This window comes from Coloeus monedula, assembly GCF_965178545.1.
Source record: "Coloeus monedula genome assembly, chromosome: 2".
Taxonomy (NCBI): domain Eukaryota; kingdom Metazoa; phylum Chordata; class Aves; order Passeriformes; family Corvidae; genus Coloeus; species Coloeus monedula.
In genome coordinates, this window is record NC_138782.1 from 108,713,719 (window position 1) to 109,002,076 (window position 288,358).

Consider the following 288,358-nt stretch of genomic DNA (forward strand, 5'->3'; position numbering starts at 1 on the left):
TGCTAGACTTCTGCCCATGGACTTGATGAGATTATCTATCTTGAAATTTTGAAAGATAAAGATTGTCATCTTGATGTTTTATTGGAAATGATCCTCACAGTGTCGATTAGGAAACCCATGATTTCTTCATCTTCTGTCATCTTTTTACTTTTAAATTCCTCAATCTTTTTTCAAGGTTTAGAAGAAATTGTGATACAGTGTTAAGCTATGAGTAGCTTTATGGTCTGAAGTATCCAAAGGTCATCTTTTTTTATAAGCCTTCTTAGTGGATGCTCCAGGGCATGACATCCTTGAGCTGTCAGAAATAACCCATCTTATTTTTTATTTCAGAAGAAATATATTTTACAAGTTTCAGGCTAGTCTTAAAATTTTTCCTTTATGTTCCAAGCCCTTTTAAATTTTAATCTATGCAAACAGACCTCAGGATGATATTTTGTTAATTTTTTTGCAAAGGAATATATAAAGAATATAATTCTAATTAATACATGCTTGATTTTCCCTTTATGTGGACAAAATCAGGCTAGCAAGAAAGAAAATAAATGAAAACAACCCGTGCAACAATTAGATATCAGAAACAAGAAGTGAACTAAGACTTCCCAGCAGCAAAGTCTGGAAAATAGACTTGTGTACTATAACAAACAGGTATAAAAGGTAAATTAATGAATTTTTAAAAATGGAGATATTATTTCCATTAAACTTGTGTTCAAATTTCTCTTTTCAGAAGCCAGAAGAACTCGACAGAATGTCTACAGTGGGATGTAGGTACATGTTAAGATATGTTTTGAGTTTCTACATGTGATTGAAGTGTGTACATTTTTAAAAATTGTGTTGCTAAGGCAATTAAGTCAACACAGTTGATTGAAGCTAGTGGAGGACTCACTGCACTGTAGACAACAGCAGGCTCAACTCAGAAGTTTACTGCCTTATGAAACATGTAAGCACATTGTGTTCCCATCTACTGTTCTGGAAAAATACTGGCTTCTTGTGGGTTCTCTGTCACATCTCTCAGCTTTGTGCAAAATTTTCAGATAGAGAAGAGTATGAAAAATGGCACTGGACATCTAAATTTAGGAAACTGATTCAGCCTCTAGCAGACCAGGTCAGCTAAGTGCTTTCTAGATCAGACTGATTGGTAGATCTCCACTGCCTCTACTGTCTACCTTTCTTTAAACTTCTTCCTTCAGAGCTCGTGTCCACTTGGAGAGCTACATTCATCTGCCCACATACAGGCATCCACATGATTTGAGATAGACAGAAGCATCCACAAGCTGCTAACAGCTGTAATATGGGACTTGTTGAACAGTTGAGTTATTATTGACAGGACACCAGGGACAACACTCCAAATCAGCACTATACAAGGCCAGCTGAACTGAGCTAATCTGTAAGTTAGGAAAGTTTTATGTCCCAGTAGATTTGATCATCTGTCATGTATTGAAAGAGAGGCTGGAGACTTCCCTTCGAAGAAATGTGTATTTTAATGTCCAATTGAATTACATGCATGTATTCCTTGAGTCTCATTCCCAGCACCTTATTCTCTATTTTCTCTTTCTATTTTGTTTTTAATTTTTTTTTAGGGTTTTGTTTTTTTTTTTTTTTAGAGAAAGGGTTGTAAGAGCTTTGTCCCCCTGGGACAAGGCTTATTCTAAGTAAACACTACATGAGATAAGGCTGATTCTTAAGGTTAACTTGCAACTCCCAGAAGAGGGAGATTGTTGATTGAGGTTAGGCATGTCTCAGGGCAGACTGTTGTAGCGTTTCCAAGCAACCCATAAAGCAGCCTGCTGTTTTGAGCAGGTCCATTTGGCTCAAAATGTTGTAGGAATTAATAAGATTTAAGAACAACCCAGGAGACAGAGGGCTGGATTGATTTTTGAATGCTACCTTGGCTGTCACTTTCCAAGGAAGCTGGTTTAGTACCAGACCTCATCCCCAACCTATGACAAAACTCTTTTTATACACTTAAGTCTGCAAAGTCATTCAAAAATAGCTGTTCCATAAGGATAAACAGGTTTCCAGTTTTCTGACATTTAACACATACAGTAAAAATTCAGACACTGTTTTGTATGAGAGAAAGATACATTTCATGGGTTTTTTTGTGTTGCCTACAGGAGAATAAGTAGGTGCACAAATGTTAAAAAGGTGTAGCAGAAAACAAAGAAGATGTGGGTAAAAGAACCAATTTAATTTTTAATCTATTCATGAGATCAAAAGCACTCTGCAGAGGGCATCTCAAATGGTTACTTAAAACACATAAACAATAATAATATATCTAATCCAGAAAATTTGTTAACTCTAAGGACACTGTAGGTGTACACAAGTTCTCCCTCTCTCTCTTTGTCAAAAGCTAATGGCTAATAGAAACTAATACCTTTTTCACTCTCACTGCTAAAACCTGACATCACAGCTTCTTAGGATGCTAATTAAAGGATCACAGGTTTTGTGTCTAGAGCTTCTTTATATCAGCAATTCATACTGGGTCATCCTCTATCTCTTTGGGCTTCCTTTAGAACTAGTGAGTAGGGATTACCTGGTTAATGCACCTGTGATGGCTGCTGTTCCCCTACTTGATATACAAATAATAATTTATTATAATTGTTAAACAACCAGTCCTGCCCTGTCCATGTTTATTGGAAGCAAAATTATTTAATCAATTTTCGATGGGTTTGAATCAGAAACCTTAGTAATATATGTTCCCATAGCTGGAAACAGAAGGGCACATCAAATCCATGAGCCTTTTTTTTAATCCATTTATGTTAGTTATAAGTGGGAACAAATAAGTAAATACCACATACCACTTGAGAAGTCCTAACCTCTTGACCATTTTTTGCCTCACAAAAGGGAAATTCAGAGAACTCATTAAGAGATTTGCTACTTGCTGTGTCTCATAGTGTGTTATAATGTTGATCAAAATGAACGCTCTACCAACACATTAATCAAGTCCTGTGAGGAATAAAAGCTTTGAAAAACTAAACTGAATTTGTTTTCTCGTTTATGTTGTGAGAGATTCCTGACAAAAATCAAGTTGTGCATAGACGTGAAGCAGCTAGTTCCTACAAATCTTATCAATTATATCAAAGAAGTAAATGCAACTATTACTCAAAATTCTGTATGACAGAAGATCTGAGATTGAACTCTCCCTGATTAGTATGTTTTCTCAGCTGCTAAGATTTAAAAAAATAATTTCAAATTATATTTTTTTAGAATTTGAGAAATATCTATCCCTTTTGCTTTCAAATTTTCTCTTTTAGAAGTATCTGATCCTTGATCACTTGATCAGTCTCTTTATTAAAGCAGGATGAGGAACAGAGCTGAAAAACTCTTCCCCACCCACTTGGAGCATTTGAAGCCTTGGTCACACCTTTTTGTTTCTCTTCTCTATTCTTCAGGCTTCCTAGTTGACCTAAAACTGCTAGTCCTGAGCATCCAGAGCAACTAACAGGATTATTATTTTTTAGCTTCCATTTGCATGTACGTCCTGGTAATCACTTCTGACGGGAATCTCTCTCTGTGTCTGTCCTTGCTGCATTTCTCCTTGGGACTCAGGTAGGGCTTAGAGCCCAGAGCAGAGATTTCTCAAGGCAGACTTCCATGAACATGGGAATTCTCCAGTATTTTTCATTAAATGACAAGTCACTAAAACTCTCAGGCTTCCTTGGAGATTTATAAATTAAAAAAAAAGAAAGAAAAAAAAAAAGAGCTCAAGATGGTTCAGTGGCAGGTGGTAAAAAAAAATCAGATGTCATTGCATGTAATGTAATGTAGATAAATACTGTGATGCCAGGTAAACACCTATTGCCATTTTTGGCAGAGTGTTGAACACAGTACATATTGAAACATCTCAGTTTTAATTGTAATCTTGCCCATGAGAACTGTTTGATGGTTTAGTAAATTGCCAAGAACACATGGATCAAGGTTCATCTTGAAGGTCATTGACTGATATGAATAAATTTGTCTCATGAAAAGAAAAATGAGGAATTCAGGTTAAAAGGGGATCCAAAACAGGTCAGCAGAACAAATTTTAGAAAATCCTCTTTTTCTCCACTAAGTTCAGAATGGGGTTTGAGATAATTAATTCAGACCTAAACAACAGACTTTTAGCCGCAACAGTTTGACAAAATGATTCCCTTTCATATAGTGGAACAGTTTGTAGAAGATAGGACTCAGCTTTTCCTTTTCCAGCCCCACTGGGAGTTCCTAATCAGCTCATTACAGCTCGCTCAGTACCTCTTCCATCTCCAGCCAAGAACTGCCTAATATTCCATTTATAAAACAGCGACCATGTATAATTTTTGAAGTAATGACAACTAGACCACCAATTAAAAATAAAATATTTGGGAAAACTAATTATGTAACTTCATGATATGTAAATCTATAGCATATTTATCATGAAACCCAGGGAAAACAAAATTTTTAACTTAAAAAGTGAAGATTGTTACTACTGATTAATAAATACTTTGAATGGTAGCATAGAAGGTACAATATTTTTTCCAGGCTTTTGGCAGTACATATTTTTCAATTTTGCACCTTCCTCTAGAATAGATTTTTATGCTCTGCCATTCCAAAAGGCCATGGAATTCATTAATACTTGACAAACCTGCTCCTTCACTGCCCTAGAGCTAACCAGCAATTTCTGCCAACTCATTTCTGGTCAGTTTAAAAGAAACATAGGGTATTTTCTGGGAGATAGCTCAAACACCTGAATTTCTAAGTTTGTTTCCCTGTTGGTGTGATTGATGATATTGATCCTAAAGGAGAGAGAAAGGAACACAGTCAATCTCTCAGATGTCTTTGAAGGGAGTGTGGAAACTAGCATTTGGGAATGCATGTGCTGTCTGGCCCTTTTTGGACTATTTCCTTTCAGTCTGAAGGGAGACTTCTTGGATTTGTTACAATGCAAAGGTAAACTTTCTCTTAAAAAGTAAAATCACTTACTCTTCAGATTCTCATTGTCAATATTTTAAAAGACATTAACTTCAGACAAGTTTTTTTTTCCCTCTTTTTAATTATTTCTTTTTCCTGTGACATCAGTTTACCTTTTCCACATATTATTTAATCCAGAAAACTAAAGTGAGAAATAGAGAAATACTTGAAATATGTCAGAGAAGATGCAAATCTTCTCCTGTAGATCAGCATATGCTTGTACAGTGTCAAGTATCACAAAAAGGAGATTTTTTGCTCATAGAAATACTTGTTTTAAAGTGCTAAGGTAACCACTATATGTAGTTCAATAGGCTCAGGCATGTTCAAGGCCATGATCAAACACATCACAAAAATCACACTAGAACCAGATTTACCCAGGAAGAAATGCAAATTACTGCCACTCCATTCGACGGGATGTGATAAAGGTCAAGATTCAACATCTGACATTCTAAATAATTTTGAAGATAGTCCTACCATAGAGGTTTTGTGCTAGATTCAGATGGTAATTCATAATTCTCTGGGGGGTAAAAAAATGTAGTTAATAGATATTTTTTTTTTTTTTTTTTTTTTTAAAGTATGGATAGCTTGAAAATACTTGAAATAGGAAATTCAACAGGTGTTGAGTTTTGGACCATTTCTCTAATTCCAGAGTAGTAAAAATGTCTTAAAGACCTTTATACCAAAACCAGTATATTTACTATGGTGCTGTCATGTTTACATGTGTACTGTCAAATTTACTTTATCAGTTAGAATGCCAACTTATCCTTCAATCACATTATATTGAATATTTGTTCACAAAACCTGCCTTAAACCCAAAATCTGCTCATATTAAGTGAGGAAAGAGAGTAGTTCTGATTTATGGACAGCTAATTTTACACTTGTTGGATGCAATATATTTTGTTTGCAACCCAAAGCTACTTTCATATGGAAGTTAAGCCCTATCACTTCATGATATGTGCCTTTATTCCAAGATATGTTTGTTTATTCATGGAGTATTTACCACGAAATGTAGGGAAAAAACCTCAGAAATACTTTGGTAATCTCGAGAAACTTCAAGCATAACCAAAGTCATAGAACAATGATTTGAGCAAGAAACACTTTAACACAAAATATTATTTTGATTGAAAGCTTTCAAGTGATGAAGAATCTGCCATATCCCATGACATTTATTCCCATTGAGTGACCAATGAGTTGTTACAGTAAATAGTTGTTCTGTTTGCTACTCACTGAATGCTCTCCCTAAAAATAAACATAACACATACAATGTTACAAAAAATAAGGTACAATTTATACATTAACATTCTAAGCATGTGATATGCCTTTTTCATTAAAGAAGACAATATTTAGCCTTGGAAAAGTCGGTCTGGTCAAATCAGTCTGTCAGATCTAATGGTATTTTTTAAAATTGTGATAGTTGATATTTAAACTTTCTGTGCTTAGTAATTAAGAAGAGTTTCCTCATTTTATGGATGATACAATGACAAAAACCTTCTCTTTTCCAAGCAGAAAAAAGAAATATTCAGTCTACACTGTCCTTAGAACAGACATTTTTACCATCATGATTGAATCTTTATTTTACTGAACTTTATTTATTTTCTATATATTTCGAATACATCTTTTTAATGCACATAGCATCCTGAAATATTTGGCTAATTGGTATCTAGTCCAGAAAAACATGCAAATGTATATAGATTTTGCTTTTTCAAGGCATCATTCTCAAATGTAAAAGCCACACAGTGCATTCGGTATTTGTTTAGTGAATCCATCTCACAAAATATTAGCCCAGAAATTCCTTCGTGGTAACAGTAATTTAAAATCGTTGCATATTTTCAAAGCCTGCCTCCAGATAATGCACCTCAGGAATACATCTGTTCGTGAAAGGGCTTCTGTCTGGAGTCTGCCAAATGTATATTCCAGTCATGGAGCAGGAACATGCCCATGAGAAGCAGACAGGATGTAGCAAGCTTCATTTTGCCAGAAAGAAACTAGTTATAAGAAAGTAAAATCAAACAAAGGATTATTAATACTATATTGTCTCATTTTGAAATTTAGGCAAGTACAACGAAATAACTTAAATGTAAGGAGTTTAACTAAAATGCAAACAAAAAATCAGGCATTGCAAAACACTGTCCTGGTAGAGGAAATAAAACATACTTTCAATTTTGAATTTTTAATCTCATTAAAACCTTGCTGTTAAAAACAAACAGAAATCTCTTTCTATTGCTTTGAGAACTGAAGCGTCAAATGCAGCGTATGTAAAAAACTACCAGAGTATCTGAGAACTCATGGAAAAGGACCTTTGACTCACATGCAGCAATAACTCATGAGTGAGTTCAGTCAGTGATGCATAAATTTCCTACATTTGAACATCCCCATCCGTAGTCCACGTCCACTGGTGTCTGTTGTAACCACTGGACTCGGTCTAGGAGGCTGCCGCGGCCCAAAAGCTCAGCGAGCGTTTCCAAGGTCTGGGTGTGGGGTGGTTTTGTCAGGGGCCCAGGGGCGGTCCCTGGGCGGGGTTGGGGTACAGGAACAAACAGGGAGAAACCAACGGAGTGGCCAAGGCCGGGGAGGGAACAGGGGGATCATACAGAATCAGGGGGTCAACAGGCCACCACAAATGTCCAATTTGTGACAAGAGAAGTTGAACCTGCAAGTTAGAGGTTTTCATGAAGTCTTGACAAAAGGAAGCAAGCAAAAATCCACAAAGTGTTGTGACTAAATCGGGTTATATTGTTGTATTTTGATTTTTATCACTGTGTTTCAACATTGTCTTCTTGAGGTCAGAGAACTCAGTACTTCTCGAGGAACTCCAGTTTGCACACAAAATATCTCTGCAATACTGTGACAACTGGACAAGTTTCTTCAAGAAAGATGAATAAAAAATACACTATTACTTAACATTTGTGCGTTATACCACAGTGCCCCAGCTGCACTTTCTTTTGATGGACTAAATGTGTTGAAATAGGGCCCCACTGAAGTTTTAATGCTGAATAACCATAAATCCTACCTCAGTATTCTGGAGGAGACCAGAGACTTCTAAATGAAGTCCAGATTTGTTTGCATTAAATATGAAGTACTGACAGGTAGAATCAGTTCAGGATTTGTAGATGAAAAATGGAGATTACTGTTTTCCCTACAGAAAATCTCACAGTATCTCCGTAGCAGAATGCACTTGTTATCCTACAATGTTGACCAAGTAAAAATAGATGTTACTACACAAAGCAAGCAAAACCAAGAAAATTTTGATCCTTCTCAGGGAGAAAAAGGGTCACAGATTACTTATTAGACTGTAATATTTTTAAAATTATACTTAGAATGCCCTAAGAGGGAGAACAGGAGTCTAAGATCCTACCAGCTTGCTGGATGAACTTGTCAAAAAAATTATCCATCTCTACTTACTCAGGTGTAACGACATCTATGTCAAAAAGAGGCTTTATTTAATTCTCAATGAATGTGAAAAAGACACTGAGATCTTTAGAAAATGTTAAAAAATTAAAAATACGCAGTTGATAATCTCCAAAATGTAAGCAAGTCATGCCTGAAGCTGACTATGCTCACAATAACTCACAGTGGTTTTCGTCTTTTCAAAAGAAATATAAAGAGTGAATTAATTATGTTTTTCATCCTCTGATCTTACAACTCTCTCTCAAAGGTAATATACTGCTGGAATTCCATGCCTGAAAGTTGAGATTCAAGAGAGACCATTTTTAATTCAAGGTTCCTGTGATCTGTATGGAAAACTTCAGAACATCTCAAACGCAAGATAAATTAACTGCTCCTTTCCATGTCAAAAGCCCCTGTTTAACTAGAGTTAAATCTATCTCTGTGGCCTGAAATATTTCTCATGAATGAAGCTTCTCCCAGACTGAAGATTTGATCTGTCCTAGGCTTTATGGGAAGGGTGGTTGTGCAAGAAGTGCTCCCTCAGCTGTGGGGCACAAGGGGAGGAAGCTGGTGCTTGTGTGTGACTATGGAGATGTTGGGGTAAGGCCATGTAGGACTCCCTCATGGGTGAGTCTTGTTTCTACAACTGCTGAATCCAGGATTTATTTCTAACTGAGCCCAGAGGAATAGACAGAAACATTATTAACTGTCCCTATCCATATTCAGAGAGATTCTGTGCCCCGTTCACAAGAGCTAGAATAATACCAGTTGCCATAATCCAATCAGAAACAGAGGAAGCATAAAAGAAAACAAATTCAGTATGTCTATTAAAAGTGGTATCATCACCATAATGCTGAGGAAAGGAAGATAAGATCCAGCAATAGAAATGTCTGGTGTAGTTTTTATTAGCTTTTTTATATATTTATTTTTATTGACTGTGTGAGGATAAAATTTCTGTTAGATATACAATATACAGAATTCAATCTTTCACAAATCCTCATGCAGAGAGTTCTGCCTACAAAAACATTACACTAATGAAAGGAAGTCCTTGGAGAGAAGCTGTTTAAATAATTAAAATATCTGTCATGGTTAAGAAATTTGTTCTGCTGTAACTTGCCATTTATTTTTCATCTATTCAAATCAATCAGACATTTGAAAGAAATTACTTTGAAAAACTTAAAGGAGAAGAATTTATAAAAATTCTCATTAGTAAGGTGATATTAAATTTGTGAATGGTTCTCTCATAATTATAATAACGAAAAAAGAGAAATACTTCCAGATGATGAAATGAGTGTGGTAGATCGTCAAAATGGATGAAAGGGTACCTGATCCTGGTAAAGATATTTGACAGCATAAACACAGTCTCATAGAGCCTTTCATGCTAAGTCTGTATTTTTCCTATTGTAACTACAGCTACAGGAAAAAATGCATTCTTTTTATTAGACTACATTTGATTGGCAGCAATATTTGAGGAGATCAAGATAGAATACATTTCTCTTGTAGCAGTTTAATAATGCAGAGCCTGACACAGGCTAGTTCCAATATATCAGCTGGTGCTCAGAACTGGATTGAGCCATACTAACAGTATTGGCGTGTTCATCCACTGAATAACTGAGAATGAGAGAGCTGCTCAGAGCTTCTTTAGTTACTTCCACTTCTTTACATTGTACCCCACAAGCCGATCTGAAATGTGAAAGAAAATAAGTAGTTACATTACTGCAGCACTGCATTAAATTTCTCTTATTTAAAGTGGAGGTAGCAATACAGAGGGTCTTGATGGAGGGAAAAAAACTTACTGGAACTCATTTTGTTTCTGTGAGCAATGTAAAGATTTACAACCTTATTCCCATTCCTACCTAGGGTGAAAAAAAGTCCTGTAATTGAAAATCTGAAAAAAAAAAGAAGGTGGATTAAGAATATGCTCAGCATTATTATAGGTAAATTGCAGCATAATTATGTCATTAGAAAATTTTCTTTCTGCTGTTCCCAAAGAAAATGACTCTGTATGGTAATCTAAAATATTTAGAAATTGAAAAGGAGACACCAAGAATCACCAAGATGACTGATTATTTTCAGTTGGTTACTTGTACCTTGAGGTCCTGAATGATTGTTTGCATCTCTCAGCACAGAAAACCCACACTATAGCCTTTTATGGTGCCTGTGTGTAGCTCTGTATCATACTCACTATGGCTGTACTGAATTTTCATTAAAATCTTTACAGAACTTGCACTGGAAATTCCTATCATGGAGCATATGGAGGACATGACTAATGAATACAGAAATACATGCAACTTGTGTAGTTTTATTTACTTTTTCATGCAATTATGTTTCCACCATTTGATGTACTTCACATTCTTTTTTTGTTGCTGCAGCAGCTCTTTTGACAGTTAAGGACTTCTCACTTTCATATGAAAGGGCCTTTCCTATATTTCTCATGGAACTAATATGAACTAATATGTACATCTCCAGGTGACAGAAGATGACACATACCAAGCTCACAAATTGGGAGGTTGCTTGGATTTTCATTCCATTAGGGAAATATAGATTGTAAAATTATTTGGCTGCAGAGCTGCTACATAGTTTCATCACAGCTTTACAAAGCTGGGAATTCATCTTGCCTAGTAATTACTGCCTGGGAGCTGGAGTCAGGAATTATCTTTTTGTTTGTTTGTTCCCATCTGTATCACTGACTCTGTTACATTAAGATAAGTAGTTTAATCTGTGTACTGTTTCTCAGTGTAAAATATTACCTTGTTTCACAGCATCCTTGCACAATGTAAGCACTGCCTGTAACATACTCTGTGTTCCTTATCTAACTGATAGAGGAGAAGTACTAATATGATGTGCTAAGAAATTAATTTGTATATTCACCTTGTTACAAAATGAGGGCAGTTCTTCTGTAACTAGTTTCTCCATTCCTTCAAGACCTGATATTTTTTTCTCTAGTGAAGTAATTCATTCTTCTTTCAGCTATGCTTTATAGTGTTAATATGTCCTATAATTTGAATGTTTATAATCTGTGACCAGTTTTAATTTAATATTTGAAACTCATTCAGAATTTTCTGGTACTTTGTGTTTGCCTTTAGCTCTCAGTGTTGCATTCTCAAGATTGCAGATCATGACACATTTTCTTCTAAAAAATATTCCACTAAGTTGATCAGACAGTTGGAGCACCTCTGCTCTGGAGACTGAGGTGACTGCTCTGCTGAGGGTTGGAGTTGCATGTAACCATTTTTTACCACCAGAAATGGGAAACAGGATGGCTATATTCACTGATAAAAAAATTTAAAAGTTAAAATGACATAATATTTTAATAAGACACCAGAGAAATATTGCATCCCATATGGAGTTAAGAAAAATGGATAAACCCATTGTAATGTATAGCATTTTCTCATATCACTCGTTCATCAAGTTCCTTATAAAGCTAATTACTACCTAATTGATTGTAGACTGAGTAGCAGGAAATCACTGCTCTCCTATGTAATATAGCAGATAATCCATTAAGCAGCACAGTAGGATATGAGGCCAGCAGGAGCCTCTCTGAGAAATGATCTTTTGTCTTCAAAAGACAGGCAAGAGGCTGGATGTTCAGAGGTATGTCCTAGTCCAATCACAAATTCCTGTTGCACTAATCTTCACCAAAACACATTTGTGATACTGCAGAGCTGTAAAAGAGTTCTGTGTCATTAGAGATGGACAATTTGTTCTCCTTTCCCTCATGGTGCCAGTCATGATAACCACAGACCAAGAGCCAAGCTGCAGCACAGATACAGAATTGAGGCATTTTAGTTTTTGAGTTGACAGATTAAGCTCTCAGTCACGTTCCCTGGTCATGCTGCAGCCTTTTCATTACAGGTAGTGTTCAGGAGGTGTCCTCTTCCTGGTTATTCATTTCCCAGGAATTGTAGGAAATTAACTAATCTGAGATTGGTGGGGGGTTTTTACTTTTTTTTTTTTGACACTGACTAAGATTTATCTAGGGCACAAAAATATACCCAGTCAGCATGGTCATATAAACTTACCTTCTCTAGGAAATAAATCTCAAAATAGAAATAAACATGAAGGCTAAATTGTTACAGTAAATTATAACATAACCTTGATTATCTGTCATTCATGCTCCTGGTAGTCCTGACGGAGGACAACTGTACAGAAATATTCCTACTACAGATTCGATCTGAAGGAAGGCAGAAAACTTTTCTTGATTCATGGTCTTGATTCATCATCAAGATATTTTCATGTGTCCATGCTCTTGCCATCTCTTGTACAGTGACTGTATTGGATAAATATTTAGGCATGAAACTTGCTCCTTCTTTTGCTTTAACTGTTGGAATTCGTAATAACCACTGCTTCCACGGGTGTGAGAATCAGAGGCAAGAACTGTAACCTGGATAGTAATAAATCATCTCTGTGGGCCACAGTTTTCACCCCTTCCCACCTCTGAGCCCTGTGAGACAAAAAAAGAAGAAATTGAAAGGGAAAGTAAAGATTTTACTAAGCCGGGTATTTTCTTCTTTCATAAAAATGTTGACAATCTGATGGATTTTTTTATTTCAAAAGAGAGCATGTTTGGATTAATATAGTTAGCTGAATTATGTAAATTGTATAAAAATTGCTTAAAAATACCAAAATTTGGGTGATGTTGAAAGTTTTAAATAATTTTTCCTCTCATACATATGCTTTCTTAGTATATTATTAAATGATAAGCTCACCTAATTAGAACCTTCAGTCAAAACTCTGGCTATATATATATTATTTTTTTAAATCTATTTCTGGAAGTAAACCATATTGACTTTTTTAGACAGTTGGACCTAAGAGTCTTCAAAAGGAGTGTTGCTGACCAGTACAATAAGGCAAGATGCCATTCTTCAAAAAAAGAAAGTTGTTACTAATTTTGTAAAAGCTGCACTATGAATGAAACTTGTCTGTGAACTCTGTTCTACCAGGGTGGTGAACTGTAAAAAAATTAATGTATTTTAGGCTAATTTGGAATATTACAAATATTATGCATATGATGAAAAAAATTACCTCTTTTCATTTACTTTACTCTGGTAAAAGACTGAAAAAATCTGCTCAGTCTGGTCACTGCACTTTTAAACAAAATTCAGGTAAATCAGGGAGGGTTTAGACAGCAAGAATAACAGATATAGAAGACACAACTCATGAGAAAATATTGAAGGATCTGGCTGTTGTAGACTATAAAAGAACAACCTGAGATATCTTGCAATACATGAAATTTCTCTAGATAGATGCTGATAGACATTTCTCTCCTCATTCACCAAAGGCAGGACATGAGGAAGTGAGATTTGGTATTAAGACAATGGGGGTGCTGTCACTGGACAGGTTAAGGTTGGTGAAACACTCGAACAGGGAATAAGTCAGATGTCTTTTCTGGGTGGATTTGGTCCTGAATGAATGAGAATTATATTTTGAGCCTTTTTAACCATACTTTGCTCTGATTCTGTGAAGCTAGTTCTTACCATTAGTGACAAGCTCCTGCTAAATTCTCTCAGTTTCCTTTTCCAGATTTGCTTTTCCAAAGTCTCTCACTTAAAACTGCATCATGTTGATTAAAGAATAATTGTCCTCATTAGATAATCAGCGTGGTGAGCCATTTGGAACTCAATCCCATTATTGCAAGTGAATTTTCAACTATTCACCAAGCAAGTAGGAATACAGAAACAACAGGAGCAAACCAGAGCAATGACAGAGATATTAGCCTGTCTCCTTCAGGCACCAGTACAATCTTCTTCAAAGGGAAGTGCAAGAAATCTTGTAGGGAGCTGGCATGAAGACATGCTTTCAGCCATCCTCTTCTGATTATCTCTTAATCCTTTGCAGTTGAAATGTGGACATTCTCAACATCTATGCAAATCCTTCAGTTTTCTTATAAACCTGCCTAAGTCTTAGTATTATTAGCATTCACAGCAATGAGTTCTAAAAGTTGACTTTTCACTATTATAGGGTATATTCTTCTTACAGCTTTAAGTATTCTTCTCAGTGCTATTTAATCTTGTCTTGGTTTGAAAGACAGGTGCCTGCAAAGGAAGGCAGGAGCCTTCCTTGGAATGGCAGATGCAACCCCCCTTCCCTCCAAGTTATTATAATTTTTAAATCAAGGGGATTTCAGGCAAAGATGTGGGAAGTAGGAATAACAGTTCTTTACTAATATATATATAAAAACAAGGCAGGGAAAAAAAACCCAAACCAAACCAAAAAAAAACCCAACCAAAACTGATTTAAACTGACAGTCAGATACGACCTGACCCCGTTAGGGTAGCAGTCCAATAAGGTGGTGGCTGCAGTCCTCCTGAAGTGAATGGATGTGGTTCTGTTGAAGCAGTGATCCTATGTAGAAAGATCTGGTCTTCCTCAGAAGGTCCAATGGTAGGTATGTAGCTCTTATCCTCTGGAAAATCCAGTGGGAAAAGGCTGCTTGTGGTCTTCAAAAATCGCAGTTTATATCAGGATGGGATGCTTGGTTTCTCCCTTTGGGGGGGAGCATCTCACAATGGAATGATGAGTCATGAGATAAGGCACTGATGGGCCATTAACAGGACATAGTCTTGAGAGAGAAGGCAGGGAGCACTGCCCTGCCTGCTTTTAACAGCTCATGAAGATGGTGATGGAATACGTGCTTGTGGGCACATCTTACATCGTAACCTAGGACAAATCTCTATTTAGGTTTTCATTTGTTTGACTCCTATTTTTTTTTTGTTTAATTTTTTAATTTCGAAAATAAGCAAATATAAAATCAGATAATTCAAACTCTCTACAGGTCCTTCTATTCCTCATTTTTACTACAGATTGTATGAAAAGAGCACCCCCTCACATTTTCATTCTTCTTTATACAAATTATATGTTTCTGTGGTGGGTCTAACAGCTAAACACCCACCCAGCCACTCACTCATTCCATCTATTTGGCAGAACAGGGGGAGACATTAGGAAAAAACTGGATGGAGAAAGCTCATGGGTTAAGATAAAGACAGGGGGATTAATTAGCAATTACTGTCACTGGCAAATCAGACTCGGGGAAAATTAACTTCATTTACTGACAATTAAAATAGATTTATTCCCTCACTCCAGACTGCTCTATCCTCACCTGAGCCAGCAGAGAGAGGATGAAGAAGAGATTATGGTCAGTTCATAGTGACTTCTCTGTCACTTCCCTTGCTCTGCATGGGTTCTCTGCAGGCCACAGTCCTGCAGGAAATCACCTCCGGTACAGGTTCCCCGTGGGCTGCAGGGAATATCTGCACAGCTCCTGGAGTGCTTTCTCCTCCTCCTTCTCTGATCTCAGTGATATCTGTTATTTCTCACTCTCTCATTCTGTCCTCTTTTCTCTGTTGTTGGTTTTAGAGGCTTTTTTGTTTCGTTTTTAAAACCCCTTTTCCTATACATCACACAAACCTCACAGACAGCCTCAGCTTTCACCTGCAGTAAATTACTTGCAGCTGGACAGCTGGGTATGTGAACATTTAAGAAACTGATCTGTGAGAGGCCACACCTGCAGCTGCTCCTCCTGTTTCTTCCTAACTTCCAGAAAAAAAAAAACCAAACAACTTTTTAAACCATTTTTGAGCAGTGTAAACACAGGCATTGTTGACAGATCTAAACAAGTTTAATTTTTCCTTAAAATACTCTCAGGTAACAGCTACTAGATTTTACTATTACCTTATATTTTCTGAAAATCATAATATTTTTACTCCATATATTAAGTTCCTTTTGAATGTCTTCAATTATCTACAAAAATTCTCTTTGAGAATTTGAAAAAGGCAGTAGTTATGTCATTCTTGAAAAGTCACAAGATGGCATTCTGTGGCTGATGCAACTCCAGTATTTATTTTTAAACTCAAGGTTCAAAATATGTGCCTTCAAATATAATAGAAAAGAATGTTCTTTTTCCCCATCAAATCTAAACTCTTTTGTTTCTTTTACTACATCTACCTTAGTTCTTTTGACTAGAAATATTATCAAACATGATGTTTGTGAGGTAGAATTTCATTTCCTTTTTCACGTTTCACAAAGCCTGAAAACAGTATTCAGAGTTTCATCTTTGGGAAGAAGGCTGCATTCGTTTCACTGTTTCGGTCAATTAACATAATTTACAAAAGAGAATAACTTTCCTATAATAATAAACTCCAGAGCACCTTCAATTCCCATTTCATTTCCCAAATTTGCTGACTGCAGCTGCCCCCCCCCCCATCAATTCCCCCTGCCCCAAGCTATATTTTGGCTTCAATGGCTTTCACAGGCAAAATGCATTTTGAATTTCCAAACGAAAAGCAATTAGTTCTGTTTTGCAATACATATAAATTAAGCAACTTAAATCCCTTTGTCACACTGATGCATGATCAGTCAGCAGAAACCATTCTTGAGGCAGCACAAGAACTCATCTTAAGAACCATCTGTAAAAGGAAGAAATCAAGTGATACATTAGCACCGAAGATTTTGCCGTAAAAAAAACAATCAGCAGAAATGTGAAATTGCATCGAAAAATGCATTTTGTGATATCAGGTTAGGAGCTGCTCAAAAGATGAAAGGGAAGACATAAGGTTTTCTTTGCATAGCATAACATCCCTGCTGCTTACGTTTGCAGAAGGTGAAATTTTGTTTCATATCTTTTCTGGCAGGCACAGCTGCACAGAAGACAAGTCTATAAGAGAGAAATACAGACGTGAATTTGATAAAACAGAAAACCCCAGCAAATATTTGGCTGTATCAAAGGAGACATATAATCAGACCTCCTCCCAAAAAAAGGTCAGCTACAAGATGAAGACATATGAATTGTTTACCTTCTGAGAAAAATTTAATAAAACAATCTAATTTCTTATAAAGTGGCACTGTTGTTACAGCATGACAGTGAGAAAATACCTGAAGCAAATCTACTGCAGTCAAGCTTTTACCTCTTCCCATCACTTTTCAGAGCCTCTGAAGCAGCTAAGATTCACACAGAAAACCAGGAATCACATCACCTTCACATCTTCCATATGTGTAGGAGATTTTAGTCTTTACTCTTCTTTTCAAAGTATTGTTTGCATGAACTGTACTTACATAAAAGTTGGGGGTGGGGGTGTACTGGGAAGGTCCAACTAGGATGGCATCACTGTTATGAATCAGTTTTATCCTAAACATGACTGTGATAAAAACCACAAAAGCAAATTACATTTTTTTAAAAGAGCTTGCTTGCTTGTTCATCTGTCACACAGGAAGAAATTATAGGGTCCCTATGCAATCCTTCCTAACAACCAGGGCAGCAGTAGTGGAAGACCATTTCTTCCTGAAATATAGCCACATCAGAAAAAAGTCTGGAAAATTCTGAACATTTATCATCCTTTGATCTTTACAGCAGAACAAGTGAAGCTGTCATATTCATATTTCACAAACATTTGTTGCCAAGTCACAATGATGAAAGTTATCCCACTCGGGAATGCCTCACATATTGTGTGCTGAACTCAACCCAACAAGCTAGAGCCAAGCCTAACTATTTCTGGTTTTTTAGAAGTGAAATCTACTTCTGTAAGTGTTGTCAGATGGGTAAGAAATGAAGACTTGTTAATAATTTCTCATTTTTATTAAACGCCTACATGTTTCTTACTATTAAACAGCTTTTCTATGAACTTTTCTTGTGTTAAGCCAAAGGGACTCTGCTAATGAAAAGTTGTCCAGAGCCAGCAACAGAAAATTTAGGATAAGACCCTCTTTGAAAGAGAGGTGATTGGGTAGGAGTAATCCCTGATGGTTTTAAACTTCTACCTTTACAAGGATAATAAACACAACCAACAATTTCACTGTGGATAAATTTTGGTGACATTTCTTCTCTACTATTTTGTCAGACATTAGATGTCATAACTTGCAAAAATATCACAAGAGTCAATACATGGAATTGCACTAAAATTCCAAAATTTTAGTTAAAATGTAGCCTTAAATCATATTAAGAATCTATTTAATTTTTTATTTAGATTAATTTAATTCATTTTCATTAATTTCTTTAATAATTTTAATTAATTTTAAAGATTAATTTAATGTTATATTAAGAATTTAGATGGAACTCTACCAGAGAAAAGTCCTCCATTGGAAAACATAAACCATAAAAGATTGTATGTGATGTCCCAAGTTCACAAACTAACAAGGGTTCTGGAGAACACCTGCTCTGCTGTGCTTTGCTGATGCATAGGTACAGCTCATGTACTGTTGAACAACATCTGAGGTGGCAAGTAGCATCAGTTAAATAATTCAGATGCAACCTGGGCAAATTGAAATGCCCATGGAGATTACCTAGATTCACTGTCAGAAACAGATCTGATTTTGTGTTCTAGGTCTAAAGAGAAAAGCTTAGGAATATATGGGAAACTGTGTGACGTTTCAAGACGTTGATTATTGATGAATGATAAAACTATCACAGATTTTATGAGGAAAACTTGACTGACTGTGGAAGAATAGTTTTATTCCTCACCCTTATGTATTTTCCACAACTATGCCATAAACTTTATTTTACAAAATGCTTACAAGTTTTTGAAAAATTGCTCAGCCTTGGAAAAATATATTAAGCCAAAATTATGAATAAGAATATGTGGGTAAACACATCCAGATGAGGGTAATGTGATAAGCACAGGAGTAGAGCTGTTCTTTGTACAAAGCACTTTGTCTTCACTGAATCCCATTTTTTACCATTTTTATTATGCATTGAGGTTTACAAGACTAATCTGATGGGCATTGTCTCTTTTGACTTCATATCAGCTCACACAATTGTTATCAGTATTGGCATTGAAAAATGGGAAGAAATCTTTTATTAATGATTTTTAAAAGACCAGGCTTGAAAGAATTTGCCTTTTTAATTATGAACCATGATAATTTTGTGCTCAGGATTTTTATCTATTTCAGTATCCAATCTTCATGAGCTTGCAGATGGAAACAAATTAACAGGAACAATCCTCAACTGTTTGTTTTCTCACATTTTCCAATATCTTCTGAGGAAATTTTCATACATAAAAATGGAAAAAGCAAGGTCTTCATTGAAACTAATCTGGCTCTGACTGAGTCAGAGTAGTTTTAAATGTTGGGTTAGTATTAAAAATTCCTCATTTTCCTTGATCTAAACCCCCCCCCCCCCCCCGCTCTGTGAGGGAGTACTGCATTTAAAAGCACTGCCATGTAATTAATTATCTTGACCTTAATTATATGAACTGTTATTCCCCATGAACCAATTGGTCTCCAACACTACCACTATTTTGATATTCATTTTTCTTAAAAATAGCTACTAAATATTCTATTGATATCTCTCCCCATGTACTTTTGAAAACCTCTGACGATTAATAAACTACTTCAGATAGTTTCTTCTTGCACTGTAATAACTTCTCACAGAATTTTAGGAGAAATAAAGTCACTCCTCATAGCTGCACAAGGTAATGCATTTGATGTTGCTCACAGCACTTATGCCTATGTTTTGCTTCCACTTCCCTTTATTGTGACCACTCCCTTCTCTTTTTAGCTTTCTTAGAAATTGTTACACAAAGTGTTCTGGCAGTATTTGAAAATGTGTCTATATATATAGACAGAGAGTGAGTGAAAGAGATCACAGAAAAATATCTTAGTAAGCATTTCAGCCTTCTCCTTGGCATCTGTTATTTGCATTCTTTTCTTGGAAGGATAATATGTTCATCTAGCAGAATATGATTGATTAACTGAGCAGAAGGGATATTTTGTGTGTGTCAGTACTTGGAAATACCATAGTCTGTATCTATTCTCCTGCTAGTTTCTTTTCTCACATGGCTTAATGCAAAATGCCAATCTTTGCAAGGCCCAGCCATATTCTCTCTAGTTTCATCATCATTCTGGAATATTACCTTTATTTCATAGGTTATTTATTTCATTTCAAGTAGGATTGTTTTTATAACCCAAGGAAAAAAGATGTACATACAATTTTGTAAAATATCTCTGCATGGAAGGTCTTAAAATATTTTCTTATCAAGTTAGTATTCACTGGAAAAGTGAGATGAAGATGAAGTTGATTTATTCATCAAGAGAACATTGATCAGTCTCTGCCTAAAGATGTGCTTTCTCCATGTTTTCTGAAATTTATTCTGAGTATTCTATTCTGGATCTATGAGAAATTTGCTACTAGTTGTCACTCAGTTTGACTGTCCTTGTATAATTTCTTCAGAGTAACAGACTTGAAAACAAAGTATAAGTATATATGGATTATGAGTGTGTTAATTCCCCTGTAAAAAAATTTCACCATCATTCCCATGTGGATATGTACTTAATCCCAATTTACCTCATTCCTTTGTTGAATACACCAGTATTACTATTTATTTCTCTTTTCCAATTTCAACTTAAATAACTCCTTAATATAGTCATGTCTAAACTAAAAATTAATAAAATTATGTATTAGTTATTGTATCCAAACATGGCCTTTTCAATTAAAAAAAAAGAATGGATAAATCAGATTTATTGTTAGTACATCAACTTTAAAATATTTCTGGTTCTACAAAGTAGAATAAAATCTTAAAAATAAAAAATTTCTAACTCCTGTATTTCTTAGCCATGTCTCTGGGAAAGCTTTTATGATAGGCTTATTTCCCTAGGGTAGTGAAAGGAACTCAGAATAAAATCTTAGGCTGTCAGCTGCCACTTCTTCAGTGTTACAAGCATCGATTGTCAGAATCACAAACTATTCATTTAATTCACACTCTAGATTTAACTTATTTCACGTGCACAGCTTGAAAATATGATTCTGTACCATAATTGTTTGGTAAATTGCAGGAGAATTCACCTCACCTAATTTAAGCCAAGATAATTGTCCAATTAACCATTGGTGTTCCCACTAAAGTCAGTGGAGAAAAAAGGGTATACCAGAGGTTGATTCATCCCATCTGTCTTTCTCACATATCCTAAGAGTGGGATGAAATCCTTTCCAATGTGCTTATCACTCTTCCCTGGTCTGCTACAGCACTTGCTTACACAGTATGCCTTGTAGATCACTGAAACCAAGAGAAATTATTTTAACTTTCACTCCACATGCCAGAAAAACAATATTTATATTGTTGAATATTTATGTGCTTATGTTTTGAAACCTCAGTCCTCCCTCTCTCTGCAGTTAAGATTTATTTGAACAGGCATGGATGAAAACTAAAGCCAATGAATATGTCACATGAAACTCTTTGCTTGGATTTTGTGACATCTAGAATTTTTGTGTTCTGTCTCCACCAATTTTTGATTTATCTTCCTGAACACTCATAGAAACCAAGCAGCAATGACATGTTCTTTATGGATAGGAATTGCTATTAAGCCAAGGAGCATATTCCCAAAGTTCTTACTGCAAACCACTGGTAGTACAGAATGGGTCTGGTCCTGCATAATTTGAATCCCTTTTGCAGTTAATTTTTTCAGTTGTTTAAAAAAATCCAACCCTTACTATTGAGTTATTTCCATACATAGAACAAAATATTTTCAGGCTGACTACAGTATATTAGACCCCAAAATAGAGGAGTGGAAAATTCCTGAATTTACTTTCCTTTCCATTTCTTTCTGAACCCAAGTAGGGTCTTTCACATGACACCTGACTTAAAGGAGGATTCACCTTCCTGTTAGATTCAGTAGGAGGTGGTGGTGGTGAGATATATCCAATCACAGAGAAGAGATGAGCCCTTATCATCACGGCCAGCTGTAACTAAGCAACGGCTCACATTCCTCCTGTCAATAGTTTTTCAAGTTGATGTGCTATTGAGACCTGAAGGAAACAAAAGTATATGCACACATCTACTCTCAGAGAAAAGTCTAATAATTTCAACTGGAAAAATCTAATCTAATATCCTGTTAGGATTTTAAAAGATAATTGAGGACTTTTTTTTTAATGGAGAACCAGTTAGATTGCTGCAAACTTTGAATAACAAGATCAACACAAAAAGCTTGAGACACAAGGGAAATAAATAAAAAATATTGTCTTCTAAAAAATAAGTACAAAGCACTGTCACCAAGTTTTAACCCACAGACAGAATATGCCACTGTCTGTTGCATGAAGGTGTCCCGCAGGCAAATCTGCACTCAGGCACAGGTACTGATGTTACAGCCACAGATGTCTCTTTATAACTGGTTAAGAACCTCTCTTGTGTTAACAATTCATATATAAAACTGAAAAAAATAGAATTGCCCAGAGTACAATTCATAAACCCCTAAGTTTTACTCTGCTAATCAGCTGCAATTAGTACATTTTTCTCAGCTCATTCTATGCTATTTGGTCTCTCTATCAGTGACTGGGATTAGATTGGAAAAGCACTTATTGGTAAAGAATTGGAGATGACACAGAGGTCAAGGCTGTAATAAATAATGAAGATGATGGATTACTGAAGAAGCAGGACTTTGGGATCAACAATTAAATGTAATGCTTTATTTAGTATAGACAAATAGGTTGTTTAAATTAAATTTGTCATCTGTAAAACCATTCAATTTAAAGGATGGAAAGAAAATCTTAGAAAACAATTTAAAAGCCCAAGGAACCTGGATTTGCTCAGTTAGTTAGGACAACATTTTTGACTGAAAGAGAGCGTGAGCTCTCTGTAAAGCATAAGGCATTTTCCTTTATGTGGGTACCACTGGAAAAAAATCAGATTTTACTCATTTCATGGGCAGCAAAAATTAGAAATTATTTTGGAAGAGACCAATGGGGATGAGGTGCCAGTGTCTTCAACTGAGACACTCAGACCTCCCTGAGTTTGCATAGGCAAGTAGTAATATGCAAGTTGTAGCAATGAATCTGCAGAATAATACAGCTAGTGCTGGGCACCAAACATCCACATTACAAATGGATGACATTTTTATCTAATGTTACTTCCATTCTGGTCCTGTTTTTTGCATGCTTATAAATGACAGGGTCAAATCAAAGAATTCCTGAAGCATGTATCATCCAGATTTGGATCCATCTAGAGCCCAGTTTGTGAAATTAAAGGCTGTGTCATGAGCAGAAGCCAGAACTATTAAGTGGGGATGACAGGTGATTTCCTTCAAAACAGCACTTTGTGTAAATTAAAACACATTTGGTTTGTTTAGAGCAACAAACCCATGAAATATCTTGATGCCTTCGTACATAGCTGCTTGTGGACAAATCATTTGAAAGCAGGGTTTTCTAATGTATGATTCACCAAGGTAATATGTCCAGTGGCTGGAAATTAAATATGCCTTATATGGAAACAACTAGATAGGTGCGAGATAGAAAGCTGTCCATGTCTGTATAAATGTGAGTATAAATTACATACACACTAGTTGTAACAGCTTCTACAGTGGATTCTCTACCACTTAAAAAGTTTTACCTGGGGTCTTCTTTAAAAATATTAATTTGGGTTGAGGTCTCATCTCCACAAACACAGGGGTGTTCAGAAAAACAATGACAAATAGGGTAACCATCATAACCAGGGCTGTCACAGGAGGGTGACCAATGGACCCAGTGAACAAGACCAGTGCTGCCATCTGCGTTGTAAAGAGTGTTTCTCTATGTCACATGTGATGTACACGTGTGTATGTGTGCTTTTGGGAATGCTCACCTTCACTGCTGCTTGGAGCATGGAGTCTCATGTTTACAGGCTGCCAGATTCAGCAGTCCCTAACAATATAAGGCAGTTAAAATAAAAAAACCAAAAAAAAGGAATAATTTAAAAAATGCACTATTGAGTTTAACACACATTTTAAGGATATATGAAGAGGGTGCTTGTATTAATATCTTCACTCCCGTTCAGGCCTGATGCCACAGACTTCAGTAAAAAAACACTAAGTACCAGCTGCTCGGAAATGAAGGTGGAAATTAAGATATATAGCTTAGAGTTTCCAAAGGGAGCTCAGTTTGATGTGAGCTGGTGATGTTTATGCAATCAGATACTGTAAAAATCCTATTAGTCCCTCAGACACCCTCCCTCATCCCTCCCCTCTCTCTTGCCCTCCCTCTCTTGGCCAGAACCAAATAATGAATGCATAAAGCATTAGAGTTTGCTTTGAGAAGGATTACTTACCACAAACTCTTAGCTTGCACTTCTCCATTTTTCCTATTTTGTTCAGAACAAACACTTATTATTTACAGGTAATTTACACTAGTTTGTATAATAAAACTAGTTCTGGCTACATTTCATTCTCAAGAAGGACCCAAAACATTTTTTTGTTCCTTTCTAAACTCCCCATGAACATAATGTGGCACTTCATTAAAAATCAGTGAAAGATGTGTTAACATTTTCAAAAATCCAATGAAGTATAGAAGAATCTTGTGCATTTGTCAAAGACAAGAAATAGATTTCAACTCAGAGTCTGCAACGTTCAAAATTCACACACCATGACATTTTTTAAAAGTAAAAACCCAAAAAAATCTACCAAAACTAAACAAACAAATGAACAAAACCCCCCTACACCAAAACCTGATAAAACCAGACTTTCACTTAAATCTTTTTTATGGAGCTTTATGTCCTAAAAATATAATGGGGGGGGGGGGGGGGGGAAGGGGGAGGGATGTTTTATGTAGGTTCAAGTATCATTTCTATTGCACATACTTTGGTGAAGTCATTCCAACATCCTGTCACACCAATTAGTCATATCCCATAATGCTCAATGCATTTTCAGTCACAATGTAGATATCAAATAAAGAATCTAACTTGCTATTTTCATTCTTCCTTTGCAGTTTTATAGTTTATTTTCCAAATCCAAAAGTCTGAGACACAACCTAACTTGTTTCTACATACATCATCATGGCAGAAAAAAATAGGGCATAACAGACAGAATATAATCCAAGCAAACTAAAACTGAGAAATACAATTAGAGAAAAGGAAATTAAAATTTTATCCAGCATATATCACCCAATCTCAAAACTTCACCAGGTACATCAGAATGACAAACTTAAGAGTGATGAGCTTTGTACCCTGGCCCAATTAAACGTGACAAATGAGAGATTGGTAAAATCTGACTAGTTATATTCATACCAGTTTGAAGGAATATTGGGAAACTCCCAGAAATCTATCCCTTTTTTCCAGTTTTCTTCTGATTTCTGTAGTCATTTATGTGGCTTTTTTTTTATCTGAATAGAAAGCTGCTGTACGTTGGAATTTTACTGAATGTAATGTACAGTGATTACTTGTCAGGGTTACTGTTGGATGGTGGCACATCTCAGTTATTACTGCCATGAGGTTTGTTTTCACATTCTTTTGAGTACTTGGAATTTTCCTCAAGAGAAAAAAAATGGGCCATTATCACAGATTCTGTTATTGCATCTGGCACTGTAACTACTGAAGCATTGCCATCAAGTTTCATCCAAAACCAGTAGAAAAATGAATTTTATCCAGTGGCTTTAGACAACTTTTTCTGTCCTATAGGTCAGGAGAGAGAGCCTGAGGTGGCAATCCAATGCTGAAGCACTGTACATCACCTCTTGTCCTGTCCTGGCCACCTGCTTTCTGGATGCAACAGAGGAATGGTTGTGAAATCAGTCCAGAGGAGATGTCTTAAGAACAGCAGCATCTTTTTTATGCCATTTTTCAGCTTGGTGGCCTTTCCCTACTGCTCCCTGCAAGAACACAAGAAGAATGTATGAGGGTGGCTCTGGGAAGGAAACCTGTCATTTCTGCACACCAGATTTTCTGTGCAGCAGTTGAATGTTGAACAGGCACCGCAAATCTCCTTCTTGAGGACACTGGATGGACAAGGCTTGCTCTGGAGTTCTGTCTTATACATACATTAATACTGAAGCATCTGTGAAAGTCATAGGAATACATCATGCTTCTTGAAAGCTGTCTTACTGCATATGCACAGTGAATCCACCATTTGGTAGGAAAAATATGGAATATGCATCTCTTTCATGAGACAAACACAAGACATATGAAAGCAGACACTGGTGGTTGAAATAAATAGTGTACAAAATAATAGCTATATTGTCAAAGCAACCAGAAAATTCTCATTTTGATGGACCTTTTTTTGTGACGGGTTTATTTAAATCAATATATTCCAGAACACTGGAACCCATTCCATACTATGGCCAAAGTTGAAGTAGTCTGAGAGGAAAAGTTCTGGGAAAGTTCTGAATATGATTCTATGACAATAAGGTTTCCTCCTCAAAAGATACCCTGGATTATTATAGGTGATGTTCACAATTGTTGTGCCTGGAATTTGTTTTATTGGTTTGTTCACCATATGTTGAATGTGGTTCTGCATTTGTTTTGGCTGAAAGGCTGCCAAGGTAGGAAGGAGTCCCCTTGTTCTGGCTGTTTCACTGAGCCATGCAGACCCTGCAGAGGGAGGTGTAGATTGTATTTTCCAGGAGAAAAGCCTGGGGGATGAGACAGACAGGGTGGTCCTGCAGTGCAGAAAGACAATTAGAGCAAACAGGGAATCTGGAGCAGGAGAAGACACTGGGAAATGCATGAGATGAAAAGATAAAACTTAGTCAGTGCAAAGAAGAGTATGGAACTTTAATCCAGAAATAAACAGACAAACTTTGAGGGGACTTACAGGGAGCAAGACTCAAGAGAGGAAGACACCTTAGGGGATGCGGCTGTCAGGGAATCATGAAATGCTCTTTAAGACCAGATGTATTCTCTCACCCAGAAAATATGGGGATTTTTCTATTTGAAAATTTATTTTTTTAATAAAACTTAGTTTTGCTCTTAGAAAATAATTTTAGTGATTTTTGCTCTTTTAAGAAAGAGATGCAAGCAGATTTCTTTCAATTCTCTTAGGTGTTATCATGACCACAGAAAAGAAAATTCAACACAATGGAAAAGCTCAGGCTGTGATTTAGCACAGTTCCACGAGCACAAGAGGTATTCACTTGACTTTTTATAAGCCCACTTATGTGTCCCAAGAGGCATAGCATTACAGACATTATCCTGTGTGCTTGTGCCAGTAGAAAGTACAGCTGAGCAGAAGTTAACTTTCCTGAGCAGAAATGAAACCCAGAAAAAGACCTGGGCTAGTGTTTAGTTATGCTTTGGATAAAGCAATTTTGAATCCTTAAAAAGAACCCATTTATTATTTTTAAAAAAACCCCAAAGATACTGAAATTTTGTAAGCCAAATGACATGTAGAAAATCAATGGATATAAGACTAGAACAAAGCCCTGAAATCCCTTATTGGACACTGAGAACTCAAATGGACTCAAACTAGACCTTTTTTTTGAAAAGTGAGAGGTATTAACACAGTGGCAGAAGCTTCTCAGATAAGCAACTTAATTATATCAGGATTATCATAAGCCAGTCTTAATAAAACTAAAAATGAACTCATATCAGCATAAACGTGACAAAAATGTCACTAAAGGTCTTCCCAATGACAATTTAATTAATATGCCAGGAAGTAAAGTTAGACTAAAAAAAATTTGTGATCAATTTTACAAAGAAATAATTGCAGCTGTTCACATTTAATCCTTGGAGTTTCTAAAACACATAGAACAGACTGGGTGGTGATAGGATCTGCAGCTGGTGGTAGACTTTTATTTACCAAGTAATGCATCCTTCATGAGTAGGCAAGCAGGTTTGATTGCAGGACAGTGAAGAAAACTTGTTCAAATGGGCTTGAATAATTTCTTCAGAGTGCTGAGGAAGCTGTGTGAGAAAATTATGGGATCTCTCAAAGCAGTGCAGCTACTGTGCTAACAGGTCCATCTTCCCTGGGACCTGGCAAAAGGGGCTGTTTCCTACTCATTCATAGGGGATGTATTTTCCAGGCTATAGAGTTCTCCCCGCTCCCTCTTCCAGAAAAGAGATGAACCTGGCCACTACATCACCAAACTGAAACAGTTTTTTTATATAAAAAACCCAGAATTTTTATATGGATGGAAAGCCACAAGACTAAAAACACAGTGTACTGTATCTCTAAGACCAAGCAAGTGTCTTCAGCCAGAGATCATCAAAAAAATGAAAGGAAAAAGCACAAATCTCAGTGAAGTCAATGGAATTACTTGTCCTTAAGTACTGTGGGCCTCCTTAAAAATCTCCCTGTGAATGTTCATGACCTAAATTTCTGAAGTTATGTATGCAAGCTGAAGAAGGGAAGGTTTAGGAATTTTTTGGGAAACCAGGTAATATTTTACAGCTTCAAGAACCTAACTGGAAATGTTATCACTTAATTTAAATGGACAGAGAAAGTCCCCATCTTCTTTGGTCAAACTCCGCCAGACCAAGGGAAGCTTACCTGGGAGTGAATGTGTGATTTGCATATTGATCTCAAAAGAGTACTTGGGATTTATCTGAGTGTTGCTTCTGACAGGTTAAGTAAAGAAGCATAAAATAAGTGGGGCAAACATCTTTAAAGGTAGGATTTGGATAACACCATTGCCTGACAGTTAAAACCTTACTAGAGGATGGTATATTTTATCTGCACTAAGTTCGCCTTGGAAAGGAAAAAGAAGGGTGATAAAGTACTATTCCAGAACAGCTCTACTGAATTTATAAAACCAGTAGCTATGTAACCTCTCACTGTATTTGTTCATTTAACAGATAAGGATAATGTTCCCAGAGAAGTGTTGTTGAGAAACATAACCAAACTCCTCACAGACGTGTTAGCCGCCTCTTGAAAAATAATTTTATTGTGGGGTGTCCCACAGACTGCTGACAACGTCAAAATCCCCTTGAATCTGGTACTGGGAGAAATCTATATTCCCCAGGAAGACTCATGATTAAGAAACCTAAATGCAGGGAGGTGGGAGACATATGTCTGTTTCAAGACCTTTACTTCCCCTTGTATTTTTTGTTTATTCATTATTGGCAGAGAGATGTAAGATAGTGGGGGAAGCTTAAAAAAGTAGAAAAGAACCAGTGGATGGAAAAGAGAAATATCCAAGTGAAAAACCTGAGACATTATCACAGACTTACAAGCTCATAGAATTATTTGGATTGGGAGGGATTTTAAAGGTCATCTAGTCCATCCCCCTGCATTATGCCAACATTTTCTCCATCTAGAATCAACTGGTAGAGCAGGGCACACCTAACCAGTGATTTATCCATTGCTTTAGATATCTACAGAGTAAAATGCCCAAAGTACATCACTTTAAGGCAGGCAAAGAATTGCATCCACATGAACTGTGGAGGGATATAGTACAGGAAGGTTGGGCAAATTTTTTGGAATATCTAATTTTGCTTGTTCTTTCTGGAAGTTAAGACTGGGAGTGCCTAATTTCATGATTATTAAGGACTCATCTCTTGCTATACCTTCTTTTCAGTAGTAAACCTTTAAGTTTTTTTTACTTCTATGAACAGGGTCTCAGGACAGAGAGTTTCACAGGCTAAAAATATGTTAGGGGAAATTCATATTTCTTCTCACAGTTTTATGCCATATTGCCTATTTATGGATAATTCTCACATCCTTTACTCTCAGTTTGACCACTTCTGAGTCAGTCCTTTTCTTTTTTGTTATAACTCTACCCTCATTAATTAATTTGCAAAATCACTCAGTAAGGAGCTGGGCAATGGTGAGATGGGTTTTTATTTCAGTATGGTAATTTATTTGCATGTGAGTGACTTTAACTTAGCCATGGGAACTCCATGCAGCTGACTCTCCTTTCCCCCCTTTACAGCTGCAGTTCAGTATTTCTTATGTTATTGTGTACATCACCTCATTGCAGAACTGAAACATTGTCATTTTAGATGTGTTCAACATGCCAGTGGCACATCTTCTCATGTTGTCTGATTTCACAGATAAAGTTTAATCAATTTTCTATGGTTTGTAATGACCACATTAATCAGGCAGGCCTGCAGTCCATCTGCAGAAATCCAATTAAGAACAAAATGGTAGAGTCTGCCATAGACCACAGAAATTCCATCCTGTTTCCACTAAGTATTTAGTTTGGAAAAATATTGCTGAAGAGTTTTGTAGCTCCAGTTAGTTGGCTATAGCATACTGTGTTTCTTTTCACATGGGAAGAATTAGTTTTTCTCATTGATGTAAACCACATAATCATTCTCTTGATGGCTGGCTGGTCTCAATTTTTAGAATGATCTAACATGAAACTTCTAGTTACAATAAATTCTTGGTCTGGAATAATGCTACCAAATACATGGGAAAATGTAGGAGATTAATTATTTTTTAGCCTAAGCTGTATTAATATTGGCTTGAAAAAGCTAACTCAGTTCTGAAAAGTCTTGACAGTTTTCCCTGCCTTTCATAGTGCCCTGGAGATTAAAGGGCTGATCCACTTAATTTAAAAATATTTTAAGGTTAGTGTAATTGAAATCACCTCTTAATGAAAAAAACCCAGTTGTGGCTACAAAGATCACATTAGTAAATATTAGTAAATAAAACCAACTTTTCTTCAGGAAAACCATCAAAGTAGTGCCAAAATTACCATTGTTGCTACCAATTTCATTAATATTTCTGAGATATTAAATTAAAGATTTTGCAAATCAGTGGCACTCACTACAGATGGATGAAGCCAAGATGATATGATATCCCTTTAGGAAAACAATCTTAAGGAACTCATGCTCACTTTTTTGTTACAAAAATAAAACATAAAATGTGTTACAATGTTTAAGCTTTGACCATCTCCTCCTCTTTTTTTTCACAGCATTATTTAATGCCTTTATGTCTGTATGCATCCCAAAGTCATTTGAAGGGTCATATAGGAGACGTAGCATCATGTACGAGAAAGGCTTGCTCTGTCACAGTGAATTATTTTATGGTTAACTGATGTTGATTTCTAAGGTTGGTTGCATTTTAAAAGAGCAATATTCTCTCATAGGAAAACAGAATAAATAAATTATAAAATAATTGCTAAAGCAACCATATATCACATCCTCTTCTACTTCTCTTTCAGTTTTTTCCCATCCAAAAGATTCATCTCCTGAAGCACAATCTTCTGACCTTTTGGAAATTAAATAAAAATGAGGAATTTCCCTCCTCCCCTTGGAGGATGGAAAATGTGCCTATAATATGGAGTAAGATAGATTAAAATCCTCCTTAATAAATTATCAAAATCTCCAGAATGCTTCTGGCAAAATCTCCTAAATGTCTTTTCCATCACTTGGGATTCTGTGCAATTAAGGAATACTGAAAAAAAAAAATTAAAACTTAAAATAGACTTCTTAATGGATTACAGGCCAAATCCATCATTAATAAATACATCAATTTTTTTGTCTTCACCACAGATTGGTCTTTCTGACATAAGTTGATGACAAAAAAATTTTGGTAATGCCATAAAAATAAATCGAACTGGATTTTAAAAATTGGTTTTGCTGGTTTCAGTGTTTTGTGTCCTGCCAGAGCCACGAGCAGTGTTGCAGCTTCCTTTCAGGCTGGTTCCCCAGAGCGCATCCGCCCTCCACCACTAAACCATTCACAACCCTCATGGAACATGTTCATGGTTCATGTCCTTGCTTTACATGCTAAGACTGGATAAAAACAAGCTAATTAATGGGCTTGATTATCCTTGTATGGATCCCATTTATGAGGACCATTTCAAAACCTATTTTTCAAAGATGTTAGTAGAGACAATTTTGTCACTGTAACTTTTGGCCAATACTTGTGTGGCTTGCTTGTGGTGACAGAGATTAATTAATAAAAGAGGGGTCTTCAAGCTCCTTGAAGAAAATTTAATGGGAGAAAAAATAAAAAAAAGAAGGGAGTATTAGTGGAAAATACACTTCACATGCTAAAATATGTGTCCACTCTTTGACTAGCAGGAAGATGACCAGATTTTGAAGTAAGCCAGCTCGTGCCACACTCTATAATTAAAGTTCCTGCAAAAATTAGGAATTGAGACAGGAATTTGCTGCTGTATGCAAGAATGAAACCCCTCTTCTTTTCTTCTGTTGAATGATACCTAAATCCCACAGCCAAGATTTTTTTCACCAGCATTAAATGATGCGGCTTTGTGCTTTGAAATCAAGAGGATTTGGAGACAGCATTGATTGTGTGGATTCACTGCCGCTTGCCTTCTTTTTACTCCTAAAGAGCTCACTGTGCAGAGAGAGGATTACTTACAGACATATATATGACATAGCCCTTCATCTACACAGAGGGCTTCCTAAAAAGGATCAAGTGAAAACAAACCAAAATTGTACAGCTGCCTAGGGAATTAACTAATGTGTCATGCGTGAAACCTGGTCTCCTCAAAATGAAGCAATACAAGAAGCAGAGAGCCTGAAGTATCAGACAAAAGTCACCTTGTGCCTCATGGAAGGCAGCTTGAACATATGCCAATATTCCGAGCGGGACGCATACAGTTCATTCACAGCCACCCTAAAAATATCATGCAGCATATTGCTGAGGAAGTAGTAGAAGACGAGCAGGCAGAAGCAACATAAGTATCTCTGCACTGGGAACTGTGTTAAGAAGCTGGGAACTGAGAGGTGGTGATGAAAGTGGTGGTGTCACCTTCACCTGCTCTTGAGTAGATGAGCTTGGTGGTGGTCTTTGTCCTGCACTGCTGCCACCTCCCCTTTCCACAGAGGTGAGTGTTACTACTGCAAATACCAGTGACCAAGTGATACCATCAGGGGGACACATAGAGAGGGTCAGATGGATGACATTTGTTCTGTGTGTCCTTAGAAGATAAGGACCATAGCAACACTAACCTTGGGAGCATGATGACATTAACCTTAGCTTACAAAAATGTCATGTAAATCTCTTAAGCACAGTATTGAGAAGGAAGAATTTATTTTCTTTTTTTGCCAGCAGCTTTGCAACAGGTGGCGTTAACTGTTTTGTAGAAGTGTGTTTCATAAACAGGAAAACATGGGGTCCAGGAAAAGAATCTTAGAGGATTTTATTCTTTTTGCACTCAGATAAGATTTATGGTTTCACAGGTAACAATGCTGAACTATGGTTTGCATTCTCCTGCTCCTTAATGTTATCTTAAATAAATTTATATGCGGCATTACATGGGGAAGCATTCAAATACTTTTGAATATTACCACTCTGCCTCCTTTGTTCGAATCTAGATCCAGAGTCTCACAAAAAGAATAATTTTCTAAAACAAATGGTCTTACATCCAGCCTACAAAGAACTAATGGAGCTAGTTGAGACTCTATCTGCATCCCTTCTGAAGCATGTATTTTGCTGAAATAATTTGACACTTTTCTAGGTTGCAGGACTTCTGAAGGTGCTCCTGGTTCCCTATCTACAGCTTTCCCTGAAGAAATCTTCAGATTTCATACTAAGGTGGGAGTCTCCAAATGCAAACCATGTATTTGTTACATCCGCTTTTCAGGAATATGACGAGATTCTGATGCCCAGGAGTGCAACTGAATGTGCAGCCATTTCCACATGGTGAAAAGAAATGTGTCACACAAAAAGGGACAGCATCCACAGATCAGATTAACTGCAAGCACCTTCAAGGTGGCCTGACGTATTTGATTTAGATGTATTTCTGTTATTTTCTTTCATGGGCAAAGTGGAAAACAGTACTGAACACCCCCAGTTGTCTTTGCCTTTCCTCTTGCTCTCTTCCAAGATATGATGTTCTTCATGGCCCGTTTGAAGTGCAAAACATAGGGCAACCCTTCTGCTTTGACCTGCTGGGAGGAGTTGCTCTGGCTTCCTTTGATCCTCAGTTGGCCACGAGGCTTGTGCACCAGGGAATCTGTCACCAGCTCCTTAAAATTATTCTATGTCCCATAATTATTGAGCATCTTTAAAATGCCTCTATTTGACTTTTTCATTGCTTTTTGTTACTAACAGCTACTGTAGATGCTTTCATATCTGTTGTGGGTTGCTTCCCTTGGCTCTCTGTTTCATCCCCACATTCCTTTCTATATGGATAAATCAGCTACCAAGAGACAGATATGTTATGCAGAATATTTTTATTAGAAAAATTCATTTGACTTCTTGAATTGCATTGCTTTATTTCTTGAACTGTGTTGCTTTTGCTGCTCTGATAAGGAAAAACATCCGCAGTGTGGTGAGAATGTGGGAAAAGCTTCATCATCTGTGATTTCTCACTCCTTTGCTGCATTTAAATTATGTAAGTCTGCTTCCACCTCAGTCTACCACACCCCGCTTAGCAGCCTGCATGACTCTGCAGTTAATTCTTGCAGCTACTGTAATTCCCCCTTAAAATTTTTTGGCAGCTCACCCTGCTGAAAAGGGTATATCTGGAAATTGCCTTTTCTGCAGTTTCACAGTATCTGTGATTGTCTGATTTAAGCCTGAGGATCACATTCGAATTGAATTTCCATACCTGACTATTAGCTCCTGTCTGCACTAGCATTTTTTGTGGTTCTTCATGAAGCAGCAAATTTTGGATACAAAGTTCTGAAAAGAGATCACTGAGGAACAGCTAAACTCAAATCAACACAAGCTCTGAGTGAAAACTGGACATGAACATTCACACCAAGCCTCATAAGGTAAACATTTCTCATACAGTTCAGTATCTTCTTCAGGAAGAGACTTGAATCTTGGGGTCAAATTTTCTAGATAATTTTTCAGGCAAATAATGTCAGGATAAGCCTTCTCAAACCAGAGTTTGTAAGACATTGAGTGTACAGAAGTACATACTAGTTTCCTCATTCAGAAGGCAAAGAAACTGTCCAAAATCACCCCAGTGAAATAAAACAGAGAGTTTCCCAAAGTTCAAAATAAGAAAGGTCTGAATTTTAGAATATGTGAATTGCACATCCTCCTGTTTTGGGGATTGCCACAAAGTATTAACAAATATTTTAACATTCCCAGATAGATACTCAACACACTTAATTTTCAGGAAAAAGTTTGAATGTTGAAGATTTTTGCAGTATGGGAACACAATAAGGCAGTTGTTCTTGTGCTACTCCAAATGGGTTTGTCCTTCCCTAAAAGAGTGCTGGGTTTGTTATTCCAAGTTTTCCACAGCATGTTACATTTACTGTCCCGGTAGTTGAGACAACTTCATAACAGCAGATTGGCATTTTTTGTTGTCTTGGTTTTTTTATTTGCAAAGAATTTCCAGTCCTGCTGAAATGCATCAAAAGACTTGTACTGTTTTAGGATCATAAGGATTAATTATTATTGTCTTCTCTGAAAATACCCAGCCCATGATTCAAGACTAAAGTTAGTTGTGACAACTTCTGTTCGATCTGGAATCATGATGAGGTATAAGAAAAAGAGTTCCTAAAAGAATAACAAGCTTCTTTATTTTTTAACCCCAATCTTGCCTGTGATTCCATGTTCCAGCAGAAGGAAAGGAACAATTTCTGGCAACTTCTTACACCAGCTGTGAAGAAGAAAGAATTTACAATTAAGAATCATATACTTTTATCTTGAAGGCTGCTGGGTACATCCTGCAATGCACTAAGTACCTTCAGTTCCCATAGAAACTAACCGGGATCAAAGGACACCCAGCACCTCGCTGGCGCAGACTGTTGGCTGCCGACCAGGCTGGATGTTAATGTGCAGGTGTGCTACACCACAAACTGCTTTCAGGATACCTGTAAGTTTTCCATTACATAGACAAGACTGAGGACTTTTCAAGGACACAGTGCTTTAAAACTTTTTGAAACCTATAGGGCTGAAATAGCCTCTCACACATGTTCAGCTCACAGTAAAATGATAAGGGAGCAGTGCTGTTGGTGTGGATACCTTTGCTGCACCCACTAAAAGGAGCTCTTCCTTTTTGAAGAGATTTTTTTTTGCAGCAGTGTTTTACATACTGGCCACGAAGAACACTGCACCAATCTGCAGAGCTATCAGAATCACAGGGAATATTTTAGCACTATGAAGCTAGCAACAATAGTAGTGGGATGCAGACTTCCTTCAATCCTCTCTAGCATGATTTCCCATATCATGCTGTTATAGGATAAAAAAATATGAAGTTTAATATCAAACTGAAAAACACCCCCAACCTCTAATCCCCACTTAGTAAGTATATCACAAATTATTCTAGCAATTTTGCCATACAAGGCCAAAGTACAGAGGTGCCAACAGAGAGCGGCTAACAGAGTCCAGCTATCCCTCACGTATTTATGCACACAGATGCACCTATTCTTGCTCTACCACTTGTTCTTTTTTGGCTGTGGTGTAAGTTATCCAATCCATATTCATGCCCTCTTGTGAGTTTTTTGAATGTGATTTTTGAGGATGTTAAACACCAGTAACTCCCAGCCTTTCCAGTAGAACTGTAGGCACTTTATAGCCCTATAGGTGAGTTCTGATCATATCTAGACAGCTACAGTATAGAGGCTCACAGCTGCATAAGTCACCCTATAAATGAGGAGAAATAAGCTTCAGAATGGGAAATTCATTCTACTGTGAAACTCATATTAAAATTAGTGAGGAAAATTGTACAATAGAATAAAACCAAACAATAATAGAAGCAAACCAACCCCCCCCCAAGAAAACAACAACAAAACAATCCAAAAGGAAAAAAAAAAAAAAAAAAAAGCCAAAACCCCACCAAAACACCTCCTCATCCTCATTTCTTCTCATTGAATACAAAAAGTATCCAAGTGGTCAACTAAGCTGTAGGTGAGTACCTACTGGTTTTCTGAGATTACAAGAACCCCATTTCGCAGATGTCTGAGACAGGGTATCCAAAGCCAGTTGAGACTTCACAGCATACACACACCTGTCTGTCATTGACATGGCACATTTTGGTGACCTATGGGTGTGCTCCTCAGCAGGAGCTGCTGCCTCGTGAAAAAGCCACGGGATTCCCTGAGGGAGGCAGCTTCTCCACCCATCGGGTGCCGCAGAGCCGCTGGCTCAGCAGCTGCTGCTCGCGTGCAGGAAGGTGTTTGTTCTCTTACAGGCACTCTGCCCTGCAGCAAAAGAAAGCAGCAGCTCTGTCTTAGGGAATATGTGCTCTGTTTCTTCCTGTAACAGGACCCAAACCTCACTCAGTTCTGCAAATGGGAGGAAGATGTTCTTTTGCATGGGGCAGCTTGTCGCTTTGTGAGGCAGGGGTTTCCAATTCTCACATACTTCCCCTGCTTTGAGTCCTGCTTGTCTGCCCTGGCAGACCTTACACTGCTAGCAAGAGCACTCTGATTTTACTTATAATACAGCCATAGAATAATTTAGGTTGAAAAGGATCCCCAGGGGTCACCTGTTCCAGCCCACTGCTTGAAGCAGAGCTAACCAGAACACTTTTCTCAGGCCTGTATTTCACTGGGTGCTGAACGTTTTCCAGGGTGGTTCCCTCCACACACTCTCTGGAGTCCAGAATTTGACCCCTTTCATGGTAAAAGTATTTTTCCTTCTGTCTAACCAGAAAATAATGTGTCTTCTGTCCTCCCAGCAGGTAGTTGCAGAGAGCAGTAAGGGCTCTCCTGAGCTTTCTCTTCAGGGAGAACTGACCCAGCTCTTTCAGTCTCTCCCTGTACATTGTGTGATCTGTCCCTCTCCCTGGTCAGCATGGTGGCCTCCGCTGGACTCGATGCAAAATATCAATATCTTCTTTGTACTGGAGAGCCTAAATCTAAATTCAGCACTCCAGATCTGCCTCAGCACTGCCAAATAGAGAGGAGAAAGCTGACCTTCTTGGACCTGCTGGCTGCAAGATTTTTTATTTTGGTGTGTAATTGAAAGCCAACTCACTCTTTTCTTTACCACAAAAGTGTCCCTTATAGCTTCAAGACAATGATAAAACAGAGATAGCTCTCACTTCAGTGCTCAAGTTGTTTTCAGCTTCAGTACCAGGGATTTCATACCTTGGCTGTAATCACAGAATCACAGAATATGCTGAGTTGGAAGAAACCCACAAGGATCATTGAATCCAACTCCCAGCCCTGCACAGCACCATCCCCAAGAGTCACACTACATGCTCAACAAACAGATGTTTCTAATTCTTGCCTGTACCTATGCTGTCACACATCCAGCTCTTACAGAGCTGCGATATCTTCATTCTTTTTGTCTTATCCCCTTCCTTCTTCAGGATCCTTAAATTGTTAGTTCTGTGAATCATGCAGCGCCCCAACTCCAAGAAAATAAATAAATACAGTGGAATAGCTGTATTTTAATAGCAAAGTTTTATGAGATTTTTCTCTTTTTTTTTCATGTTGGGTTTCATGTACAAAATTCAACTTTAATTAAAAAATGTTTCTGTATTTTCCTTTGTTCTAAACTTGAGGACAGGTTTGAACTTCTTACTGAAATAAATTTAAGCAAACTGCCTTTGTAATCAGTGAAGCCCTAGCCCTCTGACAGCTTTTCTTAAAACATCTTTTTCATTCTTTTGACTCACATCTCAGCCATCAAGTAAGGACATACTTTATAAGTATGCATTTCATTTAAAGAAAAAAACCTAGAAATCTATGAGAGTCTAGGAACACAGCCATGGTGACATTTGTGATTTGGTCCCAGGAACAAAGTATGGTCTCCTGTATCACCTAATGTAGGAGGACAGAACAGCAGTGAGTCCCCAAAGAGAAGGAGGTGCATTATAATCCAAGTGGGAACAAGAAGAATAACTTTGCCAGGACTTTTCCGTGCCTCAAAATAGCCAGCCAAATAATCACACAAAAAACAAATTAGGTTTACATAAACTGTGAAACTGTGATGAAATGGTTTTATTTATAGGGCAGCCTACTCTGAATGTGTTTCCACTAATTCTACAATTAGCCTTTTTATTTGTCCTCAACTCCCTAATAAGAAAAATCCCCAAACTCTTCTGTTTCACCTGCTGGTACTGTTTGTCTTTTCCCCTAAATGAGTAAGTTTCCAAGAGAGCTCCCCTCCCCTTTCTTTTCCATTTCAGATGATTTCAATGATGAGTCAAAGGGTCTTTTCTGAGTTCATCATTCCCAACTGAGAGCATAATTTGCCTGACAGAACTTATGATTTTAAAGTAATTATTATAATTATTGGGTCACATTTCATAATCAGCTATTTAAATGATCTTCAGTTTTGTTACCACCTTTGAATTTTTACTGGTTATTATCAGAGAATCATAGAATAGTTGGGTTGGGAGGGATGTTTAAAGGTCACCACCCCACCCTGCAATGAGCAGGGACATCTCCAACTAGATCAGATTACTCAGAGCTCAACATGGCCTGGAATGATCTCAGAAATGTAGCACCTACAACCTCTCTGGACTACCTGTCTCAGTCTTTCACCACTCTCACTGCACAAAATTTCTTCTGTCTCACCTGAATCTAACCTCTTTCAGTTTAAAACCATTACTCATTTTCCTATAGTCAAAAATTGGATTTGTGTACATTGATTCATAGTTCAAAAAGAAACTTATGAGAAAGTAGCTGGTAGGAGACAAAGAAAAAAATTATTTATCAAAAGCAAAATGCAGCAATTCTTATCTAGTAACAATAGATTACTAGAACAAGGTCTGTTCAGCCTTGTAGTGGTTTGGTCTAAAATACTCATTACTGTTTATCTTCTGTGAGATAAGAATTAGGAGAAATGCAAAGCAGGCACCAAACTTGAAAGAATATAAAGAAGTTTATTAACAGACCTAAAAGAGGAGAGAAAAAAAACCAAATACCACCTTCAGAACTCTCCTCCTCCCCCCACCTTCCTCCCTTCTCCCACTGGCAATGTAAAAAGACAACCCTTGAGATGTTCAGTCTGTTTAGCACTTCCATAATAACCTTGTTCAGTCCATTTAGAAAGAGAAGTCTCTTCTTGCTCATGCTATGACATTATCACAACGAGACAGCCGCCCACTTCCAAATATTGTTCAGTCCATTTAGGAAGAGGAGTCTCTCTGCCTGCGTGTGAGTCCCTTCCCCCGACTTGCAGCTTTTCCCGCAACTGCTTTCGAGGGTCCACTCTTGAAGTTTTTGGGGTACAATTTTAAGGTTGAGCCATTCAGAAACAAGAACAGAGGCCCTTCTCCTTCCCTGGGAGCAAAGGGTCTTCATCATCTTCATCTTTAGGACTATCTCTGAGAGCATCTCTAGGGACTGAGGTTTTCTCCTTTCCCATTTGGAGCCAAAGTCCTCATCTGGTCCATCTCTCCCTGTCCAAACTTCTCATTAAATTACAGCTGCGTCAGCATCTGCCTATCTCAGTGCAGGTGCTTTTGCTTACGAGCTGAACACTCCAGCCCCCATATCTTCATGAATTACAACGGGATACTCTGATATATCATAGCTTCACAACAGAATTTCAGCTTTAAGCATCTCCTCTCTCTCTTCCCTCAGGTTTTCAGCTCTTCACAGCAGTAAAAGGGTTAATCTCACCTCGGCCTTGCAGCTTTGCAGCTGGAATGTTGAATTTTTCTCATCGAAGTGGAGAGGGGGGAGAGCCGAGCCGCTCCGGCTGCCCACGGCAAGGCAGTGGGGGGGGTTCCACGGCTGGAACAGGTCCATGGCTCCAGGATGGCCGTGGCCCGGCCCAGACTGGCCCAAGCAGGGCCTGGCCGGGCCCGCTGGCCCCCACACGGGGCCTGCAGCCACCTGTGCCAGCGCCGGAAACGAGAGAGAGCTTGGAGGGGAGTTTGTCTATCCTTAAATGTGGATCACAGAGGTGGTCACAACTTTAAGTGGCTTAGAGAATTGTCCATATTCAAACTGGCCAGCTGATAGGTTCTATCAGTTCCCAGAGGAAACTGTAAGCACCCCTCAGCAAGGACATCCCTTCCGGGACTATGCTTGCTAACCTATGACAAGCCTGTTCTGAAGATTGTCACATATATGAAATATATAAAGAAATTTACATGAGATACATTTCCTTAAAGAAAAAAAAATATAATTCCTAGTGTTAACAGGAGAGTGCAATTGTAAAATTTAACTGGAGGTCACTCACATAGGAATTGATAGACCAGTTCAATACCCACGCAGGAGACAAAATTCAGTACAAGAATGAGGTGAAACAAAGGCCACATCAAGCACTTACAGAATAACCTGTCCAAAGGCAATTTTCCTTTTAATCAGTACCATTGATTAAATCTCCAAAACAAATGTTTTTACTCCTTTGTAAGATGTGCCTTTCTATTTTAATTGTGCATGTGGTCATTGCCAGTCTAAATGCAATAGCCATTCTGTTAAGCTGTTACCTCAGTGGTACTCATCAACAGAATATTTATATAATTACTTACTGTGGTTTCTTTTCTCTTTTTTTTCTTTTTTTTTTTTTTTTTTGTGAAAGGACAAAAAAGATACACTGAGTAAATTTTGTTTATTTCATGCTTTGTTTAGTGCAGTATTATCATGTCAGCTCTCACTAATTTTAAAGAGAGGATTAAAAATACTTGCTGAAAAAAACGCATCTCTGAACTTTTCCTTTTTATTTTTATCTGGAAATGAATTCTTCTTATCTGGATGTGAACTCTTTCACCATTTTCTTGATAAACAGCTATATTTACTTTCAGGTCTTCTGTCCTGTGAAGAAATTCACAGCTACTGGAGAGTAGTCATGGAATATCAATTTTCAAATGTGATTACTTAAAAGATAAAATTTGACAGTTTCATAGGGACCAATCTGACCTCCACAGCTACTTTGCAGAGAAATTGGCCTGCATTTGAAGCCAGATTTAAAAACAAAACTACTAGTGGGCTTGAAAGCCAAGAATTTAGCCTCTGGAATGGGCAGCTGCCAAGTTTAACTCTTTACTGCATCTGCTGTTAGAGACAGAACAGGAAGAGAAAAGGGCACTAAAGCATAGCCTGCCAAACTGATGAGAGATGCAACAACACAAATAGAGAAAAATATATCTGAGCTCTGGGTAAAACCCAAGAATTACCAGTCCTTTACTCTGCACAGCAGCCTGTACAAATGAGTGCAAATGTTAATGGAATATGTGATGAAGCATTTAATGAAGATGTCAATCCTTTTTAAAAGTGAAATCTCTACCCCTTGCATATTTACACATCCTTCTTTTTTTTTTTAATTTCCATTTCTTTTCATAGTGTCAGTATTGTTTTATCTCTCCAAAACATACAGCTTAGTTAAAATAAGACAGATAGATGCAAACACTAAATGACAACACAAAAACATTACAGAACCATAATTTCTCTTCTTTTTTTTGGCTTACCTTCTTTTGTATTTTCCATTTAGTTTGTGCACAATGGAATCTTTTTAGTACCTTAAAGATTTTATGGTTTACATAAAAGATCAAATGAAATACTCCTCATGAGAGGAGTGAAAATTCTCCACTGAAGATTCTCATTTCATTGGAGGCATCAACTCAATATCTGCATCCATCACGTGCTGTTCTGAGAGTCTTCTGAACCAACTAGTATTTATCATCAGAGCATCCTTAGTGCACATCTACCCAAGCCACATCAATTTCGCTGTGCACTTTATGGTGACTGCTTCATGAACATGGTCTGACTATACTAAGACACTTCAGTCCAACAGGCTAAAGGATTTGAGGAGATAGGGAGGCAGAAGCCAGCCTAAAGGAGCAAAGCTTACTGTCCATCTTTTCTGATAGCCAGGGTTAACAGCCAATAAAGCAAAAAAGCCTCAGTTCAGAAGAAGTGCTGAATCTGTGAAAGGAATGACAACAAGTGAAAAATTTATTTCTGAATTTCCCAAGCAGAAGAGCAGTAGCACACCCATGAGTGACAAAGAATAAAAATGCAGAAGTTCTACAGGTAGGTAGAAGCACCTTTTGTCTTAGAAGACTCCGAGTATTCCCATCACCTAACTTTAGATGCTGGAACCCTTAAATAAATAATTAAGATAGAATGGAATGACTCATCCTGGATCTCATGGTCACCAATGTAAATGAGCCAATGGGGAACATCAGGGTTAGGGGCAGCCTGGGCTGCAGGGATCATGTATTGGTGGAGTTTGCAGTCCTGAGGGAAATGACTCAGGTAAGGAGCAAAGTTAGGCCCCTGGATGTTAGGAAAGCAAACTTTCAGCTCTTGAAAGGCCCCCTTGCAAACTGTCATTGGGGACAAGAGTGGAACAGAGTTGGCAGACCTTTAAGGAAGCCTTCCATAAACCAGAGCTAGCAATTCCCAGGAGCAAGAAATTGGGCAAGGAACGCAAGAGACCATCATGGCTGAGTAGGGGACTGCTGGTCAAATGAAAAGGAAGGAAGCAAATGTACAGGAAGTGGAAACAAGGACAGATGACCTAGAAAGAGTACAGAGGTGAATTTCTGTTTTGTAGGAATTGGGTGAGGAAGACTGTCCGGCTCTGTGGGGTCACACATGTGCACGCACAAACACACGGCTAGCTTCAGTATAAAGTCAGTGGCAAAGAGGCAGGAAGTGTCTTTGCGCGGGTTCCAACAGGAGCATTTATTGCTTCTGCACTGTCAAAGGTTCAGAGGCAAAAGACCGAGAACAATGGAGAACTCAGGGTTTTATAAGGGGCAGGGCAAAGGCAGGACTAGAGAATGGGGACCAGTGGGGAAGCTCTGGGGGAGTGGTGAGGGGCAAGGGCCAAAAGCCAACCACAAACATAGAACTGGGGTAGATTACCATAACAGTACAATGCATCCTGTGAGAAGCCTTTCTGGTCACCCTAAACTGAAGAGGTTCTTTTGGTACTAGGGACTTGTCTTACTGAGCATTTTCTGTTCCTTGTAATGTAGGTTCACCAGCCACCACAGAAGACCAAGGCAAAGCTGGAACTGAACCTGGGAATGGACACAAAGACTAACAAAAAGGGATTATTCAGGTATGTTAATCAGAAAAGGAATGTCAAAGAAGGTGTACTCCTCCTTCACAATAAATAATGCTGGAAAATTGACAATGACAGATGAGGAGAAGGGTGAGGTACCCAACAACTCTTTTGCCTTGGTTTTCAGTGGTAACCTCTCTTCCCACATCTTTGGAATGGATGGAGAGCAGGATGGGGACTGGGGAGCAAAGTCCCTCCCACTGTAAGTAGAGATCAGCTTCATGGCCACCTGAGGAACCTGAATGTACTTAAGTCTACAGGACCAAATGAGATTCATCCCAGAATACTGAAAGAATTGGCTGATGTAGTTGCCAAGACACTCTTCGCTATATTTGAAAAGTCATGGCAGTCAGGTGAAGTCCAGTAAGTGGAAAATGGGAAACCATGTATCTATCTTTAAAAAAGGTAGAAAGGAAGACCCTGGGATATTCCAACCAGAGGTTGTCCTCACCTCTGTGCCTGGGAAGATCATGGAACAGATCCATCGAGAAGGTGTGCTAAGGCACATGGAGGACAGGGAAGTGATTCAAGAGAGCCTGCATGGCTTCACCAAGGGCAAGTCCAGCCCGAGCAACCCAGCTGTCATCTACAATGGACTGAGTACCTGAATGGACAAGGGAAGGGCTACAGAGGTTATTTCTGTTTCAGAGTCCTGATGTACAACAGTGCCAAGCAGCGTCCCCCAGGGGCCTGTACTGGGACCAGTGCTACTTAATATCTTCCTTAATGACATCTACAAAGGCATCTAGTGCAAGCTCAGCAAATTTGCAGATGACACCAAGCTGAGTGGTGGGGTGCCAGGATGCCATCCACAGGGACCTGACAAGTTCAAGAATTGGGCCCATGAGAATCTCATAAAGTTTAACAAGATCAAATGCAAGGTGCTGCACCAGGGTCAGGGCAACTCCTGGTATCAATCCAGGCTGGGGGATGAACAGATCCAGAGCAGCCTTGCCCAGAAGGACTTGGGGGTGCTGGTGGGTGAGAGCCTGGACATGACCCAGCCATGTGCCCTTGCAGCCCAGAAAGCCAAATGTGTCCTGGGCGGCATCCAAAGCAGCAAGGGCAGCAGGGGAGGGAGGGGATTCTGTCCCTCTGCTCTGCTCTGGTGAGACCCCACCTGCAGTGCTGCATCCAGATCTGGGGTCCCCAGCACAGGAAGGACACAGACCTGCTGGAGTGAGTCCAGATGAGGGCCACACATATGATTAGAGGGATGGAGCACCTTCACTATGAGGAAAGGCTGAGAAAATTGGGATTGCTCAGCCTGGAGAAGAGAAGGCTCTAGGGTGACCTTATTACAGCCTTCTAAGGAGCCCACAAGAAAGATGGTAAAAGACTCTTTACAAGGATGTGTTGTGACGGGACAAGAGGGGATGTTTTGATGTGAAAGAGAGTAGGTTTAGATTAGATATTAGGAAGAAATATGAGAGTGGTCAGACATTGGAAGAGGTTGTCCAGAGAAATTGTGGATGCCCCATCCCCGGTAGTGTTCAAGGCCAGGTTAGATGGGGCTTTACGTATCCTGTTCTAGTGAAAGGTGTTCCTGTCCATGGCAGGGGAATTGGAAGTGGATGATCTTTAAAGTCCCTTCCAACACAAGCCATTCTATGATTCTGTGTCCTGTGAAGACATCTGTCTGTCTCCATAGTCTATATAAGCAACCCAGACAAATAACTTACTCTTGGCCTCTAAGTAAATTGATGAAGATAGGCGAGACTGATTTACCTTTCAAAAGAATTAAGCTCATTTTCAGTTCAAATCATTTTCAAAGCAGTTTCTATTTGGAGAGAATCTGACCCACCCCTCTGAACATTAGATCTTTTTAAACATAATTGACTGTCATCTATTTATTTGTAACTGCCATCTTATGAATTTAAAAAACACACATTCTTCCTAGACTAATTAGTTTGAATAGCCTACTTAATTTCACTACAGCATCATGTTCCCTAGCAACCTATTCTAAGCCTGCCAGGCATGCTGCTTTACCAAACAGTATGTGGAGGAAATTTAGTCAGCATCAGTGATGCTTCTCCAAGTTTTATCCCAAGCAATGTTCTGTCTTTCAAATCATTCTGCAAAATGGTTTCACAACTCCTTAACTGTCTCCATCAAAAGGTGTATTACCACATAGCATGCAATTAGAGAGCATGCACTCAGGTAGGAATCACCTATAGCTGAGCCATATTCTAGAAAGACCAGTTCCAGTGTATCTAATAATAATGAATGTGTCCTTATATGCCTTTTGGAGAAATTTAAATATTTTGGTGGCATGCTCATTTGGCCTAACAGCATGAAAAAGTATTTCATGACAATTCAGTATGGTACTTTTTCAGGAAACCTTGGGTGTGCCCATATTTCTCATTTGGTGCCCTGAAAGTGTAGAGCTGAGGTGTGATTTTGCCTGGTGCTCAGTCTTGTGGTGTGGCTTTTCTCTCTTGGTGAAACCACAGATGATATCATGCATGGAAATACTGTCAAAGGCTTCCCATTTTCACTGGCCCTGCAACCCCTTGTAAACGGATCCCTTTCTCTGAGGACTGGAAAGAATTTCATTGCTGGCAAAGACACATCCACAATGCAGATAGCAAGATGTATCACAACAAACTGAAGCCCTCTCCTCACATCCCTGTGCCCCACCAGCTGGTGTAGGCACACATGCTGGTTTTGGTAATCAAGTGAAACGGAGGAGAGCATCATCTATACTCAAAATCAAAAACTGGAAACTAAAAACTATAGTTTCCCCCATGCTTGTTCAAAAGTTTTGGAAGCTTTTATAAATGTCGTCCTCCTTGCTTTTCCTTGTGATTCAAAAAAAACCCAAAAAACGATCCATAATTAAAATGAGAAATGAATGTGAGGAACAGCTTCAACTAAACTGACATTTCATTTTAACATTTACTGGAGGCATTCTACTTTTGTTCAGAAAACATGAAGAAAAAATTCATTGTATTAAATATTTCTTTCGGAATACCCTTCTGCAATGGATATTTTCTGCATGAAAGATAATTTGTCATGTCATGAAAACTGTTATTCTGCCCTCTCTTTCCTTTGCCTGGCATTAACAGGGAATAAAAGCACACTTCCTTTCTAGGCTGACTCATTGAGACAGGGAGAGCCTTGAGGTGTTGCACCATTGAGGATTCATCACCAAACACACAGCACAGGCTGTACCCTGCTCCAGAGGCTGCCCTTTTGGAGACTACAGACCGGCATGGACTTCAGTGGGAAATGCACCGCTGAGACATGGTTAGCAGTTGATCCCAGTGTGTTGTATAAAATCCTCATGGAAACCTTTATGTGCTAACAAATAGGCAAACAAATTCAGCCTATAATTAGTTTGAGGAAAGGCTACAGTGTTCTAATTATATTCATGTTCTAGTTTCTTCTCGAAATATAAATTTATCAACAAATTTTCATTGTCTGTGATTTCCCTACACCAAGGAGGCTGTAAATTAAATAAGTAATTGTGGAATGCTCTCAGCTTTTTACTGGCTAGCGCTCGTAGTTCAATGCCTTAGAAAGCCTCAGGCAGCCTAGAGAGGTAGCACGGGCAATCCAGCATTTCAGTAGCTCTAAAAGCAGCAAATAGTAGCTGCAAAGCTGATATCACCAGTAGAAGCAAAGAGGGAGAAATATAGCCTTCGGTTTGCCTAATTCCTGCAACTAGAAGCTTTCAAACAGAGACAGAAACACACAGATGGTCGCAGAAGGATTGCAAAGCCAAAGAGGGCGGAGCCCCTCTCGGGTCCTTCTTTTATTCAGAGAAGGGGGAAGGGGAAGACTGGGGGCAGACCCGGGGTGAGCGGCCAATCAGACACTGCTAAAGAGTTTGAGTTACATTTGGGTTTGCCCGCGCTTGGAACAAAGGAGCTCAGAGCACATGGCAGAGGCAAGTCCTGGCCTGTCTTGGGGAGGGAGAAGGGAAGCTCGGAGCAGGCAGCAGCAATTAATTTTATGATGTAATTGTTGTCTCAGGATTCATCAGTGACACTTCTTCTAGTCATTTGATTTAGTCTGGAGGATAGTCTTTGGAGTACAAGTCAAACAAAAACATTTCTGCCATGAGATTAATAAAGCAAAGATGAGCTGGCTTCAGGATTTAGCAGTTTATTTTCAATTATATGTTGAATATTTTTCATTTTATTGTCATTTCCCTAGCAAATTAAAGGTAGTGGATGCAGAGCTAAACTGGAGCAGTTGCATTTAAATTTTTCTTCAGTTGTTGCAAAGTGTAATTAGCGCCGAGAGTTTTAAGTCAGACTTATCCTTCTGTTCTGATGGATGAGAAACTTTCTACAAATGTGATTATTTTTACCGAATAACACTTTGAAATAAATTAAAGTAAAACATTACACTTCATAATGACTTTTTTTACTTCTTAAAAAAAGAAATGTTGCAATAGATAGATGAAGATGGCAATATTTTCAATTTCGTGTTAAATATTTTCATATACAAACAACTATAAACAATCTCAAGTGCTATGAATGTTTTTTGCCTCTGAAAATCTGTGTTTAACTCAAAATTAGTTTTCTGTGTAAGAGGTAATATTTAATCAGCCTTTGTTAACTTGCCATGCAATAGCAGTGGCTTTCCTGTGATCCTTCCCATGCTACTGTGACACTTTTTGGCCTTTTAGTTGCTGACCCAGATTTGGGCGTAGCTTGATGGACCAAACCTTGAAGCAGTTTACATGGACATTGCTCTGTCTTACAGTCTTAGTATAGCAAAGTAATTATTCTTATGATGATTAATAATCTTTCTAGATTTTCCTGTGTAGGAGGGATGTGTGATACAAAATAAGCCAAAACCGTACAGCAGGGGGAGTTTCTGAATGGGATTTGTAGACCCCAAATCTCATTAGCTTTCAGACATCTGCAATAGCAACCAAACATTCAGCAGTGCCTAATGAAATCACTCTGGACCTGGGATTTCAAAGGATCGTGCCATTTTTCAGATACCTAATAGACTCTAATGCTAATTTGGGAAATAAAAGATTTCTGCAAATGTTAAGGGATTTAAGCATCCAAATTTCATCACAATTTGAAGTGATCTAAAAAGCAACATATTTATCTAAAATTGTCAAGCTAATTATAAGTTTGCATATTTTTAAAGATTGTCATATGTCTTTGTTCACATAATAAATGGAGGTCAGGTTTTTATATGGTTTTAATGCTTCAATATTGAACAAATCTTTCTGCAGAAGTCTGTCCTTTGAGACTTGAAGGCAGCACTAGGTTGGTTATGTGGCCTCTAGCCCAAGTGCACATTCTAATGGATGGGAGGACACTTGACCTTATATTATCTCTTAGGTCATTAACCTCAGATTTTACCTCCAGTGGTGCTTATATGAGACTTTCCTTCCTAAATCACATCAGCACATCAACTTCTGGATAGGCTGTTCTCAGGTTTTGCAGTGAGAAATCACCTCATACCCCAGGAGTCTGAATCCTTTCAGAGAACTGCTGCAAATTTGGCACATGTACCTTCTTTCTGACAGGATAAATAATTCAATAGAATATTCTCTGCATTATGCATTCAGGAGAGTTCAAGTCATATCTATTATTCATTTGGTGCTATTTAACCAGCTCTATCATTGACTAACTTGCATTCTGTCACTTACCTTAACATTCATTTCAGCACTCGATTTATTCCTTAATGGTTATCTCATAATTACGTTAACTAAAGCTGTTATATAAAGCAATGATTGCGATATTTTGTATTTCTGCTGTTCCTTCCACCATCAGTCCATTTTAAAATGTTCTTCTACAATTTTCTAGGCCATGCAAGTGTCCTTAAAAGTCCAAAAATGACAAGAGAGTCATCAACACTTTCAACAGAGGAAAATGCCTGGAAAATTATCATTTCAAATAAGCAAAAGTTATTTACAAAATTAGATTTTAAAATTACAGCAAAAATGATATTGAAAAAGGCAGCAACTAAATTTCATTATTTGAATTCTTCTTCCACATTTTGAGATGTAATTTTTCATGCTATAATAGCCTAAGTGGAAAGAGAGAAAAATAATTAAACTGCATTGAATACCTTGAAAATAAAAGATGAAGTTTAGTGGGGGTTATTTCATGAAACTTCATGAAGATAAGACAATCTTTTCTACAAGTAACTGTTTACCAGATCATCACCAAAAATTTTTCAAAGGAAGGAATCCAGAATATTTAATCCTATTAACATTTGAGAAATCGTTCCGTGGAATAACATAAAACAGTCATCTTCAAAGGTCAAATTTTAGCTGTGTTCTTCCCCTGATATTTTCAATAATACAACTTTTGCGAAGAGTAGACATGTGATACCTGTGGGCTGATACAAGTTTTTGCATGGCAACTATTACGTTAGTCTTAATCAGATGTCAGATGAGTCCCCAGATCTTAGCCAAGCGCCACTGAATTTTTGCTACCCTGTCTTAGACCATGGCCCTGTCTTGTTGGCAGCACGACACCCCAGTGACATTCAGCAATTTTCAGTATGGAAAAATTTCCTCCCCCTAATCACCAGACTCAGGGCTTTGGCAATTAACTGTTCTGACTCAATGAACAGACAAAATCCTGAGAGACAATTCTTGCTATCTGATGACAGACTTCTCTGGAGGATGAGTTACTCACTGAAGATGTCTCTCTTCCACAAACTACAGAGAAAACTTAGGTTGACAGCTTAAAGACACCTTATTTTAATTACCCATTCTTGCAGAGGACTGCATAAGACAAATTCAGCTCTTCTGAGGTTTTATCCTAGTGATATCATGGCTGAAGGAAATCTCTCATCATAGTTTAGACAGATTTCCTTTTTAAAAATTCTTATTTTAGTGTTATTCAAGAGAGTTGTTTAAATCATAAATAGAATATTCAGTCATGGTGGAAAATATTAATGACCACTAAATTTCAGCTTAGAAAATTTGTAATGTTAATCAATTTATACAAGCACTGAACTTTTGGTCACATGCAAATCTCCCTGGGATAGTGTGATCATTTAGTTTTCAATGCCAGTATGGAAGTTTTCAGTGCCTTATTAGCCCATCAGTGTAAGTCAGTGTTTGTGAATGCTAACTTTTAGTTGACCTGCATCATACAAATACATCTAAAGGGATAAAATACACCATTAAATGATTCTGCTAAAATCATAAGATTCAAACATATTAAAACAACTCATTTGCTATTCAATTCAAGTATAATTTTTATATATCCTCTTTTATGTTATGCATGTATTTTTTCCCCAATTGGTTTATAACTTATTCAAAAATATGTTCAGCTTTTTTTTATTATTATTATTAAGTAACTATATAAAGCAGCTAAGCGGAAAAATCACACCTACGCTCAACTGACATAATTTTCCCCAACTCATCATATTACTGTGAAAACGTTCACTTTTATTTACGTGGAGTGAATTTTGCAACAGTTCTTGTTGCAGGACAGCTTTGTCTTCTGAGCAAATGGCAAAGGGTTCAGAAAGAGGTCAGTGGTCAGTAGTGAAGTTCAAAGTTACGTTATTTAGGAAATTAAAAATTTGGAGGAACCTGTGGGATGAGAATCAGACTTTCCTCACAGTCAATATTACAGCTATAGCATGAACTAAAATATTAATTCTTATAGTCAAAAATGTGAAGCTTATTAAAAAAAAGTTATTTTGAGAATATAGAAGAAAGGAATGTTTCCTGTAATCACATCTGATGCTTCTGTGACATTTAGCAGGTAAGTACCACTTGTGAAACAGCACTTGTTCTTCAAAGTGTGCAGAGATTAATTTTTGATGTTTTATTAAGAGCAAGAAGAAGTGTTGAAATTTGTATAGTCCCTTGTTTTGAGACGGAGGGTGTGGAAGATAGTGTGCAGAAATGTAGAAATAGGATGCAGTTCAGTTACTTAAATATTGATATCTAATATCACTTGGGGGATCATGACTGGACTGACCCGGGGAAATGTTTCCCGATACTGTGGTCACATGTGAGTGCCTTGTAAACCCCGGGATATCTCAACTTTCACACGTGGACAGCTAAGCCTCTACACAGTAACTTCCACTTATTTTGACACCCACTTTCATAGCTGGTCCCACCTCTTGCTGTTGTTCTTAGAGGGATTCTTATTGGTCAGTTGGATTCATGTTAGGTGAGAAAAGCCATATCCAAAGTGGTATAGAACAAGAGATCTTTCAGTGCAGTCTTGAGGCATATATCATCATTAAAAAACAGAAGACATTATAGGGATAGAATACCTTAATTATTTTTTATAAATTAAAACTATTAATGCTTATGCATGTGAATAATTATGTGTTATAAAAATTTTGGTAATACAATTTAAGCTTAAAAACAAGGACAGAATTTCAAGAACAACCTTTCTACAGCATTGGTCTTTGAATTAAAATAATAAAATCACCAAAAGGCAAACACCACATTGAAGATTCCCTCTTTATTTCCATTAGGTGCAAATTTTTGTGGTCTTCCTTCTATCCTTATTTAATCCCTGCAAATATTCGTGGAATTTAGATTAGTTGTCATGAAAATGAACAGGAATTTCGTATTTCCACAGTCAAAATCTGTCTTTATACACAGAATTGGCCCAGGGGTTTTTGGAAAATGAAGGTCCACTGTATAGATGAATCTGAGATCTAAAGGATGTAAAGTGGACGCACATTCCATCCTCTTCAACCTTGAGTTAGGTATGAAAAGCAGATCTCTGATCATGCCTCTCAGTTCATCAGCTACTCAGTATATCAGCCAGAGAAGCAGAAGGAAGCAAAGAACAACATCTTAGATTTCAATTTGGGATTCAAGCTTGTCTAAAATTTCCAGCATTTTAGATTTGGAAGATGAAGTTGTTTCTCTCCATGGAAAAATAACATGTTCTGAAAAAAAAAAAGTGAAAAAAAGACAGAGAGAGAGTGAAGGAAAAAGGAAAAGGGACTGATTAGCAAAACTCCAACAAGGGCCTTAGCAACAAAAATCCAGCATCAAAGCTCTAGATATGTTTGATGCCAGTGGCTCATCTTCCACACTAATTTATTGATTTTGAATGCTGTGCATTTTATACAATGATTTGTTCTGTGGGGAAGCTATCAAAGCTTAGACACAGAGATCAAAGGAAGTCTTTAATGTAAAGGAGCATGAGCAATGTGCTATTTCTCTGAATGTTTATGTCTGGTTCTCCAGTTTACAATGACATTACTGTAAAGGACTCTTTAAGGGCACAAAGAGATGTTTTCTTTAGGTTACTTCCTATATCAAGTTCTTGTTGTGCCGTTATTAAGAGCTCATCTTCAAAGGAAAAACAAAGAGGTCATTTTTATAGGTAACTGACATCGTGCTTCTTTAAAGCGTTGATATCTTGAAAACATGATCATTTCCTCCAGTATTGCATGTCTTGAGCCACTTCAGTTTTGAACAAAATTTTTAAGCACATTATTGTCATAAATTAATAGGTCTATTCTTGCAGTTTTTTATTTAACAGGAATTATTTTCTGACCTTAATAAGTTAGAAATGGAAATTACTGTAAAATCAGGGAATTTTATTCTGAACTACATCCCTTTGCCACCATAGAAAGCTTGCAGTAATTAATAAATTGTTGTAAAATGTTCTATATTCAAAAATGTCAAAAATGCTGATTTAAGGGCATACTTTGATACTGTAAGATGCTAAATACACATTAAACCTTACAGAGATTGTAGTTATGGTTACTGAGGACTGCAAAGCATCTAACTCAGTCTAACGTTATTATCTGGCTGTTTTCTAGACTGCTGGATCTGCAGGAAGGAAAACTACTGTTACTTTCAGTTCAAAATGTGTCTTGTAAGTCCACACCAGGGCCTTCTTTTCCCTCCCGGAGCTTTCTGCTGTCTCTAATGATATAATTAAGTAAGTAAGTTAAGCAGCTAAAAGTTCTCTTCTGAAATAGATCATGAAAAATAAATAAAAAGATATGTTTCTCCTCTGAATATTTTGGATCTTTTGCCTCCACTTTGAGCTCAGCTTGGTTTAGTTTTGTGATGTGTGTAATGGCATGCAGCACTGCTGAGAGCTCTCTCCAGACCCGCACTGCAGAATGCTCGTGGTGTGTGAGAGCTGAGAGCTAAGCACAGGCAGGCTCCTCCTGCAAAAGCTTTATGATGAAAAAATACATCACGTCTTTTGGGCTTCTCCCATTATTTTTGATGAGGGTGAATGAGCTGGTGTCTGTCAATAAGGAATCCAAAATCCCTGCTGTATCTCTGTGTTTTCCCTGTTCATGTCCGGACCCTATTCCTGCCTGTCAGGTTTAGTGTAAAGTTTATTTTAATCAGGCAAATACAATCCAGTATTACAACATTTTAGACTAAAGGTGCCCTCTTTACAATATTGATGAATAATCTTCTCCGTAATTTTTATTAGAATTAATTTTTTTTTTCACTATGTATAAACATATTTTCAAAGAAGGTAAAACCAAGGAAGGGAGGACATTTAGGTCTCACTCCCAGATCTGCTACTGCAGTGACCTTTCCATACTTTATTTCTTCATTTTTTTCCCTAAAAATAAGCATCCTGTGTAAAGACCCATGATAAATATAAACAGTAGTCACTGTCTACATTAGACATCCCCACCTCCATGCTAGACTTTTTGACTAAAATGAATGACTAAAATGAAACTAAATACCTTCTCCCCACAATCCCTCCTTTCCAGACTCAACTTCCCTCCTAATTCTTCTGCCTCTTTCCCTCTAAGCAGCTCAGAGAGCTGGGGAATATGGGTTGTGATCAGCCTAACACTTCATGTCTGCTGCTCCTTCCTCCTCACGCTTTTCCTCCATTCCATCAGCAGGTGCCCTCCATGATTCCCAGTCCTTTGCAAACTTCTCCAGTAAGGGTGCTTCCCATGGGCTTCAGTTCTTCAAGAATTACTCCAGCTTGGAACATTCCCATAGAGTACAATCCATCAGGAACAGGCTGCTCCAGTGTGGGTTCCCAGAGGGCCACAGGTTCTGCCAGAAAACCTGTTCCTATGTAGGATCCTATCCACAGGCCAGAGCTCCGCCAGGAGCTGCAGCTTCCATCAGGGCATATTCACATTCTCCAGGGTGGGGTCCTCCACAGTTGCAGTATGGATACTCCAGTGCTCCAGTGTAGCCCCCATGGAAGGATCCAGCTGGAACTGACTCTGTCTGACGTAGGGGCAACCCCTGGTGTCTCCTCAGAGAGGCTGCTTGTGCAGCCCCTGCCTCTGCTCCCAAACCCCTGCCCTGTAAGCCCAATACAGAGGTTTACTGGGAACAGGCAAATTCTGAAGCAGTAAAAGAGGAAACCCTCAGACTCTCAGACAAGTACTTTAATACAAGCCTAGACGATCTTTTTGTGTGTTCTGAGTGACTCCAAAGTGGATGGACTAGGAGGGATCAATTATGCTGTGCTTTAAAAGCTACTCAGTTTTGCCATACATTTATGCTGCAGCTAAATGAAGCTATAGGTAAACACAATTAAACTATTATGAGTTTGAAACTTGTTGCAGGCATCAATAAACACCTCTTAAGGCATAGCTGTCTCTTTACAAATAAGTAAAATGTTTATGCCTTGATTATCAAGAGAGAGCACATGACTTTTTCAGATATAGACCTCTAGTTAGAAAGATTAATTACCATGTTTGAATCAGGTTGATTGCCACTACTGTAGGGGATGATCATGAACATGGATATGTGAAGGCCCATTTGGGACTTGGACTATCTGTATAAATGTTTCTGAAGTGTACCTGGCCTTTGGCAGCTGATCCTTTAGCAGCTGTAAATTCCCTTTAAAATTGTGACAGAAGATATTTTCTTTGGTTAGGGTTTGATTGGCAGCTGTATAGAAATGAATCAAATTGTATCAAAGATTGTTTTCTGTAGGAAACTGCTGCTGATATTACAGCTCCTGTCAGTTTTGAACTGGCAAAGCTAACATAAATCCTCTCTTGCACAGAGGCAGAACTTTCAGGAAGAGATCTTCCAAAGTGTAAGCAAAACACTCATCCAGTATGAGCAGCAATCTCCCAACAAGCCATTTATGTTTTTCCTTGGTTCACAGTATCCCAAAGTGCTATTATTATGGGTGTTTCTCTTTATCCCCTGAGAATGCCAAGATCTAAAGCACTATTTTAATTTATTTTCACACTCCCTCAGCAAGTACAAGATTTGTGTGGAATCAATGTCCCTTGCTGTAAAATGGTTCCGTTTCTCCCAGTGGAGCAGGAAGATGTATGGGGGCTCATTGAGTGTGTTTTCTTTTGCAGATTTGCAAAGCCATGGAGATTGCTTTCACTGGTTGTTTTCAGTTTGTCTTTGCTGAAGCTCTCAAACATACCAGAGCAAAGGCAATTATAGCGGTGAAGCTCTGGTGAGTTGTATCTGTCTTTTGTTTAACCAAACAAGTGAATTTCTACAGTTTGCAGAGGACAACTGTATTGGAAAACAATGCCTTTGGCTACTTCATTTCCTGTCACGCCTGCCAGCTCCCGACACTTTGCCTTGTCCAGATTGTTCAATGGTTATTCAAAGAATGAGACTTAATTCGCTTTCCCAGATATGATATGTCATTTCTGTGAGGCATCTTGTACCTCTGACATTTCAATTAGGGGGATGAAACATCAACATCTGACCTTTACTCTGGAAAAATGGAAAACTCTCAGACTCTCATGTTCTGCTTTTTCTGCTTAGCCTTTCCACAGAAAACAAACAAACAAACAAACAGAAAACAAACAACAAACTTCTATAATATTCACATACATTTCTAGAATCAAGAGTAACACCATAAATGGAATTTTACAGCCCAGGCTTTGCAGTCCTTGTTTTTCAAGGTGACCTAGGCTGTCTGGAACAGTTTATGGGGCCTGACACAAAACCTACAGGAGGCACCTGTTTTATAAAGGTAGTGGGAGGACAGGAAGTTATACTAGAGCAACTCAGGTAATGATAAACTAGAAACCCTCACTACTGACCAGTTACAGGCCTATGATATATTTTTACAGTCTTATCAGATTTAGTTTGCTCTCTCCAGCTGTCAAAACATTTAGTCTCCACTGGGCTATTCCACATATATTGTCCTCACAGAGGAAGAGTCCTTAACTGACTTCTCTAAAGGCGTTCAGAATAAATAATACACAGAGCTAACATTTGCTGAAGGTGGAGCAAGAACAGAACTCCCCACTTGCTGGTCTGAGCCCCAGGAGGACTTGATTCATAAAGAGAACAAGGGATGGGAACTTTCCAGTGCCAGCACCTGAGGGAAATTCCTGCATTGGATACAGCCCATTGCAATGGGTGAAGGACAATTTTGGAAGCACCTATAAGAGAAAACATCCACACACAATTAGATATTGGTTTGTTACTGTAACTTTGAAAACATTACTTTTCACTGGTAATGTTACAAAAAACTTCCAGTACCAAATAATAACAGCATCCTGAGGATGCACATGTAAAATTTCTATCTGAAATGTGAATGAAATAGAAATTTTTCTATCTCTATAAAATAGGGTATCAGAATTTCAGGTAAGTTTGGTGCATGAGGTTGATTTTTGTAATTAACTAATAGCTCACAGAGATGAAAGCCCAGCTAATTCCGTGAAAGAACCCAGGCATATCATTCTGCCTATCCTATACAATAAGAAAGATCATCCATTCTCAAATTTTTCTTTAAAATATTACAAGTTTTTTTCTTGTTGATAGCATCATTTGGACGTAATACTCTGTCTTGGGGTGACTTTATGATGTGTATCCCATATTGCTGTTCTATGCCCAGAAATTAATTTTGTGCCTTTCTATGCCTTTAAACTGAGCCTGAGAAGAGAAGAAAACCTGACCAAAACTTTCAAAGCAGTTTGCAGTTTGTTTTCATGTTTCAAGGACACACAGATACATACAAAGACTCCTCTTGCTTCTAACAGCAGTGGCAGGAGTGGGAGGAAGCACCCGGCTTTTTTTCCAGCCAGCTTTCAGCCAGTTTTCTCAGCTCCTTTTCCTCCAGAGAGCTGAACTTTGTTTTCCTGGGACTCCGATTTTTCCCTTCTTCTCTGCTGGACGGTTTCAACATCAGAATACATCGGGAGGACTTTCCACCGAGGCCTTGGCCCTGGAGGTGGTCCCAGCCCATCCCAGCTCCAGGAGGAGGGGAGAGGCTACCTACAGAAGGACTGAAACTTTCGTAGGTTTTTCTCTCCACAGGAAGAGGGTTTTTTATTTAGCATTATTATCCTTTTCCTGTGTGTTTGTTTAATAAATAGTTTTTATCTCTTTCACTTTCCTTTGAGGAAAATTCATTTTTTCCCAAACTTGGTGGGGGAGGGCTGGTAGTAACCTGCCTTCTCTCAGAGGATATATTTCCAAATTTGTCCAAACTGGCACATACTCTTTAGAGTTTGAGAAACTGGATAAATTTCCTTCAAGCATCAGCATCTCTCCCTGTTACATTCTTCATTTAATTTACCTCAGTTATTATGCCATGTTTCTAGTGGGTTACCTTGGATGATCTTCTTTGCATATATGCACACTGCAGTCCCAAAACAGATGAAGATGTATAGTGGTCTAGAACTATAGTGGTAAAGAACATACTATAGTGGTAAAGAACACAAAATATAGCAGGCAGGGATCATTTATGAAATCCAATTTAACAGAGCGCTGGTTAATGTTTGGATGCTGCCTGACTCTGTGCTGCTTATTGCAGCTGCTGTTTTTCACAAAGTACTTGCTTAGGATCTGCAATGCAGTAAGAGTCATTTTCACTTGACTGCAATTTTCTTGACATTTGTTTTAAATCCCAACACATTTCTCTCTGTATATATGAAGAAAATGTTTCTGACAGTCTCTCTCAAGTACAGTTTAGAGGTGTTAATTGTCAATAAATAATGTATCTAGGGATATTAAAAACGTTAGTAAATGGATCTAAATGGATCAGATAATCGGTTTAGACAGAAAGAATCCACTGAAGACACAGAGCAGTTTTGAGATTCATATTATTCATATCATGCCCTTGAATGAACCATTGTAATGAGTTTTCTGATGCCACAGCATGCAAAGTAGTTCTTTCCCCCAAATGATGTGAAGTTGTTATATCACAGTGTGGAAACCCCACCAGTCTGTTGTACTGTCTAAATGTAAATGATTTACAAACATAAATAATGAAAGTCTCTCTGTTTTGTTAACTTCTGGAATATGCTGACTAGGATTAAAATAACATTATGGTAAAAGATGATAGATTGTTTCTTTCCTGAGAATGTAATCCTTTCCCTTGCTTTAGAAAAAAACAAAACACAAGCCCATCCAATTGTTCCAACTAGCTTGTACTCTAAGAGCTAGATATTAAAAACAAGATACCAGAATGAAGTAATTCAGTGAAGCAATTATTTCTGTTTACATACATCAAATGAAGCCTCCAGAGTGCTTTAAGCTTGCAATCCAGTTGAGGATTCAATGACATTAGCAGAGGAATGTGCTGGAGTATGAGACACAATTTTGCACCTAGGGGAGGCGTTAGAAAAGCAGTTAATTCAGGGTACCTCTCAACACAACTATTTTTCACTTGTCACAGATGCTCAACTGCCCACTAAATAGTGTGATTCTTTTGGATATAGGACACTTCAATAAAATTAGTGTCATATTCTATCACCATGATGTGTGGCAAGCACAGAGGTTAGGGGAGAGGGTCAGACCACCTTCTGCAATCAACAAACCTGGAGGATGCAGTGAACCAAAAATAGGTATCCAGGCTAGTAGGGTGATTGTAAGTGAATTATCCAAGTGACCACTTATGTTTCCTGCACAATCCTTGGAGAGACTTTGGTTTCAGACTGAAATTATCAAACTTTGAGAATAGAAGCCTGATGATGAGATATATAGCAATGTGTCACATCACTTCCTCCCCTTAAAGAGAGAAAAAAAAATGGCCACATAACAGTTTGCCTCCTTCCACTGAGGCTTTAGTGTCAGGTCGTCTTCAAAAAGCACATGCATGCACAGATAGGGAGCAGCAGCACAGCTTGTGAAAGAGCTCAAGGCCAACTGCACTCATCTGCTATGGATCAAATATATGTGCAATCAAAAGAAATTCAAATCCCTATTCACCTATTCTTCAAAGCCTGTTATACAAAGGTGGAAGGGACAGGAAAGCTATTCTTCATCCTTCTCTCTAAGCCTAAGGGACTCAGCAACCACAAATGCAAGAGAAAAGCAAATAAGAAACAGTGGACACATTCTAGTAGCTAGGGCAATGAGACAGAAAGGAGAGGATATGAACAATTTTAAGAAAGGCTTTTATGGACTTTGTTTGGCCTATGCACTCCCCAATAGAAGTTATTGCAATAAAATTCCTTAATTTATTCCCACAAACCCTGACACCACTTCTAAATAGGACGCCATACCCTTCAGTAGGAATTTGTTGGTGTAGCTTCTTTTGCATATATCAGACTGAAGGATTACAATTGTTTCCTGCAAATGTGACATTATTGTGCAAAAGGGTGAACAAACAGAAGGGGGAATAATACATGGAGAAGCAGAGAGGATTCCTTTAGAAACAAGAGATCTTGAGGGATTATTTGTGGAGTTAATTTATTTTCCATAATAAAGGATGATGATTAAGCAGGATTGACAGATAACAAGACTTAGAGCGTTAGAGATTTAGTTCACTTGAAATCAAGTGGAAATTAAATTTGAAACTGAATTTAAAATTACGCTATGAGGTGAAAATTGAAAGAATATTCAGTACCTTATCACCCAACTCCTATTGTTTCATCCATGCCAATCTGCTATAGGTTTGAGAAATAAAACTTATAAGCAACTGTATTACATAACTCTACATCTCACTAATTGACTCTAATTTTTTCTAAAATTTACTTATTTAATATGTAAATATGACAAACTCAAGCGAATACATAAAATTGTATTGCACTGTTCAAAGCAGGCAAAAAAGGTGTTTATTTTACATAAAAAAGAAATTATTTATTTCTTGAGTGTACTTCTAAAGTATTCAGAAGAAAAAATGCTTTAATGTAGGATATTTGTAGATATGCATGATCCTGATGGCACGGTAAAACTAAAAACTCTAAATTCAGTGATTCTAATTCACCATAAAGACAAAATAATGTGGGAAATACTACAGTTGCTCCAAAGTACTATTGGGCCAATGACAGAAGCAATTGAATAGCAAATTGTATATAAACTATTAAAAGGTAGACAAACAAAATATTGTAACAGGCAAAATACTAACAGAAATAATGTACAGGTACGAAATATGAAACATTTTTTTCTCTTTCTTTCGTGGCTCCAACAATATTTGCAACATGAGCCGATAGCCCAATTTTAATTAAAAAAATTAAATACAGTAGTCAATTTTTTGAAGTCAAATAAATCTACTAATGTGCAGAATCCTGCACAAGTACAGCATGTGGAGAGCTTTGGGAAGTCAAACATCATTCTAGTTCTTCACTAACCTTCATCTCAAACAACAAAGAGGTGACAGTTTTATCCTCTAAGCTGAGTATTCTGAAAAACACATAAAAGTGAAACAGCAAGAAGAGAAATAAAATGGGAAGAGAATTGATTTTTCGGCTAAAAAAAAAAAATCTTTATTCCTTTAAATCTCGGAAGTAATACTTAATGAAATTATGGAAAATTTCAAGATTCAATATACACTCAAGACAGTCATAGTAGGGAAAGGATTGTGCAGGAAATTATATAGTAGTAGCCAAAATGATAGAAATAACAGAACATCTAGAAAAGTATCTTGTTCCTGGCACTGGACAAGTAGCAGATGCTGAGAAGGATTACAACCACGAAAGCACCACATGAGACTTCCTTGTACATTCTCTCATCATGCAGCAGACTGTGCCTCAAGAGCTGCCCAATCCTCAGCTATTGTATTTTTATTTAATGCCCTCTCATGTCTTTTCCCTCTACAATTCAAAAACTGGGTTTGGACATATATTAAGCTTTAAACCTCTGCACATCAAAGTGAAGTCTTGCAATGTAAGCGTGTCAGTGAGAAGCTTCTCTTTCTGCTTGTTTTGGGTATCAAATTCTTTGTCAACTATCTCATTCTAGCTGAAGTGTCCTAGTCCACTTAGTGTTGGGTCAGGGTAAGACCCATCCTAACTTTTGATGCTCCATGCCATCATTCCAGTTGCATTGTGCTTGCTCTCAGAAATAGGGATCATACCTGCCTCCAAATGTAGGTGCACCATGGAGTTACACACCACTTCTGGGACACTTTCTGACATGCTGTCTAATCCTTTCCTATTAATTCATGATTTCACTTGGTTTTAGACTACTGCTGAGTATTGAGATGATTTTTCTATGTAATGAAGATGTTTTCTGACTCAAAAATCTCATCTCTGGGCAATAATCATTAACTCAGAACTCATTCCTGTAAATAAAAAAACCCCAAAAAAGTGCTTTTATTTTTCCTGTGTGACTTATTACATTTGAGTTTTGTCAGCAATCTGTTGCCCACTGAATCAATATGGCAAACATTTGCAGTTCTCCACCATTAACCATCAGTTTTGTTATCCCAATTAATTGAGTCTCATAAGCAAATTTTTTCATCTCATTGCTAATATTCATAAATGTGTTGAGCAGCACAGATCAGAGGTCAGACCTCCATGGAGTCTGTGAGCTACTTCCCTGCACAGTAAACACGTTGGAAGTCTGTTAAAACTCGAGATTTTTCAGATTATCACAATGTTTTGAACACGCTGGTAAAAGATAATCTGAAGTTAACCATCTAATCTTGGAATCATCTCTGGGGGAACAATTTAACTCATTGAAAGAGAAGTGCCTCAGTTGTCTCCAGTCATCTCTACAGATCCAAAGGAGGTGTCTGGGACTCTTTACTGACTTCAGAGAATCTGAATGTTTATCCTGGATCAAAAGTAACAATGCAATAAAAGCAATGCGTTGCTTCTATCAGCCACACATAGACAGTGATTTTAGTTTCCAAAAGACAAGTGAGAATATTGCTATTGCAAAGTAGGAGATAGGAAGAAACTTCTACCCAAATTAAAAAAAAAAAAAACAAAAAACAAAAAGTATCTCTTTCTACCTCTTTCTACTAGGTATGGAGAACTGAGAAGGTTGTTTGGGGTTTTTTTTACTAATTACTCACAACTGAATGCATACTATGTGCATAAAAATTAAAATATTGCAGATATGCATAATGCAATATAGATTTCCAATGGCTTTCTTGCTAACAAATATATTATTATAGAGGTGTTTAGGAATCAAATGACGAAACAAAACAGCCAATGCATAAAATATCCCAATGCAAAGTAGAAAGTATAATATTTATTATGTAATTCTACTGTTTCTCGATATATTAGCCTACACCTTTTCACACCAAGGATGGAAGTATGGATTAAGTTTATATTAGGTGCAGGTGTATCTGTATTTCAGATCTCTATCCCTAGTTATTTAGATAATGTCTATCTGGATGAGGCAAAACCTTGTTTTGACACTTCAAGCTGTGTATGGATCTTTATCAGATCACCAGAGCAAAATACAAAATGAAGCCCAGGGAGCAGGAATCTCCTCTTCCCAAGTGTCCAAATCCCCCATCTGTATCCTGCTTTCCTGCTGGTCCTGCTGCTCATCCACCAGGGAGCAGTTTTGAATGCTTCAGACCCATTGGTATTTTGTTTCTCTTACCTGTCTCTGCCTTTAAGTTAACTTGATAACTCTAGCTCACACAACCCTCATTATGATGAAAGATTTTTGTATTTTTGTTAAGCATTAATGTTGGAAGAGAAGAAATGTGGGAAAAATGTTTGTAAGCAGAAAGCTCCATAAAATATGGAAGAGTTTCTGCAGGAGTGAAATCTGGAAATCAGTGTAGCTGTCCTCCTACGTGTCCTTTTTTTTTATTTTTTGTACTTTCCATCACTTGCAGCATCTAACTGAGTATAACATCTTTTTTTTTTTTTTTCCAGATGTCAGCCCTCTTCAAAGTAGCATTAGAACAGATCATCACTTAAAAATGTGTGAAGCCACAGCCTTATCTTTTGAAAAGACTGTGTCTCAGAGACTGGAAAAGATCTTTAGAAGGGGCATCTTACCTTCAAGCCATGACATCAAGGTCTTAAAGGCAAAGGAATTTTGTATTTTAGAAATTTTAAGTTACATCAAAAAATTGAATGACCAATTAAGCTAGAAGATGTAGGGAGTATGGAAACTTTAGGCCAAGGAGCAATTAAAATGACTGCAGTGATAGTTCAAATGCTGTTAAAGAAAGGATTAAACAAGGGATGGAATAAGTTTCACTTCAGCCTAAGCTTCTTGTGGCATAACAATTTTTAAAGGTGCAAGAACCAAGTATGACTGTCCTTCATTCAGAACCAAGATTCAAACAAGCAATATAAGGGGCAAATTACTTATTGGATATCAGGTCTCAAGAGGCTCACTTCAACCAGAAAACAAAGCTGAGTGTCAGGTTCCTGGGTTTGGGGTTTTTATGTGTCAATCCAAACTCAGGACACCTTTGAGTTAAAATTGTTTTAAGACTTGAGTCAGTAGCAATTTTAAAACATGTTAGTGGAAGTTGTGAGCAGTGAGCATCTATGAAAGAACTGAAGGAAGAGAAAATTAAATTAAGAGAAAATTTAAATGAAAAAAAGTACTGCAGACAGCATTTGGAAACGTTGACTTTAGCTTGGCACCCAGTTTGTGCTTTACATGAGTTTATGTTAAACTTAAACCCCCCCAAAGCCTCAAAGAGAAGACATAGGAGAGTAAAACACAAATGAGAATAAAGAAAAAAAAAAGCAAAAGAGGAATAAGATTCCAGATAAGAGAGAAATTTTATTAACAATGAGTTGCTCCAAATGTTTTTGTCTCTCTCTGAGAGCTGTCATTTCAGGACAGATTATGAACATGGAAAAGAAATTGCAATGTCAACTTCTGTTTCTTTCACTTAGATTCGCACAAAATAAAGGGTTTCCAACACAGATTTCTTCATACCACCCTGAAATTTCTTCAACCTGAGGACGAATTGCTTTTTTGAAGATGCTAGTTTATTTTCACTCTGAGGTATAGAAAAGTCAGTGTGGAGTAGTGGTTCTCAAATTCACTAAGGAAAGCAGAATTGTAACTCCAAACTAATACGTCAGCTTAAGGTACAGTTATTTGAAACCAAGATGTACCTCTATTCTAATATATCACCAGGAAACAAAAATATCTAAGATTTGCTCATGACCTGCAGGTTTTTTATGCAGATGGAAACAATGCTGAAGAACTGTATGTTCTCAAAACATCATTTATTATATGCAACAGACTCTAATTTTTGCAGGTCTTTTCCTGCATTTCCCCTTAAAAATTCAACACAGAAAATTCCTTACAGTGTTCAGTTAAATTCTTGCTCATCTCAGAATCTTCTTGCTTTACCTCAAAAAATTCTCGCCAGATTTTAGAAAGTAATTCCCATCTGATGATTTATTCTCTGTTCTACTGCCACTACACAAGAAAAATGAGAGTGGTATTTTCATACATGGAGATTTTCAACCTTGTTGACTGATTGTCCTAACTCTTTTTGAAGGTATTTGGACATCAGCACCTGACATGAAACTGGATTCTCTCAAAGTTTTACTTGTCTGGATTCCAACCTTTGCTCTAATACCTTTACTTTGTGCACCTATCTTCCAGGCACATTTTAGAGTCCCAAAATTTTTAGAAGCCAACACTCATAAAGAAAGTTCTTAAGTTTGTTTGAAATTACTGGCTATATGTCAGAATTTATTCAAAAAAAAGCTTGTTTTGTTTAACTGAATTTAGGGACTTATTTTGGATGGGAAGATCACACTGAAGGAGAACTTCTCACTGGCTGTACTGGTCTGTACTGTTCTCATGCCTTAGGATTTAGCTTTTATATTTTTCAGATCCTGTACTGCTTTAGTGTGTAACTCTAAAATTCCTTATAGCCTGTTCTCCCACTCTGGTTAGACATAACAAATCCTCTCTAGGCCTGGACTCAAGGACACCTTGTTCTCCCAGGCCCCAAAATATGTAGACTAAATCTCTAGAAAGGGGGAACAATCTTGGGGTAATGACATCATTACCTGAAATTGTAATTGGAGAATTAACCCTGATATGGAAATGGACCAAACTTATAAAAGTGTGAAAAACCCATCACCCGTTGTCCATTTCGGGTGCAGCCCTAGCCCATAGTGTACCTTATTGAAAGCCCTTCAATAAATACCCACTTTCATTCTCTTAATTTTGTCTAGCCTGTTTACTGTTAGCCCCAACAAGGCATCAGCTCTAGCTCAACAAAACTTGGCGGTGAGTTGTAGTCATTTTATAAAGTGTGCTGACTCCTATCCCTGTATTTTTATTAAAACCAATCTCTTGCTGTTGAATTTCAGTGAAAATTAAAATAAAAAAGATGAAAACAAACTGATTAAGCTGAGAGCACTTTAGTGCATTCTGCATAATTGTTAAACATTTGTAGAGTTAAGCCTATCTGTTAGGAATGCATTAGCATTTAATAAATAAAGATGCAGCACTCTTTTTCATTTTGAAGAACCTTGAGCCATAAAAGTACATTGTGAAGCAGAGATGTAATTACAGTACATCCAGCAGCAAAGTCACTACACATTTCATTTCTTGTTCATAATTGTCTATCTGAAATACAGTGAAGTTCTGACATGCCAAGTACTTTCCATTTCAATCACTTGACTTTTTGGTGAGATAATATTTAAGACAGAGTATGCACATCTTCTTGTTGCCATGGTTACAAGAATACTGAATTTGAGCAAAACAACAGCGTTTGAAAACCTGAAATCAAAATGAAGTTAGATATACGTTCAGTTAGACCACATAACGTGAGCTCAGAATATACATCAATAGACAATGTATAATAAAACACAGCAAGATACATGTAGCTATTGGTTAATTATTTTCTTACAAGATATACTGGTAAGAAAATTACAAGACCACTAAGTTAGCAAAAGCTTTCATTGAAATAAAATGCAAAAAGTGGTAAAGATCATTCACCTGACTTGGGTTTTGCAAACAGGATTAATATTCTGCCAATTTAGGCTTTTCTCTTTTTTGTGATATCATAAAATAAGCTTTGAACTTATATATTTAGTATATGTTTCCTAAAAAACTACTTGCAAACAAATGTTTTCCTTTTGCATTCATAGTAGATATTGCTAGAATGCATATTGAATCATCCAAATGTACTGTTTTCCTTGAAAAGGGGTTGCATGGAAGTTTCTCTTGTGATCTTCTGTAGCTACAGCCACAGCAGAAACACCTGTCTGTGGAAGAAAGAAATTTCTTTTTTTTGAGCTGCTGCCATATTTCCATTTTTCAGGAACTGAATTTGCATGCTCAGTTTGCCAGATGGAGAAGAATATGCCTGCATGAATTCAGCTGCCAGGAAGACATCCCCCAGGCCCTTCCCACTGCTATTTGAAAATAGAAGGATAACAACTTTCCATTTCCTTCAACACAACCAGTTTTTCCTCTGCTAATTAATTGTGCTTCTAACCTGTGTTTTTGTTTGAGAGGACAGGTGGCTTTGTGGTGGATTCTCCATGTGAAGACTGCAAGGGCATCATGCTGTCTCGGGTTGCCCATGACTGACAAACTGCAATTCTGACAGGCTTTTATTGCCCATGCTACCTCCAGCAGTCATCTCACCTAAACGTCTATGGAGTTTAAGCTCTTACAACCATATTTCTCTAGTCTTTTTATACTCTAAATAAACAGTCAGGGTGCAGAAAGCATGATTTACGTCAAGAAAAAGACTAAGACATTTAGTGGCCTATGTTTTTAAATCACCATTTCAATCAACTGACATTGAATGCCTGTAGTCCAAGGTGTCCAGAAGACTCAAATCCACTACACATGAAGGCAGAATTCACGTGCCTAATGAAGAAATAATAAACAATGTCCTTCTAAGGAAGGAGACTGCTGCCATTTGACACATCCTGAAGAGGCCAGGACATCTCCAGGGAGCTTAGAAAATTGCCCAAGTGGAGGCCCAGCCAAAGCTGATGTGTCAGGCACTTCCACTTTTTTAACAATAATAAAAATAAGAACAATCTCATAATTTAGATCTGGAAACAGTTTTATATTTCAAATGAATCTACAACCTATTGCTTGAGCCCTAGCCTATAGTTGCCTTAATGGAGGAAGGATAGAACTCATAATCTCTGCAATATTCCACATTACATAATTAAATGATTCTTATTTAATATTTAGTAACTCAAAGTATGTCTATTTTTCCTTTGAACAGACTAGAGCAGTTCACTGGACAGGAAGGACAGTGTAAAATGTAACACACAAGTAGGAGTCAAAAGTTGCAGTGGCATGCTGAAAATGGCTGATACATCCCTTTGCTTTTAAGAAAACAATGTTTTGGCATTTTATGTGGGTGACTGACAAGCTCAACAGTTCTGCCTCTGTGAACAGTAGAGGCTTACGTGTTTGGTGCACAACAGATCACAGACGTTTGTGTCACCCTTATAATTTTGCTTATATCAGTTCACCTGAAAGACTGACACTCCATGTATTCAGTCTGTTAGTCTCAATTAACATAAATGAAGAAAAAATTCCATGGACTGATGGAGTTTAGGAAAAAAACCCCAAAAAATGAAAAACCAAAATAATGTGAAGGTGTCATGAGTATTTTACATACTTGTAAAAATATAGTTAAATTTTAGTACTTCAAAAAATATTTTAAAATACTTTTTTAGCCAAAACTAAAGTGCAGTAGGAGCATTTGGCATACATAACCACTGCTAAACATTATGGTTGTTTTACTTCCACATTAATATAATTATTTATTCGCTCTTCAGGAACTCCTGTTTTTAAAGTAACTCCATTTGTAGCTGTGACAAATGAAATAATTTCTTCCTAAATTTCATGAACTGAATAATGGTATTATTAGGACTACACACACTAGATGGCAAGGCTTACTTAAGACAACTGATGCGAAGCAGCAGACAAATGTAAGAATTACTGTTATCTGAAATTTCACACTGCTGAATAGATGAAAATATTTTGCTTGATCATGATTTTACATAAGGAAAGTCATTGCAATACCAGTGATTTCCATATTCAAATAGATGTATTGTCTTCTTATGATTGTGAATTCAGCAATCATTCCTTTTGGGAATGTCAATAAGGAATTTCCGAAGCAGACCATATATGACAAAAACTGTAATTTAGTTTGTTTTGCACTGTTCAGAATAAATCCAATAACTCTCATACTGCAGCGCCTATGCAATGGAAACATCTGAATGTGCCCTTGGTAAAAATAATAATAATGATATACACTATAAAGTAATTAACAACCTCAACAATGGATGAAGGTTCACCGAGCTTGAAAGCTACCAGTACAAAATGAAATGCTGAGTCCTGCTTTTATCAATTCATGCATGTTCAGCAAAGGAAGGTTCACAGGGTTGAGGAGAAGGCTGTAGGTTTCTCATTAGTGCTGGTTCTTGCAGAACAATTTCTGCTATATGACAGAAAAAAAAGGCTGGATCATTGCAGGTTCATGGTGCCAATAGAAACAAAAATTCTGTAAGAAAAAAATAAATCATCAGTGAAACCATATTCTGGTAAGTATTCACCCTACAGAAGTTTAGGCAGGAAAATTAGCCACATTCTCTCCTTAACCTTGTCATACTCCCAGGATACCCATGTGTGGCAGTCCCATCTTGCAGTGCCGTTGTGAGAAGGAGCTCTCCTGTATTTCTTGTGCCATAACTGCCAACCTCTGCATTTGGTACCTCTGGTTAAGCAGCCCTCAGCAATTTAGGTAGCTGCACAGCCTGAGGAAACTGAATAATTTATTAGGCTGTTGGTCAGCTGAATCACCTCCTAAATCCACTGATAGTACAGTTATGGTTTCCTTTGGCAAAGAGAGTAGACATCTATAACCTAATAAAGACAGCTACATACAGGTATCAAAATTCAGGTATCTTAACCTTCAGTTGAATTTTGCCTCTAAATTTAGGTGAGATAAATACAGTCATCAGAAAAAAAAACCCCTGTCCCTTCTTTTTAAAGGTTGAAGTCAGTCTTTCTGATGCCAAGCCCTATGGTGGGGCTGTGCTGGGAAATTTAGGGGCAGAAAAGTATGTTTATAAAAAAAAGGATTGATCATGAACATAATTTTTACACTATTTAAAAGTTATGTCCTTAGTTTCAGATTTGGGTATGACCCAGTTAGACAGTGAAACTACATGTTTCTCAGCAGGTACTGACTTATTTTAAATTTACATTTAACAAGGTACAGCAAGCAAAGCATTTACAAGCCCAGTGGGAAGCATAGTCTTGTTAGTTTGGCTTTTAAAGAGTATTTTTTTCTTTCTTTTCTTTTTTGTACTAAAGAACCATTGACCTGTGGGAGAGTCTCACGAATTTCCAAGAAATATTACCCAGCTGATGTCAATTGGAAGTTACAAGAATAAAACTCCCTCGTGTTTATGCCTTTTTTACTATGAAGTCTCTTCTTGGAAAGGAAGCTAATCCTCATATTAACAAGGCACTCAAAATGTGGGCAGCCTGGTAAAGACAGTTTTAAACTAGGAACAGTACAGGAGAGACATGATGACCCAAAGTCAAGTGAGGAAGTGAAGACCAGATTGGCAAGAAAAGAACATGAGGTGATGCAGAGAGGGGAGACTTTGATGCCATAAAGCATGGTTGAAGGAAACCAGCCCTGGGAAGCAGATGGAATAAATTATCCTGAAAACAATTTCAAAATGTATGAGGGTGTCTCGGTTTTGAAAGACAGGTGTCTGCTAAGGAAGGCAGAAGCCCCCCTTGAAGTGGCAGATATAACCCTTTTTCCCTCCAAGTTATTATATTTTGAAATCAAGGGCCTTTAGGCAGAGATGTGGGAAATAGGAATAACAGTTCTTTACTATATATATATATATATATATATATGTATATGTGTATAACCAGTCAAACAAAACAACAACAACTATGGCAGTAACAGCACACACAAACCCAGTGCCAGCCTTCTCGGCTGTCGGGCCCTTTCCCCTCGGGTGCAGTTCCGCTCGCAGCCGGCAGGGGCGCTGGCGGCTCCCGGTGAGCAGGGCAGGTGCGATGGTTCCCCCGCGGCTGCAGGGGGCGCTCCGGAGCGAGCTCGGGAAACACGCGGGCAATGGCGGCCTGGGATCCCGGGAAGGGAAGGAACAAAGGCTTCACAAACCGCTGGGCAGCCGATCCCGGACTCTCAGGAGCAGCAGGCTGGGAACGGCAGGCTAGAGCGGCAGGCTAGAGCGGCAGGGACGAACGCAAATCCCGGGTGGCAGGCGAGATGTATCCAGATGGGAGAACCCCACGGATGCCCAGGCAGGCAAGGGCGAGCAGGGCTACAGCGTAGCAAAAGCTCGAAGCAGCAGCAGCGGGGCAGGGCAGCCACAGCTCGGCCTCCAGCAGGGCAGGGAAAGCGGCTTTTGGGGTCCCGGCGTTGTTTCCAGCAGGAAGAGAAGAACGGCCAAAAAGAAAGAAGCAGCAGCTCCTTTCTCTGCAGCTTCTCTCTCCGGACGCTCAGAGCGAACTGCCCCCACACCCAGGTGTAGACAAGAAAGTAGCCAGGCCCGCCCCACTCCCTTTTTGTCTTTCTTAAGTACAGCTATTTGTCCCCTAGCAACATGCATATGGGAGAAAATTCCTTTAACAGAAAAAAAACCAAAAAAACCCTAAGACTAAACTAAAACCCCAACATTATCCACCCCGAATTTTTTCCCATACTAACATGTTACATGAAACTTAACTTTTTTTCTTAACCATATAAATCTATGCATTACCCAAATTATACACAAATATACATGCTGATAGTGATACAAGTACAGAGCCATGGGTAGTTCACCCTAAAACAAGGTCCCCTTGAGGTAAGCATCGGGTCTCTCCATCCTTTTGCATCACCCACCAGGTGCAACCTGGTCCCTGAGCAAAAACGACCCCACGGATGGGTTTGTCTTTGCTCAAGGCAGACTTTACCCAAACAGTTTTTCCAAGCATACCTCTCATGTGCACCACTGGAACCTTATCCCCGTCTGTTGTTTGTAGGGGTTCGGATTGGGCAGGGCCTGCTCGGCTGGTGGAGCCTCGGGTGTTAACTAACCAGGTGGCTCTTGCTAAATGCATCTCCCAGTTTTTGAAAGTCCCCCCACCCAGTGCCTTCAAGGTGGTTTTAAGCAATCCATTACACCGCTCAACCTTCCCAGCTGCTGGTGCATGGTAAGGGATGTGGTACACCCACTCTATGCCATGTTCTCTAGCCCAGGTGTTTATAAGGCTGTTCTTGAAATGAGTCCCATTGTCAGACTCGATTCTCTCAGGGGTGCCATGCCTCCAAAGGACTTGCTTTTCCAGGCCCAGGATGGTGTTCCGGGCAGTAGCGTGAGGCACAGGGTAGGTCTCCAGCCATCCAGTGGTGGCTTCTACCATTGTGAGCACATAGCGCTTGCCTTGGCGGGTCTGAGGCAGTGTGATGTAATCAATCTGCCAGGCCTCCCCATACTTGTATTTGGACCATCGCCCACCGTACCACAGAGGCTTCACCCGCTTGGCCTGCTTGATCACAGCGCATGTCTCACAATCATGGATAACCTGGGAGATACTGTCCATGGTTAGATCCACCCCTCGGTCTCGTGCCCACTTATAGGTGGCATCTCTGCCCTGATGACCTGAGGCATCATGGGCCCATCGAGCTAGGAACAGTTCTCCTTTATGTTGCCAATCCAAGTCTATCTGGGACACCTCTATTTTCGCAGCCTGATCTACCTGTTTGTTGTTACGATGTTCTTCATTAGCCCGGCTCTTGGGGATGTGAGCATCTACATGACGGACCTTTACGGATAGCTTCTCTACCCGAGTGGCAATGTCTTTCCACTCTTCAGCAGCCCAGATTGGTTTTCCTCTGCGCTGCCAGTTTGCCTTATTCCACCTTTCCAGCCAACCCCACAGAGCATTGGCTACCATCCATGAATCAGTGTAGAGGTAGAGCTTTGGCCACTTCTCTCTTTCAGCTATGTCCAGAGCTAATTGAACAGCTTTGAGCTCAGCAAATTGGCTCGATCCACCTTCTCTTTCAGTAGCCTGTGCAACTTGTCGTGTGGGGCTCCATACAGCGGCTTTCCATTTCCGGCTAGCGCCTACAATTCGGCAGGAACCATCAGTGAAGAGGGCGTATTGTCTTTCACTCTCTGGTAGCTCGTTATATGGTGGGGCTTCTTCAGCACGTGTCACCTGCTCCTCTTCTTCTTCAGAAGATAACCCAAAAGTCTCACCTTCCGGCCAGTTCGTAATTATTTCCAAGATCCCAGGGCGACTTGGGTTTCCAATTCGGGCGCGCTGCGTGATGAGGGCAATCCATTTGCTCCAAGTAGCGTCGGTGGCGTGATGCGTGGAGGGAACCTTTCCTTTGAACATCCACCCCAGCACCGGTAGTCGGGGTGCCAGGAGGAGTTGTGCCTCTGTGCCAATTACTTCTGAGGCAGCCTGGACTCCTTCATAAGCTGCCAGGATTTCCTTCTCTGTGGGAGTGTAGTTGGCTTCAGACCCTCTGTAGCTTCGGCTCCAGAATCCCAGTGGTCGGCCCCGAGTCTCACCAGGCACCTTCTGCCAGAGGCTCCAGGACAGACCATTGTTCCCGGCTGCAGAGTAGAGCACGTTCTTCACCTCTGGTCCTGTCCTGACTGGGCCAAGGGCTACGGCGTGAGCAATTTCCTGTTTGATCTGGGCGAAGGCTTGCTGCTGTTCAGGGCCCCAGTGGAAATCGTTCTTCTTGCGGGTAACCAGGTAGAGAGGACTCACGATCTGGCTGTACTCGGGAATGTGCATCCTCCAGAAACCTATAGCGCCTAGGAAAGCTTGTGTTTCCTTCTTGTTGGTCGGTGGAGACATTGCTGTGATCTTATTGATGACCTCAGTAGGAATCTGACGCCGTCCATCTTGCCACTTTACTCCCAGGAACTGGATCTCTCGGGCAGGTCCCTTGACCTTGCTCTTCTTGATGGCAAAACCAGCTTGCAGGAGAATTTGAATTATTCTCTCTCCTTTCTCAAACACTTCGGTCGCGGTGTTCCCCCACACAATGATGTCATCAATGTACTGCAGATGTTCTGGAGCCCCACCCTTTTCTAGTGCAGTCTGGATCAGTCCATGACAGATGGTGGGACTGTGCTTCCACCCCTGGGGCAGTCGGTTCCAGGTGTACTGCACGCCCCTCCATGTGAAGGCAAACTGAGGCCTGCACTCTGCTGCCAGAGGAATAGAGAAGAATGCATTGGCAATGTCAATAGTGGCGTACCACTTTGCTGCTTTGGACTCCAGCTCGTACTGGAGCTCCAACATGTCCGGCACGGCAGCGCTCAGCGGTGGAGTCACTTCATTCAGGGCACGATAGTCCACAGTCAGTCTCCATTCCCCATCAGACTTGCGCACAGGCCAGATGGGGCTGTTGAAGGGTGAGTGGGTCTTGCTGACCACCCCTTGGCTCTCCAGCTCGCGGATCATCTTGTGGATGGGGATCACAGCATCTCGATTTGTCCGATACTGCCGGCGGTGCACTGTCGAGGTGGCAATTGGCACTCGTTGCTCTTCCACTTTCAGGAGCCCAACTGCAGAAGGATTCTCAGATAGTCCAGACAGGGTGTTCAATTGCCTAATGCCCTCTGCCTCCACAGCAGCAATACCAAATGCCCACCTGAGTCCTTTTGGGTCTTTGTAATAGCCATTCCGGAGGAAGTCTATGCCCAGAATACACGGGGCCTCTGGGCCGGTCACAATCGGATGCTTTTGCCACTCCTTCCCAGTCAGGCTCACCTCAGCTTCCAAAAGGGTCAACTGCTGTGATCCCCCGGTCACCCCAGCGATGGATACAGGTTCTGCCCCCACATGTCCCGATGGCATTAAAGTACACTGTGCCCCAGTATCAACCAATGCATCATATTTTTGTGGCTCTGATGTGCCAGGCCATCGGATCCACACCGTCCAGAAAACTCGGTTCTCCCGTGCCTCTTCCTGGCTAGAGGCAGGGCCCCTCTAGCCCTGGTTATCATTCTTTCCCTGGGTGTACATGCTCGAGGTACCTTCAAGGGGATCCGACATATCATCCTCCCTTCTGAAATACCTGGCAGCTCGATCGCGGGAGGCTGAGGCTACCTTCACCTTAGCGGAACCCCCTCGGTTAGTGCCTCCCTCCTTGAGTTCACGCACCCGCGCTGCCAGGACAGAGGTGGGTTTCCCATCCCACCTCCTCATGTCTTCCCCATGCTCACACAGGAAAAACCACAGCTCAGCTCGTGGGGTGTACCCTCTCTCTCTAGCAGGGGGACGACGGGCTCTGACTTGGGGGCCTGTGACTCGCACTGGTGCCACACTGGCCCTCCTCATCTCCTCCCTCATCTCCTCCCTCATCTCCTCCCTCATTTCCTTCCTCATCTCCTTCATCTCCTCTTTGAGGTCCTGGACCACAGCAGAGACATGAGCTTTCAGCGGGCCATTGATCATGCTGTCATAATGCCTGAGCTTGCTGGCAACAGAGCCCACGGTTTCTCGGGTATTGTCAGCATCAATCGTTGCAATGAAGGTGGTGTATTGCGATGGCCCTAGCCTTGCCAGGTTCCACATCATCTGTCCTGTGCACCTGACCTTATCGGGGTCATTATCATGCTGTCCATCCCTCCCAAAGAGTACCTCTAATATTGCCACCTCTCTTAGCTGTTGAATCCCTTGCTCGAGTGTCTTCCACTGCATTCTATGATGGTACTCCTGCATTCTTTCTTTGTGAATGAACCTTTCTCTCACACTCATTAAGAGCCTCTCCCAGAGAGAAAGGGGCCCTGGCTCCCTCACAAATACCTGGTCCACACCTGGGTCCTGGGTCAATGATCCCAGATACCTTGCCTCACCACTATCCAGTTGCACACTTGTGCCCATAAGGTCCCAAACCCGAAGCAGCCAGGTGGTATAAGGCTCACGCCCCCTTCGCGCAATGTCGTTTCGCATAGTGCGGAGACTGTCGTACGACAGGGACTCAGTGATGATTTCTGGCTCTGGCTCTCCTGCTGGTTGTGAGGGCCCTGGTTGCCCATCATCATTAACTGGTCGTACTGATTTGGTCTTACACTTCCTCCTTTGCACAGGGGCGACTGCTGCTGGCTGTGGTTGTCCTTGTGGTTCAGCTGAAGCCTGGACGGTTGTAACATCCGTGGGTTCTACTGCTGCACCATCGGACTCACCCTCTTTGGGGCAGGGAGAGGGCTTTTCACTAGCTGAGGAGGTGTATTCCCTTAGCAATTGGCATATCTCCTGGCGCACCTGGCCCATCTCCTGGCACATCTCCTTGCGCACCTGGCCCATCTCCTGGCACATCTCCTTGCGCACCTGGCCCATCTCCTGGCACATCTCCTGGCGCACCTGGCCCATCTCCTGGCATATCCCCTGGCGCACCTGACCCATCTCTTGGCACATCTCTTGCATCCCTTTTGCCAGTACCCCCACCCAGTTTGGATAGTCCATTTCTGAGGTGGACTGTTGGGCGGTATCAGTCTGTGGGGCGGGGTCTCTAGTGTCTGGGGCTACGTCAGTCTCTGGGGTAGGATCTCTAGTGTCTGGGGCTGTGCCAGGTTCTGGGGCAGGATAGGGCTCTGGGGTAGGATCTCTTGTGTCTGGGGCCATGTCAGGTTCTGGGGCAGGATCAGGCTCTGGGGTAGGAACTCTACTCTCTGGGGCCATGTCAGGTTCTGGGGCAGGATCTCTAGTCTCTGGGGCTGGTGTCCGGGTAGATATCCAAGCCAATCTCAACTTATCCTTGAGTGCTAAATAGAGTAGGCCTATCAGCAGCAGATGGTTAATATTCAGAGGGAATTTAAACCCTTCGAAAATTGATGGGGTGGGCCCGAAGAACTGGTTGAGGGGTTGGGGGAAAACTTCCCCTGGTGTCATTTCCTCACAGAAGGTACCATTGTTAACATAACCCCAAAAACATGTGCTCAGTGTGTGATAGCCGTTTATCCATGTGCCCACATTCCGGAGGAAGCTAAAAACCCATGAATTCCTCACCTTCTCAACCCATAACGCAAGCTGGATAACAGCAATGGTAGCCTTAGTCAGAGGACCCATATTCAAGTAAGGAGCTGCAAAGGGGAAGAATATAGCTACGGCCACATGCCACCCGAACCAGGGTAAACTAGACCACATAGTGCAGCCTAACAAGGTTCCTATATCTGGCACACAAAATAAAGTTCCAAGAACTGTTATTCCTTTTTTTTTTTCACCTCTCTCTTAATGCCCTCAGGCCCCACGTTGGGCGCCAAGATCTGTCTCGGTTTTGAAAGACAGGTGTCTGCTAAGGAAGGCAGAAGCCCCCCTTGAAGTGGCAGATATAACCCTTTTTCCCTCCAAGTTATTATATTTTGAAATCAAGGGCCTTTAGGCAGAGATGTGGGAAATAGGAATAACAGTTCTTTACTATATATATATATATATATATATATGTATATGTGTATAACCAGTCAAACAAAACAACAACAACTATGGCAGTAACAGCACACACAAACCCAGTGCCAGCCTTCTCGGCTGTCGGGCCCTTTCCCCTCGGGTGCAGTTCCGCTCGCAGCCGGCAGGGGCGCTGGCGGCTCCCGGTGAGCAGGGCAGGTGCGATGGTTCCCCCGCGGCTGCAGGGGGCGCTCCGGAGCGAGCTCGGGAAACACGCGGGCAATGGCGGCCTGGGATCCCGGGAAGGGAAGGAACAAAGGCTTCACAAACCGCTGGGCAGCCGATCCCGGACTCTCAGGAGCAGCAGGCTGGGAACGGCAGGCTAGAGCGGCAGGCTAGAGCGGCAGGGACGAACGCAAATCCCGGGTGGCAGGCGAGATGTATCCAGATGGGAGAACCCCACGGATGCCCAGGCAGGCAAGGGCGAGCAGGGCTACAGCGTAGCAAAAGCTCGAAGCAGCAGCAGCGGGGCAGGGCAGCCACAGCTCGGCCTCCAGCAGGGCAGGGAAAGCGGCTTTTGGGGTCCCGGCGTTGTTTCCAGCAGGAAGAGAAGAACGGCCAAAAAGAAAGAAGCAGCAGCTCCTTTCTCTGCAGCTTCTCTCTCCGGACGCTCAGAGCGAACTGCCCCCACACCCAGGTGTAGACAAGAAAGTAGCCAGGCCCGCCCCACTCCCTTTTTGTCTTTCTTAAGTACAGCTATTTGTCCCCTAGCAACATGCATATGGGAGAAAATTCCTTTAACAGAAAAAAAACCAAAAAAACCCTAAGACTAAACTAAAACCCCAACAGAGGGACAGACAAGAAGGTGATTGGGAGTAGTCAGAATGGATTTACAAAGGAGAAATCATTTTTCACCAACCCGGTAACCTCCTGAAACAAGATGAATTACTTGGTGGGTTAATGGAGAGCAGTAGATATTGTTTATCTCAAATTTAGCAAGGCTTTTAAGACTTTCTCTCACAGAAACACAGGGAGTACAGATTAGATGAATGGACATCTGCAACAATGTGCACCCTCAGCAATTTTATAGATGACACAAAACTGGGAAGTGTCACTGATATAGCATATGCCATGGTATGTCATGTGTATACCACGTGGATGTGCCTCAACAGGATGATGAAAAGATTTAACAAGAATCTCATGAAATTCAATAAAGGGCAATGCAAAGTCCTGTATCTGGGCAGGAATAGTCCCATGTACTTGTACAAGCTGGAGAGCCACCGGGGACCTAGACACAGAATGACCTCATGGTCAAGAATGTGAACAAGAGCCTGCTGTGCACCCCCTGGGAAAAAAAAAAATTAAAAGGAATCAATCCTGGGCTTCATTAAGTAGAGTGTCATCAGCAGATTAGGGTATGAGATCCTTCCCCTCTGCCCATCACAGGTGAGACACACCTGAGGTCAAGTACAAGAGAGACACACTGAGGTGAGTCCAGCTAGGAGCCATAACAGCAAGTAACAAATTGAAATATCCATCACATGACAGGCTGAAGAGTCACAGTTCCAGCTGTAGAAGTGACAGCTCAGACAGAATCCTATCAATCTATATGCATCATAGAGGGGAGGAAATGAGAAGGACAGAGCCTAGACTTTTCTCAGTGATGCCCAGTGGCAGGACAACAGCCAATGGGCACAAACTAAAACACAAGAAATTCCATTTACACATAAAAGATTTACCAGGGGGGTTGTCAAACACTTAAACAGGTTCTCTGGGAGCTTGTGAAGCCGCCATTCTGGTTGCTACTCAAAACACAACTGAACACACGCCTGAGTAGAAATGAAGATTGATTTGATCATGAGGACTTTCATTAAAAGAAGTATTCTTAAAGGTACAGCTAAAGCTGAAGAGTTTTAAGAAGAGCAAAAATTCTAGAGAGACCAGAAATGAGTAAAAGTTGAATTGCTGATATTGATCACCAGTGGGACAGAACTGGGAGGAAGAGTCCATAACATATATGGTCAGAAATTACTGAAGGTTTCCCTAAAATTATGTTAGCTTACATGAGAAGACTTGCAAGTAGATCCCATGTGATAACATTTGAAAGCAAACAAGGTTAAAATTTTAAAAGCAGAGCGATTCCATTGTAGGAATGTTTTGTTGGGGGATGAAAATGCCAAGGTGTCCGAACTTACAAAGAGATCGTTAAAAAAAAATTCCAGGCTCTTTATTTATTTATTACCTAATCTTTTCCATAACTTTTCTAAACTTTGAACTAACTTTGAATGTGTGCCTGAAATAGCTGTTCAAAATGTCAGCATTGTAAGTTTAATTCAAATTTAATTCAATTAAATTTTGGGTTTATTTTGGCACTAATCCTAAAGCCATCAAAATGCCTAAAAAGGATATTTATGCCAATATAAATAGAGGAAGAGTCAGCAAAGTCTTTTCTGTGTTAACAGTTATATTTTCACTGAAGTGATATTCTAAAACAATAATTCAGGATTATAAATCTCTGAAGATATCTAATTATTGTCCAAGCCATCTGTTGCTTATTTCTTAACAGGGGATTTTGTTTATTTATTTCACTTATCTGAATCTCTAATCATGACAGGAATGGTCTTCCATCTCCTGCTCTTGGATAGCCAGCTTTGTGGGTATTACACTCCGGCATGCAGTATGAGGTGTCTTTACATGCTGTGGGAGTGGGCCCCCACACACCAGAATTCACCCTCAAGGCATGACTCAGCTGGCTCTATTGTACTAATCAGATCACTACTGACTGCCACAGAACCACAGAATGGGTAATAAGGCTGGAAGGGACCACTGGAAGTCATCTAGTCCAGCCTCCCTGCTAAACAACGTCCTCCTGGGCACCCTCACTACACAGTTCATTGATCACCTTTATCAAGAAATTGTGTTGCTGTATTTCAAATATCTTCTGCATTGTTTGTGCTCAGACTTTTTTTCTTTTCCAGCAGGTGTTGGTGTAAAACCACCACCAACTATCAAGGTCTGGGCTTATGAGGTTTTCTTCAGCTACCTCAAAAAGCTTCAGCTACCTCGTCTTCCTGATAATCCATCCTACTCTAGTTTTTAAACTCTGGAGTTGTCATTAGAAATGACAGTTTATTCTGTTTGCAATGGATATGTATGTTAGAATGGCACGATAAATCACCTGGAGGTGCTTTTATTTCAGTAGTGACTCTCAGTAGGGTCTACATATATAGTTTATCTTAGAGGTTTCTAACTTCTAGTCAGGTAAATTTTAGCTTTGGTGAAGTTAGATGTGATGAATTTAACCATGAGCACAGCAGGAAATAAATTACGGTACATTATGCTGAAAACGCACAGCTATTAATCACTTACAAGCTTTATTCTTTGTATAGATCTTCCATTATAGAATCATAGAATCTTCCAAGATCAAGTCCAAGCTTCGACCAAAATCACAGAAAATATATATTATGGTACAGAAAAGGCTTATATCTAGGCTAAAGATTGGATTGATATGGTTTACTTTCTTTATGTTGAAAAAAAGTGAAAACAAAAAGACACTTGAAGTGGGATTTATCTACGCCCGGTTAGGTATCAAAAAATAAGTTTTAACTCCAAGATTCTGTCTGATTTAGCCACATTTTGATTCATTTGTAGTCACAGGAGAGAACAGGTACCTTCAGAATGTTGTTCATGTCACCATGACATATGTCAGCTGAGATGAACCACTCTCAGGAGCTCCCAGCTCTTTCCATTGATGACAGGAGGAGCTAAGGGCTTAAAGTAGATGTATAATTTTCAGCTATTTTATATTAAGTAAGATGAATCTCAACCTTCCAGCATTGTTTCTGCATGTTACCACAGATCCCTTTATCAGATGTCAGCTCTGCCATCCCTAAGGCAAGTGTAAAGAGTTTTAATTTAAAGACCAGTTGGGGTCTTTTGTATTCTAATGAGCATACTAATAGTCTTGGTAGGGGTGAAGAAAATCCTTTTCTTATGAAACAGCCAAGCTCCACAGCTTGTTTCTTTAGTGGGAGATTCACTAACTTCAAAACATCCTTTAATTGACAGAACCAGACACCATTGCTATGTTGTAACAGAAATCAACACCTGACACTGAATCAAGTGAATCAGTTGGAAATGGCATATTACCTGGGGCTTTAGAGAAGTTTCAAAACTGTTAAGTGATCTTAAAACACTCTATTCAAAACTGAACTGCCTAATGGCAAACTGTAGTGATGCCATGATGATTTTTTGCCTTTTCTTTTATACTCCTGTTATACCTTTTTTACAACTTCTGTGCTTTTTGCTTATTCTTAGACTTGTTTGTCAAGCTAGGAGACTAAACATTTTAGAAACTTCAGAGTTAGGGGTCAAAATGCCCACAGACCCCAAGGTCCTCTCCGGAACACATTTTGTAAACTTAAGATAGAACCATCCAGGGGAAGGTTCCGTGCGGAGGGGGGGCTCATTCAAGCCTCTCATTGGGGAATCTTTGATAGATATGCCAATTAGTAAGAACTATAATGTTAGATCTATTGTGGGTGTGCATTGTGGTGTGCATGGAGGTGCATTTGACCTGGACATGGTGCACCAAGGATCCTTAAAATAAATACCAAGGTAAAATCCCTTTTTCCCTTCTAACCTGCTACAGTCCTGCAGAATCACTTACAAGTGATGCCCCTTTCTGTAGCTTTTGCCTACCAACAGATACTGTAGAATCTATGGCATCTATAACACAATTGAGGTAGTGCTTTATTATAAAGAAATAACATCAACATTTTTGCAATGCTTTTCACCAACGATTGTACCTTAATTTCAAGGAAGGATTAATTTACATGTTGTTTTGGACACTGGCCATCTGCACGAGGTTGTCTTCCTTGGAGATGAGGCTTCTAAGCATTTCAAAGCACATGTACATTTTCCTCAGAAAAATGGTTTAATAAAACTAGATCTTGGTTTAATAAACTAGAAAGCTAAATCATATGGGAAAACATTGGTTTTCTAAATAATATCATTAAAAATATTATTGTGGATTTCAAACATTGGTTTTCTAAATAATATCATTAAAAATATTATTGTGGATTTCAAATATTCCAAGAAATTGTTTTGTCACAGGTTTAGTAATCGTTCTCATAGACAAGCTTTCACAACTCTTCTAAACCACTTGAAATATTCAGTTCAAAACATGTAATTATAATTTTAAAAATCCAACAGTTTTCCACAGCATTTTTATTGGAAAATACATCATTACAATACTATATCCCTTAAAATTTTACTTTCTCTGGCAACTTGCTAAGGAGGTGAAATAACTGTAGCAGCAAAATGATTTCTTTCTTGATAAGGCAAAACAATAAAAAAAAAAAAAATTAAGTACAAGGAACTTTTCACTTCACTTTGATTTTTGGTACCATTATGCCCATTTCTCATATATTTATTTCTATTCTGCACTTTCCCACAAAGCAGATTGATTCACTTAGAGGAGCACAGCTGAAATGGTACACAGAAAGTGTGTTAAGAAAAAATATCTCTAGTAAGGAGTTATTTTGCTTGGCTTTCTATGAATTGTCCTAAAGTACTTCTGTTTTTTCAACTCTGCAGGGATAATTGAATTGCAGTGCCTTGAGGATGAAGTCTGGACTCTTCTTCCAGTATGAGGAGCAGAAATAGTAATTACTGCTTTTGAGAAATTATTTACACCTGTGGCAGAGGTTATTGTGAAACCCACACTTCCCTCCTGGCATAGCAACCCAGGTTTCCTGGGACTTTCACACAGCAAGGACGTCACCAAGACCAAGATGTTCTTTCTACCCCTTGTCACAGCAACTTGATTTTTTTCAGTATAGAGGACAGGGTCAGACAAAGTTGTCAGGGAGATCCTCCTGCTGAGTCATGAGATTCAGAAAGGACCCTGTTTTCCAAACTCCTTTCAAAGGAGGGGTTTAGGTGTGGCTGGATCCAGACTTAGTCCCAGGCTTGGTTAACAGTTCATCTCTGAAGGATTATGTGTGCACAACCAATCCTTTATACCACATTGCTAAGGTTTCAACGTCTAGTGTGCTATTGGGCACTTACTGAGAATGTGCCACAGCAAGGAATTGCTCATCCTCAAGGAGTAACTGGAGAGGCCTCCCTGCCCAAGAGGAGATCCCGACATGCAAAACGCTGCCATGCAGGGGAGCTCAAGAAGCCCTGTGCTGGCCACTGTTTATCGAGTGAGATTATTGACTTATTTTGGGTTTGCACATGCTCAACGAGCCCTTAGCTGCTGACCAAGACTTATGACTCTTAACTCTCATGTTGTTATCTGTAAGCCAGATGCAGCCATCGTGACCACCACTGGTGGCTCTTGCTCAAGCAGAAAAGGGGGAAAGGGATCACACAGGCACAGTTCCTTCCAACTGAAATAATACACACTTCTAGAAAACCTTGTTCCAGGGGATACAAGGACAACTAAACTCAGCTAAACACAGCTGAGCACAGCAGTTTATAAAACCCTGTTAAGACTGCCAAAGGAAATGAGGGAAGTATCCATAGAATGTGTGTATTGACCGTCATGCTAGAGCAATATCCCTTTGGAAAATTAAGAGAAAAAAAGAAAAACTTTATGAAATAACTAATGTTCATTTTACTTCGTGGATTGCCTCATTTGTAACATATACCCAAATGTACACAAAGGGCTGGCAGATTTGTCAAGCTACTTTTAAGAATCGTAAAGTCATTTAGGTTGGAAAGTCATTTAGGTTTGGACCCTAAATATCACTGATCCCAACCATCAATCCAGCACTGCCATGCTAGTCCAGCACTAACCCATGGCCCTATGCACCACGTCTACACATCTTTTAAATACCTCCATGGGTGGTGACTTAACCACCTCCCTGGGCATCCTGTCTCAATGCTTGAAAATCTTCTCAGCGAAGAATTTTTTCCTAATATCCAATCTAAACTTCCCCTGGCACAGCTTGAGACTGTTTCCTCTCATAATATCAGTTGTTACTTGGAAAGAAAGACTCACTTCTTTCTACAACCATGCTTCAGGTAGCTGTAGGGAGTGATAAGGTCTCTCCTGAGTCTCCTTTCCTCCAGACCACACAATCCCACTTCCCTCAGCTGTTCCTCATAAGATATGTTCTCTAGGCTCTTCACTGCTTCATCAGCCTTCTTGGTGACATGCTTCAGCACTTTGTTGTCCAAAGAAATCCATGTGTTTTCCAAATGGGAGCTGGAGGCAGGGTAAATTACACTAGGTAACACAAAATCAGCCCAAGACATGCTTAGTTAACTAGATCACATCCTTACTCAATGTACTTGATTCAGTTATCTACGTATTAATGTCAACTCTTATTTGCTATTCACAGAGTTTCACAGGACTGAAAAGATCCTTTCACAGGTGGCAGATACAACATAGGTCACAGCTCTAATACCTACTTGGAGAGATCATAGAATCACAGAATATTTTGGGTGGGAAGGGACTTTAAAGATTACCTTGTTCCAATCACCCTGCCATGGACTGGGACACCTTCCACTAGACCAGGCTTCTTGGAGCCCCATCCAACCTGGCCTTGAACACTGCCAGGGATGGGACACCTGCAACTTCATGTTGGCATTGACGCACTGACTCCTTTAAGTAGTATTAAATTTGTCAATAACAACAGCCATTTCAAAGAGATTGGTAATTCAAAATATGGTTCATCACTTTAAAAGGCAGACATCTAGACCAGCTGAGACAAAGATCTTCCCTGGAGACTGGCAAGACTACCTCTAGTGTGGACATCTGCACTGTGAATAACACAAGTTACCTGTCTAGTATTTAACCCTCCCTTGTCATTACTGACTAATTTCCCTGCATCCAGCTGGGGATTTGGTCTCCTCTCAGTCTCTAGAAATATCTCTTGAAATTACTTTTCACCCTCAAAAGTGACGGAGTGACTTCACATCACTGAACAGCACAGTGACTCCAAAACAATATCACCATTCAGACAAGGGGGCTTGTCCAGACAAGATAATAGAAAATATTCATATAAATTTTATCACATTGCCGTATTTTTTAAAATTCAATTGACAATCAAGAAAAATAGGGTAAAATACAAATCATTTTTCTTTTAAAAAAGACAGAGTTTGTTTGCTTGTTTGTTTGCTTATTTTTTATTTTTCCTTTTTTTTTAAGATGACAAAAGGACGACAGTGCAGCCAAAAAGGCAATGTTTTCATCTGTCCTACTTTTTTCCAACCAATTTGGTTGTTCTAGTGCTAAGTCAGCCTTTCATTTGAATGCAGAAATGCCTCACATATCACGTTGGAAAGTTCTCATAAATTCGGAGGGGTTTTTTTGGAAGGAATTAGGTTAACGCTTAAAAACTTGTTAATGAGTCTTGGCTTATTCTTTTTTTCTGACAGCATGATATCATTAATGCCAGAATTTGGTCTGCCAGTTCTAGCACATATGGAAATAGGATGTTGCACTTTTTGAGATAGTAAGGGCTGTAGGTAAATCTTCCATCACTTATAGTTTGTGACTCAAATGTCTGCATAATTTCAAGAAAATATGTAGTCAACAAAAAACTGATTTAAATTGCATGAACTTGAATTCATCCATTGGGATCCAAATATAAATTTGGGTCAAATTATATTTTTTGAGAAAGGCCTACCAGAGAGGAAAGAATTGGGTATTGAACAACATTGGGAAGAAAATTCCAATTAATTTTGCTTCTCAGTACAGGGGAAGAAAAAAAAAAAGCATAAAAATAATAAGTAAATGGTTCAGCAAAATACAATATATGATTACTCTTTGAGTTTAATTGAATCAACTGGAATTTGTTACTGATGACTGGTGTGGGTACATCCCTGTTTTCCTGTTGATGTTGCTGTCATCAAGACTTCATTCACTGGCCTGTGAGAGTTCATTAGTAAGAATAAAGCTCAAACCATTTCTTAGAAATATTTAAGAAAAACATAAATACATAATTTTAGCTGATCAGCAATTTAGATAAAGATTTTTTTTCTAATTTATACATACTGGACACGCACAGAAAAAATGTATCTGAAATGTAATAGCTTTGTAAAATTCAGTTCACCCTTTACTGAGTCCTTCATAGAGCTCTACAGGAGTTCATGTGACATTTTCATAAGGGATGAATCATTCAAATTTACTCTATGTGGTATAGATTCAGTCTTTAACTATTAAAAAACCTGAAAATGCACAGGACATCACACATTTTTTCTGTGCCAAGATACATTTCCATTTCAGATGGTCTCATTTCTGAAGTGTGTTCCTGGTAGGACAGTGAAGGTGTACTGGAAAACTTGCACATTTCTAAATATGGAGGCTTCTTACTTGATAAAGCTCACACAGTTTTTCAGGTTATATGATATTTGACTTAGGACTACTTTTTTTTTTTTTATTTTATCTTGGTTACTTTTTAAATAAGTGCTGTTTTTTATGAGACTTTCACAATTAAGTTTGTCTTCTGTGCTTTCAAACTTTACCAGAACACACTTACTGGCTGACATAGTCCCATGCCAGTGAAACTGGGTTTTATTGAGTTCAGCAAAAATATAAGAAACATTTTTGAGTTTGCATCTATTTTTGTTTCCCCAACATACACCAGGTCCATCAGGTGATCTACTCAACACTCTCTTTGTGCAAACCTTATCTCTCTTGTGGTCTTTGTCTATCACAGTTACAATGCAACTATTACAAAACAAGCAATACTTTGTCTGGAAGTATCAGAATATTATAATAGTCCTCCTCAGGCAGTGACTGTCGTGGCCTCAATGGCAATAATCTAAGCGGCTGCAGCCTTTTCTTCAGAAGCTCATTGTGGTCCTGTAGAACACTCTAGGCACTTCTTGAACATTTGTTTTAGAGGAAAAAAGAGGAAGAGCAGCTTTTGTAAGGATCTCCATCCTCAGCAATATTCAAAACTCAACTTCACAATTCCCTGGGCAACCCAACCTAACTTTAAAGCTTGATCTAACTGCAAATTTGGCACTGCTCTCATCAGAAGCTTAGACCAGATATCTTTAAAGATCCCTTCCAAACTAAGTTTTTATTTGATAACAAATATCAGCTTGATACTTTCTGTTTTATTCCTTAATTTTAAAATGGAAAAATATACAAAAGGAAGCAGATATTATTGTCTAAATTTATTCTTCACAATAACACAATCAAACCCCACTTTTCCAATGTTATCTAACTAGTCACTGTGAATGAAGAATGTCTGAAGAGTCAGAGATATGTAAGAAAGACCGAATATGACTTAAGTCAGGGAGAAGTAAAATAAAACCAAGACTTCTAAGGTTTCCTAGTCTCCAGTATACATTTTAAAATAATTCCAACTCATTTTGTCTCATCAACTGCTTCTTTCTCACAGCTTAGCTTCCTCACCTCATCCCTGAGTACCAGACTAATTAAATTTAAATTACATTGTGGGAATGGTCCATGGTCCATGCTATCCCCATCAGCTTGAGCCTTGTTTAGCATCAGTTAAAATCTCATTAAGAACCATGCTGACAAACTTACAGCTCAGATAAATCTACTAATGCTCAAACCTGTGCACATGCCCTGTTTAATTTACTAACATATTATAGTTTAGTAGTCCTGGTTATGATATTTAAAACATAACTAGACAAAAGCAAAACTAGGACGAATATATCTGAAAATACAATAACAAATAATCTTTGCTTATTGATGTCTCTGAGTTCATCTTCTCTGCTGTTGTTACTAAATCTCAAGAACTGAGCCAAGAGGGATGGTTGGACATGATCCCCTCCTGCCTTCCACTGCTTCCAGGCTGAGGAGTTAATGCCTGCAATTCTAATCAGCTAATTAGAACACAAATGAGTAGTCTGAAGGGGTTAGTCTTGCATTCAAAGAAATTAAGCTACCCTCATTAATAGCTTATTTTACATACACATATAAACTGACCTGAAAAACTAAAATATTTTATATAAGGAGCAAGGGTAGTATTTTATTCTAGATGAAAAATATATTGAGCTGTAAAATCAGTGGTTTCCTTTTCTTTCTTCCTGTTCAAGACCTAGTCATCCTGAACATCAATAATACTTATTTTTCTATTATAAATGTTGCATAATCTTTTTTTGCTGTCAAGTCTACAAGAAGAAAGATTTCCAAAATTACTTTATTCTTGAACTTTAAAAAGCTGTAAAAAGGTACTTAGAGTATCTTCTTTTAAAGTAGTAAAAATTACTTAATTTTTAAATTTAAATATATATTAAAAAAAATCCTCCTTTATGTGCTTAAAGAAAAAAAATAGACAATTCCCAAAAATTGACAATGTAGTATTGATATTCCTGGACCTACTTTACCTATTCACTTTAGAGGTTGCAGATGAATTTGTGTATCCAATTAAGATTCAGAAACACCTTTTCCAAGGTCATCTAAACAAGCACATTAAGTCCTCTATGTAAAATCTGTTTGAAAGGCAGCACAGGGTACACTGTCTGTAATGACACTAATATTTCAGTGTCACTGTAGTCATGCATTCCCATGTTTTCACAAGGTTTTCTGCCTTGTTGTACTTCAGAACTCAGAACCTGTTGACAAGTGAAAACTTCAGTACTTTTAAGTACAGTTTTGATGTCAAAAATGTCTATATAAACCTGGCACCTGTGAACTTGGAAAAATCTTCTCAGAATGCATGGAGACAGACATTTGCTACATCCACGAATCACAGGGAAAAATCCTCTTTGTTCAAATACAGTTGGTAAAATACCGCTACATTAAAAAACATCCTAGTATTTTAGCTGGTGAGGAATTCTTAAGAAAGTCCTTTGTCAGTTAATGCAAATTTTTCCAGGAGTGAGAAAATCTAGAATAAGCACTGAAACATTTCATTTGTATTCTGTAGCAGCAAGGGGTCCTGGTGGCAGTTACACTTAATGAACCAAGGCTTGCATTCTACATTATGGATCCTTTGGTGCAATGAGCAAAGGTAGTATCAGGAGCTCATTTTCTTCATTCAAATAAAGACGTAGAGAGGTGCATAACCAAGATGAAATATGTGCTTAGCCAAGCACACACTATGTTACTGTAGTACTTTTGTTTACTTCATGAGAAACAGAACAACACAAAGCACCAAAACCATCTGCTGATTTTGCTAGTGAAGCTAAATCACCCAAACAGGTGATAATCACAGCTTGACTTTTCTACAGGATGCAGAGCACTCTGAGTACCTACAGCAAATCCAGTTAAATGTTTCCTCTACATCCTACTGTTACCATGCATTATTTGTTTGTTTTTCTTATTTGCCCTTTTCACTTAACATAGACTAAACACTGATGTAAGACAGTAAGATTTACATTCAGACAAAATAGCGCTTTCTGAAAAAAAATTTTAGCCCAGAAGAATGAAATACATAATGTGAGGACAGATTTCTCAAAGCAAGCAGGACGCTATTAACGTGCTGCCCCAATAAATCCTCATACTTCACACCCTCATAGGTGTTGTTGCTTTCTTAAAACTTAAAAAAAAAAAAAAAAAAAAGAATTTGACTTGATCCTTGACTTCTGATCTTCATTGTTGTGGTTGTTCGTTTTCCAGAATCTGGCTGAAAAAGCTTGGTTGTAACTCAGAAACTTCCAGGATGTATTATTAGATTAGAATTTTATATCATGCTTTTCTGTGATGTTTTGTTAATCTCTTTTTATCACTGCATAGTCCTTTCTAAAAAACAAAAACGAAACCAAAGAAATAAAACCCACCCACAAATACCAAAACTGAGATATGAATACTGTCAGATACTGTCAATGTTGAAAGCATTTTTTTTGACCCAAGCATAACCCAAATTATGGTTTTGCATAACTGGGAGATTCAATATTCAGTATTCAATTCATTGTGGCTCACCTCTGCCACAGAAAATCTCTAGCCTCTAATTTATGAAATTTATACCATTTTGTTGAACAAAACCTTGCTTTTACAAAATTTCTAACCCTCCTGACCACCCAAGGAGTCTTTGTCCATAACAGGAATCTATATGACATAACAGGTATAAACTTCAAAATCAGAAAAAATAGTAAACTTTAAAAAAAATGTAGTGACCTAATCAACAACATTGTACACATGCATATATTCTCCTTATTGTATCTCCAGAAAGTACAGAGATGGAAAACTAGCAGAAATTAACAACTTTGCCTAGTGAGCTTTACTATAAACCCCCTTACTGGATTTATATTTCATGAGCATCACTTGTTCTTCTAATTAGTTAACTTTTCTCAAGTTTTTATCAAGTCTGTACTGTGCCTTTCATATCAACATTCCTTACTCGCTGAATTTTCAAGGAAACTTTCCCATGACATTCTTTATGTTCAGGTGGAATTTCTAATTCACCATAAAAACAATATACATATTCCCTAAATGCTTCTTCCCTCTTGTATTTCCAAAAACTTGACAGAAATAAGATTTCAAGTACATTTACCCCACCATTTTCATGCTAATAATATTGGTTCGTTTCTTTATCTTCCCCTATTCGCACTTTGTCATCACCTCTCTTGTTTTATATACATAGATTGAGTCTGCAGTGCAATATGACAACAGAATTTGCTCTTTGCCACCTCAGGTTTGCACATATTCATAAACTTGTTTGTTTCTCAGCAACAAATCCCAGCTTTTCTATTACCAAAATAAAGCCTCTTTCCTGAGTAACAGAAGTACACAACCATCATACTTCTCCCAGCATCTGTGCTGTTTTACTTGTTCTTATAGCCAGAATTCCCTAACAACAGTCTCCAAAAGTTGTCTTGTCTTTGACATTGACTGATTTTCTGCAATGGAATTCCACTTTACATCATCACAGTCATCAGAAGTCCTCCTTGCTCAAACACCGAACATGTTTTGGTGAACATGGTCCATTATCCCCATATTTAGGCTAACAGGAAAGACTCAACAAAAATAAAGCTAAAAATAAGATCCCTGTAGCAGCACGAATTACAATATATTCCTATAACTTCTTGGCTTGCATGGAGCATCAAGTTCTAAAATCCAGTCAAGAAGTAACATGAGTTTGAATCATATGAAGAAACCAATTCAAGACAACTGAATCTTTTCTTCTCACTTTTACTGGAATACACTGTCACATGAAAAGAGGAGTTTTCTTCAACCTGTAGTGTTTGATTTTTCTGTCAGTGACCCAGGAAAGCCAAAACCCTTGTGTCCCACCAGTCTGTCAGTGTTCCATTATGGGGACCCTTCACTGAACAGTCCTGCTGAATGGGACTGACTTGTTCAGGAACACACCCCAAGAGCATAAGGGAGACCCTTCAGCAGGTCCCCTCAACTTTATGACCCCTCAGTGGTCTGTCATTTCATTTGAGTATGTTCCCTTCTGCTGGCAACTGTGAAGGACTCACACAAACAGTTTATGGATAACGCTCTTTATTAATATAAAATTATGACAGGTTCAGGTTCAAGGACTGTTGTTGATAGTATCTGACTGCAAAAACATATTCAAAGCAACACACAGACAAGCTATAATCCCCAATAAAAGCACTCAGCACACACAGAATGTCTTACCCAGTAGGTGTCCCTACAGGGGAGAAGACAGGTTCAGCCCCTTGACTGATTCCGTTAGTAACAATGCAGTCTTCCCTAAATTCTCCTAATTCCCTACTTACTTTCATATTATTTCTTTGTGTTTAGGTGGAGCCTATGTGACTCTAGTCATCTATACCTTTTCTACTGATTGGTGCAAAAATGTCTTGTGTTTCTTTTAAAGATACAGTCAATGAAATCTAGCGCACAGCCCAGCAAGGGGTGGCTGTACCTCAGAGGGTACCTTTGGGGTGAAAATGTGCGTTAATATTTCAATTAGGTTATAATGAATGAAGTTCATCTGAGGAGAGCGATTTCACCACAGTTACTGGCTCAGCAGCAGGACATCTCCTCCTCCCTCCCCTGGCTCACAGGTGCTATGCAGTTTTTCAGCTGCAAAGTACCATTGAATTCCCCTCACTATGAGGATTTCAGCAGAGCCTGGTCGTGGTGTCTCCACTCTGTTCCACCCTCAGTTCCATCCCCCTTAGCAGCTGCTATGGCTGCAGATTGTGGGTGTGGGGAATCATCCTGGAATAGGTTTCCAGTGTGCTGAACACATTCCATCCAGGGAGCAGCAACTGTATTTTACCACAAAATTTCTGTACAGTTACAAATTCTACTATGACGTAAATATAACTTCTCAGGTTTTTTACCCCCAGCCATCCTTCCACATTCACAATTTAGAGATTGTAAAACACAAATCCTGAGGTTAGAAATTTCTTACAAAATCTGATAGAATTCAAGTACTGTGTGTTGTTACTTCCGATTGTCTTCTCTTTGAGATAGATAGAAATTATCTTTTCAAACTGTACTTTAATACAAGCTAGTGGAAGGGTAGTGTAGTTTGCAAAATAGACTACTAGGCAATGTGAGTGTGTAAACCTAAATAAATAAAGATGTGGGTTTTAGTGGGTCCAACATCCAGAAGGCATTGTCTTAATAAATGAATTAATGAAAAATAATTTTTATGGTAATTTAAATGGTATGGAAAACACTGATTAGCTGAAATGTAATAAGTTAAATGCCATAAAAAAATCTGTGAAGGGACTCCATGTTCCTGAATTTCAATTCATAATCAGTTCAGCAGTAGCACCTAAAAATCTTCTGTAGTACAAATGTCAGTACATTTGTAGCCATAAATGTACCATGGTTAATCATATTTGGCCTCCAAGATTAAACCTGTATGTCTCATAAGACTACTTTAAATACATGGCAAGATAGGAGTGAGACTGCTCTGTTACTGCTTTTTGATACACAGAAATTCAGCTCAGTTCCCTGCTGAGATGGACATCTTTAGAATTCATAACTGTTTGAATTCCAAATGTTTTTATTAATCTGCCTCTAAAATGTTGAAAACTGTTGATGTGAAATAGCTCATCTAAAATATGATTTTGCCAAATCTTTCTCTGTAATATCGGCCACACGGAGAAAGGAAGAGTCATTTCTACTGTACTGGGGGAAATCTCCATTTTTAAATTTGATTCTTCAAGAAATGTCATCAAAACACTTACCCTTGGAATTTGCCAAGTCAGAAATTAATGGAGATTGATTTAATCAGACAGAGTCTTCCTTTTACCATATACAGTGTTTTTGTGAATATATTGTGAACTTCTTCAGTATCTACAAGATTAAGAATAATGTAAAAAAGTAAAACCAGAAGGAATCTCACACTCAAAACCTGTAAATAAATATAATCATTAGCAAAAATTATCAGTTTGTAGTTCTGGCCAGTCTAGTAATACACAAATTTGAGTATGATAGCTCAGGAGAATCTCCAGCTTATGAATAAATATTTTACGGTGCCGGGCATTTAACAACCCCCTTTCCATTTGTATTCTATCACAATTAGTTCTGAACACCAACTACTAAAAAAAACCAAAACAGATTAAAATTAAAATAAACTGCAAAGGGCAGAAAAGATATGATACTTTCATATTCTGGAGCCCTTGGCAATAATGATCAATGACTTGACCTTACTTCTGAACCAGAATCTGACCCTGCATGAGAACTCTATCTGATACCGACCCCAGACCTTAAAATTAATCTCCACAGCATAAACTTCATTGTCTATTTTAAATGAAATTATGCAGTTCCAAATAATCCAACCCAGGGCAACATTTTTGTGTTTCTAAAAGTCATAGGTGAACAATGGAATCAGAATAAAAATACATTAAAGAATTCCAGTTCCACTTCTTATAATGGATAGGGAGTGGATAAATACCATGAGGATAGTAACAACTCTACTCTGTGTCCAGTCTGTGGCTGTCAGCATAAGAAATACATGAACTTGTTGGAACAAGTCTGGTGGATGTTGATGATGATCAGATCTACTGGTACAGACTGGCTGAAAGGGTTGGGGTTGTTCAGTCTGGAGAAGAGAAGGCTCCAGGGAGACCTTAGAGCACCTTCCAGTACCTAAAGGGTTACAAGAGAGCTGGAGAAGGTCTTTTTATAAGGACATAGAGGGATAGAACAAGGAGCAATGGCTATAAACTGAGTGGGTCAATTTACATTAGATATGAGGAAGAAATTATTTACAGTCAGAATGGTGAGACAAAGGAACAGGTTTCCAGAGAAATTGTGGATGCCCCATCCCTGGAAGTGTTCAAGGCCAGGTTGGATGGGGCTCTGAGCAACCTGGTGTAATGGAAGGTGTCCTTGCCTGTGGCAGGGAGTTGAAACAGATGACCTTTAAGGTCTCTTTCACTCCAAACCATTCTATGATTCCATGATTCTATGAGATTGAGCCCAAAGACAGAAAAACAGAATGAAAAAATGCTGGTGGGAGAAAATATCATTATTATAACAATACTGTGGGTTACTTGCAGAGTATGGCTAGGAAAAAGATTCATATCCACGTATCTGCCTTATTATTAGGAGTTTTCACACTCATCAAGGACTTCATGCTCCAAAATATTATTTTGCCCTAAATCTGTCACTCGTGTGAAGAACTTGCAATGCATTTTAGCACATCTTCAAATAGCTTTCAATAACGTTTTCACTTTCTGTCAGAAACCATGAAAAGCATAGTTATTTTGGAGGTTACCGTGGGCATTATGCAGGCAGTCTTTTGGGTTAAGTACTGTGCCATGGCAGTCCATTTTCCAGCTAGAGCTGCTATTGGACAAAATAAGATAGAGACAATTCTCTGGTGCTGAGGCTTGCTGGCACCACTTACACAGTACAGTCAGCCTTACAGACACTAAGCTTTGTATCCTGGAAAGGTGCCTGAGCCTGGACTAAGTCCTCTCAGATCAGTGTCATCCATGTTCTCTTTATTTCTCACAGGGTTTCTAAACCCTTATTTCTAAAGGGTTTTTTAGGAGTGCTTGGAGTTAGGAAAGTGGTTCCTTAGGAAGCTGATTTTAATGGTCTTTTGCATGAAGCTATTAGGATGTGCAGAAATTCACATTGTGTGAAAACCAAGGGTTACTGCCCAGAAGAAGACCAACCACTTTCTGAATGGTTTCTGAAGATCACATGGTACTAAAAGTAAAATAAGTCGTGCTGGTACACTCAAGAAAAGAATACAGTAATTAACTTTGAAAATATGAAGAAGCAGTTAAAGTTGACTTTGTACTTTATTTCATGACTCTAAATAATAAAAAGAGTGAAAAAGTCTTCCTTAAGTATTCAGTTGCTTTCCATTTATTTTTGTTAATTCAGGACATGGTTTATAAATGGTATTAGAGACATTTGAACACTGGTTGTGTACAAGTGAATATGACAGTTGTGAGAAAAATTGTTTCTTCTGTTTTCTTTTTTTGGTTTTTTTCTAAAGATTAGAAAGAGAGAAGATAGAAAAGACCACAAAAGGTCTTGTATTTAAATGCTTATAATATAAATTTTGCAGTTTGGTAGGACTTACTGAGTCCTTGATTGTTATGACTGTTAGCAATGAAACAAGTAACTGAGTCTTTAAAAATAGATGAAATAACAATCACTAGAGGAAAGAGCATGTAATGAAGGAACAAGGATCAGAGTGGCTCATTTAGGCTGATAATGGCTTTTTCTTTCAGCTAGAATTCTCCAGTCATATGTAAGCCCAGACCTCTTGATGGAAATATTGTAACTGAGATTTGCAAAGAGAACTTAAAAATAGTTAAAGACACAGAATATACAGTTAAGAAGCAAATAAAAAACTCAACAACCACAACAGCAAACTTACCACTTCTTTAGCAGAAAAATTAGTAAGTGATGCTCAAAAGGAAAAAGCAACTGTCTGACACTATGGATGTTATGAAATATCTGTAGATTTACAGTTAAGATTTTTAAGGTGAAAAATAAATACTGCCAGTTTGAAAACAACAACAAATATCACATCTCAGTTTGATTCCTGGCACTGGAAAATGCTGCAAGAACCCAGTGGATACAACACTTTGCAGGAGCCAGCATAACATACACAGCAGGGATGGAGAGGATGGTAAGAGCATCTCCGGATTAGATGAGTTCCTTATGAAATCATTGTACAATTTTTAAGGAGAAGGTGAAATGAGCATCAACCTGAAGTAAACAGGATATTTAATTGTTTTTCAGTCAGGCAAAATTAGGTAAACAAGTATGATATCTGAATTAGAAGTAAAAAAATGAAAGAAAAGCAATAGAAAATCAAGATGAAACACGGAACTGTAGCTTACATTGGATAGCTTGGGGACTTTCCCTCTGGGCCGAAATACCTTTTGTTTTGTGGCTCGTAACATATAAAAGGTAATTCAGAAAATCAGCCTGCTCATATTTGTTCCTAATTGGGATTGATAAAAAAAAGTCTTGATATTGTTTTCAATTTATAATTTCTTTGTTTCTCAGTTACTTCCAAATGTTAGAAAAAGAAAAAAGAAAGGAATTTATTGCAGCATAGCAATGCACTCACTTTGACTGATCACCCACCTTGCCAGAAACACTTTCTCATCAGTTTTCCACTGGTTATATTTAACCCATACACCTTTCGGAGTGTAGCATTCTCAGTGATATTTTTCACCCTCTTTTACAAGATTGTGCATTGTTTGCCAGAAGCTCCTGTTCCACAAATGCTATTTCATGTTATTCCACAGGGACACTGAAAAACTAGCCAACAGATACTAAAAATTACTTGCATTCAAACTGGAGACAAATAAAGTCTTCTCTTCTACTACTGTAGCTACTAGTATACAATTTTTCTCTTATTGTCACTGACGTAAATTGTTTGTAGCTCTATTGAATTCAGTTTAATACCTCTGGAATTACATCAATGCAACAGAAAACCTGTTATGCTCCACTTAATACATCCTGCACTTTGATTTCTGTGAAATACAATATTTTTAACTCTCTCAGAAACCTTAGGGGATCCATTCATTTACGTACTTGCTGCCTGTGAAAAACTAAAAATCCTGAGCATCACAACTAAAGGTAACCAGTGAGTGTAGGGCTGCATCCTGCAGTCAGCTCAAGACCAAAGATCCCAGGGTCTTAAAACATATTGCAGGATTCTTTCAGCTTGAGGAAAAGAAGATCTGCCTTTGGAAGGCCATAACTTTCTTCTAAGCCATAATCACTTCTGTACACCTGCTCCACCACAATTATGAATTAGTAATCCTCATTTTATTGAAAGATGAGCTGCCTTGGCATGCCAGTAGCTTCATACTAGCTAACCTCACTTGTTTCCTGACCCCTTGCTTGAGTAGTCAATCCCTCAGTTAACACATGGTTACACAACTTCTTGTGAGCATGTCAGGAGCCCTGCTGGAGAGGCAGTTTAGTTTTAGACACATGATGCTGCACAAACAGCTCTGCTCCTTGTTTCTGACTGTGTGCAGTACAGTACTGAGCAACACACACTTGAGACACACCCTGGGCTGATTGTGTATCAGCCTTGTGCTGGTGCTCAGTCAATCCCTTTGTTGTCAAAAGGAAGAGAAATCAAGCAGCATTCAGGAAAGCAACAGTACGCATTCTGCATTGATTTTTAAATGCCCGGTGTTTTGTTTCCATGAGAGGATAACCACAGCTTCTACAGCCCACTAATCAATAGTATCAGAGAAGGTGCCAACTTAAATACAAATCTGTATGTTTAAGCTCTGAGAAGCTTTGGGAGACAGTGTCACCTTTGGCAGAGATACAATGAGCTGGAACTCAAAGGCTAGTTATTTTCCATTTGCCCCTGACTTGATGAATTACAATGTCATTTAGCAGCATACAGATTTATTAATTGTTGCTTGACTCACCCATCCAATGCTATTAATTTGTATTGATAAGTGAAAGTTCATGTACCTCTCAGCCCTAGAACAGAGAACCTTGAAATGATAATTATACCTCAGGCTACACTTTCATTGAGAGCTGGAGATGAGGTGTCCATCTTTGCTTACTGTATTGTATAAATCCAATGTAACTACAAGGGTGCCTTAGCAACAGCAGGTTCTCTTCTGTTCTCTACAGACAGAAACATCCTGAGAAGTGAGACAGGTAGCAAAGCAGGAGAGCTTAGAGCAGACTCTCTGAGTGATGTCCCATGACCCCTGCAAGCTGATGCTAGCTCTGAAGTGTGTTCTTCTCAGCTCCCTTTCAAGAGGACAAATATATGCTGATGCTGACCTCACAATTAGCTGGTATCCTTTGTTTGCATTATCATAAGTCTACAAATCCAGGTGCAGAATTTTCTCTGAAACAATTCCTTTCTTCCTTCCTTCCTTCCTTCCTTCCTTCCTTCCTTCCTTCCTTCCTTGCTTCCTTCCTCACGTCCTTCCTTCCAGTACCTCCCTCTCCCACCCCATCCCTCCATTCCTGGTTACCTTTAATTGGAGCTCTTCTGAGGTATTGTTTCCATCTGCACTGACAGGCAGTCTCCTGCAGCCAGAACCCTTTCAGCCATTTTTTTTCTCTTTCAGCTTTTAATTTCATGTTACTATCACTACATCACCCAGCAAAAAACCTGTTTTTTCCAAGATTCACATTGCCTAAGAAGGTCCTTACCAGATACACATTGGCATGAGCTGCTTTGCACTTACAAATTTGGTTTCCTAATACTGTGAAAAAGTTCTGGAGTTAGATGACAAAGGATAAACATACAATGTACTACAGGTGGCGGGTTCATGGATTGTGCAGGAACAAGAATCTGTGGAATGATCAAGCATCAGATACCATGAGAAATTTTCATCCTACCATCACCTGTGGTTTGGCAGGTACAACTCAGAACAAAGCATGTTTGCTTCTCAGAATCTATCACATTTTCCCATCTTACCACTCTCAAAGAAAATATAATTACAGAGAAAAGTGAGAGTAGAATGTGACAAAACAGAGATCAGACGGAGTTTTGTCACTGGTTAAGTCTCAAGGAGCTAGTGTGATTCTGCAAAAGCATTTGTTTCTTTTGCGTGGTGATTCTTACCTCTGTGTTGTTTTATTCTGGTCATTTAAATGTACCAAAACTATGTACAAAATGGTTTTATTATGCAGAGAAAAATTTTAGATGGATTTACTATACCTTTTGTCATTTCACTTTTCAGTTCCACATTCTGGAAAATTTTAAGGAAAAGGTTTATGGGCACTTTTAGAATGAAATATACTGGAGAATTTAAACTTTCAAAATAATATTTGCCATTGTAACCTAATATTTACTACTATTATATGAAGAAACCAAAAGCTATCTCTGATCTGAAAAAGCTAAAACTCATGGGTTAGAATCCTCCAAAAGCAAAACATATCCCATGGGATATTCTCAGATCTAAAGTAATTATTTCTTTTGGATCATGAGGAAAAACAGAAACACCAGAATTTCTTAGTGAAAAATTATATTCCAGAAAAGTTTATATATATTAAAAAATATTATTTCATTTCAAATAGTTTCTTGAAATTTTAATTTGGTCTAAGGCCAAAGACTTTTGCCCCATTTCATGTATCAAAAATCTGCTGTTTACATCCTGTTAATATAGAACGTGGCGTGATTAAATATTCTATTTAGAATACTGAAGATACAGCTAAAAATTTCCTGGGTTTTTTATTATTATTTTTATTGAACATGGTAATTGCTAGCATGTTTTCACTCCTACATAAAAATACAGAAAAACCGACAATTTAAACAGTATTAGACATAAGTAGTAGAATGCTTTTAACTGTAAGGAAACACAAGAGCTCCTTCGAGTTGCCATTGGAGGATGATGTATTCGAGACTTCGTTTGTTGTAGCCTACCCAAGATTTTGGTCCCCACCAAAGTTTGCTGCAGAGTCCAATGGGATCACACTAATTGTGTTAGGTGTTAGTGTTTGTTACACGATGTTAAGGACTGTTTACAATGGTTTTATGGGTATATTTCTGGGCTTCAGACTCAGTCTTCCAATTTCAACATGGTTTTTTGTCTCTTTTTTTCCTCTATAGTAATGGTATTTCTTTATCTAGTTGGAATAAACTAGTAAAGTTGATGAATTAGTGCCTTTTCTTAGCTCTCCTGAAAGATAATTTTATTTCTCATCTGAACATATCTTAAATCAAATTAATAGTAATTGACTGACAAAGATCACAGGGACTGACTGCATCTCAGAGAAAATCTACATTACTAATGTTTAAAAGAGAAAATCACAGCACCTGAAAGTTTTCTATACATAGAGGTTTCCTTGTGTTCCCTGCTCTCTGTGCTGGTCCCAGCGCATCTCTGGAAGAGTTGTCCAGATGCCCTGCCAATAGCATTTACCAGCTGCAGTCACTCAGATCATAGTATATTTTTCTTCTTCCTTCTCCTCAAATCTCAACCCAGCCCAAGCTCTCTCTAATCATGCCCTTCAGGCTACTCAGGGAGGAAAGTATTCTTTGCTAAAAATTCACATATTTGAGAGCACTGAGCAGAAAACCTGAGAGTGACCTGACAACTTGGGCAGATGTGAACACACTGTTCCCAGAAATCCAGAGTAAATTGGGAAGATGGTGATGTCTCATCTTAAACTTGGCACCTAGTCTATGGCACACCTGACTCTTCTGGCACTTTTTCTTTAATGACTTTAATGTCAAAGTGCTTTATGCTCTGGCCAGCATTCAGGGTGTCCTTCATGTACATTCTCAGACAGAAGTCAATAATGAGCTACATACACTTAACAATGGATGTTAAAACCTTACATGTCTTTGAGATTCACATAACTATAAATTTCTATGGAAAGCATAAACTAAAATATACTGAGCAGCCATCACCATAAGGAAGGATATTTTTGACATTCAACAAAATAAAGTGAACATGAAAAAGAGAACATGATTGGTCTTGCAGAAAGACATTTAAATACTTTTAAAAAGAAGCATGTTTTATTTTAATTTAGGAGTGCTGGACTGCCTTCAGATTAGAGAGGGAGCAGAATGAATTTCATACTGAAAAAATTGAGCTTCTCTAGAGCCTTTGAAATGTTTCAAAGGAGAGATTAGCTAAAAGAACAAATGTCTGATAGCAAAAAGGAATAAAAGAAAATGGCAATGCCAAACTGTTACAGTGGGGAAACTGCAACAAGCATATCAAACAACGAGGCCTGTGGAAAAGAAATATATAAGGACTGATTCTTGATAGATGTTTCAGAGAGATATTTATTTCTGCAGCCGCATGGCCGGGGCTCTGCCGAGGAACTGCTCAATCCCGGGACCCGAGGGTCCTTGCCCGTGCAGGGGAACACAAAACAACCAATGGGGAATGAGGCTGAGCAGGGGCAGGGAAAGCCTGTGCCTCCCCTCAGGGCCCCTCTCCCAGGACTGCATGGCAGGTGGAAGGGACCCTGACATTTCACCCGTTTATTTTTAACAAAAAGAGATTTAAAACTTAACATTGAAAACAAATGGATAAACACGAGATAACAAGGACAGTTTCAAAACAAAACAGTCTTTAAATGTCCAGATTCTCTGGAACATCTTAAGGCTGACAGAAGGGAGACATGCCTCTCTGAGCATGCTTTGTGGGGAAACTGAGGCAGGAGAGGGTTTCTTCCATTTGTATCTGTTGGAACTCTAAACAACAATAGTTAATTTCTTCCCTCCCCCTCTTCATCCCCCACTCTGCATTGGAAAGGGATTTCTGGGGAAAAAATTGGCAAAGGCATGGTTTTTGTGAGGGAAACCATGGGTGAAAAAATGGATTGGGAATACACTGGGAGTAATAGGATATAGGGTAAAAAGGAAAGGTGGGATTAGGAAAGGGAGACTCTAAGGGGGGCTTATAATGGAGATATTGTCTAACATGACTACAATTTTTAGCATATATACTGCCGTTTACAGAAACACCATCAGGCCCAGTGACCTGCGATGCTTGTAACCCTTTTCTACCTTGCACAATTTTGAACTCCACCACCTCTCTATCTCCCAAGCTTGGGATGCATTTTTTAGGGTTATTCTTTTTAATAGCAGTTCCATGAACGAATATGTCTTCTTGGTTGTCACATCTTGTTATAAAACCATAATTTTGTTTAACATTATACCATTTTACTATTCCTAAAACTTTAGCTACTGTGATTTTTTCCTTTTTCCGAGTGGTTGCTGTTTTCTGTCTTGCTGCGTTTTTGCTTTCTCTTTCATTTTTGGTCACTCCCGTGTTGGAGCTGTCAGGGCTGCTGGGGCCATCGGGGCTGCTGGTGCCTGCGCGCTCTTCCTGGGGTCGCATTTGGGGCTGCGCGGGCCAGGCCGGGCCCCTCAGCTCCCTGCGTGCTGCCGCCGCCTCTGCTCTCAGCTGTGCTGCTGCCTGGGGCCGCGCCCACGTCTCGCCCGGGCCCCCGAGCGGTGACTCCCCCCGTGCCCTGCTCCAGTGCGCATTTCGGCCAGGTGCGGCTCTGCTCCGCCGCCACTGCCGCCACCGCTGCCAGCCGCCGCCGTCAGGCGTTCCCAGGGCTCGCTCCACCACGCGCTGCGTGGGGCTGGGCGGGCACCACCAGGTCATGCCACTCCCGCCGCGCCTCGCTCCACTGCCGACACTGCAGCTCGCGCCACTCCACCTGCGCATGGGAACTGCCTCGCTGCTGCTCGCAGAGTGCTCGGTCCATGTGGTCTGGTTCGCACGGACTCTGAGCCAGGCTTCCCTTTGCCAAGACACAGCTGACATTGCTCAACAGTCTTGGTAATTAAATAATATTCACGAAAATATTCTTCCATCAGCATATATTTTGACTCAGAAATTAACTGTGTCCAAACGGTCTTCCAAAAGTCTTTGGTAAGAATTAAATTCCAAGAAACATATAAAAAGTTCTTAAATAACCATGAAAGGAAGTGTTTCAGTTCCTTTTGAGCTTGAATTAAGCTAAAATTTACAAATCGTTGTTCAAGAATCTTTTCAAGTTTAAGATAAATGTCCATATGAGGCTCTGAGAGCCAAGAGTCTTTCCACGGTTCCTCCATAATTTAGAGATGAAACAGCAAAACAGAACAAGAAGAGAAATCCAGAGTTTATTCACAAATCAGTCACTGTCCTTAAGGATCGGGGATCGTTCTGCTCGCAATTCTCCACCATTTTTTACAGTGGGGAAACTGCAACACACAGATCAAACAATGAGGCCAGTGGAAAAGAAATATATATGGACTGATTCTTGATAGATGTTTCAGAGATGTTTATTTTCCCAGCCACATGGCTGAGGATCTGCCGAGGAACTGCGGCAATCACAGGACCAGAGGGTTGAGGTTCCCGCACAGGGGAACACAAAACAACCAGTGGGGAACAAGGCTGACCAGGGGCTGGGGAAACCCCGTGTCTCCCCCCCAGGGCCCCTCTCCGAGGACCACATGGCAGGGGGAGGGCCCCAACACCAAACCTGAACACATATGGAAGTGTACTCCTAGGTCTGCTGATAAGCAGAGTGTAATGGAGCCCTGTCTTACAGGTATGTTCTGTGACAAAGCCTTCAGACATAAGCGCAAAGCACAGATCCCATCTACCACGAAATCAGGAGACACCTCTGCAGGACAAGGAAGTAGGGAGACAGGGGGGTCTTTCTGCAGGCACTTGAGCATAATGAGGTTAGATGTTGGGTTTGTTTCATTTGCCACACTTTTTGACCTTCTTTTCTTAAGAAGTTTTAAATTGTGTATATTTCAAGTTCTCCAGACAACAAGGTATTTCCCATAAAACAGTGTAGTGGCTTTATAAATTGAGGCTCTGGGACACCTTCACAGGCTGTCATCTACTGGAAAAACTAAAGAATGCCCAAAGGATACAAAAGATGCAGTCTGAGCTCCATAAATCTGTTGAAAAATGGAAAAACTTGTCAGTAGATGGAGAAATAACTCCTGGGGACTACTGGTAACACCAGAGGCGATATTTGTGGTGTGACATCCTGAATTTCCAGGTTGGCAATGTCCCTAACCCAGAAATTAGAGGAAAGAACTATTAAATAATGCTGCCCTTTTATTTTTCTGGGATCTATATATTCAGCTCAGAGATCCTGGGCATAGCAGGAGGTAAAGATAGACAAGAAAAAAGCTCCACATTTGTGACTCATGAATGAATGACGTGTTGGCCTACTACAAACAGTTTGAGTGCTAATTAATGAAAGAACAATAAAAATAACCCCATTTCCATGCAAATTATTCAGACTGGCTACCATTCATTTTATGTTTTGTGTAGTAATTCCTATGACAGATGAAATTATGAGAGTATCCTTCAGGGAAATGAACTGGTCAGTTTTTTATTTTGAATGGCACAAGCAAAGTTGCTATTTTAAAGTAAAATCTGAAACTATGTAAAGAGGAAAGGAGATAAGAAAGAAAATATTTGAAATTTATGTAAACTCCCAATATTGCAGGTAAATTTGAAAAAGTAAATGTAAAATACATATATAAAATATCTCTAAAATATAAAATATTAAATTAAAAACCAAATGAAAATAAATATATATTAATATAATACAATTACTGTAACAACAAATCTAAAAATAATAATGGAATATGAAACAAAATATAGACTATACCTATTTTTATATATATATATATATAATGCATATATAAATATAACTGATTAGGCAAGTGTGCTTGGGAATTGAATTTATTGACAGAAAAAAAATATATACTGTTGCTTTTATTAATATGATCCTAAAAATAGGTGTAAGGCAGGAGAGCTAAGCATGCCTGAGTATGTTCACTCAGAGCTATGAGCCCCATGGCTGCATAACCTTCCAGAAAGACAGACCAAGTCCCAGCCTTCTCTACCACTCACTAGAAAGTTTTCCTCCAAGTTTAAGCTATTTTCAAGGCTCCTTCCACAGCCAGTGCAAACAGTGGCACATTCTGCATTCATCTCACCCACTCTAGATGGCTACCATAGGAAGCAAAGAACCATGAAGTGCTGTGTTAATGGTTGAATTTGATGATCTTAAAGGTCTTTTCCAAACTAAATGATTCTATGATCCTATGCCCTTGAGGCATGGGTTTTAAGTGATTAAAAAGATTGTTCCGAGGTCTAATTTAGTTATAGACAGCTGCATTTTATAGAGTGGGAGTTGGGTAAGATGCATATTAACTGATCACACATGATTGTCTCTCATGTGTGTATGAGAACCCAAAAATCCCAGTCAAGTTCTCCTCACGTGCTGTGTCCAGTGCTGGGCCCTTCACTTCAAGAAAGACATTGAGGGGTTGGAGTGTGTCCAGAGAAGGGCAACAGAACTGGGGAAGGGTGTGGAGCACAAGTCTGATGAAGAGCAGCTGAGGGAGCTGGAGGTGTTTAGCCTGGAGTGAAGGACGTTCAGCAGGGACCTTGTCATTCTCCTGACACAACCGCCTGAAAAGAGGTTGTGACCAGCTGAGGGTCAGTCTCTTCTCCCAAGTAACAGGTGACGGGATGAGAGGAAACGGCCTCAGGTTGGACCAGGAGAAGTTTAGGTTGGATATAAGGAAAATTTTTTCACTGACAGAGTGGTTAAACATTGGAACAGGCTACCCAGGAAAGTGGCGGAGTAGCCATTCCTGTAAGTGTTAAAAAAAATAAGTAGATGTGTCACTAAATAATAAGGTTTAGTGGGCATCTTTCGTTCAAAGATTAGACTTGATGATTTTGGTTGTTTTTCCAACCTTAACAATTCTATGATTCTATGACAATCCTATGCTTGCACAAATAGAAGAATAAAATCTGAAGATTATTATTTTCAATATTGAATACAGAGCAAAGAGATGGCAGATATAACTAAAAACCTCAGAAAAAGGCAAAAATAAGGTTAATTCATACGCATATTATAAGCAATTTTTAGCATATTCAACCTTGAAAAAAAATACAAAGAAGTTTTGTAGAAGCCTTTTAATCATCACTGTGCACAGCCAGCCACAATGTGAGCACTGTGTGCATTGCAAAACTCACTTGCTGGCACTGTGCCTTATCCAGGGTATTGAGTGAAGGCAACTCCTGGCTAATGTACAGTCTAGATAATCTCCTTCCAGATAACAGGCTACAAGACCATTAGCATTTGGTTTGAAAAATAGCAACGTCAGGAAGCCAACCACCTTTATGTCATATTAATTCAGTTAGCATATTAGTTTTGATATATTCAGACTAGGTTGATTTTGAAGGCTTCTGCACCACAGACTCTACTTCAGCTACACAACAAATAAGCTTCAAATCCCCCCAAAAAACATAAGGATTTGAACTAGTGGTTGGTAAGTTGAGTCAGTTCTCATCCATGTGCCTGTGAGAATGTTTGGTTCTGATTAAATTAACCCTGAATTAAATCCTGCATATTATATTTAGTGTAGATGTCTCCTGCTGCCTCATTCTTCTGATCTGTTCCTACTATACCAAAGCAACTCCTGCTGTAGGCACAGCCAGAGATGATTTGGGGATCACTCAAAACATTGCCTAAGCCATTATTTCTTTTAGAGCAGGACCAGCTATATCTAGGTGATTTCTGGCAGAATACATTCGATGTATTCCTAGTAAGTCTACAGTTTTCCATGGGCTTTTCTTATTTCTGCTTTCCGTTATTGTCCCTATTTTTGTAACCCGTAAATCAAGTCACTGCCAAGTTCAAATCCAGTATTTTCATCATGCACATCGAAACCAAATTTTTCACCTTCTCTTTATTGGTAGTTCTACATACTTGAAAATTGATGGCATGTCTCACTCCCCAATAGATTTTGCCTTGTTACCTGCACAATATCAGTCTGTGTAATCTTCCTTAATATAAACAAATTAAAAAGAAAGACACCAAGAGATGCAAGAGTTGAACCCATTTCTCTAAGGTCCAGTGCTTTAATAACAAAACTTTCCTTCCTTCCTGACATGGAGACTGCCTCGCAAGGTCATCATGTTCAGATAAAAAGTAACTTGAATTTTTTATGTGAAAAATTTCTGAACCTTCACAGGAAGCACTTACAATCAAAATATTCATTTGCAAAGTAATTTTTTAGGGTTGGTTGCGTCGGGCTTTTTTATGGTCCAAAGCTAACCTGGAGAAAGATCCAGAGACTAAGTCATATGAGATCAGTTGAGGGAACTGAGGGAGCTGAGGTTGGGGTTGTTCAGCTTGGAGAAAGGAGGCTCAGGGCTGCCCTGATTGCTCTCTACAACTACCTGAAAGGAGGTTATGGCCAGGTGGGGTCAGTCTTTTCTCCCAAGAAACAAACAAAAAAAACCCCAAAAAAGTCAAACAAACAAGCAAACAAAAGCCCAAACCAACCAACCAACCAACCAACCAGCCAACCAACCAAAACTCCCAAACAAACAGCCCCAACACATAATATTTGAACTGAAAAACAAAAATGAAAAAAAATAGCTTGTTAGTTGGTTGACAAGGGGTTTAGTTTTCAACTAGATAGCATTTAAGTTTTGCAAAAGTCTCAATATTTCAGATATTTTTATTAAAACAGAAAGCTCTGGATTCTAATCTGGTTCTTCCAAATTACAGTTTGCCCAGCTGTTCATATGTCCTGCTGTTTGTCAGTTCTCAGAGTTTGACCAGGCATGAAAATAGTCAGACAGGATAGAGCTCCCAAATTCTGTAATATAAAAGAGGAATTACAATTGAGATAATGAAAGTGTAATACCTAGAGTTTGAATTTCAATTGTCAAAACCATTTACTAATTATATTATGATTCGATAGCTAAGTGAAGCATTTCTTGAATTAAAAATGGGCATGAACATAGGGTATTCTAAATATAGAAAGTCCATTGCAATTTGCACAAGCACAGCAGGGATAAATGTGATGCCCAAAGACAACCAATCAGAGTATTTGAAGAATTAAAATAAGCTGGAAGCATGTGTGCTCCTGTAAACTAAGTATGTAACAGCCAAAGGTTTCTAAATTCTGCATTTTTTTGTCTTCCGTTTTAATATACTAAGGTTTAAATATACTAAGGAAAATGCATATGCATTAAGCTATAGGCTGACTGGGGTTTTCTTCAGTCCAGGAGAACAAAAAAGTCCTTTTGGATGGAGGACATTCTCATAATTTGGCTGGTGGTTCACATTTTCTGACCCAATCTCAGTGCTCAGCAGTCAAGTCCAGATGAAGAGACACATTTGTGAGCCCCATTAAATATTCTTTTTGAGCAAGCATCCCAAAGTGCAGCTGCATGTGAGTTGCTCTCCTGTTTTGTAATCCAAATCTCTCAGGGAACATCAGCAGGTACTGCTCAGGCACACATCGCTGATCATGCCAGAATACAATTCCAGCACCAGCCTGCACTCCCTACCTGTGGAGCTGCTTTGTGTCATTGTCTGGGAGGATCTGTTCCTGGATCATGGCTGAAGATCCACAGTATGTATCATTTCCATTGGCCCCTGGCCAGGAGAAGATCACAGAATCATAGAATCACTAAGGTTGGAAAACACCTCTGGGATCATTGAGTCCAGCCATTCTAGATAAGATACTGACCTGTAACTCATCGGGTCAGAAATGCAGGGTAGTCTGATCTATGAGAAGTGTCCTGTGCCTTATTTAGGTTTATGGGTCAGGATAAATCAGTTCTTTTGGGGTTGTTAGGTTGTGTGACTTTGTGCTGACCCAGAAGTCGATCAGGAAGCAGACAGTGACTCAGACATTGTCTCATCAGCATCCTCCTGGGTCTGAGGAACACTGCACAGGAGCACCTCCATTCCTAACAGGACCATTTCTTACAAAGCAGGGAAGATGTAGAGCCAAGATCTACAGAAATCACGTTTCCCCAATGCACAATGCAGGTAGTACATGCAATCCATGGAGGGGTTATATTTCTGCATTTGCCTGTGCAAATTAAGACCCAAGTTGTTTTCATTCCCTTTCTTCTATTAGAATAGTTGGTAATTACTCTGATGGTTGCCTCTTCTGATGTCATCATTTGTGCCTCACACTTCTGTGGGGCTAAAAGATTTAAGAAACACAAATATGTGTTAAAATTATGGGATTTATTCCTTCTACTCAGGACATCCATAAATTCATCCCTTTCCATCCCCTTCTGGAATCTCTAAACCCAAATGAGTTAAGGCATTTAAAATCAGTTTAATTACCTCTAAAAATGAGAGGAAAAGGGTGAGGCTAGAGCTCATGTTGAAATTTTTTTTTTCAGTGCATTTAGGCTGAGTTTCTATTCTATTTTTACTCAGCCCTTTTTTTTTCTGCTTCAGCTTCTTATAATTATAAGGCTTTTTGCTAGGCATATATAAGTGCTCTTGGTACACATGGGAACAGCTCTGTGTGAGAATAACTGACATTCAAGGGTTTTAACATTTTCTTTTTTGCTGCCAATTCAAAAGCATATCACCATCCAGTTTAGCACAATTAAACACCAACACTGAGGTCTGACTGCAGTGGATTAACAAAACTGCTTTGAACCGGAGCTCAACCGCAGCTTTATTCCATTTGTCCCATGTACCCACAGTCAAGTCTCATTTTTCAGCATTTTTACTTACTTGAGCACTGAAATGAACTTTAGAAGCTACACTAACAGAACACTGTCTAGCCAGGCCTGTTCCATTTTGTTCTTTCTTATTGAATTGAGCCTCAAAATTGACAGTTGCATAAGAAAATGTGACTAGACTGTCACAGAGCAGGAGCCTGTTTGGTATGCATCTCACATCTTCCCCGGGCTTTCTATCACTTAGTGCTGACAGTATGAATGAATACAGAGATTTTCTGACTGACACTGCAAAGTTGCCATTGTCAAGAGAGGCAGACACCCTAATGATGTGCAGTATTGCTGAACCTAAAAGAGAGAAGGGAGGAAGAAAGAGAGGCATTGTTTCTATGGCTACACAATACTACTTCTTCCACACCTCTTCTTCTTAAAGCCTTGCCATCTGTATCCATTCTGCAGATAGCAGCTCATTACATCTCATTAAAATATTTAATGATTCCCAGGTTGTTAATTAGTGATGGTTCAAATAGGATAGTGCCTTGCTGTAAATATTACTCATCTATTAATCTTGAAAAATATTATATAAAGCAAATGATACCTCTATGTGTCTAATTTAACTCCATGTATATCAAGACAACTGGGAGTCTACTGCAATAGTGTCTTGGTAGTGAGTTGTCTGCTCCATCCTTGCACCGTGTGTTGGTATTTGCAGCAGGGCACTTAACCACAGAGGTTTTTGGGTTGTATTTTTAATTATCCAGTAGTAATATTACTGACACCTGAAATACAGAAACAACAAGATTAAAGTAATTATCTGTTTAAGTCTCAGCTCTTGGAACAGCTCATAATCTTCATTTCCAAGTATTACATGACCCCAAATATCAATAGGTGCCACTCTCCATACTCATTCAATTGGGAAATGTAGGCAATTTCCAGAGATGTAGATATCTGTTCTTCAGGAGACCCTCCCCTTTCCTGTAAATCTTGTGTGTGCTGAAATAATCTTCTAGAGCTGACTATGCACTCTTGGATGGTAAGATTAAGTTGGTACATAAATTTGGTCTGACTTAGGTATCTACCCTCCAAAACTGTTCAGTGATCTCTTTCTCACCACTCACAGTCACCACTGGATTTCCTGCAGTCATATGAGCAGTAGTGGGAAGACAAGAGCAGCTGCACACCTGCAGAATCAATACTACAAAATAGAGGATTAAAGCAGATGGAAAGCTACAAACATGGGGGGCAGAGGTATCCAAATAAAGCATCTTCACATTTTGAAGGTGCAAGTGACTCATTTAGAGACCAAATTCTGTGAAGTTCTTTACTGAGAAGTCCTTTTACATGATTCAAAGGATTTGGGTATGTTTAGCAGTATCTTCTTCTACATTATACTGTATTCGTTTAGTCACAGTCTGCCAGAGGCAACAACATTCATTCCTCTGACCTCAGTAGGTTCAGAGAGGATATAAGTAATGGTTTTTAATAAGAGTATAGGTGGAGTAAAATAATTTGCAGTGTATATAGACTCTCCTTCTTATTAAGCTGCTTTATACTAAATTACTTTATTGTTTCCAGAAATTCAAAGGCATAAGACATTTTGTACATAAAACATGCAAACCAGCTTTAGGCTGAAAATATCAAGATATAAAATAACTGAAAATACTTGAAAAATATCTCCTAGAAATTATGCATACATTTACAGCACAATTTCCTTTAATGCCACTGGGAAATTCTCCTGTGATAAGAGCCAGAGATCTGCAGTTTTGCTACAAGATATGATTAATGAAGGTATTTGTGGCACAGAAATACAAGTGTCCCAAGAGTTGCAGACAGAAGACTTGCTATTTATTTACCTGCTGATCAAAATGAGCTTTTTCAGGCCTGTTTCTACAACTCTTACTTGGTATTGTGTAGGTCTTCAGCTCAAGTGAATCATCTCTGCATACAGTGAATCATCCTCTGTGAGAGCTGAAGAAGAGATTCTTAGTTGTTCACTCCCTTTGTTGAGAAAGACATGAATAATTGCCAATAGATGTCCAAAAAGACCATCATGTGCCCTGAGTCCCCCCGAGGGTTTCTTTGACACTGTACATTGTATTGGGCTTGCTTGGCCTGGTTTTGGTAGCAGGGGGGCTACAAGGGCAGTTTCTGTGAGAAGCTGCCAGAAACTTCCTCCCTGTCTGGCAAAGGCAGTGCCAGGCAGCTCCAAAGACAGACATGCCCCTGGCCAAGGCCAGGCCAGTTAGAAATCCTGGTAATGCCTCTGTGGTAACACACTGAAGAAAAAGAAGAAAAAGGTTATTGTGCTGTTGTAACTGTGGCCAGAGAAGAGTGGGGTGAGGACATGTGAGAGGAACAACTCTGCAGAAAAAAAGGTCAGTGCAGAAGGACAGACAGGGTGGGTGCTGAAGCAGAGATTCCCCTGCAGGTTGTGGTGAAGACCATGGTGAAGCAGCTGTGCCCCTGCAGGCCGTGGAGGTCCATGAGGATGCAGAGATTCACTTGCAGCCTGTGGAGGAGACCCAGGCTGGGGCAGATGGATGCCTCAGAGGAGCCTGTGACCCCATGGGAGACCTGTGGAGAGAGGGCCCTGCTCCCATGCTAGAGCAGCCTGTTCTTGAAGGAATCCACCTCATGGAAGAGTGACCCATGCTGCAGCAGTCTGGGGAGGACTGTTGCCCAAGGGATGGACTGACACTGGGGAAGTCCATGCAGAACTGTTTCCCATGGGAGGGAACCCACGGTGCAGCAGGGTAACGACTCCTCTCTCTGAGCATCAGGAGAAATAGTGGGTGATGAACTGACCATAGCTGTCAGTTCTCCTTGTGTTTCCTTGTCCCAATGGGGTAGGACATAGAGCTGGGAAGGAGGGAGGGGTGGGGGAAAGTGGACTTTTTAAGGTCTTATTTAACTTCTCATTACCCTGCTCTGATTTTGTTAGTAATAAATTCAATTCATATCTCTAATTAGAGCCTGTTTCGCCCGTGACGGTATTTGGTGAGTGATCTCTCCCTGTCCTTATCTCAACCCATGAACACTTCATTTTATTTTCTCTCCCCAGTCCAGCTGTGGAGGGGAGTGATGGAGAAGCTTTGGTGGATGCCTGGCATTCAGACAGGGTAACCCCACTACAACATATTCAACAAAAACTGTCTCTGAATTTCCAAGTTCAAGGACGGTGACACCCCAGGATAATCCTTGCCTCCTTTTGATTAACTGGACATATAATAAGCACAGTATGCATTTGTCAGCAGGTGTAGAATTTATACACGTAATTTGCAAATTGACATTGAGGTTTGTGAAGACATAGAGTATGGTACTTTGAGTTTTATTGCACAGGTTTATGGGCAGTAATACCCTAAGATTAACAGCAAAATGGTATCTGACTGGAATCAGCTCCTTAGGCAGGATAAGGGTCTGGAGGGGGGCTTAGCTTCTCAACTAAGACACTACTTGCATAGTGGTGTTTAGTCCCTCTGGTCTAAGAAATATTATATTATTTAAAAAAAAAAACCCAAACAACTCCACTCAGTTCCCAGTCCCTGCTTAACACACTAAAACATACTTCAGTCTTCCTAAACAGCATGAAAAACTTTCATTTTAACCTTAAGTGGATGTCCTCATTAGACAAATGACAAAATACAATGGAATACATTAAAGCCTTTCATATTTTCATTAGAATTGTCAAAAGTTCCTCAGAGAATAAGGAACCTAACAGCCAGACTCACTTAATTTAGCTTTAACCACCTAAAAAATTAGGTGTCTGGTTTAAGATACATTTCATCTGGCTGCTTTGGAAGGTGGAACTTGTACATAGCAGTTCATCCTACCGCTCTTGAAAAATCCTGGTTCATGCTTTTAAAGTCTCCTCATCCTTTCGTAGACAACAGGTCACGGAATTATAGAATGGCCTGTGTTGGGGGGGACCTTAAAGATCATCTAGTTCCAACTTCCCTGCTGTGGACAGGGAGAGCTTTCACTAGACCTTTTACAAGACATGCTCCGAGATCCATGAGTTCGCAGTTGTCTATGAAACATATGTAACAACCTTAGTCTAGGCATGCAATTTTAAAACAGAAAAAGTTAACAGAGATTAACTCACACATTCAGTTCCATTTAAGGAAGCTCTTAATCCTATTCCATAATATGAACCACTACAGAGATGATCTGCAAGTCCCCAGAACTCAAACAGGCCCTAAGGTCTTTCTTGAAGACAGGTACAAGATGTGATACCCAGGACCATGTGTATTTCTAGTATTATTTGCAGATTATTCAGGTGTGTGGCATAGTCAGATGATTTGTTCTTCTTCAATATTCCATTTTAGTCCAGAGCATGTTTTCTTTCTGGGAAAGTAGTCAATTCCAGAAAGAAAAATATCTAACAATCTAAGGTTTAAGGCAACTAGCAGAATTTAATGAAACTACACCTATAAAGGAAGTACATTCAACATATTCAACACATGCTTAAAGCTGCTGAAAATTATAGTAAGATACCTGTAGCGGGTTGGGTTTGTAACCGGGCAGAAACACCAATTTAGTGTAGTGGTTTGGCCCAAGATACTCATTACTGTTTATCTTCTGTGAGATAAGAATTAGGAGAAATGCAAAGCAGGCACCAAACTTGAAAGAATATAAAGAAGTTTATTAACAGACCTAAAAGAGGGGAAAAAAAAGATTATACCATACCTTCAGAACTCTCCTCCTCCCCGCACCTTCCTCCCTTCTCCCACTGACAATGTAAAAAGACAACCCTTGAGATGTTCAGTCTGTTTACCACTGCCATAATAACCTTGTTCAGTCCATTTAGAAAGAGAAGTCTCTTCTTGCTCATGCTATGACATTATCACAATGAGACAGCCGCCCACTTCCAAATATTGTTCAGTCCATTTAGGAAGAGGAGTCTCTCTGCTCGCATGTGAGTCCCTTCCCCCGACTTGCAGCTTTTCCCACAACTGCTTTCGAGGGTCCACTCTTGAAGTTTTTTGGGGTACAATTTTAAGGTTGAGCCGTTCAGAAACAAGAATAGAGGCCCTTCTACTTCCCTGGGAGCAAAGGGTCCTCCTCATCTTCATCATTAGGACTATCTCAGGGAGCATCTCTAGGAACTGAGGTTTTCTCCTTTCCCATTTGGAGCCAAAGTCCTCATTGCTTCCATCTCTCCCTGTCCAAACTTCTCATGAAATTACAGCTGCATCAGCATCTGCCTATCTCAGTGCAGGTGCTTTTGCTTACGAGTTGAACACTCCACCCCCCATGCCTTCATGAAATTACAACGGGATACTCTGATATATCATAGCTTCACAACAGAATTTCAACTTTAAGCATCTCCTCTCTCTCTTCCCTCAGGTTTTCAGCTCTTCACAGCAATAAAAGGGTTAATCTCACCTTGGCCTTGCAGCTGGAATGTGGCTTATCGCAGTGGAGAGGGGGGAGAGCCGAGCTGCTCTGGCTGCCCACAGCAGGGCTGACAGGGGGGTCTACGGATGGAACAGGGCCCATCGGCTCCAGGATGGCTGGAGCCCAGCCCAGCCTGGCCCAAGCAGGGTCTGGCCGGGCCCACTGGCCCCCGCATGGGCCCCACAGCCACCTGTCCCAGGGCTGAAAATGAGAGAGAGCTGTGAGGGGGGGTTTGTCTATTCTTAAGTGTGCATCGCAGAGGCGGTCACAACTTTAAGTGGCTTAAAGAATTGTCCATATTCAAACTGGCCAGCTGATAGGTTCTATCAGGTCACAGAGGAAGCTGTAAGAAGAACATCACTTCTGAGACTCAGCTTGTTAACCTATGACAATACCTGAATAGAAAACTATGTACAGCCTGTGTTTGGGATACAAGTGTCAGAGCAAAAATCTGGTCTACATTTCCAGCCTGAAGAGTCTACATGTCTCCATAGTGAAGACATGACCAAAAAACAATCTCTACTATTTATTGTCTTGTATATACTTCTCATATATATTTGAAAAAATAAATCAAACAAAACAAACAAACAAACCAGACCAAACCAAAAACAACAACAAAAAAACACAACACAAAAAAAAGCACTCACCAAACCAGAAAAGCTTTCTCTTGAAGGGTTGAACTGTACATATCTTGCTGATAGGGTTTCTTTAAATTAGTCAGAGACTATTATTGAGTCTATTGCTGTATGGATTTCTGCATTGCAGAACTGAAAACCAGCTGCCTGCTGATGCCTTAAAATAGGCCCATGAGCCTCATCACAATTTTTCCCAAGTAATATGCAAAATATATAACAAATAAAATAATGATTTTTTGAATCAAAATCAGTGCATATTAGAAAGACAGAACTGAAAGCAGTATCTCTTAAAAAGAAAGCTTTGTTTATGCCCTGCAGCATCTTCACAGATGAAAGTTAGTTGGCATATCTAATATAAACCTAGCTTCAACAGTCTGCCCTGTTAGCTTTGGAGAAGTTGTCTCATTAATGCAAAATTAATTCTGCGGTTCTCTTTACCGTTTGTACATTCTGTGCTGAAAATCTCTTTTCTCCTTTATTCTGCTGTCATAATAACCAGTTTGTGAACCATCACAACCCAAATAATCCAATGGTATCTGAACACTCTACAGTTTATACTTAGAGTATTAGTGCTGGAGGATGTAACAACCTTTTCTCTTTGGCTGAAGTTTCTTCCTGAGCAGCTGCCAAGCTAAAACCAGAACAGCAAATGTTTAATACACCCTTTGTTTTAGAGGGTTGCCTTTTAATTTTCTTGCTTTCCATATCTCAGGCTTTTTTTGCAAATGAAGTTTAACTGTGATACTCTTACATGCCATAGGGTTTGCTTAGTTTTAATTTACTACACTTAATTACATCCAAATATATTAGAAATTGGGAAAGTATGTATTCAGTTTGGGATTTCAAATAATCAAGCTGGAAATGCTGAATACTCTGATCTGGATTCTGTACATAATATATTCATAATGAAAATAAACAAGCTCAAAGAGGATTAATGTTGAACCACAGTACCCTTCCTACCTGTGTTTTTCAGGCTGTGTGTTGCTGAGATTCCTTCAGGATCACCACTCAGAACATGATCATTAGAATGGCCTGATTCAGACTAAAGGTCTATCCTGACTCCAAAATTTCTGAGGCATACTCATGCTGAGTATAAATACGAAGCAAGCACACAGGGTACATTTCCCTGACATTTTCCCACTCTCTGCTTTTATAGCACAGGGACTTTAACGGAGTGGAGGTGGTTTCTATGTATTTAATATACACAATGAATTTCCTGGAACTCCAGGAAACTACTCCATCTCCTCTAGAACACATAAAAACTGGGGGAATCCATCCTTAATTGTATTTGGAAAATCTGGATTACATTTTATCTTATCTCAGGTCCTTTGGGCAGAAACATTGAAAACTACTGGGAAAAATAAGCAAAGAGTTTCACTCTCCTCTTCCAACTCTGTCCTGGAGATTTGGATGTACTGCACCATGTCAGCTATGAGGTCAGACCAGATTGTTCCAGGTTTCATCCCTATTGCAAAGGTACAGATGCCAAAACCTCTTTTGACAACCTGCCGCTCTACTTGAAATTTCTCCAGGGTAAAAAGTTTTTGGTTTTGACTTTATTTTAAAAGCATGATCTCTTCCTGGTTCAAATTATGCCCACTCAATCTTCATTTGATGTCTAATCCTGAAAGTGTATTATAATCTTTAGATTCACAGCATAACCTTTTTTTCTTCTTCTCTATTCAATGTTATTTAAGGGTTTGCTTGCTATAGACCGGAAAATTTTAAAAGACCAATCATAATTCTGTATTTCTGAATATTTAATTTCCGGACAATACTTAATAGCTTTCTTAATTTTTTATCGAGAAATTATTTTACAAAACAGTAAATTGATTTTTGACTTTGGGTTTCAATTCCAGTTATAGGCCACTTATAAAGTTACAGGCACGGAAAACCAAAAATACTTTTTTCATCCTAACAAGACCCTACCAGCAGAATAAAATAACCGTCTCCTCAGGAAATATTTTGCTTTAACTTTTCATTCTTACTGTACAACGTGGCATTGAATAAATGAAGTTAAGAAAAAAAGAGCATTTTTTTTGTGACAGGTAAGAGGGATAGTCCTCGTGATAGCTGCTGACGATCCCAAGGTTGATAGAGCCAGCTCCAGACACACGTGGAGTTAACAGTCACCTGGTTATGGTGTACACCAAAAAAATTAGGGCTGCACTATGACTAAGATGAGGTTAACTGCTGCTGTTCAGAGCAGGGATAAGAATTGGTGGCATCCCACAGAACTATTCCATCTGTAACTGTCTCAATTTGCCCTCCAAAAGAAAGAACTAAGCCTCTTCAGGACCTTTCTTCTTCCCTCAGCCCCATTCCTCCCCCAGTTATGTATCACTCTTCCTCTTTAGCCTGTGTGGGAGGAAGGCCCAGCTCATTGCTGGATCCTCATCTCTGGAGCAACATGATTCAGTTTTGCAGTATTCAGTTTTGCTTGCAGTGCTGTCAGCAGTGAGCCCACTCCATATGTAGGTCATGGCTATTCCCTTGCTATATTTATGGTGCTGACCTCAAGGTAACCTGAAGAGGTTGTCTGGGTACGTAGAGGACTGATGTTTCTTTAAGTAAGAAGAGCAGATATAGAATACCTAATTAAAATGAAATATGTCAACTTGGAGTCCTAGACAATTCTGAAGCAGAAACTAAGATGACATTGCTTACTTCTGTAAGAACAGCAGTCAAACTAAATTTCAGTCTGAGTTTAAAGACACAAACTCTCACATTTTGGAAGTGCCTATTTCAGGACTATTGTTCATCTTCTTTGACTATTTTCTATTTGGTTTTATTTCTTGTCTATATCCTGCTTTATTATGACAGTTGCTCTAAATAATAAGGTTGTCCACTGAGTAGCCTATTGAGGAAAGGGGTATAATAAAAACCATCAAACTTAATATCCTTATTCATGAGCCTTGCAAACAAAACCAGAACAAACAAAAATTATCATAATTACTACAATTTTGTTCCATGTAATGTAGGATTTATATGAGGGACATTATCAAGCATAAATTTCCCCAGTCCTATGAATTACAATCCACATGGCTTCTAGTACCAGGATATCATACAAGATGTAAAATCAGCTATGGGTTTGAACTGTAATGATTTGCAGATTCCCTGATAAAATCCCCTTGGACAAACTATACTTTTCAAGAGTATAAATAACCCGCAGGATAAGTCTCTCTGCATTAGGAAATCTTCTGAGTCTACATAACCTACCTGTCTGCCTACAATTACAATTTTTTATTAGAAGCTAGAACTGTCTGAATAAGAAAAAAACCACATATTGAAAATAATGAAAGTCAAATTTACAGAAATATACATACACATACATATGTAAATCATGGCCAGCTAAGTTGATAATAATAAAAAAAAATAAGAACTCATTAAATAATGGAGAGGGCTGTGCTTTTCTTACCTAATTTTAATTATCTAAGGATTTACTGTATTGCTTCAGATAATTATTTTAGATTCTCTGTATTTAGAAGAAAAGGAGAGAGAATGCTGTCCTTATCTTCAAGCAAGCAGAATGAATCACTCTCTGGAGGCACCTCTTCCTATCCAGACTAGAGAAGGACAAGATATAATAAACATAGACTAGGCTGGTGGGACAGGATTTGATTCAAGTCATTTGAATTTATATATCAACATAAATTAATGTGCCAGAAAAAATTCAGCTTGTCCAAAAGCATAAAAGCTGTCTAGGCTCTCATTATGGTGGATGAAGATATAATCAACAGAGACATGATGTTCTAGAGCAAATTCAGATGCCCCAGTGAAGGTGTCAACTGCAGTGTGAGAGAATATTTTTCTGGTTTCCAATAACTTCATTAACTAGATGTTTATAAATGATAAAGGCTGCTTAGGCACATGGTTTACCAATGGACACATAGAAGGTGCAGATTCAGACTGAAACTCTTTCTAAATGGCTAAAAGTAGGTGAGATGGATCACATAAAGTGAATCCAATAGCTTTGGGAAAAACTTATTTAGTTTAAATGAAATTTAAAGGCAACTAATAGCAAATTTACATACCTGATAGGAACACCAGCCATATGCACTGCATGATCAGTATAGACACTGCTTTCTTTGGTGGTTATAAAAATAGCTGAAATGTGAGTGCCAGCAGGCAGTATATATAGTTGGGTGTCTGTGCAATGCTGTGAATGGCCAAAGCCAAACTTTTGAACTATCTAACAAAGAGACAGAACTTCTGATTAATTATGAGACTGATCAGACATTTCCTTATGCAAAGTATTTTCTATTTAAACTTAGGGACTTGGTGTCTGAAAGGAAGAGGCAATCCTGAAAAGGTAGTGAAGAGGTTTTTGAAGACAAGAGGTGATATTAGAAAGTCATGAAGGAAGGGAAAGATGCCAGCTGGAGGAAGAGTCATGGAATCAAATGCTGGGGATGCCCAGGGATTTTAGCCAATAACGCCTCAAACAGGTAAATCTGAGCAGCTGTACAGCAGGAACCAATACAATTTTCTGCCTGACCTTGCCAGACCAACAGTGATCAACCTGCAAAGTCCAGCACTATGAGCACAGTGCTGTGGGAGGGAACAAGAGAACATATGAAATAATGAAATCATAGCATATCTCAACTTGGAAAGGACCCATATGAATCACCAACTCTCTCCTTCTTTCAGGACTACCTGGAATGTATAAAAAGCCTTAATCTTATTGATTTTAAAATGACTGCCAGCATTCAGGCCCACTTCAAGTTGTGGCTTACTTTGTCTTACCTGTAACACTTTGGAAAACAGCTACTAGGAAAATGATTTTTTATGTTTACTGGACAATTCAGAATGAGTTTCCACTGTACCTTTGTGATTCAAATGTATAGTGCAATCATACAAAACCAATGGAAAACTGAACCAGGACCAGGAGGTAATCTTTCTTCTTCTTCTAGCATTATAAAAAAAAAAGAGAAAATTATTGCATGATAGAAGAAATTGCCTCCTATTTTGACACTTAAAGAGCTCAGTTTGCCACTGATGAATGCCTTTGTAATGCTAAAATATTCAAGTGCTGAAGAATATACCACCTAATGCTAGAGGCTGAGTTTTTTTAAAAAAACACGTTGTTTTATGGGAAGGAATGCATATATATACATGTGCCTGGATATATATTTGTATATATACTTGCATATATATATATACACAGTAGGAACTTCCTGGTGGAAACAAAGATTTGAAGATATGACAGCTCTTCACCCCTTGATGTCTTCAGGGCAAGATTATTTACCTCTTGGGCCAGTATAATTTTTTTCAAATTCAGGTTGTCAAAATACAGAGGCAGAAATAAAGTAAAACCTAAGAGCTTCCAATATTTGAGCTTCTCAATACTGAGACTTCTTCTTACCATTTGTGAACCTGCACAGGAGAGATAGAGCTCATACTCAGGGGAAGCATCTTACAATGGTTCTTAGTTGGACTTTAGACAGTGAAAACTTCCAGTAACAGATAGGTGACAGCATGAAAATTAGCAGCAACACCATGCCTGGGCTGGGTTGAGCATTCTTCACTGGGACAGCACAGGGAGCAGGCACCCATTTGGTTCCCAGGGACAGCTGGGGAACCCTAAGGAACCTCCAGGTCCTCCCTTGAGGAAGATTTCTCCCCTGCATGCGCTTGGATGCAGCAGGGAATATCCTAGACACACAGAATACTGGAGCAACCACGTCTCCTGTGGGAGGAAGGTGCAAGTAGGGACTGCCCAGAGAGATATTTGTGCCTGAAACCTATACAGCTGGTGAGAGGATGTGTGTGTGATTTAAATGTTGGGTTATGAGTTACAGCAGGTATTTCAAAATCTGCAGCTCTTTGTCTGTGTCTCATGTTGTGGTTTGTCTGGTTTACCATCAGTGGATCCTGAATGCATGGTTCACTAGTTGCCAGTTAATTATGTTATTATTAAATCAACACATTTCCAATTCTGATGTGAAGTCCAAGAGGGAAATATTTTTTACACATGACACCTGTGTATGTGTGAGTCATGCAGCTCTGTGGGTCCCATGGATACAACACACAAATATGTGTCCAGGCAACACATACTGTCTGATGTCTATCTTTTGCTGCATACATGCAGAAAAATCTACTAAGACCAACCATGTATTTCACATAATTATAAAAATAAGGTTGTATATGGAAAAGTGTATGTAGATCATAAAAATAATTTAAAAAAAAAATCTGATAGAAGGAATTTTAAATGGATGTCTAACCACATATAAAGGCACCTTGAAGGACACTCAAGTGGTATTGTGGTACCACAATATTCAGTGGTATTCAACTGTACTGAAGGACAACTTTCTATAAGTGTGCTTACTAATGTAGAATTAGTGCACTTCTTTTTTTGCTCAGTACTAAAATACTTTATTTGATTATACTCCCACACTCCTTTTAAAATAAGCCCATGAGTTATAAAGCTTCTAAATAGCTAGATTAGGTATTTTAAAAGGTCATCGTGACATCTGAAAATAGTTTCTTAACATTTTTTAATGTTACAGAGGCTTAAAATTGGAATAGAAAAATAACATAATTAAGACTATCAGCAGAGGTAGCTGCTAAATTAGCATAACCTTACAGACTTTTGTATAGATTTTTAGTATCATTAAACTAATCATAAAATTAATATCAAAAAGTCAAAAGTCAATTTTAGTCATCTCAAGTTTAAGTTTAAAAACCTCTTATTGCAGGTTAATGACAATTTAATGTGAAAAAAAACCCTCAATCTACTGGTTTATTGGGCCTCGGTTAAGGACAGAAAGGAAAAAACATGACAAAAACCCTGACTGTACAGTATTCTTTCATGGAGCTTCTTTTATCACTCTAAATCCTGAAACTCTTTAAACAAACCAGCAGTATGTTTTCTGAGACATTGAAGAAGAAAGAATAAGCAATTCCAAGCAATCTACAATGGCAAGAGACCATCTCTCATTAGCCTTCAGTCCATCAGTATATTGAAACATATGGCCAACTTCAAAACCAAAAAATGTGTCATTCGTGTCATTCCCTTGGTCTACTGTACAACACTGTTTAGTTTAAACCTCTGGCTCTTAAAAAGCAAAGCTGACCTCTTACAAATGAAAGCTGATTCATAAGTGCTGCCTTGGTTAAATATGTAATCACTTTTTGGTGCTGCAGAAGTGGTGTGCTAGGGATACTTGGAGTTCTCTGGAGATTGTAAGGTTTATCTGACTTTGTAGGTGGTATTCAGGTGAGGGTTTGGCTCCTAGTGCACCAAGCTAGATCCAGCTTTGTGTTTCAGCTGTGCTGTTTTAAAGCTCATGTCTTGCCCTTAGCCCAGACAGTGACTGTAGCACTGATGAGCTCAGGATCTGAAGGAGATAATTAATGCTTTGGAGATTTTTTTTCCAGACTTCAGTAACTACTGAAGTGTCTAAATAGAAAACATGTGTTCCTGTATCCCTAAACAGAAAACAGCAAGAAAAGGAATTCTCATGTTTAGAAAGAGAGGCGGGATGCAGCCCTTCAGTAGTATACACTGTACAAAATATGCTCTAAAAAAATCAAGGGTTTTTTGGATATTTTCTATTTTACTCCTATATATTTTTATATGTAACATATTTAATTGTGAAACTGATAGAGGATGCTGCTGTTTTAGAGACAGAGAGTAAATAAAATATTTTTCTCCCCTAGGCCAAGAAGATGGAGGAATTTTTAAATTACTCTGGGAGCAAAGAAAATTACTCTGTGACAAATTGGACTAAATTTTTATATCATGAGTAGTACTACAAACTGAGTAGTAATACAAATTAAGTAGTACTACAAATTATTGTACATGATTATTATATGAATGGATCCAGTCCTAAGTTATTTTTAACCCTCCTGCATATATTAATTATTTATATCTGAAATTGCTAAAAGAGGATAGAGAAGTGAAAGAAACAGGCTCCTGGAATTTTCCTATTTATCATCTTTTAGTCAGTGATGGCAAAGTTATATCCTTCAGCTTAGTAGGTATTTAAATCTGAAAGTGAAAAATTAATTCAGCCATAGCCAAAAATTAAAGGCTACTTTAAATTTGAAACACATGCATTTCCACAGCTTTATGAATGCAGTGTATCCATTATTTCACATATTTCTTTTCACTAGAAAATTGTGCCAATAGAGACTACTAGTAGTGGAGAAATGCATTATAAAAACCCAAATTCCTCCTTTCTAGATATTAAATGTGAATCTTCCTTCAAAATGAAACCATTAAAACACATTTTCAGTGCATTTAACAGCGCATTTTCAAACTTTCTTTCTGCTTACCGTAATCAGTATAAGACAACCATGATTTCTTATGCCTGAAAGACTGGACACTGGAAAAATATATTTCATACTGCATTGTCATTGCTTGTACTGGGGCATATTAAGCTGCAAGGTGTTACATTAAACTGTAAAGATGATAGCTCCACCTGTGCAACAGACACTTTCAAAAAAGCTTAATTACCTTTCTTATACTCTCTATATGAATTCATCAACAAACAAAAATCAAATTATTGAATACATCATTCTTGTGAAATATTCATTTATATGAATAGACTTAGAGAAAAATTCCCACATCCCTGTGTGAACTAGATCTCTTGGTACATGTTGGTGAAATCAGAGCGCTTCAATCCAAGAGCTTTCGAGTGCTGTGATAAGTTCAGATTCATGCAGTTGAATTTTGCCCAGTAACAGGAAAAGCTCAAAGTCAAGAGCTCCTTCACCACTGAAATCAGACTCCAGAGGGGTTCAGACATTCCAAATACGTAGCCTGGTCTAGAGTCTAGAGGATGCAATCACCTTACCAACAAGTGTACCAAAATATAATAAGAAGCTTGTACAAAGTTTCAAAGCTGAGGAATTTTGATGTCGTAAACTTGTTGATGGGTCTTTATCTCTAAGAGTTTTTTGCACAAAACTAGACAGTTTTGTGGCTCGGGGTTTTTTTGTTTGTTTGTTTTAAGATTAAAAACATCCAGAGATGTTTACTTTTAAGGTATCATGCATATGTTATTGTGACTCTTTTCTTTAGCTGACTTTAAAAATAAGTTTATTTCATTTATTTGGAATTCTTTTCTCATGGAAATGTTTTTATTGATTACAAGGACTAAGACAACCACATAGGGGTATGTAAACATTATTATGTGACTCATTCAAGTTCATTTTCTGCATTCTTTACTTTCTCTTCTTGTTTTACACTCTGGGCATATTTGTTATGTTAGACATATTCTGTTACACAGCAAACAGCTATTGATTCCATCTGTGTGTTTGAAATCATGGATAGTCCAAATGTTAGTTAAAATCTGTTTGTTATCAACAGACTGGTTTAGTGAAGACACAAGAGTAGCTTTTCTTTGTTAAAGATCCTAAATGATGTCTTGGAATGCATGAAACATGTTCAAGGATATTTATAAATCCAAATAGAATAATAATGTTAAAAGCAACCACATCTTTATTACACTTTTGTGATATCACCTTAATCCATGTGGGTGAAGACCCTGTAGACAAACAACACCACAAAGGGAGGAAGACAGATATAACGGACAAAAATAATTATGCAGAGGACCAAGAGCTAATACATCATTTTGGTGAATATTTTTACTATATACACATATATAATTATATATGTGGATATATATATAAAAGTATATATATATATTATATAGTTATACATATATACATATATATATATATATACTTTATATGGACTCATATACAGTCCAACACAACAATAAGGCTTTTTATTTACCTACAGAGACCTTGATTATACCTGTTATGGCTTTTTAAAAGTTATGGGAACTGGACTGATTTGTAACTGGGAGACCAGAACTCACTGAAAGGTTACCTTGCCTTCTGACTTCCAGAAGGTTATTGTAGACTTTGCTAATATCGGCTCTTAAATGATATCAGAAAACTGTCTTGGGGAGAGTGTGACTCTGTGTTTGTTTGGGCTGGGGCAGAGTGAATTACTGAAATTTCTTAATATTGAATTGCTGAGAGGCTGTTTAAATCAACCCAAAGGAGTATTTTGTCAAAAGCAAAGGTTTTTTACAAATTTCACCCTTTCAAGGGATAATCAAACTTCAGTTATTACACCAATAAAAAGCAGAGATACACTTACACCATTACAGAAGGAATGTATTTTGGAAAGGGTGATGTGGAAAGGCACAGGTTAGAAAGGAACAAGTCAGTGGTGCTCAAATAGGACTCATGAGGCACTGCAAAGGGCAGAGCAGGGAAACCTGGGGAGCAGCACAGCAAGAGGTGAAGCTGCATCTGTGCTCTCAGATGCCCTGAAGGAGCTTGTGACTCTGTGGGAAGCCTGTGCTGGACCAGGATTCTGGCAGGACCCACACTGGAGCAGTCTGTTCCTGAAGGACTGCACCATGTCTAAATGACTCATGCTATGGCAGGGGACTCCTTGAAATGCTGTAATGTGTGGAAGAGACCCCATGTGAGAGCCAAGGAACAGTGAGGAGGGAGGAGAAGAGATTAAGTGTTATGAACCCCCATTCCCTGTCCCCTTCACTGCTTGGAAGCAAGAGGTAAAAGAGCCAGAGGTGAAGTTGAGCCAGGGAGGGGTAGGGATAGGCTGCTTAAAAATACCTTCTTGTTTCTCACTGTACTACACTGTTTAAATTAACAATAAGTTAAATTCATTTCTCTAAGGTAAGCCTGTATTGCCCATGACTGGTAAGGCATCTCCCTTTCCTTACCTTGATCCACAAGCTTTTCATTGTATTTTCTTCCAGTGTTCTCTTGAGGAGGGTGAGGGATAAAGTAATTTGGTGGGCAGCTGATGGCCAGATAAGTCAAACCATAATACTGTTTTATGTACTTGCTAATTTGGAATACCAGGTGATTTGGTTATTCCTGTTTACAATGTTCTTGTTCTGCTGCCCTGTATAGAGTCATACAAGATGAGTGGTCCCATTAACTCCAGAGAGGCTCCTTGGAGGAAGGGATCTCACTGGAGAATAGAAGAAAAAAGTAACCTCATTTGATGCTACAGGTGCAGCCATTCTCTTCAAAGGAATATTTGTGAGAGAGAGGGTGAAGGCGAGATCTCCTGTGGGTCATTACTAAGATGATGCTTGAAAGCCAATGGCAGATGGGAGATTAGCCTTCAAATTGTCTTCCTGCACAGGTTCAAGGAAGGGTCCCAGCCAACCTCTCTGCTGTCTCAAGGCTGTGTGGGACATCTGAGTGGAGGTCAAAGGCAGGTGCCCATGGCTGTGCACCTCTGTCCACACTTCAGGTGTGTTGCCCTACCTTGTTCTCTGGTTCAACTAAAGACAGTGCCAGAGGGTAGTTTTGTGTCAGTCATCTTGGAATAAGGCAAGTGTATAATCAGAGGTCCTCACCTCTGCTGGAAATGCAGCAGGGACTCATTCTTTGGCCTTCTGAATTGAAGCAATTGAAACCACTGGAAATGTTCACATTAAAATGAAAAAATGCTGCTATCCACAATAACAGAAATACCCTTTTTTCTTTTTTTTTTTTTGTACTGAAAACACAGCTTTACTTAGCAAACACTGGAGTTTGGAGTCAATTAGAACAGAATTTGCCTTTGCAGAAACATTTTATATAGCTTCTGGGCTATAACTCTGTTGGTCTGCTCAGTGACCATCTAAATGTAAAAAAACCACTAAAATTTTACCATTCTACAAATACAGCAAAGACTATTCTCTTGATTCATGATTTAGTGCTGTGAAAGGTGCTAATTTCCTGCATGGTACAAATTGCTAGTTTATTTAGAGATGTTGACAACAGACAAAAGCTTTTTTTACTCTTCTTTTTCAACTGAGCTTTTTTTTTTTTTCCAGAAACATGAAAAGATAGAATAATCTAAATATTCTATGTAACAAAAAATCAACACAAGCAACGACTGATTGAAAACATCATGTCCCACTCATCTATGTGGTCTTTCTGACAGATTCTCTCTCTCCTCACTGAAAGGCTGGAATATTAGAAAAGTAGGCCTAGAGGTAAGAGGACTGGCTGGTTACCTGCTTATCCAATTCCTTAGGTGAAAGCCGTGTGGGGGTTTTGGTATTGCTTTTTTGGAATTAATTTCTACCTTGTGCCTTTGAAACAAGAAACAAAAACACAACAAAACAACAACAACCCCCCCCCCAAAACAACAATAACAACAATAACCAGAAAAAAAAAAAAAAAGAAAGAAAAAAGAAAACAAACCAACCAAACAAACAAAACAAGAGTTTCAGGCACCTGAGTGCTATCTGTAACACTGACTGTGGACCTAAGCACCAAATAAAAATAAATTAGACACTCAATAAAAATTTTAAAGTGCAGTGAGATACTCTGTATGTATATAGAAGACAGTGTTACTAAGAACAAGAGCTTTCCATTAGTCTTTTAATCCTCATATGAGTATTTTGACTATTTATAGTAATTTCAGTCATCCTAATGACAAGGTCAATGCACTTGCCTTTTAGCTTTTTTTCCTTTTCCTCAGCATGTATTTATTTTGTGGTCAGGAAGGCTATATGGAGTGCAGTATAAGACCACTGATTTTTTTAAGTTGGCTCATCATTAAATGCCAGTAACATCTTCTAATTTTCTTTTGTTGCAGAGATTTCTGTGTTACTATATCAAAATATTGTTTGAATGGCTACCAGCCTGGAAAAATCACCTAAGTCATACTGGGGTGGGACAGAGAAATTACACTTTCAAAGGAAGGAAGAATTATCACAGCTGTTTGTTTTGCTGACTCACTGGCCAGCAAATCATCTCAAATGAGAACCAGGATGGTAATAGATTATTTCCTTGTGGTTTTTTTTTTTCCTTGTACAATGATAAAAAAGGCTTAGAAGCAGTAACTTGGGTAATGCAAAACATGAAAGAGAAGAAAAAAGGAAAATGATAAATAATTTTAAGGTCTTTCTAGAACAACATTTAAAATTGTTCCCACTGAGGTTGAGTAGAACATGGCTGCTTAAACATGGCTAGTTTGTTCCTCTACTGATTTGATTGGTAAGATATGATGACAAGTTTTTCCCCAAGAAATGTAAAAGCAACGTATTAATGAGGTTGCTTATCAATACATTAAGGAACGGTTTTCCTGGAGAGGTCAGATTATGTTTGATCATACCATACCTAAGGGAAAAAAGCAAACAAACAGACTTACAGGGCCATATGACCCCTAAAATAGATCGGGACAAGGGGCAACCTTGCACAGGCAAGGATTATTCTGTGTTATTCTACACAACTCTGTTTTCTACCCAAAACATAGCATCTATTTTCAAAGACAAGAAAAGGTATTCCAAGCTCTTCTCAGACTGTCTCAGATCACCTCTACTCTTCTTCCCTGTTCACTGCTGTAGATGGAAGTATTTCACTAGGGCTGCTCAGAAGTGTTTTTGAGGGAGTAACAGAGACGGAAGATCCATCACTTCTACAAAAAAAAATTAAAACATAAAGAGTCGGGCAACCGAAAGCTGAAGAAGAGGGAGCTTATTCCATAAGGTTTGCACCTCTGTGCCCTGGTTAAATGATGTTCTGTTTGACCTTCCCAGCTAGAGAGAAGTAAAACATAAGAAACATCAGCTGCTCAGAGGCCAAAACAAATAAAAATGTTGCAGACTTAGAGGGGTAAATAATGATGATACAAAGAAAAACTTGTACAAATTAATAAGTAATTTTTCAGCATGAAATAAATAAAAGTCAGCATCAGTGACCTTTTTCTTGAGTACCCAGAGCAAATTAAATCCAAAACTCTTCCCATAAAGTTAAAAAATCAAAACAGATATGCAATCTAATGCATTTGTTAGCAGGCGGTAAATTTGATGGACTTTTGTGGGATTGTTCCTACCCTTGTAAAAAAGAATGAATCCCTAATGAAGTGGAGGATAGCTGAATTCACTCTTCCCGCATTGCTATAATTTGACTTCAAACTGGAAATAATTTAGAACAGAGCACTGAATCTGGCTTATTATTCCTATTCTTGGGGCTTCTGAAGATTGTGAACTGAACTATATTGCACCAGATTGAGTAGTTTTTAGACAACAAAAGTATTAAACTCTAAGTGGGAATGTGTTAGAGGTAGACAAAAACAACGCTCTTGGAGTCAGCGAGTTTAAGCTTTGCCTCAGTGAGCTGTTTCAATCTATTCTCAAGCATAGAGACTTTAAAATCTCAACTGATATTATGGAAGTTTGGATTGTGATTATGCATTTTGTTGAACAGAAGCCTGTGGTTATGTATTTTGTTGAACTGTTGTCTGAGGACATATCAAAATTACAATTACTGTAAAGACTTCCACTGCCTTTTGCTAGGTTTAAAATAGGTTGTTTTGTAAGTGCAAGAGTATAAAATCTCATCTTCTCATCAGATAACATTTTGTTCTCATCCTGTTGGGAATAACTGGTTGTCCAAGGTCAACTGTCTGCCTGTGCTTCCTCAAAGACTGGATCTCTGAGAGTCAGTGGTGTAATTGAAATAGCTCCATTGAGGTTCAAGCAAGTTTTTTGTCTGTATTTATTCCTGTGTATTGCTTCCATGCCATTGGTTGACACTGTCCTTTGGAAAACTCGGAATATTTTTTGCCTTAGTGGTTCTTTTTTCTTCATATAAACTCTATCATTTGACTGCTACACTGCACCATAAATAAACATGTTTTTCCTCTCTTCTTCTAATCACACAGCTCCAATATTCATATTAAAGTATGTCTTTTATCAGAGCTGGTGATGCTTGTATGAGAGAGTTAAGATTATCTCTAAGGAAAAGCATTTATCTGTCCTTGTGAGAAAGGAGAGAATTTCTGTAAAAACCTCCTGATACTCATGTTCTAGCGTACTGCCTGAATCCCAGAGCTTGTTAAAGGTGACTACTGGAAAAGGCAAACCAGTGACAGTTTCCTTAGGGAACAGAGGAAACATAGCTGTAAAAAGTCCCAGCTGAAGTTCCACCAAGCTAATGTGATTAAAGTTTTCAGACTCAAAAAAAGCAAGATGAGGAGGAATCCTTAACCTTCATTCTGATGCTGGAAAGAAGTGTTGGTACTCAGGAAGTTAAAATGTGTGTAGGTCAAATAAACACAAAACCAGAGCTTTTTCTGATTATTAAAGCTTGCCTTCTCAAGCCAGAACTATTTACTTTGGCAAACAGAATCTTACACATGCTCTATGGACTAGATCAAGATTATTTAGTATAAAAATGCTTTGTATTTTTATTCTGGTTTTTCTTTTCTGTACATGCTGTAAGACTATAAACTGGAGGATAATTATTCTTTATTTTGAAAAAAAAAATTTTAACAGCAAAATCTTGTGAATAAATTAGTTTGGAGACCACTGGCTGTTCAATACTTACGTACATTGGGAGGCCTGGGAACAGGAGCCAAGTCCTTGTACATAGAAACACAGAATCGCAGAATCTTTGATGCTGGAAATTTACTCTTAGATCATCACCACCATGTTACTGCTAAACCATGTCCCCAAGTGCCACATCCACACATTTTTTGAACACTTCCAGGGATAAGGATTCCACCACTCCTGTGGGCAGCTTGTTCCAATGTCTGACCATTTTTTCAGTGAAGATACACGTTACACCTTGGCTGAGATTCTTGGTCACTGATCATCCAAATCTACCAGACACTTTGGTTCCTATCTGGAAATCACATCCCTGTACATGAGAGAGCATGTGGCAGAAAGGCACTAGGTGATGCTTCTGTACTTCCTTTAGGTGGAAGGAGGACTCAAGATGTATCCATCCTGTATCCACCAAGTCAGACAGGATGATTAAATCATCTGGATCTAAACATCAGGAAGAAAGTGCAAGAAGTTTGATCCCTGGCCTGAGGAATGTACCCCCGGAGAAAAAGAAATTTAAGAGGCAATTTACCTGATAGCCATGAAAACCATTCTCATATCCCTAAAGTACACTCCTTTTCTACATGTGTTGTTTAGGAATGGATATGTTTTACAGCTCTTCTGATAGCTGAGAAGTCATTTCCATTTGCTACTATAATGATGTCACAAATTTCCCAGTACTTATCCTGTCTTTTTGGCAGTGGAAGATTTTAAGGTGTTTTTTAGTATCCTCAAGAAAAAATTGTGCAACCATAGTTCTGTTGGAGTATTTTTCATTTTCTTTGGTTATGATTCCTTGTTCTGTTCTCATAGTTATGTTTACATTAACTTTGCCTTTACAGGCATAAATTATCCTTTCAGATTCATGAATGGATGTCAAGTGCATTAATTAGCAGATTGCCTGATTTCATAATTTTTTGAAATTATGACGTATCACTAAAATAGTCAAACCATTGAGGTACTTTCTGCCTGATTCAAAGCCTGTTCTAAAGAATTTTTTTCAAAGATTCTCACTGGCTTTGGCATGTGTTCAATTACTGATCACTTATCACCAATGAACACTTGTAGGAGAAACACTGGCTTCATTGTGGCTATTCCCAGGCTTGTGCTCATGGTTTAAGGGGTTTTACCATAGAAATTCCATTATTCCCACCAGCTAAAACAGGGTCTGAGTTCCAGGCATAGCATTCAAATTTGAGTTATTCAACTAAACTAAGACAAATGAATGCAAGATCTTAGCACACTGAAATTTTTCTCATACATTCTTTGCATTTCCACTGAACTCCCTCTTACATTTCATTTTCAGAGCTGGAAATATGATGAATATGTACCCTCCCTCCATGAGATTTTATTTTCACTGATACCTTTAGATATAAAGCTGAGAGGATGTAGTGAGAAGATGGCATGCAGAGAGCTGATAACTTTTAGGAATGTCACGTGAGCTTCTGTGATTTACTGCCTTTAAACCTACTGCATGAAAGTAAAGGAATTCTAAAAAACAGTATCAGAGGCAATGTTGCCAAAACTGAAGTATTGCCATCACTGAAGTATTCTGGATAAACACATTTGCCAGTTGGCTTAAGTCAGAGGTTTCAGAATACAGAATGCAAAAATGATTCTTTCAGAGGCTCTGATTTTGTGTAGCATGTATGAATTTTATCACTCTACCTGCCTTACCTGCCAAGGGCTTATCTTTATCCAGACTTCAGTAAAGTCTTTGATACAGTCTCCCACAGAATTCTCTTGGAGGAGCTGTCAGCTCATGGCTTGGACTGGTGCTCTCTTCACTGGGTTAGAAACTGTTTGGATGGTCAGGCCCAGAGAGTGATGGTGAGTGGAGTTACATCCAGCTGGATGCAGTTTACCAGTGGTGTTCCCTTGGGATCAGTGTTTGGGCCAATTCTGTCTAAAGTCGTTATCACTGATCTGGACTAAGGGATCAAGTACACCTTCAGTCAGTTCACAGATGACACCAAGCTGACTGGGAGTGTTGATCTGCTGGAGGGCAGGAAGAGTCTGCAGAAGGATCTGGACAGGCTGCATTGATGCTGAGGCCAATGGTGTGAGGTTCAACAAGGCTGAGTTCCATGTCTCACCCTGGGGTCACAACAACCCCTGCAGTGCTACAGGCTGGGGAAGAGTGGCTGGAAAGTGACCAAGAGCAAAAGGACCTGGAGGTGTTGGTCAACAGCAGCTGAACATGAACCAGCGATTGCACGCATGGCCAGGAAGGCCAACAGCACCCACACAGAAATTGTGCCACCAGCAGGACCAGGACAGTGATCTTCCCCCTGTACTTGGCACAGGTGAGGCCACACCTCAAATCCTGTGTTGGTTCTATAATTCGATGAGTCTAGTGTCAGCCAGTCCTGGTTTGAGACAAATTAAGGGAAATGCTCTGGAAGGAATGTCTCCTCCAAAGAAGGCAGGTTTCAGCCACCTCTCCTCCACAGGTTTGGGAAGAAATTCCTCAGAGGAAAGTGGAAAAAAAGTTATTTATTTAACAAGCAGAGTGCACGCAGGCACAGAAAAAAAAGAATAATGCTAAATAATAAAACCTCTCACTGTGGAGAGAACCTGGGTAGATTCCAGAGTCCTTCGTGGGTGTGTCTTTCTCCTCTCCAGAGCTGGAGTTCAGTGTGGGCCCCTCCGGGTGTAGGGCCTCCTGATGGTGCTCTGGTGTTGCTGAACAGTCCAGAAGAGAAGAAGAAGAAGCCAAAGTCCCAGGGCTCTGTATTTTAGCTAATGAACAAGAAGCTAGCTAAAAAACAAGAGAATGCTACTCTCTTCCTTGCTGCAGAGACCCAAGAGCAGCTGGGCAGAAGTTATCTGTGTTTTTGAACACAGTGCCAAAGGAATTCCACCAGCTCTTCCCCCTCTCCTAGAGCTAGCTGTAAAGGCACAAAACTCTTGTCTGGCATAGGGCAGACGATAGGGAATACAGCATCATAAAGTCACCCCAGGACACAGCCCCAAAGGGGCCATGTAAAAACACTTAAGTAATTTTTATTAACTCTCCCATGAAGATACAAGCACTAAATTAAGTACTCAACTTCTCAGTTTAAAGCAGCTGAGAAATCCAAAAGTGTACTGACAAATTGCAACTACAATCCCATCTGGCCATTTGCAGTGGAAGCGCCATCAAAAAAAATCCAGAAATTGTTCATAGAAACCACAGGGGAAAACACACTTTGTTTTTTTTCAGTCTACTAAATGAACACTGCTATGTATACTACCATATGAATTTCATTGTCAGAGCAGTGAAACTGGGAAAAGCAACGATCAGATTAACACCTGAAATTTTATTTCAAGCTCATACTTTGAATATGGGCAGTGCTTTTCATCCCTATGCTCTATATACACCTAGGAAGAATAAATCCCGCATTAGAGCCAGTACAAGTTTTTTTTTCCATTTGCCAGTGGTACAAGTGCAGCATAGACAGAAGCAGCAACTCAATAATGTCAGAAAGTCAGATTATGAGCAGGCAGTCGCAGACATGAGACACAAAGTTATTGTTCTTCTACAGCAGTTCTTTAATTCACTGTCAAAAAAGAGATTGGGAATGACCACGCTGGCTGGTAAAAAAGCTAAAAGATGCATTGGACCATCAGCTTTCACCAGCTGCTGCTGGAGTTCATAACAGGGAAATGATTCCAAGGGATGCCCAGTAAAAGTTACGTTAAGATCCTCTGACACATATTTTATTAAAGAGAAAAAAAATTGCATCTCTTGCTGTAAAATGCATTATTTCTCCACTTCTAACTGTGTGCCTTGATATATAATTTTCTGTCATTGTAGTGAGTTTGATGGCTCTGCTTAATGTTATTACTAAAATTGCTTTTCATGTGATGGAATTAATGCATATATACTTAATTTCCATTTCATGGATCTCTATCTTACATGATTGCACATATTTACTTTTGTTTTTCAGACCTGTTTTTCAGCAGTTATTCAACAATTTTATTAAACTGTTCAGCATCTGCCAGGTTTTCACATTTTGCCCTTCAACTGTATAATGGGAAATATTTTTTTCCTTGTCTTCATACTTTAGTCTTATAAAGAAAATTATGAGACTTCTGTCAACACTGACAGTTTAATGTATTTTGGTTTAAGTGAATAGAAACAAAAGTTTGCAAAGTTCCAAAGCGTGGAAATTTTTCCCTTATTTTTTTAACAACCTAGCTTCTACAATAGCATGAAACTCTTACCAAAACAAGACACAGAGCTTTGATTTTAGGAAAAATATGGAAATTCAGAATATATACCATGACCTCAACTCTAGGGTCACTTTTGAACCCATGAGAGCTGAGTAAGAGAATTAGAAACTGGAAGCAGGAAGATCTTCAGAAAGGGCATTTGATCTTTTCCTCTTCAGTAAGGCAGTGGAAGTCTGGCCTTCCTCATAGAAATGGCTGAGAAGTAAGAAATTTTTACATGCTTCTTTATATATAGTGGCTTATCCTAGGCACACATTGCTGAGTAAAGAACAAATTATGTTTTCGAATTCATCTTTAAACCTGAATCATTTCAATAAACAATGCAGTAATATTTTGCTATGGAAGATACTTTAAATACTGTGACTGAAAACAGCTCTGCATAAGCATGAAAAATGTGCCAGGTCTTGGTTTCATTCTACTGGCATTCTACTAGCAGCTCCCAAGATAGCAGCAAGGGAGGGTAGCACAAGGTGAAATTCAGATAGAAGCTGAACAGCCCAAAGATGGCAGCACCTTGTCAAGCACCTTGGCCTTCCTGTCCAAGCATGGACACAGAACTGGCCATAACTTTTTGGCATCTTCACGCCAGCCAGACCAACGGCCGTAAGATACACTTTCAAAATGTCACCCTGGAATACACCTGTGGTAGGCTGGCTTGGAATCAATAACAGCAGTAGCTGCTGTCCAGACCAGTGTCTCCTGTGCAGGAGGTGGCTGGATGTTACCAGATATTTCCCACTCCTCTACCAGTGCCTTTGTCAGGGGGCTTTTCCTCCCCTGAAGGGACTGTGGGCTCACTTAGCACAGGACTCCAGCATGCCTGTTCTGATATGTGTGGGCACCTACCTCTTGTTATGCTCCTCAGACAGGGTCTACACAAGTGTGGGAGAAAAGTACAAGTAGAGAAAAGGAAAGATTAAAGGAAGCCTTCCAGGACTTGTTATTTCCCTCACAGCTTCATAGAGAGCAGTCTCCAGGTAGGGGTGGGGCAGGACTTGACATCCTCTCATCATCCAGCCATCAACCTCTCATCATTAACAGGCTCCTAGTGTTTCATCTGAGATGTCAGGGGCAACCTAACTCCACTTCTATGCCAGATACACTGCATTTCTCATACAGGTTGTTGAGCAGAAGCTGCAAAACCTCCTGAAGGCAGCTTTTCTCCTGGTGGCTGCTCCTTATTCATAAGCATTTCCATTAATGATGCTGCATCTCATTTCACAGCCAGTTACATCTGCTAGATTCTGGCTTCTTCTAAAACCTTTCCTTTCCCATTATTTACCTGTACTGAATCTGTCTTCCCAACCCTTCTCAGTCTCAGGTTTCCTAGAAATCTGTACTCATCCAATACAGGTATTAAAGCTAGATGCAAACTAAGGTTGCAAGGGTTTCGGATTTTTAGGAGTACTGAAAGACCCTTTTGTTTGCCTTGCTAAAAGATGTTCCTATTCAGAGAGACTTTAAATGGTAGTTTGAAACATGTATTTAAAAATACAGCCATGCTATGTACCTTTGAAAAACTTTAGACATATGTTGGCCTTGTGTTGTGAGATAGGCTTTCATGCACAAATACTTATTAGTAGGATGTTTAGATGATGGCTTACATCAATTCTATAGTGAGTTTGGTTTCAAGGAAAAATAAATGCTAAAGGCAGACAGAAGGAAAACAAGAAAAAACCTAAAGTCTCCCCAGTGACCATCTGGGAAGTAAAGCAACTGGCATCCTCAAAATCATCTTCCATGGGCTCCTCTCCAGCACACAGGCAAACACCATCCACCCTTTTCCACAGAACTATATAATCTTCATCAGAATTCACTCAACCCTCCTAGTGGTGTTTGCTTCTGTTGCTGTTACTGCTGGCTGGAGCATGCTTTCCCCTGGGGCTGCTGCTGCAGACTACGTCATGAAAAAGGTATGCACTTGTGTATTATTGAGTCCTCACAGTGTAACTCAAAGGCTACAACCAAAGGCCAGGGAGAGGAAAAGTAAAAAAAAATTATTTGATTCTGGGAGCAGTTTGTTTCTCAAGAGAACCCACCATAACCATGCTGTCAGGGTTGGCAGGAATAAGGCCTTGAGAATAATAACATGAGAATAACATCATGAGAGCAACAAGGGACAATCTCTGCCACAGAGGGTGAAACACTGCCGAGCTTCAAGGCAAAGGCAGGTTAAAGAACTGCAGTTATTATCGCTATCTCTGGCTCTGCAGTTTCTGTGCTGGAGCGCGAGGTGCAGCAATCTCTCAAAAGCCTCTCCAAAGCAAAGCCTCTCAGCAGGACGGGCCACACACTCACCCAGGCGTGCACGCACAAACGCACGGACAGCTTCAGTAATATGGTCAGCAGAAAGAGGCAGGAAGGGGCTCTGCACAGAGTTCCACAGGAGCAGTTTATTGCTTCCACATTGTGAAGGATCCCAGAGGCAAAAAGAACAACAGAGGGTCTAGGTTTAAGCATGGGGGCGGTACACAGGCGGGACTAGGGAATGGGGATCCATGGGGGAGCTCTGGGGGAGTGGCGAGGGGCAAATGCCAATGGGAGGAACTTGGAGTGGAGAACTTTCTATGGCATGGAACATGTAAGGTAGCAAGGGGGCAGGGTGGCCAACAGCCAACCAGAGAAGCAGGACTGGGGTAGCATAGCATAACATAACAAAGCCTCTGGGGGAGGCTTCTTTTCTCACCGTGACTGGATAGAAGTCTCTGGTACTAGGTACTGTCTTACCAAGAACTGTCTCTGTTCCTTGTACCACTGGCTAACCAGCCACCACAGGTATAAGTGCCCTAGAATTATAAAGGTGAAGTAATCTAAGGCACTGAGCAATGTTTTTGCACTTAAAAGATGGTATATTGTGAATTCTCTTCCACAGCTTCACTGTTTGCTTTTTCTCTGGTAAGTGACTACATTCTATTTTCCTCACCTCCTCTGTCTGCTGTTCTCCCTTTCCTTCTGTTTCAACATTTCTGACTGCTCTTTCAAGTGCAGTGTCTCCCATGACAAGCACACATGCATGCCCTGCAGCCAAAACCCAAGTACCTCTGCTTTGCATCAACAAGTACTTTCTTTCTTGCCTTTAGTGGACACTGTAACACAGAAACATCTCACCTCTAGTGGCAAAAACCTCCTTTTTGCCTTCCTAATTATCTGACAGCAAAAGTTATTTTTTCTACTTATTAAATAAAGCACATCTGCCAGCTTTGGAGCCACCTGACAGAGCAGTCCCTGTTCTCTCTTAATGGCCTGTTTCTGTGATAATGAGACATAGTGGGATATCAAATGCCACAATACCATCATTACATATCACTGTGTTTCTTTTTCAGTAACTTTGTGATATTTAATAAACTGTTTGAATTACGTTAATACCCTGATAATCTAGAAGTTCTCTAATCTAGTAGTTTACATTGTTTCATTATAATCAGAGATATTATAAAAATATGTATTTACAATAGTTCCTTCTTCTATAGCATTTGACACTGTCAATGTCAATTTCACTGCATGAAATCCTTGTCTCTAAACTGGACAGACATGGTTCTGATAGATGAACCACTTGGTGGATAAAGAATTGTGTGTTACTGGATGCACGCAAAGACTTGGGGTCAATGGCTCAATGTCCAAGTGGACACCAATGACAAATGGCATTCCTCAGAGGCTGTAATTGGGACTGGTGCTGTTTAATATCTTTGTCAGCGACATGGCCAGTGGGATTGAGTGCAGCCTCAGCCAGTTTGCCAATGACACCAGGCAGTGTGGTGTGATCAGCATGCTGGAGGGAAAGAATGCCATCCAGAGGGACCTGACAGGCTTGAGAACTGGGCCTGTGCAAATGTCCTGGACTTCAGCAAGGCCAAGTGTGAGGTGCTGCACCTGGTTTGGGGCAATCCCAAGCACAGATGAAGGTTGGGCAGAGAATGGATTGAGAGCAGCCCTGGAGAGAAGGACTTGAGGTGGATGAGCTGCTCAACATGACCCAGCCATGTGCCCTTGCAACCCAGAAAACCAAACGTGTCCTGGGCTGCACCTAAAGCAGTGTGGGCAGCAGGTGAGGGAGGGGTTCTGCCCCTCTGCTCTGCCCTCGTGAGACCCCACCTGCAGTGCTGCATCAGCTCAGGTCTCCAGCACAAGAAAGATGTGAACCTATTGGAACAAGTCTAGAAGAGTCCACAAAGACCATCAGAGGATGAAACACCCCTCCTATAGGGTTCCTCTCTCTGTAGACAGTCTGAAAGTGCTGGGGCTGTTCAGCCTGGAGAAAACAAGGTCTGGGGAGACCTTACTACACATTCCAGTACTGAAAGATGCTACAAGAGAGCTGGAGAGGGACTTTTTACAAGGAATGTAGTGATAGGACAAGGGGGAATGGCTTTAAACTGAAAGAGGGCAGATTTATGTTGGAGAGGGTATGTTTACGGTGGATATTGGATATAAAGAATTCTTCAACATGAGTGTTCCAGACCTGAAGACCCAGGAAGTAAAATGTTCCATTGGCACGTGGATCATTGCTGATAGGGGAGGCAGTAGTTCTCCAACATGTAAATCTGAAACATCTTAGAAATAGGGTTCTGCAAAAAACCTTAAATAGCTGTCTCAAGAGGCTGGAAGCAACAGTTTTATTGCTAGCAGTTATTATGTACTATTTATGGCAAACAGCTTTTTAAGGACTGAAATTCAGATTGTGATCTGTTTGTTATAAAACCAAATATAGGAAAAGACAGCCCATAAGAACAAAGATTTTAAAAACAACACATCAGGTGTGATGGAGAAAAAGAAATAATTCTGTAGATAGCACTTTAGCTCGTGAAAAATGTACAAACAAGTGCCAGGAGGAAGAAATTGGATAGCACAATAAAGAAGATGAAAGGTTCTGGGGAAAAAATCAAGTGGAGCATGAAAACACAATACTGGTAATTAATGCAAGTAGGCACAGGTGAAAAAAAGCTTACAGGGGTAAAGAATGCATAAGTCACTCAGGCTGTGCAGAGTCAGAGTGCAAATGAAAATTCAGTAGCCAACACAAGGAAAGGAAAAATCAAACTGCGGCTGGAGGAACTTGAGATGTGCATTGACAGCACAACTGAGAGTAGGCAGAGCTTAAAGACGGATATATCTTCCTTTCTCTGGGAGGTCATGCAAGGACACTGCAAAGAAAATGGAAAACAACAAGATCTTTAAGAAAATATAGAAAGGAACAGAAAACCACTGAGAACACAGCCTATTGATTATAAATTTCTGGAAACCATAGAGCCCATTAAAAATCACGGACAAAAAAATATATAAATCCTATTGAAGATAAAATTGGACTGTTCTGAAAATAACCAGATGACATTTTATTAAAAAGCTCAGAATTTCCTTTTTTTCACTCTCACTCTCCTTTTTTTTTTTTTTCCTGTGGGCAGAAGGCTCCTTCTCATCTACACAGCAGATGAAGTAATTTTGCCCTTCCCCCTCTTGTAAAAATGGCTGGGCAAGAAAGGCAAAACAGCATTACTCGCAGGAGATATTATTTCTGCAATAATAAAAGGAAATCAGTTTTTCTTATGAATCTAACGCAACCGAGGAAAATGTCAAAGTTTACCTGTGATTTTGGCAGGCATTTCTGAATAGTGACTGTGTGGAATTGTACTATGTTTTCCCCTTTTGAAAAGGTTCCCTCTTCAGCATTTAACCAAACGAGGAGAGGAATGAAATTTATTTATGGAACTCCCAGTGGCTCCTATTTTTTTAAATCATTACTACATCTTAAATATCTGCTATCTGCATTAGCCTCTATGTCTTTCTGTCTGTTAAGAGGCACCTTATTTACAATAAGGTAAGCTCACTAATCAGTTGCTTTTAAAGAAAATGCTCAATATATTGTGATACTTATTGATGTAGGCTGTCCATGTTTAAATACTTGTACATCAACTGAATCAGTGTGGCTACAGGAAAATGCCTTAAAGCATTTATTCATTCTGTGCAGTGAAGCACATGAGGAAATGGAATTTTAATGACAAACTGCTTTAAACAGTAAATAGAGGAAATCCAAGCTGTCATTAAGTAGACCTTCATGTGAAAAAATACTATAGCAATGCATGGAAGGCTGCTGCACAATTCCCATCGGATACACAGATTTGCTGAGATGCAGCTGACTTAATATGACACTTGGCAGAAAAGCAGCAAGCCATTTAAGTAATCATTTAAGTACTTTCAAGGAATTTAAGTAGATGAAAATAAATAGAATAAAATGTGTTCCTAAACTGAATTGTATCACAGTTTGTAATATTTTGTGTATTTCAGCCTACTGGTTTTGACACTGTGAAATTTTTAATCAGACATTGAAAATAAAATAGTGCTTTCACTGAATATGTTAAGTGCAATATTGCAGCCATATTTAAGATTTATTTTAAGGAGAAATGCAAAATAAGCATCTACTTGCCACCTGTGCAGTGCACCTTCTGTGACATTTTGGTGTGTGTAACAGTTTAACTTCTAATTACACAGGGCGTGCTCAGCTTGGACGAGAGCACAACAGAACGAAGAAAGGTGGCATCACAGGCAATTTAAGTTCTATGAGTTAATTAAAGCCTGGAACTCCCATGTGCATGTCAGGCAAGGAACGTGACAGCAAAATTTGTGAGAGCTGTGCTGAATCCCTGCTGCAAGCTAGGAGAAAACAGAAAAAGGGTTTTCAGATAGGAAAACACAGCAGACACATCATGTCCTTGTATCTTTACAGGAACATTTGGAAAGTGAATCAGGGTTCATTACACCTGAAGGGGAAATTGTGAGATTTGGTTTATGTCATGGTACTGCCATGGTATCAACCAGCTGTGAAGGAATCTGTTTGAAAGCAGTATTTAGGATAAGAAAAGCCCCCTGGTGTGGATGCAGCACTTAAGATGGAGACCACAGTATACGTCAGATGTTGTAGCAGAGTAGAAAGTTGGTTCTAGCTCAGTTTTATCATTTTCAAATCTATAATTTTCATGGTCTTGGGGTGACTTTATGATGTGTATCCCATATCACTGCCCTATGCGCAGGAATTATTTTTGTGCTTTTCTATGCCTTTAAACTGAGCCTGAGAGGGGAGAGGAAAAACTGAGCAAAACTTTTTCAAAGCAGTTTGCAGCTTGTTCAAGGTCACACAGAGATAGAGACTTTTTTTCAGCTGTGGCAGGAGAGCAAGAGGGGAGGGAAGCACCTGGGGTTGCTTTTCTTTCCAGCCAGCTTTCGGCAGTTTTTTTTCCCCAGATCCTTTTCCTCTGGAGAGTTGAACTTTTGTTTCCTGGGACTTCGTTTTCTTCCTTTTTTCTCTGCTGGACTGTTTCAACATCAGAATACATTGGGAGGAATTTCCACCAAGGCCTTGGCCCTGGAGGTGGGCCCACCACCCTGTCCCATCTCCAAGGAGGGGGAGGGAGAGATCTATGGAAGGACTCCGAAATTTTCCCAGGTTTCTCTCAGCAGATTGAGAGGTTTTATTATTTAGCATTATTATCCTCTTCCTGTGTGTTTGTTAAGTAAATAGTTTTTTATCTCTTTCACTTTCCTTCGAGGAAAATTTATTTTTTCCCGAACCTGGTAGGGGAGGGGTGATTGTAGCCTGCCTTCTCTTAGAGGATATATTTCTAGATTTGGACAAACTGAAACACTAGACCAGCAAATTTTCTTTTTTGGAGACCACAGAATTTTCTTGTTATGGTTTCTTAAGATAATTCATTCATCTGTAGTAAAGTATATATTTTATTAATTTTGACATATTAAATCAGTCACACAGCTCTGACTAATCACCATTTGTTGAATAATTTTTACATTACAAACCTCTCCATTAATTTTCCAGGGTAATTGGAAGGTGCAATAAAAAGTTTTACCGAATGTTGCCCTACTATTAGTTCAGCATGTTGCCGTATTCAAATCCTATAAAGCTAGGGAACATTTCTTCCAGAGCTTTAGAGCAGTCTCTACAAAGTTCTATTTATATTCTTACACAGCCCTTATCAATGTGACATCTGACTACTTCCCAGGCCCCTATTATGTGATGCAGCTACCTTACTTTATTGGAATGCCCTTACATAATTTTTCTGCTTGGAAGAAATGAAAGAATGTTATTTTTGGGTTATTTAAAACTGCCTGTGTTTATTTTCAGCTGGAGAGGTGCCTCTTGCACAGGGAAAATGATGCTTTGAAGCAATTCTTCATTCCATCAAGAGGTTATTATGTAACTGCAGACCATTACAATACTCAGGGCCTAAGTAAATACCTATTCCACAGACTGGGACTGAATTTTGCCATGTCCTGAAACCAACCCACTATCAAAGATTGAACTGTTCGTAGCTGTGAAGAAACATTAGGTCTTCACTGACAGAAACCATGGAAATCTTGGGGAAAAATAATTTACTGGTCGTGTTCTAGAGAGGTCAGAAATAAGAAGTGGGAGTTGCAGTCACAGTGACAGATCATCTCTATGAGAAAATTAAGGGGGAAGTCTTAATAAATACACACTAAAAAGAGGGTGAAACATTATGTTTGCATTATGCATTGGCAGCAAAAATGCAAGAAAATCTGCATAAGGTACATTAACAAATTTCCAGTAATAGGTCTTTGTGAATAGCTTTTAAACAAAAAATTAAGTGCTACTACGTTTACATGTATCACATATTTGTTTTATTCAGAAATTATATGGTGTTCTATCTCAGAAATTTGACTAAGAATACTTTACTTCTATTTATGAATAGTTTATAAGTGGCACCTCAAGATTTAGCACTGTGTGACTCCATACAGATGTCACTCTGGCTGATGCTTCTGTGGAGTCTAGAATTCAATAGTTCTGTCTCCATGTCTCTCTGCCAGACAAAAACTGAAAAAAATATGGAAATATGAGCTCCCTTTTATTATGGATTGCTAAATGAGCGTAGAAACAGCAGACTTATGGAAAATAATCATCAATAAATAACGTTTCCAGAAATAAGATTTATTTTCTTTTTGTTAATTTGTTTTACCTGGAGCCAAACAGTTCCACAAATCAACTTCACTATCAGTAACAGACACAATCATCAAGAAGCTAAGTAGCAGAATTTCTAAGTATAAATGAGCTGACCTGGAATAAGTGAAGAAAGACGGCAGTAAGTTCCAAGAATGCAATGGTTCCTTGCAGAGTTGAAAAAGTACCAAAAAATCCCTCCCTGCCACTGGTTAATCTAGTGTTAGTGTCCAAATCTTGAAAAGCAAGTGTTGGACATTTTTAAACACTGTGCCTATCCCATATAGGCATTGTGTCAGACCCAGGTATAGCCATTGTCATAAAACATTAAAGCGAGTTGCAGATATTATTGAATGTCCCTTCCCAATTTTCAGGGCTGCCCTCTCTTCCATACCAGCTATTGAAGCCAGGTCAGCATATGGGAACACATCCATGAAGAGTGATGGCAGCACAGGGCTCACCACCATTGCCAGAGTCAATCTGCTCAGAACAGGGCTCACTGACTCAGGCTGCTTTTGCCCATTTGGTCAGGAAGGAGTTTTAAAAACTGAAATGATGCCCCCTAAGAATTATTAAAATAACAAATGAGATGTTGTATTTTCCTCTTGTTCCACCCACTGCCCAAAGCAAAAGGAATGACATTCCCTCACTGGTACGTGTCATGGTGTGCTCCAAAAACAGTTACATTTCATCACACCTTGAACACAAAGCTTTCATTGCACAGAAGTCAAGCACCACACATTCTTAGTTTTCTTTGTCCCAGGCCCGCCACAAACCATGAGGTTTTTGTAAAACCCAGCAGCACAATTATAAGCAAGAACACTGTTCTCCACTTGTAAACAGCCACTGCTCTGAGCTTGACATTTCCAGAATCTCAGATCTCCTTGATACAGCTCACCTTGAAAAGAGCCTCCACCAAAACTATAGTTATGTTTTTACAATCCAGAGAAAAGCTGCCAATAGTGTGATGCTTCATAATACATAAGGCCAAGAAGTGGATAAAAGCATTTCCTTCGTGTCCTCTCAAGGCAGAGCAGTAAAGGCAGATATGGCATGGAAAAGAGAAGCTGAAAGAACAAAGGCAATGCTGAGCATTCACAGTCACAGCCTGCGCTGATGGTCCCAAGAAAGTTTTCAGACAGATTTCCTCCAGGACCCCTGTGAAAATGGCCTCAAGGGTGCTGCTGCCAGAGCCTCCTCTCTGCTTTTCCACCCAGAGTCAGTCAGATGCAGAGAACAGTTAGCCTTTTTCCTATATTTAATTGCAATTTGAAGCTGTAGTCCTAAGCTATAGCTAGATGTACACTGAACATATATTATTTTGCTACAAATATTATAACCACTCCTGCCTCCTCTTGCCTGATGAATTCTGGCTCTGTAGAAAACAGCTTATCTTTTAACTCTTCTGGAGACTGGAGGAAGAGCTTGCACTTGGTACAAAAGATGTTTTCCCACCACAGCAAAGACATAAATAAATAATTTCAGCTTGGTTTCCCTCCCCCAGACACCAGCTTAGAAAAGAAAAGATCTGTTTTTCTTTAGCATAAAAAGCAAACCTATAAATAACCTATTGAAAGGGACCTCTCTTCCTTTAATGGTTTATAGATATATATCATGTCTATAATTTCATTACCTTTCTCCCATCTTCTTTTTTATCCCTCTCAAGAACCTCTGAGCTCACTTAAAAAAAAAGTGAAAAAAAGTCATAAAGTGACAAGTCCAGTTTTATAAGGAATCCTGTCAGTCCTAAACTGGAAGGAGGTGATGAAAGAATTTGGGGTACTTCTGTTCTTTTTAGATTCTATAAAAAAATCAAAGCACCTGAGTGTGAAGGCTTAATAGAGCATAAAGCCATAGCTTACGCAACCTTCCCAGAGATTTTCTGCCGATATTTGCTGTAAAGCAGTTAAGTTACATAGTAACAACATAAACTTTGTACTGTTTTTGCATGATAAATGCCCAGGAGGAAAAGCCTTTTCAGCACAGAGGTACTGCAACCAAACTTGCTCAGCCCAACACAGGTAGATTCATCTTATTTTTTATGCTGTAAGAAAATAATTATGTCAGGTGGCCTATAAATACGTAGAAAGAACAAGTCCTGGAGGAAAAAGTACCACCACAAGAAATCCTAATTTCCATTTCATAACTAAAAGCCTGAAAGATCTGTGGTTTTTCATTTTTTTCTTTTTTTTTATCACTTCTAACACATGGGATAAAGAGCAAGATCTCACTGCTCTTCTAAAGGAGGGCTTCTATTAAGAAAAAACTAAGGTCTCATGAAAAAAGCTTTGGTCTTTGCTCACATTTTTATGCTTCACAGGGCTCCACAGTTTGCCTGCTGTCAGCAGTGAATTCCTCTCACTCTCTTTGCTAGCAGGCTCCTGGAATTCAGGGAATGACAGAGAGTTTTCAATTTGATGGGATGGAGAGAGCTGATAAGAACAGAGCTCTTGGTTCCTCCAGAACCAGTGACCAAGCCTTTCTTTCTTCTCATGCCTCCCTTCCACACAGCTTTTATCAATCTGCTTTCTAAATTTGTTTTAAAGCTCTGTTATTGACTGACCTCCTGCTCTCAGACTGCAGGTCTGCAAGCATGAAAACTTCTCTAAACTCTGTCCCCAGCGCTGAGACCCCTTGTCTCCAGGGAAATACAAGCAGTCCTGCTGGAACATTTTTTATGCCAGCTTTATCCCATGAGCTGTCAGAAACACAGTTTGATAGCTCCTGCAAGGAATTATGAACATGAGTGTGCTGAAGATGATTCACAATACTCCTCCCCAGCCCTCTTGTGCATGAGGGAGAACATGTTGCCCTTTTCACAGCAACTTTTGCAAACTGCACTTGCCCCAGACTCTCCCACTGGGGTTTTGGCACAAATCCTTCTCCCACACTGTCTTCAAACAAGACGGCAACCTCTTGGCAGAGGTGTTCTGTGCACCACATGCTATACAATGTTCACTTCACAGACCTCCTCTAGTTTCTGCTTTCACCACCAGTCCTGGTTTGCTTCTTTAAATCTGTAACAGAAATCAACATATTCTTGGTTCCTGGGTAATAAAGATTGCCTTTTTGATTTGGGTAGCCCTAACCCATCCAATATGTTTATAATAAATGGAAGTTCCAACTTTCTGAGAAAATAGAACATGAAATTCATTTTCATCTGCATTATCCTTCACAGTTCCAAAAATATATTTTGTTTTAGAAATGTTAAAAATAATTTATAGTGGTAGAAATTCATGACAGAGCATTTTCAAGTATTCTAGCTTCAGTCTCCTACCTCATTCTCCTAACTTTGTGTATACACACATCTCCTTTTTTAGTGACAGTTTTGCAGTTTGTTAAATAATTATATGCAACTGAAGTTTGTTATACACAATAGTGTTATGTAATATAGGAGTTTCTTCACGGAAGAAAAAAAGATTATATATACTGCTAAATGTTAAAATATTGTTATAGAATTGTGCAAACAAGTTGTTGAGCAGTTTAAATCCCACATCTATTAAAATTTCATAAGGTTGTGATCAGTGGATCCCTAATGTATCATTACAGTATTTTATCTGTTACCTACACTTTTCGTGCAGTTTGACTGCTCCTATTTTTTCAAATATAAAACAAACCAAAACTTTTATTCCAATATCTTTCTTAAATGGAGATGTCATACAATAGAAAGTCTGTGGATCATCACCTATGACAAATCCTTAGTTGAAACACACTGTCCCAGTTCAAGGACATGAAAAGACTGAGCGTCCCAGTTTGCCTGGCTTTGCAGTGCAATCTGTTACTCACTTTTCTGAGTACAGAAGTGCTTCATGACCTTTCGTACTTCCTGAATTTTTAGTAACGTTTGAAGAAATGGCCTCTGCAATGAATGATAAATTTAGTTATTGGTCTCCAGCAATCACTGTTAAATCTTCCTGAAATTTGCTTTGTTCTGTAAAGGGTCATTGCACTTTTTCTGCATAGTAGATTGATTTAAAAAAGAAGCTATTCAATGTTGCTTTGGCAATTAGCCATACTGAATCCACAAAAATGGCATGTAGGTAATGCACCTAAACCATAGCTGAAAAACCACAATCATGCATCATGCATTTAACGTGGCACCCCAGGTCTAAGCAGGAGGCATCTAAAGGTAAATGTTCAGCCAGGTTCAGCGTCTGCTGCAGAACCAAGAAGTAGTCCTGGTAGTTTTTGCTGTTTAGTCTCATTTCGCATTTGTTGTTTCTGAAATTGCAAGGCCAAGCTCGTGAAATCTGATGTAGTGTATTACCAGACCTCTTTGTTAGAGCAATGAAGTTGTCTTTACTACCATAAGTGATAAAAAGCATATTTGCAAACCTCTGCCAAAAGAACTCAAATGAATCTATTTCCTGTTGAACTGAGTGCAACACTAGTAATCCACAAATGAAAATCTCCTCATGTGTCTCTTTTCAGTGTTTGTTTTGAGAAAGGATGTTTTCCTCAAACATGTGTGTTTAATTGGGACATATTTTATTAAATTCCTGTCTAGAGATTGCATAGTCACATATCTGCTAAAGATAATTTGTTACACAACTTTATAGACATAACAGTTTATATTATTAGAGCACATCAGGAATTGTTCAGGATCAAGTTTTTAGGGACGATGATAGTGAAATTAAAGACATTTTTAACCTTTTCAACAAAACATGGAGATCTTCAAGATTTTTGAATATTGTCTTGATGCTGTTCAGTTGAAAGCTTAAAAGTTTGTTTCTGCAGAAGGGAGAGGAAAGACGTTTCAAGACCAGTGGAGATTTAGTATAAGATAATGGGGTTTGGTTTTTCTTCATTGGCTTTGGGGTTCTTTTAGGAAGGGAAGCAAAAGAACATTCCTAAAATAGAAAGTCACTTTTAGAATATTGGTTTCTTTATCTTAGGAAGGGTCAGTTTAAGAGCCCATTTTTAGGAGATTCCATTTTCAGGAGTGATTTTAAGGGGCACTTTATTATCCACTTGATTTGCTGAAAATAAGAGAAGACATTTCCAATGCACAACCAAAAACCTTCACATTTACTTAATTTATTGATTTTATTCTCCCCATGGAATAATTGCATCATAAGATTTATTCTCTCTCTTGTTACTTTATTTGATAAAGTTCAATATCTCTGTCACATCAGAGAAAGGAGTCAAATATACTCAGTTATGAAAGGAGAAGATGAAAGTTTCCAGTTTATAATATCATAACTGGGCATCATTCCCAGTTCATGAACTAGAGATGTGGGCTTCTGAACAGACTTTAGGTGCTGTAAATACTCATTTGCATTTGGGAAGACACTAAATATCCCTTGAAATGTGCATGAAATAAATATTTTCCTTGTGTTTTTTTTCATCTGTTATCTGGATCCCAAAAACAGCAGTTTCTGTTTGGAGGGTGGCCATGCAAAACCCTGTGTGCTTATATTAACTAAAAATTTATATTTGTTTCCTTAATGACTTAAAATCGATCATTTTAGATGCTTTGTGAACATAAATGCCCAAGGAAAGAGCAAAGCCATTTCCTACTGTAGTGTCTCAATCCAGTTTCAAGCTCTTATGGCTTAATCACACACTGAATCATCCATAAACTCCAGGACTTAAAAACACTTCCTTCAGCATTCCCTTAACTGGAAAACAAAGTAAGTTGAAAATGATAAAACCCTTATGGTTGAAGAACATTAAAAGTTAAAAAAACCCCCAAGCTCAGAGTATGTTTGTATATAAAAATGTACTAAATATATATAAAATATATCTATATATACACAAATCCCACAAACTGTAGATTCTTTTCTTAATTTTGAAAACTATTTAGAGTTCTTAGTACCAACTGTTCTCTATGAAAAAGGGAAAGAGTATCTAGCCACAGGGTTGAGTACGCAGTGGAAAAACAATTATCAAATGCATACTAAATAAGACCCTGCCCTCAAAGAATCTAGAACAGTTGAAAAGGAAGAGAAATAAAAATAAGAATATGGTTTAGACTAGTTCAGGTGCATAGTTCTTAGCTAGTAGCAAACCACACATTTTCTAGTTATCTTTAAGGTAGTCCAGAAATCACTTTTATCTCTGCACTGCCTGTTTTTCTGAGGTGCTAGAAGGGGTGTGATAAAACAGATAATAACACAGGGACAGCCTCAACTTGTATCCCTCCCATAACTCTTCAAAACATATTACTCAGAGTGACAAGAGATGTAAATTTTGGAGCCACAAAGCAATACCACCATTTGGTTACACAATTTTTGGATAGGCAGCCTCTTTGAAAAATCTTTTTTCTGCTCTCCTTGATTAAAGTTAATTCATGCAGCCTGGATGACTCTACAGAGTTATCAAACAGTCTATTTGTAAGGATCTGCTAAAAGCTAACATGAAATTGTCAGGAACAAACCATGTCAAAACAACCTAATTTCTTTCTATGACAGGCTAAGGGGCCTCATGAATGGGAGAAGAGCAAAGGATGTCACATACCATGACTTTAGTAAAGCTTTTGACACTGTCTGACATGACATTTGCATAGGAGAACAAAAGCACTGGAGTGTGGGTAAGACAGCTCTAAGGTCAGCATGCAGCTAGCTTGAAAATGCTATGAAACAAGAAGATATCATTTGTTTATTGACAAAATGGAAGAAGGAGGCAAGAGGGATATAACAGAGGTCTGTCTTAGATCCAGTACTACATAGTGTTCAACTTAATAAGCTTCCTGATACTGAAGTTTTGAGTTTGGAGGGAGGGTCACCACTTTGGAAGGCAGGATTTCATTTTAATACCATTTTACTAAGCTGAAAAATTTAAAAGAATCATATGGTGTAATTCAAGGCAATTGAATGAAATAGCAGAGGAATGATGAACAACATGAATTTATACTGGGAAACAGCTAATCAGGCGCAGGACTATCCAGAAAAAGAGAAGAAAAAGTAAGAAATCCTGAAAATATTACAGTGCAAAAATCAAATTAAGAGGAAAGGAAGTGAAAGGCTACCCAGAGAGGTTATGGAGTATCTTTCTCTGGAGATATTCAAAACCCACCCCGACACAACCCTGCAACCTGCTCTAGGTGAAGCTGTCTTAGCAGGTGGGTTGGACTAATGATCTCCAGAGGTCCCTTCCAACCCCAACCTTTCTGTGATTCTAGGATTCTGTGATCCAAATATGTCAATTTTTGCTAGAAAGGGGAAAATTATTAAATGTTCTTGATACCCTTTGGGATAGGATAGAAGTGCCCTTGCCTCACAGTGAGTCCAGTATATTATGATGCAGCTCATTTGGAACAGAGGAAAGGAGCAGGGCTAAGCCCCTTCCAGTCCCTTTGATATCTCTGAGATGCAGACATCCTAGTTGGGATTTCAGCAAGAAACTTATTGTTCAGGGAGCAATACTATGGCTGCCATTACAGGCTGCTAAGAATATCCTGTCTTCACAATTTAACTTCCTGCACTAGAAATAACACCAATAAGGACCATGACATCAGCTGCCCTACTGGAAGAGGAGAAATGAGAAATGGCAAATGTACATATTGAGATTGATATAGATTGTGTAGAGACAGCCCACTGTAGCTTAAACACCCTGGATTGTGATGCTCCCTGGCACTATGAAAGCAGTAGCAACAACAGTATGATTTGTATCATATACTTGCCTGTGTATAACATGGAACCTTAAAAATCTCATATACATCTCTCAAACATGTAAGACAACTGAGCAGCTTTAGTCAATCCCAAATAGGCTTTGTGTTCTTTTATTACAATTTCACCTTAACAAATACAAATCACGTTTTAAAATCCATCCTAGACCAGCGGCAACATAAAATTTCTCATTTAAAAATAACTGTCAAAAAATTTTTGAATATCCCACTCAATGGTTATTTCACAGCAGATCAGTTTACAAGCAGTAAAAAAGCTGAATTTCTGGGTTTAGAATGTCTTTGTAATAACTTGCAGCCTCAAACACTTCACTTCAAAAGTATTTTAAGAGTTATACATTACTTACCTACTCTGTAGTCTAACTGGAATTTCTGAAATGTTACTTTAACTATTTTCTGCTTCATGTAACTTTTCTGCTTTCAAACTCAAGATGTAAACATCTTCTATATTTTAATACATGTTTGATCCAATAATAAATAATAAAAAGTGATAAGAAGCACTCTAATAGTGTAAGAATCTCTCTTTAAAATAAAAAAGCCAATGTCCTGACTCAGTAGCATTTCTATTTTAAACATACTCACGTGTCTCACATTGCCCTAATATGAGAGTGTCTCACAGTCATTAAAATACTTATCCACATAGGTCTCAGCGTCCTTAGAGGAGTGTAACTACTCACATTTCTCACGTGAATAAACAGGGATCTAAGAGCATGTATTTGGCATTAAAGCACCAAACTTCCAATTATTCAGCCGTCTTGTGGAATCCCCAAGCCTCATTTAGGTAGACTGTTTCCCTGCACAATGGGTAGCAAGGCTTGCTTGTGCTGTCACTGTAGCATAGCAAGTCATATATATAGGAGAGACAAGGTTTGACATAAATTTATACCAAAACCATTGATGTGTTTGTTAAAAAAACCCACATTACCTCACAGTGAGAAACTGGGAGTATTTTAGTGTGAAACTAACAAAGCATATGGTTTCCTAGAGTGAGGAAAAAAAAAATGTCATCCGTCCAAAATTTGGGTTCCTGGGCTAACCTTGTCCTTTTTCAGTTGGGAGGTGAAACTGGAACTGACAGAGATCAATTTGTCCCCTCTGCAGATACATCACAGAACACCCTCTTTCTTCTGTTCCTTTCAGTTCTCATGATAAGCACCTTACTTCCATACCAGCTGGGTCTGTGAAAACATTTAAAATCTCTCTTCCTCATGTCCCACATGACTTTTCCTACGTTCAGATCATGCAATCTTATTGGTGATGAAGAGTAACTCCCTCGGTTTGCTATTGAAGCTGTTCTAGTTGCCATAAATAATAAACCCATGACTATGGAGACTAAAATCAAGGTCTGTTTACATCTCAGCTGAGCACTGTAACCATCAGACTGAAGAATCTGTCTGCAGCTCACCATCTGGCTCAAAGTTTATTTCAATATTCAGCAGTGTAGATCAACTACAGGCAGAGGAAATGTGGATGCCTTTGGAATTTACTAATATAATTTACAAGGACCAAGAAAATCGAGGTAGCTCTGCCATTAGACAGCAAGAGGATTTTGAAGCCCAATATTTTGAATTTAAGCAACAATAATTGGCAACAAAAATTATTTTATTAACATAGCCTGAAATGCCTTGCTCAAAGTCATAGTACGCTGAATTTATTGCAGAACAGGGCTTCTGGGTTGTCTTAGTCCCAAGAAAGCATCTTCATCATTGGGCTTTCATTGTCTCCTGAATTCCAGTTTCTTTTGTGACATGTTATCTTCTCCTCCCTGAACAAATACATACAGTTTTGAAGCATTCATAAGACAAAACAAAAAAACAACAAAAAGAGATAAAAAAGCAACTATAGAAAGAAACCTTTCATTACAAATCCTGCTGCTGTTACACCTTAGAATGAAAGAAATTATTACAATCTCTCACAGCCAACCCAGTTTATCATCTCCATTCAACAAATTTCGTTTTCTCCTTTACGCTGAAATTAAAAGTATTTTTATCATTTGCAATTTACAAACCATATTAAAAAGCTTTTAGTATCATCTGTAACAAGAATTACATAAAAAAATGGTAACAACTGTTGTAAGAAAATTCAGTTCATGAAAGTTCAGTTAAGACTTTTGAAAGCAAGCATAAAACCAAGACAGCTATTCCCAATCTAGTAGAAAACATCAAGATATTTCTAAATACAAATTGAATTTTAGTGTCCTCAGGCTCTGAGTTGACCCTTTGAAGAGGCAGATTCTTTCTTATCATAAGAGTAAGCAATTAGAAATTTTTTCCTTTTACTACATCTTATTTATACATTTCTATGCAAATGACTTTCATTTTGTTATTGAAAACATTTGTTTGGCCATGTCTTTTTGCTATTGCAGAAGTTTACACATGATTTCAAAAGAGCAGTATTTGGGGGTTTTAGTATTTTTTGTCCATTTGTTCATACTGAAGTCCTATTTGTGTCAATAGGGAAGCAAAGTCCAGAGCACATCACAGGAATCATGTCAGGATAAGATTTTTTCCAGAAAAGAAAGAATATCCGTGTCTGTCTACAAGTGCATAAGAAGACACAAAGTTCTTTCTGTGCTCCATGAGGAAACAGGAAAGCTTGGTTGATGTGAGGGAGGTATGAGCAATAATCAGGCTGATTTCATGCTGGTACCTGATACCCACAGGTTTGACATTACCTTAGCAGGCCCATCTGCTTCCTGGGGGATGAGGAGACTCTCACCAGTCAGAGTGGTGCTGCAGCATATAAACATTGCTTTATGTCCTTCAATCTAAAGCAAATATATTGTAGAAGTGTTATGTCTGAAAAAATAAACACTCATTTGGCTTCAGACTCCAGAGACAACACTTGGCTTAACTCCCACTCCAGTCTGCATTTTGGGCAGCTTTCCTTACAGTCTCATAAACCTCTATTACATAAAGAAATTTAATTATTTTTACATTTGGACTGCTTGAAAGGCTGATATTCAACTTGCTAACACCAAAGAGAATTTTATTTAGTCCCTACCAAAACACCAACATAGCTGCCAGTACAGTGTGTGGGCTGTATTTACAGATCAGGATTTAGATTAAATTCTTCATCAGCTGTGCAAAGCACAGCATGCTTTTCAAGAAACATAACTGCCATGTGAAAAGATAGTACAGTAGGCAACTTCCATCTTGTTCTCAACCTCCTTCCATGGGATGGGAGGGTTCAGCCCTCAGCAGATCTGTCCTCAAAAGGGATAGAAAATCTTTAAAGCAATCATGTCAAGTGTTCACCTTCAAGAACTGATGTATAAAGTCATATGGAATAAGCTGTGCACAAACACAGGTCCATGGTATGTGAACAGAAAGTCATGTGGGTAAATGCCACTTCCATTTCATGCACAACATGCTCAACTTCCATTTCAGAAGCTTCAGTTCATTTTCTGTGTTACTGCAAAAATACTCAAACTATTCAACCTGCAGGACAACATACAAGGGTGGGAATGTCCATCTGACTGACTACCCTTGCTCTGCTGCCTTATACTGACCACAGGGGTCTCACCCAAATATGTACATTTGATTCATCCAGCAGTGTGCCTGTAGTGAGGGTCTGAGTCCAGTAGAGTGTAAATGGAGACTATCCCTGCTAATTCATGTATTTTCTGTGTGAATGGGGAGGAAAGGGAGATGCAGGTTTCATAACAGGCCACTTGCTTTTGGGAGGAACGAGCTTCATACAAGGTATTAAACTTTCAGCCTGAGATCTAAAAACACAGGCAGATTTCAAATAAGTGAGAGACAGAGCCAGGTTTCATCTAATCAGGAATTTTGAGGATGTGGATTGGACACTGGGGTCTGCAAGTGCTTCTGAGGGAAACAAGTGGCTTTGTGATGTCACCATGCAATGTTATGCTGAGATTAACAGCAGCAGAAGGGCTGGGTGGTGGAGGAAAACTCACTGCTGCTGATATAGTTGCCAGAGACTCTAATGGCTCAGCTGCTCCAAGCTTTGTTGTTTGGAGACCGTGTTGGAGAAACAAGCCTTGAGATATCCGTTTTGGTCCTTGTGTTAGTTTCAAAAAAGTGTCCTTTCCTGGACCCAAACCTTGCATTGTGTGACCCAATAACAGTAGCAGATCTTGGGGGGAGATCTCCATCATGGCATTCAGCAGTAGGATAGTTGCCTCTATGGAGAAACCATCAGTCCAAAGCATGTTTTCTTCACAGTGCTGCTGAGAAAAGAAGCAGAAAATCAGACAGAGCTAAGCTCCATGCGAGATGGACTCTTATGTGATTCCACATTGTGCCTCTGTCCACTGGACCTCAACTGTCGCAAATTTGAGGCAGAGATAATTCTCATTTAACTTATTTTTTGGTGTGTTTTCACTCTTCTGGTAATGTGTATGCTGCCTCTGAGCTCTACATAAAACACAATAAAACCCTCAGTTTTAAAGTATTGGCTGTATGTTTGTCTGGAGTTCTCATATGATAGCTCCACCTAATTTCCAGTGCTCTTGTTTGAAGTGGAAAATATTTTGAGCTATTAAAGTGATCTGATTATTTTAAGAAAATAACCTTTTAGCAGATACAAATTACTATCTTTTTAGTATATATCTCTGGTTTTCATACTTTCTGTATTCACTACAGCGATATTAAACAGCAGCATTGTGATATTCCTCCAACAGTGCATATTACTGACTTCCTCAGTTGAAATATGATGTGTCTAACAGGGTCTATTTCAGTTTGGATAACTAAAAGAGAGACTAAAGAACAAATAGGCTGCTTCTCTGTGTGTCTCTTGTTTCCTTTAATATTTTGCTAGGAGGCAAACAAAACTGAGCCTTACTTATCCAGACCTCTGCCCTATTGTGTCTCTTTAAATTAGATTTGCTGCAATGCAGTATTTTGTTTACTCTCCTAGAAATGAAGGACAGTGCTAAGTTGCTACAGAACCAGAGACTGCAGCAAACAGTCCAAATGTTTGTGATAGCTCGTGGTTTTTTTAAGGTTCCCTGTATTTTGAAAAGAAGGTTTAGAAAGGTTTTGTCAAAAAATAGCATGACAGGAGATGTAAAATAGAGTTTAAGCTTCACAAGGGAGAATAGAGAAATTAGTCATTCTAATTCCTTTGTAAAAGAAGGGGACGGTAAAGGTAGGTGGCAACACCAATGCTAATATAAGGCATGGGGATTACATAAAGAATAAAAGCTACTTATCTGTTATTTAAGTTGCTACTTTGGGGATTTTAGACTAATAATAGCAGCTGAGAAGGTTTTTGTGGTGCTTTTTCACTGCTCAGAATTACCTGTTTTTTTAATGATTTAATGTATAGATGTTGCATGGAAAAGAAATTAGTGCTTTAGTTACCGACGAGACACACATTATCAGGTGCACATGGTGTTTATAATGTACACATATGCATAGGTAAATACTAAGAAATAGAAGGTTTGCATGTTATACCAGGTCCAACAAAGACACCCACACAGGAAGACGGTTGCTGATAACGTTTTGCTATTTGCAAGCTTTGCTCTCACAGCCATGCACTGGAGATATGATCAGCTGATGGCCTGAAGTCTCAAGCAGATCTACTTTTCAATGAAAAAATAACCCATTTTATTTATAGAAGACACATTTTGCTAAATATTTACAGGCAAATGTGCAAACATATGTATGAAAGAGTTAAATACAAAAACTGTCTATAGATGGTCAATAGCCAAACACACAGAAAAGGAAGAGGAAGATGACAAGAGAGTGCCCAAAATTATGGGAAGCAGAGTATGTGCAAACCCCAAAACAGAGCAGGAACAGAAGCTCTTTGCTTCCCCCTGTAGGGGAAAAAACCAGTTTGACCAGGTCTGATTTGCATATGTTATTTTTGTTATTATTCATACATCAGTGCACTCCATGAGACTCTGTTCTCTGCTGTGCTCTGTTTCACAAATTACGTATGTAAACACTTTTGCAAAAACAAATGGTGAAGAAACTGTGAGAGGTAACAGCTAAAGAAAAGAGGTCACTCTTAATTACAGTTGTCTCCAGTTGGGTAGGAGTTTTATGGAGGTTTAGTGCCTGTTTCTTTAATGTGTTATACAGATATCAGTTGGTACAGTTCTGCTTCTAGCTTTTAATGGGATATTACGAATTCGGCAAAATTTTGAGTGAAATCTCTTCCTTGTTCCCTTTTTTTCTTCCTTACTCTTCTTTTCCTGCAGTTACACACAAACTCCTTGTTTGCCCAATGTTATTTGCAGGCTCTTTATGAGATTTTCTCTCTGGATTTTTTTTCTCCATCTTCATCTTTCTTTGTTCATTTGCAGTGGAGATATAAATGAAGAATCCTGAGAATATTTTTATACCAGATAAATATTACTTATCTATCCTGATACTATGGGACTATCTATCCTGACTTACACAAAAAAGAAATAAAATTATAGACACTAGTTTAAGAAATCCCTTAATCTCATTTACTCCCATCAACATGGAAACATAGACAGGAAAATGTAACTGAAAATGTAACTGAAATAAGGAATGGTTTCTCTCAAAACCTCACCTATTGCACAGAGATTGAAGTCTGAGGAGAGTTACAGACTCACAAGACCACACCCTGATTCCTTTAGCCTGTCACCCACAGCACAAATCAAAGCAACTCAGGATGAGACAATTTTTCTGATCTGACCAAAAAGTCAGCAAGTCAGTGAATGACTCAGAGCACTGGAAAGTGCATGAATAATGTATGTGTATGTGAATATTCCTTGGAATGCAAAAAATTAGTATTTCCATACTAAAGTGCAAATTTATTTTGATTTTTTCAAAAAGTTAAGGGTCACCCTCTGCTTTGGACGGGATACATCTAATCAATAATTTTATACCTAAGCTAGTTGTCCTTATTTCCCCTAACTGGAGAGGAAACACCCTCCAAAAAATATTTCATCTCATCTTGAAGGAGATGTCTGAAATGAAGAATTATGGTGAATATGCCTTAAATAGGTGTTACTCTTGAATAAGTGTAAACTCTTAAAGATTAATTAAATATGTTTCGTTGTGGAGTTACCTTTAATACCTTCTAATTTCTTTTATTAATTTGTTGAAATCCATATTTAGCCAGGAATAAGCTAAAATAGCCAAGAGCTATTTGCACAATTAATGAGAAATAGGCTATTATTTTTTAAAATGTCATTTTTTCTAATTTCTTTCCTCATTTTCTTTCCTTGTTACCCTTTTTCATCAAATTGCAGATTTTTTGTACTGCTTATGATGGCAATGGATTAATTTATTTACCACAGATATTTTGAAACTTAAAAAAGAGTTTAAGTTAATAAAGTATTTTAAAAACAGAACAATGATTCAAATTTAGTACAATTTTATCTATAAAAATTCCCCCTTTAAGGAATATTTTTCTCAATCAATTTATGGATCAAAGCATTTATAGAAAGATTGATGCAAAATCAAAATTCAAAAAAAGTTACAAAGTAAATTTAAAAGGCATATGCAAAAAAGAAACTATGTTAACAAATTGCTTTTAAATATTAAATTATTTTTTATTCAGAAAGAGGAATTCATCAAAACAAAACTGTTCGTAAGATAGTGCTGTTTTCTATGAGCACTTAGGACAACATTCTAAAAATACTGAAAACCAAACTTCTTAAAAGCTTTAAACTCTCCAAACAACCTGCATATGCACTTTGAAAATTAAAAAAAAAAAAAAAAAGAGGTTTTTCTCTAAAATTGCTTTTCAATTTAAAATAATGCAAAATAATAAAAAAATAAAAAAAAGCTGAAAAACTAAAAATCAAAATGGGACTGGTCAAAGCAATCTAAACAAAATTTTTTGACTGATCAACACAAATTCTCCTCTTCTCTCTTGCAAAGATTTCTAAGGATTTTCTATTTGTCTCACTTCAGCATAAAATATTTTCTATAACCTTAAAAATTCATAGAATTCTTATAAAAACCATGAGACAAAAATTTCAAAAAGACAAAATAGTCAAAGGAATTGACAGGCATTAAAACCAGTAAACTAGTTTGAGAAAGTATCCTTGCATTTTCAGATAAGTAAGGCTCATAGAATTAAAAAAGCCATTTATGTGCATGTTACCACCAAATCATTCTGTGGTTAAGAAAAAAGAGGAAAAAACTTGTATACCTCCAGGAACTGTAACTTCTTCAGTTACACTGGAAAAGTCTTTTCTTGTCTAGAAGTCATGTGTCCAGTTTGAATTGTGTCTTTAAGGAGAGAGAGAATCTCCACAGAGCAAGGCCTATTCCAGCTTGCATTAGGCTGAATTGCCATCTTAGGGAATATACCTTGTTTTCTTTGGCGGTTCAGAAAATCTTGTCAATCAGCTTTGTATAACCAGATACCTAACTTTTATAAAGAGTAGATAATGTCATTTTCATCAAAATGGGCCTTCAGCTGTCCTTGCCTTTAAGTGTCTCTGGATTTTACTCTCCAGCACTGGCTGGGATACAGAACTACTGGTGAACAGTATCCTGGTGATGACTAATGGTACTACGTTTTCTAAGGTGGATATGATGGATTATTGTAGTTCTTCTACGCAAAATCAGTGCTTCAGTTTGGGATCAGGCAGGGTCGAGACTCATCTAGGCATGGCAGGGAACCAGCCAGGCATCTGATACCATAATGAAAGTAACATCACAACAGACTGATAAATCCAATTGTCCTCAAAGGAGATTTAGGTTAATGGAGGTTACAGGAGTGGGCAGGCAGTTAAGCAAAACTTATCATTTATGTTTTGTCTCCAGCCATGATTTCTTGCTCTTATTATTGCAGAAAGCAGGTGATCTCAGCTGTGACAACTACTTAGTTCAAAAATTGAAGGTATCTGTGAAAATTCACAGACCCTGCTAGTGCAAAACTCTACCTAAAAGTCCAGGCAGTTTGAGAAGGCAACACTTTCCCTCCATCAAATCTGTGACTTTGACTACTACACCACAACTTCATAATGAGTGATGGAGTAACATCTAAGGCAATTTGAAGACAGAAGTCTGTCTACTCCAAGCCTGTTCATATGAACCAGAAGTCGCCATGTGCTCTTTCAACATTTGTCCTGTTTTTCCTCCTTCTCCCCATTGTGAAATGACATAGAGTGGTTCACTCTATGATTATCAGGGGTGTTCACATCATGCTGTATGGCAGAGCGTCCATTCTTACTGTAAACATCATGTCTCTGTGGCACATTCCTTTAGCCAAGGAATGCATGGTTTAGAACACAGAATCATACAATCATTAAGATTGGAAAAGACCTTCAAGATCATCAAGTCCAACCTTTGACCAAATGCCACTAAGCATTTGGTCAAAGGCATAATAGCTATGCCACTAAGCCATGTCACAAACTGCCACGTCTACTTGTTTCTCAAACATTTCCAGAAATGGTGACTCAACCACTTCTAGAAGGACTTTACCAAGACTGGACATCAGAGTGGCAGTTCTTGGCTCTTGAGAAGCAAGGCAGTTTCTGTTCCTCTTCAGGAGTCTCGTGGCACACAACTGCTTGGTGTGTTGGACTGTTGTGGTTGTACTGCGGGACTCTGAGGGACAGGGAAATGACATGTGGGACATGCACGTGTGATCAGGAGGGTTGTCCTGGGCTCTGCAACAAAAGAAAATATTTTCCCATTGACTGTTAGAGGATCACAGCTGTAGTGCAGCACACAGACCCCTCAGGAGCACCCTGCCATCACCTCTCACATTTTCATTGAATTTATTTGTAGCAACGAAGCACCTTAGGAATTGGAAGGAGCTGGTGTGTGTACAGGGTGTTGAGAGACCTGTGGCATGCAAAGAACCCCTTGAAGCTTCCTTTTATTTCCAGGTATAACTGACCAAATTCCCTATCCTGTTTTGATGTGCTGGCTACAGATATTGCACAGGGAAAAGCAGGACAAGGGCTTCAAACAAGTACTTAATTGAACATAAAATTGTTAGTGAGCAATAAAGAGTTGTAGTCCTCTGGTACAGTTGAGTGCTGATGTGTCTTCCCTTGTGGGAAACAGTATCTGCTCTATTCTGAAAACTTCAACTTCTGCTGCATCCATAAATGAGCTAGACAATTTTTCTCTCCTGGGACTCTGCAGTGAAGGAGACCTCATCTGAGATCCCTGGCCTCTATTTAGCTGCTATCTCTAGCTTCAGTAAAGAGCCACATGAGAACTCTCTTCAAGATAAAATATGTCCGTTGCATATTTCTGTGAAATCCTCAGTGAAAGGGACTAAACCATCCCTTTTGCCTAAGTCTCTCACTCTCTTTACTTCAGATTCAGCACTATTTTCATCTTAGGTAACAAGTCGTCAGCTCCTCAAAATGTTGTTTGGAGGATTTGCAGGTAGAAAAAACCTCTCAGGATCTGTCCTTTCTTCTGTTTATCCATAGATGGTGGCAGGGACTCCCTTGATTTTCATAGCTTCAGGCCAGAAGATTTACGACCACACTGGCTGAAGTCTGCACTGTAATTCCTACATCGTACCAGGATATTTTTTATTTTTTACTCTTTGAAGACTTCTTGCAGAAAACCACTGGAAAGTGCTTAAGGAGCAGATTAGCATTTATCTGGCATGCTTGCCCTGAAAATGACATTTTTAATACCAGTGTTAACCCCTTGGAACTTTTGAACAGAAGTGACATTTAGCTACAAATCCTCCTTGTAACAGCCTGCATAAACAACATAACAGGTCTTGGAGAACTTCCATCTGGACTTTATCCCTGCCTCATTGTAACAGGGACACAAGTACTATGTAGGATCTGAGGAATGAAGACTGGGATATATCCAGAGACCTTGAAAATAGACTATCAGAAGCCAGGAGGAGTGAAATGGCCAGGAGGTTTTGGATCCTTTCCTGATTGACTATAAAAATATTTAATTTCAAACTTAAAAGAGAATGACAGTATTTCTTCACTTCATAGACAGTGAGAAGAACAGCCACTCTGGGAAGGTCTTCTCTCTACTACTGGAAGAGAGTAGAGCCAGTGGCTTTCCATAGGCTAATGTCTGTGACCTCAGAGGATTTGGGAAATCTATGTGTTACAGAAAAACCTTTTATGAAATCATTAATTTATGCAACTTTTATTTATTCAAAAACATTCAGTTATGCATAAATGCTGTAACAAAAGGCTGTTGGCAGAAAAAAATTCTGTTTATTTACTCCTTCTGTATAAGAAGGATGATGGAAGTCCTGATCGCACCTTGCCCAGTTATCAGATACCATTTTCAATTTTTTAGTCAATAGTGCATCTGAATTTACCTCTGGAATTTTAGGGTCAAATAAGGAAATACAGTAGAGCAGCAGTGGCTACACCAGAACAATTAAATTAACGTGCTCTCAAATTCCTACAGCACATACGAAGGGACAGAACCATCGTCCACACCTCTCTTACACACAGGACATTTCTTAACAAACACCTATTAAAATACATGCCTTGAATCCATCACCCAGTTCTTTGATTGTAAATATATTTGAAATCAGACAAACCATGTCATGCTGGAACTCTCTCAGGGATGTTGTAGAAGGCTGTAGCAAGGTTGGTGTTGGCATCTTCTCCCAGGCCACCAGTGATGGGACAAGAGGACACGGCCTCAAGCTTTGCCAGAGAAGGTTCAGGTTGGACACCAAGAAAAATTTTTTCACTGGAAGGGTTTTTAAGCGCTGGAAGAGCTGCCCAGGAAGGTGGTGGAGCTGCTGGCCCTGGAAGTGTTCAAGATATGACTGGATATGTCACTCGGTGCCACAGTTTAGTTGAGATGGTGGTGTTCAGTCAATGGTTGGACTTTATGACCTCAGAGGTTTTTTCCTATCTTAATGATTCTATGTGTTGGAAAGAGCTATTATATCTTTTTACACGTTTCTCCATCAGTATGACTTCCTTCTACTGTACTTGCCCTACGTGCCATAGATGCTGGAGATTTTTTTATTCTCTTTCTGACCCTCCTTGTAGAAAAGCTCCCAATCCCTGTACTATTATTTCCAACTGTCAAAGTTTAATCATAATTTTAGGGTAGCTGGTATTTGCTTCCCAGTTCACAGTTCTTGGGTCAATTTTGCACAAAAACCAACCGAACAAGAAAAACCCCACCAAACCACAAGCAAAAGATGTGTCACATCGATCATTTTTTATCTATCACAACCATGGAGAAAATACAACTGTTCACTTCCCTTGGGTTCAAGATTCAAAAAGAGTAATGATTATTATGAGGGCCTGATATTTAATTTCTGGTCACTTTTGCTTGGCAATCCTATGCTGAGTCTGCCCATGAGCCAAGCTGCAATCTGTGAGGTTTCCAACTCGCTCTGACTGATAACTGACGCTCTTGGGAAAGAGTTGTTACTGGGAGCATTTGTACCCAAGGTGAGGGCAACTGAGCCCAGTGAAGTTCATGCCTGTTTATAGACATGCATTGCACTGCTCTGCAGTGAGTATTTAACTAGAATTATGCCTCCATTTCAGGAAGGGGGTTTTGGACATATATGACTTCAGAACTAGTCAAATGCTCATTCCGGTAAGCATGAAAATCTCTTATTTAGACAATGAACTATTCATTATTGTCTCCTTTTAAAATGGAAAAAAAATTCCCATTGAACAGAAGATATAAGTGCTGTGGAAAGTTCTTTGTAAGCTTTTGATTTTTTCTCTTGCTTTGCAGAGAGCCAATCAATGAGATAAAAGACAAGGACAACAAATTCACCTTGAATAAAGACCTTGAAATGTAACAATAAAAAGTTAAACAAAATGTAAATGGACTATGAATTAAAATCAATAGACTAGTGGATGGCTGTATATAAAAAGTAATAATGCTATTTGGCAACATTATAGAATCACAGAAATGCTTCACAATTTTGTTTTCCAGGACTGTTCTTTGATCATACAGGAATTAAAAAGTTACTTTAAAAGAAACACAGCATTTACTCTGGAAAAGATCTTCCAGATGATCAATTTTCAAATGGACTAGGGCTTCTTAGATCCATTTATATCTGTATTGATACCTAGAGTGACTTATAGAATTATATAAATATATATGCTTACAAAAGTAGGAATTATGTCGAGAATTCAAATTATGTACAGCTCTTATAAGTTCATCCTTCTGAGGCTGGTTCTTCAAGGAAGGTGAAGACTAACAAGAATACATTTAACTAGGAGAGGGAATCTCTGTTCCTTGGTGTGACTGAAAGAAAAACTGTAGGTGTTAGAAGCTAGAAATCCTTAAATTCAGTCATTAACTTAAAAACTGGAGGCGTTAGAAGCTAGAAATGCTCAACTTCTGTCGTCAACCTAGCCCTTCTTCCTTTTGCACAGACTTGATAGTAAAACTACAGATATATTGCAAAAACACATGAATTAATAAAAATCCACCATTTTTATGAACATACCTGATTTATATTTTTCATAAAACCATTACTCCTTGATCAGTAGCAATAGGCCCTGCTAAATTATTTTCCCCCATTCTTTATTATAGACTCTTTTACATATTGAAAGGTCTCAATAAGACCTCCCTGGTGCCTTTGCCTCTTCAGGATGAACAACCCCAATTCCCTTGACCTTTCCTCATGCATTTTAGCATAATCACAAAAGCCACGGAAAGGAGAGAAATGAAATCATGTTGTGCATTCTTAGGAAGTCATATCAATGATGGGAGCCACTGCAGATTCTCATTTTGAGTAAAATAAGCCACGATTCACAACCTTTCTGCCATTAGTCTGCCTTTTGCAGACTCTAACCACCATTTGAATTTCCTCACGTTTTGTTAGCTGTCATACTAACTATGATTAAAATGCTCTGGGGAGGAGAGAGTTTTGCAAGAAATTAAGGTGAGGAGGCCAGTCAGACGACCTCTATAAATCTTGTTTGAAATGTCTACAGTATTTATAATACAAAAGTGACAAGTAGAAGTGGATTTGGATCATCTGTTCTAATCAACACATTATAGAAAATTCCGATTAATTTAAACTACTTAAAGTAAATTGATTATTCAGTATAGTTGTCCTTTAAAATACATCATTGTATCAGGCTCCTATGCAGGTGTAGTAGATGTTTTTTATTCTTTAGCTTTTACAGTCTACCTTATTTGTGAACATCCCTCTAGTCAACTGACTACAAATATTACAACATAAAACTGAGTCTAAAATTTCAAATTCACACAGAAATTCCTTCAGTCAACTGGGTGAAAATTCATATCTGCATTTTATATATCTTATAGATATCTTACAGCATATAAGACCTGTATTTCTTAATTTGAACACAAGAAATGTGGAAGAGTCTCAATTCTTGGAGTCTGGGGTGAGGCCCTAGAGAAAGTATCAATAAGAAAATTTTCTATCATCCTACACCCCTCAGGTAGTGTCTTGGGTTGTCTCTATAATAAATAAACAAAGAAAAGCAAAACAAAACAGGAAAAAAAGGCAATGGTCTGGAATGGGAGAGGGAAAGAAACTGTGTCATTTTCATGGTAATTTCCACTTTCCACCTATGCTGTCTAAAATTTTAGTCAGATATTGAAAAAAAGGAAACGTTTCTCAGAATCCTTCTGTGCCTGTCAGACGTGTTGCTGAAAGAGCACAGTATCTATCTCTAAAAGGTCGTATTTGCCCAGCTTTGCCTAGTGTTTGCACTCACAGAATACATCAGGGGACTTCATTTTCTGGAAAACAATTTTAGGAGAATTTTGTATTTTTCACCTACTTAAGTCAAACTTCAGAAATGAACTTCATCATCTAAAGTAAATGACTGCTGTAAAATGTCAAGTTTTCTCTTTGAAACTGTATTTCAGGAAAAAGAATGCATCACTTAAACACTAATAGCAATTAATTGCTCAAAATGCTGGCCCTTATTTCTCCATCACAATCTCAAAGTATTTGTGAAACAAAGATTTTGATCAGCAGTATCTTTGCTGCAGATTAATTAGCTGCATATACACAAATATGTTCAGATGTACATATAAGTGGATAGGATGATTGCACTCTCCTCATGTGATTTCCATAGATTATCTGTAATCCCAGATATTTTTGCCATAATTAGTCATTCTCATATATTGGTGTTTGCTTTGGGCCGGCTTAATGCTCTGGTATTCTCAGAGCACCCTTTCACTTAAATGCCCTCATCTGCACCCGTGGCAGCATGCTATGAATGCCCCCAGAAATGCTCCTGCACCCATGTGTCATTTTAGTTAGATTCAAAGAACCCTCTGGGGTAGGACATTAGGGATTTTTTCTGGGGACTTGCATTGTTCGTGACCCTGCCAGACATTGTGACATTTTTGCATAGCCAGACTGTTTACATTGAACAGCGTGTTTAACGAAACAATTAATGTGCTTTTTCCAATCTACACAGATATTAGACACTGCTTATTTACCAGATATTTATTATATCTAATTTGACAGTATTTTCCTCCCTTTCTCCAGGCTGAAGAAAATAAACCTCTCATAGGTATTCTTCATGCTTCCTCAAAACATTGGAAGACTAGCCACAAGGGAAATAGGTGTTTTTGAATTGCCTGTCGTTTACATTCTTCATTTCTTAGTTTTTGTTTGTTTGTTTTCTTGCTTGTTTTGCTTTACTCAATAATAGTTTCTCTGTCTTCTAAACAAATTTTTTTCAAAGTCTCCAATTATTTTTTCATATTCTGCATTTACTAATAAACTCTTTTATTTCCCAGATGACTATGAAACTCTGCAGATTGAACTTCAGACTGAAACACTGTAAAAATTTTGAAAATTGATAGCCTAAAAATGCTAATTTTCTAAATATGCTGCTTATTTACTTATGTTCAGAGCTTTATGCCTGCATTTTAAGACTACTTTGCACATTGGCAGTGCTGAAAATGTACTTTATTTAAAGTTAAATCAATCTTCCATTTTTGGACCATCTGGAATGACAGTGATCATTTAACATGACTATAGAAAAAACCAGACTTCAGTTGTTCAATCTCTGAATTTGACCTGCTGCTCCTAATTAAGTTAGAGCATTTCTTTATAGCAAGGTATTGAATTCTAAAGACTTCAAATCAAATATATGTCTCTTGAGAATAAGTACAAATGGTTATTTACTCTCATTGTGAAATTATTATCATTGCTACAATGCATATCATATTTTCAGTTAAAATTTTGCTGACTTAATGCTAACTCCTCTCAAGAGAGCAATCTTAGCCAAGTGAGAAGAAAACTGAAACAGCTGGAATACTCACTGAAACATTTTTCAGAGAAAGGATCCAGTGGCAGGTTCAGGAGTTTACATGTTATAGGCTAACTGGGTTCAATGGATGCTGTGTGAACTGCCACTACCAAGAAGCAAGTACCCTTCAACTCACTGCTGACTGATAATAGTTCTCTCCTTCACCTCATCTCCACCTGACCAGACGTGGGGAGCTCCCACAGCCTGGTAGGTCATGTCTCACTAGTCCTCATCTCCCAGGGGAAGGTCACGTTCTGGACTCCTCCCTTTTTCTCTCAGTCACTCCTCAGCTGTGGTGACCAGAAAGTGGAGACAGATTTCCAGCTATGATTTCACTAACACTTCGTGTGATAGAGTGTCTTCTCTGGCTTACCTATTACAATCTTCCTAATAAATCCCAATATGTTGTGGTGCTTAACTTGTGGTGAAAGTGCACTTTTGGCTCATGCTTAACTTCATTGTAACTCCATTGTACCCTCCAGGTGCTTTTCAGCAGGGTACTACCTACCTATCTCAGTTTTCAATGAGTGCAGCTATTCCCCACACATGAAAAACTTCATGCTCTTTCCTCTTGAACCTATTCCTGATGTTTCTTAAGTAATCTCTGAATTGAAATTCTACTCTCTGGTGGGATATTCACCCTCTGTAATCTACTGAGGGATAGTCTGTCACACCTTACAGACCATTTACAAAGCTACTGAAGAACATCAACATCAATATAAACCATTGGGATGCTCCTCTTGTCCGCAGCTTCCAAAGAAATGTCAAGTCATGGAGTAATATCCTTTGGGTCCAGCTGTTTAGACAATTTTAACCCATCTATCAATCCAGCAAGTTCCTCAGCTTCCAAAAGTGAACACAGTGCGGGGGAAGGAGGATGTCAAAAGTCAAAAGCCCAAGTAAATCACAGTCTTCCTTTGTTCATGTCACAGCCCTAAAGGGACTTCAATCTATGATTTTGCAGAGATCAAAATCAAAGGTGGCACACTCATGGCAGCCAGTACTCCCAGAAGCTTTTGGGAAATCTCCTACAGCCCCACGGATTTCAATGCAAACAGCTTCTCCAGGTGGTCCCAAAACTGCAGTTCTTCAGTTGTCTCTCTCCCTCTTTTTCACCTTTTCCTGCTACATGTAGGGATCTGGGCAAACTGGATTTGTCTGCCTGAAATACATTTGATTTGTAAAAGGTGTGATCAGCAATATTGAGCTGATCATTTTTATCTCCTGGTTAAAGAACTTTTGTCAGCCTGAAAGGTATAGAAAACAAACAGTGATTGCACTTGCAGCTTGATAGTCTTGTAAACAATATACTCAAGCAGATGATCCAAGTTGTTAGCACTTGGTAGATTCAAATAAAAAAATTAATACAATTTGTCTTTTGCAGAAGGATCTCACTGGTTGATATACTGTGATAGGTACCATAGTGTACCGTACCTAAGGACTACAGGCTTCCTATTTATTTTCCCCAGGGTGTAAGTGAGTACAAATGCCATTTCTTGGCCTACAGATGTGACAGAGGAAGTATTCACTAACAACAACAGGTGAAGAGTTTTCCAGATGGGTCTAGGACACAATTTTGTATATATAGTTTTGTGTTTCCTGGCAATAATCTTGCATTTTAAAACAACAATGACAACAACTTGGGTCTTGTTTACCTAGTTTCATGAGATGAAGAAAATCTGACACATTTTAATATATAAAATTTATATTAAATATATGACAGTATGACAATATTGCCCAAAGGAAGCAATGAGCTGCTTAACAATTTAGGTAATTGTGTCCTTTCCATCACAACTACAGCCTGTGAAATAGCTCCTTGGATTAATGTTTTCTGAGTAGGAAGGGATATTTTTAAATATCTCTCTTTTATTATCGTCATTCTCATTCATTTGATTGGTGCATTAGGTTTCCATTATATGATTTTATTTTTTACTGTATTTTAGCTCTCCATCAACTTGGTTATTCATAAACTCCTACACACGGAAGGAACTAATATTAGTAAATCATTCAGGAGTAAAAATTGAATTTGGGAGATTTTGCTAAGCTATTCATGCCACCACAAAACCATGAACACTTATTGTTCTGCAAGGGAGGCATTACCCTAAGTATTGATTAAAAAAAAATTGTTGAAATTCTTTTGAAAGTAAGAAATATTAAAACTAATATGGTTCCAATTATGACTGAGTGAAGCAGATCTAACTTAGGTAGAAAATGCTTTTCACTTTTTTGCTAGTATTTTTTTGGTTACATATTTAATTGAAACCAAAATGCAATTATTACTTTTGCAGTTAAATCTTTTTTTAATGAAACTTATTTTGTCTAGGTAAACATAAAGCTGACGTTGCTGCCTACATGATCTGATGTCTTGTGAGCAGTTTACAGAGCCATTGCCAAAGCCATACAGAAAGGCTATTGTGCAAGGTAGCTTCCTTCTTTTGACCTTTATACCCCTCTATAATTTCAGCCTTGCATTTACTGACATACTGCACAGTATAATAAAAATAATCAGCTCAAGACACAAGATAACTGCAGGCCATTCCACAAAACTTTAATAGCATAATTTTTCAGGTTGGCTGAGATAATGATCACAATAAAAATTCACCATTTTTATTGGAAATGTCAAAATTTAAGTATAGGAACATCTATTACATTTTTCATACTGCTTTTCACTTACAGAGTTTTTTGAATTAATAGTTGCAGTACACTAGTTATTTGTTTATCTGAAAAGATGTTGCTGGATTTTATTAGCAATTAAACTGTTTTTCACCCTATATATGCAACCTGTGGAATTTACTGAAATGAACATTTTCCTCATCAGCTTTGCTTTGAATCTAAATCTAATTTTCTAATCAGTATTTTATTTACATATTTTTAAGTATAAATTTCAAGACTAAACCATATTGTGAGTTAAACTACACTTTTCTTTGGCAGAGGGGTTCCTTCCTTTTCCCAAGAGGTACCAATAAGGAGCGATTTTAAAAAATGTTGTGTCAATACTTTTTAGTATTCCTTTTAATTTTTCAAAAAACAGTTCTTAAATTTTTTAGCTTGAAATATGACAACATAAGCTACTTGCCTTGTCTACTTCTTATTTAATTTCCTCAAACTGCTGTTTTAATTCGTGTTCCAGTCAGATTTCCTGCTGAAGTGTTGAGCTCTATCTATATGTAAATTGATCAATCTTTCAAAGACAGAAAAGGAACCACTATTAAATGTGAATCTTCATTTCTGTAAGAAATTAAGCACTATGATTTTCTACAATAATAAATTATGACTATAGAAATTTGTTAAGAAAGAACATGACAAAATTTTTTGTCAATAGTAATTAGTTTTATATTTAATGGAGTCATATACATAGGAAAAATTTATCTTCATTGTCTCCTTTGGTTAGGATAGGGTTTTTTTCAGAAAATACCATGAAAAAATATCATACCTACTTTAATTTCCCCAGTTTAATCTCTTTAATCAATAACTAAATCACTTTATTGAAAACAATTTAAAATAGTAGATAGCTAATGTCAGTGATTGTTCAGAAGCACCCTCACTGAATCAAATATACTTATTATGTAAAAATAGTAGTTGTTTCTCTAGCAAAAATGTCTGGAAAATATTCAGAAAAAAAGAAAACACAGCCCAAAAAAATGTGTAGATACATCATATCACAGAATCCAAAGATAATACAAGGTACACTTAAAAGGAAGTACACATTTATTGCAACAATACTGATGTTTCCAATACTCAAGTTTTCTGAAAAAATATGGCCATAACCTGTCTTTCTAGAGCCTGATTGTGGAAAAAAAATGTTAGTATGCAGGTCCTTTTCTGTGAAATAATCTAATTTTGGATATAGATTTGCTGTTATTTCCCGTTGTCAAAGAATATAGATGTCTAAGGGAAAAGCAGAGGCAACATGACAGGCAACGTCATGAGACCATATGGTCTACACAAACTATGAAAGTCAAACTGAGATCTGTTCCAGTATTTTAGGCTGAAAACAAGCTGTGTGCTGAGATTTCCAGCTATTTTCAAAATGATATCACATTTCAGCAAATGGAATTATGTTGTGAATAGAGTGATGAATCTGACTACACCATGAAAATCTGTGTAAGTGTGCAGGAAATGATGTGCTTTAGGTTATTTTGGGCCGACTTCTTTTCTCAGTTCTGGAATCAATGCAGTTTTATTGTACTTTCCCTAGCACACCTCATTTTTCCTTTAGGGTAGTTCAGGTGTTTTGAACAGAAGTAAAATTGGACATTCTTTGCAACCTGAAACAACTTTTCCCAGGGATGAATTGGGTGGGATTCACTGGATATTATCTAGATGTCACTAATGTAAACCTCTGTCTGAGATACACAGGCAGCTTCTAGAGAATGGCTCATGTCATGCTAAGATAGGCATTTAAAGAGGCCACGAGAATTGCAGAAAACTTAGTTATGCAGAGATGTGCCTTCCTCTCTTGGTTAATTACAAAGACAACCTAGATCATGGCTCACCTTTTGACACTGTACACGTTTATTATACAAGACAAATGAGAATCATTGCATCCATAATGCCTGGCACCTTAATGCAATCATGAATGGAGTTCTAAAAATGGAATGACTAGGTCAGACAGGAAAAAAACTGCACTTTAAACGTCTGTAATTAAGTGTGACTCATACAAGAATATGAAAATTTGGAAAAATTCGTAAAATAGGCAAATTAAATCCCAGCCTTAATATGCAAATGAGCACCAAAAATTGCTGTAGTATGAAATTGTAACTAAAGTGGAAGCCTCTGTGTAAGGACATTATCTTAGGTATATGTCCAGCCATCATAACTTCTTACTCCCAAGTGTGAGATCATCAACTTTTTTTTCTTGACAAAACTAGAAAGAACTAAAGGTTTGCCATTACTGCCAATAGAAAATCACTGTGTGGAAATAATTAATTGTGCATTTTAGTCCAGAAAAGAGGCATTTCATATGTCATCTGTAAATAACAGAATCATTGTGGATAATTTGAAATAGTATCAATAATAAAGAGCTCTATGAATTCTTCTTATGAAACAGGGCAGTTTCTGGTTTTATTCTTATCAAAACTAAGGTGCACCCTTTATATGATGCCACTGACTTAATCCATCCATTGTAAACACCTCTTAATGGAATTTAGCAATGGAAACAAAATGGTATGGAGGCTTCTATAACTATTACACTTCACACAAGGCCACCAGTGGATCAAAACACACTGCTCAATTTGATAGATGAAAGACATTTAAAACACAACTACATATATATTTACATGCATGCAAAAATGTATGGCACTATTTTAAAAGTTCATAACTCAAAATTAATAGCTACGCTGCAAAATATCAGAAAATTAAACTTGTGTTTGCAAGTACATCTCTAAGATCTGGGAGATAATTTCTAGTGGAGGCCACTAAAAATGATCTTGTGACATAAACTGCATGTGGGATCATTTATAGGGATATAAATGCTTAATAGTGCTAATTTTTGGGTTATTTGCTCTGGGTCAATAGAAGGACAGAGCTAGCAAAACTTGTAAATGAGTAGATTAGTGAGAAATTGTCAAAATGTAAAAGAATCAAAATATCTGAGAAGAATTAAGTGTCAACAAAGAGAAAATGCAGTTAAAGTAGATGTGGCATGCAAAATTAATCAATTTACTCACAAATTAGTTGAGGGTGCAATTGCTCTCACCAAATACAGACATCTACAGTGTAGCATCCATAGCAGATCTCAGCTACTTAAGGTCCCTTAGGGTCCCTTAGAGAAATCCAGTGCAAAAATGTCTTGTCTTAAAGTAGACACCAAAAATAGGTCAAAGGAGTCATTCCCTCAAAGAGTGATTAGATCAAATACAGGCATCCACATTGTTGATATATAATATTAAGATGAATTGAACCTTTCAGTATTGCTTTAAACCTTATTTAGGATCAAAAGACTGGGTGAAGAATAATATCTTCTTTCTAAGTTCTAAGCAGGTTTTATGCTATGACCTATTCCCTTGGGTCCTGGTATGTTTTATCTGGCAGTGAAGAGAATATTTGAATTTATGAACCTGCTTTTTTTTTTTAATTGGTCATTTTTTGGTTTGATTTGGGTTTGGTGTTTTGTTTTGTTTGCAGTTGGGGGGGGGGATTGAAAGAGGGGTTTGCTTTTCATGGAAGGCTTTAAAAAAATAACAGTTTCATAATGTGGAGCTATCAGTGTCACAATTAATCTGGAGTGAACAGATGGGCATTCAAATTCACATAACGGATGTTATGTGGATCAGTGCTCATATAATTATTTGTGTATCAGTGACTGGACATTAGGTCACTGGATAATTTTGCCCTCTGCCAGATCATTTGCCTGCTTTCAGAATGAGCATCAATCAAAAACGCTCATTCTGCTAAAAAGTATAGAAAGACTCCAATAGTCATCAGCTAATCTTTGAGTTGCAGAAATAATACTATTTTTTTTTTCTCAAACAGTAGCAAAGAAATGAGTTGTTAGCTCTGCGAGGTTTTAGATGCTAATGTATGTCTGGGACAGAAGACTTCCTTTATCAAGGACCAGAAAACATCACCAAAGTGATGTTTTCACAAACACTAATTATAGGAAGAGTTCTCACCTCAGATGTCTGTCATCATCTTTTTTCACATATGAGGTAACTGTAAGAAACAAATCAGAGACAGTGGTGGTTTCCCCTAGTGCCAAACATGGACTCTATGAGAAAAAAGGAAAACACTCTTACGAAATTTCTTCTTTCCTTTCACAAGTTTCTTCTTGAGCCACTCTTTGCTTTTTGATCAGAAAAATAAATATATTCCCCACAACCCCTTCTGGTCTCCCTTTCTCCATTAAAAAAGCTTTCATTTGAGTTAATATTTCATGCAATTTTTGGGAAAATTCTTTCTTAGAGGAAGGACATTAGGTTCCCTTAACTGTGTCTGGCAATAGCCCTTGGGAATGTCACAATCCTGGTCAGTAATATCCAGATGGGTTCTCAAGCATTAGCAGCATTTTCTAAATGGACATCCCAGGCCTCCAGCCTTGTCCCAGAAGAAAGGAGTCCCACAGGAGGCAGTTAGAGGAATGTCAGGAGCTTTAAGCAATGGAAGGTGACCTGGTGCAGGTCCTGGCAAGCAGCAGCTCTCTCGTGTGGCTTGGCAGGTACTTTGCTTTTCCATAGTGGACAGAGACAAACAAATGTAATGTTGTTGAAACCCAGCAGTGTATCCAAACACCAGTCTTCATCCAAGGTGACTTTTCTTCCTCTGACCCCTCCTCTTTGCTGCATCAGTGGATAAATTCCTGCCTTCCACCTTCACCCAGACTGGGCCAAAAGTTGCCTGAAAACTCGATATTGCCCAGATAAATTCATGAATGGTCAAATTACAACATGGGCACTGATTTTCAGTAGTCTTAAGGTTTTTCTGTACTATGACTACCAGTAAATTAACTACAGTCAGGATTTAAGCCCTTAAAACTTAGTTTGAGTGTAGGTTTAATTTCAAATATGATATAATGTCATTGCAGTTTCAATATTGTAGATTGGATAATCCAAATATCTTCACAAAAAGTGAAGTACAAAGCCTAGGAGACAGACCCCTGCTCTCTTCTCAGGGATCCTTGGGAAAGTTTATTCGATATATAAATGCCTATTTTGTGTTTCCTGTCACTTTGCAGGCTGTAGCTGTCTGATGCTGTCCTTGTCTTCCATCAGCTACATTTCTTCCAAGGACTGTCAGAGTTTGCAGCATCATATTTAAAGGGGAATGAGTTCTTAGCAAACCTTCATCTGTTTGCAGCCCTGGGCTTTCAGTACTTCTTTATGGTCTTGCAGGTTCAAAAGATCACAGTAGCATCCAGGCTGAAACATTAGCACCCAATAGTAGCTCAAAAAATGTGCAGCTATTTCAGAGGCTTCTCTCTTAGTTACTACTTGTTCTTTATATAAAATGCTGCTCTTCATACTTATTAGAAGCAATGTATTCTGTCAATACAGGATACTTTACAAAGTTCATATGTTCTCTCACATTATGCACTGTTATAACAGCATGTCTGTTCTTATAGAACAACTCCTTTGGAGATTATATTTTTCTATTCTGATAAAATTAAATAGAATTTAATTTGACCTTTTCCTCTTTGTGCTAAGTTTCTAGTGGTATCAAATTTGATGAGGTGCTGTGTGTACTCCCTCTGGGGTTGTCCAGTCTTTGTGGGAATCCAGTGACTGCTGGATTATCAAACCACATGTCTGACCAAAGGCTACATTTTGGTATTGTTTTCTTATCTTAAAGACTTTGGTTTGAAATTAGACAATACTTAAAAATGGTACATAGAAACGTGAAAGAGTCACAGTAAGTTCAAATTATTCTCATATTTAAACCCTTAAGAGGGTCTTAAGGTCTTAAGAACCAAGCTGTTCCCTTCCTCAAACAAATCTGCTCATCTTCAGTGTCAAACTAGCCCTAGCCCTGTGGGACACAAGTTCCATACCTACAGAAACACACATTTATTTGTTAACACTGAATGCAAACCTCTGCAGTGGTCCCTGGTATAGACATCCAAAGGTTTAATGCACCGATTTCTACTGAATTTGGGGGGAGGTTGATGTTTTAAAAACTTAAAATATCTGGCCTTCTTTCTTTTTGTCCTCACTAGCAGAGATTTCAATTGCACACCCTCAAAACCTTGCTAATCCACAGATCAGATTAGGAAACAAGAGTTCTAAAAGAATAATACCTTCTCACACTTTGATTTTTAAGTTTACTCTATTTCACAAGCCTGGACCTGATAACTGTGTGTTCTGATCAGGAAGTGACAAATTAACACACTGCAAATAAGGCATACAGGGTTAGCTGGCAGTGAATAAAAGCTTCCTGAACTTGGCTGTCAATGAATCTTAAGAAGCAGAGATCTTAACACAACAGGTAACTTTCTTGCTATCACATCCTGAATGATTTCTATTTTAAATTAGTAAGTAAAGCTTAATCAGAGATAGGCGGAGATGGAAAGGATAGAAATGAACAGTAAGTATGGACAAAAATTTGCTTTTGTTCTAGCAAAACGGAAATGGAAAGACAAGAATATTTTGGGGTATTGTTCTTCACTCAAAGGTGCAACTTCCCTTTCAAAGTAAGCTTGTTTTTCTGAGATTCAGAGAGGAAAAAAAAAAAGAAGGTAAATATTTTGTGGATTTTGCATCAGATGTGTGGCTGCTTTCCTCTCCTAAGAAAGCTTATCATGTCAGAATGAAATCTCCTAATCCCTGTGCTGCTTTGCCTGCACAGGGGAGCAACCATGCTGCTTACACTGTATTACCAATCCAACTGTATTACCTGGATCTTTGTTCTATCCTTGTTATAGCTTGCCAGGAACAGACCCCTAAGGCAGAAAGTAAGGATAGGTTGGGCAAGTGCAATTTAGTATATTTGATTAGAATTGCTTTTAAGCAATTTTTCTGCTATACAAGTGTAACATTACCCCTTGAAAGCAAGAAAAAACTCACAGAAACTACTCTTACATATAATGTCACCAATTTTCTGAGTTATGGTTCCCAGGAGTATTCTTGAGGTTGTGTGATTTATGCTCAGGGCTGTACTTAAAGTTATCTGCAGAGGTACCTGCAGTGCAAAACTCTCCTTAGACTTGCCAGCTTGTGCAGCTCTGTAAGTAATAACATCATGGTCCCTAAAGACATCGACACTCTCCACTTTATTACTTTTCAGGAGCTCTACCTCAGACAGGGGTCTAAAGAATTTCATAAACAGCTGTCTGAGAGAATGAATTGGTGGCAGTTTAAAAACCGCTGCAGGCAAATAGGAAAGCTACTGGCCCTTTCAGACATCCTGTCTGCATGCCTTACATTGGTAAAGAAATCTTTGTCTCCTTGATCAATTTTTGTACATCTTCCCATGTAATAGTCGTGGATGCCTCCCACACCTGGTATCATGAGGCTGAATTTTTCATGATTACCTGCAGAAGCATGGGAGAAACTGCAAACAAAGCAGAAAGGGGTACTGAGCTGTGAAGGCAATTTACTTCAACATTGGTTACTTGATACTTTTCATTCATGAGTGGAGCAGGATAGAGTGTAAATATTTACTCCCTTTCCCTAGGTGGATATTCAATATAAAAAAAAAAAAAAAAAAAAAAAAAAAAATCCTTGGTGCTGTAAGACCATCATCTGTAAAGGAGTGCTTTCTTGGGTTGACCCTTGCTTTTCATGGAGCATTTCTGCCCATCAGTTCACTCCATGGCCCCTCGTCCAGGGGAGTGTCCCTGGCATCTCCCCACACAACCACATATTCCTGCTGCCTGAGGGATTACTGGCAGGAGGATGCCAACAGCTTTGTGTTTCTAGGCCAGATCTTTTCGACAGACTACATCTACTAGAAGATTTGAAAGATCACAGTCAAAGGGGAGGGAGAGTAAAAGAAGTAGAAAACTCATGCCCTTCACTTGCAACCAGAGGGGCTTGTCTGTTCACAAAAATCCCCAACAGCTCCTGTGATCATTACACAGATAAATAAAAATTGTCAATTTTTTTAACTGTTGGGTTTGGTTTTTTTACAAACTGATTATTATTGACTTCCTGCTTCACCTACATAGAAAAATTAACTGGAAAAGTTGGCACAAGCTTTCCAGTGAGACTTCTGAGACTTTTCCTGGTGAAACTTAACCATTTCTAAAAATAGCTTTGTGATTGTGCTGGTGACCAGAGGATACCTGTGCAAATGGGTTCCTGGAGCTGTGTGTACCACACATGTTTCCTGCCGTAAGGGTAGGGTAGGAGGTTACCTCTGCCCTTTCCTCAGGCTGTGTCACACCTGAACAAGCTCCAGCTTCACTCAGGTGAAATGCTTCCAGCGTGAAATGCCATGCAACGCTAAGATTATCAAAACATTATTTAAAAAAATTTTTAAATGCTTTCAGTGGGGCCTAATGCCTAAACTGATAGTTTTCTTAGATTTTGAAGAACACATGAACAAAACCATGATTTTTACTGCCATATCACACTTCCTAAATTTGCTCAGACACTTTGTGATCAGTTGTTATGTAATTTTGTCACTGTATTTATGGTGATAAAATAATGTTTTCAGAGGTGAATATTAACCAGAACACATATGTTAAGTGTGCATTCTCATCACAGTGGCTAACTTTGCATGCAAAAAGGTCAGGATACTGGGTGACTCCAGTGATAAAGGTGTTGTCAGGTTAGCAAGCATAGTCCCAGATGGGATGTCCTTGCTAAGGGGTGCTTGCAGCTCCTCTATGACCTAACAGAACCTATCATCAGGCCAGTTTGAATATGGACAATTCTCTAAGCCACTTAAAGTTGTGAACACCTCTGTGATCCACATTTAAGAACGGGCAAACTCCCCTCCAAGCTCTCTCTCGTTTCCGGCGCTGGCACAGGTGGCTGCAGGCCCCGTGTGGGGGCCAGCGGGCCCGGCCAGGCCCTGCTTGGGCCAGGCTGGGCTGGGCCACGGCCATCCTGGAGCCATGGACCTGTTCCAGCCGTGGAACCCCCCCCACTGCCTTGCCATGGGCAGCCGGAGCGGCTCGGCTCTCCCACCTCTCCACTGCGATAAGAAAAATTCAACATTCCAGCTGCAAAGCTGCAAGGCCGAGGTGAGATTAACCCTTTTAGTGATGTGAAGAGCTGAAAACCTGAGGGAAGAGAGAGAGAGGAGATGCTTAAAGCTGAAATTCTGTTGTGAAGCTATAATATATCAGAGTATCCCGTTGTAATTCATGAAGATATGGGGGCTGGAGTGTTCAGCTCGTAAGCAAAAGCACCTGCACTGAGATAGGCAGATGCTGATGCAGCTGTAATTTCATGAGAAGTTTGGACAGGGAGAGATGAACCAGATGAGGACTTTTGCTCCAAACGGGAAAGGAGAAAACCTCAGTTCCTAGAGATGCTCCCAGAGATAGTCCTAAAGATGACGATGATGAAGACCCTTTGCTCCCAGGGAAGGAGAAGGGCCTCTGTTTTTGTTTCTGAACGGCTCAACCTTAAAATTGTACCCCAAAAAACGTCAAGAGTGGACCCTCGAAAGCAGTTGTGGGAAAAGCTGCAAGTCAGGGGAAAGGACTCACACGCAGGCAGAGAGACTCCTCTTCCTAAATGGACTGAACAATATTTGGAAGTGGGCGGCTGTCTCGTTGTGATAATGTCATAGCATGAGCAAGAAGAGACTTCTCTTTCTAAATGGACTGAACAAGGTTATTATGGCAGTGGTAAACAGACTGAACATCTCAAGGGTTGTCTTTTTACATTGTCAGTGGGAGAAGGGAGGAAGGTGGGGGGAGGAGGAGAGTTCTGGAGGTATGGTATAATCTTTTTTTTTCCTCTTTTAAGTCTGTTAATAAACTTCTTTATATTCTTTCAAGTTTGGTGCCTGCTTTGCATTTCTCCTAATTCTTATCTCACAGCAGATAAACAGTAATGAGTATTTTAGACCAAACCACTACACTAAATTGGTGTTTCCACCCAGTTACAAACCCAACCCGTGACAGGTGTGTAGTGCGAGTTGTTGAAAGGTGACATTTCTTCAAGCTTTCTTGCACTGGCATATTGTTACATGCCCTGTGTCATAATGTTCTCTGTGCTTCAATTCATCATTCAAACAGGTCAGTGCAGCTCCTGACATTTGGAGCTACCTTCCATTATCCCACAGGTTCATTGATTTGTTAGCTCTTTTCTCAAAAAACCATCTTTCCCTCTTCTTTACATCTTCATTTCTCTCCCTTATATTGTGTTCTTCCTTTGATATTTTAATTCCATAATGTGTTTAACAATACTTTTTACAAAAAAGGCGATAAAAGCAAGAATAAATAAACACTATTGTATTGATTAAATTTTTAATTTTTCATTACACCATCAGTTTTGTCCCACTGATAGACACCAATGCTGTAATGTCATTCTGTGTACCACCTGCACTACCTAATGTATACCGTTTTAAAAATCCTAAGAATGGAATATTAGTCCTCACCCAGTTCATATCATCAGATCAGCATAAAGTCAGCACCTGAGACAAGGCAGGATTATTTAGAGATGTAGTCAGGTCAAACTTTGTCCATAATGCTCCCAAAGAGAAAGGACATCTGAGGAAAAGTCTGTGAAAGATCAGAAACAGGTGGGCAATGAAATGGAGTTGCAGGATTAACTTGTGTTATCCTTACTCACATAATCCATAGAGATGTTGAATCACAGTAACCTGCTATTATGCACCTAAAAATACAGCAATTTAGCAAATCTAGTTGCTCAGAAGGCACTACAAAGAAAGCAGTGGAAATAATTCAGACCTGATGTCATGACAGTTTGTGCAAAGACTGTTGAAAATTTTCCACCAAATTGCAGGTCTTTTCCAAATAATCGTTTTTAGAAGAATAAATAAAAAAAAAATTTTTACAAATTAAAAATGAGATGAAAATGGAATTAGGTTATCTCTGGACTGATACCTCTGTTCAGTTTAGCTCAGGCCCTGTCCAGGCAGGGGTGGTGAAGCTGCCAGCCCATGCCCTTTCTGCGCAGCACCCGGGCTGGTCATGGCCCAAGTTACTGCACCTGGAATTAACTCCTGAACAGGTTAACAGTGACAACCACAACCTCTCTGAAGCAGCATAGCAACACTTCAGAAAGGAAGTATTTAATCTTTGAGAACAGGAGAAGGAGATTCCCTCCCCACAAAAGCCTTAATGAGAAAATGGGACACAGGGAAAAAAAATGAAGCATTTTCTTAAACAGCTCTCACACAGACTGTCCTTCAGCTTTCCCTAAAGATGGAACGAGTTCACTGCTCAGCTCTCCTTGTAGGAACTGCCCCAAATGCTGGAAGATATGAGGTCTTTGGCATTGTGATGAATTTCCAGCCTCTGCTCATACAGAACTGTGCATCAGTTTGGGCATCATCTAGGCACAGTGAGGGAAAACTGCAACAAGCTATGATTGTTTGCTATTTGGCATTTTTTTCTACCCAATTAACCACATATTGAAACACATGCTGTCCACACATTCAAATATTTTATAACATACAGAAAAATACTCGTCTCGGTTTTAGATGAACTCATCTTCTCATTCAGACTATAAACCTGTAATGTGACTTTGCTCACAGACATCAAAATGCAAAGTGCAGTTGTGAGATATAGTTCTCCTTCTGTTGTTACTGAATCTAAAGATAAAAATTTTATTGACTCTGTTGGAAAAGATTTGGGACAACTAAAATATTAGCTCTTCCTCCTGATCATACAAAGAACAGAGTGTGAGGATTAATGGGCTATAACACAGCGCTCATTTAAAAAAGCCTGCCAAATAAATAATCCTCCATCATTTAATAGCAAAGTGCTTAAGTGCTGTCCCAATATGTGGCAGCAAGTGAGGTTCAAGATGCTAGCACAAAGAAACCTGCCAAGGAACAAACGTGTCAACGGGACAAGTGCCTTCCTCCAGTCCTGACCTCAAACACAGAGCAGCAACCCTCATGGACCCTCCCTTCCTTCGTACAGCCACATTTAGCAGCCCGAAGGGAGGAGATGAAGAAATTAATCAAATTTGTCTTAGATTTCTTCCTTGCTGTAATAAGTAAAGTGGCTTTCACTCTGTTTTAGAAAACAAAATAAATAAAACCATTTTACTGAATGAGTTCAGAGCGAGGTGTTGAAGCCTCTCAATAATTGGATACAAAGTGCTGAATTAATTTATATGTTTTTTCACACAGTTTAATCCCAAAGTCACTTCTGCATGCTCTTGGTCATTACTGGTTCGTATGCCTTGGTCTTCCTCAACTCCCACTTCATTTCAGAAAGATGAGATTGACAGAAACAGAGAAGCTGTGACAGTCAGCTCTTCACAGAATGCTGCTATCAACTCTTGCAGGCAGCACTGTGCTCCCCATGTCAGATTACATATGTAGCTACTGCAGAAATGACCAACAGATGCCTGATGCATAAGGACAGTCCTTAGCAACTACCAGAATACAGCTGTCCTCTCCCAGCACTGGAACACCTGCACCCCAGAGACAAAGGCCAAGAGCTCGGTTCCAAGTTTAGAGCTGAATGTAAGTATCTGTGAGCACACTGGTGTAGTCTGGAGATCCAGTAAAGATTGAATTCATCTGCCACTGCAGGTGAATGAGAAGTTTACATGTGAAACAGTGACAGGACCCAAGGGAATGGGCTGAAGTTGTGTCAGGAGAGGTTTAGGTTGGATATCAGGAAAAGGTTCTTCCTCCAGAGGGAGGCTGGGAACTGGAACAGACTCCCCAGGGAAGTGGTCACAGCACAAAACCTGACAGAGCTCAAGAAGCATTTGGGCACATGGTGTGACTCTTGGGGATGGTCCTATGCAGGGGCAGGAGTTGAACTTGATGAGTCTTGTGGGTCCCTTCCAACTCAACATAGTCTTTGATTCCATGATTCTGTGATCTCGACTCCTGTGTTTAACTGTCTGAATCTGCAGCTGAATCTCACCCAAAGTGTTCTGCAAGCATGTGGCAGAAAGACAATGATGCACCTGTATAACCCCTCATTCAACCCCTCTACTTTCCTGGATGGTTTTCTCCTTTCTTTACTCCTTCTCCATCAGCTGCTCTCTTGAATCTGCAGAAACTAGCACAAGTCTTTCTCACCCCTTCTGAATGTGGAAGGTTTCACCTGCCTGTCATGAAACCATTCTGTGTGGCCACCTAAAATTCAAAAAATCCTTGCATGTTTTTGGTAGCTGGGAGAGTCTTGCTCTACACATCAAAGGTGTTACATCCAGGTACATTTAGAACTGTGCTTTGAAACAAGAAGATTGGCAAGATTGTATGAGTGGAAGACCAAATTCTTGTCTCTCCAAGAAGTTTAGTGTAAAGCGTCTCTTTTAGATAAATATCTGGCAGAGCCTTCAAATGTTTTTCTGTTGTGTTACATTGTACATTAGCCATGTCCAAGTAATTGGTTATGACAGTTTTTATTCAAATCATTTTATGTTCCATCAGTTATGTAGAGATAAGTGGGAACCTGGAGGTTTCTCAGATGGCTCTTTAACAATTATAAAAGAACTAATAGCAGCAAAGACAAACAAGTGCATGATCTTAATTATTTGAAATATTATTAAAACTTATTTCTGCATTTTATTTGAGGCTGTTATTCCTGATGCTAAATGTAAATTTCCTTTTGCCTCAGGCAAAAAAACTTTGAGCTACTTTCTGTAGCTCAAAGCAAAGGTCAAGATATAGGCATTAGGCATAAATAATTTCCCTAGAAAATAATTAAGCCACCTTTTTGGTTACTGTTACGCTTGACCTATCAAGAAAATATATTTTCATGCTATGAAATACGTGAATGTAGTGGCATAAAATTCACAGAATCGCAGAATGGTTGAGGTTGGAAGGGACTTTTGAAGGTCACTGTGTCCAACCTCTCCATTCAAGCAGGGCCACCTTCAGCCAGTTGCTCAGGACTGTCTGGATGGCTTTTTGTCTCTCTTCATGCAGCTGATCACAGGGCAAAGACACTACTTCAGCTCACGGGTTGCTGCACAAGATTCAGCAAAAGTGTCTTAAGGTTCACAGGCTTGTTCTTTTTCTGGTTCCCTCCTGCTGACTCCTGAAAGACTGTGGCTGCATTAGTGGGGAGCAAAACTCCTCACACCAAATAAATCCTGCTGAAACGTGGGGTTTGTTAACTCCAGCTCAGTGGAACACTACTGATGTTTCACAGGCTCTGGCTGGCTCAAGGAATGAGCAAAGCAAGCTAACTTTGACTTGGAAAATACTGCTGGAGCCAAAGAAAAGAAGCTGGGAAGAGCTGTCCTAAAGGCATGAATCTAACAAAGTCTGGAGAAATGAAACTCAGATTTACCCATTTCTATGAAGTATTGTGTACGTAAAGAAAAGTGCAAGATAGGAAGGCATATGTGTAAATGAAAAAAAAAAAATCTATAGAAAAATCCTGGCAAATCCATATTCTCATGCAGCCAGTAAATAAATTCCCTATTCAGTAGTAAAGGGAAAAAATGACTGTTTCTCTGCTTCTTCACCATAGTTATATATATATATATACGTATAATGGAAAGGTTTTGTAGCTGTAACACTAAATAAAGAATATCAGGCCTATCTTTTTCAATGTTATGAATTTTTTTTTTCTTTTTTAGTTTTGCACAGTTTTAGTCTGTATACATGTACTGGAAATATGAATTAAGAAAAAATATGTTTTCTGGTACTACTTATAGAAAGGGCTAAACCTTCCTAACAACCTTGCAGACAGAGAAGGTATACAAAGAGTATTAAAACATAAACCTAATGATTAACTTCAGAGATGAATATTACTTGTTAAATGTTAGAAATGATGAGCCCACATGTGAGCAAGGCTCGTGTGCAATGCAAATTCTACTTCCAAAGTAAATTGGAAGGAAAAGGTACAGGGAAGATCTTATTGCTGCATACTTTAGCATAACCCAGGAGATGAACACACACCATAGGTTTTAATTGCCATTCCTGTATGGAAAGCTTGCAGACAATGGAGAACACTGACACCACCTCTGCAAGCACCTACCTTTGGTGCCCAGGTTCCCTCTACAGTCAGCAGAGAGAAGTGTGCGCTGCCACACAGGAATTAGGACACCCAAATTAGAGACCTAACTACCGTCAAATTTTGGCAGCCTGGTGTACCTTCCAGAGGCCTCTCTGGACCATACGGGCAGCTTCATCTTCCACCTTAATATCATCTAAATTTAGGAATTTGGTTGAACGTGGAGGGGAAAGAATGTCCAGCTGTCAAAAAAGAGTGTAAGACAAAGTTTGGTTACTTCTGTCCACAGTCATAATCCAGAAAACATTTGCTTGGTTTTTGAACAATTTAGAGAGAACTTAAATTCACCAGGTACAACCCAGCTGAACTTGAAATTCTCCTCAGCATTGTTTCAGTCCTGCTCATGTCTAGGACTAATACACCCAAAGATGAAAAACTGAAGCAATATGAAGACAGCAGTGTGATACATGAAACAAACTCAGTTCACAACACATGAGGATTTCCAAGAATGCTATTGCAGAGTAATTTTTTTTTCAACAAGTCCATAGAACATACCTGTTCTTCACATATAGTTTTGGGATGATGCAGTTGACAACTGAGATATAAAGGGAGATTTGTCCTCAATGTCTCCTTAAAGAAATGAGATTCACATACAGTCTCCAAGCAACTGCCCTCACCACTAAGTGGCCACATGGTTAACTGCCATCCTTCCCTTTCTGCTATTTTTCCTCCCTCTAAAGTTCCTTCAGAAAAGTATCATACACAGAAAAACAGATAGCTACAAATACAAGAATATAGTAATAAAAAAATAGAAGACATTCACGGCTCTGTTTTTCAAAGATACCTAGCATCTAGTATATATATAAAAGAAAAAGCTTCTCATAGATATGACATGAAGGAATCTCATGGGGAATAATCGTGAGGAATTAATCTATTATTATACTTATATTTAATATATTTATAATAAATAATAGCCATAATTAATAAAGGTAATTTAAGTTCCAAGCAAACCATCTCATATTGATTTTTGGACCTTTACTTGCATATCAGCTTCCTCAGGGAAACGTTATTCTTCAAGAAGTGGTTCTGGATTAATGCACCTGTATTTCATTTGGGAAATAATTTTCTCTAGAAAAGTCTGAATTGAATAATATGAGTTGACAATTAAATAGTTGGGAGTTTTTCTGAAATGAGTACAGAGGCTTTCCAGAACTGATTAAACATGAGATCCTCAGGAAGAATGAGGGTCAGAGAGGTAGACATATCAGAAAACCATGACTGCTGAGTTCTGTTAAGAACATTTTCCATGTTGCTGGAAGCAAAATATTTGGTTCTTATATTTTCCAGCTCCATGTATCTGTAAGGCACCAAGTAAAATTTTTGCTACAAAAATATGATGCCCACAAATCACCAGCTACTATTAAAGTTACTAGAAATGTATCTTGGAAAATTAAATACTCAAAATTTCATGAAATATGGTTGTCATTTGAAGAATGAGGTATAATAATTGTACAATAAATGTTCACAGGTGTCACTTAAGATAGTTTCCTAAATATTTAGAGTTTTATTTGAGAGCACATAAGCTTTTTTTGTCTTGATGCATTTTGCTTCTTTGAATTTAGTTACATTTGAAACAGAATTTCAGTTTCTAATTCTCCCTCCAAAGACTGAGAAGACACCTGAGGAAAAGGATTGCACAACACGTTAAAACTAACCATAAGGATAATGGTGGAAGGTTTCTTATCACAAGTACAAAAACAATTACAACCCAGCTCTATATGAACAAACAAATTGAATATGCAGGCCATGAATAGACAAAAGAACATCCCATAGAGGTGTTTATTCAACTGCAGATGACAAGAGCCAGTATCTAAAACTAAACCACTTAAAGAGATGTAATCAATGTGGTCACACAGAGCCATGTGCAGCTCCTCCAGCAAAAAAATAGAAGCAGCAGCAACCAGCCTGCTCAGACTGTGCTCCCATCACCTCTGCTAACAATCCAATGCTGTCACAAAGCCAGGTAACACAAGCAACATGCCAGTAGGAACAAGCGGCAGAACTGGATGCTCAGAAGTACTATTACAGCTCTGTGCTGCCTCATCCTATCGAGGCTTCTTTAACCTCAGCAAATGGATTTTGTAAAAGCACCACCAGCAGTCCAGATTTCAGGTTTTCCTGCAATAATTTTAAGGAGTTCTTGAAATGCTATTGACATTTAAAATACCAGCAGCTTTCCTTGTTAGCACCAGATTGGGTGGTTTCTATATTCCTGGAAAGAGAAGATTAATCATGATAAATAGAAGGAAATAGCAGAGTAATGGTGTTTTGAATGTTTGTAATGGTGGTTTGAAGTTATGATTGTCAATCTTTAACACTTTGCCTGTGTCAAGGCCTCTTTTGAAAAGGTATTCTTTATGTTATAGGCTAAAAGGATTCTTCAGTTTCAAAATATCTAGGGTCAAGGTTATTTACATTTTATAGGTATTGAAGGTATTCGTGACAAAATATATGGATTTTTTTTAAGTCATAAGAAATTTTTTATAATGCCATATAAGAATCTCAATTTTGCATGGTTTTCACCTATAATGTCCTGAGGTAAGATTCTTCCTTTCATCTGGGAAATAATTTGCTTTCTCTTTTGTTGTGCATACCCACAGTTTAATATGGAAAATCCACTCCCAGTGAAAATTCTTTTTGAAAGTTGCACAGGGAAATACAGAAGAGATTCCTTCTGCCTTTATCATGGTCAAATATTTCCTTAACAAAGTCCTTAAAGTCATTTTACCCTGGTAGTCCATGAAGAGAAGTTGTTCTTTTGCAATAGAGGAAATTCTCTTGCCTAAGTTTATCTGGCCCTGAAGAGACTTTCTCTTCCTACATAAGAAAGTGAGGTACTTCAGGATTATTTTACCAGGCATATAAGAATTAGGAATAAATTAGATGATGCAGTGAAGTGGCATAAAAAGAGTGTTATTGGTTTAAGTCTTCCTTTCACTAATCCTTAATCTCTTTATCTAATGCCGGTGTAACAGAAGCGTCTTTCATTTCCCTTGTAAAAGAAATAAAAGAGAAACTTTAAAATAGCAGAAATTAAACAACACTGGAGGGGCCAAGATACATTTACCTTTAATTTCATCTGGGGATTTTTCAAATAAACTCCATAAAAGATGCTATTTCCCCAGAAACACTGAAAGAAATTAAGATAGAGGGCAGCTAATAGGTTCTAGGAATATCCATAGCAAAACAAGGAAAGAATCTCCAACTATTTTACTGTTTTCCTGTAGCTCCTTTATCTGTATTAGAAGGAAATTATTTTTCTTTTTCAACCTCTAGAAAGCTGGAGAACTACCAGCTCATTTATCTGCACTGTAGTATTGTAAATAATGTATGTTGTACTGCAGGAAACATATTTCTGGTAAAGTACAAGAAGCAAGCATTCACAAAGCCATTTAACTAGACCAAGACATGGCTAGGATGTCTTGCCAAGGAATTTCAATATTTTGAAATGTGTGCAAAGTGCTCACCCAGCCGTCCTGGCCAGTCCCTACTTGCTGCTTGAACAGCCACCCTGCTGCCATGGGCTGTGCTTGAAGCAATCAGCCTGGCCCACCTGTGTCAGGTGGGGATGGGCCTGTGGGAGTGGAACTGTTGTAAGTCAATTCTTTAAGCTTTTCAGGAGTTCCCAAATTATATTGGAGAGGTAGTTTTGGATCTAGGGTTGTTGCAGTGCCAGAATGGAGACAGAGAGATGCCAGCTCTTTCTCAAGTAGGTATAAAAAGTTTTCAGGTAGATAAGAAAAGAGTTGCAGGGATGAAGACATGGCCAGTAATTGTAGGGAGGAAGAAGTAGATCTCTTACTTACTCCCATAAACTAAGACCAAATTCCTGAGATTTTTATTTCCTAGAAGACAATGAATGGAGGCTAATGGCTTGGGCTGTATTCTGTGAGATTTGCGTGCTTCCCGTACACATGGATCCACATAAATTCCCCTCTAGCCAAATTCCTTATTTCAGGAGATTCAGCAGAAGTCTCAAGTTCATAGCCACAGGATAATCTACATAACCTTTCTCCTTAAAAATGCATTTCTTCTCTGACAAATAGAAGATTTTTTTTTTTAAATCTCAAGCAAAATATCCCAAGCCTCGAGCAAGAATTTTTCTCTGAAGAGATATAAAGTATTGCCAGATGCTCTCTAAAGTCTGCCAATGCCATATTAAAAAATAATATATATATATTCAAGATGCTTAAATGGATAGTGGTAAAAATTCTCAAAGAAGAATAATAATGACCTCTTTCCTCCTGGCTCTGTCATGTTCTATTTCTGACCAACACAACAGAGCTCCACCACTTAGGAGGACAGCAAAAGGTTTTCTCTGGAATGGCTGTGCCATGCATTCATGCAAATTATCCATATTGTACCTTTTTCATTCTTTAATAGGCATGGATGCTACAGCCACTCTTTTCGCTAAGATTCCCTGGGAACAGAGAGGGTTCAGTGGGGGTGAGCAGAGTGGTAAAGCCAAAAAGCACCAGTGGCAGCGAAGATATTCAAGGCTGCTTTGAGGTTTTATACTGATAATTTATTTTCCACTCAAAATGTGGAACCTGTGGGAGACTTAGATATCTTAGTCACTCCAGGCAGAGAGCTGAATGGACTCTGAAGTTAAAAGGGAGAGATGTAAAACGTAAGTTGTTGCTAACTGGGGAGATTACTCGAGGTGATGTGTGGGGCTATAATTAGGACAGAAGGAAATAGTAGGCTGTCTATCAGGGAACAAGCTGAGAAGTGTTAGACCAGAATATTCTACCCACAAATCAGATTGGAAAACCCTGGAAAACACATTGCACATAGTGTTACCATTTCCAAGACTCCTGTGCATGTCACTGTGCATGCTGGGTTTCTCACAGCACCAGCTCCTGGATCCCTATCGGGAGATCTCAGGCAACATCTGAGTGTTCATTTCCAAAATTGGCTTTAAGTAGCAGAGCACTGAGTGTTAATCAAAAAGTCTTGTACAGGCAAAGCAAATGAATGATCTCAACTCAAAAACAAGAAAACACAGATATTATTGTTAAATGTATGATTTTTTAAACACCATCTATGATTGTTGTGAGTGCTGAGAATGTGGTGTCAGCAGTGCAGCGTGAGCAATCGTGCTGGGAGGACAGCTTCTAACAAGCTGGAAAAATCCATCCACTTTTTCATGAGGGCAAACTGCTCATGTAACTTGCCTCCCTGGGCAGAGAAAACCAAGTGAAGGAGATGATGCAGAGAGCTCAGCCTACAGCTTTATTTGGTTTTGCAGAAGTAAATAATGATACAGAATTTCTGATGGTTTAAAGAGTTAAGTGATTTAAATCACCATATTTAAATACAGATAACTGCAGGTTGCACACAGATGTTCCAGTAAGAAAATAGATGGTTAGAGCTGATTGAATTTTTTAAAAAAAATTTATTTTTAATAAAAATTTTCCTGGTCATTTCAATGCAAATGAAGTTTTAGAAAAGATATTTCCAATACAGGCAGGGTTTTTTGTTTATTTTCATTTCATCTCAGTTCTAATAGATCTGTAAAATTGAGCTTGCATTAATTTTCTGCTGAAAAATTGTATAAACCATCATACTTTTTTACCTTCATGATGTTTCTGAGCAGTGAGTCTTCCACTTATCAGCTTCCTAAAAAAATTTCAAGTCAATGGAGCTGCACTGTATTTTATCATATAAATAGGTCTGCACTGTATTTTGTTATGGACTCAGACAGTTCATTAGTCTGAATTGAATAAAAGATTTTCTCTATTTATCCAATACCCATCTTATCCAATAAGATCTCAGTCCCCAAATACAAGTAGATTTTTACCATGAACAAATGTTCTCTCCCTTTATTCAACAGGAAAGTCTGAATTCCACTCTCTATTTACTATAATGAGAAACATAATTGAGATGTAGAACAGATTATTGAGTCAGATTATAGAATATTATCATGGGTAATTTTTAAGTAGAGTTTTGATAAATATTCAGTGAAAATATACTCAGTATTCCTCCACCATGAAGGTTGGACTGGAATGGACTTGAGGACCATGACAGGCCCTAAAGTGTAGATCACTCTTACCTGTAAGTTTTTACTTAAAAAAACCCCAAACTAACAAAAACAATCAAGGAAAAAACCCTCACGATAATTTCATATTTTGTAATGCTCCATTCATAGAACTTCCTATATGCTCAAGGTCATTTATAACACTGAAACAAACTTCTCTTGATATGTGGTCTTTCACCCCAGAAAAAGGCAAGAGTAGAGATGGACACTTCTAAAATAAGAAATTAATTTTAAAATGCAAAAAACCCTATAAGGGTTATTTTCAGGGACTAGAATTGTACTTACTTGATTTCACTGTTGGTAAATTATTCGACCTCACTTTGAATTCACTTATTACAGTGTTTCAAAATGAAAGGCAAAATTTTATAAGGTCAATATTGATCAAGGCTTCATTCTTAAATGAATGGCTGGAGAGAAATTTCCTTAAGTACCTAACTGCATAATCAAAATATAAGAAGAAAAAGAATGCTTCTACACAGTATTAACTGAAGGTGTTCAGTGGTTATTGGTTTTAAAAGAGACCAATATTAGTTAAAGGTCAGTAGAAGAATTTTAGATTGAAAATGTGTTTAACAAAGATAAAAGATTTTTTAGACCTACAGTAAATTTCCTGATGTTTTCAATGTACGTATTTCAACATTCCTGATTCATCTCACAGCATCAAAAGACTTTGTAAAGGACTCAATTCTTCTAATTCTAGATCCTTTGAAGTTAAATATCTAACCAAAATTAACTATCTTGGGCTGATATTTGTCAGTCCTACTTACAGATAATGTGGGATTGAAGCAGACTTAGAGTGTGGGTTTGTACATTTGAAAAAATAACCCAAGGTTAACATTATAATTTCCTATCTGGAAACAAATACTTTCTCAGTAAGATCCCCTCTATTCATACAGTAATGAAACACATTATTTTCAAAATCAGAACTTTCTAGGATTTCTATTACATGTTAAAATTCTTAAAAAGAAGGTATTTTTTCAAAGTCAAAAAATACTGTGTTTCTGGCTATTTTAAATACCAATTTTACCTGAGAAATAGGAATTCAACCTTTAAAGCAAGCTCTGGTACAGTCTGTTGGTGCTTCATATCATGCTCACATATTCTTCCTATATTTTTCGGCTTGTCTTCCTCAATCTCACACTCAGGACACACTGCATGAGAATTCAGCTTTCAGTGAGAGAACAGTCACATGCTTGGTTTTATACAAAATATAGCATATACACCTATGTAAAAGATAAGTTAAGATCTGGGGGGTTGGGGAGAAGAGCTTTTATCCTAAACACAGAAAGAAAAAAAGAGTAATAGAGTAATAATATTTTTTAAAAGATAAGGTAATAATATAAATGTACAAAAATAATAATATAATTAATATCAGTAATATGGTAGAAAAAGTGAATATATAATATGGCTTAAAATGTGAAGTCTTTATGACCATTTGGCAGGCAAAGCTAAGGAGCAGACTGGACCTTATTTCTTACACACCAAAATACTCAACCATCTAAAAGCCAAAAGAATTCTTTTTCCTTCTTGAGACATTACAACAGATCTAATACTGGAGTTAAGCTGATGCTGATATTTGTTCAGCATAATATTAGCTCCTAGTTGTGTCTCACAGAGAAAATCTCTAGACACACTATTACAAAAAAATCACTTTGCTTTTTTTAATTTTCTGTGTATTAAATAATTTTTTCTTTATGGTACTTTTCTTTAATCTTCTTTAAAAATACTTTCAATTTTCTAGATATTTCCATATGTTCTTGCTCACCTTTCCATGCTTTCCTTTGCTCTGACCTCACGTTTTCAGACTCCTGACTCAGAAAATCAGCTTTTCCCATTCCGAATAGGAAGTTAAGTAGCAGCAGGTCTGCTTGGGGTGCTGTGTTGCCTGTGTTAAACACCCAAATTGGCCACAGCTGCTTGTGAGCTTAGGTGCTCTCAATAACACTCCCATTTTGTTATGTTTGTGAGGAAAAATTTCCAGCAATGTCTTGTGGGATTGAGGTGTAGAAGAGCTGCAGTGCTACCACTACTGGTTTTTTTAGTATCCATGTGTTAGGTGGTTTTGTGCAGCACACTGAATTGATGTAAAATATGGTAATATCATTAACTTCTCATGAGGTTATCTTTCTCCTTAAATGAACTGCCAGCTGATAAACCACTTTTCAACAAATGCAAGTGGTAGAAGGTCCAGTATATTATCTAAATGTGATTTGTGAATAAATCAGGACTCACAATCCCCCCTTACTCATCATATGCCTGGCTTAAATGTGCCCCAAACTTGTGCCTTTATTTTAGCACTTGAAAGTCACTGCATTGATGCCTGTTGTGCCACCAAAGGGAATCAGTCGTGAGGAATTACTTTTCATTTCTGTTCCATTCCCAGATGCCTTTAATCTTGCTATGTGGCAAATTGTCCAGATGGCCAGGGACCAGACTCCTTCCAAAAAGCAGGTGGTTTCTAACCCATGGTCTTGGCAGAGATTTCTAGGTATAAATAAAATACATCCTAGTTGGTAATAAAGTTTCAAAATAACATATTACAAGGGCATAATGAACTGTTTAACAATGCCTTTTACCTGCATACATGTATGCTTAAAGCTACTTTTTAAGATGTCTGTTAGGAAAAAAATTATCTGTGTCTGATGCTGGATGGACATCCCAGAAATAGTGATTCTGCCTTGCTATTGTGGGAAGAGAAAGTAGAAGTAGCAAGTTTGCATTTCCATTGCATCATGAGGAACAGGGGGTTGGCAGAGCTTTCTGGACACAGCAGTTAAAGTGTGGATGTGCTTTAGTGGGGCTTTACTCTAATCCCAGCCCTACCTGTGACCCAGCTGTGACCCCGATGATGCTGTGAAGTCAGGGTTCAGGTTATACAGCTGTGCATCACTCTGATGCTCACAGATGCATTCTCAGATGCAAGCTCTTCCAGAAAACTTTGTACCAGAGTATAAGTTGAGAAGGGGGCTCAACATGCCAACTTTGGAAATATTTTTAGACAGCAGTAGAAACCTCAGAGGTCAGGAGATGAAGACAACCCAGGTGCAAGGGTTTGATGTTTCTCTCTGCTGGTGATAGAACAGCAAGTACAACTTAGAGCAAGGGACAGTTTTAAAGCCTTGGGCTTTCGAGTCAGGCATGGATGAGGATCAGACTCCCTGCTTATGTGAAAGTCAAGAAGGTGAACCACTTGAAATCTATCTTTGGAGGTAATACCTCTGGAGTCCTCTGTATTATCATTAATGTTGAAGGATTTCATTAGATGCTCAGTAGAGAAGGGTAGCCCAGCAGGTTTCATTTATAGTCTCCCTTACACAGTGTGAGAAACACAAAATGAATGCAATTTTAAAGCTCTCCTGAAGATTTGTTGCCAAAGAGAGCTGGGCTGGTTTTCTAGTGTATTTGCTAGGCTTTAATTTCTGTCAGGCAGGAATGGTAGGCTGAGGTGGAGTACTTTAACCACTGATCTTCTCCTGGAGTAAGTTGCCTGAGTTAAACCAGACCTTTCTTATGAAAGTAGGAAGACAGGCACTCTAAAGCCAGTGCAGTCACAGGAGCTTATAAAATAAAATTCAAGTCCAAGCACAGAGATAGAAAAATCAGCTTCTCAAACCGAAAGCCTCATCCCCTCAGCCCTTCTACTTACATTATGACACATACCTAAAAAAGTCTTATTTCAACCAGCTTGGTTGGCTGATTTGCCAGCTGAGGGCTGAAGATCCCTATCACACAGAGCCCTACAGGTGGTATCACAAAATATTTTGAGTTAGAAGGGACCCACAAGGGGCACCAAGTCCAACACTTAAGTGAAGGGCCCGTACAGGGATTGAGCCCACAACCTTGGCATTGTTAGCACCCTGCTCTGTCCAGCTGAGCTGATCTCAGAGTCTGAGAGCAAATAGTCTGCTCTGAGAAACTGCTGACGTTTTAGGTCAAGTTTCATGCAGTTTTTTGACATTGACAATAACAAGAATCCACTGTAAATGGGTTTTAAAGACTACAGTAAGTTTTAAATATTCCGCACAGGTGTTTAAAGGAGCAGTTTGGGCTGAATAAACAACGGAACTTTTGTTCCTTTGAGCTCTAATTCCTTCTTTACAGTGAAGACTCCAAAAGCTGCAGATATTAAAGTTCAAAGACCATGGGTTTCCCATTTCCCTTTGGAAAAGGTTGTTTATTCATCTGTATTTGCTCATATAATTTTGCCAGGCTGCATCAACGAAGATTGGGGATAAATAATGTATTACACTTATCTGTCAATTAATGATTAATTTCAATTCAAAATAAAGAAAAAGGTTATGTATCATCAAACTAATGTTTCAATTTAATTATAAAAAATTCAATACCTATGTAAATCACACACTCTTTTTTGGAAAGCTTCCAGCAAGAAACAGAAGGCAAAACAACAACATTTTCTGGTTTCAAAAAGCCAAATATGATACATGTGCTTCCACTGGACACACCTGTAAACTCTATCCTGCTCCTTTGCTCCTCAGTTCAGTGACTGCACAGACATTAGTTGTATTGAAATAAAGGCATAACCCACTGTGATATATACTTCATGTGTATGTCAGCTGATTGTTCCCCCCAAAAGCCAAGAAAATGACCAAGCTACACAAGCAAAGTGGTTAATGTGATCTTCCCCTTACAGCCAGAAAACTGAATCAGAGAGCAAAATTAAAAGATTGTATAGAAACTTGATAATAGAGTTAGAAACTGAATCCATGTTTCTTGAATCCTACAATACTGTCTAAAAGTGACAACTTTCTGTGCAACTGGGGCAAATATACATAGTATTTTTTTAATCGAAGTTTTAATAAATTATAACATACATACATATATAAGAATATAAACAGCAGTTTATTTATACATATTTATACATCCTTTTATGCTATTTGCATAAGGACTGGAATCAGAGGAAAAAGGCAAATCATAAAAACAGAAGATGGAACATAATTATGATGCCCTACTTCGGGCCATGAAAGCATTTTGGCAAATGTGAGCAAATGGTTGTAAAGGTTGTGCCTATAATGTTCAAATTAATTTTCAATAAGAAAAGGAAATCAATTTAAAAGGCATCTTGGGAGGTAGGTATGATAGCCAAAACCACACAAGAACAACTCCAGCAACAGCTGAGTGGCTGCCAAGCTGTATGCCAGTGTGAAGTACAACAGAAATGTGTGAACAACAGATTTGGAAAAAAGGTAGGAAAAAAGACACCTGTGATTATCATTCTAGCAAAAAGATAACAGCATAAGATATATGAAAAGACCTTGTTTGGCCTATTTCACTAAGTACAGAACACAGCTTTAATGATACTCACAGACCGTATAAAACCATGAAAGATTTCTTCTTTGTTCATAAAAAAAAAAAAAAAAAATTAGCAAGTTTTAGAACTGAGAAATAAACAGGTACAGTTTTACTGTCTTGTTTTGGCAGCAAATCGTCTCCCTTTCACAGTGAACCAGCATGGATCTCTTTATGTCCCCACTGCAACTGGAACTAATAAAACACCCAACAGAAAGCACATGAGAAACAAATTTTATTTAGAAATCAAGGAGAAACTACCATGGAGGGTTTGCTTTACCTAAATCCTGTGGGTTCAGCAGACTCCCAGCACATATCCCAACTTTGGAAGCTGTTTACTAGGAGAGACTTGTATCCCTCCAGAATCAGCTTGACTGGGGAATCTTACTCTTTTTTCTGCTCTTATCTGTGAGATCATCTCCTTTTGAATGCTTGACAAATAACATGATTTCTCCCTTTGAACTGTTACTGGCTAGCAGCAAGTGGGAAATACATTTGAGTTATTGCTCATGCAAACAGTCTGGCTGTGGGTGGCATCAAGCCACTGGCCTCAGGAGAACATCAAGCAGAGTTAAAATCAATACTGGTGTTTTAAGAGAATCTCTCTTGAGGATTTCAGCGCTCTCTGCCAAGGCATGGGAACACAGCAACAACCCCACTTGCTTCTGGGACTGCAAAATATTTTCACAGAGCTGGTGATGGCTCAGGAACAGGCAGTAGTGTAGCTCAGCACCTACCTGCCTGCCAGACAGACTCGCTGAATGGTGTCTGAGTGAGCTAGGCTGAAGCAAGGTCTAGCACAGTCCCGTGGCAATGCATTAGCCATAGCTATAGGCAGCTGCCCTGGAACCTTCTGATGACACCAAACTGAGGGGTGGGGTTGACACACCTGAGGATGCCATCCAGAAGGACCTGACAAGCTCAAAAAGTGGGCCCATGGGCATCTCATGAGGCTTAACAAGGTGCTGAACGTGAGGTGGGGCAGCATTCAGTACCAACACAGACTGGGGGATGAACAGATGCAGAGCAGCCCTGCTGACAAGGACATGGGGGTGCTGTGGGTGAGAGGCTGGACATGACCCAGCCATGTGCCCTTGCAGCCCAGAGTGCCAGTTGTGCCCTGGGCTGCATCCAAAGCACCGTGGGCAGCAAGGGGAGGGACGGGATTCTGCCCCTCTGCTCTGCTCTGGTGAGACCCCACCTGCAGTGCTGCATCCAGATCTGGGGTCCCCAGCACAGGAAGGACATGGATCTGTTGGACTCCAGAGGAGGCCAAGATGATTAGAGGGATGGAGCATCTCTCCTATGAGGAAAGGCTGGGAGAATTGTTCAGCCTGGAGAAGGCTTAGGGGTGACCCAAATGTGGTCCTTCAGTACCTGAAGGATGCTTACAAGAAACATGAGGAGGGAGTTAATAGAAGAGCATGTAGCAACAGGAAAAGGGGGAATGGCTTAAAAATGAAGGAGGGCAGGTTTAGATTAGATATTAGGAAGAAATTCTTTACTCTGGGGGTGGTGAGACAATGAACAGGTTGCTCAGAGAAATTGTGGTTTGCAGGGATGCTTGCACATTCCTGCAAGTGTTCAAGGCCAGGTTGGATCAGGCCTTGAGCAACCAGGTCTAGTGGAAGGTGTCCATCTCCATGGCAGGGGGCTGGAATGAGATGATCTTTAAAATCCGTTCCAACCCAAGACATTCTACGATTTTATTGCAAGTGATAACATCCACCACACAAGCATTTGTCCAGCTCAGCCCCAAGTGACTATTCATTTGCACGATTTGTGGGTAACAAGTAGCAGGGATTTGGTTATGACCATGAAACAGCTGGAATTCTTTCCTGTTACTTTGGTAGTACAGGCAATGGGAAACATCACAGAGCCTGCAATGTGCAAAAATGTCAAATGTGTATTTATGGCTCTTTAACTATTGAAAGACGCTAAAAACCATACCTAGGAACCAAAAATGGGGAAGGCATAGTACAATATAGTTCAATACTTCTGAAAAATTTCATTATTTTTATAGAAGTTCAAGTTTAATTAAACACTTAAGTGACTTTTTTTTTCATAATTTTGCAATTTCTTGCTTGCTTTCTCTTGGCTTAAACATAAGAGATATCTAAGATCCCCAGATGAGTAAGTGAGATGAAAACAGGGAAGAACTGAGGTAGTTGCTGGGCTGCCTAGAGCTAAATAACATCTGTGGAAAAGGTTCTTGCCATGTAAATTCCACCCATTTTTATCTACTTACAATTCAAAGCTCTGCAAAAGTTACGGAATTCTTCTGCAAACTTCACATATTACATTTGTAATGAATATCTCACTCTTCCTACAGATCTGTTCGGAAGACAAATTTTGCCACTGTACTAAAAATTTTGCCTGTATTGAATGACTATACTTTTATACTGAGGAAATTGTTTTCCAGTATCTTGATACTATTGATCTTGTTTCTGAAGTAGTTGTTTGAAACATCCTTGATTTCTACTGAGTTTTGAGTACACACAGTCTTAGTTTTCTTTGATCCTTTGTCCCCAAGCACTACATCTTCCATCTAGATCACATTAGCAAATCCCATTATACTCCCATAGCTAAAACTCTCTGCTCTTCCTTCCAAAGGGCTGTGAACTCAGATAACTTCCCACTTTGCTCTCTGTGCATCCTCCCAGCCCTTCAGAGTAAAGGCCCAGATTCAACAGGACAGATGGAGAACATTCATATTTCAGCTTAGCTTACAGCCCTATAGCTTGGACCATTTATGACACTGGTTTTGTTTTTCTGAATAAAAAAACATGAGTTTGAGTCCTTTGAATCTGTAGCGGGTTGGGTTTGTAACCGGGCGGAAACACCAGTTTAGTGTAGTGGTTTGGTCCAAAATACGCATTACTGTTTATCTTCTGTGAGATAAGAATTAGGAGGAACGCAAAGCAGGCACCAAACTTGAAAGAATATAAAGAAGTTTATTAACAGACCTAAAAGAAAGAAAAAAAAATCATACCACACCTTCAGAACACTTCTCCTCCCCCCACCTTTCTCCTTTCTCCCAGTGACAATGTAAAAAGACAACCCTTAAGATGTTCAGTCAGTTTACCACTTCCGTAATAACCTTGTTAAGTCCTCTTAGGAAGAGGAGTGTCTCTTGCCCATGCTATGGAGAAATTATCACAAGACAGCTGCCCGGGTTGGTTTTCTGCTCGCATGTGAGTCCCTTCCCACGACTTGCAGCTTTTCCCACAGCTGCTTTTGAGAGTCCACTCCTGAATTACTGGGGTAAAATTTTAAGGTTGAGCCATTCAGAAATAAAAGTTCTCTTCACCCATCTCTAGGAGTATTTCATCTCTAGGACTATCTCTGGGAGTATCTCTAGGAACTGAGGTTTTCTCCTTTCCCATTTGAAGCAAAAGTCTTCATCACTTCCATCTCTCCCTGTTCAAACTTCTCATGAAATTACTGCTGCTTCAGCATCTGCCTATCTCAGCGCAGGTGCTTTTGCTCTCAAGTACAAGTTGAACACTCCACCCCCCATGCCTTCATGAAATTACAATGGGATACTCTGATGCATCATAGCTTTACAACAGACTTTCAGCTTTAAGCATCTCCTCTTTCTCTTCCGTCAGGTTTTCAGCTCTTCACAGCACTAAAAGGGTTAATCTCACCTCGGCCTTGCAGCTGGAATTTCGCTTATCACTGTTGGTCACATGAACTCTGCCGGACAGCGGTGCAGCTTCAGCTGAATCTTGGCTGCACTGGAGAGGGGGGAGACCCGAGCTGATCCGGCTGCCCTCAGCAGGGCTATGGGGGGGTTCCATGGCTGGAACAGGTCCATGGCTCCAGGATGGCCGTGGCCCAGCCCGGCCTGGCCTGAGCAGGGCCTGGGCCGGGCCCGCTGGCCCCCACACGGGGCCCGCAGCCACCTGTGCCAGTGCCGGAAACGAGAGAGAGAGCTGGGGGGAAGGGGGGGGTGCGTGTTTCTATTCTTAAGTGTGGACCACAGAGGCGGTCACAACTTTAAGTGGGTTAAAGAATTGTCCATATTCAAACTGGCCTGCTGATCGGTTCTATCAGGTCACAGAGGAAGCTGTAAGCACCCCTTTGCAAGAACATAATTTCCAGGACTATGCTTGCTAAACCATGACAGAATCTAAGACCTAAAACTCAGTTTCTGCACTTTTTTGGCTACTGCTTTAGCCCCTGTGAAGTGCAGGAGAAAAGGGCTTTCAGAAGCACTTCTCCCTTTTTCTATTTACAGATTATAGGCTTAACTATCCTCATGCTCTACAGTTGTGCATCCTGACCCAAGGAACCCAGATAAATCTAGTTTCCATGCATGGCTTTTAGGCATGAAAGTTAACGTGAAAGTTTGAATTTCCTGTTTTCTTTCTATAGCATCTGTTTAATCATGATGCTCCACTTAGCTGAACCTTTTTCAAGAGCTGCTCCTAACTGTGACTTTGTTTTGTACTATGTAATGATGATGATATATGACAAATATAATTTTCCTATGAAATTTCACAACAAGAATGATATTTACTTTCCTTTTTGTTTTTCAGCACAGCAGATCAAGAGTTGTTATGAGGAACAAACATCATAGTAATTTTATCTCTGGATACTAGCTGTGAATGTAAAATTCAGTATTAGAGAATATTGATCTCTTAGAGATTTTAATTGTTTCCAAATTCCCCACAAAAATGAACTTCAGGGGCTATTTCATATACTTTTTATCCTGTCTCGAATGTTCTGATACAGATCACAGCTCCCAGTATTGGTAATCCATACAAATATTCATCTTTGCTTCAAAGACAAAGGATTGATGGCTAATGTGAAAAAATAAGGGTAATTAATAACAACAGAAGTGCCACTAATTTACAGCATGCCTATAAAAGGAAAAATAAACAGAAGCAGGTAAAAACACCTGCTCTAAAATGCACCTTGCTCTAAAAGCTTCCTACCAGTACAGTGTCAGAAGTATGTATTCGCTGTGACCCTGAGGAAATACAGGAACCTCTGCTCCTGTGTCCCCAGTAGCTGTAAGAACATGTCAGAAAAATGAAGATGCAACTGATGCAGGGACTGTTTCTGCACAGCCTGAAGCTGCACCGTGGCTGCTGCTGCCACACCACAGGTGTTCTGGGGTGCTGTTGGTGAAATCCTCAAAAACTTGCAGAAAAGCAGGCATCTCAAGAAATATCCTGTGGTTCAGAACCACTGACATGTGATTGAGAAAAGACGCTATTGCACAGCATTGAACCCCCAAGACGGAAGTTTTGTATCAATGGATCTCTCTCTTTCCATACTAGGATATATGATTTGTACCCAATATCATCCAATGCTAATTGCACCAATTTTGTAGAAAACAGAAAAAAATACAGGAGTAATACTATGTTCGAGCCTACACATAAAGAAATGTGTTTAAATATTCCTTTAGAGTGAATAGAACCCTTTTCCACTCTTTTTTTTTTTTTTTCAGCATTTGGAAGATTCTGTGGTTGATTTTTTAGATGATTTTTTCCCCTTTATGTTCATATTGTACAGCTCTGGTAACATTCACTGTCCCGTAAGTATAAAGCCAATTAAGCAGACTGTCTGCTGTCAGCCCTTCTCTTTTCCCCTCTTTCCCTTTCCTACAGCATCTTCGTTTCCCTGCCTTGCTGCCCACAAGCTGCAGGCTACCAGAGCCCCTTCATTTCCAAATATACTCAGCCCTGGCCCTTAGTTTCTCCTTAAAGTGTTTCCACTTACACCAAATTTGTCTTGTTTGACATCTCAAATCTTTGTTTTCAACAGCCGCCATTTTCTGTGGGTCCCTGGAGAGAAGAGTAAGAGAGAATATCAAGGGTTGTTCAAGTCCTTTAAAACAGCAGTAGGATGTCCTTGGGTGCTATAGGGCTGAAGGACAATATAAGAACCCATACAGACTCAGCAAAGCACAGACACATTTTCAGCAGCAGCAGCAGTGTGCATTTCATTCCACATTCCAGGCCAAGGAACTCAGCTTACTCTACACCAGCCACAGAGTGCTCTTTACTGGTGGTAATGGGGTGACACACAAGAGTTCCTCAGAGAAGATTTGTGTTTTACTGCAACTACCTTAAATATTTTGGAGCTGGTTAAATCTTTGGGGTAAACAGTGCACATTAAAAAACACTAATTGCATAATTTAGTTTTAAATACATTGTAATTTTAAAGTATCCCAGTATTAGCATATTTAAATTATGTACTTTCATGAACTCTAGTAGATAATATGATTTTAATTAGGAAATTTTTTTCTGCAATGAAAGAGAAAATACTTTTCAAAGGATGTAACTTTTTACTAATTTGTTTTCTTCATTCTGATTTCTCAGCTAAATAATGAACTATATTAGAAAAATACTTTATTACATATTCCCTCAAGAGACCTGAATGGTTCAATAAGAACTGCTTGTTCTTTCAGAGAATAGCCAAGCCAAGCTAATTAAATTCCAGGCTCAACTAGCTCATTCAGTTCAACTCCAGCTGAATTTCTTCTCAGAAGTTCATTAATTCTACTGATTCATCAATAATTTCCCATAAATATAATTACTTAACTCAATGACATGAGGCTGTTCCTTAAAATGCTGTGAAGAATATGAGTTTGGGTCCATCTGACAGATCCCACTACTAGACCTGGTCGAACCGAATTCCATGCTGATTGTGACAAAAGTCCTAGATGGCATCTCATCAGTTGTCTCCATGATAAAAGTGGGCAGAGCAGAGAAAAGCCTCTGGGAGCCTGACAGGAAGCAAGCAATGACTCAAGGTCTGTTCTCACCTTAGGTGAGAGCAACACCATTTAGCACGGATGGTTTTCCACTCCTTTTGATTCCCTCCTGGGAAATAATGATTATTTGAATTCCTGAATGCCCTGGTCTCAAATGATAATCTTTCAGAATTAAGTTAAATACACATAATACAATAGTTTAAGGACTTGTATACCAGGATGCAAACAGCTCCAAAATATCTATGCCTAAACTCTGAAATATTTCTTTTCATGTCTGTGCTGGGTAAGTCCTGATTTCCAACTCCTGTAGCATCCTTTCCTTTCTCCTCCTCACACCAGAGATATATCCAGAGATGTAATTACTATGATGTTCCTCATAACAACTCTTGATCTGCTGTGCTGAAAAACAAAAAGGAAAGTAATTATCATTCTTGTGAAATTTCATAGGAAAATTATATTTGTCATATATCATCATCATTACATAGTACAAAACAAAGTTACAGTTAGGAGCAGCTCTTGAAAAAGGTTCAGCTAAGTGGAGCATCATGACTAGGAGCATTGACAGTGTTAGCCAGAGGGAGTTCATCCAGGAAGGATGCAGTTGGCGGAGAAGAAGTCTGGGACTCCCAATAATACCATAACACAGCCTCTTAGCACAGTGTAGCCAATTGTGCTTAAGACAGTGTTTAAAGCTGTTCTGAACAAGGATTCTTAAATTTGTTGAGAAGGATTGCTAAGGGGCAAAATCATTCTCTGCCTTCAAACTAACTTACTAAAAGGCAAATTCACAAAAGCTCAACTGGGCTGAGGCAATGAAGCATTCATTCCTGCAAGCTCTCACTTCATACAGCAATACTCGAAATGGCGATGAACTTTAAAAAGATAAAAATAGTAAACTTAATGAACCAGGTGGCATTGGAGGTTTTGAGGAATGAGTATTATGAAAGGAACTTCAAGAACACTGCCCCTTGCTTTATGACTTCTGATTTCTGAGCAATATAGTTGCTGCATCATTAGTGTGACATAAATATCTCTTCAGTTGACCTGTGAGATTATCTACTGTGAGGATACATGCCATTTAGCACAGCAGCTGCAAGTCTGAATGTTTTGACCAGACTAAAGCAAAAACAAAACAAAAAAACCTCAAAATGACACTTTGGATTTTGCCTATTTAAATTCAGGATCTGGCACAATGTTCTACATCAATGACAAAGCCCCAATTATCTTCTATCATGAAGCATCAAAGTCCTAAATTGTAGAAACTGTTAATAGGGTGGAAGAATCTCAATGTGTTGAGGTATGGGTTATACAAGCCAAGACATTTCTCTAAGTCTGATGCTGCTGAGCTTTTATCTTTTCAAAGTTTAAAATTCATAGTGATCAAGTTAAGCAATTTCTGGATAAAAAATTAATTCTGTAGATGATTCATTGTGCTCTGAAAAGTCTTTCAAGAGAGAAGTACAGCCCTCTGAGCAGGACAACAGTAAAGATCTGTGTATGAAGACCAAATTTTTTAGACCATATTGTTGTGTCACCTGGAGTAGCATGGAGACTCCATTAGTTAGTTTCTATAGATTTCACGTTTTTATCACTACTGTGTCCCGTTGATTAGATTCATTTTTGTTCTCTTAAAACAGAAAACATACTGGACAGTTCTTGCAGCCTGATAAATGTTGCTTCTTATGTCATAATCATGTCATTAGGGGAGGAGTGGTGACCATAATTACATTACCTAGTCTGAGTATCTAAATATTTCTAGAGAAAATCTTTACTAATTCCTATAGTGTTTAAAATAAAATTAGTAACCCTTTCTTTTAGTAATTAAAGTCAGATGAGATAAGAATTAATCCTTGATTTATATACAGGCAAAAGGGAGAAATGAAACTGGGCAAAGTTACAGTTCAACATAAAACATTGCTTTTAAGCTATTTATTTTCCTAAAAGTTTTATCCTCAAACATCTACTAATGCATCCAGCTCTCAGAGAGTAAACAGATATTGACATATGTGGTGGGTTGACCCTGGTTGGATGGCACCAAAGCCACTCTATCACTGCCCACCTCATCTGAGCAGGGGAGAGAAAATATAACAAAAGGCTCATGGGTCAAGATAAGGGCAGGGAGAGATCCCCCACCACTGACTGTCATGGGCAAACTGGACTCAATTTCAGAAAATTGAATTTATTGCCAATCAATTCAGAGTAGGGTAATGAGAAATACGAAACAAATCTTAAAACAACTTCTCCCCACCCCTCCCCTTTTCCCAGGTTTAGCTTCACTCCAATTCCTCTCCCTCCTGTCCCCTCATCCCCCCCAGCAACACAGGGGACAGGGAATGGGGGCTGTGGTCAGTTCGTTACATGTCTCTGCTACTCCTTCCTTCTCAGGGGAGGACTCCTCACACTCTTCCACTGCCCTAATGTGCATCCTTCCCATGGGGTTCAGTCCCTCAGAACAGGCTGCTCCAGTGTGGGTCCCCCACAGGGTCACAGGGGCTGCCAGCAAACCCGCTCCAGTGTGGGCTCCTCTCTTCACAGGGCCACAGGTCCTGCCAGGAGCCTGCTCCAGCAGGGGCTTCCCACAGAGTCACAGCCTCCTTCAGACATCCACCAGCTCGGGGGTGGGGTTCTCCATGGGCTGCAGGTGGATCTCTGCTCTGCCCTGTGCCTCCATGGGCTGCAGGGGCACAGCTGCCTCACTGTGGGCTGCACCAGGGGCTGCTGATGGATCTCTGCTCCAGTGCCTGGAGCACCTCCTGCTCCTCCTTCTGCACTGATCTTGGGATCTGAAGGGTCTCTTCTTTTGCAGTTGCACAGGGTTTTTTCCCTCCTTCTTAACTTTTATCCTGGAGGTGCTACCACCATTGCTGATGGTCTTGGCCTTGGCAAGCAGTGGGTCCATCTTGGAGCCATCTGGAATTGGCTTTATCAGACTTGGGAAAGCTTCTGACAGATTCTCACAGAAGTCATCCCTGTAGCCCACCCTCTACCAAACCCTTGCCATGCAAACACAATTAAAAATACAACATAAGAAATTTGACAAAGAGTCTAGACAAGGTGCATGGACAGTTAGAACAATTCTTTTCCCTCAGCCATGCAGTCAAATCTTCACCATAAACTGCTGGAAAACCTCAATGGTTATACCACTTTCAATTTAATAAATTACCAGATATATTCTTAGCAAAACTTGCCATCAATCTTCTGATTCATGTGTATTGGTAAGCACTCATTTCATACATCCTCCTCCTGAGCACTGTTTTATTCTTGGCTTGTTCCAAGGTCCCATGGACTTCTGGCTGAATTTCTCACAGGAAAATTCAGCAAGAAAAGTTGCAGAACCAGGGTATCAGAATCCAGCCACATAAAGAATAAGATTAAAATTAGCAAAGCTATGGATAAAAGAAACTTCTTAGAAATTAAAATATTAGAGCTATGGTCTCTGTCTGTAATGTCTCTACAGATTGTTGTAAAAAATTCTTTCTACAACTTGGTAATGTGATATGTTATGCCATAAGATGTGTGTTCACCATGTTCCTTGAAGGTACTTTTTTTAGAACCTGATGGCACATGTTGTACAAGGACCACCCTGAGCAGCAAGAAATAGCTGGCAGCAGGTGAGACTCGTGCTCGGAAAAGCCATCTGTTCCTGTAACCTGCCTCAGCACTCCCCAAGCAGCATCCTCCTGACTCTGCAGCCAAAGGTATGTGAGGTCTAATCCTCCACCAGAACACCTCCCCATGGAGAAGCTGTAAATGCCCTACCACCCATCTGCTTAATGATATCAGATCGTTCTTCAAAATTCACCAGTGATTGGTTATTTAGTTCTCTGAAGGATGAAAATAAACTAAAACTGCTTAATTCAGGAAGGGAGAATCTGTGGGTAAAAACCTGGTGCAACTTCACTGAAATATATTAACCTACTAATAATTATATGAATTCTTGAGAAGCAACTTTCATTTAGGATTCTTTTCAAAAAGAAAGGCAGAGAATACAAATGAGGTGATGAGAAAGGATAATGAACACTTGCACCCTCTCTGATATCAGAATGATGTAAGCGATCATGCCTAGATGTCATACTTTGGAAAATTTGAGCTGTTGACTTGATTTCATCTATCATCCACCAGTAATAACAATTATATATGACAGTCACAAGCATCTTAATTGTAACTAATTACTGAAACTCAGGCATGTTTGAAGAATCCATGTTAGTCAATTATCAAGATCATTCAAGATAAAAAGAGTCCTGTACATGATTAATTCTTTTAAGAAGGTATTTTTAATTAAATTATATTCATTGTCTAATTAGCAAACACACTTATAAATCTCTTAAATTCTATTCTGTTCAAACGATAAGAGCTGTAATTTGGAGGATGCTATTGCACTGTGTGGCTAGTAAAGACATTGAATGCTGTTCTTGCTTACAAAAAAATCAGAGCAACCTTGTAAACAGAGAAGCAGAGTCTCCCTAATAGTAAACACAGCACAGAGGTTGCATAACATTTGATCAGATGAATAGATATGTGTTACAATCTGACAGCATTACAATTACTGGAACACAGCAAACTTGTCACTTCATATTGCTTGAATATTTTGAAGCCCTGGAGCTGGTGTTGTTTTATTCATTCTTTTTCCTTACCTTTTTTTTGGAGAAAACCACATGAAATCACTATGGTTGCATCATATTCCTGTTTCCGTGATGCATTATAAATGTCAAGTAGGAAATCTGAAGTTTATTAAGGACACTAGTCAAAGCCCAGATGTAAAAATTGGGTTGTCATAGAGGCATGAACCACAGAAAGCCATGTCATGTAGCTTTAGGGAATGCAACATCCACAACTCAGGAGGAGAGATCTTCGAGCTGTCAGTGTCAGGTCTCCGGGTCTGTGTGCAGCAATAGCTGAAATGAGACAACAGAGCAGCGAGCAGTGTGAGGAAGGCTATTCAGATGAAAACATATATTGAATAAAACTGGGATGCCCATATCTTGATTATGGTGCGTAGTTCTGATTCTTTACTTTTTTTTTTTTTCCCCTCAAGAAAGACAAAGTGGAATCATAGAAACTACAGAGAAAGGCACCTGAAATGTTTAAGAAGCTGCCTTAGGAAGAGAGACAAGATATTTTGAGACTTCAATTTGCCAAGGGGAAGAATGGAGAGTATATGGTTGGGATTTACAAAAACCATGAATAGCACAATAACTTAAGATGGAAGATTAACTATATGGAGACCTCAGGAGATCACCACCTTCTGACCTCAGAAAGTCGTCTGGTCCTACTTTCTGCACATAGCAGGGCAACTTCAAATTTGGAAAGTTGTGTAGACTGAGTGCGAAACCAGCATTCACCAAGTCCAGCAATATTACAAATAAGGAGAACTGAAACTGATTGGCAACAAGTTAAAACAGATAAGAGAAAGTCCCTTTTTACATACAGAGTAATGAGAATTTCTGTTAAGGTGGGTTTTGGACACTGGTAATTTAAGCATGTTCAAAAACTGTTAGGCAAGTCAAGGACAACAGATGCACAGCCAGATTACTAAGGTGTATGAAGGAATGGATCTTGTAATATCCCTAATCTAATTCTGGGAAACAGCATGGGTGAAGGCCTGTAGAGAGTGGGGTTGCTCATGCTCTCTTCCCAAAAAGCATCTCCAACAGTCATTCTTGGGAATAGGATAGATGGAGCATTGAAGTCACATCACAGGTAATTCCCTACGTTCCTACGCTTCCTCGAACAGCTGAACAGCTCTGTTGAAAAGCTTATGTGCAAAACAGAAACTATTTTGTTTGGTTTTGTTGGTTTGGTTTGTTTTCTTTCTTGCCTGCCATGTCCTACTTATGTCTGAATCACTATTTATCCTGGAGCTTTAGAAACAGAACAGGCTTGCACGGGACTGTAGCATCACAGGTCCGTGTCCTTTCCCTGCATTGTTCAGGGCACCAAAAGCCGTGAGGCTGGGATGATGTAATGCTGGGTTCTCAGCTGCAGGATGTGCAATGTCTCCCTGTCTTATGTAAGTTAGAAAAGACAGTGGATTCATCCCAGCTTTGCTATTTCTGTGACACACTCAAGCACCTGGCAGATTCTAATCCTAAATGAAAAGTGAATGGCTCTTCTGTAAAGATTGCCATTTCCTGTTATTTCCAAAATAATATCTTCACAATTACTTTCCTGGAGGATTCAGTGAATCTTTCTTAATAGTATGAGATTTGTTCATTTCAATTTACGTACATAAACCAGATCTGCTCCTTTTGGTACAGCCTAATCCAGACTTGGACTGTCTTTTGCATATGCATTGTCTTGCATCTTGATCGATAAGATTAAAGAGCCTGTTTCTTGCCTTCTTGCAGAAAAATACTTAAAAATCTGTGATAAATGTTCTGTGTCTCAGACTAAAAATTACATCTCTCCTACATGCAGATAAACTATTTCCTAGGCAACTCACAAAAAATGTTACATACAGAGATATTGCTGAAGACTTTTAATCTCTTTAAGATATTCATGCTTTCTTTTAAGTACTCAAAACTTATTTTAATTACATATGGGGTAAAGAACTAATTAAAGGACAAACCTTGCAGGAATTCTCAATACTGGCATGTGATTTTTAATGTAGTTTTTTTTCCCAAATTGTTATGATGAGTTAAAGTCCACAGTACTTTGTGCTTAACATCATATGAGTAGAATCATTAAAATAATCACCTACTTACTAATAACTCTTTTTAACATGAGAAGCTAAGTTCAATTACTGGCTAATGTAGCAACACTTCTATGCTGGCCAGGGGAATTTACAATTCCTGTTTAGTGATCTCTTGGTAGATATCTTCAAAGGACACGTACTCCTCAGAACACAGAATATATGGGCATTCCCTGAACGTTGGGATCTCTCCTTTCACTTTTCTCTCCTTCCCTTGTTCTGCTGATCTTGCTGGAGAAGAGGAGCCTGTTGGTTACAGGAGTCTGCATTTGGGTTGCCGGTGACCTACTTGAAACAGATGGAGAGAGAACAGCCTATTCTTATCCTTGTGGTTGGTGTTCTCCTCTCTGTAATAGGCACTTTGAGTTCAAATCCTGCAAGTTCTGTGTATCAGACAAAAAAAGACTCAGACTCAAAAGTGGTCTCACATTCCAGTAAGTGCTTTCAATAGCAGGCTGCACACCCCCCTCTTGGCTGTCACCACCTTATAGGTACCTGTGGAAGTTCAAGCTCTGAATCCCACTTTCTCCTAAGCTCCCACTTCTGGGCTGCCAGCTGTCCAAGCCCAGCAGACAGGTGGGTGCCTGGCCATAGTCCTGCAATGCCTGTCAGATCTTTTAGCTTCAGTAGCTACCTCAACAGCACAAATTCTCCTCCCAGAGCTCTTAGCTGTCAAGTCTGAAGACTTTGCTACAACAGTGCCTACATCTCTGTTTGAATATAGCCCATGGGCTTTGTTGGTTTAAGTTCCCTTCTAAAACATCAGAATAACATCAGGTTCCTATCACTGAGATTAACTACACTAAAGATAGTGAAACATGCAGCCATTCCAGTCCACAGTGATGTACATCCTCAAGCCAGGCTGCTGGTCCATTCCTTTTTTTTTGTGTAAAAGCTACCAAAAAAGCCCTCAGTCCAGCTATGTGAGGCATCCTCAGGCACCTCTGTGAAAGAATAAGGAGCCCATTTTCTGCAGGAAAGCTTGTCACAGATGAAGCAAGAGGATGTGCTTTCTTCAGTGCTAGGCCAGCCATCTCCAGCAAGTTTTCAGCAAGCCCTGTGCTGCTGAAGGTGCCCTCTGGAATTACGTCATTGTTTAAATCATATTTCACGTGTTGCTCAGTGCTCATTTTTTGGGTCAGTATAATGCTGTGGGGTTGGGGATTTTTTTTCCCCTCTGTTATATCTGTATTTTGAGTCCTCCTTTGATTCTTATTGGCTCAGCCTTACAAAGCCACAGTGTGCACTTTTATAGCTCTGCAGATGTTACATGATCCAATCTCCTCTTCTGCCTCCTACACTGCAGTTTCTACTCTGACCAACTGTTCTTGTTCAGTAATGTGTATCCTACAGCCCTATGACCAAAATCAAAGCAGTAACTCTGAGGTGGGGTGGCTGTTCAGTGAGTGCTGCATCTATGGTGGTGGTCTTCTCACCGTCTCTGCCATCTACCTAGGACTTGGGGAAGAATGATAAAGCTTCTCGTAACTTGATAAATCAATGATCTGGGAACTGGTTGTTACTTTGTATTTTTAATGTTCCGTTGGGAAAAAGGGGACATATTGTGGCCAGTTCTGCTTGTGTTCCCCTTTGATTTTTGTTCCCTTTGATCTCTGTCCCAACACAAAAGGTCACTCATAAAATATCAGAACAACTGAAGTTTTTCTTCTCTCAAGATAAGCAGAAATATATATTTGGAGAGCCTGCAGTTTTTACCATATCACAGACGGCTTTTCATCTAGAAGCTCTGTTTGGACACCTGATATTTCTAGTCAGCAACTACTTATTCTGAAAAAAATTTATTTGAATTAAAGATGAAACAATTCTGAAGTCTGGTACTATCTAATGCGAGGATAGAGAATACTGATCTCTGTTTTTACAAGAGCTTTCAGGGAAAGTCTTGAGATGGCTTCCTGGACTACCTGAAAAGAGCCAAGGAAGCTATGCAGCAGAACTATGACCTTCCTTAGGTTTTATTCAGTTCATGTCACCAAAGAAGCACCAACCCAGCCCATGTAAACTCTCCTGTGTGTCCTGAGGTACCTGCTCCTCTCAATGACTGGAGGGGCAGAGAAGCTGATGACAGAGTAGAACCTGAAGGACCTAGAATTAAGAGAAGGGAATCCATGCCTTAAATTTCAGAAATATATTTAAAAAGATCTCTCAAACTTAATTTGCAATTCGAGGCTACATTCATTTGCAACTGCATGATTGAAATTTACTTGGCACTAATTCTACTTGAATGGCCAATATTTCATAGCAGAGCCAAGGCAAGGAAAATGCTTCTTCTATTTCTCTAGGAAAAAAAAAAAAAAATTAACATCCTTTCAACAGTTTTATGGAAAACACTTGAAAATATTTATGTTTTGCAGCATGTTTGTTGCATTAGCCACAAAAAAAAAAATGAAATCACTCTCAAAAGAAATCACTCTCAAAAGTTAGCCACAGAACAGAAACTGAAAAGAAACAGGAGAAAAGAGCTAAGCAAACTCAGATGCTAATTGTATATTTCTTCCTTAAGGCCCAGGCATTAATTAATTCAAGAGATGAAACAGTCTCTGCAAATATGTTCCTGCAGAATTTTAAAATGAATAATAGCTGCTGCAGTAGGAGAAACTACAAATTCTGATTATGGAAACTTCAGCTGATTTGAAGGTCTTTCTGATTATCCCGGTGTCCTCTCTCATGAACAATGCTATATGTTAAAGAGGTTAAAAACTGGCTGTTCCTGGTCTTTGCCACTCTGAGCTCCTGCTGGTCTGGGCAGGTGGATTGTCCCCAAGGATGTCACTGCCCTCTGGCATCACTTAAAACACAACAGCAGCCGAATGGCTGCACTGAATTTCTGCAGGGCTCAAAGGAGCCATAGAGCCACTTCCACTCAGAAAGATTCATTTTTCTGCAGAAGAAACAGAGACCCTGTGCTTCTACCTGCTAAAAACGGAGTCGGGGGTAGGGAAGGAGAGGAAAAAAGGACAGGAAGGTGTTTCCTCAAACTGTCCCTTAGCTTTGCTGCAAAAGATGGCAAGGAAATTCATTGCTATACAGCAATTGGATAACCAGAGTCTTATTCTTTGTTCAGTCGAGTGAAAATTAGAAGCCCAGAGGCAAATGAGAAAGATAGCATCTGTCTTCTTCAGAAGCTTCAATTTCTGTAACCAGGACAAAGCTCTTCACAACTTTCTAGCATGGGGAGCCAGGACATTCAAACCAGCCAGGGCTTTGTAGGGTTTTGCTGTTCTCTTCAGCCGAAAATACAAAAATACAAAGAGAGCTATGAATTGCTGGTTCATGATTTATGACTTTTTTAAAGAGAGAAAAAACAAAGTAGGACAAACTACAAGAAAAAAGAAGTTTGAAAATAAATCTCTTCTTCTCTGCATCCTTGGAACTTGTGTCTGTTTCTCCAGTATTCTGAGTACAGCAATTTTTGGAGGTTTCCTGACCTGCAAAGAATTTGACACAGCCCGATCTGTACCCTTTGGAAAATCCCTGTGGTCTGTCTATGGTCACCCCCAGATCTTCTCAGAAGTTCCATGGTCTCTGTGTCTCAATCTATTTTTTCCTGTGAGCCATCCCACCCTCCCACCACTTGCTAAACAACAAAAGTTATTTGTTCTTTCTGCAGAACAGAGGTCCAAACCTTTGTTCAGCAAGTACAAGCCTGACACTGTAAAAGCTGGCAAGCTGTTCCCAGTTTTATTCAGGATATCCTGTCTCCTCACCTCATGGTTTACGAGCTTTTCCATGCAGATCTCTAGGTAAGTTCCACCTCATCAAAACACACATGCAGCAAAGGGATTTCCAAAGCACCAGATCTTACATGACGTGAGGTGCCATCTTGAAGTGACTCTTCCTTTCCACTGACTATAGGGGGAGACACAGATAACCACATTTCTGGCCCAAGTGGTGCACTGCTTCGTCTACCATTGGAGGAGACTAATTTGTGCCATATTACTTAAATATTTCATAAAGACACCTCAGCATTTTGTGCCATATCAGCTACCCATCCCTTAACCAGTCATTTTAAAGTCTGGAGATATTCTTCCAGATACATTTATTGTCTCAGAGGTTTAAGTAGAGGCATAATATCTCGGGGGGAGGCGGGGGGGCGGGGGGGGGGGGAAGAGGGGGAGGTTGCAGCATATGGCTTTGATTTGCACATCTTGCACGTATCCTTGAAAAATCCTGTCTAATCTTGAACAATGAGGTGTGAGGAATGTGGTAATTTGAGGGTACATATACAAAAATAACAATCTGTCGTGGCACCTGTCACTTCTCCTTTTGACCCATGCTACAAGGGTTGGTCCTCAGACCATGCAGAATGTGGAATGAAGGTTCACTACACAGGACAAATTATGGCACCATCACCAGTACAGGCACCTAATTTGGTCTGATGGTTACTCCCAGGGACAGAAATTGCATCTAATTCCTCACCAAGCAAATTCACTTTTCCTCAGGAGCAATGTGTCTTTGAAACTTGAGTTTTATGTCATCAGAATATTCTCCAGTAAGGCCAATTTTTTTAAGTCAGTAGAATACACCTGTAGGATGACCAGGATTAGTCTCTAAAGACTAAGTCCAACAGGAATTTTAGTTCCTGATATGGAAAAAAAAGTACTTCAAAATTTGCACCTCAATGTAATCTTCCACTTGCAACTTTCCCAAGTGTTCCTGCTGCCTGTGTCTATGCTATAATCACAGACATAATTAATCTCGTTCTGGATTCTCCCTGTCCTATTCCCCTGAGAATCCAGATCAATTGGATTAAACTCCAATTAAACTCCTCAGATTAAATGTTTTGCAAAAGGTCTTGATGATTGACCTTCCAGGACCACAGCTGTGTCCATTTTACCCAGTTGCTAGACCTCTTACCTGGCAGGTAGGTTTTTATTCCTTTTCTTCCTTTCAAAACAGACACTTGGCCACACACATCAGAACAGGTTTCTAATTCTCCAAACTTTTTTTTTTTTTTCTGTGAAAATTACCCTGCATCTTTCATTTTTATATTATTTCAGTTAATTTCTTTATTATTGATAGAGCCAGAGAGAAAACTTGTTTTTTAGGGCTCTTGGTCTAAGTATTGTGAGAACTGAGAAAAAAAGAGTAAAATTCAAGTTGCTGTTCCAGGGTTTAATGAAATATCCAAAGCAGAGCAATTTCCATAGAGGTAGTGAGTGCTGCACATCTCTGCACTTACAGCACTTCCTTTAATATACTTTTTCCAGCTCTACAGAAAGTCTGTCCTTAATGTGCAGAGGTTTCTTCCCATCCCCCCTGAACTCCCTCACCACTAGCTGCGTACAGATTCTGCTTGAGGGAAGGTTTGTTTTCCTGTTTTCTGTTGTTTTTGTTTTCCCTGCTTTGAAAACTGAACTCTAGAAGAATCTTAAACAGCAGCACTAAGCAATTCTGGCCAATTTTCTCTCATTTTGTTGGTTTTATTTTGCCTAGACTTTTCTATGTGGAATCAGGCATCAGATGCTCATCAAGGTTTGCACAGTCAAGGGCTAAGCATTTCAGCACTGAGCTCTGTAGCACTGAAGTTCTTTTGCAGATTTATCTTCAGGCAGAGTGAACTCGAGTTCCCTACAGCCTTTTCTAAAAGGCTGTAAAGGACATGGAGTTTGTGAGATTCAGATAAACAAGAAAAGCTGTGTATTAAAACCTGAGCCATGAGGAAATATGAATGGAATGGGAATACCATTAAAAAATAAATCTAAGAAAAAAACCAAGCAGTTCTATAATGCTAAGATATATGTTCTCTCAACACAAATAAAACTTTTTTTTCAAAACTCTGGATATGTCTTTTCTCGGTCATGGTCTTCTGTAAGAAACACTTGAGAAATAATTGACACAAAAATTAGGTGGTCTCTGATGAGCTAGAATATGGAGATATTGGTCCCCTGCTCTAGACAGTCATGCTTTTAAATACACCTGCTCAAACAATTCTTTAGAGATAACAGTGTAAAAATTTTCCAGCAAGCTCTGTGATCAGCTAGAACAGATGGGACTGCACAGTGATTTTAGCTGATGCCACACAAAGGCACTGCTCCTGCTTCTCCTGAGCACAGAGCCCAGGCTGCTGCACAGCTTTGCTGATTTGGCTTCCAGGTGGAAGCAAGGAAATATTTCTCCCTCAGAAGAAATCCCAGCCACTCTAATTTCAAAACACTCATTAATAAGCAGATGCAAAAAATCTCTTTGCAATGAGTTTTGGTGACTTTCCAAAAGAAATTCCCTAAACTTTGAGCAATGCCATTTGTTTTTTTTGCCTACTTTGAACAAAACAGCTGTACATTTTACTTTCAGACAGCACTGGACAGACAGACAATGCACAAGTCAAAGCCAAATAACTTCTCAAAGAATTTAGCTTCTGTGTTGCTACAGCTTGATGCAGAGGTCCCTCTGACCCCACTCCATTTTATCAGCTTATGGGGAACACACAGAGGAGAGGTAAAAAGAGAGGTCATGACCTAGGGGCTTCCCTCCACCCTGCCTCTGTACTCATTCATTCCTCTGCAGAACTTTGTTCTGTCAATAATTTTTTCTATAAAAGAGATGAATCAAACTAAAATCCTTCCAGCTTGTCTCCTTCCCTCCCATTTTTGCATCCCAGATTTTTACATTTTGAAGGGACATCAAGAACAATCTTTCATTCGAGCTATACTTCAATTTTTAATGCTTTAACACCTATACTTCAGAACTTGAAAGAAAATATTTTGAATCAAAATGGAGGACTCAAAGCGAGTATTCCAGTGCTTGCTTCTCCTCCCATTTCTTTTGATGTGATTTAGGAATAATTCAAGGGGAATGGAACTGCATTTTATTAAAGTTAGCATAAAAAAGGTCAGAGTCAGAAGGTCTGAAACAAATGCATTGGTGCCTAAAGTGTCTGGGAGAAACTGTCCAATGGATTCAGGTTATTATAGCAGAAAGGCCTGTGATGACTGTAGATTGTTTGAAATAGAGAATCTGTCAGAATTCTGTGCCATGGTTTTAAAGTGTCATTTCTCTCTTTAGCCTCTACTTGTGTTCCAGCTGCCTCTCCAATCACACAAGTGTCCTCCTCACCACAACACACTAGGTAGTCAAATAGGTACCTTTATGTACTTCAAACTCTAGGACCAAACTCTCTTCTGGAAGTCAGATTTTGTTGTAGTAACATCCAATGTGAGAAAACACGGCGTAGCCACAAGGCTGGAAGGGCTCTGTGGCTTCAAACCCTTCAGAACAAAACGAATCATTTCATTTACATGAGCTGAACTTGAATAAAACGACTCTTAATGGAAGGCTTATTTCCACACATCTCCAATTTGTGAGTTGATGATATATTTTCTATAACAAAAGCCTGTTTCTTCAGATTTTTACTGTCATACATGCATGAGATCAAAGGCAGAATCTGACCTTTAGATGTTGATTGACGTAACTGTAGGAATAGGCTGTGAAGAGATATTAATGAGCATCTCCTTTATTTCTTCTGTTACAAAGGGTAGGGCAGGCATGCAGAAACCTTTCTGCTAAATGCTGATTACTGATGACACTGAACAAGCTAATACACACCCAAGATAATTCTCATATCCCAGATGAAGCTTTTATTCATGGCTGTTATTTAGACCCTGAGGGTTCCTGGGTGGGGCTTTTTGTCTTGTTGAGACAGGACAAATCTGAACTTAGAAGTGCCGGTTATCTATCCAGGATTGAATTCTTAGTTACTTTTCACCTTGCTTGCAAGAAGTTTGAGATATCATACCTGCCTCAGGTCCCCTTACACAGGCAGGGATATTAAAGGCACCATAGAGTGAATATGAATCTAGTCTTCTTTTTTTAATTAGTGCATTCCTTCTCACAGAAAAGACATATTTAAGGAAGCTCAGACACACTTTGCTATGCCTGCCTCTCCAAATGCCTTCTTTTTCTCTTTCTCCTGCAAAGTTTCTAAATGCACTATAAATACCCGCTGCCTTTTTCTTTCTATTTCATCCCAGTGTCTCTCCAATCCATCTTATTCCAATAAAATTTAAATCAAATTATTACTGTCAATAGAATCTCCCTAAATATCTGTTTTTCAGGCGTGGTATGAGGTAGGTGTCTAAGTTCTCATTATAGACAATGAATCTAATTAGTACGGTTAGTGGAGCCTAGAGAGAAATTCAGCTGACAGGAAGCTTAATTCAGTTGGCTAAAACATAGGTACTGAGTGCTATTTTAGATGCCCTAAGGAACCTGAGACATATTGTCATTAGGCTGTCAGATATGACAAAGTACCTACAAGATACCCTTTTTATCCTTGAGCACAAGGTGGGGAACAGGTAAGACACCACAGAGCATCTCAGATAGCCCTGTATTCCAACATCTAGGTAGCTTTATCTTGCCCTTGGCGTCTGTTTCACAGAGAAATATGTTTTTAAGCCATAATTACAATTGCAGTCCAACTTTTCAGTTTTCTTTTAGGAAAAAAAATATTTCTGGTATTCTAATTGAATTTTTATGATATAATTTTGTAAGGAGGAATCCCTTCACATTAGTGAAGAGTTGACTGAAGGAGGCAGGAAGAAAATGTTTTTGCCAGGATAAAAACTAGAAAAATCCATCTCACATCAGTTATTCAGAAGAAGGAGAAAAGTTAGATATTGGATACCAAATGCAAACTCCAGGCAGATTTGTTCCAACACAGGACCGTGAGCACAGAACCATTTATATCTCTTCTGAAAAACAAAGCTGTGTCCTGCCTGGTCCTTTAACTTACTGATCCAGCATGATCATCCCCATAGAGTATCTTACCATGTATAGCAGGGTAACTCCCTCTAAAATATGGAGAAAGTTCCTGTACTCTGTTACTTTCCAAGTGATGCCTGAAACTGTGGGAGTTGCTGTCTGGCTGTCAAAACCAATCAGACACTAATGGTTTAAATGTGATCAGGTTCCTCTGTTTAACTGAATAGTGCTGATGTCCAAGGCATAAAAGGAACATTCAGAGATGACAAAACCGTTCCAAAGAATCCCACCAATTTTTGCCATAGAAGGAATTAGGTACATTCCTGCCTAGGAAACTTTGTGGGGGATGGAGGGACTGAGCAGTGAATTTCTGTGAAATTGAAGGAACAGAGGAAGTGAATATAAGTATACCAAATGAACTCAAATAATTCATCAAAACCACAGAGAATTCATTAGGGTATTTTAAAAGATCTGAAGGATGGAACAGCTGAACTACTGAAAGCTGTGTGTAAACTCTCACCTAAAACTTCCTTGAAAACTGAAAATGAAGGTGAGCAAACAAGTGGCCAATCTTTAGAATTTTTGGAGAAAGTTGGGAAAACTATGTGCATGTTAGATGAGAACTTCTATAGAAAAGCAATAATAATAATAATAATAATAACAAAAACTAAATAAAAACAGATGTGAAAAACTTCTTTGAATGAGTCAGCTGAGCTGGCACATGGATAAAGATGAGTTCTCTGAATTTCTTCAATCCTTTTGATAAAGTCTCTCAACCAAAGCTTTTAGAGAAATTAAGTAGTTACAACAGGAGTGAACAGTTGGTAGGGGAAGAAAAAATGTGCCAGCTATTTAGAATGGTTAAATAATCTGCTAAAAGATAAGAAACTCTTAAGGTTTCTTAACAGTGGAGAGAGGTCAACAGTAATAGAAGGATGTGCTGTTTACTGTTTTATTTTAAAAAATGGAGAAACAAGTGAGCAGAGCCATGAAAAAAGTTTTGTGAAGTTGCAAAGTTATTCATGCTTGGAAGAACAGGATCTAATTGTGAAGAATTATATAGGCCTTGAAAAATGTACAAATAGAATTCAGTGTACACATGCATAAAACTCTGAACACAGAGAAAAACAATCCTAGATTCTCAGAAAAAAAATAACAGGCTTTGAGCTGAGCATTATTGCTCAGGAGTGAGACCTAGAGATTATGACAGATAGTTCCATTAAAACATCATCTCAGGACTTAGTGACAGCCCAAAAAAAACAACCCAGACCAAAAAAAATCCCTCTCCCAGATGTTAAGAGTTACTAGAACAATGAATAACAAAAGAACAAATACAACTATGCTACTATACAAATCCATTACTCACTCACCGTGTGCGTTTCTGTCTCGTTAGTCCAAGGAAGGACATATCGACACCAAGCATTTCCAGAAAAATTAAAAAAGGATGATCAGCAGTGTGAAAGAGTATCCATGTGTAGAATAATGGAGCAGTCTGAGGGTCTTCAAACCTGGAAAAGAGATTACCTAGAAGCATATGACAGAGATGTACAAACCATACTTGGCATAGAAACAGGAGAGCTGAATTGGCTGTTTAATATCTCTTCATACAGTGTTTAATTCCAAAAGAAACTCTGTCTTTTGGACTGAAAGATTATACTGTTTATATCAGACAAAAAAGTTAATCACTGTAAAAAGAGCTGCCTAATAGTCTTGATTTATTTTGTCTTTTTAGATCTCAATTTTGCAATACTAGAAGATGTCCATTTTATTTTTTGTGGAAAGATAAAATTAACATATAATCCTTTGCATATTCCTTTTCTATAAAGTCAAATATTGGGCACTAGGGATCATAAAATGTGCTACATCAAGCTTTTTTTATAATGGAGATCCACTGAGTTATATAGAGAAATGGGAATGGTGAAGAATTGTTGCTAATAGATAATAATAATTCTTCAACTTTTCATATTTCTGAAACAATTCTAAGTGTAGAAATAAACCAGGAAGAAATATTATATTTGAGAAAGAAAAAGTACTGAAAAAATATGTAGTATAAGAAAAGAGGAAATAATATGTTGGTGAGTGTTCACATCTGCCATTGTGGGTAGCTATAGCTCTGTTATTGCTGTTGTATAACTGTGTCACAGAGGGACTCTTGACAAGGCCATGCAGTGACAGGACAAGGGGAAATGTCTCTAAACAGAGAGAGGAGAGATTTTAATTTGTTTTTAGGGAGAGGTTCTTTCCTGTGAGAGTGGTGAGGCGCTGGCACAGGCCGCCCAGAGAAGCTGTGAATGCCCCATTCTTGGAAGTGTTCAAGGCCAGGTTGGATGGGGCTTTGAGAAGCCTGATCCAGTGGAAGGTGTCCCTGCCCATGGCAGGGGGTTTGAACAAGACAATCTTTAAGGTCCTTTCCATTCCAAATCATTCTATGATTCTGCTGCTGTATCTGTGATGCTCCAGGATAAAATAATTACAGACAGACCTAATAGTTTTCATTCGACTGGCAGGTATGCTCAGGAAAAGTCAGAGAAGCTCTCAGGCACATAAGACCTATGAATGCAAAAGAAGCAGACAGAAGTTGGTTTCCAATGCTTTAATAAAGCTTTGAATTCCTATGAGCTAAAATCCAGAGTCCAGCCAGACTTCTGGAGCTCAACAGATGTACACGATGCATCTGGGGACAGATGCCCAGTGTGGTTATTTCCAAAGCCATAAGAAAATGTGAAGGTAAAAAGAATGATGATTTCATGAAATGGAAGGAGAATCAGACAAAAAATATTTCCTCAAGACCTCCCATCCTAAACTCATCCCTTCCATACTCTTTTTTCTAGCAGAAGGTATCTTTCATTTCCCACTAATCTCTCCGAGATTGTCCTGAAGACTAGGGACACCCACTCTCTGCTCTTTCAAATATGACTCTGCTGGAGAGGACACAAGAAACCTGAACACTCTCTTAAACAAATTGCAGGGTGGCCAACCGGCAACCAACTACCATGCAGGCACTTGGTCACTTCCCCAGCAGCAGGATTGAGGAAAGAATCCGAAGAGTAAGAGCTGGAAAACCCATGGGATGAGGAAAAAACAGTTTAATAGGGAAAGCAAAAGCCACATGTGCAAGTCAAGCAAACCAAGGGATTCTTTCATCAATTTCCATGGGCAGACAGGTGTTCAGCCTTCTCCAGGACAGCAGGGCCCCATCACATATAACGGGGACTTGGGAAGACAAACTCCATCAATCCAAATGTCCCCGCCTTCCTTCTTTACCCACCCTACCCCACCCCTCCCATTTTATATACTGAGCATAACAACATATGGTCTGAAATGTCCCTTTGGTCAGTTTGGGTCACCTGTCCTGGCTGTGTCTCCTCCCACCCTCCCACGTGCCCCCAGCTTTCTCCCCAGCACAGCAGTGCAAAAGCAGAAAAGGCCTTGGCTCTGTCCAAGCCCTGCTCAGCAATGACAAAAACATCTTTGTATTATCAACCCTGTGTTCAGCACAAATCCTAAACGTAGCCCTATGCCAGCCACTGTGAAGAAAATTAACTCTATTCCAGACCAAACCATCACACAGGGGGAAGAAAACCCAAAATACAGACAGGAGAAAAAAGGCAAAATAAAATGTATTTGTGCTCAAGAAGAACAACAGCTTCTGTACAACAGCTTGGGTTTTGTTACAAAGACAGTTGTAGATGAGGATTTAAAACTCACAAGTAGATCTGCAGGAAATCTTTTCAGACAACAAGCACCACTTCATGATTTTAATGTTCAGTTTTATATATTTCTGCCACAAAATTAACTTTTTACTACCACAAGTAGTCATTATATTCACATTTCTAAAGCTAATCCTTTGATTTAACATAAAATGCATGAATGCACATTGCATACAAGCATGGAAACTCATACCAAAAAATGCTTGTCAAATGCCATGAGAAATAAACAAGAACATCATTATTTTAACACAGATATTCAGCACAATTCTTTTTCATAAGATTGTCAGGTGGGATGATGGTTATGTCACACTGATGGAAAGGGAAAAGCACCACCCCTGATCTGAGGAACTCACTCTAAGCACCACATTTTCACTGCAGATAAGTTGTTTCACATTTCACAGCATTAAACTGTTGAAATTAACCTTTGAAGTTTCTTTGCACATATTTGTCCATAAGCTGCTTAAGCTGCTACAGTTCAATGCTGCAATGAAAGGCAGAACTGCAAACAACATATTTACTGTAATTTACTGTCAGCATTTCCACTTCATCTAATCCTGTAAGTTTTTGTTACCTTCCACCCATGTGAATAACAAAGATTTAGCCCTTTCAGAATTACATTATAATGTATAATAAAAGCCATGTACTAAAACCCAGACAGCAATACTTATTGATTTTTATTACTTTGATGCTTTCACTCAAAATACAAAATTTACATTATTCCAGATCAAGAAATTCTGGCTCCAAAATGCAAGCCTGAGGAAATCCAGTCTTCATTTTTTGTGCCAGCTTACTCAACTCTGTTTCTTCAGCCAGATGGTGGAACAGGCTCTCCAGGAAAGTGGTCACAGCACCAAGCCTGCCAGAGTTCAAAAAGTGTTTGGAAAACAGTCTCAGGTACATGGTTTGATGATTGGGGTGTCCTGTGCAGGGCCAGGAGTTGGACTTGATGGTCCTTAAGGGTCCCTTCCAACTCAGGACATTCTGTGACCCTATGATTCTATGATTCACACAGATGAAGAGAGGACCTTCCCATAAGCATCATCTCTATACTACAAATGAAGACAGACTTCGAAAGAAGTCTGGAAAAGTAAAACTCTGAACACCACTTTTGATAAAAGTTGAAGCTCAACAGCTTTAAATAACTTGTCTGAGGTCAGAATGAACTGAATTTGGAAATAAGGCTAGTGAAATGTCAACCCTAATTAGGGGTTGTCATTAAAATAACAGCACCACAGATGAGAAGTCATATCGAAAGAGTTCAGTGAAAATATTAACCAGGAAAAATATATATGGATACTATGATGTTTTGATGATAGCATTTAGAGATAAATCTTGGAGAACAGCTGTTTCCAGAATAATTGTCTTGAATATTAAGATTGTTTTATGTAAGTACCACTAATGTCACAACAAAAGATAACACAGAAGATAAAGGGGCTTCTTGCTATGAGCAATTTGCATACTAAGTGCTAAAATTAATTTCTAAGTTTCCATTTTTCAATTATGAGTAAAACGAATATAGAAATAGTGAACAAGGGCACTGCCATATTTGTTTAAAAGCATTTTATTTTGTCTTGATTTTCAGAGCAGGCTAAGAAATTAAATCAACAAAACATTGCACAAAATCTCAAATGGCATTTTGTGTTGTTCTGTAAATGTATGCTTTCATAGTTTATTTTATTTTAGGGTTATTTCAAAGAAGAGTCATTGGTTAAATGATTGAATTACATGCTCTTGAATTATATGGCATATTTTTATCCTGGTTTTGTAATTGCCAATTTGTGTATATAGCTCAGGAATACTTTTCTGAAAACTGAACCTGAAGTATCTAATTTGGTGCCCTGGATTAGCTGATAACCAAACTGTTTCCTCAAGCATCAAGTCTTCCTGAAACTTCTCATGCACTGCAGGTTCTTCCATTCATTTCAACGTTAATCTTCTTTCTCAAACCATGGGAAGAAATCTGGTTTTCAAGCTCACTGAGAAAATTTGGTGATCCAAGTATCCCCAACCACATACTTTGGGACAGAGCTACAAACTGTGAGGGTAATTGGGTGTGAACAGGTGGTCACATCTCTCTGGAGCCTGGGTCACTTTGGGATGTCACACTCTAGCCCAGAGCCAGAGCACTGGATTAGTGAACACTGACAGTTGTTACTTAACAATGAGGGTTTTATAATCTGGGGGTGGGCACCAACAAATCAGCCACACGTTGGTGTTAGATTATGTAAAGGACACTCTAACCTCCAGTTGCTGTAACATATTCCTCTTCCATTTAATGCAAAGACTTGGCTAAACTGCTTTTAAGGATAAAATTATTTGATAGTACAGACATGGGTTATTCTGTGCTGTCCTCAGTTGTTTAATTTCTTAATAAACTAATGATGTAGCCACAAGATCTGCTTCTCTCCCCTCCTCCACATCTTGATAGCTAGATGGTTATTTTTCTACACATTTAACTCCCTCCCCCTCATTCAAAATCTCTTCTGAAAGTTGTCAAAATGTGTCTTACCTGTTTAAAATAGCCTTGAGACCTGGACTCATCGCACTGTGGTGAGTTTTCTTAAAATGGCAAAATGAGTATGAACCAGAGTGCAAGGAAATGAGTTCGATTGCTATTGTCATGAATGGTGTTATTTGAGACTGAGCAAATTAACCAGATTATGGGTAAAACTTGTGTGGAACAAGATAAACCTGAAAATAGGTTATACTCTTTGTATATTTCATTTGAATAAAATACACTATATTATCAATATGCATTGACAGCATTAATAATACATGTGCTATTAAGAGATGAGATTTGCATTAACCTATTAAGCAATCCTTAATACTTTTAATGGTTTTTTTTCTCATTTGTTATTTTCTGGACTTAGAAAAATATAACATTATTATGATATAGCATGCCTAAATTAACTACAAAAACATTTCAAAATTTGGGAACCATTTAAAGGGCTGTACTAAGAAGCTTCTTGGAAGAAATATTTCAACAATCTCCAAAAGAGAAGAAACAGGATTTCATTGATCTAAACTCCATTATGTTGTTAAATTCTTTAGGAAAAATCTTACATTGCTGGTGAAAGATAATCTACTACTTAGCAGATGGTTCTAGCTATGGCTTACAGACAATCTCTCTTAAAATGCATATATTTTTCCAAGTCTGAAATTCTGCACCTAAAATTTCAGTGCGAAGAGTTTGTTTTGCTTATTTTGTGTCTATTCCACAGTAAATTAAAATATTGAAATAATTAAGGCAAAACATACTTATGCCTGTTTTGGTGTCTGAGGTGTAAATCCAGATGCCAAAAATCCAGCTGTATAGATTCCTCTTGACACTAACAAAACCTGCACCCGCAACTGGGAGAGTTGAGCTGAACCTTTGTGACAAGAGGAGAGAAACTGTATTGATATCTATATGAATTCATAGAATTATAGATTGGTTTGGGTTGGAAGGGACCTTAAAGATCATCTTGTTCCAACATCCCTTCCATGACCAAGGACACCTTCCACTAGATCAAGTTGCTCAGTCCCACCTAACCTGGCCTTGAGCACTTCCAGGGATGGGGAATCCACAATTTCTCTGTGCAACCTGTGCCAGTGTCTCACCACTCTGTGAGAAAAGAATATCTAATCTAAATCTCTCCTCTTTAAGTTTAAAACCATTCCCCCTTATCTTATCCCCATCTGTCCATGTAAAAATGCCCTGGCATGCAGCCTCCGTTCAAATGAGAAACAGAGGTTTTCATTTTCTAGCGCCTGTCAACCTTCCACAAACACAGATAATGCCTTTAAGGATAAAAAACTGAATTATATCATTTCAGATAATGCAATCAATAGCAATGCCCTAATTCCAATCTTTCATCCTAAAATCCAAGTAATTTTTTTTGTAGTAAAAGACAATGAAAAAACCCCAAGTTGACTGTAAGAATTTTTTAGTCTTGTGGTTTGTTTTCTGACATTATTGACAGAAGAGAATGCCTTAGAAATATCACTGTAGCTGCTTGGCTTGCAGTTGTTTTCCAGATCACCTGGAAAATCAGTAATTGCAGAGCAAACTTCACAGAGAATTAATGGAGGTGCTGGTGGTTATGGTGAGGCAGCTGCCAGATATCCACTGTAACCATAATGTATGCAAGTGAAACTATTACTGATTATCTATTAATGTGCATAACTGGCAACCAGTTTATTAGATTTAAATATCATAGATAGGAAAAAAAATTTGATAGCCAGGTACAAATTTTTACTAGTTTCTTTCTCTAAAAGTTTGAAAATCTATAAGATACTAGCTAAAGAGCTTCTTACTATGATCTATTGTAGTAAAAACTTTGCAAAAACTTGTGGACAACTTATGGCCATTTTAAGTACATGTTTTCTAAAAAAAAAGGGAATCTGTATTATCTTCTGCATTTCTATGCCCATCTTGCTTGGTAATATTTTTTGCAATTTCCATGGGAAAAAAAAGAAGAGAAAGCATTATCAGATAAAGCTGAGATCTTCATATCATGCTGGCATAGGGCAAACCAATATCCAAGAAAAAAATCAGAACTAGAGGTAAAGCTGGCAGGTTAACCTAGTTCACCCTTTTTCCTGTGCTACAGGGCAGGGGAAAGGAGAATGGGTGTGGGGGATGAGAGGGAATAGAAAGGAATGTTGCAAAAGCCAGGCAAAGGACTGTATATGCCAAGCACCTGGATCTCAAACATGGATGCAAATAAACAATGTTGTGGGTCTTTTACAGCCTTCCTGAGCTCTAGTTAACAAAACCTTAAAAGCAAACCAAGAAGAGTTTTGACATTCCCAGTGCTTTTCCCTGATGTTAAACTGGAAGAGTTCTTTGAAAAGCTGAAATTTGATGAGGCAGGATCTTTTGAGTTTACACCATGGGTGAGGAATTAGCACCTGGCTGTGTTTTTCACTTTTTAACATGCAATGATCAACACATCATTTCTGCTTTAGTACAAGTGCAAATATATGATGAGTATAAACTGAGGTTTCAGAGCAGGAAACTACTACTTACAGCAAAACTGGAGTGAGGGAGTAAGGTAATTCAAAAGCTTCAAATGATAACTCTACAGAAATTAAGAATGGGTATAAAACATAACCTTTATAAAATCTCCCTGGTTTCACATCTTTTCATGATGCTTAAGAAGTAGTGAATATTTACATATTTACATATTTCACCAGTTTGGTGAATTTACATTCACCAAACTGGATTCCAGTATATAGATAACCAGAATGTATCACCATAATTTATTTAGCTGAATCAGTCTTTCTCAAATCACTCTTATCCAACTGCAAATCCCTAAGGACAGGGGCTGTGGTTTCTGCTCCTCATTTACTTCTGCAAGACATAAAATATAGTCCACACATACAATTCTACTACATTTCCCTTCTATTTAGTCTTTTCAGAGGACCACCAAGGTTTTCTTTCCCACTTGTGGTGGCTGTGCACTAATGTTATTTCCCTGGAGTTTGGTGAGTTCTGGGTTGCAGTGGAGTTAGCCAAAAGCCAGACCATTAATCCCAATGAACTGTTTGAGGGAATCATTTCTCATATGCTAAGACAGTTCCTTCCATTTTTAAAAGACACATTTTAAATGTCTCATGTAATATTTTATTTTCATGCAAAAGATGAAATTTCAGCAAATATGGAGGATCTAATGAAAACCTGCTCTAATTTAACTTAATACACCAAAAGCTCACTAAAAGTTAATTTACTTTTTATCTTACAGTACTTAGAAGATTTTGGTGTGATTACATAGACTTACATAATGGAAAAAAAAATTAAATTATATAAGTAAATTACATGTTTATTCTTGCATTTTAGCATACGTTGAATCAAAAAAGCAGTTTAAAAGTTTTGGGCTTTTTTTCCAGAAAATACTGGTTTATTTGAAAAGAAACTTTTTTTGGCTGGGTTTTTTCAGCGCTTTCTTTAGGACAATTTTCACAAACAAAAATTTTCATTACACAGCTCACAACATAAAAACCTATACAACACTTAAATTTTTATTTAGTTGAACACTTTTTGGAAATGTTAGAAAATCCGCCTTAAGTCAACTGATGTTACATCTACATGAAAGAGGATTTGGGCATGGTGTCTCTTTTTTCCCTTTAACACAGAATGAAAATAACCTGGATTTAATCATAGTGAGGAACAGGACTCTTTTTGAAACACAAATATTTTGCCAGATGACTTTCCACTGAGACCAATAAGCAACATGAAAAGTTTTAAAGAGGAAATTAATGATATTACAAAAATACACATATCAATATGTGGAGTGTTTATACTGGGGGAGGATAAGTTTCTCATTCCCTTCACCCATGTAGTGTATTTGTTGTCCATGGAGGATAGTAAGCTAATTGGGATCTCACCACTCTTGATGACTAGAGATTTTTCCCTTTTAGTGAAAGTTTAAAATGTATCATGGGAGCAAAAGCCTTAGACTTGGGAGTCTACATTTTTCATGTATTCACAGTGAAATGGAAAACACTTTATACCTTCAGCTTGAGACAGGCAAATACTGATCAGGTTCTTCCTGTGTCTTTGAGTCAGAGAATTTCCACCTGTGCAACATGGAAGTTTCTTGCACTAGGAATGTCACCTCAGAATTTAAATACCCATGACATTGGTATAAGTGTTTGAAGAACTTCAGCCATAAAATTTTATTTTCCATTTTCAGGCTTCTAAAATACAAGTGATTATAGTAGACAGACAACTGAATAATTATTTTACAAACTTTTTGTGTACCTGTGCTGCCTAACTACAGAAATTAAATGTATAGCTAAATCAAAGGGAAAATATGGGTTTGGTTTAAGGCTGTTTTCATCCTAACAGCATCAGTATATGTCTTTTCTGTGCATTTCATTTACTGAACTGGGCAAAGAATTACCGTGTAATGGTTGCTGGGCCATGCAGTCCCATACATACAGATCCATATATACTCTCCCACCTGCAATGGCCAGACCCAGGGCATTGCTTGATTTGCTTGCAGTGACATGTCCCAGTCATTCCCAGGATCTCTGTTAGTGGTGAAAATAAAAGCCCAGTAGGTAGCTGTTCTATGCCAATAAGCGGTCTTTGACAGTCAGCACTGCTTTTGTTTAGAAAGATTCTACTCCAAAACTCTGTAGGGGAACAGAAGAGAAACAAATTTGAGCAGAAGCCAGGAGAGGGAACAGACTTCTGCCACCTACGCACACATTAACCTTGTTACAAGTCTCTTCTGACTCACTGGTAATTGACATGTCTTATCTTATATTCTAGGATTCCTTTATTACATGGAAATGCATGTCAGAGAAGTTTTTGGAAACAGAGGTCCAGCAAAAGTGCTGCTTTTATGTGTCTGTCCCTCTAGGGCCTCACTCAATACCCGCCTGATTACATTACAGATCACATTAGCATGGCAGGTCCTTTCAGGTGAATTGGGATTCTTGCTGTTTACAAATAATTGCAGAACACCAGATAGTTCTTAACTTCAGAAGGAAAATAAAATCATCTATCTACCTCGAACATTTACTAATATTTTGCAGCCTCTTCAGAAATTACCTGATTAAAAACCAGGGTATGATAGATATGCCTTTCACCTTTTCATCAAAGTAATGTTCATTCATCCCTTTGAAATCTTCCAGCAGTCCCCTGAGTACAGTACTAGAAAATGAAGGATAGCAGCATGAATCACAGTCAATGTAATCTGAAAAAGACAGCACGGCAAGCTTAGGAATTTTCCTTTTGTTTCAAGCATTTGAACTTCATTTATCCAAAACACAAGGTGATGGACTTGCTGATTTCTTTCAAGGTCTCTTCCAAGGACAAAAGCAAAAGTAAAGGCTTCTGCCTTTAGAAAGGTGTTTATAGTGATACCCCCACCTACTTCTGGTGACCTTTTCAGGAAATTTTTAATCCTGCCTGACACTGATCATGTCGTAACCAAATCTCTCCTGGTGGGAGAGGGTTTTCAAAGTCCTTGCCAAGAGTTCCAGAGACAAACGGGGACTCTCAGTCTTCGCTGCTTCTTAATAGTTGTTTATTAAGTCTTATCAGAGAAAAAGAGTCACTAGCGTGATCCAGACATAGTACAAAGCAGAGAATGCAGGAGAAAGCCCCCTTATCAAGATTTACACAGCCTTTTAAAGATAAATTAACGAATGGTTACTAAAAATGTACATTATTTTTACTTTTCTGCAAATTATTCAGCAGCACAGCCAGGAACTGTGGAATTCTTTGTCCAATCATACCAAACTACTTTTACTGCAGAATATGGAGAAGTAGAAGAAGAAGAAGAAGGTTTGGAGAACAACAACAATCCTCCATTTTGATGTTTTTTGCTTTTATCTATTTCTACATTTAAAAACCCAAAACCTCTAAATTTTTCACCCTGTGACAATCTTACATAGTAGTCTATCACCTAATTTACACTAGTGTAGTTTCTAGTTCTTTTCTAAGAGTAGGCAGTTTTTTCCACGGACAGAGGTCAAAAGCTGTGTTGTTCAGGGGGGTGAAACCCCTCAAAACAGGCAGAGAAATATTCTCTGCACTCTGGGTTCCTACACTGCCCAGCCAGGAACTGCTGTGTTTTACATTCACTACCTGGACTTTCTACTTCTTTTTTGCATTGGAGGAATCAGAGCTTTTCTAGGAAGAGTGAGTTGCCACATTTCCATTTCTTTGATGATCATTTGGATGTTTTTCCTTCTCAATTTTCAATTATCTTTCCAGAACATTATTTTAAAAACAAAAGCAGCTTTGTGTGTCTGAAACAAGGGCATTCAAAACTTAAAACTTACTAATTTCTCAGACGGAAAAATTATTATTAAAAAAATTATCTATTCAAGATTCTGGGTTTGAAGCAATTCTTTGAATAACCATGATATTTTGTTTGGTACCAAATTCACAATAAAAGTGTATGCTTAGATATCAAGGGCATCATGCAAAATGAGAGGGCTTAATTGCTACACCTTAGTGAAAGTGCATAATATGATGCACCCCAGGACAGATGAAAACAAAAATTTCATTATTAAAGAGTGAATCACTTTTCATCTCAGACATTTCCCATCCTTAAAAATAATCATTTGACCTATTTGCTCTAATGGTCATCTCTAGCAACTTCATTTAGCATCCCACTGTATTCATTGCCTTTTTCTACAGGACCTCTATGGCTCTTTTTTCTCTGGCCCATTTTGCTCTGTCTCTAATGTAGTAGATAAAAAAGTAGTAAATAAAGATGGTAGGTTTTATTTTCTTGTTGCTTCTTCTGCCCCTTACTTCCATGCTGTGCTCTATTCCTGGGAATAATGATCAATGGTAGTGAGACAGGCTCTCCATTCAAACCCTGGCAATAATGTTTTGTTTATAGCAAAGCTTGCCAAACCCTAATTCATATAAATATCACCTCATCAATTACAATGTTTTCAACTAAGCCCTATAACTCTTCTCCAAGAGCTTTTCTAGTTCCTGATATAGGCAATGAATCTATATGTGTGCTCATGGTGTTATGCAGCTCACTGCCATTGCTTAAGAAATCCAAGTAATTGATAAAATGGATGAGTTAGACATTATATTTATCTCAGCTGGCTTTAGGCACTTGCAGTGGTTTAGTCAGGAGTTTGGATGCTATACATATCTCCTGAAGTCAACCAGGAAATATAGACATCACTGGAAGCAAATCAACTCAACTACAGTTTGAATTGTCCTCTGGAAACTCATTTCTGATTCAATGTCTAAATAAGGTTGGATGGATCTGGATTTGTGAGACTGTTTGATATATTAATTGGCAAGTTTATTGGGAAAATAAATAAATGAAAGACTAGAGTTCCTCTGTCTCAGTTCTTGAATCACCTTACTTTTTCTGAACAGGATGAGCAAACCCTCTGTGTCAGCGCTTGGGACTCAATGGAAACCTTCCTGACTTAATAAGCAAGAGGCACAGTTTAAAAAAAGAAACAAAGACAAGTTAGCAGCTAATTCTTGTGACAAATAACCTGCAAGGACATAAAAATCACTGAATTATTTATATAAATAATACAGATACATGATTTCACTATTGGATTGATGATTTCAAATACAGAAATAGTTTTATGTCTAGAAAATTCAGTGGGGGGATAATATGTCTAACATATTTTGCATTCAAAATAAATTGTATCTAATTGAAATATTTCACCAGACTTTATCAATTGCAGCCTAAACAAAACTAGACATAGAATATAGTAGACATCCTGCTTTTATGTTAGAGTTATCTACAGTTTTGCACATATCCAGAACAGAAGTCTAAGGAAGTCCTGTTTCCCACCCAGGGTTGATTCAGAATTAGATTTGGTCCTGCCCTGCTGTAATGCAGCAGACATGATTATGTCCTGTTTAGAGCACATTTAACACATCTGCTCAATATTTAGGGTCTCAAAAATGAATGTATGGCCACTTAGCAAATAAAATCCAAAGAAAAAAACAGTCTGACTTTTTTTATAATGAATTCATTGTATTTGGAGCACTCATGTAAGATAAGCTCAGTTGCCACTTTATCCTAGGAATCTGAATCTCTCACACAACTCAGGCTCTGCTCGTTCCTGGAGTCAAGAATGTGACACTATGCAGAAGAACCTGGACCAAAAAAAGTGCTTGTGAGCAGCAATATCACAGCACTCAACACAGAGTGTGATTTGGCTCCGATCCCAAATCAGGATACATTTCTCAAGTGAGCTCCTAATTTCCCAGCTGAGAGAATTTTTTCTTTATTTTTTTTCCTGCTCTGTTAAAGTGCAATTCGTTTCACTTAAAATCACAGTGGTTTCAGCAAGTAGCACCAATACCTGTCATTCCAAACAGAGTTTGTTCTGCAAATATGCATTTTTTCTAGTGGTGGAAGTCAAATAGGTTGCAGCTGTAGAAGAGTGAAAAAGGAGAAACCCAGTTAGCAGGTCTCTCCTGAGAGTCAGGAGGACTCATCATCTCTGCTGCCATCACCAAGCCAATAGTGGTGTGTGGCAGCAGGAACACTTTTCTTCCTCTGCTCCACTTCAAGTTAAACATATAAATATATAAACCAGCTATCTGAAACATAATGACATAACACAGAAATCCAATATTGACTCCATCTGTACCCAGTTATGGTTTCAACACCCCACCTATAAAGAGACACCATTTTACAAGTTTAGAATGCTATCTGTGCAAGGGCATGAGAAGTTGTATCATCCAGCTTGGACCCAGGGAAATGTATGGTGTAAGTGTCCCTGGGGTCTGTTGGCTGACTGCAAAGAGCTAGAAGGCTGTGCTGTGTGCTCAAAAGATATAAATACAGTTTATACATTCATAAGCAGAAAGATAAATTGTCCTGATGCCACAAATTCTGTGTTGGTTCTATCCCAACACCACCACTTAAAAAATCCAATGAGAGTGATGACAGGATTGAATTCAGACTCAAGAGTTTAAAGGATGAAGTTGTGGTTTGGAAATAAAGGTTCCCTTATGTGGCAGAGCTGAGGACACCTGAGAGCAATTAACTCTTCTGAGCCAACTTTAATGTCAGAATGAACACATACCTTGGTATTTACTATGCCGGCACCTAAACGGGTCCCTGGTGGTGAGATAGCATTTACAGGAATCATAAAATGAAGTTTAATGATTCTCAACACTCCCAAGTTAACTGGATCACCCAAAAAAATGAATCTATTTGCAATACATATAACAATGAGATTTTAAAAAATTTCCTTGTATCTTTATGAGCCACGTATAATAAAGTAGGGGAGAGGGAGGAATTCTTGCTCTCATAGCAAGGAAGAGTGACCAGCAGCTTATTTGCTCTCCTCAAAAGTTCATTAATCCTCACTTGTAACTTCCTGAAGAGAAGGAAGATACACTGTTTTGGTGATGGGAAGCTACTGTCTTTACCATGTTCGTGAATATGAAGTATTGTGCTGCAGCCCACAGAACAACCTCAATTCAAAGATAATCCCTGTTAGAATTGGTCCAGAGGAGGCCACAAAAGTGATCAGAAGGGTAGAACACCTCTCCTGGGAAGACAGGCTGAGAGAGTGGTTCAGCATAAAGAGATGGCTGCAGGGAGACTTTATTGCAGACTTTCATTATACAAAGAGGCTTATAAGAAAGACAGAGACTTTACTTTTTACCAGAGTCTGTAGTGACAGGACAAGGGGCAACATTTTAAAACTGAAAGAAGTTACATTTAGGTTGGACATAAAGAAGTCATTTTTTTGTGATGAGGTTGTTGAAGCACTGGAACATGTTGCCCAGGGAAGTTGTGGATGCCCCATCCCTGAAGTTGTTCAAGGCCAGATTGGATGGGGCCCTGAGCAACCCTAGCTAATAAAAGATAAAAAATAATTATGACAGGGCATTACACTGGATGATCTTTAAGTACCTAAACCATTCTGTGATTCTATGGAAGATCACTGATGTTTATGCAAGTTATACTAGCCTTAGTACTCTTGGAGTGAAGCGTGTATTGCCACTCTGCATGATCACCTGGAAAACTGCCCTCCTGCAGGGACAGGGATTGCAACACTCCCTCACACGCTGTCCTCTGTACCCCCTACAGGGAGGGCATCTCAGCTAACAGGGAGAAGATACACTTTAGTGGATGGAGCTTGTTCTCTGCTCCGCATGCTAAAACCACACCTTGTAGAGGGAAGATACTGAGGAAAGGCAACAAACACTTCCATCAGATCCATGGACTTGGTGCTTCTCTTCTGTCCCGGAGAAATTTCTTCTAAGGCTATGTGCTGTTAAATATTTTTGATGTTTGCAAAGGGGCAAAGTCACTGTTAAGTGCCAAATGAGTGGTTTGGGGTCCTTTTGTTATGTGGTTCTTCCTTCTTCTGTTCAATTCATTTGTCTAATGAATTCCCACCTGTAACTGCTCAAACCTCTCTCTGATGACGTACATCTGGTTGGAATTTGACCTGTGCTAACAGCTTCTTTTCGAACTAGGCAGTGAAATGTGAAACTCTCTTGGCAACTGAATATAAAACCCTGGATGTACAGCCTGGCAATAGGGGTGAAATGAGCCCCTCCCAGACCCATCATCCTGCCACAAAATGAGAGGTGCACCTGTCTTCCTCAGAGCATTTCTTTCAAATTTACCTGGATAAATACTCAAAACACAGGAGCAGCATTGTCTATACAAAATTTTTGCATTTAAAAAGATATTTTGGTTACATTAACTAAATTAGAAATTTTTCCTGCAGTCAGCTGAGGAAAGTGAGGGACTCCTGCTCTGATTCAGTTTTCAGACCAGTAAAAAAACAGGAGTAATGTAATTCTGCTTATCTTTTGGGCATCAGAAGAGTGGTGATACAATGGCTGAGCCCAATGAAGTCAGAAGTGATCCTAGAAACCATTTGGTCTATTGATTTTAAATGGGCTTAAAATATCTTTTTAAAAGGGCCTTCTGGATCACTTTCTAAGCAGAGCCAAATTGGAGAGGCCTGCCTGTGCTATTACTTGCAGCAGTCTTGAAGTCTAGTGCCAGGCATTTCAATTCTAACAGTTAAATAACACAGTATGTGCCTGAAATATGTCACTGAACTTATACAGGATGCCAAATAATTTGTGATCTTAAGCATCATCACATTACTACACTACTAATTACACACTACTATTGCTTTGGTGCATGGCAGTACTTTCCATAAATATAGCTGAAAGCCAGAGCTCTGAAGTACTCAGCTCAATGAGAATAAAAATTGCAAAATCAAAGATCAAACAAAGATGTTGTTTGCCTGGACTGAAGAGTGAGGTTTCTGACTAATTTCGAGGCAGTTAAAAAAAATTATATACCTTAATCATACCATAAATAAGGTCAGATATCTGAAGAATTGTTCAGATCTGTACTGAATCTAAGTAGCTTCTAGCTTAATCTGCAGTTCTCCAGCTCATAAGTTCTCAACAGAAGTCCCCAAAATAAGAATATAAAAACTCTGCTCAGAAGCGGGAGGAGCTATCACTCACAGCTCATAACTAAGTCAAGAGTGGTATTGGCCAAAAAGTCAGACCAAGTTATGGGCCTGATTTTTATTTATTTTTCTTAAAACTTGCCAGTAGTGTCATCATCTGAATGATGATGAACAGGATTGTTTTACCTGAGCTGTATCACCTGTGAGCAACCCTACCACTCCAGTGCAGCCTTTGTCTGATTTTCTTACCATGGTGTTACCTAGAACATTCCTTGGACCATGGCTCCAGTTCTGTGACAGTCTGGGAATTCAATACTTGTTATTTCCCAGACATGAATTGGATACTTAAGAATAGTAATAAGTGCTATATGAGAAGTACCTTAGTTCAGCCACTCTTCTTTCATGTCAGGAATAAAATGTTATAGTAAATCTGCAGATTCAACAAAGAAAGCATAACTTAAATTCCATACATCATAAAATTCATTTATGCTCTCCAGATATGTTTGGGATGATTTAAATAGTAACGACTTTACAATCTTAAAATACTCAGAGGTTTCACTTTGAATTCTGAGATCAATAAAAATTAACGCTGTATGGTTCCCCTATAGCCCAGAAGCTTTTGAGACATAATCATCATTAAAAAAGGAAGTCAGAAGTTTACTGAAGGAACTTTAGTAAAACTGCCATATCTTATTAACGCAATCTGCTTATCAGCTTCTCACCAAGCTTTTAATTTTCTAGAACAAACAAATATATCAATTGCACAATTAATTTCATTTTGGTGATTTTAAATGGCAAGATTAAAACCCAGGCTCAAAAAGAAATCATTTGCAAATTTAACTGCAGAGAGTGAGTGTATCATTAGAGTGTCCTCTAGGCAAAAGAGTCTGTCTCATATCAGCATGATATATGATGCTAAATTGTTGGATTTCAGTTCACAGAAGGTATTCCTCACTTCAGTGATGGGTCCTGAGACAAACAGGAGTTCAGTGCATGTTTCATTTTTAATTCTTCCTAGTAAGGATGTGAAACAAATAAAATAAAACTCAATTATAACTGGTAGAATGGGATCTTCCTTTTAAATTACCCCTTCCCACATTAACTGGAGGAGAAACAAGATAACATGATGACTTCATTTAGAAGTATTTTTTGCTATCCAAAGCTGGTCTAGTTGCTGCCAATTCATGATTGTTTCTGGAGTGACACTTGGTCACTGCTCTCTGCTATATGTTGAAAATGCATACTCTGTGAGGATGACTTTGGCCTACGTGGGGCTTATGTTTGGGGTTTTTTTCCTTTTTAAATCTGTATCCAGGCACCAGTGTAAAATTTTCTTTACCCCCCGATGTTCTTAAATGCACATCCTTGTATCCTCTGCATTGCAGATGATTGCTGTAGGTATTATTGATTTTAACTGATGCTGGTGGATTGTTCTGCCTTAGTTCCCAGTACAAGTTAGAGAAATGTCACCCACACCCTGAAAAATACTTGTCATAACATCTCTACATGCATAAATACAGGAAGAAAAACTTTTATATCAGCAGTAGTATCAGAAAACACATTCTTCCTCCTCTTTTTTGTATTTTTTTTGTTGCCTCAGTTTTCGTTATCCTTCTTACCCAGTTTCGCATATAACAGTTTCTTAATATGATAAGCCATGCCTAGCATTGAAGAAGTCTGCATTTCAATTAGTCTGCTGTTTAAAATGTTAACACTTTCAGCCTTTTGATTCGATTGGCTTTAGCAATTTTCTTGTGAGCCTGCTGCAACTGCTCATATCTTCAATTAGGAAAACCACTGATAACAGCTATAGCAAAGTGTCTTTTAAAAACTCAGCCAACTTTTCTCAAGGTAGAGGTACTATATATACTTGTGCTGGACATCTGCTTTACCTTGAATTACACTCAAAAGCACAGCTTCGTTTATTCACAGTCTTCGTTTTAGATGCTGCTTATCCTTGAAAGAACGAGCAATGTGGGAAGTATGATGTCTCTCAGCATGTGAAACTGAATCAGACTGATCAGCCATTTCTTTCCATAAGAGCAGACACATACATTTTAATTTTCTTTCCCAGCAGACCGTGCCAAATGCATTATTATTTTCAGATACGTCTAACTCTTAAGCGACCACAAAAATCTCTGCCACACTCAATGTAACTAGCACCTGACTCATGTCAGATATATGGGGCAGAATGCACTTTTCAAAATCCATTCTAAGAAGCTGGCTAAATCTAATCTCTTTTCTTTCTTTTTTTTTTTTTCTTTTCCCTCTAAGTGCTAAGAAAAGTACCTCTGTGCATGTCAAGCCACCCTACTGTGAGTAAGTGGATATCAGCTCAGGCCCAAGGTCTCAGAATGAACACACATCACCCTGAGGGGCCTCTGGGATTTGATCAGCAAAGTTTCTCAGACCATATCGGATGCTGACAGAAGCAAACATCCTGCAAGACACATTTGTTACAGTACTATCCACCTTTTACTCTGCCTTTTCTGTTTAAAGTGGGATGAATTCTCTTTTCAGTAAGAGGTCAAATCTCCATCTCCTAACAACAACAGGTAGCTGTTCCTGAAGTTGAATGAGGATGGAGGATGATATCCTAGTCTTCCCCACTGAAACAGTCTCACCATGAGAAATCCACTCAGATTTCTATAGACCACAGTGTTAATAACATTAAGTAAAATTATGTCTAGGGGATTTGTTTGAAAGCAGACTTTTGTCCTGGTTTACCATCTTACAATTATTTGTGTATTTTTTAATTAAATATGAATCAATTCTAGGAACAAAAACTAGACCCAAAACCATCAGTGGGTCGCTTTGAGTTGAGTGCCTACTTATCAAATTACTTTAAAAATGATAATAACCATTATAAAACCTTCCTTTCTGACCCAGTGAGCTCTGAGAGGAACCTGTCTTCCTACACATAAAAAGGAGCTCCTCAGGGCTGGGAAATCCTCACTGTTACAGTGTTTTCAAGCAAGATGAGAAAAGCTGGTTTAAATCTAAGGCAAAAAACCAAATGGGAATGTTCTCATTATCTCAGTTCTGTATTTATGCAGGTGTATATATGCAAAGCTATGTGGCACCACATTTCAATTTACATTTATTGAGCTGGGAGGAAGGTAAGGGCTGGTCTCTGGGATCCTGTCAATGTACCTTGACAGTGGTCATGATCTGTACCTTTCCTCCTTCAGCCCTGCTGCCTACTTTGTGTGGATAAAATATTTTTTGCACGGCTGATTCCAGAAAAGAACTGTGAGAACCTTTTCCCAGGAATGGAGCAAAATGGACAATGGTGGTCTGTAAAGCCATGTGAGACATCTGAAACCAAAAAAGAGGGCCAAGACCTTGTCAGCTTTTACTCGCCAGCTCCAGGTGGTTTTGCTTAGCATCATAACTGTTTTGAGTTTGTTCTAATGTAACATTTGACAGGAAACCAGATTTTCTCTGAAAAAAAGAATAACTAATTCTCTTTTGGGGGGAGTTTTTTTGAGGAACCAGGGCATTTGCAAGCCCAAAAAAACAGTTCTGACAAAAGAATATGATGATTCTCTGTAACTGTTAAGTTTCAAAACCTTTTACCTACCTGTCTTAAATGTCTTTCATTATGAGAGAGAACGGATTCAGCAGCACCCAGTGTCCCTGTGACACAGTGAGATTTCAGGCATCATTGCCAGTTCAGCCAGCAGCTCCTGGCATTTGACTAGCTTGGTTAGCAATTCCATAGCACTTACAGAAAAAAGGTAAGTCTGAATAAGCTGATTTGTAAACTTCAAGTCAGCCACCAAAGATATCAAGAAGTTCTGAATCTCAGATGCTGTTTGATTCAAATGAAAATGATCACAAAATCACTTTCTAGATCCAGGACATTGCTGTGCCCAGTGAGAGTGATTAAAATAATAGCAAATTTTTCTCCTATTCTTTTTGTCTTTTCTATCATTGTTCTTCATGAATTGGGCATGACAAAACCCTCTGCAGTCTTAGGAAAATCTTCCTGCCAGCACCTTGAAGCCTGATCATGTGCCTGCTCTGCTAAGGAATCTCCCGTCTTCTCCTCCTGTGGCAGAATTTCACCCAGTGTGGTCTCTGCCCCTTCCTCCCTCACCTTCAGAAGTTTTTCCCATCCACAAACCCTCACTATCTCCCCAGGAAAGAGCAACCTCACCTGTCTAGGGAGCTCATTTTGAGGGTGAGAACCATGAAAAGATGAGCTGGAGTCTCCCCTTATATATATATATATACCAGAGCAAATTATAAATAATGCCTAGGACAAAACTCCAACAAAAAGTAAAATACTATCCGTTGCTCTTGGGGTAAAATAGTGATGATACACAAGCTTGAGTTAGCAATCCTTAATCGTCCCCTAGGGTTCAGCTTGAACTTTTAAGAAAAGCTTAAAAGCAGCAAGTTGTTCACCATAAATAATAATTTTCTCTTATTTTGAGCCTGAGTTGAAGCCATTCCTCATTATATAATGCTGACATGCCCTTTGTGTGCAGAGGTTTCACTTTTTGGCTGAAATGTGAAGTCAGCACAACTTTCTTCCCTAATACTCTTCAATTCCTTGGTTCATTCATTAATTCCTTAATGCTCAAGTGCTACTCGTTTAAATGTAAGGAGTTTGCTGCAGTCTCCTGGCCAAACACCAATTTGGTGCTTGGAAAATTTTTCCCAACTCCACTGGAGTTTCTCTGTGGCACAATTCCTTGCTGCCTCCAGCTGCGGCGTGGTGCTCTCCACTGCGGCTCACAGTGGGCTGCTCTCCAGGTGTGCAGGTAATTCCTCACAGAAATATAAATTTACAACACTCTGGTGGGAATGTGGATGTGTGTCTGCAGAAGATACAAAGGTTCTAAAAGGTTGTCTTGAAATAAGAGATCTGACAGAGCCAGTAAATCCTACTGCAAATAAGTTTTACAGAAGTAGAAGAAAAAAAATTGGCTTTAATATGTACAGAAAGTTCAGAGGAAAGGTATTCAGTCTTGACACAATTACCTTTTGGCTGACCTTTGCTAGATTTTGGAGAATGAATATTAATGAACCTCCAGCACAAAAGTAATTTAATAAGAAGAACTTATTTAACACAGTATTTTACTTAACATTGGAAAGCTACTTCCTAGTTACCTCATAAACCTATTTGCTACATTTTAGAGGAAGACCACAAAAGTACATTTAAGGTTAAAATTATAGTGGGGTTTTTGTTTCAGATTATGATAAATTGGGAGCTTCAAATTGAAACAGACTTAAAAGAAATTAAAAGTATTTCATTCAAACCCCAATATAGATTTTCATTAAGTTTGGTTTACAAATATTGTACCCTGTGGTCTTTGTAATTTTTAATATTAGTTTCATTTTCTCACTCAAAAAACCAAAATCATAGTATCCCCAAATAATTTTCCACTCAAGATATAATTAGGTGATTCTGTTGTTTAAGTAGGAATTATCATTAAAAACTTCTGTCATTGTTTCATTATATATTTTTTGTTTTAATTAAAATAAGAACTAAGGGTTTATAGTTTAATTGCAGCTAATGCTGATTTCAGTCTGTTACAAAATCAGTGAGTGAAGAACATGATGTCTAGAAAGAGGCATCAGTTATTCTGATTAAACATCAGAACAGATGCAAAGCACACAAACTAAACTAGTGGTGTCCTACTGACTTCAAGAGGCCTTGAGAAGACAATCAATAGTATCAATCAGAATTGGGAAGGAATAGCCAAATTAGTTGCTGAATCAAGAAATAGCATTTAAAACGTGTTTAGATGGTTAAAGAAAAGTCAAACAATGCCAAGGAATTTGGTAGGTTAACATTTTGATGAGTTGTGTTCCTGTGCTAGAAAAAAACCCTTCTGGTTGTTTTATTTTGTTGATTTTAGAAAAAAAAAAATCTTTAAAATTGGAATAAATTTGTCTTCACTACATGGAGAAAGTGTAGAATTTAAAAGACACTTTACAAGAAATGTGTTGGAATTTCTACGGGTTTAAAAAGAGTGGATACATTGTCGTACTGCAGACAAAATGATGATTTATACTGACTGTACTGATAAGATCCTTTTTCATGGCATTTGCTTGTGTGTCCTCACATACTCCCAGAACAATTTCAGGTTCTCAACCTCCATATTACTTTTCAGGAGCAAAACTGAATTTATTCTTATCAAGTAGATTGCATTAGAGTATTAAAGCTGAAAACAAAAACAAGCTTTTTAATCTGCTGTAAAATAACATGTAAGCCACTCATTATCTATATGAAATTGAAAAAAAAAATACTTTCATCTTAAATTCAAGACTATTATATGACATATCAGGTGAAAATTTTGGTACAATAACCTGCTGGATGATACCAGCTACCTTCATCTGCTCAATACTATTCATTTCTTATTTTAAACATATGATTTCATGTGGCTGACATCTGCAGATTGCAGATCTGAGAAGAGTGCAGATCTGTGAACAGACGAATAATTGCAGAATATTCCTCTGTTTTTCTGGGTTTCAATGTTATGCAAAAAAATATTCCAAACACCGTAAGCAGCTTCACATCTGCTCTCAGTTGGGAAGCACAGCCTGACAGTCAGGCAGGACAGCACACTGCTCTCTTTGGCCAAAGAGTACACCCACAGAAAGCACATATCTTTTGGAAATTTGGCAAATATGTTGAGTTTTACTCTTCAGGAAAGATTAATAAGAGCCTGATTTTGAAATCATATTTGCCTGATATTTGTTTTGCCCCCCTTCCTTTTTTTCAGACTAATTGTATGATTCCCTATTCCCAAATCTGTATTGAACAATCTCATCATCTTGTTATTCACAATTTTCAGACAATGTCCTTATTCATGGCAGCAATCCTGTAACTGATATGAAGAAACAGATAAAAATACAGGGACTTCAGTACCCTAAGAAATACAAGTAAGAGCGCATATTCTGAAAGTTCGCCTTGGCATGGGTGCCTGAGATAATGTTATGTAAATGTTATCACTATCATATTGTGTTGTGTTTCTCCCAAAGGAAGGATGATCCTCATTCAGAACACAGTCTTGGAGGGTGCCAACATTGCTGGGGCAAAGTCCAGAATTATCCACCTCAGCCTTCTTCAACAGGAGACTGAGGTCATCAGTACAAATAACCACTGTCAGTGATTTGGAGATCATTAAATAGACATCATGAATTCCTTGCTTTTATAGAAAAGAACACTTTCTACTGGGGTGTCTTAGATTCTTAGATTCAGGAAATTAGCAGAAACATATGCTCTACATGACAAATAAATGAGAGAATAAATAAACCCGTCCATCTCCCTCAGTTTCTAAGGAAGGGTCCAGACTGTGAAAGTGCTTATCAAGACATTCCAGCACAGCTAGGAAGTGCTGCAGGAACTGCAGTTGCTGACCCTTTCACCTGGATCATAGCCTGCCAGCTCTCCTAAAACTGGCTTATTAAACTGAGAAAATGACAGAGAAGTTTACAAGTTGTTGATAAAATTGACAGTAGGGATCTTGACAATCAGATCACTTTAATCCCAGTCTTCATAACAAAAAGAATGGTCTAAGACATGACCTTCTGTCTGAAAATAAACAAATTATAATAATTTCAGCAATTTCCAAAAAACCAGTTCAAAATCAGTACAGCTTTCAACTGTGGATACAAAAACATTTAATACAGGCAAAAGAATAAAAAAGAGTTTAAAAATGTTTTAGTAAAAGTGAAATGAAAAGATAACATCCTTCTGGACAAAAATGATAACATAGAGTAAGAAATACAAGGAAGGGAAAAGAGAAGTTGAAGCCAATTTTCTAAATTAATTAAATATGAAGGGAGTGTGAGGGAGAAAGCTTATAATAGACTCAGTTAGTATGATTTCATAGAGAGATATAATCCCAAATGCTGTGGTTTATCACCTGATATTGCTGGACTAAATATAAAAAAAGAGGACCTTTACTTCTTTAGACAGCTCAGCTCACGAGAGGGGCAGCTTAAAGGAGAATTCTGCTTCAAAACACTCTTGATTAGAGGACTTACCTATCAATGCTAAATTTTTTTCCTGTCACTGAAAGGAAAAATAATGCTTCATAATGGGATTTGTTCAGCTGACCCTTCATCACCTTAGTCTAACCATTTGGGTGGGTGAGATGGTGCTGGAAGAAAGCTGTGGTTTGAGCAGTGAAAAAGTGTTGCCTGTGAAAATGGGTTGGACCCCAAATTTCCCCACAGCTTGGGTTGTCAGAAGAAGCAGTTTGGGCAAATAACCTCAAGCAACAAATATCAGAGCATCATGACAGTGAGCAGAAATAGCATGGCTCAGAATATCATCCCCAGTTTAGTTATGGCTAAGCTTAAGAGTTTTTATTCTTTTTTTCTACTATCAGACTGAAACAAGGAGAAAGTTTTGGAGACTCTCATTAGTTAAGAACCTATTGCAAACTTTTCAAAATGTTATGTGTCATTATGACACCAAAATCATAACTTTTCTAAGCATATACACTTGGATTTGATTTCTCTGTGGGGTGGATTTCAGTGAAACTGAGACTGAGTACTCAGTTTCACATACTTCACTTACAATTGTCTAAGAACTGATCAGTCAGTAAGGAGTCAATTTTTTATTCAGGAGTCACAACTCATTACTAATATCATCTTGTCAGAAACTAATCCTCCTTCAAGAACTGATGCTAACCTGAGATAAAGATGGAGAACAAATTCTCTTGGTACATGCACAGCTCCTGCTCCAGGGGTCACTGTACTCTCTGCACAGTCTGGAACCCAGTGACACAGGAATATAAAAACTACTTTATTACAAACCAAACTGTTTGGAATCATGTTCAACAAGGTCACATGGAGATAACAGCAGTTTCACAAGTGTGCACTTAAGAATAGGGATCTCAGAAACTGTATCTCAGAGCAAGGTATGTGACCACTGCAGTGGCTGTAAAGTTTTCTCATGCAAGTGGTTCCAGTTTCTTCTTCTGCAGCTCTTTCATCTTGTGCAAATATTCATGAAGGAGAAGAATTCATAAGCTGAGAGTGATGTAACAGGTTACACACACACTTATTGAGAAGATAGAACAAGCAGCTGTCAGTTCCTATTAAAATAATTACACAAAGTAGAATGTCTGCAGTCAAATGACTGAGTAAAGATACACCCACACAATGTGACATCTAGAACATGTATCAGGCAGACAGAAGGTGAAGAAGTGATGTTTCTTGAGGGAGGATTTGAATGTAAGCCCTCCATATTCTGTGTAAATGTCCTAATTACTCACTGAGGGCAATATTCCTGGCCAGTTTTGCAACCGGTGCTTAACTTTTAGTGACATACTTCTGTTGTTTACTTTTGTTAGCACAACCTCCACTGGAAAGAAAATGTTATTCTTGACATTGAATTAAATGTTTCCTTGATCCAGAATGGCTATTTTTCAGTCTTTCATTGCTATGAGAAAAACTTTAAAAATAAATAAATCTACTACAAAAAGAAAATCTTATAAAAACCCCAAAACAACAAAAATCCCTACAATACATACTTTTCAGGTTTGGCTCAGCCACCAATCAAAAAAATAACCTATTGCACAGTCTTAAGAGAGATCACTTTTCCTATAAGGAACCAGTATGACATAAACTGTCAGTAACTCACAGAAGCACTGTAAGAACTGCAACAGTACAGAGGGAGACAAGTGTGGGAGCAACAGATCCAGCATCCTGCCACGGATCCAAAGTCAGTGCCACAACAGACAGCCTGATAGTGTCAGGAGGCAATGGCAGGGTCAGCTTGACAAGCCAGCAGCAGCCCAGCAGCAGCAATGAGCACAGCAAGGATAGATGAGTGAGCAGGAAACAGAAGAAAATAGTAGTTTAAACTTTTAAAAACCCACTGGTTTTTTCCAAAGTAAAGCCAGAAGACAGCGAGCTGCTTACTAACATGGCAATCAAGGGGAATATTTGCAAGGTCATTACCTCCCTGAATTGCAGATGTTAGTGTCAGTGAAACAATATCAATTGTTATCAAATTGGGAAGCCCAGTATCACCTCCTTTGGTAGCACAGACTAACTGATGATGATAGAAAATCTCTGATACCACAACTTTCCTGAACAAGTTGTTAAGATTTATGACAGATATCTAATCCAGTATTGTCCAATAGTGTCCATCTGCTGTTACAGAGACATTCTTGAGCTGTTTGGAAGAGACTGCCAAGGGCAAAGCCACAAATGGCTCTGTACAGATTCTGGTGCAAACACTGACAGACTCCTACTACTCCTGTTTGTGATTGCCCAGGAAGCATCACATACTTCCCTGTCATATAGACAAGTATCTCCAGGAATCCATAAAGACCATGTCTAGGAATCAGGTTGATTTAGATTTTTTCCCAATGTTTTCTTAGCCAGAGAAAAACAGCGTGATACAAAAAAAATACTAAAGATTTGGCCCTAAAATCTCTCAATAGCCAAACAACCTCCCATTTGACTTCACAATTTAAGAAATCATATTGAAGAGGGACTGTTTTCTCTCTCTTTGGCCCTGTTTTCCTTCCCCTCTTTCCTTGGAAGCTTCAGAAAAATAGGAGCTGTAATAAAATAAGTGGGACTGCATGAAGTATTGCTGTACTTGGGATTACTTTGTGCCCTTAATAACATAGTTCATGCAGGTAAAGATTCACTCTAGAGATAAAAGCAATTAAAATACAATTCCATGTTCAATATTATTAGTTCAGCATTTTAGTGAATGTTAAGATTCCCATAATGAGTCCTAACATTGAACTATTTTTATTCCCTGCATAATCTAATTCCACTAACTTATCTGGAAAATGCAGGAAATACATTATGCTGTTGTTATTGAATGTGAAAATACATTTAGCACTGTGCAGATGGAAACTTGTTTGTATATATTTCTGGGGCAAAATGAAAGGTAGGTGGAGAATGAATAGAGTGAAAGACCTGATACAAGATTGGACTGCTGATTTTTTTAATGGAAATTTTTTAATAGAAGAGCACAAACATGTATTTTTAAAAGCCGGATGAACAAATAGGAATAGCTCTGGGCAGATCTAATCTGCATGGCTTACACTTACAGTATGCATTAGAGTATTCAAGCTGACATTGACCTTGGCAGCACTTACAAAGGAAGAATTTTCACAAGGATGAACATGTTGTGCACTGTGTCTTCAGTTTTGTGAACAGTCTTGAAATTTTTTTCAAATGTTCATTTCTCATGGTTCCAATCTTTGTACCCTATAATTATTTTCAAGCAATAACACACTAAATATATGGGATAAAAGAAGAGCAGTGTAATGTGGCATGCAAGCGTAATTCAAGCTTTCATCATCTTTTAAAAAAGATCCTCTTCTGAAAAATGTCAATAGAGATCCTCTTCTGAAAATATGTCAAAACATACTTTTCTACAGCTTTCCCCCATCCCCCAAAAATTTATTTTACATATATATTGATAATGGCAGGGATTTTTAAAAACAAATAATAAAATATACATGTAAAACAGAAACATACATGCAAAAAAGAAAATGAGCATAGAAATATTCACAGACACTTCATAGGAAGCAAAAGCAGAGCTATACTTTAATTCTCATAGCACTTGTCTTATGACTATGTCTGCAAAATCAATATCTTGTTCAAATTCCCTTGGCCATCACACCCCACAGGTCCTTGGGAAATGAAGATTTCTAACACTACTGTTTTTAAGAACCATTCCTGCTCAGCATCTCAAAGTTGGGCAACTCAGCACCGCCAGTGTTAGCACAGGCTGACAGAAGCGTTGTGAGGGAAGCACAGTGAGACCACTCCACACCCATCCATGGCCAAGGAATCTCTGTCACAATGGAAGTATTGGACAAGACCAGTAGTTCATGACAGCTGCTCAGTTATAGTGCACGTCTGTGGCACAAGCAAGGTAAGTTCACAGCTTTGGCAAGCACAAGCAGGTAAGTTTTGCTGGAACTAGACTGATTGTGGGGAAGCCCAGCTCTATTTGCTTTCTACTGTGGTGGCAGAACCTCAGAAAATTCCAGCATAAAGAAAGTTATGGAGAGGGAAGAAAGTGAGGGGGGAAGAAAGTGAGGCACAAAGAACAAGCTGATATGTTGGATAAGGAACACAAAGAGCTGGCTCAAATGCCACATAAAACATTATTCATTTTCTCAATGAAAGGGTTTCTCCAAAAAGTGTGAGAATGTTTGGAATGGATGAGAAGAATCAAACTCAAGATCCATCACCACACTAATCTATAGGACACTGCATTTGCCATGGACAGTTCTCTGCCTGCTGCATCTCTTCACTCATGAATCCATCAACATCCTCCTCCAAATAAGCAGAAATATTTTAAAATGGAAAGATTCCTTCATCTATCATGTAGAAATAAACCAAAGATTGCTCTCTTTAAAAGCATTTTATTTTCATTTTGCCTCCTTTAAATATCATAGTTACAGGCAATAACTAAAGGTACATTTACAAAATTAAAAAAATTAATTGTAAAACCTCTGGGACAGAAACCAAGTCTTTGTTGCAAGATTTTGCAGCAAACAGTGAGTTGTGAGCAGAGATCCTGGATGCTGTTTGAATACAAACCTAAGAATAACAGAATTTCAGTGCTAGGGAGCACTTTAAACAGCCAACTCTTCCGCCCTTAGCTCCAAGTAACAGATAAAAGAGATTTTTCAACCCTTGCAGTCTGTTGAGAACACTGACTGTGGCACAAGCTTCCCCTCAGTCTCCTCACTGATCAATGGAGGAAGACAGTTCTGTCCCAAAGGCAATTCAAGTTGCCTTAGGGCCTACCTTACTTTACTCACTGGGGTTTCCCAAGTCAATTCAATCTGTTTCCCATCTCTCCACACACATTCATAACCTCTGTTACAATTTCTGAAATCTATCATTGACAGTATGGTAAGTTACAGGCTCCAAAATGTCATTGGAAATAAGGACATATTTTGATTGTACTTTAAACATGGTAGGTTATAAATGTGCATATACATACACATACTCACACACATATATATATATCCATGCTGATGAACTTATTTTTCACATTTTTTTGGTAAGCTTTGCATATTTTTGTATATTTAAGCTTTGACAGAAAGTGCTTTAACAGAGCATTATTCTATGCATCTTTCTTAGTGCATACACTGAATTCATATTGAATTTTCACTATAGCTCCTGGCTAAAAATATTTTCATAATTGAAGGGGCCTTGTAGTGGGAAAATTTCAAATACTGGAGGACACACTTCCATGGTGGCATTGGCTCAGATCAAATACCAAATGGTAGCATATATTTTATAAAATAATTGTCTCCTTAATTTTATTACCTCATCAGATCATGATAAACTAATTTTGCTCATGAAATTAACTATGTCAAATTATGTGAATGAATGAATTAATTATGTGAAATTAACTCATTTGTCAATGGACAAATGTTGAAACTAGAGCCATTATTTACATTTTCACCTGAACCATTCTTGACAGAAATAATTTTGAACAAAATTAACTTCATTTTCCCAGGTATTTTTAAAATGTACTTCTACTTTACCTGAGACTCTGTTTAGAAATGCTCTGGCTCAGCAGGAATACAGTATGTAAAGCGTCCTCAGTGGCTTGGCTAGGTGACAACAGCAGGTACATTCTCCAGTATTCTATGGGAATAACATGATGGCATGTCTGTGCTGAGAGCAGAGAATTAAAATCCAAACCTAATGTGAACTGTAAGAACAAAAGTGGAGCTCCTTCCTGACCACATGAAGCTTCTTGGTAAAGTATATTCACAAAGCGTCGTCGCACCATCTTCTTAATGCAGAGCCTTTTGATAGAAACAGTCATTCAAACCCTTTCTCCAAAGCCTTCCCTGAAATTTGGCATCTATTTTGGTTTTGAAACTGTCTTCCAACAGTAAAAGGAGTAGCAGGACTTAATTACCTGTTTCAATTCAATTCCCTGATAGAGAAAATAGCTATACTTCTATATACAGGTGCTGTAATTAAACTGGATTTTAACAATCTTGCATTTGTTCACTCATTAATCGCCCACATTTATCCAAAGTACATTGAGAAGAGCAGTTTTAGTTTTGCATCCAGTCATTTGAAAGGCAGACGAAAAAAATTCATTCAATTACTATTTATTAAAAAATCACATGTATTGGTAGATATAATGGAATTCAAGGCTTTCAGTATGTTATAATAGAATCCTTTTGTATTAAACAAGCCCAAGCTATATCTATTGTTCTAGCAGCTGACATACAATGATTCAGAAATTATATTTAAGCTTTTCTGCATAATTATTAAAGTATAACGACATTTAACATCTGCATTTCTGTTACAGTCAGCATTTGCAAACTTAGCTAACTCAAAAAACATCACCAGATACCGTGTCTGCAATGGAAAAATTCAAAATCTATACATATTGCTTCGATCAGATATGCAAAGACATATGGCGGGATCTTTGCTTAGCATTTTCCCTTGCACATCCCAAAGTCTATGGAATGGTGCCAGCTTCCATTGCTGCTCTGCACAGCTGAGTGCTCTTGTGCTGCTCCCCAGGAGAATGATGTACCTGAGCTTTTCCAGTTGATGGTAGATGGGGAAGCTGAAGCTGGCAGAAGGCCAGGCAGCATTCCCAGTGCCAACCCTTCCTCTGTTATTTAAGATGAGGGCATGTTGTTAGCAGCTCTCTCCAGCTGAATGAGCGTCAGACATAAAGTTTACACAATATCTCAGCTGGACTATTCTACTTCTCTGCATGGTCCAATTTTTGTTGTTTTTTTTGACTTATTGGCTGGTTTTTTGTATTTGGATATTTTCCAGTATCTTTTCCAGGATATTTGGGGACATTCTTGCACAAACTACACCATTAAACACAAGGAAGTTTGCTATTGAGTATAAATTCAGTGAATTAAGACTTTATCTCTTGTCCTGAAAAAGTAGCCTGTGTACCTGTCTTCTGCAGACAAGAATATTGTAGTATTTTCTTATAAAAGCATCAGATAAAGAGGCATATTTTAAAAACAGGTGAGTTCATTGACTTAAAAATAGGCAAAAATATTCTTCAGTGGATAATGCACTGCATGTGTGTTTGTGAAGGGTTCAGCTTTGCTTTTCCCTGAAATGTCCCTGGCAAGGAATCATTCCAGTGGGTGCAGTATAGCACTCTGGCAAGCTTACTCCTTTCGCCCGCGTGGCTGTTTAGGTGCAGATCTCACACACACACACTCAAGCCAGACAGCTCAGCATTACCAGAGGCAAAGAGTCAGGAGGGCTCTCCTGCATGGCATTTCCACAGACGAGCTCTATTGCACCCTGACCCGAAGGGAGGCCAGAGACAAAAAAGAGCAGAGCATCCACGGTCCAGGGTTTTTATGCAGGAGCAGGGAGAGTATCAGAACCAATGGTCTGAGGGCATGGGAGCTCTGGGGGTATGTAAGGAGACAAGTCAATCAAACAGACCAAGTCTGCGCACCACCACAAAGCATGACAGGAGAAGCTTTTCCTTTCTCACCATGAGGTCAGGGGGATTTTCTCAAACCTCAGAATCGGTCCACCAGCAGGCCCTTGCTATTTCGGGGCTCTTTGGCCCCTCTGCCATCATAGCTGCTGGCTCAGTGACCTCAACAAGTGGAAGGATGATTTGTTGTATAAATAATGTTGGGGTCATTTAATGGAATCTTTCCATGGTATTAGTTCCTGCAGATTTGAGACTAATCTGAGTTTCCAGGCATCCTAAAGTGTAGTGTCAGGCAGAATAAAATTGTGTAGGTATTTCAAGGAAAAGTTTATTCTTCGGTTTCAGAATTACTTATGTGAATGTTCATTACAGGTATGCATTGGTGGGGTCACATCATCTCCATGCACGACTTTGTATTGATGTAACCAATGTCAAAATGACAAAGGCCATTTTCATGGGCCTGTTGGACATTATTAACCAGGAATCTGAGTTATGAAGCCTCCATACTGGGCATTTAAGGCCTTGACCCCTGGACACTACAAATTTGGATCAGTCTGTGGTGTGGAAGCTGGTGGTAGACACACATGCTCTGGTTGCCATCCTTGCCCTGATCTCTAAAGTTCTGTGGTTAGGGGCTTTTTAAGGTGGTTGAGACCTGGTAACACTGTGCTCTGAACAGTGGGAGCACAGAAGTGCTAGGACAGAAATGATATACCTATTTCCAAGCCATGGACACCAGAGCTGCCCCAGAATTATTTTAAATGCAATGTTTTAAACCTGTTCCCTATGTCATTAATGATCGCAGGCCAATGTCAGAAGAGGATATAGGAAAATCACTCTATGGGATAAAGATTGCTCTCTGTGGGGAATGACACAGAGAGCTTTCCCAAAGAATTCATAGAATGTGTTGTAAATACAGAATTATTACTCCCAAACTCTAAGAAATCCTCCTACTTTAAACATCAGCCTTCACAAATATGAGCTTAAGAAGCTATTGATGAGACATTGTGCCTGACAGCCAGTTCTCATCTGGCAGCACTCAAGAACTGTTCAGCCAACTGTGAGGACAGAACTCCAGGGGGGCATTCCAATGCCTATAGACCAGGTCTCCTTGCACTGTCCCAGTACACAATAAACAACACTCAGCTAAAGGATTGTGATCAGTTGCTTCTTGCTGGGATCCAGAGAAACTTTAGCTGATGCTTCTTGCAGAGCACTGAGAAACCAGCATCCCTCTACTGACCCTCAGCTAACATTTAGGGGTTGCTATCATCCATAGGTCCTCAAGCTGCTCCAAAGTGTCACCCTGACCTGTGATGCCGTTACCCTGTCTGAGACAGAGACGTCTGCTACTGATGGTGAAGGTGCAACGAAGTCATCCATCCATGCATCCATGCATCCATGCATGCATGCAACCATGCACCCGTGCATCCATTCATCCATCCATCCATCCATCCATCCATCCATCCATCCATCCATCCAGCCATCCATCCATCCAGCCATCCATCCATCCTTCCATCCAGTCCTGTTCAGCTGCTGTCTCATTTGCATACTCCCAAAGGAGCTGACTAATGGCTCTGCCCTCCTAGGAGCTGCTTCTGCATTTCTGTTCTAGTTATCCATTTTCTTAGCCCTTTAAAATTTTTCCATAAATTAGGTGTACTGATAAAGGAAGGATAATGTCTTGTCCAGAACTATGCTTTCCATTAGCATGGACAGTTTTACACTTGTGTCATCAAATTTTTAGTGGGAAAGCTAGCAACTTTTATTGATTAAAATTATTTTTAAACCAGGTGCACAGAATTTACTATAACTTTCAGACAACCTATGGTCAACAGATCAGTTTAGAAACTCTTATTTTAGAAGCAGCTGTGCCTAGAAACAAATTTTCATCTGAAATTCTTACTCTCTCATGCAAAAGGAATTATGAACCCAATTATAACTCTTTTTTTAGATTTTATTGTTTCATTGATTCCTCTTGATATGGTGGACTGAATTTGCTTCTCTTATTTAGATCCTTATAAACATACTGAGATGCTTGCTATTACATATGATATATTCTGAATGTCACTGATAAAGAAATGAAACAGTGCAATTACTTAGTCTTTGCACTGTTGCCATAGATTCTATGGAATAATTTGTCTGCAGAAAAATTCCCCATCAGTTCAGCTTGCTCAGTTTCCTTGTGTCAGCTGCAATCATGTATTATTATTTGTATTGGGGTTTATCATTATTCCATCACTGTTCTGTAACACTTTTTATACTGGAATTCTCGTATCCACTGCAGGGTGAAATATGCTCTTTCTAAAAAGCTCAGTGCAATCACAGAGGGCTTAAAGCTTTCTTCTGTATACCTGTTATTAGATTACTCTTGTTCTGACACTTCAGGATTTTTTTTCAGACTTCACTCTGGTTTGTATCTTGCTGTGCTTTTATTCGGTTGAAACTGTCCCTATTCTTTACAACAAAAATATCAGTATAATAACAACTAAGAGATGTTCCTAACCAAGATCTGTATGCTCCAGAGCAGCCCAAGTGTCCTCATTTCTTGAGATACATAATCTCCAGAATTTATGTACTGTTATTTTGCATCCACTTATATACAATGGAATCACTACCCTCAGAATGAGACAATCTGTCTGTAGCCTTTACAGCTTTATTCCTTTCCAACTCTTTGTCTAATGGGACAAGTACATGGAACTGAAAGTACCTCAGAGGAAACAACCTCTGAAGCCGAAAACATAATCTTCTTTTAGCAATCTAAACTTAGCTTCCTGAAATTCTCTTGTACATCACTCTAAACATTTGTAACAAATCTCTTTAAAAATACTTACTGAGTTTTTAAAACTACACAAACACACAGAGGATTCTAAGAATGTGTGGATGTGACAGAAAATTTCAACAGTATATTTTAATAGATGAAAAATACATGACAGATTTTATTAATATTACATAAACTTTAGAAGGAATTCACCCTTCCATTAAAACTTCTACTAGTAAACATTCATTATAAATCCCTTTGCTATCAAGTATTCGCAGGAGTATTCCTAAATAAATCACTAGCAAATACTGCAATATTAATATCTAAAAACCCCTTAAACCACAGAGATCAAAGTACCAAAAAAAAAAAAAAAAAAAAACATTAGAACATTTCAACAGTTTTCAAGTAGAGTGATCCCAGATGTGAAGGCTAGTAAAAGAATCCAGTAAGTCATTTCAGATAAGGATGAAGCTTCTTTGGCCGAGCCTTTCTTGACAGCCCAATCCTGATGGGGCCCTTGCATGTTTTCAGAGGCTGTACTCTTATGACATCACGAGACAGAAAGTATCCTATATTTAAAAGAAAGAATAAAAAATGAAAGCAGACCCATAATTCTGTATCATATAGACAAGAATTACATCCTGACAAGATAAAAAAATTAGACCAATATTCATTAAGCAATCCTTTACTACATCCTATCCCACTGCCATTTTGCTGCAGAGCATCTAATAGATTCTTCTGGGCTGAAAAGGAAATGCTCATGGCTCGGACATATGCAGATTCCTTCTGATTCCTTCTGAATCCTCAATCCGAGACACTTTCCTAACAGACTGGCAAAGGCATAAAAATTAACATTTCAGGATGGAGGGGACTTGGTGAGGTAGATACACTTTAATACTTACACTTAGTATGAGCGGTTTAGATGCAAAAATCAAAATTTTAGAGCCAGGCATCACTCTACTGGTGATAATAATCATGACGCCTTGCCCTGTGCCATTCATTTTACATAAAGCAGGATAGGAGGATGTCTATTTTCTGATTCACATTCTATTAGGTAAGGTATGCATCATGTAGTGATCTGAAGCATAATTCAGTTACCCTTTAGAAGCTGTTCTCTTTTGCATAAAATAATACTCACTGGGGCAGAATAGAAGACCATGACCTTGTTAACTAGAGATTAGGACAACGACTCATCTGGATGAAGAGGGGGTCAAATTTCTCAAGATCTTTTCCAGTTCTATTTTGCATTATTCTATAAAATGATGATGCACTGAGCAATTAGCCAGGACATCAAATAGTGAGTGTATAAAAGCATTATGTATTCAGCTGGTATCCTATGAAAGGGAGAGAAAAAAATTCTCTAAGACTTTTACAAGAATTTTAAACCATGGGATGAGAAAAAAATCCTGAAGTTCTGTTCTTAAGCCAATGATGAGACAGCTGTGCTGCTATGTCTTTTATAGACTCCTAAGAGCTAACTGGAAGAGGAATGGCATGCACTGAAAGTCAGTCAAGTGTTATGGGTTTATACATAGCCAGGAAAGCATGGTTGTTAGTCATGGTAAATTGTAAAGCTACTGGAGTATAAATTGTCTTGTCCCATCTAGGTACCTCCTTTCCAAAGCAGTCACAGATTCTGTGACAAGATGTGATGGCCCAGAATCCTACTGAAAAATAGAGAGAGACAGTCACATATCAGCAAAACATCTGACTTTAACTCCTATCAGTACAGTAAGTATGGTATTTCCACTGACAAAACCTGGTTTCACAATAACCTCCAAGGCAACATTCAGTGTAAATGGAAGAGAACTGTCTCTGCCAATGTACCTCCTCAAGGAAACACGATACTCAACAGCTTCCTATTCACTATCAACTGAGGATGATGAGGGGAACATCCAATTTTTCAGCTTCTTCTACTGGAAGAATATTAGGTTCCTGTTGATTCTGACAATACTCTGGAAATAAGGTATAAAATGCCCTAGAAATATGCCATTGTCCTAACAACCTGCAAAATTCCTCAGCAATCATGGGGGGAAAAAAGGAGTCTCACATTGCTTAGGTCTCTTCCCAAACATTTCTGGAAAAGCTTAGATGGGAATATAGAGAAGACAGTGTAAGGAAGCAGTGTAAAGGAAATAGACATAACAGCAATGGGGAAAACATCTGATTTCCTTTGCCCTTGACCCTGCAGCCCAAAACAGCAGGGTAAAGAAGAAAGGGAAAATGATCCAGGTTCAGTCATAGGAGGAACAATGTTCTACTTAGCAAGCTTCAATTTCATCTGAATAAAATTTCCAAGAAGATGTTATTATTAACCACCGTGGTCTGTTATGCACAGTACAGCATTCTGGAATCTGAATTTCCCTAAGCAATAACATTGTCTACTATGTAAGTCAGAAACTAGAATCCACGTCACAAAAAAATATAAAACAGAGTAGTGAAAAAGAGAAAAGAAGTAGAGCAGAATTTTCTGCAACATTTTCCATTTGGTATATGAAATATTATGACAAGATGACTTAACTTCAATGAATCGTAGGTGAAAAGAACAGCAGAGGTCATTTGTAACTGAGTATTTCAGTCTCATTTTTTCCCAGAATGGCCTGAATGAAGGAAACAATTTTCTGAATTCTGAAACCAGAAAATTGTGTAACAGTTTTAAGAGATGCATTGGGGAATAAAAGTCGAAACATCAGTACGTGATTTCACTAAGCAAAACAGAAGTTTATCAACAGACTTTTCATGACAAATTTTTATTATTTCACTTCAGAATAAACGAAATGCCTTGTTTTACTAAGCGTTTCCATATTTTGGAAAAAGTGCCAAAACGTGCTTTTTGAAATCCAATAGATCACTTCACAATATCCTTCTGAATTTCCTTCCACAATGTGTACAAAACTGCAAACCTTCAAAAAAAAGTATAACGAATCTTGTTCTCCCTGTAGTATAGCTTGGCTATATCACAATGATTGGAGGCGCAAAGATGTTTGTTCCAAATGGCTCCAAAAGAAGCAACAAAGGAAACTCCATGCTGTTAAAGTTCTTTTCTTCTCTCCAAAGAACAAAAATGCTCATCAGCATGACTTGTTCTGTGAACCAAGCTCAAGACAGGACACTTTTCTGGCAAGCTACAATTAAACCAAATGTGATTTCTATAGAGATAGAAATAAAAAAGGAAGAAAACAAATACAAATGTTTGAAAAATAAGTCTATTAGCACTGGGATTTGTGGTATAAATTGCAGAATAATATAAATATTACCTCCTTCTTTCTGTAAATTATAGCTTTGTTCCTTAAAAAGACTGCAGGGTAAAAAAGCTGGATCCCATGTGTATGGATTTCTATAGGCTGCACCTAAATAGTGTTAAAACAAAAACATAAATACAACATTTAACTTTTTAATTTGATTGCTATAAACAAATAACTAAGTTTGTTTCATCTAGTTATTAATTTGTCATTCTTGTGATTAAAACACATATGTGCACAATAAAGGTAATATTAACAGAGCTACAAAGTCTCATTCTCAGAGGCTTGGCAAAAGCTATTTCTACATCTCATGAAGTTCTCCTTTGCATAGATGCAATAATGCAGGCTTTAATTCTCTGGTGACATATCAGTTGCTCCACTAGGATCTTCTTATTCCAGACTTAGGCAGATAAGTGACCACTTGCTGAGCCATTTACCCAGTATCTGTTAGGTTTTCATCCTCTGCAAGGCATTCAGGTGTAACTTGCAGCATGTAATATTGTTAAAGCTCTACTGAACAGAATTCCTTCTGGCATTTTTCTGTGACACTTTAATAATATCTTCCCAAGCACGACTTACCTTCATAACCCCTCTGAAATGTTCACTTTATAAATTTAGAGCCAAATCACTGAGAAATTTAGCTCTGATGACAATTTTGAGATGGCTGTATTTTCATCAGATGATTTACCAAATGTGACCAAAGCATATCCCTTACCAATTTTATTTGCAGCTGTGAGAACTCATTACTTCTGCAAATTGAATTTCAGGTCCAAACTCTGATAAATACACTGTTTGAAGGGTGTCTTAATAATTTACTTATCACATTTGAGCAATTAATAAAAGAAGGTACACCATTCGACTGGTCTTCTTCCCAGTGCCCTTCCTCTACTCATTAAATACCTCTTGATTATGCAGCAAATGGGGTAGGAGTCAGAGTTTACAAATCAGATTTCCTCACATACTATTTGAAGTGGGGACTGGGGTTCTCTAGGGAAAAATTTTAAAAGTGTTAAAACCAGCAGCATCTAAACTTTGAACAAACATAAATATAGTTATATAAGTTATATGGCTTATATAGTTATATTTAAGATCCGGTTGGACAGGGCTCTGAGCAACCTGATCTACTTGCAAATGACCCTGCTCACTGCAGGGGATTGAATTTGATGACCTATGAAGATCCCTTCCAACCCAAACTATTCCATGACTCTGAGCTCATGACATCAATTGAAAGGAAACAGTAGTCTCCTTTGGAAACACTGTATTGCGTTTTAATTCTGGCTTTTTCAATGCAATGCATTGGTTCTTCGTTGTGTTTTTGACTCTTTTAGGGAATTTAGGGCTCATTATGGTGAAATCAAAGACAACATTAATAATCTGTAACAGAATGTGCATTAATACATGTTTGAGCAATCCTGCAGCTGACCAGCTGAATTCTGAGCTACATCTGCTACAGCACAGTGTGCAGGTGGCTGCACTAGTGTGGGGGGTTTTGCATCTGGCTGCTCATAGGCAAGTACATTTGTCCAACAAAATTTGAATTCCATGAAAACATGGGATTGAGTTGAGAAATACAGCTTTAAATCAAATAAAATATTGCCTAAAATTTAAATTTTCTTAATTACATAAGACAAAGTAATTCCATGTGATTACCTTCTGCAGGTGAATGCAACAATTCTTCCCTTGACCGTCCTGAAGTAGAATATTCCTTAGATACTTTCTGGTCTTCATTTTCATTTAATATCTTTTCATTTAATGAACTTTCATTAATGTCACTCGTGTGTTTTCCTTTTGTGGTACCACAGATTGGAGAAGAAATACGTATCTTCCTTTGAGAACCCCTTGACACATTTTCATCTATTCCCTCAGCATTATTTAATTCCGAATAAATGTTGGACAAGTTTGTTTCCAAACTAGATACGTTGTTTACATTTTCTTTGCTAATTTCATGAAACATATGTAGCTCTTCTAGTACTAAATCAAATTTTCTCTTCAGTTTGAATTCATCTGTGATTTTATCTTCTAAGGGTAAATACTTATCTTTTACATCTTCAAGGCATCCATTGTTCGTAGTGGATAAAGGCATTTTTAATTCCTCTTCTTCAGCAATGAATGTTTTAGCTTTATCTTCTGAATATGACATAATCAAGTAATTCATCACAGTCTCACATTGACTTTCATTAGTTACATGCATTTGTTCATAATTTCTCTCCTCCTGTTCTTTTACATATTCAAGATGTTTCAAAGTTCCTGGCTCTGAGCTGCCTGTCTTATTTGTCTGTTCATGTCGTCGCAAAGAAAACTGTGCTGTTTTTTTAGCCTGAAATTGCAAGTATGTATCTGTCATGGCAGGACTTCCCGTGGTTGGATACTGTACCACGGCAGGAATTGTTTCGCTTGCCTTTTGTTTGTCTGCACTTGAGGAACTCCTGCAGTGCCCATCTTCACTTATTTCTCTGTTGACAAAAGAGCTGCTGTCCAATGCCAAAGTGACAGACTGATAAATATTTGAGGAACTAGGAAATAAATTTTCAGAATTTAAATAAGTGTCTTGGTCTTCTACTTTTTTATTTGCTAAATGTGGGCTACAAGTATTTAAATCTTTGCAATTCTCATGTTTGTTTGTTTGTCTATCTAGCAACAGGAGAGAATTATATTTTTCTGTGGTTGCTTTTGGCTGCTCAGACAGAACTAAGACATCGTTTGATTTAACAGGCAAACACTGAATCTCTTTTGAACCAGTGACTGCACTTTCGTCATGATACTTTTTTCTGATACAACTGTCTTGCTTTACAACTGGGATCTGGTCAAAGTCTTCAGGATCAGTAGCTAGGGGAATTTTTTCATATGTGTCAAAAATGGAAAAAGATCTTTTAGAAAGAAAATTACGATGATTTATTTGCCACTCTTTTGTATTAACACATTTTTCATCAGCATTTATATAACTAGAGCTACCCAAATATTTTTTCATGGTATATGTTACTTCATTAGTGACTTCATTTGTAGAAGTTATGCAAGTTCTATATCGAGTTGGTTTGTGTTTCTTATTTTCATATAAAACAAAAGGGAAATCTTTATTTAATTCTATATGAAAAGAGCTATTAAGCCTTATGCTTGGCTTGTTCTTCTCCTGCTTTACAGAAGTTACTGATATTTCCTGACTTGTACTTTCCTTATTCACCTTTTCAGATTCCAGTTGGGAATGAGCAGGAAAGTAACTCTGATATCTAAGATTGGCTCCTATCAGATACTGTACTTTTGTGACATTGTAGCAGTAGATCTTGTGTAGTGAAGAACAGTTAGAAAAGCCCTGCAGCAAGATCAGGCGTTTAGCAGCTAAAATTTGCTTTTTCATACTGTTTTTGTGACTGATTGACCTCGAATCAGTGCTAAACCCTTCACTCATTCTGGGTAAGAGATGATGTTTCCTGACAAGTCTTCTCTTACATAATCTGCTTTTTTGGTTATGAAAGAGGGCACCTCTTTGTAGGAAAGTGTACTCTTCTTCACCTAAAATTCTAGAAGAGCATCTTCTCTTGCATCCATTATGTAACTCAAAATCAATGCTTTCCACAAATTTAGAACTTAAAAAGCCTGGATAAGTTTCATTTTCATTAAGAAATCCTGTGGTTTGCCTCAAAGACTCATCCGTGCATGAGTTTAAGTGATTTTGCTTTCTGCCACATAAATACCATTTCTCCTCTTGCACAGACTTTCCCTCAGTTGTCAGTAAAGTATTTGTGCTACTGAAAAAGGAAGCAAGAATTGTCTCTAGTACCTCTACCTTCATATGCTTTGAAGTAACAGCCAACAAACACATGAATATTTTATTGTCGTGGTTCCTATTTATAGTGCTCTTTACCAACTCTTGAGCATCACACTGCTCATTTAATATGTCACGGCAATGAGACCAAGGTGTAACACTGTCCTCCTGATATGTGGGCATATCTTCATGGAAAGACTCAGTCCACGTCCTGACCCATCCAAACAACATGTTTTGAAATGAAAACTTCAATTCGAACATTTTCTTCCCCCTAAATATATTGTAACTCTCTCTCTTATCTGGAAAATCCTGCACAACCTTGCAAGAACAATTACTTTCAAAGGTAACAATTTTTGTTACATAGCTTTGGAAATCAAGTATTTCCTTTGTGGAGAGTTTTGATTCTGCCTCATACAAACTAATATCTCTGTTGGAATCATGCACACCACAGTGTAGGTTTAACTTATTTTTCTCTAATGCTTCTGTTGTTACTGGAATACTCATCTGTATATGAAATGTTTCCGCATTCTCATTAGTGTTCTTCCTCCCCCTTCTCTGCAAAAGATCATTAGAGCTGACACATTTCTCATTCTGAGCATTTTTAGCACTAATGAAAATGTAAATCTTTGACTTCTGGTCATCATCACCCTCTGAATTCTCCAGCATTTTATCTTTGAAGTCATTTTCAGCAAATATTTTATTACATTCAATGTCAGTGCTGTTGCATCTGAAATAAGTTCCAGATACTTCTCCTTTTGCAAAAGCACTGTGCTCCTGTTTCTTATTTGCTGGGCTATTCTTTTCTTTAAATTCAGAACCAACAGTTGAAGCTCTTACACTTCTTTTATCATTTTTCATTTTTTGTTTCCCTATCTCAGACATTTTTTGCACACCATGTGTCTGTTTAGATTGCATTAAAGATGGTGTGCTTTCAAAATTCTTCCAATCTGTCTCCCTAAAGTTAGTTGATGATTGTTTACTATTTATTTTATTTGAAATCCTAGGAAATTGAAAATTGGGGATTTCCAGTGGTTGTATACTTTTAAAAGGTTTCAATGCTGGAATAATATACAATGAATTTTTTTTTTCATTGTCTCTTTCTGCCGTAGTTTCCTTGTCTCTACTGGAATAATTTTTATCCTCTGCAGAACATACATTTTTCAGAAAATTATTTTTTTTATTTTCTACGCATGGAAACACAGAACTGGTACCACTCAAAAATGGAATTTGAAAAAGCTGGTATTGTTGCCACCTTTTCTTGGAGACTGACTTTTGACTTAACAATTCAGTCTGAAACAAGTGTCTGTTTAAGGATGTAACTGAAGAATTTTGTTTGAGTTCATTATCCCCATTTCTTTTATTATTTTGTTCTGTACTGTTCTGCTGCTCTTGGGGTCGGTTTAGTCCCTGTAGATTTTGACATGTGTCAGCAGCACTCATCACACTGAGCAGCTCTGTTTCAAGGGGCTGTCCACTTACATTCAGAGAAATGCCATCTTCTATAGGACTTTGGTGCTCATTTTCAGGATTCCATTTTTTGGTGGACAGTTCATTTTCTGATACTCTACATGCCAAGCCTTCCTTACTACAAGATTTAGAACAGAAAAACTTTCTCATACAAGTTTTTCTTGCTGTATCACAACTCTGCTTTTCTAATGCCTGGTTGTTTTGTCTTTCTGATAAATAGAGGAGTTCATGTGGTGATGTTTGGTAAATGCTTCCACAGTGTATGCTTTGTTCTAGCTTTTGTTGCTCCTCTTTCTCTCCGCTTTTGTGATCACTTTCTGCTTTAACTCGCTTTGCATACAGGTAATACTCAGTTTCATCTGGTGATGAGGATAAAAATCTTTCGGAATACGTACTTTTCATGGTCACAAAAAATAAGTACTATATTTGCTGAGACAGTCCTGAAAGTTAAAGAAATATTAAAGTTTTAAGCATAAATGATCTCTTAATGATTTCCAAACTGTGTAAGAAAAAGAAAATCAGTAATTCTATCATCTATACATTACCACATTGATATTTGGTCTGTATACATTACAGACCTGAGATAAAGGCAGGATCGCTAAACAACATTTAAAGCCAAGATCAAGAACTTAAGATAGAAGTGGTTCACCAAAGTTGTAGATGTTTACAAACATAGAATGGATGATATTTTTGATGTGTTAAAAAGTTAAGTAAATAATTACATTTTTAAATGCATGTTACAGAGTATTTTTGCCAAAACCCCCCGAATACTGAGAACAAATGTCAAGAAAGTAATGCCCACTGATGAACTCCTAAAAATTTGAGAATGGATCCTTTAAATTGTTAAAATTTTAATTGTTAGAAGGAATTGCCAGTCTTGTCTTCACTGTGTGATAAGTTGTAAAGTGCAACTGTAGGAAAGTTTATCGAAAGCCCTCAGGTGTGCCAAAACATTGTATCAGGTTTTATCCTCGTATACAAAGAGGCAGTGGTGTTGCAGGCACGAATCTAGGCTGTTACATGTCCTGGTGCTGGTGATGTTTAGCGCATGTTTCTTCAAGCTAAGTGCACTCATCAGCTTCATTTTAAAAGTGATCGACCTCGTGTGAATAACATAATTTGAATAAAATTAAATTCTATATAGTGTTTGAGAGGATTTATCACACTTGTAGCAGCCCGGCTCACCAGTGTCTCTAAATAACCCAGTCACAGCGCAGAGCTGATATCTGAGAGCCGACAGGAACATGTTCAAAACCTTTCATTAAGTACATAATTAAGATAATTAATTTTCTTAACCAGGATAATTAATTTTCTTAACCGTGATTCAGCAACCAAGTACTGTTCCTAACTTAACAGGTTTACTTTTTTAATGGCAGAGGAAAATCCACTTTGGCAATGAACACTCCTGTGATTGCGGGAAATACCTGTAAAATTAATCCTCGCGTTCGGGGCTTTTCCGCCTCTCTCAAGGCTTCTCTGGCCCTGCCTGAGGTGTTCCCCCCTCGCTGCAGGTGACAGGACTCCCCTGTCCTGTCGCCGAGGCGATTTCTCTCTTGGCAGACACCCACTCTCCTCCCTCTTCTGGGAATTACATGTGAGGGCAGCAGCCTCTCCCTCTCGGTTTGTACAACCTCTTGTAAGTTTTCCTTTCAAGCCTTCCACAGTGAGTTTATCCGAGAACCCCGATCCCGTACTGTGGCACTTCCTGGCGGAGTATCCCTCAGGGGCGAGGGGCTCCCCCGCAGCCAAGCTGCCTCCCCCCGCCTCCTCCGCCCTCTCCGGGGGCTGTCTTCTCCCGGGGGTCGGAGTGCCCAGCGTTCCCCTGCATTCAGAGCACGGGGCGCTGGACTGACCCAGCTGGAAGCCGGGAGGCGCGGGGCAGGATCCTCCCGCCGCCCTCAGGGGGCTCCCGCCGCTGCCACCGCCCCAGGGCGGGAACAGCCTCGGAGGCGGGAAAATCCCGCCCGTCGTGAGGGGCGGCCCTGTCCCTCTGTCCCTGCGCCCGGGGAAGAGGCCGGCAGCTTCTCCTCGCCCCCGGGCAGCGAGCGGCCAGCTGGGATTCGTGTGCCAAAGGCCGCGAGTCGAGGCGCCTGGCTGCCTAGAGGCTGTGGTTTGGTTGGAAAATCTTTTATTTGTTGCCTAAGCAAGGCGTGCCGCGAAGAGGAGCGGAGCATCCCGCCGCCGATTATTTCCACAAGCGAGATGTGTTTTTCCAAACTCCCTAATTCCAAAAGTATGAGATCTTGCGTGAGTAAAAGGTTATGCCTGCGTTCCTTTCCAGGGCAGCCATTGCTTCCCTGACCTTCCTTTTCACCGCAGCAAACGCTGATCCAGCCAAGGACTTTATTCCCAAAATAAACAGTATCCATATAGCTCCGGGCCTTTGAAACAGACATTTCCTCTCCAAACACTGGAATGCTCAAAACGTTATTTTTCAAAGTTTGTGCTAAACTAGCAGGTCACTGTAATACCATTACAGATAGGCAATAAAAATACAAACATCCTGAGGGCCTGTTGCTGCAAATAAATGGGTTTTTTTAAGGTTTGTCATCCATACTACAGTGAACAAATCTACTGAAGCCCAACAGATCCATTGTTTCTGGAAGTGAATGTTACACACAGGAATTGTATAGAACTGAGCCTTAAAATAGCTTTCTCTTCAATATTGCTGCTTTTATAAGCAAAGATAGCCAAATAGCTGCTTCTAATACTTAAAAATATTACTAATTAATCAATCTTTAGTTAACAAGATATAGTTCCTATTAAATCAAGATTACATACAAATCTTAAAATACTCAAAATACCATATGGAATGAAGGTCATCATACAAACCAGAAATAGGATTTTAGGGCATGTAAGAGAAATTCACCCTGCCACTTATGTTTTCTACTCCTCAGCACTGGATTAGCATCTAGGAACTATTCCTGAAGCAAAGTATTGTATTTCTCTGAACAGAAATCCTGTAGGGTTTCACCACTGTTTCTAACATATTCTGAACTGAATATTTCCCCCTCTCCCATCTGCCTACAGTCCCTTAGTACATTTGGTGGGTTGCAAGTAAACAGGAGCCAGTCTAAAATTACTCAAGTGTTTGACCAGTTCAACCAACCAGAATCACATGAAAACAAAGAAAACTGCCTTTTCTTGCATCTACACAGCTATAAATCAAGATTGTTTATTAAACCCAATCCAGCTGTTCCACATCCATGGCTTACTTTGTAGTATATAACTTAGATATCCAGCATAAACTGACAGACTTCCACTGGAGCATATCCTATATGCTCTGCACTTTCCAATTTGCAACTCATGAAGATTTATTTGTAACACTTGTTTACTGATAATACAAATTGGATACAGCATATTTTTCGTAATGGAGTAGAAAAAAGGACATAATTGCTTTCCCCACTGCTTGGTTCAATAATATATTAATAGGATGTAAACACTATGTTTTCATTGTAGAATTTTGCTATTTTCCAACTGTTAGTTTCTTTCAACTCTTATACTGTGTTTGCAAGTTGATGAAGTGCATTGTAGAGCAGTCTCTTGACAAAGTCATCAAAGAAGTTTTGGATACTGATGCAGCAACCAATTCTCAGAACTATTCCTCCTCTTCAACACATAATTTAAAACTCTTACAAAAGGTTTTGCAGCTCTCATTATTTTTTTTATTCTTTTTTCTTTTTATTGAAAACTAGAAGAGAAAAAACATCGCAAAATATTTAAAAAGAAAGGTCAGGAATAAATTTTGTTAAATTAATTTAAATATCCACAAAGACAGCACCAAAATGAATTATGGTATTCAATGTGACCCATAAGACACTAAAATCTGACAATCTTGATTTGTCAAGTGAAACAGTGCAATTTGGCTCAAGTCCTTTGTCTCAGTTTAGCTGTGCTGGTTTAATGACTGCAGCCTTGTGCTTAGAATTCCTTGTGAGTAAACTGCCTTTTCAGAACCTGAAATTTCAAGGCTGAAGGACTGTTGTAATCCATCATGTTTGTATCCTGCACTGTAATGCTCATATTTCCACCCTGAAAGTAGCTCACCTCATAACACTGATTCATCAAAGGTCATAATTAATATTCTAAAGGGAATTTACTGTTTTACTAGCAAAAGTTTCAATTTGATACTAGTCTTATGAACAGGGTATTGGTCATTAACCATATGAAGTTGCATTTTACAAATTACCTTTTTGGTCATCTTACTGATATGTCATACAACCACCATTATTATTAAGTAATTATTAAAAGTATTCATTAAAAATTTGGGGTGTGAAAATACTTTCAATCCTTTTTATCACAACTGCTCTGTCTGCAGCCTTAATGCACATATTTCCTATGTATCCATGTAATTTTGAAATAGCTTAAATAAAAGCTTCAGTCCTTCCTTTTGTCCCAGAGTATTCCATATTGTCCCCAACAACTAATAGTGACAAACTTATTTATTGCTAATAAGCTTTTTATTTGGTATAATAAAGGTAAAACCTCAACTTTACCCAATGTACTTTAAATCATAAAGGAGCTAATTTTTTTCTGTATGAATTGCATGTATTAATTGCATATTCCCAACAGAGTACCCATACTGATTAAGAAAGAAAAAACATCACGCAGAAGGTACTCAGTGTTATGATCAGCTTCTATGTGTATGCAAGAAACAGTCCTGGAGTGAGTCAGTGATAAGTTAGTCCTTCCAAGCTGGGCCTGGAATAAAACTGCCCTGAGAATCACAGACTCTCTGAAAAGTTATTTAGTACAAGATTACTAAGAGCTCAGTAGCATTTCTCGAGATGCTATTATTTTAATATTTCGTCCCCTTTTCGTTTTTGCTCCTGCCTTTGTAAACTCTTTTATGACCAACACAAAGAAGCTCTCATGAAAGAAGGAAGCTGCTCCATAAATCTTTTTTTTTTTTCTTGTAGCTCCATACAGAGCTAAATTGAAAGAAAAATACTGTTGTAAAACAAAGAGGTTTTAAAATTATGTAAAATATGATTTAAAAGGTGAAGATAGGACGAGATTTTCCCCCATGCAGCATTTTACATTATTCCATTTGAATTTTAACTTCCAATTTATTGTCCTATCTCACAAGATCTTCCTACAGTTTTTCTGTTGTTGTTTTTCTTCCTGTAGTTCTCATTTTTGCTCCTCTCAGTAAGTCCGTATCATCAGCAAACTTTGTGGTCTTGCTGTGAATTCCCCTTTCCAAATAATTTTTGGAAGCATTGAATTCCCTTCTGGACTAGAACTGGGACATACAAGTAAAATTACTCTTCCAGAAGCTTGACACAACCAAAGTACAGTACTTTTTCTATATAATTGAATTATGGAACAAAGGGCATGAAGAGATTCAGAAGGCGCTGTGTCTAAAGCTGAGAGTAACAGGGAAGTACAAGACAAAGCCCCCTCTTCAACTTTCCAGAAAGGGGCCAGCACCTTCTTCTCCCTGCACTGGTCTTCACTGTTGCCTGGCTACCACGATGACCAGCTCTGATTTCCACAGGGAACAGACTTTTCTGTTGCTTTCAGAGGGAGTTCTTTTACATCTTAAGAGATATGAAAAGAACACGTTTAAAAGGTGTTTAGGAACTTAAGCCAGTTCTATTTAACTGTAGGGTGAATCATACCCCTCCATGACCCCTTTATTTTGTCCACTGCAATGAAGTCACTGCTTGACTGCCTTGTCCTACTCATTTGACAGCTGACAAGTTGAATAAAAACTGCTGTTTATTGAACTTGATATTTTGGACACATTGTCTTTCACCTGATACACTGCTTGATCATACCACTCCATTGCTGTCACCATATCATTCTCTGTTATATTGAGTCCCTGTACATCTCAAAGTTGTTTTCATTTTCCAGCTGAAATACCTTGTTTGTAGTTTAGTTCCAAAACAGAAGAAGCAAAAAAAGGCTATTTGTATACAGAGCACTAAACAGAGAGATACAAATGTTCTGCATCAAATTTTATCTGTTACTATCCATCTTCTTCATAAAGGGCAGTGAAAATAGTTCTGCCTGCCAGACAGTTCAAAACCTCTTTGCTGAAAATCTGCAGTGCTGCTGAATTCAGGTCGCACACATCTAAAGGCACTGAGATGCAGTGTTCTTTTTTTCATGCTAGCAGGGCAATTAACTCAGTCCATATGATCCCTAATCCTATTTTACTTTTGCTCTAGATACTGCATAGAACATACAGGCTTGTTCATAGAGCCACAGAAAAAAAATTCGTTTGGAAAGGACCTCTGGAGATCATCTGGACCCCTCTGCTCAGAGCAGAGCCAGGTTTCAAGTTGCATCTAACTTCAGTCCTTCATCAGGCTGCTCGGGGCTTTTCTAGTCAAGATCTGAATATTTCTAGGGTTAGAGATTCCTCAGTGCCTCTAGAGTGCTTGCTAGAAAAAGCTGGTTATAGTGATAAATTTTAAGTAATCTGTCTTCCCTTTTCTACTGTTGCTGTCTTCTTTTACTCTATGCTGATCACATATAGACTAACTAAACCATGTGTAATACGAGTGACACACGTAGCTCTTCACTCAGTCTTACAGAATTACACATTTCTGATAAAAAAGTTTCAGAATAACAGATTGCATTTTAAAAATAGCTCCTTTTCTTTAAACATGTCATGAAGATGTAAAATACCTGGACTTCTTATTTTTCTCTTCAATACTCTTTACAGCTAAGAAGTTATGTTTCAGAATGAAATAGTAAAGCTCAGTGTTAGCCATATCTGCTTATCAGTGGTTTTTCATCCCCTTGGAAATAAGCCTGGTTAACAACAAACACAGTGCCGCTTCTGCCATTGCTAACCCGGGTGTACTGTAGAAGTTGTAGGGCTTAGCTGCTCAAGCAACTTCTCAGACAAGTGGAAGCATTTAAGAGGTGATACAGTAATGCAGAAACTCTCAGGAAGTACAGTTTATGTTGAGAGGTCTGCAGTGTAAAAGCTAAGTGTGAGCTGTACCCACAAAACGTTCCTCCAAGGCATATAATCACAGTGCAAAATATCCATGGGACAGCGGAGTAGTTTCACAAAGTACTCTTCCTCACACCCATCGACCTCAGTTTCTGTATAAGAAAAGGACAATGAACATAGATACTCTACTGCCTCAAGGCAGTAAAAGCATTGCAGGTTAATGACTTGGGTCCCTGAACTCTCACAAAAAGGTATTTGGCAAAAGTGTATTATGTATCATTTCATGCTAGTTTGGGGCTGTATCAAAAGCAGGAAAATAATAAACTCTTCTAGTTCTCTTATCAGGGGAATTCTGAAGTCTTGTTCAGCCACTTCCCATCTAGCTTCTTAAAATTATCCAGATTATAATACCTGCTTTGTTGGCAAGAACAGATGAAAATTAAATGTGCAAGATGAAAGTGCCTTTTGAAGGAGAATATAAAAAAATGAAGTGCACTTTTGAGGTGTGTGTATTTAGTTTACCTTTGAGCATCAAACTTCATATGAAAACAAACTGATGAGCTTGACAAAGCCTTTATCTGTTCCCTCACTGGCGTTACAAAATCAATGCCCATTATACAGGTTGAATATCAACCCCTCTTTAAATCTGTTAAAGATTTTTGAATGAGTTCTTCCTGGCCTTTTTGATCACTCCTGTTTGAAACTTCCTCAAAAATTTCTCTCTTCAGTGACAAAAAGAAGATATGTCGATCTTTCAGCAGACAGAACAGCACAATGGTACATTTTGTTCTCATGATAGAAAGTTTTGACTTTCAAAACAATTGGCTGGAATTTGAAGAGCACAGTACTCCCTGGAAATGTTTCAGTGGGAGCTTTCATTACATATTAGCATCCCACAAGTTCTTCAAAATTAAAATCTCTTATTTGGACTACAGAAACTGTTTCCTGTAATGGGATTACAATTGAAGAAATTGTATTTCTTACCAAAATCTCTACTCCCATTTATTCACATCCATAGTCCATGGCTAAAGCTCTCCTCCAGACACATGTTCCTTTGTTCCTATATATTAGCAATGACAAATATGTTCTGAATTCTTTAATTTGGTGTTTACACTGTAAGGGAACAGGCACATTTTAACTGATAGATGCATTATTTTTCTTTTTTATTTTCCCACAGCTTCCTGATATGATACAGAGTATTAGTTGTGGGCATAAAATGTGAGCATAAAACACATTCAGTAAAGTACATCTTTTAATGAATTTAATATGGAACCATCGGAAATATATTATGGCCTACTGGAATAAATTATCTACTGCATTTAAAATTATGACTAAAAGATGAATGATGCAAATGAAATTGACAAAGTTGAAACTCCCTTAACTTCCATAAGCAGGAATACTGTTGATAGTATTTGAGGAAACTGTAGGCGATAATGATGAAATACTCTAAATGGCTCAAAATCAAAATCCAAATATTTTTCCCTGTGAAAGCACAATTCAAAAATAATCTGTCAATAATAAAATTTTGACCTCTTGTGCAGGATTAGTAAGGTGAAACCAAATGACTTTAAACATTTTTTCCAGATCAATTTTAGACATAGTGAATGGCACTTTTCTCTTAGCATCTTTTAAAGTTATCTTGATATGAATAAGATTGTCTGATTGTAATAACATATATAAAAATATTTTAGATCAAAATGCATATTTTAATTTGTTAGTATGCAAGACTGAAAAGCCTAGGTGTCTTTGGGTGACACCAGAACACTAGGAAAAATTAATAACATGGTACATTAAGGAATGGGAATGATGATAAAGATTGCTATGTGACCATTAATATGAGAAATTCTTTACCTGTTGTAAACAAATACAAAATAAATAAAAATAAATAAAATCTATTTTCATTTTTAGGAAGTGAATAGTGTAAAATACTGGTGATACAACATAAAAAAATCCATGATTCTTTGGTTTTATTTCTTTAAAGCAATCTTTTCAACAACCAGACAATAGGTTGTTATAAAAAAAACCCCACTGCCTCTTTCTCATTATCTTGAAAAAATAGAAGCCCTTTGTTCTTGTGTTTTCATGTAGAAGATGCTTTCCTATATATATACCATGAAATCACAGTGCAGTTACAGTGTTAATTTATACACATCTCTTTATTTACAAAGATCTTCTCCACAAACACAGAAAAACACTGGAAGACAGAAAAAGTTGCTGAACTAGACAAAGACAGGGATAAAATGTCTGGTCATCACCACTCAGTTCTGCTCATCTGTTGAGCAGGCTGGTTAGGAGTATAGTTTCCAATGGGAGTATACTTTCCTGTGATCCCAGGCATTCCTGGCACTGCTGTAAATTGCCAGAGCATTGTGTCTCTCTTCAGCAAGTCCCAGGAATCAGGTGGCACGTACAGGTAGGTAGGCTGTTCCTCTCCACTCTTTCACAGCAAGCAGTGATTTGATACAGCTGAAGGTCAACACTGTAAATGAGACATCCTAGCAACCGGTAAATGGCTTCCACACTGACTGCCTGCTAAAACAACTGCTACACTACTTTGATTTAATAAGCAGTTCACTTTTAAATTCAGCAATTATTCTTTCTAATCTATTTTAATCTATTCAGGTGCTGCTAGTTTGAAAGAGACAATTTCATTAATACTCATGGTTTGAATAGAGATCTGTTAATTATTTAAAATAGAATCTCCCTTTTAAATGTTTTTCATGGTCTCAGGAAAAAAAATGGGTGGAGGAAACACAGGAAGAATTTAATGTTCTTTTTTCAAGTATATGAATCAGAAATTTATTTGTTGAATAAAAGCGTTAGGGGGATAAAATGCTTTAAGAACATGGAACTTTTACTCAGGGTTCATACTGAACAACTGCAAAATGAAATAGCTTCTGGCTCCTGCTTGGCTCAGTCTTAAACATGGTCAGCTATTAACATGAGAAAGACTGTAGGCATTTTTTCTAAAGTATCTTGTAAACTGATCATCACTGGTCTCACATAAAAGATTGACCAATTACATATATGCTGGCTTTATACCTGTATGAAATTATCATATCTGTTTTTGTATATCACAGTCATGTACATTTATACAATTTTATATGAGGCATTCTTATGTGTAAACACAAGTATACATTAAAAATGACACTTCAGTAAGTCTTTACAAAACCTCCATTTCAACCATGGATAGAAATTAAGAAGACTCAACATGAGGAAAGAAAGCTGATTAAATATCTATGAAATAGCTCAAATGTCCTTTAAAGCATCTGTGAAACAGCTCAACAAATTGGTAAAAGAGACCAATCCACAGGAAAGCTAATTCCTATAGGAAGGCCTATTCCAAATACTCAGCTGCCTAAGAACAACTAAGAGGCAGGTAAGTAGTCAATTAAAAAATTTCTAAACAAATTTTGCAAAGAAGACAAATCATTTAACACATTAAATTTGGCAGTAAATAATGTAGCTTTAATGTGTATGTGTGTGTGTGTGTGTGTAGTTGCATATACACACAAAAATTATGTATATACATTAACCCACATTTAAACAGCTTGGCCTATTTTGTGATTCCACGATTCTCTGAACTCATGAGACAAATTTCTCAAGAGAAGCAACAGAATCTCAGCTACAGTACTGCTCATATTAAATCAAATGGGACAAAACACTTCCTAGGACTTTCATTAGTTTGAAATGGCATCAGAGTTAAGGATCACGAATGCATTTGCTTTTAAAGACAAATAATCTAGAACACCATATGACATTAAAACCTAACCCACCACTTTCTTACAACATTGCCACTGAAAGGGATCATTCTGGTACTAAGCAAAGCTGTAAACTCTGGGCCCTTTCACTGTGTAGCTAATTATCACCTCACTTCTGTAATTTAAAAGTTAAATGTCCAATGTGGGAGATTCTCATCTCGGTGGTGATTCCTCTAAGACGCTGAGACTGAAAAGATACATTGCCTTGCGGTGATATGTCCCCAGCTACAGAGAAAATGTAAAATGACTCGCAGTAATGGCAATCTCTTTATAATAAAGATTAAATTAAGTACAATTATATTCACCTAAACTTCTGAAATATCAACATGCTGTAGGTCCAATAGGTAAAACTTCATTTCAACTATTATCCATTTCTTACTAAGTTTATCTAAAATTTAAGATTAAAACCAGAGTACTGATTAAGAGATTATTAGATTCAAATGTTGGCACATGGACTGGATCTCCCTATGTGTTCTAAAACACATTATGACTGCAGAAGATGAAATATAATCTAAATTAATGCAAATCCAACAGTGAAACAACTGGGTCGGTGGTGTAGGTCCCACAGATTTGAGCACCAGGACTGCCATTTTTACAATTAACAATATTTCTTGTCAGTCTGAAAACTACAGGGTGCTTTTCATGTAACCTAATTTAGGACATCTGCATCTGAGCTAACCACTCAAGGTTCCCTTTATAGCCAGTGGGAAAAAATAAGCCCTTCTGGGCTGACATTAAATATCAAGTGATTTAAATATTAAGACTGAGATAAAAGATTAAAAATGCCTGTTTGTTTCAACTGACTATACTGGCAAGACAGTGTGTCTAAATGAAAATGCAGAGGGCTACTCCAATGTCTAAATGTTTAAATTTAGCTAAGTGAATCTTAGCCAAGGTACCTGCAATTAGATGGTAATCATTCAAGAAATTGATAAACTTGCTTCAGAAAAGGCTGAAGAGAAAATAATGTGAGAAAAGATGGTGCAATGAACTGCATTGCAGAATTCGAGGTCATGAACTTTTAAAAAAATTGCATATAGGAAGCTGTTGGACCAGGCACTAAATAAATTTGGACTCAGGCATGCATTAGCAGGAACCTAAGTAAACTCATTCAGGATGAGGTGTCTGTCTGGAATAACATTATGGAGCACAGACATGTCTTCATACAACAATAGAATGGTTTGTGTTGGAAGAGACCTAAAAGACACCTAGTTCCAATCCATCTGCCATGAGTGGGGACACCTTCTACTAGACGAGGTTGCTCAGAGCTGCATCCAGCCTGGCCTTGAACAGTTCCAGGGATGGGGAACTCACAGGTTCTCTAGCAATATCTACCAGTGCCTCAACACCCTCATAGTATAGTATCTCTTCCTAATTTAAATCAAAATCGAAATCAAAATCTTTCCTCTTTTAGTTTAAAAACTGTTCTTGCCTGTCCTTTCACTATTTGCCGGTGTAAAAAGTCACTCTCCCTCTTTTTTATAAGTCCCCTTTAAGTACAAGAAGCCCACAGTGAGGTGTCCCTGGAGCCTTGCCTCCTCTCGCCTCGCCTCCTCTCGCCTCACCTCGCCTCCTCTCCCCCTCCTCTCCCCTCCTCTCCCCTCCCCATCCATTTATTGACTGCTAACCAAAAGTTAAGCTGTCACTTTTCCAGTACGCAAGCTCAGCAGGATCACAAGGGGAAACGTTATCTTCACTGAGACTAACACTTGCAACAAACCTTTAGGCTGAGCCACCCAGGCTTCCTCTTGAGTTTCCAGATTGTGTATGCCTGCAGAATCACTCAACTCAGAAATGAGAGCAGAACATGCTCTGCATTTATTAGTGGACAGCTCTTCAGAGCAAAAGGAATGAGGAACTGTATCCCTCCTCTATCTTGTGCCTTCTTAAGACTATTAGGAGCACAGGAATTGTATGTTGCAATCAGCTTCTGGAAAGCTCATGATTAAGATACTGAAGAAAGGTGAAGATGGGATCTCTTACCATGAGTGCCACATGAGCACATACACATCCATGTGTGTGTGCATACAGCCTAACAATTTATTGCAAACTACAGTAAAATAAAAAGAACAGATTTAAATTGCTTTGCTGTGTTCACAGATCTACTCAGTTCTTCTTGTCTAGTTATTTCAAAATTATTTGTACTCTCAGATTATTAACTGGGAAGGTACTAGCTCATCTAACTTAGAACAGCATTCCAGGTAAATCATTCTGTTTATCAAATTATTTTTTACATTACCCAAGGTGAGGGATGACAAGCTTATTATAAAGATATTTTTCAGCTACTCATCCAATACTTCTGATCTGGAGAGACAAACTACTGCTCAAAAACTCAGGACTGTTAAGTCTAAGAAACCTGAAGGTGCCCAAGTCCATAAAATCTGATGAGATGCATCCACAGATCTGGAGAGAACTGGTGGCTGAAGTGGCTAAGCATCTTATTTGAGAAGGGGTGACAGTCCAGTGAAGTTCCCACTGACTGGGAAAGGGAAAGCCATAAAACCCTTTTCTAAAAAGCAGGGGGAAAGGAAGGGACAGGCAAAATCAAAGCATTTGACACTTTCCTGCGTGACATTGTGTCTCTAAATTGGGCACACGTGGTTTTATAGATAGACCACTTGGTAGAACTGGATGGATGGTCACACTATAAGAGCTGTCATCAATGGCTCAGTGTCCAAGTGGACACCAATGGAGGAGAGGAACAAGTGGTGTTCCCAAGGGATCAGTATTGGGACCACTGCTATTTAATGTTTTTGTCAGCAAGATGGCCAGTGGGATTGAGTGCAGCCTCAGCCAGTTTGCCAATGACACCAGGATGTGTGGTGTGATCGACACATTGGAGGGAAGGGATGCCATCCAGAGGGACCCTGACATGCTTGAGAACCGGGCCTGTGCAAAACTTATGAAGTTCAACAAGGCCAAGTGCAAGGTCCTGTATCTGGTTTGGGGCAATCCCAAACACAAATATGGGCTGAGTGGAGAATGGATTTAGAGCAGCCTTGAGGAGAAGGACTTGAGGGTGTTAGTGGATGAGAAGTTTGACATGATGCAAGAATGTGCGCTTGCAGCCCAGAAAGCCAAATGTGTCTTGGGCTGCATCAAAACATCACGGGTAGCAGGGTGAGGAGGTGATTCTCACCCTGTATTCTGCTATTGTGAGATCCCACCTGGAGTACCATGTCCAGTTCTGGGGCATAAGAAGGACATAGATCTGTTGAAGTGAGTCCAGAGGAGACCATGAAGATGCTCAGAGGAGCACCTCTTCTATGAAGACAGGTTGAGAGAGTTGGGGCTGTTCAACTTGGAGAAGAGAAGGCTCTGCGGTGAACTTAGGGCACCTTCCAGTACCCAAAGGATGCCTACAAGGGAGTTGAAGAGGTACTTTTTACCAGGGCATGTAGTGATAGGACAAGGGGGAATAGCTTTAAACTGAAAGAGAACAGGTTTGCATTAGTTAAAAGCAAGAAATTCTTTGCTCTGTTGGTGGTGAGGCACTGGAACAGGTTGCCCAGAGAGGTTGTGGACTCTTCCCATCCCTGGAAGTGTTCAAGGCCAGGCTGGATGGGGCTTTGAGCAACCTCATCTAGTGGAAGGTGTCCTCCCATGGCAGAGGTGAGGTCCCTTCCAGTCCAAATCTTTCTCTGATTCTATGATTACCTGAAGTAAAGTACACTCAACGTTTCCCAAGACCCTGTTATATCTGATTAAAAGACATTGTAAATAATGGTAAATTAAAATACCTAGTCTAAGGCCTTTATTAGTTTCTAGATTTATTAAAATTCATCCAACTCAACATGCTTTCAATTTTTTGCTGTTCCTGCTGTGATACAGTGTTGTGTTACAATGTAGTTCCCAGTTAGCAGCAGCCTGCAACCATATAATAGAGAACTAGGGGCAATCTTATTTTCACAGTGAGTTGATTTCAAACTAATGTAACTAACTCAATGATTTTTGGTTCACTTCTGTCCCGGGGTGACGTTATGAAGCCTCTGTATTCCTTAACCGTCTGCTCAATGCCCAAGGATGCAGTGCCTTTAAGATGGACCTGGGGGCGGAGCCACGGCACCGAGTGCGGGGCAGTTGAACGGTTCAGCCCAAGGGCTCGGGGGCTCTGGGGGGTCTGGGCAGGGCTCGGGAGGGAGTGTGCCAGGAGCGCTGTGCTGCTTTTCTGGGTTTCTTCTGTGTTCCACCTAGCTGGGAAAAGGTTCTGTTGGGGTTTTTTTCTTGTTCTTTTTTCCCTTCCATTCCCCTTGCCTCACTGCCTCCCTTCCCTCCTCGCTGGTCCGGGGAGCCTGAGGGTGCAGCCCCGGCGGGCCCGCGGAATGGCCCCGGCTGGTCCGAGCCTGGGGGTCCGTTCCCTCTCCGGGAATCTGTTGTATTTTGAGGGGTTTTTTAAATCCTGTTCTACCCTGTTTTGTTTGCGTTAATAAACAGTTTGGTTTCTTTTTCCCACTTTCACTTCTTGTGACCCATTTGTCCATTGACGGAGGAAAAGGGGAAGCCCTTTTCCCTTCGGAGGAGACTCTCACTCTGGAGTGTTTCCTCCTGAAGTTTTGCCTCAAAAATGAGACAACTTCCCAAAATACAGACACTGATGGGCTCATTATTGAACAAAACAGCACCTGAGAATTACTCGAAGTATGATGACCAGAACATTAGATACCACATAGAAAATAATTATGGGGACAAAAATCATGATCATTCAGAGTCTGAAAATTGGAGGAAAATTATTCATACAGTGTACAGTGCTATAAAACATGAAATAAACTACCAAATTTTTTAAAAAATAAGTAAATAGCCATGTTGAAAATTAAAGAAAAATACGCACACAGCAAACATTTATTATTGCTATATTATACCTAATTTCGATAGCCTAGCAAGTATGTGAATATTTTTCAATAACCTCCAGAGACACAAATATCTCAGACAGCCACAGACCAATAAATATAACTAGAGGAGTTTAGAATGCTTATTTGAGACAGCAGTTTTGTAAAGTATCTGCTGCATTTGTTTAAAATGTTCTGTCTTGCTACATATTTATTTGTTTATGACAGCCACACCAGACTGTTCCTCCTTTCGCTTTGTTTACTTTTCCATCAGTGCTGAACAAGTCACAGAGCAAGTAAAAATATTAAAATTCTCTTTCTCTTACATGATAAGATACATACATAAGACAATAATCCATATATTAAATTTAAAATATAATGTGTACGTAGCTACCCTTTCTTACTTTTTGGTAGAACCATCCTCTGGGAGTAAGCAGCTGTTCTGGAAGAGGGTAAGTACCCCTGGTAAGGGGCTGCTCAGTGCAGCAGAGAGCATGGGACATTCCAGGGATGAAGCAGTAAATAGTCATGCAGGATGGTCAGACAGGGACCTGAGGCAAATATCAGAATGGATGGAAATGTAACAATAAGGGCTACCCACAGGGCTTCAAAAGGGAATAGGAGTTATTCAGGGAGGCCCAGGGAAGAAGAAACACTTCAGACAGAGTCTGATGTTTGGCTAAACCATCTAGGATGGTTCTCACAGGTAAATGATCTTCAAGCACATCAAGCTTTAGGAGGTTGGTTCTGAGAGCACCAACACTCCTCATCTTCCCCTCTTCATCCTCCCACATCAAATAAATAAACCAATACCCAGGTGCTCCCTGAGGTCTGACTTTGGGGAAAGGCCCATGAATTCTGTAACAAGTATACATGGTGACAGGATATGCTACAGAACACTTGTTTTTAAGCTTAACTTTTTTTTTTTATCCAATAGAAAAGAATCAGTACAGTTAGCTCGTATTAATATCTTATATTTTTATATTATGTATTTTAATAAATATTTATAAATTATCATTTTCAATGTTACTTCAAATTAATATGCTGATATTACACAGCTCTTTTTTAGTGTGGCAGTACATTTTTCACCACTGAATGTGAAAAATGGGTTCTAGACAAATGATATGGGTAAATATTTTTTTCACATATCTAAAACTTAGTTAAATGTAGAACTCACTTCAACAGGAACTTACAGAAATCACAGATATAAATTCCTTAATAATGACAAACTCATTACTAAGTAATTCATCGGTACCTGTTAAGCGTTGTGATCCAAACGTGTACTCCAGCTCTGCATGTTCCTTATCTTGAAACTACTACAAAGAGAGGGGTTCTTGTAAAAGAAACATTGTGTAACTGCTTTGCTTTTGATAAGATTTTCTTAAGCTGATATCTCTGATACCTGCTACAAGACTGGAGGCTGTGTGATGTATTTTGGGGAGACAAGCAGCAGCAGGATTTTGACAAATAGAGATGTTGGTAATTAGAAAGGTGTGGGCAGAGGACTTATGTTAGGGGTTAACAGATGCAGAAAAAGATGACCTAGCATTAGAGATGGAGAGATTTCATTGCAACGGGAATTATGAAATAAATTTTCAATGTTTTGTTTAACATCTATTTTCTCTGATGGTTCTTTTCTGTCTGTTAGTTCTGAACTGATTTTATGTCCAGTAGCCCACTTTCTGAGATGCATCTCCGCTCTTAGCAGTACATCCTGCTCTTGCGATTATGGTCCAAGAGTGCTGATTCACTGCTGTTTTCTCAAACCAAATCATATTAAAAAGTATTACCTCTGAAATAAAGACTATTATACAAAGTCATCATGTCTCACAGTGCAGTTTAATTACACAAACTACTTATGTATCCACCAAGTTGTATATTTTGTCCATAAGTAAACAGTCTGCTTATTCTCCATCTACCCTTCCCACCATTTTTTCGTAGAAAATACACTCATACCACAGCATTGAAGTGTATTATTAATCATACAGATCTGTATGACAAACATTAATAATAAAAATAATAACACAAATGACAAGCTGAGTAAGATAATCAAAAAAGAAAGGTTAGGTAGCATCTTGTTTGCTTTGATATGTGCTGCTTAAACTAAGAATTCCATTATTAATAAATCGCTAACCTAGCTGCAATTTGTGGCTTTTTCCTCTGTTTTTATTTCATAATTTGCTATAATTTCTACAGTTGTGTTCCAATTTTTCCATGTCAACATTATAATATTTTAGCTAAGAACAATTACTCGCAGATCAAATAAGCAAACGAAGCCCTGTTGGAACATCTCAAGAGCACATGACCAGCGTGACTTCACAGGAATTATTTTGTGTATGTAAAAGTTCTGCCTTGAGCTAAATGGCAGAGGAAAGCTATGTTTAGGACATTTGCAGAAAATGAAATGCTTCTAAGTTTTGTCATTCCTATCCTTCTAAACACCCATTATTTACTTGAAGCTTATATTTCTCAGGTCCAGAATATCAACCTTTTATTTCTGCTTGAGCAAATGCCTCACTTAAGAAGAACAACTGGAACAGCTTCTGTGGGAAGCAGCCTACTAGAGTGAAACTTGGCCTCATGCCATTTAGCTTTAGACATTTCATTTAGGTGTCTGAACTTAAATATTTCTTTTCTTGACTCTTGCTAGCCAGGTTCCCAGCCTGAATCACCCTATAACAGCTTCTTTGTATTTTCATTGACATGAAAGGAAACACAAGCAAATAGACAAGTATTTAGCTATCAAATGTAGGATCTAAAGTTAGGCATTGCACACACTCCCCAGTTGTGACTGTATTATACAACATTGGAGATGATGTTACATAAATGGTATTTTCTTTGCATTTCATTCCATGAGCCTAAGAAATTGAAGAGTAATAAATGCTCCCATTAATGAAAAGACTGAATTATAATTTATTTGGTTTGACACAAACAAAGGTGAACTCCACATAATAAATCAATACATTTCATAAAGAAGAAAAATTGCATTTTTTAGTAAAGTACATTTTGTTTTATCTATATTCTTAGGGGCATTATTTTAAAAATGAATGAGAGATGGAAGTGAAAGATAATACACATATAAAAATGTCATTTTCATATAATTATATATAGCACATTAAAGAAGCAAGACAACCTATAGTGATTTTGAAAGTGATAAAATCATCCATGCTCATTGTTTGCTGTTGAGCATCAAGAATCTCACCCTTTTCTAACTGCAGTGTGTTGCAGCAGCTTCGTTTAATCACAGAGCCTTGAAGCAGCTCCCTTCTGCCAATCCTTGCAGCCGCATTGCTGCTTTCAGCTCCCCATCTAACAGACAAGTACATCTCAGTGTGCAAAAACTGCACCAAGGGAACACAGAACGGAGAAAGGAAATCATTCCTTCAAAAGGCCTGGCAGAACATAAAGCATACAGCTAGAGATATAGACTCAAATTCCTTCTAATTATATTTTTTCTGCTGTTGATTCTCGTAAAATACATACACAAATATATTCTTAGCAAGTATTGAGCATAAAAGAGAGAGGGGAAAATGCAACCCCCAGAATGGTATTCTGCATTTAAATTGGTGTCTGCAAAACAGGAGATCATGCTAAATTAAAAAAAAACAAAAACAACAACTCATTACCATAAGCCACCTGCTGAGATAGTGAGTCCTCTCAGAGACTACTGTATCTTTTATTATTGAATTTTCTACTCTGGAGCAAAGAAGGGAGAGAAGAAAGGAGATGAGGATCCTCAATTTCATTAGATTTTGAATTTCCCTCTGGAGATGCCTATCTATCTCCCTTGACAAGATCAGATCTTAGGGCCTCACTTGGCTTCTTTCAAAGGTATAAGCAGAATGTTTAGGAGATTCAAAGCCTAAAGGAGACCCATGCAAGCCATGGAAGACTGTAAAAGGAGCAACTACCCACATTGTTATGCTATTCATTCATAAGCTAAGAATTCTTATATTTACACTGTTCATTCTGATGGTAAAATAAAAAATATACACTTTCAATAGAAAACTTTGGGTCAGACCCCAACTTGTTTTACATTGCTGTAGCTTCATTATGAGCATCATGTTATTTAGATTAAAAAATCATCTGAAATTGTAACAATTAGTTGGCAACAATTAGTTTCATTGGAAGAATCCAAAGAACTGTATAGCAAGAAAATGGAAAATTCTACCATTATCTATCTTGAGAAGCAAGTGTAGTGAATGTAATTTTCCACAGTCTAAAATACAATATCATTTGCATAGATAAAAAGTGAATGCTAAGAGGCTGAAAATGCCAGTGATCTGAACTGGTAAACTTTTACACCCAGCTTACAAAAGCCCTCAGGAAAAGCATGCAGTGTAGGACAGCACAGTGTAAGATGTCATAATAGCACACTCACTGGTAATGTCATTACCTTTCCAGTGATAACCTCATGAATGGAATCAGACGTAACTCTTATTAAATTGTTGATCTACACCAGGGCCATTTCTGACAAAGCACTAATAATACAAGTGGAGAGGTTTTATATGTATATAAACTTTTCAAATGGGATTTTGTATTGCATTGTTTCTGTGTTGTAGTACATGTAAAATTTAGTCAGTTTTCTAGAATAATAATGTGGAGTACCTCTTTTTTTGGATGAACATCATGTTTTCAAATGCCTTTGAAAACTCAGTCTAAGTAAGCTGATTTGAGATGGAAGTACCTAAATGTAGACAGGGGAAGTCTTACATGAAAACACACTACATACTGTCGTCTGCTTAATCTACACCTTTGTTTTAGCTGATGGGAATTATGCCACTGAATTAGATAAAACATACTATGACATAGAAAGTCCTATTTAAATGTGTTTTAGCCACTTTTTTAAAAATTCAACCTATAATTTCTGCTTTTTGAGGGTAAGCAAATGTTCAGCTTTTTGCCAAAGATGACCCTGAATGAATGACAAGGAAAGGGGCATCATCTCTAAGTCCCAGTCAGCCAGCAGAAATTCAAGCCTAAGGTAGCTTTCTACCAGCTGCCTGAGATATTGCTACCTGGGCAGCTGTGGAAGAAGATAGCAAAACCCAACTAAGACACCAAGTAAATACCTGGGTTTAGAGCCACCATAGAGTTCTGCACTCCCATAGCTACGCTGCTGCCACTAGAAGAGTTACGAAGATGAGATGAAGTAATGCAGTAACTGCAATATGGACAAAATCAAAATAGGTCACACAGAATTAATGTTGCACTGTGATGGTAAGAGACAAACTTACAAAGAACTGAGCAAGAGACAGAAAATATGAGGGAACTATGTGGTTAAAACTTAGAAGCAGATGTTACAGCACTCTAACTTTCATGCTAGAGATGATTATTAATGATCTGGCAGGCTAAGAAAGCAATGAGGCAGCAAAATATGAAGATGACAGAAAATAATTTAAATTAATCAGAACAAATAAAACATGAATTTCAGAGATACCCAGTGAAGTGTATCACATCATGTTTCTTTCTGCTAAGCCTGGAATGTAACTAAATTTTTAGCATTTTCAGGCTGTATTTTTACACATCTAGAAAATAAAAACATGAACTGAAGACAGGGGCGCACTGAGAAATTAAAAAAAAAAAAAAGCATAAAATCATAAAATTGCTCCCTTACACAAAAAAAGTAATTCTGGGAGAAAAATTGGTCCATATTGCCAATCACACGAAGACAACTTATGAATTCAGTTGTCTACATTAGCAAACTGAAAATACTGTCACTTCCTGTACATTTGTACACATCAGCCTGTGTTATAATTTAATTCTTTGGGCATTTCAACAGTAAACGAAGAATTATTTCCATCTATCACTTATTACACAACCTTCATGCTTTTATCTTTCCTTCTGAAATAAAATAAATAAATAAAATAAAAACAGGCACGGCGTAATTTACTCTTTTTTATATATGTCATTATTTTGCCTTCCTTTCACCTCCTTGCTGTATCCATCTGCTTTCTGCAATGTTGTGTTTAGGACATGCTAAATATGCTTAATTTATGTAAACAGTCAGTGACAGAACTTGCCATGCATGAAAGTAAACACTAATGTATGTCTCTGCCTTAAAAAGGACCTACAGTTAGTTACATGCTGTGCAGTATCTTGTGAAGGAGCCCTGATCTTTTACTCCTACCACAACAGCAACTACTACAGAGACAGTGACAAAAGCGAGGGCACGGCCGCATCAGCTGGGTTTTATACCGAAGGGCAAGATGAGTTGAATTTCACATGGAAGGGTTGAACGACGTTTTAAATCTAAACTATATAGCATTAACTTCCACGATAGTATGAGAAGCTTGTGGACAAGAGCCACGGTGGAAGCGTGGCTTGCAATGGAAGGTGACGCCTACGCACACGTGTGACAGCTACAGGAGGGTCCGCGCGTGGGGCACCAGTGCCATCAACTTGTGCATGAAAGGAGCCATGGGGATCAGCCTCTCCTCCCAGGCAACTGGACATGGGACGACATAGTGTTAAGCTGTGCTAGGGGATGTTTAGGTTGGGCATTAGGAAGAAAATCTTCACAGAAAGGGTGATCAGATATCCGAATGGACTGCTCAGGGAGGTGGTGGAGTCACCATCCCTGGAGGTGTTAAAGAAAAGACGTCGTGGCGCTCAGTGCCATGGTCTGGTTGACAAGGTGGTGTTTGGTCAAAGGTTGGACTCTGTGACCTCAGAGGTCTTTTCCAACCTAACTGATTCTGTGATCGCCCCGCGCCGCCCGCACTGCCGGCGCTATCCCCGCACGCAGGGCGCACCACGGTTCCACCAGTGGAGCGAAGGAGCCGCCGAGCGAAGCGCAGCCCGCCGGGCAAGGCACGGACGACGCCGGGCACAGGGAGCCTGCGCTCCACTGCGAGTGTGGCCGAGGCGGCCGCGGTGCCAGCGCCGACCCCCGCAGGGCTCTGCCCCTGTGCCCGCGCCCCCCGCGGGTCCCGGCCCCGCGCCCCGCCCGCCCCGGGGCTTCCCCCGCTCCCGCCCGCGCTCCCCGGCCCCGCGCGCATGCTCGGAGCGCGGGGCGGCGCGCGGGGCGGCGGTCCTGCAGTGCGGGGCGGCGGCGGGCGGCGCGCGGGGCGGAGCGGGGGCGCGCACAGGAGCTGCGGCGCGAGCGGCGGCGGGCGCGCACCGAGGCGGCGCCGCGTGTCCCTCCGGCCCCAGCACCGCGGCGGGACCCCGGGCCCTGCGCCCTCCTCCGCACCGCGGACAGACCCCGCGCCCGCAGTAAGTGCGGGGAGGGACCGGAGGGGGAAAGGGGGGGGGGGGGTTCCGGGCTCCGCACCCGCGAGGTGCGGGCGAGAACCGTCTGCCGGGCTGCCCCGCGCGGGGCTTTTGCTCCGGGGAAGGCGGCGGGATAGAGGCGCAGCGGGGCTGAGGCGAGGGCTGCGCGGCCTCGGCGCTGCTCAGCGCTCGGGGGTCATCCTCACCGGGAAAGTTGGTGTGCGCGGTCCGTGTGCGGGAGTTGTTCCACTGGCGAGATGGAGGGAAATCGTACCCGGAGCGATTTGCGGTTAACTCTTGAGAGATGAGAGACCGAATCCCCCACCGATCCGGATATAAACACTGACAGCATCCAAAGGGAGAGCTGAGCTGTCGCGTAACAATTTGCGCTTGGAAACGCTTTGGTGGAAGCGGTAGTCTTTGGCGTTCGTGTTCCTCTGAAAAGCGATAGCGAAAAGGGCGTGATTTTTTTTCCAGCAGGGAAAGGAGGCGGGGGGGGGAAGGGGAAAAAAAAGACCGTCCGAAACCAAGCGCCAGAGCAGCTCTCGCAAGGTCATCACACCACGGGGGAGGCAAAAGTGCTCCCGATCCATGCGGTCGCTTTATCGCTTTTCTTAATGCCTGTAAGGGATGTTTTTATTTTATCATTTAATTTATTTAACACGCGAGGTGTTTGCAGGTGGGAGCGAGGTAGGTGCGGGGCGGAGGTGCCGCGCTCCTGCTATTTACTAGGGCATCAATCGGAGTGAAGATGGAGGTGGGAGGAGATAACAAAAGCTGGTGTGCGATCCTGGGCATCTCCCACACGAAGGCGTGAGAAGGAGGAGGGAAAGGAGACGGCAGGAGAGAGAATTTCATTTCCAAAGATCAAAACAAAAGGAGGAGCAGGTTGAGGCAGATCGTGAGCAGCCGGGGCGGAAAGCGAGGGAGGAGATTTCCGCGCTGACCCGAGCGGAGCGGAGTGCGGGGGCTCTGCGGGGGCCGGGATGTGCGCGGCCGCGGAGGAAGGGAGGGAGGGAGGGAGGGAGCGCGGGCGGGGGCTGCCCGACCGGCGCAACTTTGCGCGCCAGCATCGCTTGGAAATGAGCTGCTCGCTCCCGGAGAGATGTGCTGTATGTGTGGGGCGAGGGGAGGAACGCCTGCCGGTATGCTGAGCGCTTCTTCGCCCTCCTTTTCCAGCCCCCCGCCGGGAAGGACTGGATCCTGGCCGCGGGGTGCGGGGGCAGCGCGGTGCCCAGAGCTGCGGCGGGGACGCCCGGGGTGCCGCCCCGGGACACGGCGGCTCAGCGCCGTGCGGGCCGCTGCGGGTTTCCCTGCGGCGGCTGCCAGAAGGGTCCCCAGCACTGCCGCCCTCCCGCACAGCCCGGTCCCCGGGCACCGCGAGTCCCTCGGTCCCCGCCGCTCGTTGCCCTTCGCGGGGCTGCCCGTGCCGCCGGCTCCCCCGGTGCGAGGCTTCCCCCCGCCCGCCCGGGGGTGTCCCCAGCCCCCGGAGTCCCCCGCTCTCCCCACTGCCCCCACAAGGGAACGCCTCCCTCCTCCCACCCCAGCCGGGCGGTCCCCTTCCTGCATGAAGCCACTTTCAAGGTTCCCCCCACCCCAGCTTCGCATCCTGTCCCCAATGCCATGAGCCTTTCCTCTGCTGGGTGATCCCCCGGCACCTCCCTGACTTGCCCCAGCCCGGGCTGGCTGCTCCGGGCTCTGGCGTGCGGAGAAACCGTCAGAGATTGGGAGGGGAAGGGGGGGGTTCATCTTACGCAACTGCAGACCCTCCACTTCCCCGCCCCTGGAGGAGCCTGTTCAGGGGCTTTTCGGAGGTGGGACGGGGCTCTCCGCCTTCCTCGGGCGAGGGGCACCTGGAGCCGGAGCGGGCGGAGCTCCCGCTGCTGCTCAGGTACCGCGCTCCCGAGTCCCGCGCGACCCGGAGCAGTGCAGCAAGGCGCGGAGGGGCCTTACCTGCACCGCCGGGCTTTTCGGCTGACAAGGAAACGTGCAGATAACAGGGCGATGAAAACACCTGCCCTTTTCATTAAAATTGAAAGGTGATTACTTGGGCATTAGAGCTGTAGCTAATTATTAAAAGGCCAAATATATGAATAAATTCCGTGTTCTTGTACAGAAGATGTTAATGTAACAGATGGGTTTAAGAGATACAGGTACTTCTCCCAACAATTCTGCTGGCAAAATATTTTTAGCAATATTTTATTAGTGTGCCTGTGGATAGCCATTCTCTTCCTTTATACATTGGAAAGTTCAGATCTCAGAGGTATCACCATCTTTTTATGAAGAGTGAAAAGGTGTACATATTTTATAACCAGAATATGATATGCAACAGATTAATCACAGAGAAAAATAAGTTAAGTGTATATGGAAGCTCATTCTTTGTAAATACGTAATCACTGTCCCTTTCAGAATGTGTGCTTACTAGCGATTGTTTTTGTGACACGTTTTCGGAGTCATTAGTTTTCACTACTACCCTATTACTTGACAGAGTGCCTTTCCTTTTTAAAGAACATAGTTCATTTAAGAACATCAGTTCACTTGAAAGATCTTCTGGTACAGTGTTCAAGCA